The sequence below is a fragment of the Rhinoderma darwinii genome, unplaced genomic scaffold, assembly GCF_050947455.1.
Source record: "Rhinoderma darwinii isolate aRhiDar2 unplaced genomic scaffold, aRhiDar2.hap1 Scaffold_87, whole genome shotgun sequence".
Classification (NCBI taxonomy): Eukaryota; Metazoa; Chordata; class Amphibia; order Anura; family Rhinodermatidae; genus Rhinoderma; species Rhinoderma darwinii.
In genome coordinates this window covers 1,177,955-1,466,312 of record NW_027464439.1, presented here as the reverse complement: position 1 = coordinate 1,466,312, position 288,358 = coordinate 1,177,955, and positions in this window count along the sequence as shown.

Below are 288,358 nucleotides of genomic sequence, written 5' to 3'. Positions count from 1 at the left end.
TAAACTACACCCCTCAAGGAATTCATTTAGGGTTGTTGTTACCATTTTGACCGCACATTTTTTTCACAGCACGTATTTGAATTGGGCTCTGAAATGAAAAAAATGTCATTTTTTCCAATAAAATGTCATTTGTGATCAAAATTTCTTATTTTCACAGGGAACAAAATACCCCATTTTGTTGCCCAATTTGTCCTTAGTGTGGCAGTACCCCATTTGTGGTGATAAACTGCCGTTTGGGCCCATGGGAGGGCTCAGAAGGAAAGGAGCGCTATATGTTTGTTGGAGTCCAGATTTTGTTGGATTGGTTTTCGGGTGCCATGTCGCATTTGCAGAGCCTCAGAGGTATCAAAGCAATGGAAACCCACCAAAAGTGACCCCATTTTGGAAACTACACCCCTCAAGGAATTCATTTATGGTTGTTGTTAGCATTTTGACCGCACAGTTTTTTCACAGCACCTATTTCAATTGGGCTGTGACATTAAAAAAATGTCATTTTTTCCAATAAGATGTAATTTTTTACCAAAATTTCTTATTTTCACAGGGAACAAAATACTCAATTTTGTTGCCCAATTTCTCCTGAGTGCATCAATACCCCATTTGTGGCAATAAACTGCCGTTTGGGCCCATGGGAGGCCTCAGAAGGGAAGGAGCGCTGTGTGTTCTTTGGAGTACAGATTTTGCTGGTTTGGTTTTCGTGTGCCATGTCGCATTTGCAGAGCCCCAGAGGTATCAAAGCAATGGAAACCCACCAGAAGTGACCCCATTTTGGAAACTACACCCCTCAAGGAATTCATTTATGGGTAATGTGACCATTTAGACCCCATAGTTTCTTCACAGAACTTATTTGAATTGGGCTGGGAATTTAAAAAATATATATTTTTTCCAATAATATGTCATTTTAGCTAAAAAATTCTTATTTTCACAAGAAATAAAATACTCAATTTTGTTGCCCAATTTGTCCTGAGTGCGGCAATACCCCATTTGTGGTGATAAACTGCCGTTTGGGCCCATGGGAGGCCTCAGAAGGGAAGGAGCGCTGTGTGTTCTTTGGAGTACAGATTTTGTTGGATTGGTTTTCGGGTGCCATGTCACATTTGCAGAGCCCCAGAGGTATCAAAGCAATGGAAACCCACCAGAAGTGACCCCATTTTGGAAACTACACCCCTCAAGGAATTCATTTATGGGTAATGTGACCATTTAGACCCCATAGTTTCTTCACAGAACTTATTTGAATTGGGCTGGGAATGAAAACAAAATTATTTTTGTCAAATAATATGTCGTTTTGGCTGAAAATTTCTTATTTTCACAAGAAACAAAATACCCCATTCTGTTGCGCAATTTGTTCTGAGTGCCGCAATACCCCATTTGTTGTGATAAACTGCAGTTTGGGCCCATGGGAGGGCTCAGAAGGAAAGGACCACCATTTGGCCTACTCGGGATTTTCTAGTGCGAAGTCATGTATGCAGAAGCCCCTGAGGTACCAGTACAGTTGAAACCCGCAAGAAGTGACCCCGTTTTAAAAACTACACCCTTAAGGCATTCATCTAGAGGTGTAGTGACCATTTTGACCGGAGACCTACACCCCATAAACTGTAATGTGGGTTCTCCCGGGTATGGCAATACCCTACATGTGGCTGTTATCAGCTGCCTGGGCACACAGCAGGGCTCAGAGGGGAAAGATGAGGGGGGATAAGCTGTGCGGAGTGCATCAGGGTAAGTAAAATTGGGGTAAATTATAAACCAAGGGATGTATGATAAATTTTAAAACACTTTCATACAGAGCTCTGGTTATTCGGGACACATGTCACATTGATATATTGTGTCCTTCCTTATCCCCCTCTTATAGCAGACTTTGCACCTCTTTTGACTTTTTCCCTTCTTGCCAGTTTGGGGAACTTCCCCTGGAAAGTGTTGCCCTGGTACGTATCGTGTGGGCTCGCTTCCAGAAGTACTGGGTGCCCCCCCTTCTTGGTCCCTAAAGATTAGGTTCTTGATAATCACCTCTTGAAATTCCAGGAAAGTTCCCGTCTGGCCTGCACATCGACGTAGCACGTACGCATTGTACAAAGCCATCTATATGATGTTCCCGGCCAGCTTCTTATACCACACCGCATGGCGCTGTAGGGCTTCAGGGCTTGATCTTACAAGTCCATCACTCCCATGTACCTATTGTAGTCCAGGATGCAGTCTGGTTTGGGGGTGGCCTTTCCTTCATATATCCTAAACCTGTAGGTATACCCTGATGCACTCTCACAGCTTATACATCTTCACGCCATACCTTGCCCTCTTACCCGGCAGGTACTCGCGGAATTGAACCCTCCCTTTAAAATGTACCAGGGACTCATCAATAGAAATACACTTCTCGGGGGTGTATGCTTGGGAAAACCGGGCACTGGAACGGTCTAATAGGGGTCTCCGTTTATACAAACGGTCAAAACTGGGGTAATCTCGGGGTGGGCACGGCTCATTATCAGTATAATGTAAGAAGCGAAGTATTGCCTCATTTATTTATTTTTTTAGGTTCCAGTTCAGTTCTGAAGTTGCTTTGAGGGGCCCATATATTAGAAACCCCTATCAAATACCCCATTTTAGAAACTAGACCCCTCAAAGTATTCACAACAGCATGTAGAAAGTTTATGAACCCTTTAGGTGTTTCACAAAAATTTAGAGCAAAGTAGAGGTGAAATTTACATTTTTTTTTTGTCAGAAAATCCTATTTATACCATTTTTTTAAGAACACAAAAGGATTTATCACAGAAACGCAACTTAATACGTATTGCCCAGATTCTGCAGTTTAGAGAAATATCCCACATGTGGCCCTTGGGCGGTAATGGACTGAAGCACCGGCCTCCGAAGCAAAGGAGCACCCAGTGGATTTTGAGGCCTCTTTTTTATTAGGCACCATGTCCGGTTTGAAGAGGTCTTGTGGTGCCAAAACATTGGGAACCCCCCAAAAGTGACCCCAATTTGGAAACTAGACCCCTTGAGGAATCCATTGTAGTTTTCTTGGGGTGCATGCGGCTTTTTGATCAGTTTTTATTCTATTTTTAGGTGGCGTGGTGACTAAAAAACAGCAATTCTACTATTGTTTTTTTTCCGTTTTTTTTTACAGCGTTCACCGTGCGCTATAAATGACATATTCACTTTATTCTGCGGGGCGATACGATTACGGCGATACCAGATGTTTATAGTTTTTTTTTATGTCTTATGGCGTTTGCACAATAAAATACGTTTTGTAAACAATCATTCACTTTTTGTGTTACCTTATTCTAAGAGCCATAACGTTTTTATTTTTCAATCAATAAAGCCGTGCGAGGACTTATTTTTTGCGTAACGAACTGTAGTTTCGATCAGTACCATTTTTAGGTACATGCGACTTTTTGATCTCTTTTTATTCCATTTTTTGGGAGGTGAAGTGACCAAAGAATTGTGATTGTGGTTCGGTTTATTATTATTTTATTTTACGGCGTTCACCGTGCGGGATAAATAATGAAATAATTTTGTAGTTCAGGCCGTTACGGACGCGGCGATACCAATTATGTATAGTTTATTTGTTTGTTTATATATTTTTATTAATAATAAAGGACTGATAAGGGAAAAGGTGGGATTTTTACTTTTATTACTTTTAAATCTTTTATTTTCTAATTTTTACACATCTTTTTTTAACTTTTTTTTCACTTTATTACTTTGTCCCACTAGGGGACATGAGGGCAGTAGGCTCTGATCGCTATTCTAATACACTGCACTACATGCGTAGTGCAGTGTATTAGAACTGTCAGCTACTCACTGACAGCAAGCATAGTGGGTCCTGACGTTGTCAGGACCCACTAGGCTTCCGTCTATGGCATAGCCGGACGCCATTGTTTGGTGTCCGGTTGCCATAGTCACCATCGCCGGCCGCTATCGCGTAGCAGGCCGGCGATGGCAGCTTAACCCCTAAAAAGCCGCGATCTCTATAGAACGCGGCTTTTAAGGGGTTAATCAGCGGGGACACAGCGATCGGTCCCCGCTGTAGGAGCTGTGACAGCTGCTGAACAAGACAGCAGCGTCACAGCTCCTGTATGTGTCGGGAGGACGGCCGAAACGGCCGTTACTCCCGAGACGTACTATTACGGCATGGAGCGCGAACGATACAGCTGCCATGACGTAATAGTACGTCAAGGAGCGGGAAGGGGTTAAAATCTCAAAGACTGGGATAAAGATCTCCTGAAAAAAAAACAAGAAAAATATTTTGAGACAAAAAACGACAAATATGTAACCTACAAAGAAATTGATGCTACCAAAAAAAGTGTAGAAAATGAAAAAAATCTTTATTGGAATAACAATAAAAAGCTACATGTCAATACAATTAAATTAAAAAGACTCCACAAGACTCTACAGAAGAAAAGGACAGCTCACTGTGTGACTCACAAAGAAAATAATAATTAGATAAGACCCCATGGCTGCACAGACCTGCGTAATGTAGGTCATATATAAATACCAAATGGTATGGAATAAACAACTATACAGTGCAAAAAAGCAGTCAGCGCATAAGTAAGAGCAAAAATGAATCAACTATTAAACAAGTATGGAGGGATATAACATACCCATAATAAGGTTGTTCAGGAGCACCAACACAGGGAGTGCCCACCCAGACGCACGTTTCAGCGCTAAATGCCTTCATCAGGGGGTGGCGCTGATAGTACACACACAGTATTTAAATGAACGCTAGCCAATGGTGCTTAAATATATCCAGGTGATATATATATATATATGCCCATAAATCAGATCAGTGCACTCACTGTTTACTATTGGTGGCAATATGTGGTCGAGTACATGGCCGGACTCCAGAAACGGCAATAACGAGACACTGGGGCGGAAACACATCAGCGCGTCACCTGACGCGGTCACGTGTGTCAGCAACCCAGCGTGTCATGGGTGACGAATCGGAGGCCGGTCAATCACAACCAATCAGAATGCAACCAGTGATTGAAGGCATGAAAAGCATTCAGAAGGATATTAACCCTGTACGGGCAGTCCAATAGCGATACACTTCATGTCTGCAAGTCTAAACCCAAAATACAGAGAGACAAGATAGTTATACAGATATATTGCACATGTATCATACAAATACATATAAATATATGGACACAAAGTGATGTGTGATGAAGAGTGTCAACGTGTAGGGAGTAATCAAGTGTGGAACATTATTATCAATTATAATGTGTGAAAAAAGACCAATATATACGTGCCAAAAGGAATAATCCAGTGCACACGACCTGAACATAGTAGGGAAGTGACAGGTAAGAAATGATATTAAACACAATAAAGTGTTGTTTATATAGAACATGTGTAAGTAAAAGAGTGAAAAGGTAATAAATGTATGGTGAGAAAATAAAAGAAATAAAAAACGAAAAATAAAATAGTGTGAATAGGCGTGTGCGATGAAAAAAGAAGAAAAAAACAACGTGTGTATTATGCATCAAAAAATAAAATGGACTACAAGTGCCATGCACAAAGCAGATTTTAGTTACATGTCGATATATCTAATACAACAAGCCTCAAAGGTGCAGAATATAATATGCAGTGATCTGCAGACAGAGCCCGCTTTTCTATTGTTTGTGAAGATCATCAGAAGTAGGGCATCATTGTTGAGGATGAAGATCATGACAACCCGAAAATTGCACAGTTGACATAGTCAACACAGGCAGCGTAAACCATATATCTAATCTGTATACATAAATAAAGAAATGTAGATCAAAATAAGAACATAAAATCAAAATAAGAACATAAAATCAAAAATACCCAACTAAAAGCTTTGGTAGCAGTCAGAGAAATGCAGCAACACCAATGTTCTCATTGAGACCCCTTGGTTGTGTTGTCTTAAGCCTCCATATCCACTTGCATTCTGATTGCAAAAGCCTCTTTTTACATCTCGTCCTCGCATATCAGTATTGATGTGATCTATTCCCTTCACTCTCACAAGTCTAGAGTTACACGCATGATGTAGGTGAAAATGTTGTGGAATCGTCTTCAGCTGTTCCATATACTCTACTGTTTTGGCATTTTCAATGTCTCTAACATGTTCTCTTAAGCGAAAGCGCAATTCTCGGGTTCTCATGCCAATATACATTTTAGAGCAAGGGTAAGTTGCATGATAGATCACACCTGTAGTGCCACATGTAATTGGCCATGTGATCTTAACATTTTTCAACCCACTTGAGTCAACAAAACCTTGAGAGCGTTCAATATTAGGGCAACTAATACAGTCGCCGCAAGGGTTACAACCCCACTTAGGACCAATCTTTCCAAAACATTTACCCGGTTTTTCCACTGTTCGGTAACTGTGAACTATTGCGTCACGTAAAGAACTCGCTCTACATGGTGCAACAGCAAGATAATTTGGTAGTACTTTCTGTAGAATTGGATCATTGAGGAGCATCGGCCAAAATGTGTTTGAGGTGTCCCTCATTTCTGACCAAATGATACGTGTTCGTAAATCTTACCTTAGGAGAAATTCCTTATGTTTAGTTACAGTTTGTAATAGCTGTGCACGAGGGGGAGCTGTGCACGTGGTCGTCAATGGGCTTTATTAACATTGCAGCGGCTGCAGCCCTGTTGAGCAAGTCTCTTTCTTAACTCAGTTGTGCGGAATTTCAAATCTTCATGAGTTGAACAAATTTTCTTAACACGCAGTAATCGTCCAGTTGGTATAGCTTCGATGGTGTGGCGGGGATGTGAAGACGTGGCGTGAAGAAATGAGTTTGTTGATGTCTCTTTACGATGCAAATCTGTCTGGAGACAACCATTATGGTTCCTTTTAGTTAGTATGTCCAAAAAATCTATCTCAACATGATTCCACTTGCATGTTAATTTAATGTTACGTGTATTATAGTTAAATACACTGATGAATTCCATTAATTCATCCGAAGTCCCCTGCCAGATCATGAAGATGTCATCAATGAACGGGCCCAGAAAAGGAGCTGGTTCATTGATATCTCATGATCTGGCAGGAATAGGTCCCTCTCCCACAGCCCCAGGAACAGGTTGGCGTATGAGGGTGCACAGGCTGCCCCCATTGCCGTGCCCTGGAGTTGCAGGTAGAAGGACCCATTGAACGTGATAAAAATTGTGTTTGAGAACAATGTCCGATAGGGTGAGCAACAACTCTGAAAAGTCTTTCCTATATTGCTCATATGCAAAAAGGTGGCCACTGCATGCAACCCATCCGAATGCTGGATGCCGATATATAGTGACTCAATGTCACAAGTTACCAAAATATACGAAGGTAGACATTCCACTAATGGTTTTAAATGGTGGTCGACCCATTTGCACACCTTCTGAGTTAACCCCCCGGTACACAATATAATTGGCCTACCTGGAGGGTCCTTATGAATTTTGGGTAGTAGAAAAGGCGTCTGTATTGTTGGCTCAGTCACAATCAGTGCCTCCATTAGGGACTTGGAGAGGACTCCGGCATCCATACCATCTTGTAGAATGTGGATCATCTTTGCTCTAAAGGATAATAAAGAATTGTATGTTAACCTTCTACAACAAGTGGAGTTTTTTTTTAATTTAGTTCTTTTTTAAATTGATGTATTTTTTATTTTTCCAAACATAACAAACAAGCGAACAACAATTCAACAATATTTCCCATGGCAATAGCATCTCTGAACACTTATATCATTATTTTGCATATTATATAATCTACAATTTGTATAAATTACTTCAAATGATCCTAGTTGGAGCGAGGACAGAATTAGAGATTTTAGCCCAAAGACAAATTGAAAAAGTGTCAATATTCATAGGAGATGAAACACACTAAATAAACCATAAGGAAGGGGGAAGGGAAGTATAGAGGGGGAGGGGGAAGAGGATGGACACGTGTATCCCCATCGTTACCGCGATTCAATACAGATATTTAAGGAATGAGATCATGATTGGTGTCACACCAGACAGCTGATGCTCCAGATACCAAGTTGTGGAGCCAAAGCATGCAATCAGTTTTTGTTTTATATGAAGTGGTAAGAGAGGTATAAAGTTCTCCCACAACTTAAAAAAGGCTTCAGTTTTGTGCTCTTTTCGATGGGAGGTTTCCACCCAAGCCATTCGGAAAAGATAAGATATATTTTCTAGGGAAATACGATGTGTGGGGGGTGTATTATTTATCCAAACCTGGAGAATGGCCTTCCTAGCAGCCGCAGAGACATAGTATAACAGTTGTTTGTGATGTTTCAGGATAAAGAGCATGGAAGGTGGCAGTATCCCAAAGAGACCCCACTTTTGGGTTGAGGAGCATGGTATGGACAGGGTGTTCGACACAAAATATTGTATCTTTCGCCAAAAGTCAACAATAGTTGGGTATAACCAGAGACAATGTAATTGCGGTGCTCCACACTTTAAACACGAATGGTCAGAGGAGTTACCCATGAGAAAGCCCCTATAAGTGGACACGTCAGCCCTATGGGCTATTGTAAAAGACATCTCCCAGGACATATCTGATGGGAGGTATTTGGCAGCCATAGTTACAGATGATAGGACATCGTCATGAGTTGTTTGATCTAAGTGGTCAACCCAGTAAGATACGCCTGATCTCGATTTAGTGTAGTCCAATGGCTGTCTTAAAACGTTATAATAGGTAGTGATTAGTCTTTTTCGGCATTGATGAAATGGAGTTAAGTGACAGAAGAAGTCATCCCAGTCTTGGTCTTGTAAGTGTCTAATGACCTTGTGAGCATAGCTACAGGCCTGCATGTAATAAAATGGGTGTTGGCCCAAAAAAATCATATTGTATACGTAGTTCATTAAATGAGTATGGACGACGAGTGAGCATGTTAGTTATCTGATTAATACATGTCAACCCCTCCCCCCCAACCCATCCACGAAAAACCACATGGGGTTTGGCATTTTGGAAGTCAAAGTTATGGACCCAATGAAGAACTAGGAAAAATCTAGGGTTTAAACCTAAGTGTTGTCTGACCTTGGTCCATGTTTCCAGGTGGACATGACTAGGGGGTTAGCCCGTTCATCAGGTGATAGAGCCGAGTAGGGAGTGTGTAAGAGGCATGTTAAGGAAATGGGTTTTGAAAATTGTTGGTCCAAATTGGCTGTGGGGGGGCGTGGCTTGGCGGTCGATCCGAATGGCCGCGTGAGTACTGAGCTCCTGCACCAGAACCTACAAAAAAGCTACTAAAGCCTCAGAACCAGCACAACTTCTGGCCGAAATCAGCTCCCCACACAGACCGGAGCACTAACCCGACATGCCGAGACGTCGGAGGCCCGTTCCGAGACCTACCAAGCTCACGGACTTCTTCCCGCCACGGCAGGCAGAAGAAATCCAAGATGGAGGAGACTCGTGCTCCTTGGCGGGCTCCCTTACCTCCGAACCACCTTCACATTCACCGCATTGCCTCCATAAGGCCACAACTACTCAGAGGAGAAGTGCCTCGGTCCCGATGACAGCTCCTCCACTCACTGCAGCAAAGACGAGGAAAAAGATACAGGGTTTCCCAGCTTCAGCCCTCGCGCATTCAGGAAGACGGGGGCGCCATCTCCAATAGTCTGCACTTACCTCTGCATCTCCGTCGCCGCCATTGCCGAGCTCTAGGAGTTCGTCTCAAGAGAGGCAGAAACGATTCTCTCCGGCACTTCTAGCGACTCAGGTAGGAGATTGTATAACCCCTGGGGGCCCTTTGTCAGAGGGAAACAACTTAGATGATATGCCCTCCTCAGCTAATTTGGTCACAGAGCTTGCAATGAAGACCATGCTTCAGGCTCTTAGCACCTCTCTGCAAGCAGGATTTGCTAAAATGTTACATCCCTTGTCATCAGCAATACAAGATGTAGAACTGAGAGTTCAGCATGCTGAATCCAAACTAAGTGAATTTGTTGTATCTCATAATGAGGTGATTGATGCACACTACGACCTAGAAACAGAAGTTACTCAGTTAAAAGCTAAAATGGCTGACCTAGAGGACAGATCGCGTAGAAACAATATTAAGATCAGAGGGATCCCTGAAGAGGTCGCTGCGCCAGATCTGCTTAAATTTGCACAAGAATTTATTAAAACCATGCTTCCTGGATGTTCCCCAAGGGATATTATTATAGACCGAATTCATAGACTTCCAAAACCAAAACATCTTGCGGACGAAATACCACGTGATGTAATAGCCCGTATTCATTTCTATCATATCAAGGAACAATTGATGTCATCGCTCAAGAAAAAAGAGGCTACGCCAGCACAATATAGTATGATATCCATTTTTACAGATCTCTCAGCGGCGACGATGCAGTTACGAAAACGTTTGGCCCCTATAACAAATGCCCTACGGGTCAACAAGATCTTATACCGCTGGGGATTCCCGGTCCGCCTAATTATTCATCGGAATAATTCTTTACACGTGATCCGAAGCATCTCGGAGGGAGTGGAATTGCTGAAAGCTTGGGACATAACGATACAGATACAAGAACAACCATCTAACCACCCCCCCCAAAGAATAAGAGATGAATGGCAGATGGTGGATCATCGGAAGCAACACAAAAGATGAAAGAATTGATATGTGTCTTCTTCTCTCCCCTGCCTCGGCTGGTCGAAGACGTGATGGAATATTCTTCATCGAAGGCTTAACCGAAGCTTAGCTAATATTGGTGTAGTTGCGGTCATGTTGGCCCGACATCAAGCTGACTGTCTTTGCCCCTTTTCTGATGAACAGTTTTATCTGTTCATGGTTCGTGCTAGATTTATATAGAATCTATTGTTCTTTGTTTATTTCTTTTTTATGTTCTTGTGCTAGCAGCAGAGAAACATATTGTGAATATGATCGGCAGGAAATTAATGAGCTGAACACACTATACACAGGTAAGGGGGAAACAAAACTATTACTTCCTCAGGTAAGACAACACACAGCTTCTCTTTATAGGTATAATGGTTATTAAATTAGCCTCACTTAACGTTAACGGTCTTAACAGTCCGCATAAAAGAGCACATATGTGGCAAGAAGCAAAATCTATAGTATGTGATATTTTATGTGCCCAAGAAACACATTTATTACAAACAGATGCGAATCGCATCAATCACCATTTATTTCCTCATACATTCCAAGCACATTACACGGCCAAGTCCAGGGGAGTTTTAATAGCTATAAAAAACTCGGTAGCTTTCCAAAAGATTCAGGCTCATATTGACCCAAATGGTAGATACATTATATTAATCTGCATGATTAACAACGTAACTTATACAATTGTAAACGTTTATGCTCCCAATCGTCACCAAATTCGTTTCCTTCATAAAATATTCCGAATAGTGAACAAATTTCGCCAGGGAAGGGTGGTAGTCTGTGGAGACTTTAACGCTATAGTTGATGTCTCTATGGATACCACGAATCCCACGCGGCAATCTCAGGCTCTACTTGGATCTTTGGTATTAAAACAAGAACTATATGATGTTTGGCGGGCTCAACATAGCACAGAGAAGGATTACTCATTCTACTCCACAACCCATAATAGCTACTCCCGCATAGATATGTTTCTAGTGGACAAAGAATTGCTCTTTTCTACTACAAAATCATCTATAGAGACCATTAAATGGTCGGATCATGCGGTAATAACCTTGACAATTGAGGAAAGTAATATAGCTAACTCTACCTACCTCTGGAGATGCAACCCTTTTTTACTGTCCCATTCGGAACATAAACAAACTATTGCTAGTGACCTTCGGGAATACTTCCAACAAAACGACAATTCCCAAATTAATGATTTTACCCTATGGAATGCCCACAAAGCCTTTATTAGAGGTACTCTCATTCGCTTGGGACATATAGTTAAAAAACAGAAAATGGCCTTAATCTCTTCCCTTACAGCAGAAATTCACCACATGGAAACCCAAAATAAAATTAGGCAGACGCCACAAAACGCTGAAAAGCTTTTCACTCTCCGACAACGCCTTAGATGCAGTTTACTCTCAGATTACGAGAAGAACCTCAAAAAAACCAAAGCGAGGTATTACTCCCAGAACAATAAGGCCGGCAAGCTGCTGGCAGCTAGACTGAAGGCGCAACACCAAAAAGCCAAGATCCCATATCTGACAGATCCCCTCACCCAAATGAAAATAACACACCCCACAGACATTGCTAACCAATTTCGAGCTTTTTATGCTTCTTTATATAATTTGGAAAAAGACCCTTTCTCCCCACATCCGTCGGAAGTAGACATCCAAGCCTTCTTGCAAAAAATAAATCTACCTCATCTTTCTGAGACCCAATTGGCTAGTTTAAATGCCCCGTTCTTAGAAAAGGAAATTTCTGATGTTCTTAAACTAATGCCCAACGGCAAATCCCCTGGCCCAGATGGACTTACCAATATGTATTATAAATCACTACAGGAAACATTATTGCCGTATATATGTAGATTTTTTCAGAAAGCAATGGACTCGGGATCTTTGCCAGCCGAAAACCAAGCTGCCTTAATCGTCACCATTCCGAAACCAGGGAAAACTATAGATGCCCCTCAAAACTTTCGTCCTATCTCACTATTGAATGTAGACGTTAAAATATACGCAAAAATACTGGCTATGAGATTGGCCCCCCTACTGCCCACACTGATCAAGGAAGATCAAGCAGGATTCATAAAGGGTAGACAGGCCTCAGACAATACTCGTAGAGTGCTAGGGATCCTACACACTATAGAACAATCAGAGATACCTTCGGTAATGCTAGCCCTAGACGCTGAAAAAGCGTTTGATCGTATCCATTGGGGATATGCCTTTTCTACGTTGGGAAAGATGGGGGTCAAAGGATGTATAATCGATGCGATCAAAGCTCTATATTCGTGCCCGTCAGCCCAAGTATATACTAACGGAGTACTGTCTGACACTTTCCAAATTACAAACGGTACTAGACAAGGTTGCCCTCTATCCCCCCTTCTGTTTATACTTTCTATGGAACCCCTAGCCCACATTCTACGAACACACACAAATATTCATGGTATATGTATTGACAACCAAATTCATACAATCTCCTTATATGCAGATGACATTATACTTTCCTTAGCCTCCCCAGAGGATTCTTTAGAAGCCACCTTAGATTGCATTCAGAAATTTGGACAAGTCTCACTATACAAATTAAATACCCAGAAGTCTCAAATATTACCACTAAACATTTCTCCCTCTGTACTCCATTTCCTTAAGTATAGATATCCATTTGACTGGAGAGATAAAGGTATCACATACCTGGGGATAACTCTAACAAAATCCCACAAGTCGTTATACAGATCTAACTATGAGCCCCTTTTACAAACAATCCAGGTTGAAATGGCTAGATTGCATAAATTTGAAGTGTCTTGGATAGGCAGGATTGCAGCCTTTAAAATGTTATTATTACCTAAACTGTTATACCTGTTTAGAACGGTCCCAATAGCCGTTCCAAAATCCTTCTTTAAATGTATACAACAAGCTATCATGAAATTTATTTGGTCCTTTCGCAAGCCACGTGTTGCAACACATATTTTGACCAGAGATAGAAGATCAGGGGGATTGGGTATACCAGATATTTATGCCTATTATGCTTCCACTTTGGTGGCACTTTTCAGTCCGGGTTGGGCGGCTAATCTCTCAGTGCCTTGGGTTCAAATAGAAACATCATATGTATATCCTTCTAGCTTGAAAGCCCTCATGTTTCTCGAGTTTTGGAACATAGCCACGCCTTCACAAGTATCCCCATTCACTAAAGCAGCCCTAGGGTGTTGGTCCTATATACAACAACACTCCACTAATCGTACGCCTCTTACCAACTCGCAAATTCCTTTAGAAGTATTGGAATTGGCCATTCCTCATTTAAATTTAAACAAATGGAAGTTGGGGGGAATCACCCAAATATCGCAGTTGTACTGTAATGATGTATTGAGCTCCTTTGAATATTTAAAGCTCTCATACTCCCTTCCAAGAAGCGATTTTTATAAATATCTACAGGTCAGACACTTTATATCAACCTTAAAAAATTTACATCCTATCTGTAATGTAAAACTTTTCAGCTTGCTGGCCAAACATACTAAGATACTTAAAGGGGTTTATGACACACTGTCAGGGCACACTGACTTTCGTAAAACTCACAATGTTTTATTATGGGAGCGGATGTTGGGTAAAACATTTGGAGAGGAAGAATGGAGGAAAGCATATAACCAAATCCATAGTTCGTTGCAATGCAGCTCCCAGGTAGAAGCGGCTTTGAAAACCCATCTACAATGGTACTACACCCCGGATAAATTACATATCATGTTCCCAGATGTTTCAGAAACATGTTGGAGGAGTTGTGGCAATAGAGGCACGCTATTACATGTATTATGGGAATGTCCAGTAATAATAAGCTACTGGAAAGAGGTATTTGCTTTACTAGAGTCCTTGTTTGGAACACGGATTCCTGTATCCCCTCACTTAGCCCTACTGTTCTTAAATATGGAAGACATCCCTCCAAAAGATAGAATACTGTCATGTAAAATATTGGCTATGGCGAAGCTAGTTGTAACTAGGCATTGGAAGAGTGCTGATACACCCACTCAGGCGGAATTGTTGTTACTAATCAATTCTTCTTATGCTTATGAAAGAATAATTGCATATGGCAATCTTAGTTTCCCTAAATTTTCCAACGTCTGGAATTGCTGGATAACCAGCCCTCTATGCCACCAAATATAGCTCTTACACAAGCAACTATTACCATATTATTATTATCAATCTGCTTCATAAGAGACCTTTTGAAGATATACAAGCTGCTAGCGATGTTGTTGTTTTGTTATATTGTTGTATTGTTATACTATTTTACCAACACAAAGCTGTCACGATGAATAAGATGCTGTAATTTTGCTATATATAGTTAACATGCTGCGACATGTAAATTATGCATCTACTCTTTCTGAAAAAATTAATAAAAATGATTGAACAGAAAATTGTTGGTCCAATGTAGAATCAGAAAAGCAGGAGCTACCAGTTATCCAATCTCCAATCACTCGTAGTTGAGCTGCCATATGGTATAAGTGAATCTGTGGAAAATTAATCCCTCCATTTTCATGATGTTGCTGCAATATGCATAGGCTCACTCTTGGTCTCTTTTGCCTAACATCAACTGGTCTCAAGTATATAGGCAAGGATTGTAGTAAGTATAACAATTTAGGGAAGACAACCATTTTTAATAGATTAGCCCTACCTAAAAATGATAGAGTAAAGTGCCTCCAAGCCATGAGTTGGGATTCCAAATATGCAATAATGGGATTAAGGTTTCGTTGATATAAATTTGATGGTTGTCTCGTGATGCGTACCCCCAAATAGGGAATGTAATCAGAGTTCCATTTAAATGCATTCTTCAAAGACCAGAGTGGCCTGGAGGGACCCTTAAGAATTAGGGCTTCTGATTTTTGTAGATTGATCTTGAAACCTGACAGGGCACCATAAATTGGGATATCCTGGAGGATTGGTTGTAAAGTAGAGGCAGGGTTAGATATGAAGAACAAAATATAATCTGCAAATGCCGATAGTTTAATTTGAGAATCTCCAATTTGTATGCCTTGAAAACATGCTAGGGACTGGAGATGACGGAGAAGTGGATCTAGGGGTAAATGAAACAGTAACGGTGAGAGAGGGCATCCCTGACACGTACCCCTGAAAATTGAGATAGGAGGTGAGTTAAGCCCATTGATGGTAAGGGATGTGGTAGAGCAGGCCTGTGAGCGTGAAAGGAATGTTAGAAAGCGGTCCCCGAAGGCCCGGGACTGCAACACCGCTGTGAGAAATGGCCATGATAAAGAGTCAAACGCCTTTTCCGCGTCAAGTCCCAGCAGCATGGTCACTGGGGAGGAGGGGTCTAGTGCAGACACCGTGGCTGCTACAACCTGACGGATACCTTTAGTGGAATGTCTATTCCTTAAGAAACCCAGTTGGGTTGGGGCAATGATCAGTCCAAACATGGTTTGCAGGCGGTCGGCCAAAATCTTTGTTAGGAGCTTATAGTCTTGGTTTAAAAGGGAAATCGGACGATATGAGGAAAGGAGGGTTGGATCCCTGTCCGGTTTGGGAAGCAATATGGTCCTGGACGCATGAAAGTTAGGCAGGTCAATCTCCCCACTAAATATGGCTTGTAAGGTCCTCGTCAATGTCGGTACAATATCTGGCAAAAGTTTGTAGTATTCAGCCGATAGGCCGTCAGGACCCGGCGTTTTATTATTGTGTAGCTTAGAGATTGCTAAAGCAACCTCCGCCTCCGTGATATCATTATTTAAAAAGTGGAGTTTTTTCAATTGGCAATTTGCTTCATAAATATACATCTGGTGTGGCCAAAATACCACATTTCTGCCTTTATCGGCAGGTTTTACTACCATATCATGCCATGATTTAATCCTCTCCAAGCTCTCTCTCTCTCTCTGAACTCGACAGATTGTCATTCTTAATTTTCCTTGGAATGTTTTGCTAATCTTCAGGGACTAATTTGACAAAAAGATCTACTGCGGGGCAAATAGACAACGGGGGGATTTTGTAGATTTGGTTCTAATACAGATATGAATCTTACCTTCTGATATTCCCCCTTCTTGGTGAAAGAGTTTCTCAAATATTCGCAATGTTTCTTGTTCCTCAACTGTGACAAATAAATCGCCTTCCTCTTTAAAATACCATTTCTTAAAGATCAAAGATTGTGCAAAAAATTGCAGATCTTTTACTGCTGAGAAAAGATCAAAACAGGAGGCGGGAGAAAAGGTCAAGACTTTGTCCAACAGTGTGATGTCACCTATAGATAATTGATGCATAGAAATGTTAATTACCTTCTTTTGATGTCTTGGATTTTGTTCCAATCCCTTATTCATTTTTCTCCTACTGTTGGACGACTGATTTTAGTTCCGTTTTCTTTTGTATCTTGGTAAGTCACGTGTAGACCTCACGCTACTACATAATGTCATATCATGGTGACCGCTCTGTGATGACAAAGATCACATAGAAGAGGAAAGACTCAGTGATTACCATTTTGTCTCCGATTCCATCAATATATTTTCTTCTGTTGAAAATCATTATTATCACATATCAATTTCTTTGTTTTTCTGCTCTCCATTTCTTTTTCCCACACGAGGCATTGTTGATCCAATTGTGTTTTAAATGTTTCTAAGTCCTCTTTGGACATCTCTGCTTTTAATTTTTGCTGGATCTTTTCCAGCTCGTTATCCCTGTTTTCTAATGAGGTGTTATTGAGTCCAATAAGAAGCTCCATCACTTTAAATGAACACGTACTGCAGTTCTCCTCCCATTTCGATGGAAAATTCAAATCTTCAATTGGAAATGATGGGAAAACTTGTATGCGTAACCCCCTCGGTATAAGGTTCCGTTGGAGATAATTTGCTAGGAATGCTCGGTTCCACCAAACTTTCATTCTTTTATTTACAAGGCTTTTGAAGGAGTTCTGTGGCTCCCTAATATTTCTCTGACTGCCAACACCTGTGGCTGTGGAGTCATCTTTAACCAGCCATGACTGTTCTCTGGCTCTAAAATCCATAGTTGGGTTTCTGGCACTATCTGTAAAAACACAGAAAACAAACTGATAAATAATCCAAAAAGACAGCGAGGATCTGAAATCCCAAATGCAGGTGCACGGCCTTTATTACTAGTAAGGGGGGATCCTAGGGTGAAGTCCTGAGCACATCAATATATATATATATATATATATATATATATATATATATATATATATATATATATATATATAAGATAGAAATTCGAGGCACTCACCGCTGTTTCTGTAACTTCCGACCGTCATCAAGAAGTGACCAGGAAGCAGCATGAGCACAAAAAGCTATAACTGGGTTTGGGGGCAGCGGCGGATCATCGTTAGGAAGGCTCGGGCAGTCGACCAAGGCTCCCAGGGGGCCCATGGCTGCCAAGCCCATAACATTTATTGGCTGGGCTGCACGGGCCCCCTCAAGCCCATTGGCGCCTAGAACTGGAGGGGGCCCCGATGCTAGTGACAGCCACATTCACTTGTATCTGCATCCTCAGGACGCAGATATGAATTAATGATATAGGCTTCAGGCCAAGTTAGGACTGCAGCCTATAAGGTGCTGGGAAGACTCCCTGGGCAGGCCGCCGTGATGACGTAACTGCATCACGCTGATATGAGCATGCGTTCTGCCTGGAGACAGTGCAGCGCACCGTCCGTCGCGGGAACGGGGCAAGGTAAGTACAATGTTTTGTTTTGGAGGCAATATATGTGGCAATATACAGGGGGGTGATTGCTGTGTAGCACTACATACAAGGGGAGGGGGGATATGTGGCACTATATACAAGGGGAGAGGGGACTGTGTGGCACTATATACAAAGGGAGGGGGGATGTGTGTGAAGCTATCTACAGGGGCTGTGTGTGTGATGCTATCTACAGGGGCTGTGTGTGTGGCGCTATCGACAGGGGCTGTGTGTGGCGCTTTCTACGGGGGCTGTGTGTGTGGTGCTTTACTTTACCTTCTGTGAGTCACTAGATTTATAGAGAATCTGTCTCCTCTCCTGACATGTTTTTTATAGGAAATCCTTGTCTTTCACAAAATATCTTTGTGCAGTCCAGGACTAATAGACAATTGCGTGTTACCATTCCCCTTGTCAGGAGGATGTGTCCCTGCACAGTGTGATACTGTCAGTATGTAGGGACGCAGCCCTTTGACAAGGGGAATCGTAACATCCATCTGTTAATGCTTGCACAAAAAGGTAGTGGCAGGGCGGCGGAGAAGTAGGGGGGCCCCATGTTTGGGTAACAGCCCAGGGCCTATGGCCTACTTAATCCGCCACTGTTTAGGGGGCCTCGTTCTGGAGATAGGCGCCGGTCACAGAGGTGGGACTCCCATCTATCTGACATTTATGACATATCCTGTGGAGATGTCATAAATGTCCTTCATGGGAAAACCCATTGAAGGGGATAGACAAATCTTACCTGTCCATACAGAAGTGACATTAATACATTGGGAGGAGCTTTCAGTTGCCGGTTAGTTGTCCGTTCTACGATGGTTGGAAACCGAACAGTTTCTATGGCGATGACGTAACATGGGAGCCCTGCATGTTGTCCAGTGGGAGCGGAGTCTGTTTAGAAAGAGAGAAATCCAATATTTATTATAATATTACAGGAAAAGTTATAGTAGGGGATAATGTTTTATCCATAGCACCTTAAAAATCCTGATTAGAGAGCAGACCCTGTCCCATATATACATATAACTGAACAGTACTTTATATACAGTATATATGAGGACAGTAAAGAGGGAGTACAGTATATACAGTGAGGACACGTCCCATATATACATATAAGTGAACAGTACATTATATACAGTATATATGAGGACAGTAAAGAGGGAGTACAGTATATACAGTGAGGACACGTCTCATATATACATATAACTGAACAGTACATTATATACAGTATATATGAGGACAGTAAAGAGGGAGTACAGTATATACAGTGAGGACACGTCCCATATATACATATAACTGAACAGTACATTATATACAGTATATATGAGGACAGTAAAGAGGGAGTACAGTATATACAGTGAGGACACATCCTATATATACATATAACTGAACAGTACATTATATACAATATATATGAGGACAGTAAGGAGGGAGTACAGTATATACAGTGAGGACATGCTCCATACATATATACATATAACTGAACAGTACATTATATACAGTATATATGAGGACAGTAAGGAGGGAGTACAGTATATACAGTGAGGACATGCTCCATACATATATACATACGACTGAGAAGTACATTTTGTTTCCGGACAGTCTGCAGGATATTTATGTAGTGGAGCCCCCAGCAAGGCACCTCCGCCCTGAATATGTGTAGATAAGGGACTCCAGCAGATCGCTTGTTAGGTCCATGTAGAAGCTCCAACTTTTCATGGTCCTTAAGAATAAGTTGGGGGTGATGCATGGTCACAGGCACAACTAGAGGTACAGGCCTGGTTATCCATATTTGTGCCCCCGAGTGGCCACTATTTTACCACTGATCTCTATAAAATGGCAATATAATAGGGATTTTCCGGTTTCATGTAACTAGATGCTTAAATTTTGTATAATGAAAAGTTTGGCAACTTACTAATTCCACAGCATTTTTAAGATATCTGTTTGGGGTCAGTGAATGGGAATATTCTTGTTTATATCCTGGAACATGCCTGATATTTCTCGCAGCTGATAGTTTGCTACAATTGGATCCATTCTAGGTCAGGATTTTCCTCACTGTTTCTGCTATTCATGCCCTCCGGCTTACTCTCTGCTCTGTAGAAGTTCCAGATTTGGGGGTGGGTTGTTGTTAAGGGCAGATGGGTGAAATGTCCCAGGCCCGCTTGCTTCATCATCTTGGTACATACAAGCAGAGCAGCCCCAGGCTACTGCACATGCCCAAAAACGTCTTGTATTATTCCATGTGCAGCACTAGGTGGGGAGGGGGCAAGTGCCAAAAGAACGTTTACCCAACCGTGCACCACAGATAGAGGCTGCCATTGGGGTTGCATACAGTTTATTTACTTACAGACGCAAATCCTATAAATTCACGGTACTGATGTCAGCTTTCTGTAATTTAACCACTGGGTGACATACATATACAGTGCCATGCAGTTAGCACAAAGTACCGTAAATGTACAGTACTTGGATGGTGCGGGAAATAGCGTAGATCCCGGCACGTTACCCCTCAGTTGCTGTGGTCAATAGTGGGGCATCTACGTGGGTAAACAGATGGCGGGGGCTTCTTCTGTCACCATCAGCGCAATCGCAGGTTTCTGATAGGTGCCATGGCAACCGGGGGCCTAAACAAGGCTCCCAGGTCTGCCATGTGTGAATGCTTATAAAGCCATGCCATTATGTACTCAACGCCTTTGTTGCAGAAGTTTTGTTGTGTTACTGGTTGCCCTTGGATCCGACCATAACCCATTCCTCTGGCTATGGTCGGGAAAAGACAATTCCCGACCATAGTATGGCTTTGTGGTCGCTTTCAATGTTCTCATGAACACGCTTTATTTCGTTTGCACTCCGGAACATCCAATTATTCCCGAGTGCTTGGTGTGACTACCAGCCCGTAGCTGCAACTGCGCATGCGCAACAGTAGCGCTGCCCAAGTCCCCGCCTGCACTCGGTAACTGGCAACTGTTCCCGAGTGCTTCTACTAAACTTGCATTTCAGCAAGACTGTATGTACCCAGGAACCGGCGACTGTTCCCAAGTGCTTATTCTAAACCTGTATTTCAGCGTGCGCTACTGCTCATGCACAGTCACATCGCTGTAGAGGACGGTATGTACCCGGGAACCGGCGACTGTTCCCAAGTGCTTATTCTAAACCTGTATTTCAGCGTGCGCTACTGCTCATGTGCAGTCACATCGCTGTAGAGGACTGTATGTACCCGGGAACCGGCGACTGTTCCCAAGTGCTTATTCTAAACCTGTATTTCAGCATGTGCTACTGCTCATGCGCAGTCACATCGCTGTAGAGGACGGTATGTACCCGGGAACCGGCGACTGTACCCAAGTGCTTATTCTAAACCTGTATTTCAGCGTGCGCTACTGCTCATGCGCAGTCACATCGCTGTAGAGGACTGTATGTACCCGGGAACTGGCGACTGTTCCCAAGTGCTTATTCTAAACCTGTATTTCAGCGTGCGCTACTGCTCATGCGCAGTCACATCGCTGTAGAGGACGGTATGTACCCGGGAACCGGCGACTGTTCCCAAGTGCTTATTCTAAACCTGTATTTCAGCATGTGCTACTGCTCATGCGCAGTCACATCACTGTAGATCACGGTATGTACCCGGGAACCGGCGACTGTTCCCAAGTGCTTATTCTAAACCTGTATTTCAGCGTGCGCTACTGCTCATGCGCAGTCACATCGCTGTAGAGGACGGTATGTACCCGGGAACCGGCGACTGTTCCCAAGTGCTTATTCTAAACCTGTATTTCAGCATGTGCTACTGCTCATGCGCAGTCACATCGCTGTAGAAGACTGTATGTACCCGGGAACCGGCGACTGTTCCCAAGTGCTTTTTCTAAACCTGTATTTCAGCGTGCGCTACTGCTCATGCACAGTCACATCACTGTAGAGGACGGTATGTACCCGGGAACCGGCGACTGTTCCCAAGTGCTTATTCTAAACCTGTATTTCAGCATGTGCTACTGCTCATGCGCAGTCACATCGCTGTAGAAGACTGTATGTACCCGGGAACCGGCGACTGTTCCCAAGTGCTTTTTCTAAACCTGTATTTCAGCGTGCGCTACTGCACATGTGCAGTCACATCGCTGTAGAGGACGGTATGTACCCGGGAACCGGCGACTGTTCCCAAGTGCTTATTCTAAATCTGTATTTCAGCGTGCGCTACTGCACATGCGCAGTCACATCGCTGTAGAAGACTGTATGTACCCGGGTACCGGCGACTGTTCCCAAGTGCTTATTCTAAACCTGTATTTCAGCGTGCGCTACTGCTCATGCGCAGTCACATGGCTGTAGAAGACTGTATGTACCCGGGAACTGGCGACTGTTCCCAAGTGCTTATTCTAAACCTGTATTTCAGCATGTGCTACTGCTCATGCGCAGTCACATCGCTGTAGAGGACGGTATGTACCCGGGAACCGGCGACTGTTCCCAAGTGCTTATTCTAAACCTGTATTTCAGCGTGCGCTACTGCTCATGCGCAGTCACATCGCTGTAGAAGACTGTATGTACCCGGGAACCGGCGACTGTTCCCAAGTGCTTATTCTAAACCTGTATTTCAGCATGCGCTACTGCTCATGCGCAGTCACATCGCTGTAGAAGACTGTATGTACCCGGGTACTGGCGACTGTTCCCAAGTGCTTATTCTAAACCTGTATTTCAGCGTGCGCTACTGCTCATGCGCAGTCACATCGCTGTAGAAGACGGTATGTACCCGGGAATCGGCGGTTGTTTCCGAGTGATTCTAATTTACTATTTCAGCGTCTGCTACAAGTACTAGGACTGCAGTAGCTTCGCTGTTCAAATCTTAGCCGTCACTTGGGAATTACAGCTCTGAGTAATCCAGAGCTAGAAACCAGCCTGATAATTAGCAGTAATTAATAATAATATTAATTACCAGTCCTCTGATTCCTCCATTGCCGCTGACTGGAGGATTCTATATTTTGCTTCTCTTCACTTATAGACATCTAGAAAAGAAAGAGGTGCTATAATATGTTCCTGGTATATGCTATAGATGTACTGGATCAGTAAAGAGATGTTAGTGTGCCTGGTTTCTGATAAAGCTCAAATCATTTTTAACCCCTTCCCTCTTTGGCCGCTTTTGACCTTCCTGACAGAGCCTCATTTTTCAAATCTGACATGTTTCACTTTATATGGTAATAACTCCGGAATGCTTTTACCTATCCAAGTGATTCTGAGATTCTTTTCTCGTGACACATTGGACTTTATGTTACTGGCAAAATTTGCCCGATACATTCAGTATTTAATTGTGAAAAACACCAAAATTTAGCGAAAAATTGCAAAAATTTGGATTTTTCTCAATTTAAATGTATCTGCTTGTAAGACAGGCAGTTATACCACACAAAAATGTTGCTAACTAACATCCCCCATATGTCTACTTTAGATTGGCATCGTTTTTTGAACATCATTTTATTTTTCTAGGACGTTACAAGGCTTAGAACTTTAGCAGCAATTTCTCACATTTTCAAGAAAATTTCAAAATGCTATTTTTACAGGGGCCAGTTCAGTTGTGAAGTGGCTTTGAGGTCCTTAGATATTAGAAACCCCCAATAAGTCACCCCATTTTAAAAACTGCACCCCTCAAAGTATTCAAAACAGCATTTAGAAAGTTTCTTAACCCTTTAGACATTGCACAGGAATTAAGGCAAAGTAGAGGTGAAATTTACAAAGTTCATTATTTTTTTCCAGAAATTAATTTTGAATCCATTTTTTTTGTACCACAGAATGTTTTACCAGAGAAATGCAACTCAATATTTATTGCCCAGGTTCTGCAGTTTTAGGAAATATCCCACATGTGGCTCTAGTGTGCTACTGGACTGAAGCACCGGCCTCAGAAGCAAAGGAGCACCTGGTGGATTTTGGGTCTCCTTTTTATTAGAATATATTTTAGGTACCATGTCAGCTTTGAACAGGTCTTGTGGAACTAAAACAGTGGAAACCCCCCAAAAGTGACCCCATTTGGGAAACTACACCCCTCGAGGAATTTATCTAGGGGTGTAGCAAGCATTTTGACCGGCCAGTTTTTTTGCAAAAATTTTTGGAACTAGGCCATGAAAATGAAAATCTAAATTTTTTCAAATAAAATGTAGGTTTAGCTAATTTTTTTTCATTTCCAAAAGAACTAAAGTAGAAAAAGCACCACAACATTTGTAGAGCAATTTCTCCCGAGTAAAACAATACCCCACATGTGGTAATAAACTGTTATTTGGACACACAGCAGGGCTTAGAATGGAAAGAGCGCCATTTGGCTCTTGGAGCTCAAATTTAGCAGGAATGGTTTGCGGAGGCCATGTCGCATTTGCAAAGCCCCCTAGGGGACAAAACAGTGGAAACCCCCAACAAGTGACCCCATTTTGGAAACTATACCCCTCAAGGAATTTATCTAGGGGTGTAGCAAGCATTTTGACCGGCCAGTTTTTTTGCAAAAATTTTTGGAACTAGGCCATGAAAATGAAAATCTACATTTTTTCAAATAAAATGTAGGTTTAGCTAATTTTTTTTCATTTCCACAAGGACTGAAGGAGAAAAAGCACTATAAAATTTGTAAAGAAATTTCTCCCGAGTAAAACAATACCCCACATGTAGTAATAAACGGCTGTTTGGAGACACGGCGAGGCTGAGAAGGGAAAGAGCGCCATTTGGCTTTTGGAACTCAAATTTAACAGGAATGGTTTGCGGAGGCCATGTCGCATTTGCAAAGCTCCTGAGGGGACAAAACAGTGGAAACCCCCAACAAGTGACCCCATTTTGGAAACTACACCCCATGAGGAAATTATCTAGGAGTATAGTGAGCAGTTTGACCCCACAGGTGTTTTACAGAACTTATTGGAAGTAGACCGTAAAAATGAAAATCTACATTTTTTCAAATAAAATGTAGGTTTAGGTATTTTTTTTTCATTTCCACAAGGACTGAAGGAGAAAAAGCACCATAAAATTAGTAAAGAAATTTCTCCCGAGTAAAACAATACCCCACATGTGGTCATAAACGGCTGTTTGGACACACGGTAGGGCTCAGAATGGAACTAGCACCATTTGGATTTTGGATAATGTCTGGGCGCCATGTCACATTTGCTGAGCCCCTGTAGTACTAGTACAGTGGAAACACCCCAAAAGTGACTCCATTTGGGAAACTGCACCCCCTGAGGAATCATCTAGGGGTATAGTGAAAATTTTGATCCCAAAGGTTTTTTGCTGAATTAATTAGAATTAAGCTATGAAAATGAAAAATATTTTTTTTTTCCAACAAGATGTAGTCTTAGATCAACATTTTTCATTTTTACAAGGAATAGAGAAGAAAAAGCACCCCAACATTTGTAAAGTAATTTCTCCCGAGTACGGTAACACCCCATATGTGGTTATAATAGGCTATTTACGTATATGGGAGCATTCAGAAGAAAAGGAGCGGTACTTATCTTTTGGAGCGTAGATTTTTCTGGAATGGTTTGCGGACGCCATGTTGCATTTGCAAAACCCCTGATGTACCAAACAAAAGTGACCCCGTTTTAGAAACTACACCCCTAAAGGCATTTATCAAGGGGTGTAGTGAGAATTTAGACATCACAGGTGTTTTTCAGAAATGAATACGCAGTGGATGGTGCAAAGTGAAAATTTCAATTTTTCCACTGATCTGCCCATTCACCGCACAAGATGTTGTGCCCCTAGAGAATCTTACCCCATAAATTGTTAAGCGGGTTCTCCCGGGTATGGTAATGCCTTACTTGTGGCCATAAATTGCTGTTTGGGCACACTGTAGGGCTAAGAAGGAAAAGACCGCCATTTTGAGCATGGATTTTGCTTGGTAATAGTTCTGTTTGGGGTTTTGCTGGTATTTCAGTTTATAATGTGGTAGCATATGTAATCTGTGCGGAGTCCATCAGGGTATATGTAATCTGTGCGGAGTACATCAGGGTATATGTAATCTGTGCGGAGTACATCAGGGTATATGTAATCTGTGCGGAGTATATCAGGGTATATGTAATCTGTGCGGAGTACATCAGGGTATATGTAATCTGTGCGGAGTATATCAGGGGTATATGTAATCTGTGCGGAGTACATCAGGGTATATGTAATCTGTGCGGAGTACATCAGGGCATAATAAGAGGGTATAATAATGGGGTAAATAATACAATTCTCCATAGATGTGTGTTACGCTGTGAAGCGATCCGTTATGCACAGGCCGGTGTCACACTGATAAACGGTTTTCTTTCTTATCCCCCTTCTGTAACGCTCTGCACCTTTTGGGGACTTTTTCTCCTTCGTAGTTTGGGAAATATTGCTGGGAAAGTTTTGCGCTGGTATAATACGGGCGCCCTCGCTTCCAGCGGATGTGCTATGTCCATTCCCTTTCCTAGTTCCTAAATCCTGGGGCCCTGAAACTGAAGGAATGTTTGCCTCCGGCCTGCGCATTGAGATGTTTTTCATCACCGCATTACTAGTGCCATAACTTTTTTATTTTTCGGCTGATGGAGTGGTGTGCGGGCTTGTTTTTTGCGAGACGGGCTGTAGATTTTATTGGTACCATTTTAGAACACATACGACTTTTTGATCATTTTTTATTTCATTTTTTGGTAAAGGAAATTACTAAAAACAAGCAATTCTGGAATAGTTTTTTATTGTTTTTTTTTTCGGCATCCACAGTGCGCCCTAAATTACATGTTCGCTTTATTCTGCGGGTCGATACGATTACGGCGATACCAAATTTATATAGTTTTTTTTTATGTATTGCAGCTTTTGCACAATAAAATCACTTTTTTTATAAAATCATTTGTTTTCTGTGTCGCCATATTCTAAGACCCATAACTTTTTTATTTTTGCGTGCACGAAACGGTGTCAGGGATTATTTTTTGCGGGACGGATTGTCGTTTTTATTAGTACTATTTTGGAGTAAATGTGACTTTTTGATCACTTTTTATAGCATTTTTTGGAAGGAGATGTGACCTAAAAACAAAGATTCTGGCGCTGTTTTTCATGTTTTTTTTTTACGGCGTTCACCGTGCGGGATAAATTACATAATAGTTTTGTAGTTTGGGTCGTTACGGACGCGGCGATACCAATTAGTTTTTTTAATTTTTACGGTTTTTCCCATAATAAAAGACTTACTATGGGAAAAAAGTCAGTTTAGCTTTATTTTTATTTGAAATGTGTGTGTTTTTATTGTTTTACCACATTTTTATTAACTTTTTTTTACTTTTCTGACTTGTCCCACTAGGGGACATGAGGGCCTGATGCCCCGATCGCTACTCTAATACACTGCACTACATACGAAGTGCAGTGTATTAGCGCTGTCAGTTATTCACTGACAGCAAGCCTATGAGGACACGCCGAAGGCGGGTCCTCATGGGCTCCCGTACAAGGCAGACTCGGACGCCATTTTCTGGCGTCCGATTGCCACAGCAACCCAGCGATTGCATCACTGGGTTGCCGATCGGGTGAAAACCTATCAGATGCTGCGCTCTATTGAGCGCAGCATCTGAGGGGTTAATCTGCCGGATCGGAGAATAGCTCCGGTCCTGGCAGTTACAGGAGGGTGCCAGCTGTATAATACAGCTGTCACCCCGCGGTGATGGTGCCGGCTCTGCTTCTGAGCCCGCACAATCACTGCGCCGTACATGTACGGCGCTTTTGTGGGAAGCACCTCCCGACAGCGCCGTACATGTACGGCGCATGTCGGGAAGGGGTTAAGGGGCAATTAAATCCGTTCTGGGGTACATTCTGCGGAGCCAAACTAGAGATCCCACCTCAAGTCTTCCTATCCAAGAGGTCGCACCGACCACCCCACACTGACTATAAGCCACAAGTATCATGGAATTGTCTCTGACCACAGCCCCTAAATTATTCACCAATCACACCAAAGATCAGAGGTCTAGAAGAAATAGCGCTCTCCTTCACATCTGTATAACAGAAAACCATTCTACAATCTATTCAGTGGACCATTTACATCTCATTTATAACATGGGCCTAAGTGTGGCCTAGAGAGGACACCAAATATCTGATATCATCATCAGGAAAAATATTACACATTCAATAGAGACCTCACATGCGCCAAGTTATGACACAAAGTGATATCACTAGTAGTGAAAATAGCCGGACACTGACTTGTGACTTCTGGCCAAATCACTAGAGAGGAAAAGAAAAGGAGACGCGTCAACTAAACTGCGCCATTCACAGGAAAAATATTAAAACCCTGCCCACACAAACCCTACAAAAATGAGCCTTATTTCAGGGGAGACTTTCATGGACACTGCTGATAACCAGAAAGATTGTGTAACATACTGACAAACAAAATATACTGGGCTCGATAACGTCATTGTCATTACACATAGGGATTTCTACATCAGTAACACCTCAAATAATGATGATATCTTGTTACTAGCCGGGATGTAAGGGGCGTCTGGCTGCAACATTTATCACCCCATTCATCGCTACCTTTAATTTGGTGGATCTGACGGCAAGTAGAATGTCCTTCCTTACCCTGCCACAAATGGAGCATTTTATAGGAGTTCTTCCCATCTTAGACATTTATGGCATACATCAGAGCTGGACCCGCCATAAATGTCTAAGATGGAAAAACCCCTTTAAGCTGCACACTCGTCTGTAAGAGATGAAACACTACTCTATGGCCAGAGGTAGACAACTGACTGTTAGAACGTCCAAATTTCCTCAAGAATATCCTCCAACAACAAGAACTCCAGAAGAAAACTCTTCTGCAAACAGCAACCAAACCGCATCTGACCGGGGAAATCCAACTCAAAATCACTTTATTACCAGAACTCTATGAATTAATTCTATCACACCTACTTTACTTAGTCATAATACTTTCTATAGGAATTTTATCAACATTTCGGCCCCATTCACACGGCTGTGCCCATAATCACGGCCTGTGATTGTGGGCACGGCCAGCGGCCGATGGCCGCGGGCCACAGTTTCGGGCCGTGCTCTCATACAAAGTATGGGAGCACGGCCCATAAAAAACGAAAAGTAGGACATGCTCCATAATTCACGGCACGGTTCTACGGCACAGACAGCTATCCGTAGCGATACGGAAAGGTTTCTGCGGCCAATAGAACCAGGCGGTTCTGTTTTTTTACAGTCATGTGCATGGGGCCTTAAATTGTTAATAAACATAGTGACATGTCAGAAGTTTTGATCGGTGGGAGTCCTAGCACTGAGACCCCCACTTATTGCTAAAATGAAGCAGCAGAAGCGGCAGGGTGAGCGATGTACTGCTTTGTTTCTGATCGTCTTCCCTCGGAAAGTTGAGCAAACGGTGTACAGACTCAGAGTTTACATTTAGTCCGTACAACGCTCACTCAGTTTTCCGTGGAAAGCCAATCAGAAACCATGCGGCACAGCACTCACCCGAGCGCTTCTGCCGCTTCGCTGTAGCAGTCGGGGGGGGGTCTCAGTGCTGAGACCCCCACTGATCAAAACTTCTGCTATGTCACTTTGATATGTTAAAAGTTTAGTTACACTTTATCAGCCTCACACAAGACTAAAAACATACCTTTACCCAACTGCCCCATGACAATCACAATACCTAAACGGCTCCAACGCCAGCCACAAAGTCCTATAAATTAATCAAATTAATCAGTTCCGCGTTTTTTTCTGCCACCCATTGATTTCAATGAGGGGTCAGAGGCGGAAACCGCTCCAGGAAAGTGATTTGGGGCATTTTTTTGGCGCTGATTCCGTTGCGGTTTCCGTGTGAACCGACCTGTGGAGCATTCACCATCTTGATTCTCTGAACTTGGAAATAGACACCTGAAAAAGAAGAAGGAGGTGTGAGAATACATTCCTGGTAAATGTTATCGATTTCCATATAACGCTGATGTCTGTAAGAAATCCATGAAATAAGATGTTACTGCAGCGTGTGATCCTACAACTACAATCTATCCGGATACTTACCAGTCGCTGATACTAATCATAAAGGGGGCAGTTTATTAACACTGGTGTTTTATACTCCAGTCTTAATAGAAAAAAAAATGAACGTAAAGTGCGACACATTTATTAAGAGGCAAAAGCATTTTAATAAATGTGTTGCATTTTTCTGCTGGGCCGTGCGGTAAAATTGTGCAGCAATGACCACACCATGCACCATAGCATCCCTCCCACGTCTCCCATAACATCAAAAAACACATACTCACCTCACCGCTCTTCTTCTCCCCTCCATCTCGTCATCATTTCAGCGCCGCTCATACATAGTGGATGCCGAGAAGTGTCAGAGCCATATATGCAGGAGCGGATTACAATGAGGGCAATGTGGGCACTTGCCCAGGTCCCGAGGCTGAAGGGGGACCAGTTCGCCCCGGTTTTCCCGAACTGGTTGTTAAAATTACAGCTGGTTCAGAGAACCGGGGTGAAACAGGACCCAATTGTATCCGTGTCCTTAGGATGCAGATACAACCGATTACTATTGCACTGGCTTTTTTTTCTGTGGGCAGCATTGGGGCAATATCTACAGGGCACTCTATTTACACTGGGCAATATCTACAGGGGACATTTTGACTGGCGCGATCTACAGGGGGCAGTGTGACTGGCACTATTTACAGAGGGTATTGTGACTGGTGCTATCCACAGAGGTTATTGTGACGGTCATTATTTACAGAGGGCATTGTGACTGGCGCTATCTACAGGGGGAATTGTCACTGGCACTATCTACAGGGGGCATTGTTAGTGTGTGTGGTGTTTCAATGAACGCTGTGTATAGGAATAGAGACAGCAGCAGCAGCGGCGCTGTCTCTATTCCTCCCGGTGATCATGTGACTGGTCACATGATCGCCGGGTGCCGTTAGTGGCAGGCTGCTGCTCGGTCTTACTAGACCTAGCACAGCCCAGTTAGTGACAATCGTCACTATGAGAGGGCTGATTTCCCCTGTAACTGGGGCTGTTGTGCAACTCCAGTTACAGTGGAAAAGATGATGTAAAAGAAAGAAAAAAAATATATAAAGTTCCCCAAAGGTCTTTTTTGACCTTTGAGGGACAGAACATAATAATAAAAAAATAGTAAAGTACAAAAAAATTAAATAATAAATACACATAAAATACACACCCCAAAAAAATACCGTTCCCCCCGCCAATCATTGTTGTAACGCTAGCGCTGACCCAATTACCCTAATATAGACATATAATATATTCAAGTTTACGGTAGAAAATGACGATCACAAAAAAAAGGTCTATTTTAGGGTAAAACTATGTTATTACCAAAAAAAAAAAAAGCTGAAACGTAAAAAGCTTATTTTTTTACTATTATTTTCAAACTTTATGAATGAAAATTCTAAAATGGCAAAAAGGTGGGTATAAAAACGATAAAAAAATAAACCTCCATTGTCTACGGAAAAAACTTCGCAAAAATAACGTCGTTAGCCCAACAAATAAAAACGTTATAGCCATTTAACTAACACGTGCTAAAAAGGGCTAAACGGTGTCTGGTCCTGAAGGCGCAAAATAGCCCGGTCCTGAACTGGATAAGATCTTCTGGGGTCCTGTATCTAAGCCTACATTGTTAGGCTTAGATACGGGGTCTAACTAACAGTGTCACACATGGAGCCTGTATCTAAGCCTAACACAATGTAGGCTTAGATACAGGACCCCAGATGACATTCTTTTTATTCCTGTATAAGGGTATGTTCACACGGCCTATTTACGGACGTAATTCGGGCGTATTAACCCCCGAATTACGTCCGAAATTACGGCTTGAAAGCGTTGGCAAACATCTGCCCATTGAAAGCAATGGGCTGACGTTTGTTTGTTCACACGAGGCGTATATTTACGCGTCGCTGTCAAAAGACGGCGCGTAAATAGACGCCCGCGCCAAAGAAGTGTCATGTCACTTCTTCAGACGTAAATGGAGCCGTTTTCCATGGACTACATGGAAAACCAGCTACAGTTACGTCCGTAATGGACGCGGCGTTCAAGCGCCTGCACATGCCGTTACGGCTGAAATGACGGGGCTGTTTTCTCCTGAAAACAGCCCCTTAATTTCGGCCGTTACGGACGCTGCCGTGTGAACATACCCTAAGATTAGTGTTTTGGGGCCCTGTATCTAAGCCTAACATGTGGTATTCTTAGATACATGGCCCATGTGTGACACTGTCTGCTTGGGTAATTTTACTAAGGCTACCTTGTGGTAGGCTTAGATACATGGTCTAACAGTATCACACATGAGCAGTGTATCTAAGCATCCCTCTTTTTTTTTTTCTTAGTTATTAGGTGTTTTTTACAGGTTGGGTCCTTGGTACTACATCAAGTTCAAGGACTACTTCAATGACACCTTTTTTATTTGTAATAAAATCGTTAACCAGTGTTGTGTGTGTTATTTTCTTACAATATTTTTTCTATGTCCTTCTCATTTATTTAAAAATTTATTACTAGTGCATTATTAATGGCCACTGTCTAACAGCGTCCATTAGTAAGGCTTCATGCACACTAGCGTGTGTATTTTCCGCGCGTGAAAAACTTGCGTCAATCCCATCCGTGTGTGTGCGTTAGGGCGGATTAACACGAACGTGCTATACGTCCGTGCAACCCGCGTGGTATTCACGCTTGTGGCACGGACCTATGCTAGTCTATGGGGCAGTGCAGACAGTCCGTGAATTTTACGCAGCGTGAGTCCGCTGCGTAAAACTCGCGACATGTTCTATATTTCTGCGTTTTTCGAGCAGCACGCACCCATTGAAGTCAATAGGTGCGTGAAAATCAGGCGCACCCATGGAAGCACTTCCGTGTGACGCGCGTAATTCGCGCAACAGCAGTAAAATAATGAATGTAAACAGAAAAGCACCACGTGCTACAAACATACAAACAGAGTGTCATAATGATGACGGCTGCGCGAAAACCGAAGCCGCGCATCCGTATGAACATGACACGAAGCGGTCAAGTGCATTTTGCGCACACCAAACGCCACCGTATTTGTGTGCGCAAAACGCACACGCTCGTGTAAATCCGCCCTTATGCATCAGCGTGCTTTTCGATTGTCATGTGTTATTCACGCACTCACAAAGCCAGACCATTTTTTCTTCTTTTTTACAACAAATTGCTGTGTAAATCACGCACCAAACACGTGTGCGGTGCGTGGTTTTCACGCATGCATTGACTTCAATGTGAGTGTAGGTGCATGATAACGCACCAATAGAGGACATGCAGTATGTTTCACGCAGCGGACTCTCGCTGCGTGAAAAGTCACGCATGTGTCAACGGCCCCATTGAAATAAATGGGTCGCGTGTGTTGTGTGTTTTTTCAAAGCACAGCACACGGACGTGATTCACACTTGTGTAAATCGTGCCTAAGGCCCCATTCACACCAGGGTGAATCTCGTCCGTGTGCTGATCGTCGAAACCACGCATAGCACACGCGACCCATTTATTTCAATGGGGCCTTTTTCACGCAGCGAGAGTCCGCTGCGTGAAACATACTGCATGTCCTCTATTGGCGCGTTATCATGCACCTACACTCACATTAAAGTAGACGCATGCGTGAAAACCATGAACCAAACAAGCGTGTTTGCTGCGTGATTTATGCTGCAATTTGTTGTAACAAAAAAATGGCCTTTCTGAGTGCGTGAATAACGCATGCCACTTGCTAAGCACACTGATGCAGAACGCACACAAACTGACCCCATTCATACGCGTTTCTCACGGGCGTCAATCTTACACGCAAGTGTGCATGAGGCATAAGACGGGGCTGGACGAACACTAACCATCACTATGACCCTGGTACCCTCCGCCACCAGGGAAACTGGGAATAGCATACCTGGGTAACATCCAGTAGCTGACCATCGCTAATACTGTGGTGGCCACAGCGCTGGCTGTTATTATTAGGGCACGTTCAGACGTGGCAGAGTTTTTATGCTTCAAATGTTGTTGCAGATTTAGGGGAAGTACGCAACGAATCTGCACCAATATTTGCAGTTTTGACAGGTAATTCAGACGTTGCAGAAAACACAGCGGACCTGCCACTGATTTCGGTTTTTGCATTGCAAAGGCTGAAATACTTTGTGCCATTCCACTTCTCCGCAACAGACAGTGCATGCTGCGGCCTGAAATTTCTGCACCGCTGCCTATCGTCCGCAGCGGAGTTCCCATCAATGTCTGAACTAACTTGCCTAAAAATGTGTAGAAGGCCTGATTCAGACCAACGTGGCGTTTTTGCGCAGGCAAAACACGTGGCATTTTGCCTGCGCAAAAGCCACTTACCTGCTCCGTGAGGCAGCGTCATATGCGTGGTTTTTGCGCAGCCGCCATCATTATGACACGCCATTTGGATGCTTGTAAACAGAAAAGCACGTGGTGCTTTTCTGTTTACATTCATCCTTTTGACAGCTGTTGTGCAAAACAGCCAGTTCGCACGGAGGTGCTTCCGTGCGGCAATGCGTGGTTTTCACGCGCCCATTGACTTCAATGGGTGCGTGATTCGCGCAAAACGCCGGAATATAGAACATGTCGTGAGTTATACGCAGCGGAATCACGCTGCGCAAAAATCAATGACAGTCTGCACTGCTCCATAGACTTGCATAGGTCCGTGCCACACGTGTGAAAAACACGCGGGTTGCACGGACGTATATGGCGTTCGCGTAAATCCGCCCTTAGGTAGACAGCGCCACTATGATTCCGGTCCACAACGGATTGCTTCATGTCTCTGCCTAGGTCTATGTCCAAGCAAAGCGTGCAGGAGCGGAATCCCCGACCATAGTGGGATTCCACTACTCCGATAAGTTACAATAGCGCTAGGTACAGGTGGGGGGAGGGGTAGTGTGTCATCTATGTAATGAAATGACTCCTCCTCACAACACAAAGTGCAGGAGGAGGAATGGTACATGAAGTACAATAACGGAGGCAGCATTAGGCTAAGTTCACACAGAGTATTTTGACAAGTTTTTTTAAGCGGAAACAGCGTTGCAAAACTTGTCAAAAACGGCCCGAAAATGCGTACCATTGATTTCAATGGGAGGCGTCGGCGTCTTTTTCCCGCGAGCAGTAAAACTGCCTTGCGGGAAAAAGAAGCGACATGCTCTATCTTCGGGCGTTTACGCCTCTGACCTCCCATTGACTTCAATGGGAGGCAGAGAAAGCATATTTCGCGTTGTTTTATGCCCGCGGCGCTCAATTGCCGCGGGCGAAAAACGCCACAAAAAACAGACGCAAAAAACAACGCCAAAAAGGCTACGATAAACGCAGCGAAAAACATCGCAAATAAAGCCGCGAAAAAAGCCGCAAACAAAGAGGCAAAGAACGCCACAAAAAACGACAGGGAAAACGCCACGAAAGACGCAACGAAAAACCCAGAAAAAAAACCCGCGAAAAACGACGGAAAAAAGGCTACGATAAACGCCACGGAAAACACAGCAAAAAACATCGGAAAAAAAGACGCAAACAAACAAGCAAAAAACGCCAAGATAAACTAAGCGAAAAACGCCCCGAACAAAGCGGCAAACAAAGCCGCAAACAGTGCACAAAAAACTCCGGGAAAAACGACGCAAAAATCAACGTGCAGGGAGAGGTAAATCTGCCGCCAACTTCAAGACGGAATTTTGAGGCAGATATTCTTCCTGCAAAAAAACTGTGTGTGAACATGGCCTTAGTGGAGAGAGACATGAGATAGAAGAGGGTGGACGAGGGTGAGGGAGACACGAAGAGGTTTATAGACCTGAAAAGAGAAAGAAAACATAAATGTGAAAACATAATGGGGGGAGAACGGTCACCATCCTTCAAGAATGTCAGCAAGAAGACAAGTCCAGTGAAGGATGTCAGCGGGAGGAGCAGGGACAGCTCACGTGAACTCTTGGAAGGTACGTGCACGCTCATTGCAGCCTGCAAGGAGCGTGCACGGGAAAAAAGTTTCCTCACAAGGAAAGATCAACAAACCAGAGCTGAACTGCATGTAAACAAGCTGTGCTAAACTCAAAGCAGAAATGTGCGAAGTAGAAGTTTTTTTTAAATAATGCTTTATTTAGGTTGTCTGTATAAGGGGTAATGTATGACCCAGTTTTTGAAAAAATTTTGGTATCTCGGACAACCCCTTTAAAGAGGCTCTGTCACCAGATTTTGCAACCCCTATCTGCTATTGCAGCAGATCGGCGCTGCAATGTAGATACGAGTAACGTTTTATTTTTAAAAAACGAGCATTTTTGACCAAGTTATGACCATTTTTGTATTTATGCAAATGAGGCTTTCTAAAGACTGTAGCCTCTGGTGCCGATGTGTCCTCGCTCGTCCGACACGATGCAGGACCTGGGGCAGGAAGTGAGTGACGTCACAGCGTGATCTCTCGAGAACACGCTGTGTCTGCACTGCCAGAAGCTGGGTGTTGTGAAGAGAAGTGGATGATACTTCTCGTCAGAACGCCCAGCTAGTAAAAGAAGTAAAAACGCCCCGATGTACGCACATAATACACGCCCAGTTGGACTTTAGAAAGCCTCATTTGCATAAATACAAAAATGGTCATAACTTGGCCAAAAATGCTCGTTTTTAAAAGATAAAAACGTTACTGTAATCTACATTGCAGCGCCGATCTGCTGCAATAGCAGCTAGGGGTTGCAAAATCTGGTGACAGAGCCTCTTTAGGGTAAAAGTAGATGATAAATGTACTTTTACCTTAAAGGGGTATTCCGGAACTAAAAAATGACATTTATTTAAATAAAGCAATGAAAATGATATAACTTTACAATGTACTTACGTTTCATCAGATGGCTGTAGCGTCGTATATCCTCCTCCGTCACCGCCCCCTTAGTAAAGCAAAATCTGCACTTCCTGTGCAGACCCGTCCATTTAGTCTTCTGCCTTGCTTCCGGTTTCCGGCTTTCACACTGTACGGTTACGTCACAAATGACGTAACCGTACCACGTGCTTCTTTATCTCAGAGCATGCGTGGTTAACACACTCCACCGCGCATGCTCTGTGAAATTATAACCCCTTATAAATTACCGACGGAACACGAAGTTGCGGGAATAACGGCCGTTTCGGCCGTCTTCCCGACAGGTGCAGGAGCTGTGACAGCTGCTGTCTCATACAGCAGCTGCCGCAGCTCCTACAGCGGGGACCGATCGCTGTGTCCCCGCTGTCTAACCACTTAAAAGCCGCGTTCAATAGAGATCGCGGCTTTTTAGGGGTTAAGTTACCATCGCCGGCCTGCTACACGATAGCGACCGGCGATGGTTACTATGGCAACCGGACACCAAACAATGGCGTCCGGCTATGCCATCGACGGAAGCCTAATGGGTCCTGACAAAGTCAGGACCCACTATGCTTGCTGTCAGTGAATAGCTGACAGTTCTAATACACTGCACTACGCATGTAGTGCAGTGTATTAGAATAGCGATCAGGGCCTCCTGCCCTCAAGTCCCCTTGTGGGACAAAGTAATAAAGTAAAAAAAAAAAGATGTGTAAAAATAAGAAAATAAAAGTTAAAAAAAATCCCCTTTTTTTCCCTTATCAGTCCTTTTTTATTAATAAAAATATATAAATAAATAAAATAAAAAATAATTGGTATCGCCGCGTCCGTAACGGCCTGAACTACAAAATTATTTCGTTATTTATCCCGCACGGTGAACGCCGTAAAAGAAAATAATAATAAACCGTACCACAATCACAATTGTTTGGTCACTTCACCTCCCAAAAAATTTATTAAAAATAGATCAAAAAGTCGCATGTACCGAAAAATGGTACTGATCGAAACTACAGTTCGTTACGCAAAAAATAAGTCCTCGCACGGCTTTATTGATGGAAAAATAATAAAGTTCTGGCTCTTAGAATAAGGTAACAGAAAAAGTGAATGATTGTTTACAAAACGTATTTTATTGTGCAAACGCCATAAGACATAAAAGAACTATAAACATCTGGTGTCACCGTAAGGCCGAGTTTACACGAGCGTGTGCATTTTGTGCAAGCAAAAAGCGCGGCGTTTTGCGTGCGCAAAAGGCAATTAACAGCTCCGTGTGTCAGCCCTTTATGATGCGCGGCTGCCTGGTTTTCGCGCAGCCGCCATCATTATGACACTCCGTTTGGATGTTTGTAAACAGAAAAGCACGTGGTGCTTTTCTGTTTTCATTCATCCTTTAGGCGGGATTCACACGACCGGGTCGTTCCCGAGCCCGAGTGCCGGCCGGTAAAATCGGCCATTCTGCCCGGCCGGTTTGCATAAAGTTATGCATCCGTGCCGGGCCGGGCAGATCCGGACAGTGACATCAGCGGCAGCTCCTGAACGGGAATCCCCATGTGTTCGGGGATTCCGCTTCAGGAGTTTCCCCTGATGTCACTGCCCAGATATGGACAGAGACATCAAGCGCTCTGTCCAGGAGCGGAATCCCCGAACACACGGGGATTCCGCTCCTTTAAGGAGCTTAAGTGCGGCTAGCACATAGCAGAGCGGGGAGATACCTCCCTGCTCTGCTATAGTGGCGTCGCTGCAGTAGAAGCAGCCGCAGCCGCAGCTGCTGCTACTAGCGGCGCCATCGAAGGTGTCGCCGAGCCAGGGTGCTTTTAACAAGCAGGGGAAGGGAGCCAGCGCAGCGCTCCCTCCACCTGCTGTACACCCCGGCCCTGCAACACAGTGTACAGCGATGCCATTCGTCAGAATGGCATCAACTCCTCCTCCTCACATGCACTCTGCACTGTGAGGAGGAGGAGATAGAGCGCAAGCGCCGGGAAAAACGGCCATCACTCGGAACACATTCCGGTGATGGCCGTGTAATACCCGGCCCCATAGACTTCTATGGGAGCCGGGCGGCCGGGTGCCCGGGCAAAGATAGAGCATGTCCTATTTTTTGACGGCCGGATTTCCCGGCCGTCAAAAAATCGGTCGTGTGAATAGCCCCATTAGGGGTCTATCATTCCTAATGCAGACGGGTGCCGGCCGATTTATGAACGGCCGGCACCCGGCCGGGAAACCCTGCCGTGTGAATGAGGCCTTACAGTGCTGTTGCTTGAATCACGCGCGTCCCACGGAATTGCTTCCGTGCGACATGCGTGGTTTTCACACACCCATGGACTTCAATGGGTGCGTGATGTGCGAACAGCGCACAAATATAGGACGTCGTGCGTTTCACGCAGCGGACATACGCTGCGTGAAAATCACGCCCACCTGGCTGCACGGCCCCATAGACTAACATAGGTCCCTGCGACGCGCGTTGCACGGATGTATAAAACGCTCGTGTAAATGAGCTCTAATCGTATCGCCCCGCAGAATAAAGTGAATATGTCATTTATAGCGCACGGTGAACGCTGTAAAAAAAAATAATAGAATAAAAAAACAATAGTAGAATTGCTGTTTTTTTAGTCACCGCGCCACTTAAAAATAGAATAAAAACTGATCAAAAAGCCGCATGCACCCCAAGAAAACTACAATGAATTCCTCAAGGGGTCTAGTTTCCAAAATGGGGGCACCTTTTGGGGGTTTCCACTTTTTTGGTACCAGAAGACCTCTTCAAACCGTTTAACCCCTTAATGACCGGGCCATTTTGCACGTTAATGACCAAGGATTATTTTTTGTTTTTTCACGGTCGCATTCCAAGAGTCGTAACTTTTTTTTTATTCCGTCGACATAGCCGTATAAGGGCTTGTTTTTTGCGGGACGAGTTGTATTTTGTAATTGTACCATTTTTAGATGCTTATAATATATTGATTAACTTTTATTAACTTTATTTTAGGAGAGAATTGAAAATAAGCAGCTATTCCAGCATTGATTTTCACGTTATAAATGTACGCCGTTTACTATGCAGCGTAAATAACATGTTAACTTTATTCTATGGCTCGGCACGGTTACGGGGATACCAAATATGTAAAGGTTTTATATGTTTTCCTACGTTTGCACAATAAAAACCCTTTTAGAAAAAAATTACTTGTTTTTGCATCGCCGCATTCCAAGAGCCGTAACGGTTTTATTTTTCCGTCTATGTGGCCGTATGTGGGCTTGATTTTTGCGGGACAATGTGTAGTTTTCATTAGTACTATTTTAGGGTACATAGGACTTAGATTAATTTTTATTTAATTTTTTATGGTGGGAATGGGAGAAAAGAGCGAATTTTGCCGTTGTTTTTTTGGACGCCGTTCATCCAGCGGTTTAATTAATGTGTTAATTTTATTGTTCAAGTGGTTACGATCGCGGGGATACCATATATGTGTATGTGTGATTTGTTTTGACACTTTTACTTTAAAAAAAACACTTTTTGGGCAAAAAAAGTAGTTTTATTTGATTTTCACTGTAATTTTTTTTTTTGTTTTTTCACCAACTTTATTTAACGGATTGACATTTTTTTTTTAGTCCCACCCGGGGACTTCACTATGCGATGTGCCGATCGCATATATAATGCTTTGGTATACTTCGTATACCAAAGCATTATTGCCTGTCAGTATAAAACAGAGGGAGCTCCCTCCCTCTGTCAAACACATTAGATGTATTGACAGCGGCATTTAATGGGTTAAACTGCCGGAATCGGAGCGCGCTTCGATTCCGGCAGTTGCAGCAGGAGCCAGGCTGTGTATAACAGCCGTGCTCCTTCCGCTGATCGTGTGGGTACACTGGCAGTACCCGCGCCATCACAGGACGGATATATCCCTCCTCCTGCAGCTGCAGAGGACTGATATATCCGCCCTTCGGCGTTAAGAGGTTAAAAACGCAGATATCCAGTGATTTCAGCTTGTGCTATCAGTAATAGAATGAGAGCACCAAAATGAAGACTGAGATTGCAGAAGTTAGTAGAGCTGGGTGTAGTAGGCGGAGCAAGTGCACTGCTGCATGCACATTGCATGCTGGGACTAGAGCAGTGCATGCAGGGAGGAGAAACACAGGAAGAGAAGAGGAATGAACTTACTGAGCAAAACAAACCTCTCAAGGTAAACAATAGGGAGTAGTGTTACTAAAACCATTTATTATCAAGAAAAAGATAGTCAGAGTGCACTAATATATTAATAGAGCAACATTGCATTGATTTAAAAAAAAAAAAAAAGGATTGGAAAACCCCTTTAAGAGAAGGTAAGTGTGTACAGTAAAAACTAAACCCAAAAAACATGGAGGAAGCTCAGTTTTCTCAAATTCAACCATTACATGGTACTTTAAATGGTGCCCAAAAAACGACAACTCCTCTCGCAAAAAAATAATCCTTCACACACCACTCCATTGACGTAAAAATAAAAAAGTTATGACTCTAGGAAGGCGAGTGACAAATGAAAAATGGCTTGTATAACCTCTTCAGGCCGAAGCCATTTTAATAGAGTTTGAGGGCTTATTTTTTACGGGAGGCGTCGTAGTTTCTATTAGTAGCATCTAAAGTACCATACAATGCACTGGTAAACGGAAAAAAAATTATTTGCGTGCTGAAGTTGGAAAAAACTGCGATCCCTTCATGGCTTTTTGGGTTTCGTTCTTACAGATTTCACTGTGCGGTAAAAATGAAAACGGAACTACATGCTGTGGCTCAATACGATTGCGGAGATACCAATTTATATAGGTTTTCTTAAATTACACTACTTTCAAAGAAAAAATACTTTTTGGTAACATTTTTTTATTGGTGTAGCCACATTCTAAGAGCCATACGGTTTTTATTTTTTCATCGATTGAGCGGTGTGATGCGTATTTTTTGTGGGACGAGCTCTAGTTTTTATAGGTACCATTTTTTGGTACATGCAATTTTTTGATCACTTTTTATTACATTTTTTTTAAGAGCTAAGTTGACCAAAAAACAGCAATTTTGGGGTTTTAAATATTTTTGGGTTCACCATGCGCGTTAAATAACGCTATATTTTAATAGTTCAGAAACAGCTATACCAATTTTGTTAACTTTTTTTTATTTTTTACATTACTTTAGAGGAAAACTGGGAAAAGGTGTTTTTTTTTACTTTTAATTTGTTCTTTTTTCCTTACTAAAAACTATTTCCCTTTTTTTTGCTAGGGGACATGAAGCAGCGATTGTTAGATACTAATGTATTGCAGTATATTGTCATTTCCACAGGCTTCTGTTAAAGTGCAGCTAAACGTTTAACAAACTTCTGACATGTCATAGTGACATGTCAGAAGTTTTGATTGGTGGAGGTCCAAGCACTGAGACCCCACCTATCGCTAAAAGTACGGAGCTGAAGCGCTTGGTACGGGCTCTTAGACTTTCTCCGATACATTGGTTTCCGGATAAGGCCGAACAGACACGAAGCGGCTGAGCGCTCACACGAGAACTTCAGCTGCTTCATTCTAGCGATTAGTGGGGGTCTCAGTGCTCGGACCCCCACCAATCAAAACCTCTGACATGTCACTATGACATGTCAGAAGTTTCTTAAACGTTTAGCTACACTTTAAGCTCTGCCACATGCAGGGCTTAGGAGAGGCAGAGTGAAGGCAGTCTTGGGGGCCTTCATTAGGCCCTGGGCTTCCATGACAACCATAGTGACCCTGCGATCTCATTGCGGGTGGGGGTGACGAGCTGTCAGAGGGGGCCGCCCCCTCTTTTTAACACCTCAGATGCTGCCGTCGTGATTGACCACAGCATTTGAGGGGTTAAACAGCCAGAAATCAGTGCGATCACTGTTTCTGGCCGTTAGTCCCGGGTGTCATCTGTAATACACAGCTGACAGCCGCAGCGTATGGTGCACGCACAGCGCGTGAGCGCTCCATACATCACCCCTCGCACTATGACATATCTGACACAACATTTTGCCTCTACCTTGCTATGCCCCATGGAGTGAAATATACGTTAGCGAGGAGCTGGCGTAGATTTCCACTATAATTTATGCCACTTTTTTGGGAGAATCATAATAAATTTGTTGGCTCAGTGGCCACGCCCCTTTCCCCTCGACCACGCCCCATTTCTACAAAAGTGTGGAAAGTGGCGCAAAAAAAGGGCAAAAATTGCAATTTGCATCAAAAATGCGACTTTTAATCCCTTTTGTGACTTTTCTACGCCTAGAAGAGTTGATAAATGCCCCCCCCCTTAGTGTCTTATGTCTCTGTGTTCTTCTCCTGCCTGTAGTCCTCGCCTTCCTTACAGCTGTACTAGTGACTGGACCGTGAAGTAACAATCATTACCAGATAGAACGTCAGGTCCGCTCATTGTATAATATTACAACAGAGGATGAGGAACGTTTCTTGGGAAGGTCCTTGTATAAACATTACAAGTTGTAGAGTCATTTACTGCTTCACATAAGCTGAGAGACTTTCCTCCAGTTCTGTCCAGATTTCATGGATTTCATGACTAGATGTCACATTATAAAAGCTCTTAGCTGCCATATTTGCGCTCACTTATATATAAATACCGTCAGGGCCGGCCTTAGGTTGGATGGCGCCCTGTGCGGGATTCTCTATTACCGCCCACCACAAACCACATATATAGACACATACTGGAACATATATACTGCACATACATAGAGGGACATATTTAGACAAACAGGCAAATATATATATACACATTCTGGAATATATACACACACACAGACACACACACACACACACAGGAACATATATACTGCACATACATAGGAGGGACATATTTAGACAAACAGGCAAATATATATATATATACACATTCTGGAATATACACACACACACACACACACACACACACACACGAACATATATACTGCACATACATAGAGGGACATATTTAGACAAACAGGCAAATATATATATATACAAATTCTGGAATATATACACACACACACAGGAACATATATACAAAACACACATTCACATACATACCCATATATACACTGTGCAGATAATGTAGTAGATGTCACCTGCAGTCCTATGGAACACCACAGATATCACACTCTGATAACTATACCCACACATATATACACACACAGAGGCACACATATATACACACTAACATAGAGACATATATACACATATATACACACACACACACACTGGAACATATACACACACGAACACAGAGACACATACACACACATAGACACTTACATCTCTTCTTGCTGACAGGATCACAGGTTTCTTGCACGACGGGCTGTGACGGAGCTTCCTCCTCTGCTCTTGCTCCTCGGCTCTTGTTTCCTCCGTGTGTGTAACGAGGAGGAGAGGACAGAATAGGGGCAGAGCCCAGTGGTGCCCCCTACATGCTGGGAGGGTGCAGCGCCCCGTGCACTCGTACAGGTCACACACACACCTAAGACCGTCCCTAAACATCGTCTCTTACACAGATCTCAAGTCTCTCACTGTCTATTATCCGCTCAACTGACACCAACTGACACCTGCAGTTCCATGGAGACGGCTGGTGCAGAGGAGCTCTGAGGATGGGATCATTCAAAGCGTCCAATCAGAAGCTGCCAACTGGTTTGTACCACTAGGTAAACTACAAGGGTAGGCTCGGACCAAACCAATGACAGTTTTTGTGTTTGTTTTAATAAAGCAACAAGCGGTTATATGTTATACATTTTATATATATATATCCAAAAAAGAGAACGTGAAGCAGCACTCAAATAAAGTGAATTTATTCATCCAACATAGAACCACAACGTTTCACCTCCTCTATGAAGGCATTTTCAAGTCACTTTATTTGAGTGCTGCTTCACGTTCTCTTTTTTGGATATCTAACACATAAGGAGAGGTCACGCCTTTATTTTTGAAGCTTTGCACCAGCCTAGTCAGGCATTTGTTCACAGTGCTGCTCCAATCCTCTGCTTTTATATTATATATATATATATATATATATATATATATATATATATATATACACACAGACACACACACAGACACACACACACACACACACATACACACACAAATAAATGTGTATGGAAAGGAAATGATTTATTCCATCTCAAACAGAAAAATATTGACATTACACATTTAGGCCCCATGCACATGACCGTAAAAACTCCCGTAATTACGGGCCCATAGACTTCTATTGGTCACGGGTACCTCCCCGTATGCTTACGGGAAGGTGCCCGTGCTGTTGAAAAAGATAGAACATGTCCTATTTCAGGCCGTAATTACGGCACGGGCAGCCAATAGAAGTCTATGGGGCTCCCGTAATTACGGGTGACTACGTGTGTGCACCCGTAAGCACGGGAGCGTTGCTAGGCGACGTCAGTAAATAGTCACTGTCCAGGGTGCTGAAAGAGTTAAACGATCGGCAGTAACTGTTTCAGCACCCTGGACAGTTGCTACCGATCACAATATAGATAAAGCTATAAAAAAAAAAAAGACGTGCATACTTACCCAGAACTCCCTGCTTCTTCCTCCAGTCCGGCCTCCTAGGATGACGTTACAGCCCATGTAACCGCTGCAGCCAATCACAGGCCAATCACTGGCTGCAGTGGTCACATGGACTGCCGCGTCATCCAGGGAGGTCGGACTGGATGTCAAGAGAGGGACGCATCACCAAGACAACGGCCGGGTAAGTATGAATTTCTTTTACTTTTATTACGGAAAGGGCTGTCCCTTCTCTCTATCCTGCACTGATAGAGAGAAGGGGCTGCCGATTAGTGCAGTGCAATTTTGCAGCCAAAAACGTGCCCGTAAATACGGGTGGAATACGGGTCGAATACGTGTGACCAAGGACCCGTATTTATGCCAGTATTTACGGGTGGACAAAAATACGGTCATGTGCATGGGGCCTTATGGGGTGATTTGGTTTCTTTGAAACGGCAGCGCTTTAAGTCTTTTTATTCCTGTCAGCGAGTTAATTGTAAAGATAAAGACTCGCCCAATATCCACGTTTTAATGTTCTGTTAGTGTCTTCACCATACTGGACGGGGGAGATAATGTGATTGATAGAAGATAAGCGGCGGTTTCCCTATTTATGGCGGTATCACAACAGTAACCACATTGGCCTCTCACATTATTAATGAATTGCTGCGAGGCCTCCCCTCCTGAATAGTGGATGTATGTAACGTATAGGGTAAGGGCACACAGGGGGGATACGCTGCGTAAAAGTACACAGCGTATCCGCCATGGGAGCCGCATGGAATTTCACCAGAAAAACTGCACAGAATTGCAGAGTTTTATCCCCAATTAAATTCAATGGTAAAAACCTGAAAGAGAAGAGCAGCGATTCCGCAGCATAAAGTGACAGGCTGCGGATTAAAAAAACGCACCGCAGGTCAATTTATGAAACGGTTTCTCAGCATATTTGTTCAAATTTCATCCACTCTGCGGTTACTATAATACGCAATTAAATCCGTTTTCGAAAATCAACAGTGTTTACGCTGAGGGTATGTTCACACGCTAAAGTAAAATGTAAAATGCGGATGTTTTTAAGGGAAAACGGCCTCTGATTTTCAGCTGCTTCTTAAGCATCAAACATTTTTGATGCGTTTTTTTTTTAAGCTGTTTTTTTATTGACACAATGAAAAACGGCTCCAAAAAGGACCCAAGAAGTGACATGAACTTTTTATTTCACGAAGCGTTTTTTTTACTACAGGGTGTAATCAGGAGCGTAGCTGGGGATGGCAGGGGGGAGGGGCCATGTGCCCGGCCATCAATGGCGGATTATCATGGTACATTGTAGTTTTGTCGAGATCTAGCCGCAAATCGCGGCAAAAAAAGGCGATAAAACTGCATTGTGTATGTCCTGCAAAAGGACCTTTAGACATAAGGTCACATGACCTCATCTCTGAAGTTCTTACTATTGCTTAGAGACCTGCTGGTCACATGACCTCATCTCTGAAGTTCTTACTATTGCTTAGAGACCTGCTGGTCACATGACCTCATCTCTGAAGTTCTTACTATTGCTTAGAGACCTGCTGGTCACATGACCTCATCTCTGAAGTTCTTACTATTGCTTAGAGACCTGCTGGTCACATGACCTCATCTCTGAAGTTACTATTGCTTAGAGACCTTCTGGTCACATGACCGCAGGACTTCCAGCAGCAGCGACTCCACAGAGAAGACTGACTATGTAAGTATAAGGGGATTGATTTGTTTAATGGGACTGTATTTAGGGGTCTGGTGTGGGGACTGTATTTAGGGGTCTGGTGTGGGGTCTGTATTTAGGGGGTCTGGTGTGGGGTCTGTATTTAGGGGGCCTGGTTTGGGGACTGTATTTAGGAGGTTTGGTGTCTATTAGTTTAAGGGGTCTGTATTTAGGGTGTCTGGTCTGGGGTCTGTATCAGATTAAGGGATTTTAGGGTCTGTATATTTAGATATTTAGGGGTCTGTGTTAGTTTAAGTGATCTGGGGTCGGTATTTAGGGGGTCTGTTTTAGTTTGAGGTCTGTGTCGGTATTTAGGGGGTCTGTATTTGGGGGTGTGATCTGTATTTGTTTATGGGGTCTGTATTTAGGGGTCTGTATTAGTTTTGGGGTTTTTATTTAGGGGTCTGTATTAGTTTAGGGGGTCTGGTCTGAGGTCTGTATTAAGGGAGTCAGGTCTGGGGTTATTATTAGTGTAGGGGGTCAGGTCTGGTGTCCGTATTTAGGGGTCCGGTCTGAGGTCTGTATTTATTCAGGGTGCTTGTGATGGGGGTCTGTATTTGTTTAGGGGGTCTGGTCTGGGGACTGCAATATCTTAGAAGGTCTGGGGTCTGTAGGTATTCTATAATCTAGTCTGTGGTCCAATTTTATTAGTATGAGTAAAAGGGGTTGTCCAGGCACGTGGATAGGTCATCAGTATAAAAAACGGTCTGTGCCCGCACCACCCCTTTAATGTATGGTCCTGGGCCTTGGTGTCTAAATTTGTGTGTTTCTATAGGGGCTGGAAATGGCTGCAGAAGTGATGGGCAAAGATAACGCCACAGTGCCCTCTGTAGATAATGCCACAGTGCCATCTGTAGATAATGCCACAGTGCCCTCTGTAGATAATGCCACAGTGCCCTCTGTAGATAATGCCACAGTGCCCTCTGTAGATAATGCCACAGTGCCGTCACAGTATGTCCTATATAGGACATACAGTGGGGACAGGATAGTGGGAATTTAGTACGTATAGTGAGGACAGTATACATGGAAAACTATAGTGAGTACAGTATACAGTGAATATAGGAAATACAGTGAGGATAGGATACTGGGAATATAGTACATATAGTGAGGACAATATACAGGGAATATAAGACATATAGTGAGGACTGTATACAGGGAATATAAGACATACAGTGAGGACTGTATACAGGGAATATAAGACATACAGTGAGGACAGTATACAGGGAATATAAGACATACAGTGAGGACAATATACAGGGAATATAAGACATATAGTGAGGACTGTATACAGGGAATATAAGACATACAGTGAGGACAGTATACAGGGAATATAGGACATACAGTGAGGACAGTATTATGTTTTATTTTGTTTCAGCTAATTGTCAGAGAAAAGAATGTACTTAGAAACTCCTTTATCGGAGATGAAGACGGCCTGCAGGGGACTAGATCACGAGAAGTCACATTTTACTGTGTTTCCAACGAATATCAGTCTGGAAGAGTCTATAAGTCCCCATCACATCACGTTTTTAGCCTCCACTTAATGTATATGCCAGGAACAGCTCCCGACATATACGTTAAACATAGACAGTGACCGATACTAAACAGTGGCATCTGCCAAGCATAGACTACAATAGCGTACGTTAAATGTATGCGTCATTATCTCTCATGACCCCTTTCAAGACATATACGTTAAACGGATGCCATAATAGCCTATAGGTGAGGGATGCCACTGTTAGGCATCTGTCACAGGCATCTGACTCCCATCGACGGATCAATTTAACATATACATGTCATGAAAATCTATTGTAAATCCTATGACGTATACATGAAACAGAGGCCTGTGACATATGCTATATAGCGGTATACGTCACCCATAGTCTTCCATGCTTAAAAACATATACCACACATTGTACATTTCTTGAGGGATTCCGTTGTATGGAATAACGTATATCAGCCTGACTTAGGCCAAAAGGACACTTTATTTTTACCCCTGTCGGTCTAGTGGAGACCTATGGACACTTTACTGTGGAGATTGGGACAGATCAACTAAACGTTGGGCTAAAAAGTGATCAATATCATGTCAAAATCTGTCAATTACAATATATGTGTAACACCCCTTTGGGCCGACCTCTGTAGGCAGGGTGTATTGTAGTTCTCACCTCACTATGGCGCAGTGCCTCCACCCAAATCTTGCTAGGAGCTCTATACGAAAGCAGGAGGGTCTTCCTCTTCTGCCAGTGGTCGAAGTGGGAAACCCCCACATTTGCTCAGTACACACTCGCAAGCGGTTATGGTGAAACTACTCAACCGTTTTATTTAGGGAAAGGTAAACAAGGGCGATCTAAATAAAAATGATGCAAATAAAGAAATAAAGCACAAATGACATAACAGTTACAGTTCTGTGTGATTGACCCCCTAGTGGTGGGCATGGGCTATATGCCAGGCCTGGCTGGTACAACACATATCAATATTCCCAGAAATGTTATGGGCAGGGGCGTAGCTAGGGGGGGGCAGGCGGGGCACATGCCCCGGGCGCAGCTCAGAGGGGGGCGCCAGCGCCACCTTCTCCTGCACTATAATTGTACCTGTGTCGCAAGGACACAGGTACAATTAGAAGCAATGAATGACCGGGCACGTTCCGTGCCCGGCCATTCAGCGCCTTTCCACGAATGAAGCAACTGGTACCTTTTGTACCAGTGAAGCTTCCGTCGATGAAAGACGCTGACTGACTGACAGGGAAAGTCATCCTTCCCAGCCAATCAGCGCCTTTCATAGATGCTGTGTTCAACTCCCTGGAGACCTGCGCAGAAGAGCGCAGGTCTCCATGGCTGCCGGACGGCGTGGGAGCGGGAATAAGGTGAGTTTAAATATTTTTTCTTTTTTTTAAACTGTAATAGACGTGTGTGTCTGTATCTGCGGGGGGACTATATCTACAGGGGGACTATATCTACAGGGGGGCTATATCTACAGGGGGTGGGCTATATCTACAGGGGGTGGGCTATATACTGGGGTGGGCTATCTTCAGGGGGACCATATCTACAGGGGGTGGGCTATATACAGGTGGACTATATCTACAGGGGGGCTATATACTGGGGTGGGCTATCTACAGGGGGACCATATCTACAGGGGGTGGGCTATATACAGGTGGACTATATCTACAGGGGCTGGGCTATATACAGGGGGACTATATCTACAGGGGGGCTATATACTGGGGTGGACTATCTATGGAGCACCATATACAGGGGTGGGCTATAGCTACAGGGGGGCTATATAGTATATAGCCCCCTGTAGATATAGCCCACCCCTGTAGATATAGCCCACCCCTGTAGATATAGCCCACCCCTTTAGATATAGCCCACCCCTGTAGATATAGCCCACCCCTGTGTATAGCCCAGCCCTGTAGATATGGTCCCCCTGTAGATAGCCCACCCCTGTAGATATAATCCCCCTGTAGATATAGCCCGCCCCTGTAGATATAGCCCACCCCTGTAGATATAGCCCACCCCTGTAGATATAGCCCACCCCTGTAGATATAGCCCAGCCCTGTAGATATGGTCCCCCTGTAGATATGGTCCCCCTGTAGATATGGTCCCCCTGTAGATATGGTCCCCCTGTAGATATGGTCCCCCTGTAGATAGCCCACCCCTGTAGATAGCCCACCCCTGTAGATATAGTCCCCCTGTAGATATAGTCCCCCTGTAGATATAGCCCACCCCTGTAGATATAGCCCACCCCTGTGTAGAGCCCACCCCTGTGTATAGCCCAGGCCTGTAGATATGGTCCCCCTGTAGATATGGTCCCCCTGTAGATATGGTCCCCCTGTAGATATGGTCCCCCTGTAGATAGCCCACTCCTGTAGATATAGTCCCCCTGTAGATATAGCCCACCCCTGTATATAGTCCCCCTGTAGATATAGCCCACCCCTGTATATAGTATCCCACAAATAACTCCCCCTATAGTGGTCCACAGAAAGCCCACCCCTGTATATAGTGCTCCACAGATAGCCCACCCCTGTATATACTATATACAAGGGTGGGCTATCTGTGGAGCACTATATACAGGGGTGGACTATCTAGTGGAGCACTATATACAAGGGTGGACTATATGTACAAGGGGGGCTATCTGTGAAACCCTATATACAGGGGTGGACTATATGTGGAGCACTATATACAGGGGTGGGCTATATCTACAGGGGGGGCTACATACATGGTTGGGCTATCTGTGGAGTACTATATACAGGGGTGGGCTATATCTACAGGGGGCTATATACAGGGGTGGGCTATCTGTAGAGCACTATAGGGGGAGTTATTTGTGGGACACTATATACAGGGGTGGTCTATATGGGGGCACTATCTACAGGGGCTATATGGCAGGCACTATCTACAGGGGGCTCTATGGCAGGCACTATCTACAGGGGGCACACTGTGTGTGTGTGTGTGTGTGTGTGTGTGTGTGTGTGTGTGTCACGGTGTATGGTGCTATTATAATTAGAGGTGCAGTGTATGGCGCTATTATATTTAGGGGCGTAGTGTGTGGTATAATGATAACTTTATATTTATTTATAGGTGCAGAAATGTTGAAAAAGTGAGAAGCTGAAGACATGTGAGCGGCAAACTGCAGAAATGGGCTGTGATCGGGAAAAGTCATCATAGAGGTCTGGACCGGATGGAGAAAAAGAACTAGAATCTGAGATGTCACCGGTGAGTCACTTAATGTAAGTGTTTATTCTGCCTCTAATCAGTACTGTAGTCGCTGTATGATCTGCAGTGAGATGATTATGATAGGATTTATTTTTTGTGAAACGGCATCTCCCAGCATATCCTTATCATTGTTTGGGCTATGCTGGGAGCTGTAGTTTTACGCCGTACACACCTATACGGCAGGGGTTGCACTAAATTGAGCTGTATTTGTGCTGGTGTTTTATATATGTAGTGAGCTTGGTTCTGGTGTTGTGTACAGAACCATATTGCTTGTAAAATGTACAAATGTTTTTATGCTCGCGATTGGTAGAGAAAACAAACACGGCGAGGGGGAAGGAGATGTCGGAAAAGAGGTTGGTGGGGGGGCGCCAAACTGAATCTTTGCCCCGGGTGCTGGAGAACATAGCTACGCCTCTGGTTATGGGGATAACAAAGGGTTAGGATACTGTCTTCACCAAACATATACAGTATATCAGTGACCCACACAGGATAATGATCACTCACCCACACTTATACTGCTGGTGATAGCCGGCATGCGCTTATACTGCTGGTGATAGCCGGCACGCGCACTGGCGTAGCTATAGGGGTCGCAGCGGTCGCAATTGCGACCGGGCCCCGAAGCCAGGGGGCCCATGGCCCCCCGCACCACATCAATAAAAAGTTACTATAGTAACTCGGGCCGCGGGCCCCTGTTACTATAGTAACATACTTTACTTACCTTCCTGGTTCCGGATCGCAGCGGAGGTCCTGACGTCAAGCGCTGTGCGCAGCGCATGACGTCACAGCGCCATGCGCCGCGCACAGCATCGAGACGACAGAACTCCCGCCGCGGCCGAAGAGGAAGGTAAGGTTAGCCCTGACTGGCGGGGTCCGACTCCCGGGACCCGCCAATCAGCTGTTTTGAAGGGGCCGCAGCACTCGTACGAGAGCTGCTCCCCTTCATTCCTGTCACTTCATTCCGGTCACACTGTGAATCCGTGTCGGCGATTCACAGTGTGAGCGAGTAGTGAAATGAAGGGGAAGCAGTTCTCGTACGAGTGCTGCGGCCCCTTCAAAACAGCTGATTGGCGGGTCCCGGGAGACACATCAGCTATTGATGGCCTATCCTGAGGATAGGCCATCAATGTTTAGGGACTTCACAACCCCTAAGCCTACGATGTAGCAGGCTTAGGGGGCCCATGAGACAGGATCACAGATTGTGTGATCCTGTCTGCTGGGCCCTGTATCTAAGCCAATCACATGGTAGGCTTAGATACATGGCCCATGTGTGATCCTGTCTGATTTGCCCTGTATATAAGCAGATCACATGGTAGGCTTAGATACATGGCCCATGTGTGATCCTGTCTTATGGGCCCTGTATCTAAGCCTACCACACTGTAGGTTTAGATACAGGGCCCCAGTACACAGTAATCTTATACTGTATAAGATTACTGTCTGCTGGACCCTGTATCTAAGCCTACGTTGTGGTAGGCTTAGATACAGGGTCCCACAGACAGTATCACACATGGGCCCTGTATCTAAGCCTAACACATGTGTTACTAATCGTTTTTCTTGTGTGTTTTCTTACAGGTTCGGTCGTTGGACTACGTCGGATTCCAGGACTACTTCGATTACAACTTTTTTTTTTATTATCAATAAAATGGTTAATGAGGGCTGTGTGGGTTTTTTTTTATTTCAATAAAATATTTTTTCTATGTCTTTGTGTTTTTTTTTAAACTATATTACTACCGCCTTAGTAATGGCCGCCGGCTGATTGACAGCATCCATTGCTAAGGCGCGGCTTAGTGTTAGCCGATGCAGAGGCTAACACTAACCCCCTTTATTACCCCGGTACCCACCGCCACCAGGGGTGCTGGGAAGAGCCGGGTACGATCCAGTACCTGACCATCTGTAGTGATGGTCGGCCACTGGGGCGGCCGCAGGCTGGTAGTATCAGGAGGGGAAAGGCCAAAAACAGTGGCCCTTCCTACCCTGGTGATGCTAGGCTGCTGCTGCTTTATTGTATCTGGCTGGTTATGAAAAATGGGGGGGACCCCACGTCATTTAAAAAAAATAAAAATAAAAAATAATTGGAAAGAACGATGTGGGGTCCCCCCCAATTTTCATAACCAGCCAGATACAACACAGCAGCAGCAGGCAGCATTACAAGGGTGGGAAGGGCCACTGTTTTTGGCCTTCCCCAGCCTAATACTACCAGCCTGCGGCCACCCCGGTGCCTGCCCGTCACTACAGATGGTCGTGTACTGGTTCGTACCCGGCTCTTCCCAGTACTCCTGGTGGTGGTGGGTACCGGGGTAATAATGGGGGTTAGTGTAGCCTCTGCACCTGCTAACATTAAGCCTCGCCTTAGTAATAGAGGTTGTCAATCAGCCAGCGGCCATTACTAAGGTGGTGATAATAAAGTTTAAAAAGATACAAGCACATAGAAAAAATATTTTATTGAAATAAAAAAACAACCCTCATTAACCATTTTATTGAGAATAAAAAAAACGCCGTCATTGAAGTCCTCGAATCCGAAGTCCAACAACCGAACCTGTAAAAAAAACACAAACACACAAAAATAATCAGTAACACATAAAGAAGCTAAATTATTATTCTTACCTTTCCTGGGTCCAGCGCTGGAAACGCAATGTCAGCGAGCTGGGCCCTGTATCTAATCCAATCATGTGTGATACTGTCTGCTGGGCCCTGTATCTAATCGTATCTTGTGTGATACTGTCTGCTGGGCCCTATATCTAATCCGATCATGTGTGATACTGCCTTCTGAGCCACTGTATCTAATCCTATCATGTGTGGTACTGTCTGCTGAGCCACTGTATCTAATCCTATCATGTGTGGTACTGTCTGCTGAGCCACTGTATCTAATCCTATCATGTGTGATACTGTCTGCTGGGCCACTGTATCTAATCCTATCATGTGTGATACTGCCTTCTGAGCCACTGTATCTAATCCTATCATGTGTGATACTGTCTGCTGAGCCACTGTATCTAATCCTATCCATAGTTTATAGGGTCGTAGTGCTATAGATATGCTATGCTGTCTCATATACACACTTTTTTTTCGGCGGACACATATGTATTGGGGCCATTTCCCTGACATTTTAAGCCCTGAGGGTATGTTCACACGGCAGCGTCTGTTACAGCTGAAATTACGGTGCTGTTTTCAGGAGAAAACAGCACCGTAATTTCAGCCGTAATGGCATGTGCAGGCGTCTTTCGCTGCGTCCATTACGGACGTAATTGGAGCTGTTTTTCTATGGAGTCCATGGAAAACGGCTCCATTTACATATGAAGAAGTGACAGGCACTTCTTTGACGCGGGTGTCTTTTTTACGCTTTTGACAGCGGCGCGTAAAAAAAAATGACCGTCTGCACAGAACATCGTAAGACCCATTCAAATGAATGGGCAGATGTTTGCCAACGCTTTTGAGCCGCATTTTCGGACGTAATTCAATGCTAAAACGCCCGAATTACGTCCGTAAATAGGGTGTGTGAACCCAGCCTTAGTGACGCCCCCGGCTGCTAGTGCTGCATTGTTGGGTCACTTAGGAGACCCAGCGATGCAGCTGAAAGCTGCGGACCGTCGGCCATGAGAAGTTTGCGGGGGGGGGGGGGGCCCAGTTAGAATTTTTGCATCGGGGCCCATGAGCCTTTAGCTACGCCCCTGGGCACGCGCTTATACTGCTGGTGATAGCCGGCACGCGCTTGTACTGCTGGTGATAGCCGGCACGCGCTTATACTGCTGGTAATAGCCGGCACGCACTTATACTGCTGGTAATAGCCGGCACGCACTTATACTGCTGGTGATAGCCGGCACGCGCTTATACTGCTGGTGATAGCCGGCACTCGCTTATACTGCTGGCGATGGCCGGCACACGCTTATACCGCTGGCGATAGCCGGCACACGCTTATACTGCTGGCGATAGCCGGCACGCGCTTATACTGCTGGTGATAGCCGGCACGCGATTATACTGCTGGTGATAGCCGGCACGCGCTTATACTGCTGGTGATAGCCGGCACGCGCTTATACTGCTGGTGATAGCCGGCACGCACTTATACTGCTGGTGATAGCCGGCACGCACTTATACTGTTACTGTCACATTATAATGTTACTAATGGCTGCAGTAATGCAATGAACACAGTCTAAACGTTGGGGCCCTGTTGCCGCGGACGTTGGTGCGCTTTTCTGTAACTGTTGATGCACTTAATTACTGGAATTCCTCTCAAGAACAGTTCTCTCACTAAGTCCTCAATATCAGCACAATAAGTTCCAGCAATGTGTACTCAATACTTCTTGCAGCAAAGATGATATTTCCCCGGGATCCAGCTCGGGGCCGCAGCGTTCAGACGCGTGGAAGACAATGGAGTGGCAGGCAAAATCCTCCAGTGCTGCAGAGCAGGGAACCTCCCTGGAATCAGGCTGTTTTGCAGAGGGGATGCTGATACAGCATTTCTTCCTCTCATACAGTGAGCTGCTGGGCTGTCAGGACTGTCTCTGGGTCTCTGTGCTGTGTGCCCCAGTGCAGGACTCTCTACTCTCTGCAATGCACTCACAGTCTCCCTATCTCCTGACTATGTGTCTCTCCCTAAAATGGCCACTGTCTCTCCTCCCTGCCCAGCCTTGTCCCACAAGCCCCTGCTCAGCCAATCAGTGCTCCCCTCTCCTGCTCCTCTCCTAGGCTGCAGGGGTATAGAGAAGCAAGTGTTGCTGGGACATGTAGTCCACTGCACTTCAGAAGAAGAGGTGCTCATGTCTGTTGATGTGAGTCCCTGCTTGACATTAACTGCAGCATCCTCTATACACAATGCTTTCTCTGCAGGTGTTACATATATATTGGGGAATTTATCCAGGGAGCATTTTATCTACAGGGATCATAAGGTTGTGGAAAAGTCATAGGTGTAATAATCTGCAGAATATATCACTGTGTAACTGTCAGGAGGTAGAGGAGCAATGTTCTGCAGATCCCTAGAGAAGTCAGTTGTGTAATAATCTGCAGAATATATCACTATGTATCCATTAACAGGTAGGGAGGACAGAGCAATATTCTGCAGATCTCCAGAGAGGTCAGTGGTGTAATAATCTGCAGAATATATCACTATGTATCTATTAACAGGTAGAGAGGACAGTGCAATGTTCTGCAGATCTCCAGAGAGGTCAGTGGTGTAATAATCTGCAGAATATATCACTATGTATCTGTCAGGATGTAGAGGAGCAATGTTCCGCAGATTTCCAGAGAGGTCAGTGGTGTAATAATCTGCAGAATATATCACTGTGTATCTGTCAGGAGGTAGAGGAGCAATGTTCTGCAGATCTCTAGAGAGGTCATTGGTGTAATAATCCGCAAAATATATCACTATATATCTGTCAGGAGGTAGAGGAGCAATGTTCTGCAGATCTCTAGAGAGGTCGGTGGTGTAATAATGTACAGAATATATCACTTTGTATCTGTCAACAGGTAGAGAGGACAGAGCAATGTTCTGCAGATCTCCAGAGAGGTCAGTGGTGTAATAATCTGCAGAATATATCACTATGTATCTGTCAGGAGGTAGAGAGGAGAGAGCAATGTTCTGCAGATCTCCAGAGAGGTCAGTGGTGTAATAATCTGCAGAATATATCACTATATATCTGTCAGGAGGTAGAGGAGCAATGTTCTGCAGATCTCTAGAGAGGTCAGTGGTGTAATAATCTGCAGAATATATCACTGTGTATCTGTCAGGAGGTAGAGGAGCAATGTTCTGCAGATCTCCAGAGAGGTCAGTGGTTTAATAATCTGCAGAATATATCACTATGTATCTGTCAGGAGGTAGAGGAGCAATGTTCTGCAGATCTCTAGAGAGGTCGGTGGTGTAATAATGTACAGAATATATCACTTTGTATCTGTCAACAGGTAGAGAGGACAGAGCAATGTTCTGCAGATCTCCAGAGAGGTCAGTGGTGTAATAATCTGCAGAATATATCACTATGTATCTGTCAGGAGGTAGAGAGGAGAGAGCAATGTTCTGCAGATCTCCAGAGAGGTCAGTGGTGTAATAATCTGCAGAATATATCACTATATATCTGTCAGGAGGTAGAGGAGCAATGTTCTGCAGATCTCTAGAGAGGTCAGTGGTGTAATAATCTGCAGAATATATCACTGTGTATCTGTCAGGAGGTAGAGGAGCAATGTTCTGCAGATCTCCAGAGAGGTCAGAGGTGTAATAATCTGCAGAATATATCACTATGTATCTGTCAGGAGGTAGAGGAGCAATGTTCTGCAGATCTCCAGAGAGGTCAGTGGTGTAATAATCTGCAGAATATATCACTATGTATCTGTCAGGAGGTAGAGAGGACAGAGCAATGTTCTGCAGATCTCCAGAGAGGTCAGTGGTGTAATAATCTGCAGAATATATCACTATGTATCTGTCAGGAGGTAGAGGAGCAATGTTCTGCAGATCTCTAGAGAGGTCAGTGGTGTAATAATCTGCAGAATATATCACTATGTATCTGTCAGGAGGTAGAGGAGCAATGTTCTGCAGATCTCTAGAGAGGTCAGTGGTGTAATAATCTGCAGAATATATCACTGTGTACCTGTCAGGAGGTAGAGGAGCGATGTTCTGCAGATCTCCAGAGAGGTCAGTGGTGTAATAATCTGCAGAATATATCACTATATATCTGTCAGGAGGTAGAGGAGCAATGTTCTGCAGATCTCTAGAGAGGTCAGTGGTATAATAATCTGCAGAATATATCACTGTGTATCTGTCAGGAGGTAGAGGAGCAATGTTCTGCAGATCTCTAGAGAGGTCAGTGGTGTCATAATCTGCAGAATATATCACTGTGTATCTGTCAGTAGGTAGAGAGGACAGAGCAAAGTTCTGCAGATCTCCAAAGAGGTCAGTGGTGTAATAATCTGCAGAATATATCACTATGTATCTGTCAGGTTGTAGAGGAGCAATGTTCTGCAGATCCCTAGAGATGTCAGTGGTGTAATAATCTGCAGAATATATCACTATGTATCTTTCAAGAGGTAGAGGAGCAATGTTCTGCAGATCTCCAGAGATGTCAGTGGTGTAATAATCTGCAGAATATATCACTATGTATCTGTCAGGAGGTAGAGAGGACAGAGCAATGTTCTGCAGATCTCCATAGATGTCAGTGGTGTAATAATCTGCAGAATATATCACTATGTATCTGTCAGGAGGTAGAGAGGACAGAGCAATGTTCTGCAGATCTCCAGAGAGGTCAGTGGTGTAATAATCTGCAGAATATATCACTATGTATCTGTCAGGAGGTAGGGAGGACAGAGCAATGTTCTGCAGCTCTCCAGAGAAGTCAGTGGTGTAATATTATCTGCAGAATATATCACTATGTATCTGTCAGGAGGTAGAGAGGACAGAGCAATGTTCTGCAGATCTCCAGAGAGGCCAGTGGTGTAATAATCTGCAGAATATATCACTATGTATCTGTCAGGAGGTAGAGGAGCAATATTCTGCAGATCTCCAGAGAGGTCAGTGGTGTAATAATCTTCAGAATATATCACTATGTATCTGTCAGGAGGTAGAGAGAAGAGAGCAATGTTCTGCAGATCTCTAGAGAGGTCAGTGGTGTAATAATCTGCAGAATATATCACTATGTATCTGTCAGGAGGTAGAGGAGCAATGTTCTGCAGATCTCCAGAGAGGTCAGTGGTGTAATAATCTGCAGAATATATCACTATGTATTTGTCAGGAGGTAAAGGAGCAATGTTCTGCAGATCTCCAGAGAGGTCAGTGGTGTAATATTCTGCAGATTACATCACTATGTATCTGGCAGGAGGTAGAGAGGAGAGAGGAATGTTCTGCAGATCTTTAGAGAGGTCAGTGGTGTAATAATCTGCAGAATATATCACTATTTATCTGTCAGGAGGTAGAGGAATAATGTTCTGCAGATCTCCAGAGAGGTCAGTGGTGTAATATTCTGCAGAATACATAACTATGTATCTGTCAGGAGGTAGAGGAGCAATGTTCTGCAGATCTCCAGAGAAGTCAGTGGTGTAATAATCTGCAGAATATATCACTATGTATCTGGCAGGAGGTAGAGAGGAGAGAGGAATGTTCTGCAGATCTTTAGAGAGATCACGGGTGTAATAATCTGCAGAATATATCATTATGTATCTGTCAACAGGTAGAGAGGACAGCGCAATATTCTGCAGATCTCTAGAGAGGTCAGTGGTGTAATAATCCGCAGAATATATCACTATGTATCTGTCAGGATGTAGAGGAGCAATGTTCTGCAGATCTCCAGAGATGTCAGTGGTGTAATAATCTGCAGAACATATCACTATGTATCTATCAACAGGTAGAGAGGACAGAGCAATGTTCTGCAGATCTCCAGAGAGGTCAGTGGTGTAATAATCTACAGAATATATCACTATGTATCTGTTAGGAGGTAGAGGAGCAATGTTCTGCCGATCTCCAGAGAGGTCAGTGGTGTAATAATCTGCAGAATATATCACTATATATCTGTCAGGAGGTAGAGGAGCAATGTTCTGCAGATCTCTAGAGAGGTCAGTGGTGTAATAATCTGCAGAATATATCACTATGTATCTGTCAGGAGGTAGAGAGGAGAGAGCAATGTTCTTCAGATCTCTAGAGAGGTCAGTGGTGTAATAATCTGCAGAATATATCACTATGTATCTATCAACAGGTAGAGAGGACAGAGCAATGTTCTGCAGATCTCCAGAGAGGTCAGTGGTGTAATCTGCAGAATATATCACTATGTATCTTTCAGGAGGTAGAGGAGCAATGTTCTGCAGATCTCCAGAGAGGTCAGTGGTGTAAAAATCTTTAGAATATAGCACTATGTATCTGTCAGGAGGTAGAGGAGCAATGTTCTGCAGATCTCTAGAGAGGTCGGTGGTGTAATAATCTGCAGAATATATCACTATGTATCTATCAACAGGTAGAGAGGACAGAGCAATGTTCTGCTGATCTCCAGAGAGGTCAGTGGTGTAATAATCTGCAGAATATATCACTATGTATCGATCAACAGGTAGAGAGGACAGAGCAATGTTCTGCAGATCTCTAGAGAGGTCAGTGGTGTAATAATCTTCAGAATATATCACTATGTATCTATCAACAGGTAGAGAGGACATAGCAATGTTCTGCAGATCTCTAGAGAGGTCAGTGGTGTAATAATCTGCAGAATATATCACTATGTATCTGTCAGGAGGTAGAGGAGCAATGTTCTGCAGATCTCCAGAGAGGTCAGTGGTGTAATAATCTGCAGAATACATAACTATGTATCTGTCAGGAGGTAGAGAGGACAGAGCAATGTTCTGCAGCTCTCCAGAGAGGTCAGTGGTGTAATAATCTGCAGAATACATCACTATGTGTGGTAACGCGGGCGGCGAGTCGCGGTGGGCGGGGCTCTCTGAGCTGAAGTTGGTATTCACGCGCTTTGGTCACGGTGGCGCACTTTCTCGCTCCTGCTCCTCGGGCCGCAGAACCAGTGAAATAAGTGGTGCTTGTGGGATACACTGTTCTCTGTCCCCTGGGATGTTATGTGGTGTACCCCGAAATAAGGATGTTCCAAGAGACAGGGTTCAATAAACTTTCACAGTAGTTTTACTGGGCACAATATGCTTGGTGTTTACTTTTGTTACAGAGGCAATGTCTTTAAGTAGTATAAACATATCACAGGGTATTGCAAATGGTGGTACCTGCTTCACCTCCCTGACTCTGTCTGTAATTCCTCCAAGTGTGCTCTGAGTTCTGCTCCTCTTTCTAACCTATACTGTGCTGGAAGGTGCGCTGCTGACTGTCCCAATCCAGTTGCACTATCACAGAGGACTGGTGTCCCTTGGGGATTCTAGGCTGTGTGCAAGCTCCTTGCTTTGCTCTAGGCACTCTCAGTAGTGTCCAAGCTCCTTGTCTGGCTTCTGTACCACATGCAACACACACTGACCTGCACTCCTTTCACTTCCACATGGCTGCTGCTGATCCTCTCACAGAATTCCTCTCAGTTCCACATGGCTGCTGCAGCATCTCACTGAATACAACTTCAGACACTGACTTGTCTGCTCTCCTCTGCCTGCACGCTGCTGCACACTTCTCCTCAATTCTGCACTCCTCTGTTCCACACTGCTGCACTCCTCTGCTCCATACTGCTGCACTCCTCTGCTCCACACTGCTGCACTCCTCTGCTCCACACTGCTGCACTCCTCTGCTCCACACTGCTGCGCTCGGTGAAGTTCGTTCCTCTGTCTCAGATAGCTACACCCCTCCCCTCTCTCTGGAGAATACATCTTAAGGTGAAACAGCCCATTTATGTTTCTGCTGAGTCATATAGGGAAGTAAATTCAGTACCAACCATGATTACAGAATAAAGCACATTAAAACCTGCATACTAAAGCAACAGTACAATGACAGTAAATAAACAGCAATTTTCCTGGGTATCACATACGTCCCCGGTAAAATCAGGGTCATCCCCGACACTGTCTCTCCTGCAACGAAAATGGGACAAAAATATGCAATATAACATATTCACATATCAAAGGTAAACTGTGCATCATAATGGCAAATGTCCGTAGTGCATTCCTGAAAGCCAAAAATATTAAGGCAATACTGTAAAACGAGTGTCTCTCAATATATCCGGCAACAACGTCCATATGGCAAGACATCTTCTGCCGCCATTTGCAAGGCGCATGGTACAGCCGACAATCCTTGCGCTGCACTTCAATAGACTCAATAGAGATGTGGCGCAACGTGCGCAACTTGGGTTTCAAAATAAAGTCCAGGACAGTCTCTGGGTCTCAAAAATTAAATCAAGGTTGCATCAGCCAACTGGGGGGTCAAATGTAACTATAGGGCTCCATAGAAATAGTCTGTAGCATAGACATGTCTATTCAGTCACAGTATCGTTCAGGCATTTTACCTTTGGTGGCTCTCTCCGACCTTCTAGGAGGATCACAAGTAGTAGGGGGCTGAGAGTCAATTAGTTCACAGCAGCTCGGAACAACTTCTGGGTGGGACTCAATCGGCACACTTTGGCTAGGGACAACTTGTAGCACCTAGTTGCATTCAAGGACCGAAAAGCCAGCCAAACGGGAACAAGTTACCTGCATTTTCCATGGGGGACTCCAGTCTTCCCTCAGAGAGTGTCTCATCTGGAATGGTTTCCTCTCTAGAATCCTTCAACAGGCAAAGTTTCAGCTGATTACGGTGTACCACCTTGGTACTCTCTACGTTTTCTTTTCCAATCTCGTAGATTTCTATTTCTGGATGAGGAATGACTTTCCCAGTGTACGGCCTTGGTTCCCAATAGTCATCTAGCTTGCTGGTTCTGTGGTTCTTCTTTAACCAGACTCGATCCCCAACTTTCAAAGGTTCGGCGTTGGCATTGCAATTATAGTCCTCCTCTTGTCTCTGACGTACGACTTTCATCCGGTTCTCAACCATTTCATTGGCTTCATTCAGGCAACGCTGATGGTCTGCTACCCAGTCTGTTCGTGGTAGTGGATTGATGGTATCGCTGACTTGAACTTCCATAGCTATATCAGACGGTAGTTTGCCTTGACGACCAAACATCAGGAAGTATGGAGTGTATCCGGTGGAACAATGGACTGTATTGTTGTACAAATAAGTTAGCTCTGGAATCAGAATGGGCCAATCCGCTCTTCGATGAGTAGGCACAGTTTTCAGCATTCCTATCAGTGTCTTGTTCATTCTTTCGCAGAGTCCATTGCATTGTGGATGGTACGCAGTTGTTCTTAACTTCTTACAGCCATAGAGGGTGCACAACTCTTGAAATAATTGTGACTCAAACGCAGACCCTTGGTCCGTCAAAATCTGTTTAGGATATCCACAAGGTAGAGCAAAGGTTTTCCAGAAGACTTCAGCTGTGGTATTGGCTGTCAAATCCCTCACGGGCATTGCTACAACAAACTTTGTGTAATGGTCAATGATGGTCAGAGCATGGGTGAACCCAGTTCTGCTTGGCTCCAGCTTTACATGGTCAAGTGCAACTAATTCCAGCGGCTTATGACTCATAATAGGATGTAGTGGTGCTTTCTGACCAGATTGCTCTCGTCGGCTCACTGCACAAGAAGTACATTCTCGACAGTATTTTTCAATGTCCTCTCTCATTCCAATCCAGAAGAACCGTCTTCTTATAGTGGCTTCAGTCTTTTGACACCCAAAATGACCAGACTGGTCGTGGTAAGCTTCGAGGACTATGCTGGCGTCCTGCCGGGGCACCACAATCTGATTCACACGTTCATAAGTGATTGGATCTAGAGTGCGTCTGTATAGCTGACCCTTCCCTATGAATAGCCGTTTTCTCTGCCTTAACAGCTTGACCAAATCTGGATCGGCATTGATACGCTGACTCCTGCTGAGTTTTCTGCCAGATTCAAGAAGGGTTTTTAAACTTTCCAAGACTCTGCTTTCTTTCTGGACCTGAGCCCAATGTACTTTCTCTGTTTGCAGATTAAGAGGCACTTGTTTAGATGGGGGTTGGGTTCCTCTCCTTGTTGTCATGGCATTTTGGTTGGCAAATTGTGCATAGAAAGCAGGCATTTCCACCTCTTCCCAATTCTTCTCATCTCTGTCCACTTCTTCTACTGTAGGCAGCCGGGACAGTGCATCTGCATTTACATTCGATTTTCCTGTTCTGTATTTGATGGTGAATTTGAAGTTGGCTAGTCGGGATGCCCATCTTTGCTCTAAAGCTCCCAGCCGAGCTGTGTTTAAATGAGCCAGGGGGTTGTTGTCGGTAAAGACTACAAATTAAGTGGCAGTAAGGTAGTCCCGGAACTTCTCAGTAATGGCCCACACGAGTGCAAGGAATTCCAACTTAAACGAGCTGTAGTTATCATCGTTTCTTTCTGTACTTCTAAGGGCTTGACTTCCATAAGCTATCACCCTTTATTTCTCATCCTGTACTTGGGAAAGCACAGCACCCAATCCTTTCTTGCTGGCATCTGTGTACAAATGGAAAGGACGGCTGTAGTCTGGGTAAGCCAACACGGGGGTTTCAATTAGCATATGTTTGAGTTTAATAAAGGAGACCTCTTGAGCTTCAGACCAGAGTATAGGCACATTCTTCTGTAGCTTATGATTGGGTTGGCCTCGTAACAACTTCTGTAGGGGTGCTGCAATTTGGGCAAAGTACTTTATAAAGCGGCGGTAGTACCCCACAAATCCAAGGAAACTTCTTACCTCCTGAATGGTAGTAGGGGTCGGCCAACCTTTCACTGCAGCCACTTTGTCTGGATCTGGGATGACTCCTTCAGCGCTGACAACATGTCCCAGGTAATGCACCTTTGGCTTCAGCAAATGGCACTTTGACGGCTTGACTTTTAAACCGTACTTGATGAGGACATCCAACACTTCTCCCAGGTGCTTCAAATGCTCTTCATATGTCTTAGAGTAAACAATGACGTCATCTAGATACAAGAGGACCGTTTCAAAAATTTTATGGCCTAAACAGTACTCCATCAGTCTTTGAAATGTTCCTGGGACATTGCCCAGCCCAAAATGGCATACTGTTGAATTCGAACAAGCCCATTGATGTGGTAAAAGCTATCTTTTCTCGATCTTCAGGGGCCATTGGTACTTGCCAGTATCGACTTGTCAGGTCCAATGTGGAAAATAATGTGGCTGACCCTAGCGCTGTCAGTGACTCTTCGATTCTTGGTAAAGGGTAGGCATCCTTGTGGGTGATATTATTTAGCTTCCTATAATCAACACAGAAGCGAATGTTGCCGTCTTTCTTTCTAACCAACACGTGCAGCCCAGGGACTGTGACTATCCCGTATGACATTTGAATCTTTCTTGAATCAACTTCTTCACTGGTTGGTATAGAGACGGAGGTACTGGACGGTATCTTTCCCTTATTGGTGGGTGTGAACTAGTTGGGATGGTATGCTGTATGACATCCACTCTTCCAAAGTCTATAGGGTGCTTGCTAAATGCTTGGTGATGTTCTTTGGCAATTTTCATGGCTCCATCTTTCCATTCATCTGGAGTGTCTTTGTCGCCAATATGTATTTCTTCCCACCATGGAGTATCAGGGATTTTATCAGGACAGACTTCTGTTTGGGTGGTATGTTGCGTGGCGGTGACCTCTAGGTTCAAGACGTCTTGAAAGGTAATTCTTGATAGCTTGGGGGAGATTCACATTTAAATGCTGACATTCTCGCTCAATGTGACCACTTCTCCTACACTGCCTGCAAATGGGTCTTCCTTGGGAATCAAACTGGTAAGTGGGCCTTCTCCCAAAATTTCTATAACTGTCCCCACCGGGGCTGTAATGTTGCCTACCTCTCGGAGACCAGCGATCTGCATCTTGTCGGCGTTGCTGTTTAAGTTCTCTCAGCTCTCGGCACATTTCTGTCAGACCTTTAGCCAGTTCTGCAACCTGCACTTGCAACTCCTTTGCCACATCTCGCACCTGTGACTGAGCACCAGGCTTTTTGCTTCGTGCCAAAGAACCGCATCTTTAGTTCAGAGATAGTCCGGGTATCAAAGGTAGTGCTCAGCCTCTCAAAAATCCATTCCACTGTCCGTTTTTTGGTGTGAGGCCAGGACTTCACCTCCCTCAAGGCTGCTCCTCCTAACTGACCGATCAGCATTTCCACTTTTTGCTCTGCGGTAACCGGGTACAGCCGGAACATGGCTTGCATCTTCTCCTTGAAGTCTCTCAGGCTGTTTGCATCTCCATTATAGTTGGGGAGCCAGGGCGCTCCAAAATAATACGGCATCGTTATCGGCGTTGCGTGCGCTGTGCTGTGCTGGGGGTCCCACTGCTGCCAGGCAGTTCACGATCTCCCTCCATTGACATCTTATCAGAGACCTTCCGGTCGTGCTGTCTTTACTTAACAACAGTCTGTCCCTGCAGATAATACGAAGCAAGAAAACAGTGCAGTCATCCACTTACTGTCACACACACAGAGCGATCTCACAGTCCTGCACTCTCCAAGCGAATCGCGGCTTACTTTACAAGATGGCTGCCGCAGGACCTCCTGTTTAAGGCCCACACCTCGTGGTACATCCTGTTCGTGACGCCAATTTGTGGTAACGCGGGCGCCGAGTCACGGTGGGCGGGGCTCTCTGAGCTGAAGTTGGTATTCACGCCCTTTGGTCACGGTGGCGCACTTTCTCTCTCCCGCTCCTCGGGCCGCAGAACCAGTGAAATAAGTGGTGCTTGTGGGATACACTGTTCTCTGTCCCCTGGGATGTTATGTGGTGTACCCCGAAATAAGGATGTTCCAAGAGACAGGGTTCAATAAACTTTCACAGTAGTTTTACTGGGCACAATATGCTTGGTGGTTACTTCTGTTACAGAGGCAATGTCTATTAAGTAGTATAAACATATCACAGGGTATTGCAAATGGTGGTACCTGCTTCACCTCCCTGACTCTGTCTGTAATTCCTCCAAGTTTGCTCTGAGTTCTGCCTCACTTTCTTCTCTATACTGTGCTGGAAGGTGCGCTGCTGACTGTCCCAATCCAGTTGCACTATCACAGAGGAATGGTGTCCCTTCGGGATTCTAGACTGTGTGCAAGCTCCTTGCTTTGCTCTAGGAACGCTCAGTAGTGTCCAAGCTCCTTGTCTGGCTTCTATACCACATGCAACACACACTGACCTGCACTCCTTTCACTTCCACATGGCTGCTGCTGATCCTCTCACAGAATTCCTCTCAGTTCCACATGGCTGCTGCAGCATCTCACTGAATGCAACTTCAGACACCGAATTGTCTGCTCTCCTCTGCCTGTACGCTGCTGCACACTTCTCCACACTGCTGCACTCCTCTGCTCCACACTGCTGCACTCCTCTGCTCCACACTGCTGCACTCCTCTGCTTCACACTGCTGCACTCCTCTGCTCCACACGGCTGCACTCCTCTGCTCCACACTGCTGCACTCCTCTGCTCCACACGGCTGCACTCCTCTGCTCCACATGGCTGCACTTCTCTACTCCACACTGCTGCACTCCTCTGCTCCACACTGCTGCACTCCTCTGCTCCACACTGCTGCACTCCTCTGCTCCACACGGCTGCACTCCTCTGCTCCACACGGCTGCACTCCTCTGCTCCACACGGCTGCACTCCTCTGCTCCACATGGCTGCACTTCTCTACTCCACACTGCTGCACTCCTCTGCTGCACACTGCTGCAATCAGTGAGGTTCGTTCCTGTGTCCCAGCTAGCTACACCCCTCCCCTCTTTCTGGAGAATGCATCTTAAGGTGAAACAGCCCATTTATGTTTCTGCTGAGTCATATAGGGAAGTTAATTCAGTACCAACCATGATTACAGAAGAAAGCACATTAAAACCTGCATACTAAAGCAACAGTAGAATGACCGTAAATAAACAGCAATTTTCCTGGGTATCACAATAGCTCCAAGGACTTCTCCTAGTCTATGTGTTAATGTTTGTTTGTCAGTGGTGTCTGACGTGTTTGGGTTATAATTTATGGTTCGTGCATTATTGATTTATTATTGTTTTTGTTAATAAATAATATGGATATTATTTAATTATGGTTAATTGAGTTAACTAACTTTTATATTTATTTCTTAATAAAATGGCTGCTGTGGCCACTTTATCCAAACCCGAGTCTAGTCGAGTCTTCTTGAGAGAAAGGTGTGGGTTATGAATGGGGAACAGATATATAGGTAAGTGTAATTTGCATACACATACATCACTCGACTTACCCCAAGTCATGCAAAATAAAGACACAAAACATTATAATTGGGTGTTAAATGGTCAAAACTTTTATTATATTATATGACCAAACCCAAAATGGCAAACCTCCGACTCACGAAGAGTCACCCTCCAGCACGCAGGAAAGGAAAAACCCCCTGTGGGGGAAACCTCTAGGGAAACCATGGCTGGAGGATTGCCCTTCCTCAGGGCTTAGAAGGTGCCAAAATAGAATTTGTAACAGAATTTGTACATTTTCTCAGATTTTCAAGGAAAGACATTACAATGAACGAACGAACGAACGAACGAACGAACGAACGAACAAACGACATAAAACACATAAATCGGCTGATCTGGTTGGCTAGGCGGATGTCTGTCTTCCTAGGCACCCATTAAAATGAATGGGCGATGCTCGGTTGAGACGGGTCCTCCAGATGCCTCCTTGTAGCACCTGTCTCCGCTCTGGCTAATAGGGGGGGATCTCCTGCTGGAAAACCCCCTCTATTACAGACAACCCATATGAAGAGGATGGCATCACTGTGATGAAGAAGTGGTCTGGGGTGAAGGGTTTCCCTGCTAGAACCTACAAATTACATCAGGTCGGCATTGGTGGGGAAGTCAAGCTCAAGGTCCTCAGTCCCATCCAATATGGCGCTAAATGTGGCAGTAAAACCTTCTAATGTGGAATCTTCTTTATGTCATAAACATTTGTGTTTATGACATCAGCGCATTCATCATCATTACTACAGGAGTTTCTTACCACTGCCGCCTCGTTCATTGTGACATCACCCACAGTGGTCTGAAGTGTTAACCCTTTAATGACTGGCAGTGTACTTACCACAGAGGCCATAAAGCTGAATAGAACATATCAATGGCCATAAAGGAAAAGGGATAATGCAAGGAGCATCTCCGCACAAGAACAATCCATGACAAAGAGTTCTCCAGGATGAGATAACTTGCCTGCTTTCTCCAAAAACCAGCACCACACCTTTCCATAGGTTGTGTGTGGTATTACATCTCATTACCATTCACTTCAATGGAGCAAACCTGCAATACCAAATACAACCTGTGGATAGGTGTGGTGCTATTTTTGGAAGAAAGCAGCCATATTTTTCTAATCCTGCACAGCCCCTGTTAGAAATAGTTAAAAAAAAGGGGGAGAGAAGAAATTAAAAAAAGGGAAAAAGAGGAACTCTGAGGTAAAAGAAATCAAACTAGACTGAAAGGAGTCTGCTGGAGGTGCCAGATGGAAAGACATATTTCTGCCATGGGGACCAGATTAGTTGAAAAACTATGCAGTTCATCTTCGAATGCAGCGTCACAAAAACAAATTATTTTGTAAAAAGATTAAAAAGTGTTTTTATTGTGCAAAACTAGAAAAACTTTTACATACATGTTGGTTCAGGACTCCTGGTGGTCCTCCATGAGCTTTACCCATGGAGTGTTTGGAGACATGTTGGAGCTGTGGGGGAATGGTAGGTCCACTTACTGACATCTGATGGGATTGTAGGCACATCGCACCATTTTGGTTGGCAATAAATGCTCTCTTTGAACATGCCCTCTCATCTCCATTCTCTCCAGATCTATTTCTTTCCAGAAGAAGGTTCTCCACCGTTTATTCAGACTAGGTTGTGCCTAGACATTGGAAGTCTACAATTCCCCAGTACAAATCTAAATGTTTAGCCACATTCACTGATATTCAGAATCCAGCAACTCTGCCGATTGTTGAAGTAAAATCTCAGGCATTTTCTGAGTAGTTGACCGCAAACCCCCTCCACTCTGCTACCTCGCTGTAGTGCCCGACCATTCAATTTTTTTTGTTCTCTCTCTGTAATTGTCGTCTGTCTATTGCTTGTTGTTTTAACCTTTCTCATTGATAAAAGTACAGATTTGGTAAAGACAACGCTTACATTGTTTCCTAATTGTCTTTTGGTGAGCGGCATTTTTTTTACATTTTGTACTGCTTTATGGTTTTAATAAAGATTGAGCAGAGTTACTGCAGTTAAGCGGTGATAAATATTCTTTTATGTTGTCACGGCGCAGGATGTGGACCCACAGGGCCGTACCGCATAGCGGGGTAGCAGCTGGCCAACAAGGTACAAAACCATGTCTATAGTTCTGAACGGGTACCTGAGGCAATGTAGACAGTGGCAGGGACACGACTTGACTTTCACAGCAGGTGACGTGGGGGATGCAGCGGGAAGACACGACTTGACTTTCACAGCAGGTGACGATAGCATGGGATACAGGGTACAGCAGGAACGGGTAACACTGGGAACTGGAAAACACTGGGAGACCTTTAGCAAGACAAACTAGGGTATACAACAACGCTCAGGCAAGGAACCAGTGGGCAGTCCATTTTAAGTCCCATCATCAACAATCATCCCCAAAGGGTTTACTCTTTATGAGGATATACCAGCTACATGAAGACTGGAGGGGTGGAGATAGAAATAAACTATTACTCCAAAAAGAAACCATGTGGATATACACCCTGGGGACTTTATCCCCTAGGGGGCTAAATAATGAGATCAAATGTAACATGTTCCTCTGAAATGATTGGGCTTATGTATCTGTTATGGATTCTTCTTTCTCCCCCTTTCTCCGAGGTTCTTTTTCTTTCTTGGATCCCTGCTCAGGACGGTGGGGACTCGGTCGATGGTCATTTTTTGGCCCTTGACCTACTCCCTGCCGACCTGCCCGGTCCCCTTTTGCGATCATTACGTAGTATACTGTATCTCTTTCTTGGTTCTTTCCTGGACTTTGTATGGGTGGGTTCGATATCCGCTCGGTGGGCTGTTTACCAGCAGCTGAGTGGTCTTGCACTCACTCATCCTTATCCATACTATAGAAATAACCTTATTTATATTCTGAAACTGTAAAGATGGAGATACACTCTTTACCTCCTCAGTTCTTCCCTATATTGAACTAATGACCTTATTCATACATTGAAATGGAGGGAATAAAAATGTTCACTCTTGAGCATATTCAATTGATGGATTTATACATATATGGAAATGGAGAGAAAAGAGATCCTCTTCCCTATAGCCGGCTCATAATGTGTATCTACCCCCTTCTTTTTTCAGATGTATTAACCATCTCAGGACACATCTCCATCTCTCACTTACAATATTATTCTTTGGATCTAGTTGATGTCTGACCAATTTGTGACACTCTGTTTAATATATATCTCTGTGAGCTATAAAGGAAACAGAATATCGCTACTCGCAATATGTTTGGGATTTTTTTGTTTCTTTCTTTATTGCCTCTTTCTCATCTTTTTTCTTTCCCTCCCCTTTTTTTTGTTTGTTTTCTTTTTCTTATTTTTTCTTTTTCTTGTTTCTTTATTTCTTTATTTATCTTTTTATTATTTTTCAGGGCGAGCGATGCCTCTCTCTCCAGGATAATGACATTAGCATCTTAATTAAAGTCATTAATGAGGACCTAATTTTTGGTCGTATCTGCTTTTGGCAATCCTGGTAATATTTTCGAATGAAATTATTCTTTATTATGATTACCTTTCTAAAAATGGTTTAAGATGTATTGTACATTTGTTTAATCTGTACTTGCAGTTTATTCCCAATATTCTACTGCATGTAAACGATCGAGTTATTGAAATTGACAATGTATCTTTAAATGCCTGTGCTATATAAGCAGGTACTATCGTGAACATGATTTCCTGTCTCTGATGAAGTCCCAGCTGGGATGAAACGCGTAAGACGTATGCACGGTGGTGAGAGACGTCATCACACCGTTTTCCTCAGGCGTGGTTACCTGTAAACTCCATGCCTCAAACTACGCTTGGTTTGTTACCTACTACCTTGGCTGCAGGGGCGTAACTAGGAAAGACTGGGCCCCATAGCAAACTTTTGACTGGGGCCCCCCCTCCCCTGGGTGTCACACAACCCCCCCCTTGTAGATAGTGCCTTTTTTACAGTCCCCTTGTAGATAATGCCATACAGCCCCCCCTGTGGATAACGACATACAGCCCCCCCTGTAGATAACGCCATACAGCGCCCCCTGTAGATAACGCCATACAGCCCCCCCAGTAGATAACGCCATACAGCGCCCCCCTGTAGATAACGCCATACAGCCCCCCTGTAGATAATGCCATACAGCCCCCCTGTAGATAATGCATACAGCGCCCCCCTGTAGATAACGCCATACAGCCCCCCCTGTAGATAACGCCATGCAGCCCCCCCTGTAGACTGTATGGCGTTATCTACAGGGGGGACTGTATGGCGTTATCTACAGAGGGGGCTGTATGGCGTTATCTACAGGGGGGACTGTGTGGCGTTATCTACAGGGGGGTCTGTATGGCGTTATCTACAGGGGGGACTGTGTGGCGTTATCTACAGGGGGGACTGTGTGGCATTATCTACAGGGGGGACTGTGTGGCATTATCTACAGGGGGGACTGTGGCGTTATCTACAGGGGGGACTGTGTGGCGTTATCTACAGGGGGGACTGTGGCGTTATCTACAGGGGGGACTGTGTGGCGTTATCTACAGGGCGGACTGTGTGGCGTTATCTACAGGGGGGACTGTGTGGCGTTATCTACAGGGGGGACTGTGTGGCGTTATCTACAGGGGGGACTGTGTGGCGTTATCTACAGGGGGCGCTGTATGGCGTTATCTACAGGGGGGACTGTGTGGCGTTATCTACAGGGGGACTGTATGGCGCTAACGCCATACAGCCCCCACTGTAGAGAACGCCATACAGTCCCCCTGTAGAGAACGCCATACAGCGCCCCCCCCTGCAGGGAACGCCATAGAGCCCCCCCCTGCAGGGAACGCCATACAGCCCCCCCCCTGCAGGGAACGCCATAAAGCGCCCCCCTGCAGGGAACGCCATACAGCGCCCCCCCCCTGCAGGGAACGCCATACAGCGCCCCCCTGCAGAGAACGCCATACAGCGCCCCCCCCCCCCAAAAAAAATACGACCTATAGTGTGTCCTACAAATAACATGCATCCCCTATCCACAGGATAAGGGATACATGTGTGATCGCTGGCATTGATAGGGAGAACGGGGGACTGAAAGTCCCCCAAGTTCTCCATGACTAACCTCTGACTTCCGGTGTCTGTGTCGGCAGCTCAATAAAAATGAATGGAGCGCTGGTCACGCATGCGCACAAGCGCGACCGGCGCTCCATTCATTTCTACGGAGCTGCCGACACAGACCCCGGAAGTCCGAGGTTTGTGATGGAGAACTTCAGGGGACTTTCAGTCCCCCGTTCTCCCTATCGCTGCCAGCGATCACACATGTATCCCCTATCCTGTGGATAGGGGATACATGTCTTTTGTTTAAAGGCAGAGCGGGGAGATACCTCCCTGCTGTGCCGTAGTGTTCAGTGGCGTCCCACTGTAGCAGCCATAGCGGCTGCTAGCGGAGCCTGCGGCCATGGTGGGGGTCCGTGCCGGCGGGCGTCACGGGCCCCCTCATGCCGCGGGCCCCGTAGCAGTCGCTACGGCTGCTACGGCGGTAGTTACGCCACTGCTTGGCTGGTATCTCCTTATTGGGTCCCTGGACTTGAGATTCTTAACCTCTACTACTTATGAGGTATGGGACATAACATCTAGAGGATATCAATTGGCTGTTTCAAACTTGAAGCAAGAACTTTGCATGCACGCTACAACAGCCCTTAAATTCACCTGTACCCGGGAATTAACCCATCCTGTTACGGACAAGGAAGCAAGGGAGAAATCCACTCTGTGTATAATCAGGAATCTGCCTGCTTGAAGGAATCGAAGTGACCAAGAATACGATTCTAAGGTCAGATACATGTGGCTGTTAAGTTGCACTGAAACTTCAAGAATGATAAAGACCATCTATGGACTGATGTACACACAATAGATGAGTATGCGGAAAATCATTGTGGATCATTTATATTCTCTTTGCTCACTCTACTTTACCGTACTTATATTGGTTCCTGGATGTGCTTAACAATTTTGCCGTTCTGACAGGTTTGAATTGACTGTCCCTCCTAGGCTGTAACTTGTTATATGTACCTTGCCGATATATCTTTTTGTATCTCATTTAGCATATTTATGCTTATATCGATATATACCCATAATTATCCCTGGCCAGGTAGTTTTTAAATTGTATTCTATTATTGTATATGAATTTTGTGGGAATGTGTTTGCTACTTTTCCCTTTTTTCTATGAATTAAACTAATTTTATATCACAATATCTATAGATATATTTATTTTTTATATATCAATATCTGAATTCTCTTACCCAGATGAGTGCTTGTTTTGTCCTGGATAGTTTTTTGGTTCATTGTTTTTGGTTTAGTTACTAGGACGGCACCGTGTGGCCCCCCAACCACAATATTCTGGGATTCTGGATATTCTCTTCTATTTTTTGTCCCCTTATTATAGTCCAGCAGCCATTTGGGCTGATAATTGATGTAAGGCAGCTTGACGCATACTGGCCCTTTAAGGCCATGCACACGTGGGCACCCTGCGGTACACAGTCCGAGGACCCGAAAGAGAGTGCCGCCGTCTCCCTGGAGGGAGTACACGCCGAGAAGAGAAGCGTCCATGGCCGGGATCGTCAAGAGGTAAGTCAGAACGACGACCCCCGGCCATGGACGTAACATACGTCCTGCTCCTGAGGTGACCTCAGGGAGGACAGAAAAATCCCATGGAACAGAAGAGACTGGGGTGGTGGACATTGTTAGGTAAAGGTTAAATTATAGACTTACCATCAGGGGTGCTCAGTGATATGCCGCTAATCCCCAAGTCAAGACTAGCTAGGAGGTCAAGGCTTCCTGAGCCCTGCTCACACCATAGTCAGGAGCCCCCCAGCTTGACTGTGTCTGATTTGGGACAGGTAGTGGCTCAATTACTGGCTGGTGTTAGAGAGGCTTTGGTGCAGCGTGAGGTCCCACCACCTGTGGTCCCCGTTGCTCCTTCTCCTGTGGCGGCGTGGTACGGTTCGGTATCTGGGGCTGTTGCGCTAGGTTCTAAAGTCAGTGGAGTTTTGCCATAGCAGTTTCATCTGCGGCCAGTGTGAGGAATGGGGGGAACCACTTTGTCTATTTTGCTGCAGGTGGAGAGAGACTTTTTCTGGGACTTTTTCTGTTATTTGCCCCTTGTCCTGAGCTCAGGAGGTTTTTAATTCAAATGAGACAAGCAGCCGATCAAACTGGGAAACCAGTGAACCAGTCCAAACCAGTGTAGAAGTGTCTGAAAATAATCCTCTCCACTGTCACCTTCAGACTGTCCGACCACAATGGTGAGGATATGCGTAGCAGCCGCAGGTGGGCATGGATTATAAATTGATAGTTGATGTGTTTATGTTTCTTTTGATGTGTTTTTATTTAGAAATTTAGCACCAAGCGCACCGCCTATGTAAACATGTATGCCGCCTATGTAAACATGTATGCTGCCTATGTAAACATGTATGCCGCCTATGTAAACCTGTATGTGTATATCATTTTAGTGCTTTGCTGCCATCTAGTGACCAAACTGCATAGATAGTTTGTGTAGTGCTGTTGTGTTATGTGTGCAGGACCTGTGATCACATGACCAGAGAGGCAAATTCTCAAGTTCGTGCAGGTGCTGCGCAGCTACTCAAGTAGGGGAGAAGCTGAATCTTTATTTAACAGGAGTTTAGCACCATATTTAAATATGCAATATTTTAAAAACAAATCGCCATCTTAAAGTCGTCAAACTGCATATTATGAGAGGAAAATGACAGTTATGCTATGTCGTTGATATATACATTGTGTAGTAAGTGTTATTCCACTTAAGTAAACATATAACAGATCATTCCTCCAATTAAGACCCTTCGGGAATCTTGTATGAAGCTGCAGATCACAGAACGCCTCCCTATTCAGGAAGTGTCTTCTCCAATATCCACCCGTCTTTGGTTTCTTCACTTGTTCAAGGCCATAAAAACATTGGGGGGAATTTATTAAGATGGCATTTCATATGCCAGTCTTAATATAAAGAAAGTTGGAGTAAGATGCAATACATTTATTAAATGTGTCACATCTTTCGGCCGTTCGTGCGCCACAATCGTTATGCAGCGACCGCGGCCATGCTCCATCCATTCCCCCTACCCATCGGACATAATGTAAAATAAAAAATAAGTATAATCTTTTTTCCGCTTCTCTTCTTCCCCCTTGATCCCCTAAGGCTCCCTGCTGCCCATACAATGCACTGACACCGAGCAGCGTCAGGTCCTTTATATGTGACACAGCACTCAACGTCATCATTGCACTGTATGAGCCGCAGGCTGCGGAGAGAACATGAGGGGACCAGAAGAGGAGTGGTGAGGTGAGCATTCATTTTTTATTTAATTGTCCGATAGAGGGGACGGAGAGGAGCCTGGCATGGGCCTCTACCTAGCTACGCTCCACATAGTGACATTTTTGCCAGTTATTAGCAGGAGTAGATTTCGACTATAGTTTACGCCAGGTGTAAATTATTATAAATTTGTTGAGCTGCTGTCACCCCGCCACCTTTTGGAAAGCCCTCTTTTAGAAAACTGGCATAGAAAGGTTAATACAGTTCCCCATAAGCTTTAAAAATTACCATTATGTGTTTCTAAGAAGTGTTTTTCTGCACCGGGAGGCATTAGTATTTTCTTGTTTTTGTATCTGAAATGTGTTCTACAATGCGCGTTTTCAACTTTCTAATCGTGCGCCCTACAGATGTGGCCGGCTTTATCTTGACTTTCAACGCATTAAATACACAGTGTCAGTGTTTTTTCAATGACTTTTTAATGACTTTTGTTATGTGATATCACGCTGCAGCAAGTTATCCGAGTCAAGATAAAGATGGCTACATCCGTACATACACGCAATCACATTGTTTACATTTAATGGCATAAATTACATGATGCTTAGTACAATTTTTATAAACGCATCGATATCGTAAGTACTTTTTAAAAAATAAAAAAACTTTTTGGGAAAGTCAAGTTTTGTTGTTAGTGACAATGTAGAAAAGACTTGGTGACATCATGTAACCATACCTCCCAACCGTCCCGGATTCAGTGGGACAGTCAGCTCCCTGCTTCAGAATTGGTACATAGCGGAGGAGCAGAGGGAGCTCCTCCGCTCGCCGAGGGCTCCCCGGGCACAGTGCTACTTTGCGGGTGGATTGAGTATCCGACTCACCAGCCACAGCTGCGCTTGTAGCTTTCATGTGCTTAATTATCGTGGGAAAGCTACAAGCGGGGCTGTGACAGGTGAGTCTCACAGTCACTCCCAGTGCATGCGGCAGCAATGGCAGCCAGTCTGACTGTGAGTCTCTGACCAGTCACCACCCACACGCAGCAGACAGATAGTGCCTGCAGGATGGACTGACAAAGTGCCTGTCAATATTGAATGAACCTTCAACTACAACTGTTTCGCAGCTATTAAATATGATGGCTTTTATAGTGTAGTGGTCAACTTGGCTGCCTTACATTAGGATTGGAAGGTTGTTGGCTCAAAGCTCAGTAGGGATTTTTTTTTAAATATTATTAATATTTTAGTTGTATTAGGCTGATGTGAACAGGCCCTAAGGCTTCTTTCACACTAGCGTTTCTATACGTTTACCTCTCTTCCGTCAGAGGAAGAGAGGATCGATATGTTAAACGGAAAGCAACGGTTCCATTAGAATTACCATTGCTTTCAATGTTAATTATTTTGTATCAGTTGCATTCCGTTTGTCTCCGTTCGCTAGGTTTCCGTTCTTTTGAACGGAAATAAAAGTTCGGCAGACTGCACTTTTGTTTCCTTTAAAAAAAACGGAAACTTAGCGAACAGAGACAAACGGAAAGCAACTGATACAAAAGAATTACCATTAAAAGCAATGGTAATTCTAATGGAACAGTTGCTTTCCGTTTAACATATCGATCCTCCCTTCCTCTGACGGAAGAGAGGTAAACGTATAGAAACGCTAGTGTGAAAGAAGCCTTAGGGCCTGTTCACATCAGCTTTGGCTTTCCGTTCCGGGGTTCCGTCAGAGGTTTCCGTCGGGTGAACCCCGCAATGGAAAGTCAAACGGAAACCACAGTTTCCGTCCCCATTGATATCAATGGTGATGGAAACATTGCTAATGGTTTCCGTTCGTCACAATTATGGCAGGTTTCCGTTTTTCCAACAGAATTAATAGCGCAGTCAACTGAAACGTAAGCTGTAATTTCAGTTTGACTTTCCGTTGCGGTGTTCACCCGACGGAAACCTCCGACGGACCCCGGAATGGAAAGCCAATACAGATGTGAACAGGTTGTGCCAGTACTCTTCTTCCTACTATCCCACTCGTGTGATCACTTATAAAAGGTGTTAGTTATGCTCTTTATTATCACTGAGGCCCCATGCACACGACCGTTCCCGTGATTACACCCACGCATGGCTGCGGACAGTCATCCGCATTTGCGGACCATGTTCCCATTATAAAGTATAGGACCGTGGCCCATAAAATAAAAAAAATAGGACATGTCCTATTTTTTACGGAAGGTTTCTATGGCCATAGAAAGGAATGGGTCCGTAATTACGGACTAAATCTACGGTCGTGAGCATGGGGCCTTACTCTTGATTTTGTAATGTGTCCGTAAAACTTTTGCTCTGTTCATGATTTTTAGCTCAGTAGTCCAGAAATTTCTGAAGTGGAGGTTAGCAACGATGCTGGGGAGTCATCGGCGAGCGGAGGAGCTCCCTCCGCTCTGAACTAATTCTGAAGCAGGGAGCTGATAGTTTCCTGCTTCAGAATTAGTGGCTACTCCTTGAGCAGAATCCCCGTTGCCAATGATCAGTTGCCGATTGACATTAGTGGCTCCTCCTGGAGCGGAATCCCTGGCCAGAGTCGGCAACGGGGGTTCGCTCAAGGAGTATCCACTGACGTTACTGTCCATATATGGACAGTAACATCAGGGCTTCCCTCTAGGAGCTGAATCCCCGGCCTATGCTCTGGCTGGGGATTCCGCTTCTAGAGGTAGTCGCAATGGCGCTGTCTACAGGGTGGGGATAGCACTTTCTACAGGGTGGTGACACTATCAACATGGAAACTGTGGCACTATATAGGGGCACTATCTACATGGGCACCGTGGTACTATTGAGAGGGCACTGGCACTTTATATATGGGCACTGGCACTAGGGGCAGCTATGGGGGTATTATACTGTATAAGGGCAGCTAGGGGGGCATTATACTGTATGAAGCAGCTATGGGTCATTATACTGTATGGGGAGGCTATTGAGGCATTATGCTGTAGGGGGGCTTTATGCTGTATTGGGGAAGCTATGTGGCATTATGCTGTATGGAGAAATTTGGGCATTATACTGCATGGGAGCATCTGTATGGGCATTATACTGTATGGTGGCAGGTAGAGGGCATTATACTGTGTAGGGGCAGCTATTTGGTATTATACTGTGTGAGAGGCACTATGGGAACATGATACTGTGTGAGCTGAATCGGGTGTGTATGGGCGGGGATTGGGTCCTTTGTTTTGATGCCCTTCTTAACCTCTTAACGCCGAAGGACAGATATATCCGTCCTCTGCAGCTGGTAGTTTGCGCAGGAGGACGGATATATCCGTCCTGTGATCGCACGGGTACTGACACTGTACCCACGCGATCAGCGGCAGGAGCACAGCCGTTATACACAGCCTGGCTTCTGCTGCAACTGTCGGAAATGAAGCGTGCTCCGATTCAGGCAGTTTAACCCATTAAATGTCGCTGTCAATAGTGACAGCGACATGTAATGTGTTTGACAGAGGGAGGGAGCTCCCTCTGTCACCCCATCGGCGCCCCCGCAAAGAAATCGCTGGTCGCCGTCGGGTTTCCATGGCAGCCGGGGGCCTAGCAAAGACCCCCAGGTCTGCCTTCAGCAAATGCCTGTTAGGCCATGCCGGAGGCATGACCTAATAGATTGCCTGTCAGTTTTACACTGACAGGCAATAATGCTTTGGTATACTAAGTATACCAAAGCATTATATATGCGATCAGCAGATCGCATAGTGAAGTCCCCTGGTGGGACTAAAAAAAAAAAAGTGAATCAGTTAAATAAAGTTTGTGAAAAAAAAAAATGACAGTCAAAATCAAATAAAACCAAAAAGTGGTTTTATTTAGTAAAAGTGTCAAAACAAATAACACATGCACATATATGTTATCCCCGCGATCGATTGAACAATAAAATGAACACATTAATTAAACCACCGGATGAACGGCGTCCAAAAAAAACGCAAAAAAAACAACGGCAAATTTCTCTCTTTTCTCCCATTCCCACCATAAAAAAATTAAATAAAAGTTAATTTATAAGTCTTATGTACTCCAAAATAGTACTAATGAAAACTACACATTGTCTCGCAAAAATCAAGCCCACATACGGCCACATTGAAGGAAAAAAAAATAATTACGTCTCTTGGAATGCGGTGATGCAAAAACAAGTATTTTTTTTCTAAAAGGCTTTTTATTGTGCAAACATAGGAAAACATATAAAACCTTTACATATTTGGTATCCCCGTAATCGTGCCAACCCATAGAATAAAGTTAACATGTTATTTACACTGCATAGTAAACGGCGTACATTTATAACGTGAAAATCAATGCTGGAATAGCTGTTTATTTTCAATTCTCTCCTAAAATAAAGTTCATAAAGGTTAATCAATATATTATAAGCATCTAAAAATGGTACAATTACAAAATACAACTCGTCCCACAAAAAACAAGCCCATATACGGCTATGTCGACGGAATAAAAAAAAAGTTACGACTCTTGGAATGCAACCGTGAAAAAACAAGAAATAATCCTTGGTCATTAACGTGCAAAATGGCCTGGTCATTAAGGGGTTAACATCAATTGTTAATATCCTGTAAAATGTAATCCACGGTCAATATTTATACATTGGTTGTGAAATGTCTTGTCATTTGAGCAGGCTATCCTAGATCTTATAAATTCCCTTGTAGGTATTGCCTAGATGGTGTGAGCTGGGTGACTGTAGTGCCCGAAGAGGGTTCACAAAATGTTTCCTTTTCTGTATTACAATTCCCCTGCAACGTAATCTCGAAGAAGGTAACAGAATCCATGGATGCCGAGCCTGTAACATTGTAAATTAAATGTATTGGTATTATTGTATTCCATAAATGGTGGTACAGACACCACATCATGACCCATAAACAAAAAAAAGATCGTCGATGTAGCGTCCATCTCACACAATCCACTTGTAAAAGGGATTATTGGCTGAAAAAATGTTGTTCTCCCACCATGTCATAAACAAATTGTCCATGGAGAGGGAGAATTTTAACCCCATCAGGGCGTCTTCTGTCTGCAATAAAATAAAACTATCAAGGCAGAAAAAATTATGTGAGCGCAGATATTCCACTGACATATAAATTCTTGTAGACATTTGGAATACCTGGTGTATTTCCTCAAATGGAATTCCACTGCCTTGATTGCCGGAATATGTGGTATGCAGGTAGGGCCACCATCAGAAATTTCTGGGCCTCATACAGTCAGTGGAATTCCATTTGAGGAAATACATCTGGGTCCCCCATTATTAGGGGATTTGCAGAGGTGGCAATGGAAAGTCGTGGGAGGGGAGCAGGACGCAAAGTGTCAGGGACTCTGTGAGCGGGCGGAGGAGTAGGCTAAGAGAACGGGAGGTGGCCGAGGCGGGAGTTGGGCCAGAGTGGATATGACGCTTGACCGGCATCTGAGGAGGGGAAGGGGAGGGAGACCGGAGGGAAGGTGGGAGAGAAGGGGCAACATAAAAAAAATAATTAAACTGAATCTACTGCTTTAAAACAGAGTCACTCACCAAGTTGCAGAGCAGGCCGCTGCTTCTGGCCCCTGCATGGGTCCCATTCCTTTCTACAAACCAATTACCTCTGATCATAACCTTGATGAGCGGCGGCTGCCCAGTTTATTTTACTTTTGTGGCCAGGCCCCTGACAGTAGTACCAGCAGGCCGGTTTGCAGGGGTACTAGCCAACTACGTCACAGATAACCCAAGACCATGCAAAGTTATGGATTTTTGGCATCCCATGGAATATGGGAACAATAGGGAATTCTATCAGTAAGTATTCTGCCTGTTTCTTGGCTAATACTCCTAATCCAATTCCTTCTTCTAGCAGATTTTTTAAAGATCTTGTTTCACCACAAGTTTGTGATATGTACTGTAGATTCATTGTCTAAAATGGTATGAACGTATCTGGAATATAAACAGGAATCTACAGGGTGGGCCATTTATATAGATACACCTAAATAAAATGGGAATGGTTGGTGATATTAACTTCCTGCTTGTGGCACATTAGTATATGGGAGGGGGGAAACTTTTCAAGCTGGGTGTTGACCATGGCGGCCATTTTGAAGTCGGCCATTTTGTATCCAACTTTAGTTTTTTCAATGGGAAGAGGGTCATGTGACACATCAAACTTATCGAGAATTTCACAAGAAAAACAATGGTGTGCTTGGTTTTAACGTTACTTTATTCTGCAGGCAGTTATAACACACAAAATTGTTGCTAACATCCCCCATATGTCTACTTTAGATTGGCATCGTTTTTTGAACATTCTTTTATGGCAGGAAATCCTAGCGTCGTACATAACTATGATGCTAGGAGCCCGGTCCCTGCAGCGTGTTCAGTCCGGGATTTGCGGCCGAAATACGTTCCGTCCTTTACGGACCGAACATGTTCGTGTGAATCCAGCCTTAGGCCGGATTCACACGAGCGTGTGCGTTTTGGGCGCGCAAAAGGTCCATAAAAGCTCCATGTGTCAGCAGCATACGATGCGCGGCTGCGTGATTTTCTCTGTTTTTATGTTTGTAAACAGAAAAGCACGTGGTGCTTTTCTGTTTTAGTTCATAGTTTTGACTACTGTAGCGCGCATCACGAGCGGCACACGGAAGTGCGTCCGTGTGCCGTGCGCGGTTTTCACACACCCATTGACTTCAATGGTTGCGTGATGCGCTAAAAACGGGCAAATATAGGACTTGTCGTGAGTTTTACGCAGCGGACATACTCTGCGTGAAAATCACTGACAATCTGAACGGCCCCATAGACTAACATAGGTCCGTGCGACGCGCGTGAAAATCACGCGCGTTGCACGGACGTATTATACGTTCGTCTGAATAAGCCCTTAGAGATCATGGAGCTGTGCAGTAAAATGTTGAGACCTCGATCACTGTCCTGAACTTCACCACACAGCGTTATTGAACATCCGAGGAATAATTAGAACTCAGCGATGGAAATTCCCTCAAGAAATCCCCCAGCCTGAGACATACTGTACTCCGTGTCAGAAGAACAAGAAGCTACAAAAAGAGAGACAACTGCATCCAGTCGATGTTCTTATCAACCAAGAGGTTCACAAGGTGAGAAGACTAGTTTACATTTTTTTTCAAGGTATTACTCTAGGGAGCGCTCCTGTTAACATATTTTTCTCACACTGTATTTTCCTAAGGTACTGTATACATTTCACTTATTAATGCCGACCTAGCCAAGTGAGCACACAACAAACTAAGCCTGCGCACCCAAATAGAGTACCAACCATCTACACATCATTCCAATAAAGAAGTTTTGCCTTTGCACAGTGCTCCAAGGGGAGCACAATACAACTTCAATGCTGCAAATACCTAACCTGAACGTCACATCTGCACCTTCCTCTTCTCTTTTGAAGATGTTAGTGTACAGAGTAGTAGGGGAATTGACCAGACATGATGTGCTGCCTTGTGGACTGTCCTATATTTCCAGAGCGAAGGAAAGATAGGTGGTCTGGCCAGTTGTAGACTTCATCCCTAACATCTGACACAGACCAAAATAAGTATTCGGCACTCAAAGCTAAAGTTTTAAGAAATCTCAAGTGCGCCAACTACAGCGGTCAGCCGCCATTCGGAACTAAGCGCCAACTACTGGATGTACCAGCAATCAGAACGGCACAGTGCCTGATGAAGGTCATGTAATGACCGAAGCGTCGCACTAAGCCTCTGGCATCTACAACCACTTGAAAAAAATCAAGATTTCTTCTTTAAACTACAGCTTTGTGTGCCAAATACTTATTTTGACTACGATTGGGTTGGGACCCTATTCGTGCACCTACATCGTCTAGTGCGTTCTGAACCACTACTTATCTGACACAGACCATCCTGGAGCTGAATGTCTCTGAGGCTTCTCTTTTAAAGTTGCTAATGTAGCTCATCTGGGCTCCATAGACCCAACCTTTATATATGACTCCTAGAGAAATGGGTTAGTGAAAGAAAAAGGTATAATTCAGATCCTGGAGACCATTGAGGATGTCAACCTTTGGAGCTTGATTGGCACCTACGCCATATTTTCAGAGTAATCCATCAGATGTCTCAAGAAGAACATTTTATGAGAAAAGGACAATGTTGATGAGATTGCAGGTCCTCCTGTTTCTAACTCACATAATTATTACCCAGCATCCAGGTAAATAGTGCATACAAAGTCCAGAAATATAACCAGGCGACTGTCCAGATAAACATTGGATACAGCGCCCAGAAATGGTGCATTGTGCCCCGATAAATATTTCCTTAAAAGGATTGTCCGAGAAATTAAACTAGTTGCATGGAATGTTTAGAAATGAAAAAAACAGCCATTACTCTCCTGTTAAATCCCCTGCGCCCATGATCTGGTGGTCAACACGATGGGTTGATTGAAGAGACTACCCTACGTGGATAGACAACCGCTACAAAATTCTCACCCAAAAATTAAGATATGGAATAGGTTACCCCCTTCTATGGCAGATCGAATAGCCGTAATTAAAATGATAGTATTACCCCAGTTGTTGTATCCACTGATTAACAGTCCCATATGGATAGGAGAAAAGACGTTTAAATGCATAAAAAGTTTAACCCCTTCCCGACATTTGTCGTAAGTATACGACATGGAAAGCCAGTGCTTCCCGCAAAATGTCATATACTTACGCCAACTGTTTGGCACCGGCTCAGAATCTCAGTCGGTGCCATCATCGCCGGATCTCAGCTGTATCTGACAGCTGACATCCGGCTGTAATGGCGGGAACAAAAATTAGCTTAGATCCCCGCCATTAACCCCTTCAATGCAGCATTCAAACATGATCGCTACATTTAAGCTGTTTGCAGCTCATCGGAACCACAGCAAGGAAATTGCCGGGGTTCCGGTGGCTGCAATAGAAAACGGAGGCCTAATACTGGCCTCCCAGTCTGCCTAGCATGGAAGCCGGTTAAGATCTGCCCGGCGGCGGAGCCTGATCGGCTTCCGTAGCCGCCGGCAAGATGGCGCCGACTTAGGAGCTGATCCGGAGTCATCAGCGGTGGAGGACACCTGTATATTACAGCTGACATCCACATGAAATGGCAGGAACCGGAGCTAGCTCCGATCCCTGCCATTAACCCCTTTGATGCAGCAATTGAAAGCGATTGCTGCATCTTAGCGGTTGCTAGCAGATCGCCAGCCCTGACAGGCAATCAGGACTTGCGACTGCTGCTATGGCAACAGGAGACACAATGGCCTCCTGCTCTGCCATTACGGAAGCCGATTAGGCCCCGCCGGGAGGCGAAGCCTAATCGGCTTGCTGTCAGTGAATAACTGACAGATCTAGTACATTGCACTAAGTAGGTAGTGCAATGTATTAGAAAAAAACAAAAGCTGACAGTTGAACCGTCAAGTCCCCTAGTGGGACATGAGAAAAAGTGTAAAAAAAAGTATCAAAAAGTGTAAAAAAAAAGTGATAAACAATAAAAGTTTGAAAACAATAAAAGTTTCAAGTAATAAAATAAAACACAATCGCCCTTTTTCACTTATCAAGTCCTTTATTGTTGAAAAATAATAATAAACCATACGTATTTGGTATCGCCGGGACTGTAACGACCTCAGGTATCAAAATATTATATATTGCACACGGTGAACAACGTAAAAAAAAAAACTTAAAAAACTTTACCAGAGTTTCTGTTTTTTGGTCACTTTGACCTACATAAATTGTAATAAAAAGTGATAAAAAAGTTGCACGTATCCAAAAATGGTACCTAGAAAAACCATAGCTCGTCTCGCAAAAAACAAGCCCTCATACAGCTCCGTCGACAAAAAAGTAAAAAAGTTATTTTTTCTCACAACTTGGCGACAGAAAAAATACATTCTTTTTACAAAAGTAATTTTATTGTGCAAAAAGTTGTAAAACATAAAAAAGTTCTATAAATTAGGTATCACCAGAATCGTAAAGACCCGCAGAATAAAGTTAACATGTAATTTATAACGCATGGTGAACACTGTATAAAAAAAACTAAAAAAACTATGCCAGAATTGTATTTTTTTGTTTACCTGGCCTCCCAAAAAATAGGATAAAAGGTGATCAAAAAGTCGCATGTACCTCAAAATGGTACCAATAATCGCTACAGCTCGTCCAGCAAAGAAACAGCCCTCATACCACTACGTCTATGAAAAAATACAATTAGTTATGGCTCCAATAAGTCAGGAAATAAAAAATATGCAGTTGTGCCCGAGGGGAACATATCTTCTGTTTCAAGAGGCGATTTACCAAGGACCTAAAATTAGGGAACCAGGAAGGGGAGGGCCCAAACATATCTGCTGGAAGCGAGGGTGCCCGTATTATACCAGGACAACACTTTCCCAGCAAAATTCCCCAAACTGCAAATATGCGGACCAAAAGGGGCATAAGAAAGGACACCATATATCAGTGCGACACTGGCCTGTGCAGAAAGGATTGCTTCACAGCGTAACACACATCTATGGATAATTTTATTGTTTTTTTACCCCATTATTATGCCACCTGACTATGCCACTGATGTACTCTGCCCAGCTTACATGTACCCCCACATTATAAATGGAAACACCAGCAATAATCAAACAAATCTACTACCAAGCAAAATCCACTCTCAAAAAGCCAAATGGCGCTTCCTCCGCTCTGAACCCTACAATGTGCCCAAACAGCAGTTTCCTTCCACATATATGGCATCTTCATACCCGGGAGAACCCTTTTAACAATTTTTGGGGTGTGTGTCTCCAGTGGCATAAGCTGGGCATGACATATTTGTCACTGAAATGGCATATCTAGGGAAAAATATAAATTTTTAATTTGCACCATCCGCAGTGCAATCATTTATGGAAAAGACCTGTGGGGTGAAAATGCTCACTACACCCCTTAATAAATGCCTTGAGGGGTGTCGTTTCCAAATGGGGTCACTTCTCAGGGGTTTCTTTTTATTATTCCACATCTGAGCCTCTGCAGTTGTGAACCAATACTTTGTAAATCGACAAATTAGGCCTCAATTTTACATGGTACGCTTTCACTCCTGAGCCTGGTCGAATGTCCAGGCAAAAGATTAGGGCCCCATGTAGGGTGTTTCTAAAACCGGGAAACACTGCATAATAATTAGAGAGCTGTCTTGTTATGGTGGCACAAGCTGGGCACCACATATTGGCATATCTATGGAAAAAATCCCATTTTCACTCTGCAACATCGAGTGCACACTAAATTCAACAAAACACCTGCAGGGTTAAAATGCTTACTACACCCCTAGGTAAATGCAGTTTCTGACCACATATGGGGTATTGCCGTACTCGGGAGAAATTTCATTACAAATGTTGTGTTCTTAAATTCCTTTATTTGTTGGGAAAATGAAAAATGTTGCGCTAAAGCTACGTCTTATTGAAGAAAAAGGATTGTTTTTATTTTCACTGCCCAATTCTAATAAATTCTATGAAACATCTGTGGGGTCAAAATGCTTACTACACACCTAGATGAATTCCTCAAGAGGTGTAGTTTCCTAAATGAAGTCACTTTTTGCGCGTTTTCATTGTTTTGTCCCCTCAGGAGCTTTGCAAATGTGACATGGCCTCTGCAAACCATTCCTGCTAAATGTGATCTCCAAAAGCCAAATAGCGCTCTTTCCCTTCTAAGCCCTGCCGTGTGTCCAAACAGCCGTTTATTACCACATGTGGGGTATTTTTTTACTCGGGAGAAATTGCCTTACAAATTTTGTGGTGCTTTTTCTCCTTCAGTCCTTGTGGAAATGAGAAAATATTTGCTAAACCTACATTTTTTTTAAAAAAAATGTAGATTTTTATTTTCAGGGCATACTTCCAATAATTTCTGCAAAAAAAAACTGTGTGGTCAAAATGCTCACTATACCCCTAGATCATTTCCTCAATGGGTGTAGTTTCCAAAATGGGGTCACTTGTGGGGGGTTTCCACTGTTTTGTCCCCACAGGGGCTTTGTAAATGTGACATGGCCTCTGCAAACCATTCCTGCTAAATGTGAACTCCAAAAGCCAAATGGCTCTCCATCCCTTCTAAGCCCTGCCGTGTGTCCAAACAGCCAATTATTACCACATGTGGGGTATTGTTTTATTCGGGAGAAATTGCTTTACAATTTTTGCAGTGCTTTTTCTCCTTTAGGCTGGGTTCACACAACCTATTTTCAGACGTAAACGAGGCGTATTATGCCTCGTTTTACGTCTGAAAATAGGGCTACTATACGTCGGCAAACATCTGCCCATAATAATCATTTGAATGGGTTTGCCGACGTACTGTGCAGACGACCTGTCATTTACGTGTCGTCGTTTGACAGCTGTCAAACGACGACGCGTAAAAATACAGCCTCGTCAAAAGAAGTGCAGGACACTTCTTTGGACGTTTTTGGAGCTGTTTTCTCATAGACTCCAATGAAAACAGCTCCAAAAACGGACGTAAAAAACGCCGCGAATACGGCGCGAAAAACACTGCGAAAAAAGCAAGTTGCTCAAAAAACGTCTGAAAATCAGGGGCTGTTTTCCCTTGAAAACAGCTCTGTATTTTCAGACGTTTTTGGTCACTACATGTGCACATACCCTTAGTCCTTGTGGAAACCTACATTTTCTTTGAAAAAATGTAGATTTTAATTTTCACGGCCTATTTCCAATAATTTCTGTAAAAAACCTGTGCAGTCTAAATGCTTACTATACCCCTAGATAATTTCCTTGAGGTGTGTAGTTTCCCAAATGGGGTCACTTTTGGGGGATTTCCACTGTTTTGGCACCGCAAGAGCCCTTCAAACCTGACATGGTGCCTAAAATATATTCTAATAAAAGTAAGGCCCCAACATCCTCTAGGTGGTCCTTTGATTCTGAGGCCGGTGCTTCAGTCCAGTAGCACGCTACGGCCACATGTGGGATATTTACAAAAACTGTAGAACCTGGGCAATAAATATTGAGTTGCATTTCTCTGGTAAAACCTTCTGTGTTATAAAGAAAATTGTATTAAAGATGTATTTCTGCAAAAAAATATGAAATTTGTAAATTTCACCTCTACTTTGCTTTAATTCCTGTGAAATGTCTAAAGGGTTAAGACATTTTCTAAATGCTGTTTTGAATACTTTGAGGGGTGAAGTTTTTAAAATGGGGTGACTTTTTGGGGGTTTCTAATATATAAGGCTCTCAAAGCCACTTCACAACTTAAAGAGGCTCTGTCACCAGATTATCAAATCCCTATCTCCTATTGCATGTGATGGACGCTGCAATGTAGAAAACAGTAACGTTTTTTTTTAAAAATTCGATCATTTTTGCCCAAGTTATGAGCAATTTTATATTTATGCAAATGAGCATTTCAATGGACAACTGGGCGTGTTTTCTCGTATTTCCAACTGGGCGTGTTTACTTGTTTCACCAACTGGGTGTTGTGAATAGAAGTGTATGACGCTGACAAATCAGCATCATACACTTCTCATTGTTCCAACTTAGCTTCTTTCACTGCAGAAATACAGCGTGACGTCACCCACAGGTCCTTCAACCTTGTCGTCGGACAAAGAAGATACATCGGCTCCAGGCGTCCAAATATGCTCGTCTCTAGGGAGTTTGCTATGCTTACCTGCACATACCCTGCACTGTACTCCCTGACGCCTGGTGCTGATGTGTTTTCTCTCTTCCGACGCCAAGGTTGAAGGACCTGTGGGTGACGTCATCATTCCCAGCCAGTTTCCCTTCACTGCAGACACAGCGTGACGTCACCCACAGGTCCTTCAACCTTGGCGTCGGAAGAGAGAAGACACATCCGCTCCAGGCGTCAGAGTACAGTTGAATTTGTAGCAGCATCACCATGTGCAGGTAAGCATAGCAAACTCCCTAGAGACAAGCATATTAACCTTTTGGACGCCTGGAGCCGATGTATCTTCTTTGTCCGATGACAAGGTTGAAGGATCTGTGGGTGACGTCACGCTGTATTTCTGCAGTGAACGAAGCTGAGTGGGAACGATGAGTAGTGTATGATGCTGATTTGTCAGCGTCATACACGTCTATTCACAATGCCCAGTTGGTAAAAACACAATACACGCACAGTTGGTAAAAACACAATACACGCCCAGTTGGAAATACGAGAAAACACGCCCAGTTGTCCATTGAAAAGCTCATTTGCATAAATATAAAATTGCTCATAACTTGGGCAAAAATTATCGTTTAAAAAAAATAAAAAAAAAGGTTACTGTTATCTACATTGCAGCGCCCATCACATGCAATAGGAGATAGATTTGATAATCTGGTGACAGAGCCTCTTTAACTGGCCCCTGCAAAAATAGCCTTTTGAAATGTTCCTGAAAATGTGAGAAATTGCTGCTAAAGTTCAAAGCCTTGTAACGTCCTAGAAAAATAAAAGGATGTTCAAAAAACGATGCCAATCTAAAGTAGACATATGGGGGATGTTAATTAGGAACAATTTTGTGTGTTATAACTGCCTGTCTTACAAGCAGATACATTTAAATTGAAAAAAATGCTAATTTTTGCAATTTTTGCTAATTATTGCAATGAAGTTCAAATACTTGATGGATAGAGGAGAAGAGGGTGGACTGGCAGTACCTGACTTGAGAATATATTTTTTGTCAGGACAGTGGAGAAATATTTTGAGTGGGAAACAATCTCCGTTTATACAAAATATTAGTAAGTCTAGTAGGGGCCATCTTCAGAATATACTTCAGGTAATGGAGTCCGGGCAATTGAGAAATTGTAAGGAGTATCCAACAATATAAACAGAAACTGTGGGAGGGATCCTCCAGCTCACCTTTGATGCAGGTTTTCTGCGCTCTGCACCTGGATCTCCGTGACGGCTCACGGTGTTGAAGACAGGGAAAACAAAAGAATAGAGGATCCAGCGCAATTAGTTAAAATAGAACATTGTTCCAATTTTATTTTGGGTATTTAAAACAAGATCAGTCCCGAGTGCAATGCTTAGCGATAGATAGATAGATAGATAGATAGATAGATAGATAGATAGGTGCCTACGCGTTTCAGACGCACACCATGTCCTTCCTCATGGCTTTTTGTTAAATGACAAACTATCAGGGGGAGGTTTATATCCGGTTACCTACAGGTGGTAATTAAAACTAGTAGCTGAAACTAGTTCAGCAAAGTAATGCTGTTGGTTCAGCAAAGTGATGCTGTCCAGCATATTGGTTTTTAAACACAAGAGGGCGCACAACTGGCTTGAGCAATTTATGAATGGAAGCTATGTATCGTAATGGAGCTGTCCAGCAGAATGGTGCTGAACTGAAACGCCGGTGAAGTGTTATGTTGTTATTCTATAGTAGTTGTCATGTTTATCATATCATGGACACTGAACATGTCCAAAATGATGGGGATACCAAATGTTCTAGTTGTAGCTTAATGAAATGGTATTTCATTTGTAAGGCTGACGGATATAAACCTCTTTTATGCTCACATCGAGAAATTAAAAATATGTATTATAGGCTAAAAAATACAATATTTCAAACAATTTAAAATAAGTTCTGAACTGAAAAGATGACTATAATTAAGTATTTGGGGCAGATATCAGTATTATTTTCTTACTCATGGATACTATGACAGGTGGAAATAAAGTACATCGTACAGAATAGTATGACCCGACAAATACATGAAGCCAATCAGATGGCACTATAGTTACAGTATTGCTTTATTAGCCAAGCTTTTGATATTTCTAGTTTGGTATTAATTATTCTATATTATTTTTGTTCATTATTTTTGTTCATTACTCACAATTAGGAAATTATACACATTATGAAGAATAATATATCCCGACAAACGCATATGGTCGTTTAGATAGCGTTGTAATATTACTTTGTTGACCAATGTTTTAAAGTTCCTAAATTTGTGTTACTGGGTCTATATTATTTTTATTCATTAGAAATGGAACATAAGTTCTTTTCTGAAGTTTAATCCATCGGGGATCCTCGTTTTTAGAGTGAATATCCAGTAGGCCTCCCGTGATAAGATTTTATGTTTTATGTTCCCCCCTCTAATTGGTGATTTTACTTTTTCTATGGCATAACATTGAAGGCTTGTAGTAGATCTATTATGTTGGGTTATAAAATGTCTTGCAACATTGGAAATGTTTGCAATGTTTGGATTTTTAATATAACCAGATGTTCCAATATTCTCACTTTAAATTTACGGCTGGTACATCCTATGTACATGAGATTGCATGTGTTGCACTCTATAATGTAAATTAGTGCTTCACTATTACAATTGATGTGAGTTTGGATTGTGAAATGCTTTACATTATCTGAATCTCTGAAAGTTTTTGTTGGTCTAGCATATGAGCAAAAGTTACAGGGATGTGAGCCGCATCTAAAGAAACCCGCATAATGAAGCCAAGTAGGTTTTAAAGTATTTAGCGGAAGAACAGAGGGAGAAAGAACATCACCTAAAGAGGGAGCTTTTCTGGGTACTACTTGACAACCGTCCTTCAGAATATCTGACAAGATGTCGTCATCCATAAGGATAACTAAATTTCTTTGGACAATTTTCTTAATAGCATTGAACTGAGTACTATACTGTAACACCAGAGTGGGTATATTTCGAATGGTATTTTTATTGCATTTTGGTTCAAGAAGTCGATTTCTAGATTTATTCTCTACAATGGAGGATGCTCTTTTTAAGGTCCATTCTGGGTACCCTCTCTTTCGTAGTCTCCTTTCTATTTGTTGTTGTTCCACTTGGTAATTGCTATCGTCACTACAATTTATTTTGGCCCGGTACATCTCACCCACAGGAATTGATGATATGGTCTGTTTGGGATGGCTGCTTGTTGCATGCAGGATGGTGTTTCCTGAGATGGGTTTGCGATAGGTTTTAGTGTTAATTATTTCTCCTGATTGGCCTGTGAGTTCTAGATCTAAGAACTAAATAGCGTTTTTTTGGACCAAATGAGTAAATTTTAAGTTAAATTGGTTGTCATTCAGATAGTATATAAAGTTAGGGATGTCTGATATATTACCCTCCCATATAAATAGCAGGTCATCAATGTATCTTGAATACCAATTGATGAATCTGCCAAAGGGATTAACAGTAGAAAAAAGAAACAGTTCTTCCCACCAGGCCATCACAAGATTTGCCACGGAGGGGGAGAACTTGGCTCCCATTGATACTCCTTTCAGTTGTAAATAGAATGTACCATCGCATTTAAAAAAATTGTGTGTCATAAGAAAAGTAAGTGCCTCAAGTATGAAAGATTGTAATTCATAGCTATAGGCACTGTGTCTGAATAGATGATGTTCTAATGCCCTCTGAGCTATATGCAGTGCCGCATCTGCCATGAGGCCAGGTGAGCCGACGGCCTCAGGCGGCACCACCTACCCATAGGGGGGGAGCGGCATTTTCAGCCCGGGACGGACTGGACCGGGGGGAGGGGCCATGCAGACGCACATAGCAGACGTGCCGAACGTCTGTAACACTCCTCCTCCTCTCTGACGCTGCACACAGCACATGCAGCCAGAGAGGAGCAAGTCTGCAGGAGGAGCACGAGCAGCACGAGGTAAGTTCCTGCCTTGCTGGGACCGGGACCCGTGACGTGACTATACTGCAAGGGGGGGTCTGGGCATTTTACCGACAGCAGAGGGCTCTATGGGGCTAGAATAATCCACCCCATAGAGCCCTCACATCACTATAATGGAAGGATTAGTGTAGGTGGGGGAGGGTCTGAGCGTCTAACTGCAGAGAGCTCTATAGGGGGGGATTCTGCCCCCCCCTTTAGAGCAGTCAGTCAGATGCTCAGACCCCCCTAACATTTCAGTATAGTAACTAGTCAGGGCTCTATGGTGGGGGGATAATTCCCCCCCTATAGAGCCCTCTGCTGTCAGTAAAACGCCCCCCCCCCCCTTGCAGTATACTCCTGGCTTTGTAGCTTTCCTGTGCTCAATTAGCGTGGGAAAGCTACAATCAGAGCTGTGACTGGTGAGTCTCACAGTCACTCACAGTGCACACTGCATGCAGCAGCTGCGGCAGCCAGTCTGACTGTGAGTCTCTGACCAGTCACCACCCACACACAGCAGAGAGAGGAGAGACTAATAGTAAACCCTCAACTACTACAGTTTCACAGGCATTGATTATGACAGCTTCTATAGAGTAGTGGTTAGCTTGTCTGCCTTACACATGAAGGTTGCTGGTTCAAATCCCTGCCGGGTTTTTTTATTTTTATTTTATTTTTTATTAATATTAATATCTTGTATTGGGCCTTGTTCACACTAGCATTAATATACGTTTACCTCTCTTCCGTCAGAGGGAGAGGATCGATACGTTAAACAGAAAGCAACGGTTCCTTTAGAATTACCATTGCTTTCAATGGTAATTCTTTTATATCAGTTGCTTTCCGTTTGTCTCCGTTCGCTAGGTTTTCGTTCTTTTGAACGGAAATAAAAGTTCTGCAGACTGCACTCTTGTTTCCATTAAAAAAAACGGAAACTTAGCGAACGGAGACAAACGGAAAGCAACTGATACAAAAGAATTACCATTGAAAGCAATGGTAATTCTAATGGAGCCGTTGCTTTCCGTTTAACGTATTGATCCTCTCTTCCTCTGACGGAAGAGAGGTAAGCGTATATTAATGCCAGTGTGAAAGAAGCCTTAGGGCCTGTTCACATCAGCGTTGGCTTTCCGTTCTGGGGTTCCGTTGGAGGTAACCCCGCAACGGAAAGTCAAACTGAAACCACAGCTTCCGTTTCCGTCACCATTAGCGCAGTCAACTGCGCTATTGATTCTGTCACAAAAACGGAAACCTGCCGGAATGGTGACGAATGGAAACCATTAGCAATGTTTCCGTCACCATTGATTTCAATGGTGACTGAAACGGAAGCTGTGGTTTCAGTTTGTCTTTCCATTGCGGGGTTCACCCGACGGAAACCTCCCACGGAACCCCGGAACGGAAAGCCAACGCTGATGTGAACAGGCCCTAATCCTTCCCCATAAACCTGCCCCCGCTAATTAAAATAAATATATTATATAATGTATATAGCGCTGTATCCTGTATTCAGTGTCAGCGAGTCCTGCAGGATCGAGCTGTTACCGATCACATCTAAGTTCATAACTTAGATGTGATCGGTAATAGGCGACCTAATGGATTCAGGTCTCAGCGCTATATACAGCTGCTCTGTATACAGGATACAAAGCAGCTGTATCTCAAAAAGTGCAAATCATTTTCAATAAAAAGTAATTTAAACTTGCACCAATCGCAGTAATAGATATCTTTATATATCATACTGACATGTCCGAAGTTTTCATCGGTGGGGGACCGAGCACTGAGGCCCCCACCGATCGCTAAAACGAAGCAGCAGAAGTGCTCGGGTGAGCGCTGTGCCGCTTCATTTATGATCAACTTTCAGCCGAGTGAGCGGTGTACGGACTCCTAGACTTTCTATTGAGCCCGTACACTGCTCCAAGGAAAGCCAAACAGAATTGAAGCGGCACACCGCTTACCCGAGCTCTTCTGCTGCTTAGTTTTAGCGACTAGTGGGGGGTCTCAGTGTTCGGACCCCACTGATCAAAACTTCTGACATGTCAAAAGTTTTTAAAAAAGTTGTTACACTTTAAAGAGAATCTTTCACCTGCCCACAGATTTGCATTTGAGTTCAGCATGTAATGGGGAGGGCTGCACAAACTCTGGGGCACTTGAATTTTTTTTTCCTACCCTCTTCCTTACTTAGATATCGGTGTTGTAATACTTGACGCCCGATATTTAAATAACCCCATAAACTGCAAATGGGGCGGTAATTGGCAAGGGGACGTGTAACATCGCTGTGACACTGCCCAATCCACTACGGACAATGTCAACAGCAAGAGCTGGAGAGAAGAGATCATGTGCGCGCATACGCTCTCACTCTTCAGCTCTCGGCAGGCAAGTACAAGACTGTGATCTCAGGTGAGAGATCAGTCTTGTCGTCCTTGTCTGCCGAGAGCTAAAGAGTGAGAGCGTGCGTGCACGCACAGCTCCGATGCCATGGAACAGAAGAAGAAGAATTCACACTCTTCTTCTCCTCTTGTGTTCCTTAGTGGTGGCGGAGCTGCGCGCACCCGCTCTCTCCAGCTCTTGCTGTAATGCTGACCGTAGCTGATTGGACAGTGTCACAGCGATGTTACACGCCCCCTTGCCAATTACCTCCCCATTGACAGTTCATGGGGTTATTTAAATATCGGGCGCCAAATATTACAGCACCGATATCTAAATAACGAAGGAGGCTAAGAAAAAAATGTAAAGTGCCCCAGAGTTTGTGCGGCCCTCCCCATTACATGCTGAACTCAGCTGCACATGTATGGGGAGGTGAAAGGTTCTCTTTAAAAGAAAGGTGTTCTAATTATTTTTTTTTTATTTGATATGTTTTATTTTATGGGCCTAATTTTTCTAATTATTTTAATATGTTTCCGAAGGTAGCTATTTATTCATATGTTTGTACGTCTGTGGGGGCAGCCATCTTTATTTTTATTTTTCATACTGCTAATTTTTGTTTTGCAGGTTCCGCTGGACCATTTGGGCTATGTCGTAGATTCGTTGAACTACTTCGCTGATGTAAGCTTTTTTTCTTTAAGAGTTGTCATTTCAATAAAATAAATGTCTTTATGTCTCTGTTTTTTAATACTTCATTACCGCCTTAGTAATGGCTGCTGTCTGATTGAGAGCGTCCATTACTAAGAAGGGGCTTAGTGTTAGCCAGTAATAAGGCTATCACTAACCCCTATTATTACCCCGGTACCCACCGACACCAGGAGTACCGGGAAGAGCTGGGTACGATCCAGCACCCGACTGTCTGAAGAGAAGGGCGGGTACTGGCATGGCTGCAGGCTCGTACTATCAGGCTCGGAATGGCCAAAAACCCTTTCCACCCTGGTGATGCTAGGCTGCTGCTGCTTTATTGTATCTGGCTGGTTATGAAAAATGGAGGGGATCTCACGTAATTTTTTATCAATTTTTTTTTTTTAAAAGACGTAGGGTTCCCGCTATTTTTAACAACCAGCCAGATACAATAAAGCAGCTGCAGCCGAGCATCACCAGCGTGGGAAGGGCCATGTTTTTTATCCCTTCCCAGCCTGGTAAAACCAGCCTGTGGCCGCCCTGCCTTACCGTCGCTTCAGATGATCGGGTACTGGATCGTACTCCCCTCGCGGCAGTGAGAACTGGGGTAATAATAGGGGTTAGTGATAGCCTTCTTACTGGCTAACACTAAGCCCCTTCTTAGTAATGGACGCTCTCAATCAGACAGCAGCCATTACTAAGGACATAATAAAGTATTAAAAAAAACAGACAAGAAAAACTTTTATTGAAATCTAAACTCCCCCATGCAACCCTCTTTCACCATTTTTTTTTTTTTTTTTAAAGTAGATCATCGGAGTAGTCCAATGTATCTACGACGTAGTCCAAACGCTCCAGCGGAACCTACCAAAAAAAAGAAGTATACAAATTTTAAAAACTTAAAAATTTGCCACAATAGTCACTCAATATAACTATACTGTAATCACTTATATGGTTTGCAGATATCTTGTGTATAACTGGCAACTACCTCTATAAGGTCACTATATGGTGGTAATATTGGTCTATATATAGTGTGATTTATTCACTAACAGTATGATGGGTTTTTTCTGACACTATGTTGTAGTAATATGTGATCATGGTTTGGTAGTTTTATTCAGTAACAGTATGGAGGTATTATTCAGTAACAGTATGGGGGTATTATTCAGTAAAAGTATGGAGGTATTATTCAGTAACTATATGGAGGTATTATTCAGTAACATTATGAAGGTATTATTCAGTAACAGTATGGAGGTATTATTCAGTAACAGTATGGGGGTATTATTCAGTAACTGTATGGAGGTATTATTCAGTAACAGTATGGAGGTATTATTCAGTAACTGTATGGGGGTATTATTCAGTAACAGTATGGAAGTATTATTCAGTAACAGTATGGGGGTATTATTCAGTAACAGTATGGGGGTATTATTCAGTAACAGTATGGGGGTATTATTCAGTAACAGTATGGAGGTATTATTCAGTAACAGTATGGGGGTATTATTCAGTAACAGTATGGAAGTATTATTCAGTAACTGTATGGAGGTATTATTCAGTAACTGTATGGGGATATTATTCAGTAACAGTATGGAGGTATTATTCAGTAACTGTATGGGGATATTATTCAGTAACAGTATGGAGGTATTATTCAGTAACAGTATGGTGGTATTATTCAGTAACAGTATGGGGGTATTATTCAGTAACTGTATGGAGGTATTATTCAGTAACAGTATGGGGGTATTATTCAGTAACAGTATGGGGTATTATTCAGTAACAGTATGGGGGTATTATTCAGTAACAGTATGGGGGTATTATTCAGTAACAGTATGGAGGTATTATTCAGTAACAGTATGGGGGTATTATTCAGTAACAATATGGGGGTATTATTCAGTAACAGTACGGAGGTATTATTCCGTAACAGTATGGGAGTATTATTCAGTAACAGTATGGAGGTATTATTCAGTAACATTATGGAAGTATTATTCAGTAACGGTATGTAGGTATTATTCAGTAACCGTATGGAGGTATTATTCAGTAACGGTATGGGGGTATTATTCAGTAACAGTATGGGGGTATTATTCAGTAACAGTATGGAGGTATTATTCAGTAACAGTATGGGGGTATTATTCAGTAACAGTATGGGGGTATTATTCAGTAACAGTATGGAGGTATTATTCAGTAACAGTATGGAGGTATTATTCAGTAACATTATGGAAGTATTATTCAGTAACGGTATGGAGGTATTATTCAGTAACCGTATGGAGGTATTATTCAGTAACGGTATGGGGGTATTATTCAGTAGCAGTATGGGGGTATTATTCAGTAACAGTATGGAGGTATTATTCAGTAACAGTATGGAGGTATTATTCAGTAACAGTATGGGGGTATTATTCAGTAACAGTATGGGGGTATTATTCAGTAACAGTATGGGCGTATTATTCAGTAACAGTATGGGGGTATTATTCAGTAACAGTGTGGGGGTATTATTCAGTAACAGTATGGGGGTATTATTCAGTAACTGTATGGGGGTATTATTCAGTAACTGTATGGGGGTATTATTCAGTAACAGTATGGAGGTATTATTCAGTAACAGTATGTGGATATTATTCAGTCACTATGTGGTTATGGTGTGGCGGTATTATTCAGTCACTATGTGGTTATGGTGTGGCGGTATTATTCAGTAACAGTATGGAGGTATAATTCAGTAACAGTATGGGGTATTATTCAGTATCAGAATGGGGGTATTATTCAGTAACAGTATGGAGGTATTATTCAGTAACAATATGGAGGTATTATTCAGTAACAGTATGGGGGTATTATTCAGTAACAGTATGGGGGTATTATTCAGTAACAGTATGGAGGTATTATTCAGTAACAGTATGGAGGTATTATTCAGTAACAGTATGGGGGTATTATTCAGTAACAGTATGGAGGTATTATTCAGTAACTGTATGGGGGTATTATTCAGTAACAGTATGGAGGTATTATTCAGTAACAGTATGGAGGTATTATTCAGTAACAGTATGGGGGTATTATTCAGTAACAGTATGGGGGTATTATTCAGTAACAGTATGGAGGTATTATTCAGTAACAGTATGGGGGTATTATTCAGTAACAGTATGGGGGTATTATTCAGTAACAGTATGGGGGTATTATTCAGTAACAGTATGGGGGTATTATTCAGTAACAGTATGGGGTATTATTCAGTAACAGTATGGGGGTATTATTCAGTAACAGTATGGGGGTATTATTCAGTAACAGTATGGAGGTATTATTCAGTAACAGTATGGGGGTATTATTCAGTAACAGTATGGGGTATTATTTTGTAAGAGTATGGGGGTATTATTCAGTAACAGTATGGGGTATTATTGGTAATGTAGGTCTTACAATCTATGTACATTACTGTGGTGGGGGCTGTGGGGAAGTGTGAGTGGCAGCAGATGATCAGGCTAAGAGACAGTCTGCAGAGTGGCATGTGATGTACTTTGACATGTAGGTGATACTTATGTGTAGGTTGTGGGCACATAACTTGTGTACAGCCCAGGGCCTAAGATGATATTAATCCACCACTGGCATCGAGCCAGCACAGGCAGACCACAACAATACAGCAGGTAGAGAAAAAAACCGGCCCAGGATGTGCCACTTCAAAACAGCACTAAGCGCGATCCGTCCTGGACTGGCCTGAATGTAATTGCAGAGAGTGACGGCACAAATGAGACTGGCTGCCGAGGAAAGATATGGGGCTGTGCAGGGCAGACTGTACTATTTGCACTGCACTGATTGGCAGTAAGAATAATTCTTTAAATATTTTCCATACTTCAAACAGCACTTTAACCCCTTAATGACCGGGCATGTGACCAAGCCAGATTTGTCAAATCTGGTATGTCTGACTTTATCAGAGAATAACTCTGTGAAAGTTTTGAATATCCAAGTAATTCTGACATTGTTTTTTCGTCACATGTTGTACTTTATTTTAGTGGTAAAAGTAGACTGATACAATTTGCGGAAATTAATTAAAAAATAGAAAAATGGAAGAAATTTTGTAAAAATTACCATTTTCCCCTTTTTTTAACTGCAATAAGTCACATATGTACACACATACTGTACAATTTTTTTAATTAAATATATATTTCTATCTCTTTACTCCATTTTGGCAGCACTTTTGAAAAAATAAATAAATTTTCAGCAATTTAGAGGACTTACAAATTGAATAATAATTTTATAAATTTTGAAGTACATTTTGTTTTCCTGCACCAAGCCAGGTTTTCAGAGGCTCATAGGTGTCAGAATGGTGGAAACCCCCACAAATGACCCCATTTAGAAAACTAGACCCCTTAAGGTATTTACCTAAGGGTATAGTAAGTATTTTGACTCCACAGTTTTTTGCTAAATTTAATACATAGCAGGTGAAAAAAAAAAAAATTCACTTTTTTTCATAAAAGTATCAGTTTGAAGACCAATTTCTTTGTAAAGCGACCATGATAATGAAGAAACACACCACAAAATCTATCACCCTGTTTCTCCTGTTTTCAAAAATACCAACATTGTGGCCCTAATGCGCTGCCTGGACACACGGCAGGACCCAAAAGGAAGGGAGCACCCGGAGGCATTCAGGACTCATATTTTGCTTGAAAATGTTTTAGGCCCCACTGTACATTTGGAGAGGCTTTGAGCTGCCAGAACGATAGAAACTCCCCATAAACGACCCCATTTAGAAAGCTAGACACCATAACGTAATTATTTAGGTGTATAGTAAGTGTTTTGACCCCACAGTTCTTTGCTAAATTTAATGCATATCAGGTGAAAAAAATAATAATTTCACTTTTTTCATAAAAGTATTAGTTTGAAGACCGATTTCTTTGTAAAGCGAACATGAAAATGAAGAAACACACCCCAAAATCTATCACCCTCTTTCTCCTGTTTTCAAAAATACCAACATTGTGGCCCTAATGCGCTGCCTGGACACACGGCAGGACCCAAAAGGAAGGGAGCACCCGGAGGCATTCAGGACTCATATTTTGCTTGAAAATGTTTTAGGCCCCACTGTACATTTGGAGAGGCTTTGAGCTGCCAGAACGATAGAAACTCCCCATAAACGACCCCATTTAGAAAGCTAGACACCATAAAGTAATTATTTAGGTGTATAGTAAGTGTTTTGACCCCACAGTTCTTTGCTAAATTTAATGCATATCAGGTGAAAAAAATAATAATTTCACTTTTTTCATAAAAGTATTAGTTTGAAGACCGATTTCTTTGTAAAGCGAACATGAAAATGAAGAAACGCACCCCAAAATCTATCACCCTCTTTCTCCTGTTTTCAAAAATACCAACATTGTGGCCCTAATGCGCTGCCTGGACACACGGCAGGACCCAAAAGGAAGGGAGCACCCGGAGGCATTCAGGACTCATATTTTGCTTGAAAATGTTTTAGGCCCCACTGTACATTTGGAGAGGCTTTGAGCTGCCAGAACGATAGAAACTCCCCATAAACGACCCCATTTAGAAAACTAGACCCCATAAGGTATTTATTTAGGGGTATAGTAATTATTTTGACACCACAGTTCTTTGCTAAATTTAATGCATATCAGGTGAAAAAAATAATAATTTCACTTTTTTCATAAAAGTATTTGTTTGAAGACCAATTGCTTTGTAAAGCGACCATGAAAATGAAGAAACACACCTCAAAATCTATCACCCTCTTTCTCCTGTTTTCAAAAATACCCACATTGTGGCCCTAATGCGTTGTTTGGACACACGGCAGGGCCCCAAAGGAAGGGAACACCCGGAGGCTTTCAGGACTCATATTTTGCTTGAAAATGTTTTAGGCCCCAATGTACATTTGGAGAAGCTTTGAGCTGCCAGAATGATAGAAACTCCCCATAAACGACCCCATTTCGAAAACTAGACCCCTTAAGGTATTTATCTAGGGGTATAGTTAGCATTTTGACCACACATGTTTTTCGCTAAATATATTGAAATTAGTCTGTAAGAATTAAAATGTACTTTTTTTCTGAAACAACATAGAAATTTTTATTATTTACAAGGAATAACGAAGAAAATGCACCCCAACATTTGTAAAGCAATGTCTCCCGATTACGACAATACCCCATATGTGGTAATAAACTGCTGTTTGGACCCACAGCAGGGCTCAGAAGGGAAGGAGCGCCATTTGGATTTATGATTTTGCTGGAATGGTTTTCGGTGCCATGTCGCATTTGCAATGCACTGGAGGGACCAAAACAGTGGAAACCCACCAAAAGTGACCCCATTTTGGAAAAACCTTCAAGGAATTTTTCTAGGGGTATAGTGAGCATTTAGACCCCACGGGTCTTTTGCAGAGTTTATTAGAATTAGGGCGCGAAAATTAATATCAACATTTTTTCCACTAAAATGTTGCATTTTCTCATTTTCACAAGGGATAAAGGAGGAAAAAAACAACCATTTTTTTATAAAGCAATTTCTCCCGAGTACGGAAATACCCAACATGTTGTCATACGGGTTTTCATTAGAAATGAATTAACCCTTTCAGGACTGATCCATTTTTTGCTTTCATATTTTAGATTTTCACTCCCCGCTTTCCAAGAGCCATAACTTTTTTATGTTTCCATCAATAGAGTGGTGTGAAGGCTTATTTGTTGCGGGACAATCTGTAGTTTTCATTGGTACCATTTTGGGGTACATGCGATTTTTTTTTTATCACTTTTTATTCAATTTTTTTGCAATCCTGAGCAAAAAACAGGAATTCTGACACCGTTTTTTATGTTTTCTTTTTGTGGTGCTCACCGTACGCTATAAATGACATTTTTACTTTATTCTGCGGGTTGGTACGGTTACGGCGATACCATATGTATATAGGTTTGGTCCTTTTTTTTTGCGTTTGCGCAATAAAATGACTTATTTATAAAAAAAAGCTGTGTAAGGGCTTGTTTTTTGCGGGACGGATAGAAGTTTTTATTGGTACTATTTTCGGGTACATGCGACTTTTTGATCACTTTTTATTCTTTATTTAGGGAGCGGTGGTGACCCAAAAAATTGCGATTCTGTCATAGTTTTTTATTGATTTTTTTTGGGGTGTTCATCGTGCGGGAAAAACAACATTATAGTTTTATAGTTGGGGTCGTTACGAACGCGGTGATACAAAATATGTGTACTTTTTTAACGTGTTCATTTTTTTTCTATAATAAAAGTCTTATTATAGGAAAAAAAGCATTTTGTGTTTATAGAACTTATAACTTTTATTTTTACACTTTTTTGAAAACATTTTTATTACTTTTTTTTACTTTTTTAACTTGTCCCACTAGGGGACACTTAGTCTTGCAGCTTTGATCGCTGCTAGAGTACATTACACTACACACGTAGTGTAATGTACTCCAACTGTCATTGTGACGTGACTGTCACACTGACAGGAAGCAGAGGAGGAACGGCCGGACGCTGTTCCTCCGAGGCTTCCGTGCATGGCAACCCGGAGGTCATTATCTGACCTCCGATTGCCGTGACAAGCATCGGTAGCCCCCACGATCACTTCGTGGGGGCTGCTGATGTGCTTCAAACCACTTAAATGCGGCACTTAATGCCGCACTTAAGGGGTTAAGTGCCGAAATCAGCGGCGATGGTCCGCTGTCCGGCAAGACTGATGTCTCAGCTGTCGGGGACAACTGTCAGCGCGGATCTGTCATTCTGTGTTTACACAGAGTGACAGTTTGAAATGCGGACGAAAATGAACGTCATGGTGCGGGAACTAGCACCCGACCATGACGTTCATTTTCGTCCTTGGTCGTTAAGGGGTTAAGGCTATGTTCACACGGAGTATTTTGCAGGAGGAATATCTGCCTCAAAATTGCGTTTGGAAGTTTCAGGCAGATTTTCCTCTCCCAGCACGCCGATTTTCGCAGAGTTTTTCGCCCGCGGCCATTGAGCGCCGTGGGCATAAAACACCGTGAAATACGCTTTCTCTGCCTCCCATTGAAGTCAATGGGAGGCATTTTCGGGCCGTTTTTGCCGAGTTTTGCGACGCGGTTTTCGTGTCAAAAACTCGGCAAAATACTCCGTGTGAACATAGCCTAAGGCTATGTTCACACAGAGTTTTTTGCAGGAGGAAAATTCTGCCTGAAAATTCTGTTTGGGATTTTGAGGCAGATTTTGTCCTTCCTGCACGTCGTGTGCCGCGATTTTCATCGCGTTTTTCGCTCACGGCTATTGAGTGCTACGGGCAAAAAACTCTGCGAAATACCCTTTCTCTGCCTCCCATTGATGTCAATAGGAGGTCAGAGGCATAAACGTGCGAAGATAGGGCATGTCCCTTCTTTCTCGGGAGGCATTTTCGGCCGGTTTTTGACGAGTTTTGCGGAGCGGTTTCCGTGCCCAAAAACTCGTCAAAATACTCTGTGTGAACAGGGCCTAACAAATAAACATCAAATGCTTTCCTATTTAAAAAATGTATATATTGCGTGTTTGATGTGTACAGCTAGGAATGAGAAAACTCTGATAGATTTGGGGGGGGGCGCCTTTTTATAGTTCGCCTCAGGCGGCAGACGGGCTAGGTTCACCCCTGGCTATATGGTGAGGGATACTGGTATAAAGAGAGGTCACGTCACAACTCAACCATGTAAATTCATCTTTCCACTTTTTATCTACAAATGAGCATAACACATCTCTTGTGTCACGTAAATGACCCGGGGTTTTTACTGCTAAAGGTTGTAGCAGGGAGTCTAACCATTCCGAGAGTTTGTCTGTCATTGAACCTATCCCTGACACTATGGGACGCATGGGAGGAGGAACTATACCTTTATGTGTTTTGGGTAATGCGTGCATGATTGGGATAGTAGGGCATTGTACAGTAATATATTCTGATTGTTTTTTTTGTCAGTACACCACTATTTAGCCCATCACTTATAAGTTTATCAAGTTTCAGAACTTATTTTAAATTGTTTGAAATATTGAATTTTTTAGCCTATAATACATATTTTTAATTTCTCGATGTGAGCATAAAAGAGGTTTATATCCGTCAGCCTTACAAATGAAATACCATTTCATTAAGCTACAACTAGAACATTTGGTATCCCCATCATTTTGGACATTTTCAGTGTCAATAATATGATAAACATGATAACTACTATAGAATAACAACATAACACTTTACCGGCGTTTCAGTTCAGCACCATTCTGCTGGACAGCTCCATTACGATACATAGCTTCCATTCATAAATTGCTCAAGCCAGTTGTGCGCCCTCTTGTGTTCAAAAACCAATATGCTGGACAGCATCACTTTGCTGAACCAACAGCATTACTTTGCTGAACTAGTTTCATCTACTAGGTTTAATTACCACCTGTAGGTAAACGGATATAAACCTCCCCCTGATAGTTTGTCATTTAACCAAAAGCCATGAGGAAGGTGTGCGTCTGAAACGCGTAGGCACCTTCTATCTATATCTAAATATTACACTCGGGACTGATCTTGTTTTAAATACCCAAAATAAAATTGGAACAATTTTCTATTATAACTAATTGCACTGGATCCTCTATTCTTTCGTTTTCCCTATCCAACAATATATATGATGCATGAAATTGGGGTTAAATTAAGAAAAATCTTTCATTTAAATGGAGCATTGAGCTTCACAACATTATTTGTCAACTTTAATATATTAGAGGTTAATAAAATAACTGATTGGAGTGGATGGTCCAAATATGGACTCATGTTGGTTAGACATTTTATTTTTTCTAATGGCAATCTGAAAGATTGGGATATACTGAGTACAGAATTGAATATTCCTTCACATATGAGATGTAAATATTTGCAAATACATCACGCGGTGAGTGCGACTCGGGATAAAACTTTATTCCATTTGGAGTCTTCTGACTCATTATGGAACTTATATCAATTTGGGAGGGGAAAAGGTTTACTAGAACGGATTTATAAGAAATTAAAATGCGAGTCTAGAGGGGACACTCCTTCTGCAGCATTCTTTGACCCGTCTGCGTCCTGATGGGAACGGGTTTTCACCGACCCACCTACCTAGTAAGTATGGCCTTTTTTGTGGTTTTGATGATATCTATGTCCCATTTTTTCTGTTTGTGTTTTTAAATTAGGAACGAAAAGTTCTGGTTAGGGACTCGCAAGGCACTGGGGACCCTTGACGTTGGGTTGCGAGCTTTGCGTATTTTGGCCAAAATAACAACTAATACCCCATTTTTCATGGATATTTCTTACTACGTATACTACACTTTTTTTCAGGACGCAGCCGGGTCTTATATGCTGGGAGGGCATGATGTGCTGGCGTTTGGTTTGGAATGCAGAGCAGCCCGCTTTAGCTAACACTAGCGGCGTTACAAATAGGCTGTTATTCGGCAAGATACGCCATGCCTGACGACCAGCACACTATCCCTCCACGTATTACACATAGTACTGACACCCCATGTACTATTCACAGCACTGACCCCTATTCATCACAATTATTTTTATTACATTATTACACAGTTCTGACACTTTCATACATACATATTTATTTTTTACCATCCATTCACACCCTAGCACTACACTGACACACATTTATTGCACACCTTTGAGCACTTAGTTCGCCACTCCCCTCAAGACTAGTGGGAGGGGCTATCACTATTTAATGCACACTCCTTCTGCAGCATTCTTTGACCCGTCTGCGTCCTGATGGGAACGGGTTTTCACCCACCCACCCACCTACCTAGTAAGTATGGCCTTTTTTGTGGTTTTGATGATATCTATGTCCCATTTTTTCTGTTTGTGTTTTTAAATTAGGAACGAAAAGTTCTGGTTAGGGACTCGCAAGGCACTGGGGACCCTTGACGTTGGGTTGCGAGCTTTGCGTATTTTGGCCAAAATAACAACTAATACCCCATGTTTCATGGATATTTCTTACTACGTATACTACATTTTTTCAGGACGCAGCCGGGTCTTATATGCTGGGAGGGCATGATGTGCTGGCGTTTGGTTTGGAATGCAGAGCAGCCCGCTTTAGCTAACACTAGCGGCGTTACAAATAGGCTGTTATTCGGCAAGAGACGCCATGCCTGACGACCAGCACATTATCCCTCCACGTATTACACATAGTACTGACACCCCATGTACTATTCACAGCACTGACCCCTATTCATCACATTTATTTATTTATTTATTTTTATTACATTATTACACAGTTCTGACACTTTCATACATACATATTTATTTTTTACCATCCATTCACACCCTAGCACTACACTGACACTCATTTATCGCACACCTTTGAGCACTTAGTTCGCCACTCCCCTCAAGACTAGTGGGAGGGGCTATCACTATTTAATGCACACTCCTTCTGCAGCATTCTTTGACCCGTCTGCATCCTGATGGGAACGGGTTTTCACCCACCCACCTACCTAGTAAGTATGGCCTTTTTTGTGGTTTTGATGATATCTATGTCCCATTTTTTCTGTTTGTGTTTTTAAATTAGGAACGAAAAGTTCTGGTTAGGGACTCGCAAGGCACTGGGGACCCTTGACGTTGGGTTGCGAGCTTTGCGTATTTTGGCCAAAATAACAACTAATACCCCATGTTTCATGGATATTTCTTACTACGTATACTACATTTTTTCAGGACGCAGCCGGGTCTTATATGCTGGGAGGGCATGATGTGCTGGCGTTTGGTTTGGAATGCAGAGCAGCCCGCTTTAGCTAACACTAGCGGCGTTACAAATAGGCTGTTATTCGGCAAGATACGCCATGCCTGACGACCAGCACACTATCCCTCCACGTATTACACATAGTACTGACACCCCATGTACTATTCACAGCACTGACCCCTATTCATCACAATTATTTTTATTACATTATTACACAGTTCTGACACTTTCATACATACATATTTATTTTTTACCATCCATTCACACCCTAGCACTACACTGACACTCATTTATCGCACACCTTTGAGCACTTAGTTTGCCACTCCCCTCAAGACTAGTGGGAGGGGCTATCACTATTTAATGCACACTCCTTCTGCAGCATTCTTTGACCCGTCTGCGTCCTGATGGGAACGGGTTTTCACCCACCCACCCACCTACCTAGTAAGTATGGCCTTTTTTGTGGTTCTAGTGAAAACATGCCGTACATCCATGTGAACACTGCAGCCAATCACTGGTCTCAGCGGTCATGTGCTGTACATGCTAGCGTCACTGCTGAGGTCAATGACTGGCTGCAGTGGTCTTGTGGATGTACAGCATATGTCCTATGTGTGAGTGGCGTGTACAGCATGTATCCTATGTGTGAGTGGTGTGTACAGCATGTATCCTATGTGTGAGTGGCGTGTGCAGCATGTATCCTATGTGTGAGTGGCGTGTACAGCATGTATCCTATGTGTGAGTGGCTTGTGCAGCATGTATCCTATGTGTGAGTGGCGTGTGCAGCTTGTATCCTATGTGTGAGTGGCATGTACAGCATGTGTCCTATGTGTGAGTGATGTGTGCAGCATGTGTCCTATGTGTGAGTGGCGTGTGCAGCATGTATCTTATGTGTGAGTGGTGTGTGCATCATGTATCCTATGTGTGAGTGGTGTGTGCAGCATGTATCCTATGTGTGAGTGGCGTGTACAGCATGTATCCTATGTGTGAGTGGCGTGTGCAGCATGTGTCCTATATGTAAGTGGTGTGTACAGCATTTATCATATGTGTGAGTGGCGTGTGGTGTGAGTGGCGTGTACAGCATGTGTACTATGTGTGAGTGGCATGTACAGCATTTATCCTATGTGTGAGTGGTGTGTGCAGCATGTATCATATGTGTGAGTGGCCTGTACAGCATGTATTCTATGTGTGAGTGGCATGTACAGCATGTGTCCTATGTGTGAGTGGTGTGTGCAGCAGGTATCTTATGTGTAAGTGACATGTACAGCATGTATCCTATGTGTGAGTGGCGTGTACAGCATGTATCCTATGTGTGAGTGGCGTGTACAGCATGTGTCCTATGTTTGAGTGGCGTGTATAGCATGTTTCCTATGTGTGAGTGGCATGTACTGCATGTATCCTATGGGTGAGTGGCATGTACAGCATGTATCCTATGTGTGAGTGGCGTGTACAGCATGTATCCTATGTGTGAGTGGCATGTGCAGCATGTATACTATGTGTGAGTGATGTGTGCAGCATGTATCCTGTGTGAGTGGTGTGTACAGCATGTGTCCTATATGTAAGTGGTGTGTACAGCATTTATCCTATGTGTGAGTGGCGAGTGGTGTGAGTGGCGTGTACAGCATGTGTACTATGTGTGAGTGGCATGTACAGCATTTATCCTATGTGTGAGTGGCGTGTACAGCATGTATTCTATGTTTGGCCTGTACAGCATGTATCCTATGTGTGAGTGGCGTGTACAGCATGTGTCCTATGTTTGAGTGGCGTGTATAGCATGTTTCCTATGTGTGAGTGGCATGTACTGCATGTATCCTATGGGTGAGTGGCATGTACAGCATGTATCCTATGTGTGAGTGGTGTGTGCAGCAGGTATCCTATGTGCAGGGGCGTAGCTAGGGGGGGCAGGTGAGGCATGTGCCCCAGGCGCAACTAGGTGGTAGGGAAGGGGGGGCGCCGCAGAGCAGCTGATCGCTGCTGATAGCCGCCCTGTATGTCGGACACCTGCAGCAGCTTTAGGAAGAGCCAGGAAATCACGCAGCATCGTTCTGACTGAGGTCTGTGACGGCCAGGGATTGGACCAGTTCAATCACCCTACCTGTCACTTGACCTCATGTCAGTGACATGAGGTCAGATGACTCAGGTCAGGGGACTGGACTGGTCCACTCCCTTGCTGCACCCTCCCAGCATGTAGGGGGTGCCACTGGGCTCTGCCTCTACTCTGTGCTCTGCTGTTACACACACGGAGCAAATAACAGCCGAGAAGCAGAGGAGGAAGCTTCTGTCCTGAAAGAAACTTGTGATCCTGTCAGCAAGGATACATGGTGAGTGTCTGTGTGTATATGTGTGTGTAGTGTGTATACAGTATGTGTCTCTGTGTTTGTATGTGTATATGTTACAGTGTGTGTGTGTGTGTGTGTGTGTGTGTCTGTCTCTGTGTCTCTGCATGTGTTTTGTCTCTTACATCTACTACATTATCTGTACTCAGAGAGTTATCACTGTGTTATCTGTGGTGTTACATAGGACTGCAGGTAACATCTACTGCATTATCTGTACTGAGAGAGATATCACTGTGTTATCAGAGGTGTTACATAGGGCTGCACGTGAAATCTGCAACAATATCTGTACTGGGTATATATGGGTCTGGAAAAAAGGGGACAAAAGTCGATGGTCCAGCGCAGTCAAGTTTAAAACAGAACGTAGTTCCAATTTTATTTGGATAGTTAAAACTAGAGATGAGCGAACCGGGACAACCGAACCCGGTTTCGGTCCGAACTTCTGGAAAAGTTCGGTTCGCAGCGAATCCAAACTTCACCGGGTTCGGCCGAACCCGTTTTGACCGAACCCGGTCAAAAAGTATTATAAAAATCGGCAGCCACTTGTCTCTATCAATCACTGATAGAGAAAAGAGGCTGCTGATTAAAATAAAATAAAAAGCATTTCATACGTACCTGGTCGTTGTCTTGGGGACGAGTCCCTCTTCTTCCTCCAGTCCGACCTTCTTTTCTGACGCGGCAGCCTGTGATTGGCTGCAGAGGCCTCTGCAGCCTGTGATTGGCTGCAGAGGCCTCTGCAGCCTGTGATTGGCTGCAGCGCTCACATGGGCTGCATCGTCATCAAGGAATGTCGGGCCGGATGTCGAGAGGGACGCGTCACCAAGGCAACGGCCAGGAGACCGGACTGGAGGAAGCAGAAAGTTCTCGGTAAGTATGAACGTGTTTTTTTTTTACAGGTTACTCTATATTGTGATCGGTAGTCACTGTCCAGGGTGCTGAAACAGTTACTGCCGATCAGTTAACTCTTTCAGCACCCTGGACAGTGACTATTTACTGACGTCGCCTAGCAACGCTGCCGTAATGACGAGTGCACACATGTAGCCACCCGTCATTACGGGGCCTCATGCACACGACCGTAAAAACACCCGTTATTACGGGTCGTAATTACGACCCGAAATAGCGGGCCCATAGACTTCTGTTAGCCACGGGTACCTTCCCGTTTTCTCACGAGAAGGTGCCCGTGCCGTTAAAAAGATAGAACATGTTCTATTTTTTTATTTTACGGGCCGTGCTCGTAATTACGATTCGTAATTACGAGCACGGCCGGGCACGGCCAGCCACGGGCAGCCGGCCGCTTTTGCGAGCCGTGCTGTCATTATAAAGTATAGCAGCATGGCCCGTAAAATAGAAAAATAGAACATGTTCTATTTTTTTAACGGCACGGGCACATTCCCATGAGAAAACGGGAAGGTACCCGTGGGTAACAGAAGTCTATGAGCCCGTTATTGCGGGTCGTAATTACAACACGCAATAACGGGTGTTTTTTTACTGTCGTGTGCATAATGGGAGCACGGCTCGGAAAAACGACCGGCTGCCCGTGGCCGGCCGTGCTCATCTCCTGAAATACTCTGTGCTGCCTTAAACTCTGTGGAAAGGTCAGGATCCTGTTTCTTTTAAATGCTGCTAGGGAACCCACTCGATCCACTATATAAGGCTGCGCTACAGTGCAGCATTTAAAAGAAACAGGATCCTGACCTGTCCACAGAGTTTAAGGCAGCACAGAGTATTTCAGGAGATGAGCGTGCAGATTCAGTGCTGCTGTGAACTCTGCTCTTACCATTACGTAGCTCTCAGTCTGTTACCTCTCCTCCACTACTGTCCTCAATAACACCTTCATGATTGGCAAGTCACCACGTAACGGTAAGAGCAGAGTTCACAGCAGCACAGAGTATTTCAGGAGATGAGCGTGCGGATCTTGTGCGGGGTGGTGACTTGCCAATCATGTGAAGGTGTTCTTGAGGACAGGAGTGGAGGAGAGGTAACAGACTGAGCTACGTAATGGTAAGAGCAGAGTTCACAGCAGCACAGAATATTTCAGGAGAGGAGCATGCAAAATTTAGCTATTCTAATGGAAGACGAGGCTCTGTCAGATATTTTGAAGTATGGTTGTCATGTGGTGTCCAGAAAAGCTCCTTTCCTAGGTGACCTGTTGTCTTCTTCTATATTTTCCTCAAACATTCCCAAACTGACATGGCTTCAATATACGGGTTTCTTTAAATGCGGCTCGCATCCATGTAAAATCTGTTCATTTGTAAAGCCTACTAAGACCTTTAGAGATTCAGACAACAATACAATTTTTTTAATTCAAACTTACATTAATTGCAATACCGAGGCAGTAATATATATTGTGGAGTGCATTGAATGCAACCTAATGTATGTGGGTTGCACCAGCCGCAAGTTCAAAGCTAGAATACTAGAACATTTGGGCTATATAAGTGTTAAAGGGGGTGGGGTAATAGAGGGATTCACTGGTTAGTGGCACCCACTATTACTACCGCCTTTATAATCAGTGTCACTAGGGTTATGCCTAGTTCCCCTACCTTTTCCTTATACGAACGTCGATCTAATTGCTTTAGCGGCTACTCAAGGGAATAAGACCGTATAGTAAATAAAGGTAATATTTATTAACATACAGTAATCACTCTCATATATATAATACAGTAACTAATCACAGTACAGTATAAACACGGTATCACAATCCTAATTATACCGCCACTCACTTACCTAAACATACATAGAATACAGTTACGTTACAACACAATACACATAAGTTACTTGTGATTCTCACACGCTCTCTATCTCTATCCCACTCCCTCCTAATATAACTTTCCCTATACACTAAGGGTTAATATGGGATAAGGAGGAACAAAGGTAATGGGTTACTGTGTAAAACAGACAACAAGGGTTAACTCAGGGACTCTGGGACAGCAAGGGTTAACTCAGGGACTCTGGAACAGCAAGGGTTAACTCAGGGACTCTGGGACAGCAAGGGTTAACTCAGGGACTCTGGGACAGCAAGGGTTAACTCAGGGACTCTGGGACAGCAAGGGTTAACTCAGGGACTCTGGGACAGCAAGGGTTAACTCAGGGACTCTGGGACAACAAGGGTTAACTTAGGGACTCTGGGACAGCAAGGGTTAACTCAGGGACTCTGGGACAGCAAGGGTTAACTCAGGGACTCTGGGACAGCAAGGGTTAACTCAGGGACTCAGGGAGAGTAGGGACAGTACTCAGGGGGAGCAAGGATTACAGCAGGAGACAGGGAGAGACAGGGTTAAGTGTAGCAGGAGCCATAGCAGGTCGTTGGTCGAGAGAGACAGGACAGGGGAGGTGAGCCAGTTCCTGGTGGTGTGGGAGGCAGGCAGGCAGGTCCCAGCTGGTGGTGAGGTCATCTTCAGCTAGCTCCAGCTAGCTTCGGCTCCTGAGCGTACCGACGCAGGGCTATTTAACCCTGTCGGTACGCTCGTAGCGGGGGATGTGGCGCTTGCCCCTGGCTAGTATGGGTCGGCATGGTGATAATGTATCACCAGCCAACTCATGAGCGCCCGCACGAGACAGTCCGTGCACGCGGGAGACTTGAAATGGAGACAGGGGATAACTATCCCTTGTCTCCATGGTTTCCAAACAAAGCAGGGCCATGCTAATTGTCCTGCTTCGCTTAGAACCGCATTCATGACCAGGGCTGTTGTTGTCACAGCCCTGGCTCATGATACATTATATACACACATATATATTATATATATATATATGTGTGTATATATATATATATATATATACACTGTATATATACATACACTATATATATATATATATATATATATATATATATATATATATATATATAGGGAAACTTCCCTTTACAATAAGAAATCCTAACCTCACCAATATCTCCAATGTATATGTGTTAGTTAGTGTATATGTGTGTGTGTTTGTGTATATCTTGTTGTGTTTGTGTATAACTGTGTATATGTGTGTGTGTGTGTGTGTGTTTGTGTATATGTGTGTGTTCGTGTATATGTGTGTGCTTGGATATGTGTGTTTTTGTTTGTATATGTGTGAGTTTGTGTATATGTGTGAGTGTTTGTCTGTTTATGTGTGTGTGTGTGTATATATCTTGTTGTGTTTGTGTATATATGTGTGTGTTTGTGTATGGTTGTTTGTGTGTGTGTATATATGTGTGTAGGTGAGTAGAAGTATTGGTATTGTTCACATTGATAACTGTTTTTTTATGTTGTTGCAGATTTTGATGTACCGATTGGACTACATCTTCGATTCGTTGGACTACTGCGTAGATCTACGTTTTTTCAAATTTTAATAAAATGGTTAACGAGCGTTTTGTTGGGGATTTCTTATTTCAATAAAAAAGAATTGTCTTTGTGTTTTTTTTTTAACTTTATTAGTGCCTAGATAATGGCAGTTGGCTGATTGACAGCGTCCATTATTAAGGCGGTACTTAGTGTTAGCCGGTACAGAGGCTAGCACTAACCACCCATTATTACCCCGGTACCCACCACCACCAGGGGTGCTGGGAAGAGCTTGGTACGATCCAGTACCCGACCATCTGTTGTGATGGTTGGGTACTGGGGCGGCCGTAGGCTGGTATTATGAGGCTGGGAAGGGCCAAAAACAGTGGACCTTCCCACCCTTGTAATGCTAGGCTGCTGCTGCTGTGTTGTATCGGGCTGGTTATAAAAATGGGGGGGACTCTAGGATAACTCTAGGAACCTATACTCCCAGAGATACCAACCAGTCAGCAAACCAAGGAAGTAAAAAAACGGGGAAGGAGGGGCGGTAGGAAACATCACCCAAACAGACCAGGAACAAAACCGCCACCTACGGAACCGCAGGAATCCACACTCAGCATTAATGTGATCAACCTTTCCTCATCCGAACTGACTCCAGCACAAGTCAAAGTTATGTCGTTGGGCCTCAATTTTGCCCCTAATCGCATGTTCGATACTTTCAACACACAACTGGACATTAATCGAGTTATAAGGAATTTAACAGTAAAGAGGCATTTTTATAATACGCTCTCAATGACAACAGACTCCGAAGATTTTTATCTCAGAGAATCTAATACAAACATCCACGACCATAGATCACTATCGTTTGAGGAACATAGGGCAATCCAATGCTTAGAGAGTCTGAACCCAGAACTTCCTACAAGAAATATTCATTTTTCCCCGGACTTTGTCACAAAAAATCCAAGCTTCTATGCTCTGGCATCTAGGACAGACTCTATGGACAGATTTCAATGGGCAATTGAAAAGGATCTCCAGCAACTATCTGAAAATTCGAAGTGTTGCAATAAGAACTTTAATATCTCTAATGAGCTGAATATGGCAAAAAAATTGTTCAAAAATAACAAGGATATTATTATTAAGATGTCAGATAAAGGGGGCAGTATCACTGTGCTAGATAGGGAAATGTACAAAACCCAAATTTTGAAACTTCTAGCAGACACAGACACATATAAAAAACTAACGTGCAATCCAACATCTATGTTCCAAAAAAAGCTCAACAAACTGATAAACGATGGTTTAGGTAGTGGTGTATTAACAAGTAAACAAGCAGAATATATTATGGTCCAATGTCCCACAATTCCAATCATGCACGCATTGCCCAAGACTCATAAAGGCATAAACCCCCACATATGCGCCCCATAGTGTCAGGGATAGGATCATTCACAGAAAAACTATCTGAATGGCTAGACTCGTTGTTACAACCCCTTGCATTAAGAACCCCAGGCCATTTACGTGACACCAGAGATGTTTTATGCTCATTTCACAAAAAAAGATGGGAAAATAAATTTACATGGCTGAGCTGTGATGTGACCTCACTTTATACCAGCATTCCACATGAAATAGCCCATAGGGCACTAGAATATCATCTTTTTAAACAGCACTTACAGCTATGAGCTACAATCATATATACTTGAGGTCCTTGTCTTCCTGATGACACACAATTTCTTCCAGTTCGATGGGTTGTTTTACCTACAACTTAAGTGAGTATCAATGGGAGCTAAATTCTCCCCTTCTTTGGCTAATCTTGTGATGGCCTGGTGGGAGGAACTTTTCATTTTTTCTAGTGATAATCCTTTTGGCAGATCTATTAACTGGTATGCAAGGTATATAGACGACCTGCTATTTATATGGGAAGGCAATATGTCAGATATCCCAAATTTCATCAATTATCTTAATAACCAACTCAACTTGAAATTTACCTATTCTTCACAAAAAGATATTATCCAGTTTCTGGACCTAGAACTCAAAGGACATGCAGGGGAAATAATCAACACTAAAACATACCGTAAGCCGATTTCAGGGAACACTATCTTGCATGCAACAAGCGATCACCCCAGACAAACCATCTCATCAATCCCAGTGCGAGAAATGTACAGAGCAAAAATAAATTGTAGTAACGACCCCAATTACCGGGTGGAACAACAGAAAATTTGTAGGAGACTACGCAAAAGTGGGTATGCAGAATGGACCCTCAAAAGAGCAACCTCCATTGTAGAAAAAAAGCCCCGAGATATACTTCTAGAGCCAAAACCTAATAACAAAAAGATACCGGTCTAAACGTACCTACTTTGGTGTTACAACACAGTAGTCAGTTTAACAGGTTCCCGACAGGGTCAGGGTCTCTGAAGTCCGCCGTATAGACTATTTACGGCGGCACTTCAGAGACTGTGCACGCGCGATCGCGTGCACACAGCTCTGTGCCCTGGCTGTTGCTAACAGCCATGGGCACTGGGCAGAATGTCAGGGGTCAATCGTTTGGCCCCTGAACATGTGATCGCTGTGACAACCAATCACAGCGATCACATGCATTTCTGCATAGAAAACAGTGGGCACGCGATCGCGTGCACACAGCCCTGTGCCCACGCTGTTACCAACAGCTCTGGGCACTGGGCAGAGTATCAGGGACCAATCTGAACATGTGGTCGCTGTGAAAACCTATCACAGCGACCACATTTGTTTTATTTTGACTTTTCTGGCAGTAAATCTCCTGCCTCTTTTCTTCTCCTCAAACATTGTTTCAGTTTGAGGAGAAGAAGAGACTCGGGAGAATTGCTGCCAGAAGATTACAGTTACAGTTACACAAAAAATACAGTTACACTCTAAAACATTCTCTGTATAGATAGATTTCTATCTATCTATACAATCTATCTATCCATCTATCTTTTTTTCTATCTATCTACCTTTCTTTCTTTTATTCTATTAGAATAGGCAGGTAGGGAGTATATAATTATATATATATATCCACATATATATAATATATATAGCAATAGCGGTTTATTTTTTTGTTAGCGGTAGTGTAGATATATATACCAGTTAGTTTGTGTGTTTTATAAAAAAAAATAAAAAAAAATTGTTTAGTTAGTGCTAGTGTAAGTAACGTTATGGCGAGGAAGTTGTTTAGCGCCGAGGAGGCATACGCCATGCTGTGGTCTGAGTCGGAGACCGCATCAGAGATGGCGTCAGAGATGGAACCTGTTTTAGGTAGTGACGATGACAGCGCCACTTCAGGTTCATCTTCAGGGGACGTTGTCCCTGATGCAGTTGAAACTGCAGAACTTGAAAGCGCAGGGCCAAGTAGCGCTGTAGCACGGGACAGCCTGGTCCCTTCAGTCCAGGCTCTTGTATGGGCACCTGCACATGTTTTGGGCCTAGAATCCACGGATTTACTGCCACTCCTGGCATAACCGTGGACAATACAAATTTTGTCCAAATGGATTACTTCCATTTATTTATAACGGACGACATCCTAAATCAGATTGTCCATGAAACAAATTTATATGCCACTCAATATATAAGGCAGAAACCTTCATCCACCCATGCCAGAGATTGTACGCCCACCAATTTGCAGGAATTAAAAAAAAAATTGGGGCTCACCCTAAATATGGGTATTGTCAAAAAGCCCTCCATTAGGTCTTACTGGTCAACAAGACCCGCCCAAGCCACCCCAGTATATTCTGCAGTAATGCCCAGGTCTCTTTATGAGACAATAATGAGGTTCCTCCACTTCAATGACAACGCACAGGCCCCCCCAAGTACCGATGCAAACCGGGATCGGATGTTCAAAATAAGACTGCTAATAAATTCCCTGAATAATTTATTTCTGCAACTCCACACCCCTGAGCAGAATGTAAGTGTGGACGAATCCCTCCTCAACTTTCATGGCAGACTTAGCTTTCGCCAATATCTGCCTTCCGAAAGGGCAAGATATGGCGTTAAGCTCTACAAATTGTGTAAAAGCGGGTCAGGATATACCACCGCCTACAGGATTTATGAAGGGCGGGACCGCACAATAAATGTTCCTGGATGCCCCCCTGATCTTTCCACCAGCAGTAAGATCGTGTGGGAGATCATGCAGCCTCTGCTTCACAAGGGGTACCACCTGTACTGTGATAATTTTTATTCCAGTGTGCCCCTGTTTAGGCATTTGCATGCTGCAAGGACTGGGGCATGTGGTACCATGCGCAAAAACAGAATTGGTTTTCCGCAGCAATTAGTGGGGAAGCGCATGGTAAAGGCGGACTCCTGTGCTTATGCATCTGAGGAATTGCTGGCGGTCAAGTTCAGGGATCGCAAAGACGTGTATGTGCTAAGCACGATTCATACCGCAGGAACAGTGGCAGTGAGGGAAAGGGGGGCAACATCGGACAAGCACAAACCAGTGATCGTGTCCGAATATAAAAAATACATGGGGGGGGTGGATTTAAGCGACCAAGTTTTACAGCCCTATTTAGTAAAACGCAAAACTAAAACCTGGTACAAAAAAGTGGCCATTTATTTGTTACAGGTGGCCATCCACAACTCATTTGTGCTCTACAAAAAAAACAGAGGCAGAGACACATACCTGGATTTCCAGGGAAAAATTATTGAAGGCCTCATTTTTGATGTTCAGGACACCCGAGAATGCCCCCAGTCTGAGGATGTCACGCGACTGACTGAAAGACACTTCATCAGTCGGATTCCCCCAACACCAACCAGAAGCAACCCCCAGAAAAAGTGCCGCGTCTGCAGAAAAGACGGGCGCCGCAAAGATTCCCGATATTTCTGTCCCTCATGTCCCTCATGTCCCTCGCAACCAGGCCTGTGCATTGAGCCATGTTTTAAAAAATACCACACTGTTCTGAATTATTAGATTTCAGTTAATTCGTTGAAAATATATTTGCCCTACATTACTTTTTTATTTTTCCCCTGATTTTACTCCAAGGGTGAGGGAGGGAATGGGTGGGGGGTGGATGTCATGTTTGATGTTTTCTAAAGATCATTTGCTGGAGAGCTCCATTTGCATAAACCTGCAATTTCTTATTTTAGAAAACCCAAAAAAATAAATTCCCATTATACCCCTAGATGAATATTTTGGGATTTCTGCTTCAAGAGCAGATTTTTTGGAAGTGTTATAGAAACTCTGTTGAGTTTTGTAAAACCAGCTTTTAAAAAAAGCGATTTGTGAAATAAGCTTCTTCTATCGTCCGCCCTCCTACATCTCTATGTGATAAATAAGGCCACATATTTGGTATCCCCGTGCACGGGAGAAGTGGCAGAATGTGAAATGCGATGAATTTTGTCCGTGGTCCATTTTGTGTGTGAATAATGCTGGTATAAACTGACGCATTTGTTAAAACAAAAGGTAATTTTATTTTGATCCATCTTATTCAAGAAACTTTCAGAAGAAAACTGGACTTGCTAAAAATATGATAAACCCTTTGAAGGAAACCTTGTGGGGTCTACTTGTGTGAATGAAGTCATTTATGGGGTGATTCTAATGTTTCAGCAGCATTACGCCCCCCAGAAAACAGTATGCGGCTATAAAATCAAATGCAAAATTCCTGGACCGAAAAGGCCAAAAAGCCTCCTTTTATGCCAAGCCCTGGCACATGCCCGCACAGTGAATAATGCACACATATTTGGTATCCCCATGCACGGGAGAAGTGGAAGAATGTGAAAGGAGATTAATTTTGTCTGTGGTCCATACCGTGTGTGAAAAATGCTATCATAAACTGGCGCAATTGCTAAATTCTTGCATTTTTTTCCAATTTTGCCCACTTTAGAGAAAAAAATAAAAATGATATATACTGACAAATGCCACTAAAACAAAGCCCTATCTGTCCTTTAAAAAGAGTGTAAAATTCAAAGATGAACTTTATTCACCTGCAGAGTTATAGTCATCTAAAGAAGCGCATAGCAAAATTGTGAAATGTGCTCTGGTCATTTAGCTGTAAAACAGCCTAGTCCTTAACCGGTTAATGAAATAAAGAAAATGTAGCCATTCTAATGTAAGACGAGGCTCTGTCAGATATTTTGAAGGATGGTTGTCGTGTAGTGTCCAGAAAAGCTCCTTCCTTAGGTGATCTATTGTCTCCTTCTATATTTTCCTCAAACACTCCCAAACTGACATGGCTTCAATATACGAGTTTCTTTAAATGCGGCTCGCATCCATGTAAAATCTGTTCATATGCTAAGCCTACTAAGAACTTCAGAGATTCAGATAACAATACAAATTTTTCAATTCAAACTTACATTAATTGCAACAGTGAGGCAGTAATATACATTGTGGAGTGTTTGGAATGCAACCTAATGTATGTAGGTTGCACCAGCCGCAAATGTAAAACTAGGATACTAGAACATTTGGGCTATATAAGAAATCCTAACCTCACCAATATCTCCAATGTTGTAAAACATTTCATAACCTTCCATAATAGATCAATTACAAGTCTGAGATGTTATGCCATAGAAAAAGTCAAAACTCCAACCAGAGGGGGGAACATCAAACATAAAATCTTACCACGAGAAGCATACTGGATATTTACACTAAAAACCAGGTTTCCTAAAGGTTTGAACTTAAAAAAAGAATTAATGTTCCACTAATAGTAAAAGAATCTATGAAATGATCGGTAGAATCTAATATGGCCTAATAATCAATAATACCTGTTAATGTTCATGGCTTTTACAGATGACACCTAATTATCCATATTAACGGGTCCTTCCCCCATCAGATTTCCCGTTTGACGGTCTAGTATACAAAGGAAAACAAATTTTCCAATACTAATTATCCTTGAAGACCAATACATAATTCCCCTTCTTTCCAGTTCATGTATTGTCTTAAACTGTTTAAATGATGTATTTTTTAGCGTCTATTCATGTTTTAATTTTTCGATGTGAGTATTTCAGAGGTTTATATCCGACAGCCTAATAAACAGAAATTATCATTAATATTCTATACACTACTCAAGGATAGATTTGGATCATTGTTATCCCTCATTTTATTATTTATAAATATTCATCAATCAACGCTATAAGCACATAACTTACATAACTTACTAGTGGAGCAGTGATGTTCTATCACCGGCTCTCTGTTTCAGCACCACTTCTGCTGGACAGCTCCACCGTGCTGGATAGCTTTTATTCATAGAATGCTGATGCTTTATAGGCGTCTCCCTAGTTCAGCACTACTATGCTGGACAGCACCACTTTTCTGTGACATCATTAATTTTCACCTGTTGGCAACCGGATATAAACCTCGTTCTGACATTTAGTTGTTAGCATTAAAGCCATGAGGAAGGACGTGGTATAGGTCTGAAACGCGTAGGCACCTTACCTACATTTTCACCCTTGCATTCGGGAATGATCTTGTTTTAACCATCCAAATAAAATTGGAACTACGTTCTGTTTTAAACCTGACTGCGCTGGACCATCGACTTTTGTCTACTTAGGTCTACTTAGATACAACGGCTTAGCAGACAGTATCACACATGCTAGGCCCAATTAGAAGGTTAATTGTGAAAAAATTCTTATGGTGTTTTTCGATAAAGATCACTTAAACAGTTAACCGATGAATGGCGCTGTTTATGTGGAATTTAACCTGCGGCCTAATTTACCATATAATGTATTTTAAAAAATGTAAAAAACAACTACATTTTGTGGGGTGAATTGAAAAAAAACCTGTAATTCCACCATTTCTGTTTTGATTTTACAATGTTCATCGGGCGGCATGAATTGCATGATAACTTGATTCTGCGGGTCGTTACGATTATGGTGATACCAAATTTATATAGTTTTATTTTTTACAAAATAATTTGTTTTTGTGACGCTGCATTCGAAGATGAACTGCATAGTTTTTCAATGCAACAGCACTTCATAGGGCTATAAGGGGTTAAAACCCACTCTCTGAAGCCCCCCTTCAAGATACATTTCAACTAATCTGGTCCCCATGGCAGAAATATGTCTTTCCATCTGGCACCTCCAGCAGACTCCTTTCAGTCTAGTTTGATTTATTTTACCTCAGAGTTCCTCTTTTTACCTTTTTTTAATTTATTTTCTCCCCCCCCCCTTTTTTTTAACTATTTCTAACAGGGGCTGTGCAGGATTAGAAAAATATGGCTGCTTTCTTTCAAAAACAGCACCACACCTATCCACAGGTTGTATCTGATATTGCAGGTTAGCTCCATTGAAGTGAATGGTAATGAGCTGTAATACCACACACAACCTATGGACAGGTGTGGTGCTGGTTTTTGGAGAAAGCAGACAAGTTATCTTATCCTGGACAACCCTTTGTCATGCATTGTTCTTGTGCGGAGATGCTCCCTGCAATATCCCTTTTCCTTTATGGCCGTTCTATTCAGCTTTATGGCCTCTGCGGTAAGTACACTGCCAGTCAGTAAAGGGTTAACACTTCAGACCACTGTGGGTGACGTCACAATGAATGAGGCGGCAGTGTTAATAAACTCCTGCAGTAATGATGATGAATGTGCTGATGTCATAAATACAAATGTTTATGACATAAAGAAGATTCCATATTAGAAGGTTTTACTGCCACATTCAGCGCCATATTGGATGGTACTGAGGACCTTGAGCTTGACTTCCCCACCAATGCCGACCTGATGTAATTTGGAGATTCTAGCAGGGAAACCCTACACCCAAGACAACTTCTTCATCACAGTGATGCCATCCTCTTCATATGGGTTGTCTGTAATAGAGGGGGATTTCCAGCAGGAGATCCCCTTCTATTGGCCGGAGCGGAGACAGATGCTACAAGGAGGCATCTGGAGGACCCGTCTCATCCGTGGATCACCCATTCATTTTAATGGGTGCCCAGAAAGAGAGACACCCGCCTAGCCAACCAGATCAGCCAATTTATGTGTTTTATGTTGTTCGTTCATTGTATTGTCTTTCCTAGAAAATCTGAGAAAACTTACAAATTCTGTTACAAATTCTATTTTGGCACCTTCTAAGCCCAGAGGAAGGGCAATCCTCCAGCCATGGTTTCCCTAGAGGTTTCCCCCACAGGGGGTTTTTCCTTTCCTGCGTGCTGGAGGGTGACTCTTCGTGAGTCAGAGCTTTGCCATTTTGGGTTTGGTCATATAATATAATAAAAGTTTTGACCATTTAACACCCAATTATAATGTTTTGTGTCTTTATTTTGCATTCTTTGGTTTGGTGATTGGGATTCTGGGTCTATCACATATCACAAAATCATAAGGCCGGACATCTACTTCCCACGCTGACATAGAATGGAGACAACAAGCGTTGCTGCACAATTAAGTGTACACATCCTTACATGAACCCCTTCCCGACATTTGCCGTATGGGTACGCCATGGAAAGCTATGACTTCCCGCAAATTGCCGTATCCATACGCCAAATGTTTGGCAACGGCCCAGAAGCTGAGTCAGTGAATAACTGACAGATCTGACTTGCTGTTAGTGAATAACTGACAGATCTAATACATTGCACTACGTAGGTAGTGCAAAGTATTAGAAAAAAAACATCAGACAGTTGGAACTTCAAGTCCCCTAGTGGGACTTGAAAGAAAGTGTCAAAGAAAGTATAAAAAAGTGTAAAAAAAAAAATGAAAAAAATTGAAGTTTGAAAACAATAAGGCTGGGTTCACACAACCTATTTTCAGACGTAAACGAGGCGTATTATGCCTCCTTTTACGTCTGAAAATAGGGCTACAATACGTCGGCAAACATCTGCCCATTCATTTGAATGGGTTTGCCGACGTATTGTGCAGACGACCTGTAATTTACGCGTCGTCGTTTGACAGCTGTCAAACGACGACGCGTAAATGGACTGCCTCGGCAAAGAAGTGCAAGGCACTTCTTTGCCACATAATTTGAGCTGTTCTTCATTGAACTCAATGAAGCACAGCTCAAGATTTACGAGCGTCTCAGACGCCTCGCAAAATGCGAGGAGGAGCATTTACGTGTGAAACGAGGCAGCTGTTAACAGTCTGTCTTTTCACACGTAAATGCCTCTCATCGTGTGAACATACCCTAAAACTTTCAAGTAATAAAATAAAACACAATCGCCCTATTTCGATTATTAAGTCCTTTATTATTAAAAAAATAAATAAACCATACGTATTTGGTATTGCCGCGAACGTAACGACCTGAGGTATCAAAATATTATATTATTTATTGCACACGGTGAACAGCGTAAAAAAAACCCGTAAAAAACTATACCCGAGTTTCTGTTTTTTGGTCACTTTGCCCTACAAATATTGGAATAAAAAGTGATTAAAAAGTCGCACGTATCCAAAAATGGTACCTATAAAAACTATAGCTTGTCTCCCCAAAAACAAGCCCTCATACAGCTCCGTCAACAAAAAAAATTGGAAAGATATGGTTCTCACAACTTGGCTACAGAAAAAATACATTCTTTTTACAAAAGTAATTTTAATGTGCAAAATGTTGTCAAACATAAAAAAGTGCTATAAATTAGTTATCACCGGAATCGTACGGATCCACATAATAAAGTTAACAGGTAATTTATAACGCATGGTGAACACTGTATAAAAAAAACTAAAAAAGCTGTGCCAGAAATGCGTTTTTTTGTTTACCTGGCCTCCCAAAAAATAGGATAAAAGGTGATCAAAAAGTCGCATGTACCCCAAAATGGTACCAATAATCGCTACAGCTCGTCCCGCAAAAAAACAGCCCTCATACCACTACGTCTATGAAAAAATAAAATTAGTTATGGCTCCAATAAGTCAGGAAATAAAAAGTATGCAGTTGTGCCCGAGGGGAACATTTCCTCTGTTTCAAGAGGCGATTTATCAAGAATCTAAAATTAGGGAACCAGGAAGGGGAGGGCCCAAACATATCTGCTCGAAGCGAGGGTGCCCGTATTATACCAGGACAACATTTCACAGCAAAATTCCCCAAACTACAAATATGCGGACCAAAAGGGGCATAAGAAAGGACGACATATATCAGTGCGACACTGGCCTGTGCAGAAAGGATTGCTTCACAGCGTAACACACATAAATGGATTATTTCATTGTTTTTATACCCCAATATTATACCCCCTGACTATGCCACTGATGTACTCTGCCCAGCTCACATATGCCCCACGTTATAAACGGAAACACTCCAAACAAAACTATTACCAAGCAAATTCCACGCTCCAAAAGCCAAATGACGCTCCCACCCATCTGAACCCTACAGTGTGCCCAAACAGCAGTTTCCTTCCACACATCGTCATACCCGGGAAAACCCTTTTAACAATTTTTGGGGTGTGTGTCTCCAGTGACATAAGCTGGGTATGACATATTTGCCATTGAAATGGCATTTCTAGGGAAAAATATCAATTTTTACTTTGCACCATCCGCAGCGCAATCATTTATGGAAAATACCTGTGGGTGAAAATGCTCACTACACCCCTTAATAGATGCCTTGAGGGGTGCAGTTTCCAAATGAGGTCACTTCTCAGGGCTTTCTTTTTATTATTTCACATCTGAGCCTCTGCAATTGTGATCCAATACTTTATAAATCGCCAAATTAAGCCTCGATTTTTCATGGTACACTTTCACTCCTGAGCCTGGTCGAATGTTCGGCAAAAGATTAGGGCCACATGAAGGGTGTTTCTAAAACCAGGAAACCCAGCATAATAATTAGAGAGCTGTCTTGTTATGGTGGCACAAGCTGGGCACCACATATTGGTATATATATGGAAAAAAAATCCCATTTTCACTCTGCATATATTTGAATAAAAATAAGGCCCCAAAATCCACTAGGTGCTCCTTTGCTTCTGAGGCCGGTGCTTCAGTCCAGTAGCACGCTACGGCCACATGTGGGATATTTCCTAAAACTGCAGAATCTGGGCAATAAATATTGAATTGCATTTCTATGGTAAAACTTTCTGTGTTATAAAGAAAATTGGATTAAAAATTAATTTCTGCAAAAAAATATGAAATTTGTAAATTTCACCCCTACTTTGCATTAATTCCTGTGAAAAGTTTAAAGGGTTAAGAAATTTTTAAATGCTGTTTTGAATACTTTGAGGAGTGAAGTTTTCAAAATGGGGTGACTTTTTTTGGGTTTCTAATATATAAGGCCCTCAAAGCCACTTCACAAGTGAACTGGCCCCTGTAAAAACAGCCTTTTGAAATTTTCTTGAAAATGTGAGAAATTGCTGCTAAAGTTCAAAGCCTTGTAACGTCCTAGAAAAATAAAAGGATGTTCAAAAAACGATGCCAATATAAAGTACACATATGTGGGATGTTAGTTAGCAACAATTGTGTGTGTTATAACTGCCTGCCTTACAAGCAGATACATTTAAGTTGAGAAAAATGCAAATGTTTGCAATTTTTCACTAAATTTTGGTGTTTTTCACAATTAAATACTGAACATATCGAGCAAATTTTGACAGTATCATCAAGTCCAAAGTGTCACGAGAAAACAATCTCAGAATCGTTTGGATGGCTAAAAGCATTCCGACGTTATTACCACATAAAGTGACACATGTCAGATTTGAAAAATGAGGCTCTGTCAGGAAGGTCAAAAGTGGCTAAAGAGGGAAGGGGTTAAGATATTGTATTACGGACTGTAGCCTTTGGGGGGAATATATTAACCTTTGTACAACAGTTTACTAAAATACACAAATGTTGAAATTTTTGGGGTGCACAAAATGGGCGGGGCTTAGCAGAAATGGCCAACAATTTTACTATAATTTACACCAGTAACTGATGTAAATTATAGCAGAAATCTATATGTATAGTGCGGCCCAGATTTATCTCTGGGGAGTGTAACAAGGCAAAGTTCCGTGCCAGACCCATACCTCCCCCCAATCATACTGTTTGCCCCCCAATCAGACAATAAAATACATTTAAAAAAATGTACTTACCTCACTACTCCGATTCTCCCTCCCGGATCCCCTCAGGCTCTTACAGCAGGCCGCAGCACGTAGAAAGTAGTGATGACAGGCCGCGTTGCAGCTAAAAGATGCGACACATTTAATAAGAGTCTTTCGCCAGTTAATAAATGTGTTGCATCTTACTCCAGCAAACTGTTTAATAGGACTGGTGTATGAAACGGCAGTATTAAAGGGAATGTGTCGCTAGAAATTTTATTTTATTTTTTTTCAGTTAAACAGTTAGTATATAAATGATTACACATTGTTTTAATTTTTTTAATTTTTGCACAAGTCAGGAAATATTATAAATTAGATTCTAATTTATAACATTTCCATGTGCTGGTCACTAGAGGGAGCAATTCCCAAAATTGCCGCATTGGCATGTGGTAAAGCAACCTCATTGCCTTATGCTGCAAATTTGTAGTAGACACACTCACTCTAGTGTCCTCACAGAATCCCCCCTCCTTTCTCCTGGCTAGTGCCAGGAGAAAGGAGGGGGTTGAATGTTCAAACCTCCTACACTGTGTGCCGCCATTTTCTGAGCGAATTCACAGTGTAGGAGGATTAGATACAGTGCTCAGCAGACAGTATAACACTAACATACACACACATCACATACACAAACATAACTTACCTGTTCCTGCCGCCGCCTCCGCCCTGCCGCTCCTAGTCCTTGCGTCTGCGCTGCCTTCAACATATGGCCGGAAGCCGCGACCGGAAGTCGTCATCTTACTGTCCGACCGTGGCTTCCGGTCCACATGAAAATGGCGCTGGATGTCGCTCTACTAAAGACCTTCCTTTTGATCTGTGTGGGAGGGGCGCATGTGCCGTTCCCACGCAGACGGCATACGCTATAGTGAATGGAACGGCTCCCGTTCGCATTCTCTATGGGAATGTATGTGCCGTATTCCATCTCTGTATGTGTCGTTAATGGACAGATACAGAGATGAAAAAAAAAATGGCAGCCCCCATAGAGAAGTAAAAGAAGGAAAAAAGTAAAAAGTACAACAAAAAAACACAAATAAATACAATTTATTTTAATGACATACTAAAAGCAATATTATATATATATATATAAAAAAAATAATTTCCGTGACACCTTCCCTTTAAAAGGGTTTTCCACGTTCTGACAACTGATGACCTATCCACTGGATAGGTCATCAGTATATGATCGGTGCGTGTCCGACACCTGGACCCCGCACCGATCCGCCACTCCAGCTGCCTCTGGGCACCGGACAACACTGCCGGAAGTAGATGGCTCCGGTCAAAGAATAGAGGCCGAGCTGCAGTTCTGCCGAACGGCCGCTATGCAGTGATCTGAGCAATCTGCTTCCGGCAGTGTTGTCCAGTGCCCGGAGGCAGCTGGACTGGCAGATCGGTGCGGGGTCTGGTGTAGTAACGATTGTTTGCCCCCATACATTAACGATGATTGCTCCTTGTGACACGCTGTATCGTCAATTGGCGCTGGTTTTCATGGTCAGTATCGGGACATCTAAAAGGACCTTTATTTCCTCAGACACCACCATAACTAGGCATTGGAACCAACCCTTCCACCTTAGCGGGTAAAGATTAACCTTCTAAAAGGTTCACTATGTACACAGGGGCTCACCATATATCCAGCATATAACTGTGTCCTCCAAATCTTACGGGGCAGGAGTTGTTCTAGATTCCTCTTTATATCACAGACACGTTAATACCATTTTAGACAATTAATCGACATATCGCAAACTTGTGGCGAAACCAAGCACCGCATGTAAGGAATCTTTAAAAAATCTGCTAGAAGAAGGAATTGGATTAGGAGTATTAGCCAACAAACAGGCAGAATACTTACTGATAGAATTTCCTATTGTTCCCATATTCCATGGGATGCCGAAAATCCATAAATTTGCATGGTCTTGAAACTTGGGTTATCTGTGACGTAGTTGGCTAGTACTCCTGCAAACAGGCCTGCCATCAGCCGCCGCTCATCAAGGTTATGATTAGCGGTAATTGGTTTGTAGAAAGGAATGGGACCCTTGCAGGGGCCAGCTACGCAACTTGGTGAGTGACTGTTTTAAAGCAGTAGATTCAGTTTAATTATTTTTTTTATGTTGCCCCTCTGCTCCCACCTTCTCACCTGTCTCTCTCCCCTTCCCCTCCCCAGACCCCAGTCAAGCGTCATATTCACTCTGGCCCAACTCCCGCCTCGGCCACTTTCCGTTCTCTTAGCCTACTCCTCCGCCTACATCCTGGTATAATAGCTAAAGAAAATTACCCTATGAGGTTTAGAGTCAGTTAGTTATATGTCAAAATTTTGATCTAAGGTTTGCACACCATGACAGTCGGTAGTCATGTAGACCGGACACTTCCATGATTTGAATACGCTGTGATGTGGCACATTAGGTCACGGGAACGTGGTGTAAAGAATCCGCCAGACACAGCTTCTGTGTCGACGCCCGTGGTTAATCAGTCTGCACCTGCTCCTAGGTCTGATAGAGTGACTCGATCTGCTACCACTCAGGCTGGTAGGCTCAGGAGTGGGAGAACCTATTACAGCCTGGCCAGACGGTTCTAGCTCCCAGCCTCGGTCTATTTATACCTTCTTTTCCTGCATGTCTTTGCCTGTGATTCTTTCCTGTTTTCTGGCTCTGCTGCTCCTGCTATTATTATTGACCTTGCTTCATTTTGACCCTGCCATTACTGACTACGCTCCTGCTCTGCGTTTGGTACCTGGTACACTCCTGGTTTGACTCGACTCATTCACTAGGCCTGTTGCTCACTGTGTTGCCGTGGGCAACTGCCCCATTTCCCTTAGCTTCTGTGTACCCTTGTCTGTCTGTCTGTCTGTCGTGCACATATTGAGCGTAGGGACCGTCGCCCAGTTGTACGCCGTCGCCTAGGACGGGCCGTGCAAGTAGGCAGGGACTGAGAGGCAGGTAGATTAGGGCTCACCTGTCTGTCTCCCTACCCCATCATTACACGTGGTATCTAGGTTACATCAACACTTTCATGACGTATCTTGTGGTTCGCGCTTGGGCATTGGAGATGAAGAAGACTGGAAGAAGTCATCATGGCGTTCTGGGCTGGATGAAGAAGAAAATAGAACGTGTAAAGGATCTGCCAGACACGAATTCTGTGTCGACGCCCATAGGTAATCAGTCTGCACCTGCTTCTATGTCTGTGAGACTGACTCCATCTTCCACCACCCAGGATGGCAGGCTTAGGAGTGGGAGAGCCTATCACAGCCTGGCCATACGGAGCTAGCTCCTGCTCTCTGTCTATTTATACCTGCCTTTCCTGTTCCTCCTTTGCTTGTGATTCTTCTCTGTTGGTTTCCTGGCCCTGCTGCAGCTTCTTGAACTACTGATCCTCTGCTTGTGATTGACCTTGGCTTTTCTGACCACTCTTCTGCTCTGCGTTTTTGTACCTCGCTCATCTCCTGGTTTGACTCGGCTCGTTCACCTCGCTTGTTGCTTACGGTGTTCCCGTGGGCAACATCCCCATTTCCCTGGCTTCTTTGTACCCTTGTCTGTTTGTCTGTTGTGCACCTATTGAGTGTAGGGTCCGTCGCCCAGTTGTACCCCGTCGCCTAGGGCGGGTCGTTGCAAGTAGGCAGGGACTGAGTGGCGGGTAGATTAGGGCTCACTTGTCTGTTTCCCTACCCCGACATTACATAATCACAAGCCCATATACCTAGTCTACCTGGTCCCTGACACTACTATGGACCCCCTTGAGACCCTGGCTCAGCAAATGCAAGGCCTCTCCCTACAGGTCCAGGCCCTGGCTCAGAGGGACAACCAGCCTGATGCTGCCCTGGTAGGGCCCCTCACCAAACCTCTTGAACCCCACCTCAAGTTGCCTGACCGGTTCTCAGGGGACCGGAAGACTTTTTTCTCCTTTCGGGAGAGTTGTAGACTCTATTTTCGCTTAAAGCCCCACTCCTCTGGTTCTGAGAGCCAGCGGGTGGGTATAATTATGTCCCGGCTCCAGGACGGGCCCCAAGAATGCCTTCTCCTTGGCTCCTGACGCCCCTGAACTTTCCTCCGTTGATCTTTTCTTTTCTGCTCTCGGGCTCATTTATGACGAGACTGACAAGATTGCCTTTGCCGAGAGTCAGCTGGTGACCTTAAACAGGGTAAGAGACCTGTTGAGGAATATTGTTCTGACTTTAGGAAGTGGTGTGTAGCTTCTCGGTGGAATGACCCTGCCTTAAGGTGCTAATTTAGATTGGGTCTGTCGAACGCCCTGAAAGACCTGCTAGTTAGCTAACCCTATTCTGACTCCCTAGATCAGGTTATGGCTTTAGCAGTATGACTTGACCGACGTCTCAGGGAACGACGACTTGAACGTGTTTGTGTTTTCTCCTCTGACTCCCCCATGATGCCTCCACGGAAGACTCGGAGGTATCTATGCAACTCGGGGCCTCCGTGTCCCCCCAACAACGTAGAGAGTTACGCAGGAAGAATGGTCTCTGCTTCTACTGTGGGGATGACAAGCATCAAGTGAACAACTGTCCTAGGCGTAAGAATAAGCAGCCGGAAGAACTTCCGCGCCTAAGTGACCATCAGGGAGGTCACTTGGGCGCACAGGTATTTCCCGTAAATATGAAACCTAATAAAATCTTGCTTCCTTTTCAGGTCTCTTTTGGTGGTATGTCTGCTACCGGCAGTGCCTTCGTGGATTCAGGGTCTTCTGCTAATATTATGTCTGTGGAATTTGCTATGTCTCTAGCTATGCCATTGATTGATTTGCCTAAACCTGTCCCGGTAGTGGGTATCGACTCCACTACTCTTGCTAATGGTTATTTTACACAGCATACCCCTGTTTTTGAACTCCTTGTGGGCTCCATGCATTTGGAGCAGTGCTCTGTACAGGTGATGCAGGGATTATCGTCCGATTTGGTTTTAGGCCTTCTCTGGTTGCAGTTGCATAATCCCACTTTTGACTGGAATACTGGGGAACTTACCAAATTGGGTAATGAATGCATGACGTCATGTTTTCCTGTTAATTCTATTTCTCTCCCTGAGGAGGTGAACACTCTACCTGAGTTTGTTCAGGACTTCGCTGATGTTTTCTCTAAAGAGGCCTCCGAAGTGTTACCACCTCATAGAGAATATGATTGCGCAATTGATTTGGTACCAGGAGCTAAGCTCCCTAAGGGTAGGATATTTAATCTCTCTTGTCCCGAATGTGAAGCCATGAGAGAGTATATCCAGGAATGCCTCGTCAAGGGTTACATTCGCCCCTCTACTTCTCCGGTAGGTGCTGGCTTCTTCTTCGTAGGGAAGAAGGATGGTGGTCTTAGCCCATGCATTGACTACCGAAACTTGAATAAGGTCACCAGTATCCCCTTCCTTTGATTCCTGATCTCTTCAATCAGGTTCAGGGGGCCCAATGGTTCTCTAAGTTTGATCTACGGGGGGCTTATAACCTTATCCGCATCAAAGAGGGGGATGAGTGGAAGACTGCGTTTAACACGCCCGAAGGTCATTTCGAATACCTCGTCATGCCCTTTGGGTTGTGTAATGCTCCCGCGGTCTTCCAGAATTTCATAAATTAGGTTTTAAGAGACTACCTGGGGGTATTTCTTGTAGTGTACCTTGATGACATACTTGTGTTTTCCAAGGACTGGTCCTCCCACATTGAGCATGTCAGGAATGTGCTCCAGGCCCTTCGGGAAAACAAACTGTTTGCTAAGACCGAAAAAAGTGTGTTTGGGGTGCAGGAGATACCGTTTTTGGGTCAAATCCTCACTCCTCATGAATTCCGCATGAACCCCGCCAAGGTCCAGGCTAAGGCGGAATGGGTCAAACCTGCCTCCCTGAAGGCGTTACAGTGCTTCCTGGGGTTCGCTAATTATTACAGGAGATTTATTGCTAAGTACTCGGTAATCGCTAAGCCTTTTACGGATCTCACTCGCAAAGGTGCTGATCTCCTCCACTGGCCTCCTGAGGCTGTCCAGGCTTTTGAGGTCCTTAAGAAGTGCTTTATCTCGGCCCCAGTGCTGGTTCAGCCCAAACAAATGGAGCCATTTATCGTGGAGGTTGACGCGTCCGAGGTGGGAGTCGGGGCTGTCTTGTCCCATGGTACCAGGTTCCTCACCCATCTTCGCCCCTGTGCCTACTTCTCCAGGAAGTTTTCGCCCACTGAGAGTAACTATGATATTGGCAACCGCAAACTCATAGCCACTAAATGGGCATTTGAAGAGTGGCGCCACTTCCTGGAGGGGGCTAGGCACCAGGTTACGGTCCTTACCGACCACAAGAATCTGCCCAGAGGCTAACCTCGAGACAAGCTCGATGGGCGTTATTTTTTACCAGATTCAACTTTTTGGTCACCTATAGGGCTGGGTCTAAAAATATTAAGGCTGATGCACTGTCGCGTAGCTTCATGGCCAGCCCTCCATCGGAGGAAGATCCTGCTTGTGTTTTGCCTCCAGGTATAATCATTTCCTCTATTGATTCTGATTTAGTCTCTGAAATTGCGGCTGATCAAGGTTCAGCTCCCGGGAACCTTCCTGAGAACAAGCTGTTTGTTCCCCTGCAATTCCGGCTAAGGGTACTTAGGGAAAATCATGACTCTGCACTATCTGGCCATCCAGGCATCCGGGGTACCAAGCACCTCATTGCCAGAAACTATTGGTGGCCTGGGTTGCTCAAAGACGTTAAGGCCTACGTCGCCGCTTGTGAAGTTTGTGCTAGGTCCAAGACTCCCAGGTCCCGACCAGCGGGCTTACTATGTTCTTTGCCCATTGCCCAGAGACCTTGGACCCATATCTCCATGGATTTCATCACCGATTTTCCTCCATCTCAAGGCAAGTCGGTGGTGTGGGTTGTAGTAGACCGCTTCAGTAAGATGTGCCACTTTGTGCCCCTCAAGAAACTACCCAATGCTAAGACGTTAGCTACCTTGTTTGTCAAACACATCCTGCGTCTCCATGGGGTCCCTGTCAATATTGTTTCTGACAGAGGGGTTTCTGACAGAGGGGTACAATTTGTTTCATTGTTTTGGAGAGCCTTCTGTAAAAAGTTGGAGATTGATCTGTCCTTCTCCTCTGCCTTCCATCCTGAAACTAATGGCCAAACTGAGAGGACTAATCAGTCTCTAGAACAATATTTAAGGTGTTTTATCTCTGACTGTCAATATGATTGGGTCTCATTCATTCAACACGCCGAATTTTCCCTTAGTAACCGGGTCAGTAACTCGTCAGGGGTCTCCCCCTTTTTCTGTAATTTTGGGTTTAATCCACGGTTCTCCTCCGTTTCACCTGGTAGTTCCAACAATGCCGAGGTAGATGTCGTTCATCGGGAACTGGGCACAGCTTCAGAAGAACCTAGAGGTGTCCCAGAGCATACAAAAGACACAGGCAGATAGAAGACGTTCTGCTAACCCCTTGTTTGTGGTCGGGGATCTGGTGTGGCTATCGTCAAAAAATGTGCGCCTTAAAGTCCCGTCCAAGAAGTTTGCTCCCCGGTTTATAGAGCCATACAAGGTCATTGAAGTCCTTAACCCTGTCTCCTTCCGACTGGAGTTGCCCCCGCCTTTTCAAGTACACAACGTGTTTCATTCCTCCCTCCTTAAACACTGCTCCCCATCCTTGGCTCCCTCGAGGAAACCTCCGGTCCCTGTTCTCACCCCTGAGGGGGTAGAATTCGTGGTGGCCAAGATTGTGGACAGCAGGATGGTCCAAGGTTCCCTCCAGTACCTGGTCCATTGGAGGGGATACGGGCCTGAGGAGAGGACTTGGGTACCCGCCCGGGATGTTCATGCTGGGGTATTGCTCAGGAGGTTCCACCTTCGTTTCCCCAATAAACCAGGTCCACCTAGAAAGGGTCCGGTGGCCCCTCATAAAAGGGGGGGTACTGTAAAGGATCTGCCAGACACAACTTATGTGTCGACGCCCATAGGTAATCAGTCTGCACCTGCTTCTATGTCTGTGAGACTGACTCCATCTTCCACCACCCAGGATGGCAGGCTTAGGAGTGGGAGAGCCTATCACAGCCTGGCCAGACGGAGCTAGCTCCCGCTCTCTGTCTATTTATACCTGCCTTTCCTGTTCCTCCTTTGCTTGTGATTCTTCTCTGTTGGTTTCCTGGCCCTGCTGCAGCTTCTTGAACTACTGATCCTCTGCTTGTGATTGACCTTGGCTTTTCTGACCACTCTTCTGCTCTGCTGTTATGGCAGGAAGGAGGTGAAGGGAACAAGTGAGCCCTAATCTACCTACCGCCCTGTCCCTGCCTACTTGCAACGACCCGCCCTAGGCGACGGGGTACAACTTGGCGGCGGTTCCTACGCTGACTAAGTGCAAGGGGATACAAACAGGGAACAAGCAAGGGAAAGGGCAGTAGCACACGGAACACAGTGAGGAAACAGAGTGGTGAACGAGCCAGTCAGGATCAGGATGTAGTGGAGTATACAAACGCGGAGCACGGAGCAGGAAGCAAGCCAGGGGCAGAGCGAAGCAGGATAAGTGGGAACTGAAGCAAGGCAGAAGCACGGCAGAAGCAGGCTGGAGCAAGGCAGCAGTGGGGCCAGGAATCCAAGAAGAATCACAAGCAATGAGGAAGAGAAAACGGCAGGTATAAATGGACAGGGGGCGGAGCTAACTCCGACTGACCAGGCCGCGATAGGCTCTCCCACTCCTGAGCCTGCCACCCTGATTGGTGGGAGCCGGTGTCAGTCTAAGAGGTCTGGCCTCAGGTGTCGACTGATTAATCCTGGGAGTATCCACAGACGTAGTGCCTGGCAGATCCTTTACAGTACTCCCCCTTTTATGAGGGGCCACCGGACCCTTACTAAGAGGACCCGGTTTAGTGGGGAAGAGAAGGTGGAACCTCCTGACCAATACCCCAGCGTGAACATCTCGAGCAGGTACCGAAGTCCTCTCCTCCGGCCCGTATCCTCTCCAATGGACCAGGTACTGGAGGGAGCCCTGGATCATCCTACTGTCCACAATCTTGGCCACCTCGAATTCCACCCCCTCAGGGGTGAGAATGGGAACAGGAGGTTTCCTCGAGGGGGACCAGGACGGGGAGCAGCGTTTAAGGAGGGAGGCATGAAAGACGTTGTGTATGCGAAAGGATGGGGGCAGCTCCAGACGGAAGGATACAGGGTTGAGGACTTCAATGACCTTATAAGGCCCAATAAATCGGGGAGCAAACTTCCTGGACGGGACCTTAAGGCGCAAGTTCCTAGACGACAACCACACCAGATCCCTGACGACAAACCGGGGGTTAGCAGAACGTCTTCTATCAGCCTGAATCTTTTGTACGCTCTGGGACGCCTCTAGGTTCTTCTGAACCTGGGCCCAGACTTTGCACAGTTCCCGATGAACGTCCTCTACCTCGGGATTATTGGAACAACCAGGAGAAACGGAGGAGAACCTTGGATTAAACCCGAAATTACAGAAAAACGAGGAGACCCCTGACGAGTTACTGACCCGGTTATTCAGGGAAAATTCGGCGAGGGGAAGGAATGAGACCCAATCAAATTGACAGTCAGAGATGAAACACCTTAAATATTGTTCCAGGGATTGATTAGTCCTTTCCGTTTGGCCATTAGTTTCGGGATGGAAGGCGGAGGAGAAGGACAGATCAATCTCCAACTTTTTACAAAAAGCTCTCCAAAATAAGGAAGCAAATTGTACCCCTCTGTCAGAAACGATATTGACTGGGGCCCCATGGAGACGCAGAATGTGTTTAACAAACAAAGAAGCTAACGTCTTGGCGTTAGGTAGTTTCTTAAGGGGCACAAAGTGGCACATCTTGCTGAAGCGGTCTACTACTACCCACACCACTGACTTGCCTTGAGATGGAGTCAAATCGGTGATAAAATCCATGGAGATATGGGTCCAAGGTCTCTGGGGAATGGGCAAAGAACGTAGTAAGCCCGCAGGTCGGGACCTAGGGGTCTTGGACCTAGCACAAACCTCACAAGCGGCGACGTAAGCCCTAACGTCTTTAGGCAACCCAGGCCACCAATAGTTTCTGGTAATGAGGTGTTTGGTACCCAAGATGCCAGGATGACCAGATAGTGCGGAGTCATGGTTTTCCCTGAGTACCCTTAGCCGGTATTGCAGGGGGACAAACAGCTTGTCCCCAGGGAGGTTCCCGGGAGCTGAACCTTGATCAGCCGCAATGTCAGAGGCTAAATCAGAATCCGTGGCAGAAACGATTATACCAGGGGGTAAAATACAAGCAGGGTCCTTCTCAGAAGGAGGATTGGCCATGAAACTACGTGACAGTGCATCAGCCTTAATATTTTTGGACCAAGCCCTATAGGTAACCAAGAAGTTAAATCTGGTAAAGAATAGCGCCCATCGAGCTTGTCTAGGATTAAGCCTCCGGGCAGATTCTAGGAAAACAAGATTCTTGTGGTCAGTAAGGACCGTTATCTGGTGTCTGGCCCCCTCCAGGAAGTGACGCCACTCTTCAAAAGACCATTTAATGGCTAAAAGTTCGCGGTTGCCAATATCATAGTTACTCTCTGTGGGCGAAAACTTCCTAGAGAAGTAAGCACAGGGGCGGAGATGGGTGAGGGAGCTGGTACCCTGGGACAAGACGGCCCCCACTCCCACCTCGGACGCGTCAACCTCCACAATAAATGGCTCCCTTTGGTTGGGCTGAACCAGCACGGGGGCCGAGATAAAGCACTTCTTGAGGGTCTCAAAAGCCTGGACGGACTCAGGAGGCCAGTGGAGGACATCAGCACCCTTGCGAGTGAGGTCCGTAAGAGGCTTAGCGACGACCGAGAAGTTGGCAATAAATCTCCTGTAATAGTTAGCGAACCCCAAAAAACACTGTAGCGCCTTCAGGGAGGCAGGTTGGACCCATTCCGCCACAGCCTGAACCTTGGCAGGGTCCATGCGGAATTCATGAGGAGTGAGGATTTGACCCAAAAATGGTATCTCCTGTACCCCAAACACACATTTTTCGGTTTTCGCAAACAGATTATTTTCCCGGAGAACCTGGAGGACCTTCCTGACATGCTCCACGTGGGAGGACCAGTCCTTGGAAAATAACAGTATGTCATCAAGGTACACTACAAGAAAATTTCCCAGGTAATCTCTCAGAATTTCATTATTAAAATTCTGGAAGACGGCAGGGGCATTACACAACCCAAAGGGCATGACCAGGTATTCTAAATGACCTTCGGGCGTGTTGAACGCAGTCTTCCACTCATCCCCCTCTTTGATGCGGATAAGGTTATATGCCCCCCGTAGATCGAACTTAGAGAACCATTGGGCCCCCTGAACCTGATTAAAAAGATCCGGAATCAAAGGAAGGGGATACTGGTTCCTTACTGTGACCTTATTCAAGTTCCGATAGTCAATGCACGGCCTAAGACCACCATCCTTCTTCCCCACGAAGAAGAAGCCAGCACCTACAGGAGAAGTCGAGGGGCGAATGAAACCCTTGGCCAGGCATTCTTGGATATACTCCCTCATAACTTCACGTTCAGGACATGAAAGATTAAATATCCTACCCTTAGGAAGCTTAGCACCAGGTACCAAATCGATGGCGCAATCGTAATCTCTATGAGGGGGCAACACCTCGGAGGCCTCCTTAGAAAACACATCAGCGAAGTCTTGAACAAACTCAGGTAGCGTGTTTACCTCCTCACGGGGAGAAATAGAGTTAACCGAAAGACATGACGTCAGGCATTCACTACCCCATTTGGTGAGATCCCCAGTATTCCAATCAAATGTGGGATTATGCAGCTGCAACCAGGGAAGACCTAATACCAGATCGGACGATAATCCCTGCATCACCAGTACAGAGCACTGCTCCAAATGCATGGAGCCAACAAGGAGTTCAAAAACAGGAGTATGCTGAGTAAAATAACCATTAGCAAGAGGAGTGGAGTCGATACCCACTACCGGGACAGGATAAGGCAAATCAATAAAAGGCATTTTTAGAGACATAGCAAATTCCACAGACATGATATTAGCAGATGAGCCAGAATCCACGAAGGCACTGCCAGTGGCAGACCGGCCAGCAAACGAGACCTGAAAGGGAAGCAAAATTTTATTGCGTTTCATATTAACGGGAAATACCTGTGCGCCCAAGTGACCTCCCCGATGATCATTTAGGCGCGGAAGTTTTCTGGCTGGTTATTCTTGCGCCTGGGACAGGTGTTCAGTAGATGCTTGTCATCCCCACTATAGAAGCAGAGACCATTCTTTCTGCGGAACTCTCTACGTTGTCGAGGGGACATAGAGGCCCCGAGTTGCATAGGTACCTCCGAGTCTTCCGTGGAAGAGCGAGGAGACGGGACCTCGGGGGGAATCGCAGGGAAGTCAGAGGGGAAAACATTGAAACGTTCAAGCTGACGTTCCCTGTGACGTCGGTCAAGTCGTACTGCTAGGGCCATAACCTGGTCTAGGGAGTCAGAAGAGGGGTAGCTAACAAGCAGATCCTTCAGGGCGTCAGATAATCCTAACCTAAACTGGCACCTTAGGGCCGGGTCGTTCCACCGAGAAGCTACGTACCACTTTCTAAAATCAGAAAAGTATTCCTCAACAGGTCTCCTACCCTGACGTAAGGTCACCAGCTGACTCTCGGCTAAGGCAGTCCTGTCAGTCTCGTCGTAAATAAGTCCGAGGGCAGAGAAAAAACGATCAACGGAGGAAAGTTTAGGGGCGTCAGGAGCCAAGGAGAAGGCCCACTCTTGGGGCCCTTCCTGGAGTTGGGATATAATGATACCGACCCGCTGGTTCTCGGAACCTGAGGAGTGAGGTTTTAGATGGAAGTAAAGTCTGCAACTCTCCCGGAAGGAGAGAAAAGTCTTACGGTCCCCTGAGAACCGGTCAGGTAACTTGAGGTCGGGTTCTAGAGGTGAGGTGAGGGGTACTACTATGGCAGCATCAGACTGGTTGACCCTCTGAGCACTGGGCAGAGTATCAGGGACCAATCTGAACATGTGGTCGCTGTGAAAACCTATCACAGCGACCACATTTGTTTTATTTTGACTTTTCTGGCAGTAAATCTCCTGCCTCTTTTCTTCTCCTCAAACATTGTTTCAGTTTGAGGAGAAGAAGAGACTCGGGAGAATTGCTGCCAGAAGATTACAGTTACAGTTACACAAACAATACAGTTACACTCTAAAACATTCTCTGTATAGATAGATTTCTATTTATCTATACAATCTATCTATCCATCTATCTTTTTTTCTATCTATCTACCTTTCTTTCTTTTATTCTATTAGAATAGGCAGGTAGGGAGTATATAATTATATATATATATATCCACATATATATAATATATATAGCAATAGCGGTTTATTTTTTTGTTAGCGGTAGTGTAGATATATACCAGTTAGTTTGTGTGTTTTATAAAAAAAAAATAAAAAAAAAATTGTTTAGTTAGTGCTAGTGTAAGTAACGTTATGGCGAGGAAGTTGTTTAGCGCCGAGGAGGCATACGCCATGCTGTGGTCTGAGTCGGAGACCGCATCAGAGATGGCGTCAGAGATGTTTTGGGCCTAGAATCCACGGATTTACTGCCACTCCTGGCATAACCGTGGACAATACAAATTTTGTCCAAATGGATTACTTCCATTTATTTATAACGGACGACATCCTAAATCAGATTGTCCATGAAACAAATTTATATGCCACTCAATATATAAGGCAGAAACCTTCATCCACCCATGCCAGAGATTGTACGCCCACCAATTTGCAGGAATTAAAAAAAAAATTGGGGCTCACCCTAAATATGGGTATTGTCAAAAAGCCCTCCATTAGGTCTTACTGGTCAACAAGACCCGCCCAAGCCACCCCAGTATATTCTGCAGTAATGCCCAGGTCTCGTTATGAGACAATAATGAGGTTCCTCCACTTCAATGACAACGCACAGGCCCCCCCAAGTACCGATGCAAACCGGGATCGGATGTTCAAAATAAGACTGCTAATAAATTCCCTGAATAATTTATTTCTGCAACTCCACACCCCTGAGCAGAATGTAAGTGTGGACGAATTCCTCCTCAACTTTCATGGCAGACTTAGCTTTCGCCAATATCTGCCTTCCGAAAGGGCAAGATATGGCGTTAAGCTCTACAAATTGTGTAAAAGCGGGTCAGGATATACACCGCCTACAGGATTTATGAAGGGCGGGACCGCACAATAAATGTTCCTGGATGCCCCCCTGATCTTTCCACCAGCAGTAAGATCGTGTGGGAGATCATGCAGCCTCTGCTTCACAAGGGGTACCACCTGTACTGTGATAATTTTTATTCCAGTGTGCCCCTGTTTAGGCATTTGCATGCTGCAAGGACTGGGGCATGTGGTACCATGCGCAAAAACAGAATTGGTTTTCCGCAGCAATTAGTGGGGAAGCGCATGGTAAAGGGGGACTCCTGTGCTTATGCATCTGAGGAATTGCTGGCGGTCAAGTTCAGGGATCGCAAAGACGTGTATGTGCTAAGCACGATTCATACCGCAGGAACAGTGGCAGTGAGGGAAAGGGGGGCAACATCGGACAAGCACAAACCAGTGATCGTGTCCGAATATAAAAAATACATGGGGGGTGGATTTAAGCGACCAAGTTTTACAGCCCTATTTAGTAAAACGCAAAACTAAAACCTGGTACAAAAAAGTGGCCATTTATTTGTTACACGTGGCCATCCACAACTCATTTGTGCTCTACAAAAAAAACAGAGGCAGAGACACATACCTGGATTTCCAGGGAAAAATTATTGAAGGCCTCATTTTTGATGTTCAGGACACCCGAGAATGCCCCCAGTCTGAGGATGTCACGCGACTGACTGAAAGACACTTCATCAGTCGGATTCCCCCAACACCAACCAGAAGCAACCCCCAGAAAAAGTGCCGCGTCTGCAGAAAAGACGGGCGCCGCAAAGATTCCCGATATTTCTGTCCCTCATGTCCCTCATGTCCCTCGCAACCAGGCCTGTGCATTGAGCCATGTTTTAAAAAATACCACACTGTTCTGAATTATTAGATTTCAGTTAATTCGTTGAAAATATATTTGCCCTACATTACTTTTTTATTTTTCCCCTGATTTTACTCCAAGGGTGAGGGAGGGAATGGGTGGGTGGGGGGTGGATGTCATGTTTGATGTTTTCTAAAGATCATTTGCTGGAGAGCTCCATTTGCATAAACCTGCAATTTCTTATTTTAGAAAACCCAAAAAAATAAATTCCCATTATACCCCTAGATGAATATTTTGGGATTTCTGCTTCAAGAGCAGATTTTTTGGAAGTGTTATAGAAACTCTGTTGAGTTTTGTAAAACCAGCTTTTAAAAAAAGCGATTTGTGAAATAAGCTTCTTGTATCCTCCGCCCTCCTACATCTCTATGTGATAAATAAGGCCCACATATTTGGTATCCCCATGCACGGGAGAAGTGGAAGAATGTGAAATGCGATGAATTTTGTCCGTGGTCCATTTTGTGTGTGAATAATGCTGGTATAAACTGACGCATTTGTTAAAACAAAAGGTAATTTTATTTTGATCCATCTTATTCAAGAAACTTTCAGAAGAAAACTGGACTTGCTAAAAATATGATAAACCCTTTGAAGGAAACCTTGTGGGGTCTACTTGTGTGAATGAAGTCATTTATGGGGCGATTCTAATGTTTCAGCAGCATTACGCCCCCTAGACAACAGTATGCGGCTATAAAATCAAATGCTAAATTCCTGGACCGAAAAGGCCAAAAAGCCTCCTTTTATGCCAAGCCCTGGCACATGCTCGCACAGTGAATAAGGCACACATATTTGGTATCCCCATGCACGGGAGAAGTGGAAGAATGTGAAAGGAGATTAATTTTGTCCGTGGTCCATACCGTGTGTGAAAAATGCTATCATAAACTGGCGCAATTGCTAAATTCTTGCATTTTTTTCCAATTTTGCCCACTTTAGAGAAAAAAATAAAAATGATATATACTGACAAATGCCACTAAAACAAAGCCCTATCTGTCCTTTAAAAAGAGTGTAAAATTCAAAGATGAACTTTATTCACCTGCAGGGTTATAGTCATCTAAAAAGCGCATAGCAAAATTGTGAAATGTGCTCTGGTCATTTAGCTGTAAAACAGCCTAGTCCTTAACCGGTTAATGAAATAAAGAAAATCGTCCATAAAAATGTAGCCATTCTAATGTAAGACGAGGCTCTGTCAGATATTTTGAAGGATGGTTGTCGTGTTGTATCCAGAAAAGCTCCTTCCTTAGGTGATCTATTGTCTCCTTCTATATTTTCCTCAAACACTCCCAAACTGACATGGCTTCAATATACGGGTTTCTTTAAATGCGGCTCGCATCCATGCAAAATCTGTTCATATGCTAAGCCTACTAAGAACTTCAGAGATTCAGATAACAATACAAATTTTTCAATTCAAACTTACATTAATTGCAACAGTGAGGCAGTGATATATATATTGTGGAGTGTTTGGAATGCAACCTAATGTATGTAGGTTGCACCAGCCGCAAATGTAAAACTAGGATACTAGAACATTTGGGCTATATAAGAAATCCTAACCTCACCAATATCTCCAATGTTGTAAAACATTTCATAACCTTCCATAATAGATCAATTACAAGTCTGAGATGTTATGCCAGAAAAAAAGTCAAAACTCCAACCAGAGGGGGGAACATCAAACATAAAATCTTATCACGTGAAGCATACTGGATATTTACACTAAAAACCAGGTTTCCTAAAGGTTTGAACTTAAAAAAAGAATTAATGTTCCACTAATAGTAAAAGAATCTATGAAATGATCGGTAGAATCTAATATGGCCTAATAATCAATAATACCTGTTAATGTTCATGGCTTTTACAGATGACACCTAATTATCCATATTAACGGGTCCTTCCCCCATCAGATTTCCCCTTTGACGGTCTAGTATACAAAGGAAAACTAATTTTCCAATACTAATTATCCTTGAAGACCAATACATAATTCCCCTTCTTTCCAGTTCATGTATTGTCTTAAACTGTTTAAATGATGTATTTTTTAGCGTCTATTCATGTTTTAATTTTTCGATGTGAGTATTTCAGAGGTTTATATCCGACAGCCTAATAAACAGAAATTAGCATTAATATTCTATCCACTACTCAAGGATAGATTTGGATCATTGTTATCCCTCATTTTATTATTTATAAATATTCATCAATCAACGCTATAAGCACATAACTTACATAACTTACTAGTGGAGCAGTGATGTTCTATCACCGGCTCTCTGTTTCAGCACCACTTCTGCTGGACAGCTCCACCGTGCTGGATAGCTTTTATTCATAGAATGCTGATGCTTTATAGGCGTCTCCCTAGTTCAGCACTACTATGCTGGACAGCACCACTTTTCTGTGACATCACTAATTTTCACCTGTTGGCAACCGGATATAAACCTCGTTCTGACATTTAGTTGTTAGCATTAAAGCCATGAGGAAGAACGTGGTATACGTCTGAAACGCGTAGGCACCTTACCTACATTTTCACCCTTGCATTCGGGAATGATCTTGTTTTAACCATCCAAATAAAATTGGAACTACGTTCTGTTTTAAACCTGACTGCGCTGGACCATCGACTTTTGTCTACTTAGGTCTACTTAGATACAACGGCTTAGCAGACAGTATCACACATGCTAGGCCCAATTAGAAGGTTAATTGTGAAAAAATTCTTATGGTGTTTTTCGATAAAGATCACTTAAACAGTTAACCGATGAATGGCGCTGTTTATGTGGAATTTAACCTGCGGCCTAATTTACCATATAATGTATTTTAAAAAATGTAAAAAACAACTACATTTTGTGGGGTGAATTGAAAAAAAACCTGTAATTCCACCATTTCTGTTTTGATTTTACAATGTTCATCGGGCGGCATGAATTGCATGATAACTTGATTCTGCGGGTCGTTACGATTATGGTGATACCAAATTTATATAGTTTTATTTTTTACAAAATAATTTGTTTTTGTGACGCTGCATTCGAAGATGAACTGCATAGTTTTTCAATGCAACAGCACTTCATAGGGCTATAAGGGGTTAAAACCCACTCTCTGAAGCCCCCCTTCAAGATACATTTCAACTAATCTGGTCCCCATGGCAGAAATATGTCTTTCCATCTGGCACCTCCAGCAGACTCCTTTCAGTCTAGTTTGATTTATTTTACCTCAGAGTTCCTCTTTTTACCTTTTTTTAATTTATTTTCTCCCCCCCCCCTTTTTTTTAACTATTTCTAACAGGGGCTGTGCAGGATTAGAAAAATATGGCTGCTTTCTTTAAAAAACAGCACCACACCTATCCACAGGTTGTATCTGATATTGCAGGTTAGCTCCATTGAAGTGAATGGTAATGAGCTGTAATACCACACACAACCTATGGACAGGTGTGGTGCTGGTTTTTGGAGAAAGCAGACAAGTTATCTTATCCTGGACAACCCTTTGTCATGCATTGTTCTTGTGCGGAGATGCTCCCTGCAATATCCCTTTTCCTTTATGGCCGTTCTATTCAGCTTTATGGCCTCTGTGGTAAGTACACTGCCAGTCAGTAAAGGGTTAACACTTCAGACCACTGTGGGTGACGTCACAATGAATGAGGCGGCAGTGTTAATAAACTCCTGCAGTAATGATGATGAATGTGCTGATGTCATAAATACAAATGTTTATGACATAAAGAAGATTCCATATTAGAAGGTTTTACTGCCACATTCAGCGCCATATTGGATGGTACTGAGGACCTTGAGCTTGACTTCCCCACCAATGCCGACCTGATGTAATTTGGAGATTCTAGCAGGGAAACCCTACACCCAAGACAACTTCTTCATCACAGTGATGCCATCCTCTTCATACGGGTTGTCTGTAATAGAGGGGGATTTCCAGCAGGAGATCCCCTTCTATTGGCCGGAGCGGAGACAGATGCTACAAGGAGGCATCTGGAGGACCCGTCTCATCCGTGGATCACCCATTCATTTTAATGGGTGCCCAGAAAGAGAGACACCCGCCTAGCCAACCAGATCAGCCGATTTATGTGTTTTATGTTGTTCGTTCATTGTATTGTCTTTCCTAGAAAATCTGAGAAAACTTACAAATTCTGTTACAAATTCTATTTTGGCACCTTCTAAGCCCAGAGGAAGGGCAATCCTCCAGCCATGGTTTCCCTAGAGGTTTCCCCCACAGGGGGTTTTTCCTTTCCTGCGTGCTGGAGGGTGACTCTTCGTGAGTCAGAGGTTTGCCATTTTGGGTTTGGTCATATAATATAATAAAAGTTTTGACCATTTAACACCCAATTATAATGTTTTGTGTCTTTATTTTGCATTCTTTGGTTTGGTGATTGGGATTCTGGGTCTATCACATATCACAAAATCATAAGGCCGGACATCTACTTCCCACACTGACATAGAATGGAGACAACAAGCGTTGCTGCACAATTAAGTGTACACATCCTTACATGAACCCCTTCCCGACATTTGCCGTATGGGTACGCCATGGAAAGCTATGACTTCCCGCAAATTGCCGTATCCATACGCCAAATGTTTGGCAACGGCCCAGAAGCTGAGTCAGTGAATAACTGACAGATCTGACTTGCTGTTAGTGAATAACTGACAGATCTAATACATTGCACTACGTAGGTAGTGCAAAGTATTAGAAAAAAAACATCAGACAGTTGGAACTTCAAGTCCCCTAGTGGGACTTGAAAGAAAGTGTCAAAGAAAGTATAAAAAAGTGTAAAAAAAAAAATGAAAAAAATTGAAGTTTGAAAACAATAAGGCTGGGTTCACACAACCTATTTTCAGACGTAAACGAGGCGTATTATGCCTCCTTTTACGTCTGAAAATAGGGCTACAATACGTCGGCAAACATCTGCCCATTCATTTGAATGGGTTTGCCGACGTATTGTGCAGACGACCTGTAATTTACGCGTCGTCGTTTGACAGCTGTCAAACGACGACGCGTAAATGGACTGCCTCGGCAAAGAAGTGCAAGGCACTTCTTTGCCACATAATTTGAGCTGTTCTTCATTGAACTCAATGAAGCACAGCTCAAGATTTACGAGCGTCTCAGACGCCTCGCAAAATGCGAGGAGGAGCATTTACGTGTGAAACGAGGCAGCTGTTAACAGTCTGTCTTTTCACACGTAAATGCCTCTCATCGTGTGAACATACCCTAAAACTTTCAAGTAATAAAATAAAACACAATCGCCCTATTTCGATTATTAAGTCCTTTATTATTAAAAAAATAAATAAACCAAACGTATTTGGTATTGCCGCGAACGTAACGACCTGAGGTATCAAAATATTATATTATTTATTGCACACGGTGAACAGCGTAAAAAAAACCCGTAAAAAACTATACCCGAGTTTCTGTTTTTTGGTCACTTTGCCCTACAAATATTGGAATAAAAAGTGATTAAAAAGTCGCACGTATCCAAAAATGGTACCTATAAAAACTATAGCTTGTCTCCCCAAAAACAAGCCCTCATACAGCTCCGTCAACAAAAAAAATTGGAAAGATATGGTTCTCACAACTTGGCTACAGAAAAAATACATTATTTTTACAAAAGTAATTTTAATGTGCAAAATGTTGTCAAACATAAAAAAGTGCTATAAATTAGTTATCACCGGAATCGTACGGATCCACATAATAAAGTTAACAGGTAATTTATAACGCATGGTGAACACTGTATAAAAAAAACTAAAAAAGCTGTGCCAGAAATGCGTTTTTTTGTTTACCTGGCCTCCCAAAAAATAGGATAAAAGGTGATCAAAAAGTCGCATGTACCCGAAAATGGTAACAATAATCGTTACAGCTTGTCCTGCAAAAAAACAGCCCTCATACCGCTACGTCTATGAAAAAATAAAATTAGTTATGGCTCCAATAAGTCAGGAAATAAAAAGTATGCAGTTGTGCCCGAGGGGAACATTTCCTCTGTTTCAAGAGGCGATTTATCAAGAATCTAAAATTAGGGAACCAGGAAGGGGAGGGCCCAAACATATCTGCTCGAAGCGAGGGTGCCCGTATTATACCAGGACAACATTTCACAGCAAAATTCCCCAAACTACAAATATGCGGACCAAAAGGGGCATAAGAAAGGACGACATATATCAGTGCGACACTGGCCTGTGCAGAAAGGATTGCTTCACAGCGTAACACACATAAATGGATTATTTCATTGTTTTTATACCCCAATATTATACCCCCTGACTATGCCACTGATGTACTCTGCCCAGCTCACATATGCCCCACGTTATAAACGGAAACACTCCAAACAAAACTATTACCAAGCAAATTCCACGCTCCAAAAGCCAAATGACGCTCCCACCCATCTGAACCCTACAGTGTGCCCAAACAGCAGTTTCCTTCCACACATCGTCATACCCGGGAAAACCCTTTTAACAATTTTTGGGGTGTGTGTCTCCAGTGACATAAGCTGGGTATGACATATTTACCATTGAAATGGCATTTCTAGGGAAAAATATCAATTTTTACTTTGCACCATCCGCAGCGCAATCATTTATGGAAAATACCTGTGGGTGAAAATGCTCACTACACCCCTTAATAGATGCCTTGAGGGGTGCAGTTTCCAAATGAGGTCACTTCTCAGGGCTTTCTTTTTATTATTTCACATCTGAGCCTCTGCAATTGTGATCCAATACTTTATAAATCGCCAAATTAAGCCTCGATTTTTCATGGTACACTTTCACTCCTGAGCCTGGTCGAATGTTCGGCAAAAGATTAGGGCCACATGAAGGGTGTTTCTAAAACCAGGAAACCCAGCATAATAATTAGAGAGCTGTCTTGTTATGGTGGCACAAGCTGGGCACCACATATTGGTATATATATGGAAAAAAAATCCCATTTTCACTCTGCATATATTTGAATAAAAATAAGGCCCCAAAATCCACTAGGTGCTCCTTTGCTTCTGAGGCCGGTGCTTCAGTCCAGTAGCACGCTACGGCCACATGTGGGATATTTCCTAAAACTGCAGAATCTGGGCAATAAATATTGAATTGCATTTCTATGGTAAAACTTTCTGTGTTATAAAGAAAATTGGATTAAAAATTAATTTCTGCAAAAAAATATGAAATTTGTAAATTTCACCCCTACTTTGCATTAATTCCTGTGAAAAGTTTAAAGGGTTAAGAAATTTTTAAATGCTGTTTTGAATACTTTGAGGAGTGAAGTTTTCAAAATGGGGTGACTTTTTTTGTGTTTCTAATATATAAGGCCCTCAAAGCCACTTCACAAGTGAACTGGCCCCTGTAAAAACAGCCTTTTGAAATTTTCTTGAAAATGTGAGAAATTGCTGCTAAAGTTCAAAGCCTTGTAACGTCCTAGAAAAATAAAAGGATGTTCAAAAAACGATGCCAATCTAAAGTAGACATATGGGGGATGTTAGTTAGCAACAATTGTGTGTGTTATAACTGCCTGCCTTACAAGCAGATACATTTAAGTTGAGAAAAATGCAAATGTTTGCAATTTTTCACTAAATTTTAAACACTAAATTAAATTTGTGTTTTTCACAATTAAATACTGAACATATCGAGCAAATTTTGCCAGTAACAAAGTCCAATGTGTCACGAGAAAACAATCTCAGAATCGTTTGGATGGCTAAAAGCATTCCGACGTTATTACCACATAAAGTGACACATGTCAGATTTGAAAAATGAGGCTCTGTCAGGAAGGTCAAAAGTGGCTAAAGAGGGAAGGGGTTAAGATATTGTATTACGGTCTGTAGCCTTTGGGGGGAATATATTAACCTTTCTACAACAGTTTACTAAAATACACAAATGTTGAAATTTTTGGGGTGCACAAAATGGGCGGGGCTTAGCAGAAATGGCCAACAATTTTACTATAATTTACACCAGTAACTGATGTAAATTATAGCAGAAATCTATATGTATAGTGCGGCCCAGATTTATCTCTGGGGAGTGTAACAAGGCAAAGTTCCGTGCCAGACCCATACCTCCCCCCAATCATACTGTTTGCCCCCCAATCAGACAATAAAATACATTTAAAAAATGTACTTACCTCACCACTCCGATTCTCCCTCCCGGATCCCCTCAGGCTCTTACAGCAGGCCGCAGCACGTAGAAAGTAGTGATGACAGGCCGCGTTGCAGCTAAAAGATGCGACACATTTAATAAGAGTCTTTCGCCAGTTAATAAATGTGTTGCATCTTACTCCAGCAAACTGTTTAATAGGACTGGTGTATGAAACGCCAGTATTAAAGGGAATGTGTCGCTAGAAATTTTATTTTATTTTTTTTCAGTTAAACAGTTAGTATATAAATGATTACACATTGTTTTAATTTTTTTTAATTTTTGCACAAGTCAGGAAATATTATAAATTAGATTCTAATTTATAACATTTCCATGTGCTGGTCACTAGAGGGAGCAATTCCCAAAATTGCCGCATTGGCATGTGGTAAAGCAACCTCATTGCCTTATGCTGCAAATTTGTAGTAGACACACTCACTCTAGTGTCCTCACAGAATCCCCCCTCCTTTCTCCTGGCTAGTGCCAGGAGAAAGGAGGGGGTTGAATGTTCAAACCTCCTACACTGTGTGCCGCCATTTTCTGAGCGAATTCACAGTGTAGGAGGATTAGATACAGTGCTCAGCAGACAGTATAACACTAACATACACACACATCACATACACAAACATAACTTACCTGTTCCTGCCGCCGCCTCCGCCCTGCCGCTCCTAGTCCTTGCGTCTGCGCGGCCTTCAACATATGGCCGGAAGCCGCGACCGGAAGTCGTCATCTTACTGTCCGACCGTGGCTTCCGGTCCACATGAAAATGGCGCTGGATGTCGCTCTACTAAAGACCTTCCTTTTGATCTGTGTGGGAGGGGCGCATGTGCCGTTCCCACGCAGACGGCATACGCTATAGTGAATGGAACGGCTCCCGTTCGCATTCTCTATGGGAATGTATGTGCCGTATTCCATCTCTGTATGTGTCGTTAATGGACAGATACAGAGATGAAAAAAAAAATGGCAGCCCCCATAGAGAAGTAAAAGAAGGAAAAAAGTAAAAAGTACAACAAAAAAACACAAATAAATACAATTTATTTTAATGACATACTAAAAGCAATATTATATATATATATATAAAAAAAATAATTTCCGTGACACCTTCCCTTTAAAAGGGTTTTCCACGTTCTGACAACTGATGACCTATCCACTGGATAGGTCATCAGTATATGATCGGTGCGTGTCCGACACCTGGACCCCGCACCGATCCGCCACTCCAGCTGCCTCTGGGCACCGGACAACACTGCCGGAAGTAGATGGCTCCGGTCAAAGAATAGAGGCCGAGCTGCAGTTCTGCCGAACGGCCGCTATGCAGTGATCTGAGCAATCTGCTTCCGGCAGTGTTGTCCAGTGCCCGGAGGCAGCTGGACTGGCAGATCGGTGCGGGGTCTGGTGTAGTAACGATTGTTTGCCCCCATACATTAACGATGATTGCTCCTTGTGACACGCTGTATCGTCAATTGGCGCTGGTTTTCATGGTCAGTATCGGGACATCTAAAAGGACCTTTATTTCCTCAGACACCACCATAACTAGGCATTGGAACCAACCCTTCCACCTTAGCGGGTAAAGATTAACCTTCTAAAAGGTTCACTATGTACACAGGGGCTCACCATATATCCAGCATATAACTGTGTCCTCCAAATCTTACGGGGCAGGAGTTGTTCTAGATTCCTCTTTATATCACAGACACGTTAATACCATTTTAGACAATTAATCGACATATCGCAAACTTGTGGCGAAACCAAGCACCGCATGTAAGGAATCTTTAAAAAATCTGCTAGAAGAAGGAATTGGATTAGGAGTATTAGCCAACAAACAGGCAGAATACTTACTGATAGAATTTCCTATTGTTCCCATATTCCATGGGATGCCGAAAATCCATAAATTTGCATGGTCTTGAAACTTGGGTTATCTGTGACGAAGTTGGCTAGTACTCCTGCAAACAGGCCTGCCATCAGCCGCCGCTCATCAAGGTTATGATTAGCGGTAATTGGTTTGTAGAAAGGAATGGGACCCTTGCAGGGGCCAGCTACGCAACTTGGTGAGTGACTGTTTTAAAGCAGTAGATTCAGTTTAATTATTTTTTTTATGTTGCCCCTCTGCTCCCACCTTCTCACCTGTCTCTCTCCCCTTCCCCTCCCCAGACCCCAGTCAAGCGTCATATTCACTCTGGCCCAACTCCCGCCTCGGCCACTTTCCGTTCTCTTAGCCTACTCCTCCGCCTACATCCTGGTATAATAGCTAAAGAAAATTACCCTATGAGGTTTAGAGTCAGTTAGTTATATGTCAAAATTTTGATCTAAGGTTTGCACACCATGACAGTCGGTAGTCATGTAGACCGGACACTTCCATGATTTGAATACGCTGTGATGTGGCACATTAGGTCACGGGAACGTGGTGTAAAGAATCCGCCAGACACAGCTTCTGTGTCGACGCCCGTGGTTAATCAGTCTGCACCTGCTCCTAGGTCTGATAGAGTGACTCGATCTGCTACCACTCAGGCTGGTAGGCTCAGGAGTGGGAGAACCTATTACAGCCTGGCCAGACGGTTCTAGCTCCCAGCCTCGGTCTATTTATACCTTCTTTTCCTGCATGTCTTTGCCTGTGATTCTTTCCTGTTTTCTGGCTCTGCTGCTCCTGCTATTATTATTGACCTTGCTTCATTTTGACCCTGGCTTTACTGACTACGCTCCTGCTCTGCGTTTGGTACCTGGTACACTCCTGGTTTGACTCGACTCATTCACTAGGCCTGTTGCTCACTGTGTTGCCGTGGGCAACTGCCCCATTTCCCTTAGCTTCTGTGTACCCTTGTCTGTCTGTCTGTCGTGCCCATATTGAGCGTAGGGACCGTCGCCCAGTTGTACGCCGTCGCCTAGGACGGGCCGTGCAAGTAGGCAGGGACTGAGAGGCAGGTAGATTAGGGCTCACCTGTCTGTCTCCCTACACCATCATTACACGTGGTATCTAGGTTACATCAACACTTTCATGACGTATCTTGTGGTTCGCGCTTGGGCATTGGAGATGAAGAAGACTGGAAGAAGTCATCATGGCGTTCTGGGCTGGATGAAGAAGAAAATAGAACGTGTAAAGGATCTGCCAGACACGAATTCTGTGTCGACGCCCATAGGTAATCAGTCTGCACCTGCTTCTATGTCTGTGAGACTGACTCCATCTTCCACCACCCAGGATGGCAGGCTTAGGAGTGGGAGAGCCTATCACAGCCTGGCCATACGGAGCTAGCTCCTGCTCTCTGTCTATTTATACCTGCCTTTCCTGTTCCTCCTTTGCTTGTGATTCTTCTCTGTTGGTTTCCTGGCCCTGCTGCAGCTTCTTGAACTACTGATCCTCTGCTTGTGATTGACCTTGGCTTTTCTGACCACTCTTCTGCTCTGCGTTTTTGTACCTCGCTCATCTCCTGGTTTGACTCGGCTCGTTCACCTCGCTTGTTGCTTACGGTGTTCCCATGGGCAACATCCCCATTTCCCTGGCTTCTTTGTACCCTTGTCTGTTTGTCTGTTGTGCACCTATTGAGCGTAGGGACCGTCGCCCAGTTGTACGCCGTCGCCTAGGACGGGCCGTGCAAGTAGGCAGGGACTGAGAGGCAGGTAGATTAGGGCTCACCTGTCTGTCTCCCTACACCATCATTACACGTGGTATCTAGGTTACATCAACACTTTCATGACGTATCTTGTGGTTCGCGCTTGGGCATTGGAGATGAAGAAGACTGGAAGAAGTCATCATGGCGTTCTGGGCTGGATGAAGAAGAAAATAGAACGTGTAAAGGATCTGCCAGACACGAATTCTGTGTCGACGCCCATAGGTAATCAGTCTGCACCTGCTTCTATGTCTGTGAGACTGACTCCATCTTCCACCACCCAGGATGGCAGGCTTAGGAGTGGGAGAGCCTATCACAGCCTGGCCATACGGAGCTAGCTCCTGCTCTCTGTCTATTTATACCTGCCTTTCCTGTTCCTCCTTTGCTTGTGATTCTTCTCTGTTGGTTTCCTGGCCCTGCTGCAGCTTCTTGAACTACTGATCCTCTGCTTGTGATTGACCTTGGCTTTTCTGACCACTCTTCTGCTCTGCGTTTTTGTACCTCGCTCATCTCCTGGTTTGACTCGGCTTGTTCACCTCGCTTGTTGCTTACGGTGTTCCCGTGGGCAACATCCCCATTTCCCTGGCTTCTTTGTACCCTTGTCTGTTTGTCTGTTGTGCACCTATTGAGTGTAGGGTCCGTCGCCCAGTTGTACCCCGTCGCCTAGGGCGGGTCGTTGCAAGTAGGCAGGGACTGAGTGGCGGGTAGATTAGGGCTCACTTGTCTGTTTCCCTACCCCGACATTACATAATCACAAGCCCATATACCTAGTCTACCTGGTCCCTGACACTACTATGGACCCCCTTGAGACCCTGGCTCAGCAAATGCAAGGCCTCTCCCTACAGGTCCAGGCCCTGGCTCAGAGGGACAACCAGCCTGATGCTGCCCTGGTAGGGCCCCTCACCAAACCTCTTGAACCCCACCTCAAGTTGCCTGACCGGTTCTCAGGGGACCGGAAGACTTTTTTCTCCTTTCGGGAGAGTTGTAGACTCTATTTTCGCTTAAAGCCCCACTCCTCTGGTTCTGAGAGCCAGCGGGTGGGTATAATTATGTCCCGGCTCCAGGACGGGCCCCAAGAATGCCTTCTCCTTGGCTCCTGACGCCCCTGAACTTTCCTCCGTTGATCTTTTCTTTTCTGCTCTCGGGCTCATTTATGACGAGACTGACAAGATTGCCTTTGCCGAGAGTCAGCTGGTGACCTTAAACAGGGTAAGAGACCTGTTGAGGAATATTGTTCTGACTTTAGGAAGTGGTGTGTAGCTTCTCGGTGGAATGACCCTGCCTTAAGGTGCTAATTTAGATTGGGTCTGTCGAACGCCCTGAAAGACCTGCTAGTTAGCTAACCCTATTCTGACTCCCTAGATCAGGTTATGGCTTTAGCAGTATGACTTGACCGACGTCTCAGGGAACGACGACTTGAACGTGTTTGTGTTTTCTCCTCTGACTCCCCCATGATGCCTCCACGGAAGACTCTGAGGTATCTATGCAACTCGGGGCCTCCGTGTCCCCCCAACAACGTAGAGAGTTACGCAGGAAGAATGGTCTCTGCTTCTACTGTGGGGATGACAAGCATCAAGTGAACAACTGTCCTAGGCGTAAGAATAAGCAGCCGGAAGAACTTCCGCGCCTAAGTGACCATCAGGGAGGTCACTTGGGCGCACAGGTATTTCCCGTAAATATGAAACCTAATAAAATCTTGCTTCCCTTTCAGGTCTCTTTTGGTGGTATGTCTGCTACCGGCAGTGCCTTCGTGGATTCAGGGTCTTCTGCTAATATTATGTCTGTGGAATTTGCTATGTCTCTAGCTATGCCATTGATTGATTTGCCTAAACCTGTCCCGGTAGTGGGTATCGACTCCACTACTCTTGCTAATGGTTATTTTACACAGCATACCCCTGTTTTTGAACTCCTTGTGGGCTCCATGCATTTGGAGCAGTGCTCTGTACAGGTGATGCAGAGATTATCGTCCGATTTGGTTTTAGGCCTTCCCTGGTTGCAGTTGCATAATCCCACTTTTGACTGGAATACTGGGGAACTTACCAAATTGGGTAATGAATGCATGACGTCATGTTTTCCTGTTAATTCTATTTCTCTCCCTGAGGAGGTGAACACTCTACCTGAGTTTGTTCAGGACTTCGCTGATGTTTTCTCTAAAGAGGCCTCCGAAGTGTTACCACCTCATAGAGAATATGATTGCGCAATTGATTTGGTACCAGGAGCTAAGCTCCCTAAGGGTAGGATATTTAATCTCTCTTGTCCCGAATGTGAAGCCATGAGAGAGTATATCCAGGAATGCCTCGCCAAGGGTTACATTCGCCCCTCTACTTCTCCGGTAGGTGCTGGCTTCTTCTTCGTAGGGAAGAAGGATGGTGGTCTTAGCCCATGCATTGACTACCGAAACTTGAATAAGGTCACCAGTATCCCCTTCCTTTGATTCCTGATCTCTTCAATCAGGTTCAGGGGGCCCAATGGTTCTCTAAGTTTGATCTACGGGGGGCTTATAACCTTATCCGCATCAAAGAGGGGGATGAGTGGAAGACTGCGTTTAACACGCCCGAAGGTCATTTCGAATACCTCGTCATGCCCTTTGGGTTGTGTAATGCTCCCGCGGTCTTCCAGAATTTCATAAATTAGGTTTTAAGAGACTACCTGGGGGTATTTCTTGTAGTGTACCTTGATGACATACTTGTGTTTTCCAAGGACTGGTCCTCCCACATTGAGCATGTCAGGAATGTGCTCCAGGCCCTTCGGGAAAACAAACTGTTTGCTAAGACCGAAAAAAGTGTGTTTGGGGTGCAGGAGATACCGTTTTTGGGTCAAATCCTCACTCCTCATGAATTCCGCATGAACCCCGCCAAGGTCCAGGCTAAGGCGGAATGGGTCAAACCTGCCTCCCTGAAGGCGTTACAGTGCTTCCTGGGGTTCGCTAATTATTACAGGAGATTTATTGCTAAGTACTCGGTAATCGCTAAGCCTTTTACGGATCTCACTCGCAAAGGTGCTGATCTCCTCCACTGGCCTCCTGAGGCTGTCCAGGCTTTTGAGGTCCTTAAGAAGTGATTATCTCGGCCCCAGTGCTGGTTCAGCCCAAACAAATGGAGCCATTTATCGTGGAGGTTGACGCGTCCGAGGTGGGAGTGGGGGCTGTCTTGTCCCAGGGTACCAGGTTCCTCACCCATCTTCGCCCCTGTGCCTACTTCTCCAGGAAGTTTTCGCCCACTGAGAGTAACTATGATATTGGCAACCGCAAACTCATAGCCACTAAATGGGCATTTGAAGAGTGGCGCCACTTCCTGGAGGGGGCTAGGCACCAGGTTACGGTCCTTACCGACCACAAGAATCTGCCCAGAGGCTAAACTCGAGACAAGCTCGATGGGCGTTATTTTTTACCAGATTCAACTTTTTGGTCACCTATAGGGCTGGGTCTAAAAATATTAAGGCTGATGCACTGTCGCGTAGCTTCATGGCCAGCCCTCCATCGGAGGAAGATCCTGCTTGTGTTTTGCCTCCAGGTATAATCATTTCCTCTATTGATTCTGATTTAGTCTCTGAAATTGCGGCTGATCAAGGTTCAGCTCCCGGGAACCTTCCTGAGAACAAGCTGTTTGTTCCCCTGCAATTCCGGCTAAGGGTACTTAGGGAAAATCATGACTCTGCACTATCTGGCCATCCAGGCATCCGGGGTACCAAGCACCTCATTGCCAGAAACTATTGGTGGCCTGGGTTGCTCAAAGACGTTAAGGCCTACGTCGCCGCTTGTGAAGTTTGTGCTAGGTCCAAGACTCCCAGGTCCCGACCAGCGGGCTTACTATGTTCTTTGCCCATTCCCCAGAGACCTTGGACCCATATCTCCATGGATTTCATCACCGATTTGCCTCCATCTCAAGGCAAGTCGGTGGTGTGGGTTGTAGTAGACCGCTTCAGTAAGATGTGCCACTTTGTGCCCCTCAAGAAACTACCCAATGCTAAGACGTTAGCTACCTTGTTTGTCAAACACATCCTGCGTCTCCATGGGGTCCCTGTCAATATTGTTTCTGACAGAGGGGTTTCTGACAGAGGGGTACAATTTGTTTCATTGTTTTGGAGAGCCTTCCGTAAAAAGTTGGAGATTGATCTGTCCTTCTCCTTTGCCTTCCATCCTGAAACTAATGGCCAAACTGAGAGGACTAATCAGTCTCTAGAACAATATTTAAGGTGTTTTATCTCTGACTGTCAATATGATTGGGTCTCATTCATTCAACACGCCGAATTTTCCCTTAGTAACCGGGTCAGTAACTCATCAGGGGTCTCCCCCTTTTTCTGTAATTTTGGGTTTAATCCACGGTTCTCCTCCGTTTCACCTTGTAGTTCCAACAATGCCGAGGTAGATGTCGTTCATCGGGAACTGTGCACAGTCTGGGCACAGATTCAGAAGAACCTAGAGGAGTCCCAGAGCATACAAAAGACACAGGCAGATAGAAGACGTTCTGCTAACCCCTTGTTTGTGGTCGGGGATCTGGTGTGGCTATCGTCAAAAAATGTGCGCCTTAAAGTCCCGTCCAAGAAGTTTACTCCCCGGTTTATAGAGCCATACAAGGTCATTGAAGTCCTTAACCCTGTCTCCTTCCGACTGGAGTTGCCCCCGCCTTTTCGAGTACACAACGTGTTTCATTCCTCCCTCCTTAAACACTGCTCCCCATCCTTGGCTCCCTCGAGGAAACCTCCGGTCCCTGTTCTCACCCCTGAGGGGGTAGAATTCGTGGTGGCCAAGATTGTGGACAGCAGGATGGTCCAAGGTTCCCTCCAGTACCTGGTCCATTGGAGGGGATACGGGCCTGAGGAGGGGACTTGGGTACCCGCCCGGGATGTTCATGCTGGGGTATTGCTCAGGAGGTTCCACCTTCGTTTCCCCAATAAACCAGGTCCACCTAGAAAGGGTCCGGTGGCCCCTCATAAAAGGGGGGGTACTGTAAAGGATCTGCCAGACACAACTTATGTGTCGACGCCCATAGGTAATCAGTCTGCACCTGCTTCTATGTCTGTGAGACTGACTCCATCTTCCACCACCCAGGATGGCAGGCTTAGGAGTGGGAGAGCCTATCACAGCCTGGCCAGACGGAGCTAGCTCCCGCTCTCTGTCTATTTATACCTGCCTTTCCTGTTCCTCCTTTGCTTGTGATTCTTCTCTGTTGGTTTCCTGGCCCTGCTGCAGCTTCTTGAACTACTGATCCTCTGCTTGTGATTGACCTTGGCTTTTCTGACCACTCTTCTGCTCTGCTGTTATGGCAGGAAGGAGGTGAAGGGAACAAGTGAGCCCTAATCTACCTACCGCCCTGTCCCTGACTACTTGCAACGACCCGCCCTAGGCGACGGGGTACAACTTGGCGGCGGTTCCTACGCTGACTAAGTGCAAGGGGATACAAACAGGGAACAAGCAAGGGAAAGGGCAGTAGCACACGGAACACAGTGAGGAAACAGAGTGGTGAACGAGCCAGTCAGGATCAGGATGTAGTGGAGTATACAAACGCGGAGCACGGAGCAGGAAGCAAGCCAGGGGCAGAGCGAAGCAGGATAAGTGGGAACTGAAGCAAGGCAGAAGCACGGCAGAAGCAGGCTGGAGCAAGGCAGCAGTGGGGCCAGGAATCCAAGAAGAATCACAAGCAATGAGGAAGAGAAAACGGCAGGTATAAATGGACAGGGGGCGGAGCTAACTCCGACTGACCAGGCCGCGATAGGCTCTCCCACTCCTGAGCCTGCCACCCTGATTGGTGGGAGCCGGTGTCAGTCTAAGAGGTCTGGCCTCAGGTGTCGACTGATTAATCCTGGGAGTATCCACAGACGTAGTGCCTGGCAGATCCTTTACAGTACTCCCCCTTTTATGAGGGGCCACCGGACCCTTACTAAGAGGACCCGGTTTAGTGGGGAAGAGAAGGTGGAACCTCCTGACCAATACCCCAGCGTGAACATCTCGAGCAGGTACCGAAGTCCTCTCCTCCGGCCCGTATCCTCTCCAATGGACCAGGTACTGGAGGGAGCCCTGGATCATCCTACTGTCCACAATCTTGGCCACCTCGAATTCCACCCCCTCAGGGGTGAGAATGGGAACAGGAGGTTTCCTCGAGGGGGACCAGGACGGGGAGCAGCGTTTAAGGAGGGAGGCATGAAAGACGTTGTGTATGCGAAAGGATGGGGGCAGCTCCAGACGGAAGGATACAGGGTTGAGGACTTCAATGACCTTATAAGGCCCAATAAATCGGGGAGCAAACTTCCTGGACGGGACCTTAAGGCGCAAGTTCCTAGACGACAACCACACCAGATCCCCGACGACAAACCGGGGGTTAGCAGAACGTCTTCTATCAGCCTGAATCTTTTGTACGCTCTGGGACGCCTCTAGGTTCTTCTGAACCTGGGCCCAGACTTTGCACAGTTCCCGATGAACGTCCTCTACCTCGGGATTATTGGAACAACCAGGAGAAACGGAGGAGAACCTTGGATTAAACCCGAAATTACAGAAAAACGAGGAGACCCCTGACGAGTTACTGACCCGGTTATTCAGGGAAAATTCGGCGAGGGGAAGGAATGAGACCCAATCAAATTGACAGTCAGAGATGAAACACCTTAAATATTGTTCCAGGGATTGATTAGTCCTTTCCGTTTGGCCATTAGTTTCGGGATGGAAGGCGGAGGAGAAGGACAGATCAATCTCCAACTTTTTACAAAAAGCTCTCCAAAATAAGGAAGCAAATTGTACCCCTCTGTCAGAAACGATATTGACTGGGGCCCCATGGAGACGCAGAATGTGTTTAACAAACAAAGAAGCTAACGTCTTGGCGTTAGGTAGTTTCTTAAGGGGCACAAAGTGGCACATCTTGCTGAAGCGGTCTACTACCACCCACACCACTGACTTGCCTTGAGATGGAGTCAAATCGGTGATAAAATCCATGGAGATATGGGTCCAAGGTCTCTGGGGAATGGGCAAAGAACGTAGTAAGCCCGCAGGTCGGGACCTAGGGGTCTTGGACCTAGCACAAACCTCACAAGCGGCGACGTAAGCCCTAACGTCTTTAGGCAACCCAGGCCACCAATAGTTTCTGGTAATGAGGTGTTTGGTACCCAAGATGCCAGGATGACCAGATAGTGCGGAGTCATGGTTTTCCCTGAGTACCCTTAGCCGGTATTGCAGGGGGACAAACAGCTTGTCCCCAGGGAGGTTCCCGGGAGCTGAACCTTGATCAGCCGCAATGTCAGAGGCTAAATCAGAATCCGTGGCAGAAACGATTATACCAGGGGGTAAAATACAAGCAGGGTCCTTCTCAGAAGGAGGATTGGCCATGAAACTACGTGACAGTGCATCAGCCTTAATATTTTTGGACCAAGCCCTATAGGTAACCAAGAAGTTAAATCTGGTAAAGAATAGCGCCCATCGAGCTTGTCTAGGATTAAGCCTCCGGGCAGACTCTAGGAAAACAAGATTCTTGTGGTCAGTAAGGACCGTTATCTGGTGTCTGGCCCCCTCCAGGAAGTGACGCCACTCTTCAAAAGACCATTTAATGGCTAAAAGTTTGCGGTTGCCAATATCATAGTTACTCTCTGTGGGCGAAAACTTCCTAGAGAAGTAAGCACAGGGGCGGAGATGGGTGAGGGAGCTGGTACCCTGGGACAAGACGGCCCCCACTCCCACCTCGGACGCGTCAACCTCCACAATAAATGGCTCCCTTTGGTTGGGCTGAACCAGCACGGGGGCCGAGATAAAGCACTTCTTGAGGGTCTCAAAAGCCTGGACGGACTCAGGAGGCCAGTGGAGGACATCAGCACCCTTGCGAGTGAGGTCCGTAAGAGGCTTAGCGACGACCGAGAAGTTGGCAATAAATCTCCTGTAATAGTTAGCGAACCCCAAAAAACACTGTAGCGCCTTCAGGGAGGCAGGTTGGACCCATTCCGCCACAGCCTGAACCTTGGCAGGGTCCATGCGGAATTCATGAGGAGTGAGGATTTGACCCAAAAATGGTATCTCCTGTACCCCAAACACACATTTTTCGGTTTTCGCAAACAGATTATTTTCCCGGAGAACCTGGAGGACCTTCCTGACATGCTCCACGTGGGAGGACCAGTCCTTGGAAAATAACAGTATGTCATCAAGGTACACTACAAGAAAATTTCCCAGGTAATCTCTCAGAATTTCATTATTAAAATTCTGGAAGACGGCAGGGGCATTACACAACCCAAAGGGCATGACCAGGTATTCTAAATGACCTTCGGGCGTGTTGAACGCAGTCTTCCACTCATCCCCCTCTTTGATGCGGATAAGGTTATATGCCCCCCGTAGATCGAACTTAGAGAACCATTGGGCCCCCTGAACCTGATTAAAAAGATCCGGAATCAAAGGAAGGGGATACTGGTTCCTTACTGTGACCTTATTCAAGTTCCGATAGTCAATGCACGGCCTAAGACCACCATCCTTCTTCCCCACGAAGAAGAAGCCAGCACCTACAGGAGAAGTCGAGGGGCGAATGAAACCCTTGGCCAGGCATTCTTGGATATACTCCCTCATAACTTCACGTTCAGGACATGAAAGATTAAATATCCTACCCTTAGGAAGCTTAGCACCAGGTACCAAATCGATGGCGCAATCGTAATCTCTATGAGGGGGCAACACCTCGGAGGCCTCCTTAGAAAACACATCAGCGAAGTCCTGAACAAACTCAGGTAGCGTGTTTACCTCCTCACGGGGAGAAATAGAGTTAACCGAAAGACATGACGTCAGGCATTCACTACCCCATTTGGTGAGATCCCCAGTATTCCAATCAAATGTGGGATTATGCAGCTGCAACCAGGGAAGACCTAATACCAGATCGGACGATAATCCCTGCATCACCAGTACAGAGCACTGCTCCAAATGCATGGAGCCAACAAGGAGTTCAAAAACAGGAGTATGCTGAGTAAAATAACCATTAGCAAGAGGAGTGGATTCGATACCCACTACCGGGACAGGATAAGGCAAATCAATAAAAGGCATTTTTAGAGACATAGCAAATTCCACAGACATGATATTAGCAGATGAGCCAGAATCCACGAAGGCACTGCCAGTGGCAGACCGGCCAGCAAATGAGACCTGAAAGGGAAGCAAAATTTTATTGCGTTTCATATTAACGGGAAATACCTGTGCGCCCAAGTGACCTCCCCGATGATCATTTAGGCGCGGAAGTTTTCTGGCTGGTTATTCTTGCGCCTGGGACAGGTGTTCAGTAGATGCTTGTCATCCCCACTATAGAAGCAGAGACCATTCTTTCTGCGGAACTCTCTACGTTGTCGAGGGGACATAGAGGCCCCGAGTTGCATAGGTACCTCCGAGTCTTCCGTGGAAGAGCGAGGAGACGGAACCTCGGGGGGAATCGCAGGGAAGTCAGAGGGGAAAACATTGAAACGTTCAAGCTGACGTTCCCTGTGACGTCGGTCAAGTCGTACTGCTAGGGCCATAACCTGGTCTAGGGAGTCAGAAGAGGGGTAGCTAACAAGCAGATCCTTCAGGGCGTCAGATAATCCTAACCTAAACTGGCACCTTAGGGCCGGGTCGTTCCACCGAGAAGCTACGTACCACTTTCTAAAATCAGAAAAGTATTCCTCAACAGGTCTCCTACCCTGACGTAAGGTCACCAGCTGACTCTCGGCTAAGGCAGTCCTGTCAGTCTCGTCGTAAATAAGTCCGAGGGCAGAGAAAAAACGATCAACGGAGGAAAGTTTAGGGGCGTCAGGAGCCAAGGAGAAGGCCCACTCTTGGGGCCCTTCCTGGAGTTGGGATATAATGATACCGACCCGCTGGTTCTCGGAACCTGAGGAGTGAGGTTTTAGATGGAAGTAAAGTCTGCAACTCTCCCGGAAGGAGAGAAAAGTCTTACGGTCCCCTGAGAACCGGTCAGGTAACTTGAGGTCGGGTTCTAGAGGTGAGGTGAGGGGTACTACTATGGCAGCATCAGACTGGTTGACCCTCTGAGCACTGGGCAGAGTATCAGGGACCAATCTGAACATGTGGTCGCTGTGAAAACCTATCACAGCGACCACATTTGTTTTATTTTGACTTTTCTGGCAGTAAATCTCCTGCCTCTTTTCTTCTCCTCAAACATTGTTTCAGTTTGAGGAGAAGAAGAGACTCGGGAGAATTGCTGCCAGAAGATTACAGTTACAGTTACACAAACAATACAGTTACACTCTAAAACATTCTCTGTATAGATAGATTTCTATTTATCTATACAATCTATCTATCCATCTATCTTTTTTTCTATCTATCTACCTTTCTTTCTTTTATTCTATTAGAATAGGCAGGTAGGGAGTATATAATTATATATATATATATATCCACATATATATAATATATATAGCAATAGCGGTTTATTTTTTTGTTAGCGGTAGTGTAGATATATACCAGTTAGTTTGTGTGTTTTATAAAAAAAAAAGAAAAAAAAAATTGTTTAGTTAGTGCTAGTGTAAGTAACGTTATGGCGAGGAAGTTGTTTAGCGCCGAGGAGGCATACGCCATGCTGTGGTCTGAGTCGGAGACCGCATCAGAGATGGCGTCAGAGATGGAACCTGTTTTAGGTAGTGACGATGACAGCGCCACTTCAGGTTCATCTTCAGGGGACGTTGTCCCTGATGCAGTTGAAACTGCAGAACTTGAAAGCGCAGGGCCAAGTAGCGCTGTAGCACGGGACAGCCTGGTCCCTTCAGTCCAGGCTCTTGTATGGGCACCTGCCCATGTTTTGGGCCTAGAATCCACGGATTTACTGCCACTCCTGGCATAACCGTGGACAATACAAATTTTGTCCAAATGGATTACTTCCATTTATTTATAACGGACGACATCCTAAATCAGATTGTCCATGAAACAAATTTATATGCCACTCAATATATAAGGCAGAAACCTTCATCCACCCATGCCAGAGATTGTACGCCCACCAATTTGCAGGAATTAAAAAAAAAATTGGGGCTCACCCTAAATATGGGTATTGTCAAAAAGCCCTCCATTAGGTCTTACTGGTCAACAAGACCCGCCCAAGCCACCCCAGTATATTCTGCAGTAATGCCCAGGTCTCGTTATGAGACAATAATGAGGTTCCTCCACTTCAATGACAACGCACAGGCCCCCCCAAGTACCGATGCAAACCGGGATCGGATGTTCAAAATAAGACTGCTAATAAATTCCCTGAATAATTTATTTCTGCAACTCCACACCCCTGAGCAGAATGTAAGTGTGGACGAATTCCTCCTCAACTTTCATGGCAGACTTAGCTTTCGCCAATATCTGCCTTCCGAAAGGGCAAGATATGGCGTTAAGCTCTACAAATTGTGTAAAAGCGGGTCAGGATATACACCGCCTACAGGATTTATGAAGGGCGGGACCGCACAATAAATGTTCCTGGATGCCCCCCTGATCTTTCCACCAGCAGTAAGATCGTGTGGGAGATCATGCAGCCTCTGCTTCACAAGGGGTACCACCTGTACTGTGATAATTTTTATTCCAGTGTGCCCCTGTTTAGGCATTTGCATGCTGCAAGGACTGGGGCATGTGGTACCATGCGCAAAAACAGAATTGGTTTTCCGCAGCAATTAGTGGGGAAGCGCATGGTAAAGGGGGACTCCTGTGCTTATGCATCTGAGGAATTGCTGGCGGTCAAGTTCAGGGATCGCAAAGACGTGTATGTGCTAAGCACGATTCATACCGCAGGAACAGTGGCAGTGAGGGAAAGGGGGGCAACATCGGACAAGCACAAACCAGTGATCGTGTCCGAATATAAAAAATACATGGGGGGGTGGATTTAAGCGACCAAGTTTTACAGCCCTATTTAGTAAAACGCAAAACTAAAACCTGGTACAAAAAAGTGGCCATTTATTTGTTACACGTGGCCATCCACAACTCATTTGTGCTCTACAAAAAAAACAGAGGCAGAGACACATACCTGGATTTCCAGGGAAAAATTATTGAAGGCCTCATTTTTGATGTTCAGGACACCCGAGAATGCCCCCAGTCTGAGGATGTCACGCGACTGACTGAAAGACACTTCATCAGTCGGATTCCCCCAACACCAACCAGAAGCAACCCCCAGAAAAAGTGCCGCGTCTGCAGAAAAGACGGGCGCCGCAAAGATTCCCGATATTTCTGTCCCTCATGTCCCTCATGTCCCTCGCAACCAGGCCTGTGCATTGAGCCATGTTTTAAAAAATACCACACTGTTCTGAATTATTAGATTTCAGTTAATTCGTTGAAAATATATTTGCCCTACATTACTTTTTTATTTTTCCCCTGATTTTACTCCAAGGGTGAGGGAGGGAATGGGTGGGTGGGGGGTGGATGTCATGTTTGATGTTTTCTAAAGATCATTTGCTGGAGAGCTCCATTTGCATAAACCTGCAATTTCTTATTTTAGAAAACCCAAAAAAATAAATTCCCATTATACCCCTAGATGAATATTTTGGGATTTCTGCTTCAAGAGCAGATTTTTTGGAAGTGTTATAGAAACTCTGTTGAGTTTTGTAAAACCAGCTTTTAAAAAAAGCGATTTGTGAAATAAGCTTCTTCTATCGTCCGCCCTCCTACATCTCTATGTGATAATAAGGCCCACATATTTGGTATCCCCATGCACGGGAGAAGTGGAAGAATGTGAAATGCGATGAATTTTGTCCGTGGTCCATTTTGTGTGTGAATAATGCTGGTATAAACTGACGCATTTGTTAAAACAAAAGGTAATTTTATTTTGATCCATCTTATTCAAGAAACTTTCAGAAGAAAACTGGACTTGCTAAAAATATGATAAACCCCTTGAAGGAAACCTTGTGGGGTCTACTTGTGTGAATGAAGTCATTTATGGGGTGATTCTAATGTTTCAGCAGCATTACGCCCCCTAGACAACAGTATGCGGCTATAAAATCAAATGCTAAATTCCTGGACCGAAAAGGCCAAAAAGCCTCCTTTTATGCCAAGCCCTGGCACATGCTCGCACAGTGAATAAGGCACACATATTTGGTATCCCCATGCACGGGAGAAGTGGAAGAATGTGAAAGGAGATTAATTTTGTCCGTGGTCCATACCGTGTGTGAAAAATGCTATCATAAACTGGCGCAATTGCTAAATTCTTGCATTTTTTTCCAATTTTGCCCACTTTAGAGAAAAAAATAAAAATGATATATACTGACAAATGCCACTAAAACAAAGCCCTATCTGTCCTTTAAAAAGAGTGTAAAATTCAAAGATTAACTTTATTCACCTGCAGAGTTATAGTCATCTAAAGAAGCGCATAGCAAAATTGTGAAATGTGCTCTGGTCATTTAGCTGTAAAACAGCCTAGTCCTTAACCGGTTAATGAAATAAAGAAAATTGTCCATAAAAATGTAGCCATTCTAATGTAAGACGAGGCTCTGTCAGATATTTTGAAAGATGGTTGCCGTGTTGTATCCAGAAAAGCTCCTTCCTTAGGTGATCTATTGTCTCCTTCTATATTTTCCTCAAACACTCCCAAACTGACATGACTTCAATATACGGGTTTCTTTAAATGCGGCTCGCATCCATGCAAAATCTGTTCATATGCTAAGCCTACTAAGAACTTCAGAGATTCAGATAACAATACAAATTTTTCAATTCAAACTTACATTAATTGCAACAGTGAGGCAGTGATATACATTGTGGAGTGTTTGGAATGCAACCTAATGTATGTGGGTTGCACCAGCCGCAAATTTAAAGCTAGGATACTAGAACATTTGGGCTATATAAGAAATCCTAACCTCACCAATATCTCCAATGTTGTAAAACATTTCATAACCTTCCATAATAGATCAATTACAAGTCTGAGATGTTATGCCATAGAAAAAGTCAAAACTCCAACCAGAGGGGGGAACATCAAACATAAAATCTTACCACGAGAAGCATACTGGATATTTACACTAAAAACGAGGTTTCCTAAAGGTTTGAACTTAAAAAAAGAATTAATGTTCCACTAATAGTAAAAGAATCTATGAAATGATCGGTAGAATCTAATATGGCCTAATAATCAATAATACCTGTTAATGTTCATGGCTTTTACAGATGACACCTAATTATCCATATTAACGGGTCCTTCCCCCATCAGATTTCCCGTTTGACGGTCTAGTATACAAAGGAAAACAAATTTTCCAATACTAATTATCCTTGAAGACCAATACATAATTCCCCTTCTTTCCAGTTCATGTATTGTCTTAAACTGTTTAAATGATGTATTTTTTAGCGTCTATTCATGTTTTAATTTTTCGATGTCAGTATTTCAGAGGTTTATATCCGACAGCCTAATAAACAGAAATTAGCATTAATATTCTATCCACTACTCAAGGATAGATTTGGATCATTGTTATCCCTCATTTTATTATTTATAAATATTCATCAATCAACGCTATAAGCACATAACTTACATAACTTACTAGTGGAGCAGTGATGTTCTATCACCGGCTCTCTGTTTCAGCACCACTTCTGCTGGACAGCTCCACCGTGCTGGATAGCTTTTATTCATAGAATGCTGATGCTTTATAGGCGTCTCCCTAGTTCAGCACTACTATGCTGGACAGCACCACTTTTCTGTGACATCACTAATTTTCACCTGTTGGCAACCGGATATAAACCTCGTTCTGACATTTAGTTGTTAGCATTAAAGCCATGAGGAAGAACGTGGTATACGTCTGAAACGCGTAGGCACCTTACCTACATTTTCACCCTTGCATTCGGGAATGATCTTGTTTTAACCATCCAAATAAAATTGGAACTACGTTCTGTTTTAAACCTGACTGCGCTGGACCATCGACTTTTGTCTACTTAGGTCTACTTAGATACAACGGCTTAGCAGACAGTATCACACATGCTAGGCCCAATTAGAAGGTTAATTGTGAAAAAATTCTTATGGTGTTTTTCGATAAAGATCACTTAAACAGTTAACCGATGAATGGCGCTGTTTATGTGGAATTTAACCTGCGGCCTAATTTACCATATAATGTATTTTAAAAAATGTAAAAAACAACTACATTTTGTGGGGTGAATTGAAAAAAAACCTGTAATTCCACCATTTCTGTTTTGATTTTACAATGTTCATCGGGCGGCATGAATTGCATGATAACTTGATTCTGCGGGTCGTTACGATTATGGTGATACCAAATTTATATAGTTTTATTTTTTACAAAATAATTTGTTTTTGTGACGCTGCATTCGAAGATGAACTGCATAGTTTTTCAATGCAACAGCACTTCATAGGGCTATAAGGGGTTAAAACCCACTCTCTGAAGCCCCCCTTCAAGATACATTTCAACTAATCTGGTCCCCATGGCAGAAATATGTCTTTCCATCTGGCACCTCCAGCAGACTCCTTTCAGTCTAGTTTGATTTATTTTACCTCAGAGTTCCTCTTTTTACCTTTTTTTAATTTATTTTCTCCCCCCCCCCCTTTTTTTTAACTATTTCTAACAGGGGCTGTGCAGGATTAGAAAAATATGGCTGCTTTCTTTCAAAAACAGCACCACACCTATCCACAGGTTGTATCTGATATTGCAGGTTTGCTCCATTGAAGTGAATGGTAATGAGCTGTAATACCACACACAACCTATGGACAGGTGTGGTGCTGGTTTTTGGAGAAAGCAGACAAGTTATCTTATCCTGGACAACCCTTTGTCATGTATTGTTCTTGTGCGGAGATGCTCCCTGCAATATCCCTTTTCCTTTATGGCCGTTCTATTCAGCTTTATGGCCTCTGTGGTAAGTACACTGCCAGTCAGTAAAGGGTTAACACTTCAGACCACTGTGGGTGACGTCACAATGAATGAGGCGGCAGTGTTAATAAACTCCTGCAGTAATGATGATGAATGCGCTGATGTCATAAATACAAATGTTTATGACATAAAGAAGATTCCATATTAGAAGGTTTTACTGCCACATTCAGCGCCATATTGGATGGTACTGAGGACCTTGAGCTTGACTTCCCCACCAATGCCGACCTGATGTAATTTGGAGATTCTAGCAGGGAAACCCTACACCCAAGACAACTTCTTCATCACAGTGATGCCATCCTCTTCATACGGGTTGTCTGTAATAGAGGGGGATTTCCAGCAGGAGATCCCCTTCTATTGGCCGGAGCGGAGACAGATGCTACAAGGAGGCATCTGGACTACCCGTCTCATCCGTGGATCACCCATTCATTTTAATGGGTGCCCAGAAAGAGAGACACCCGCCTAGCCAACCAGATCAGCCGATTTATGTGTTTTATGTTGTTCGTTCATTGTATTGTCTTTCCTAGAAAATCTGAGAAAACTTACAAATTCTGTTACAAATTCTATTTTGGCACCTTCTAAGCCCAGAGGAAGGGCAATCCTCCAGCCATGGTTTCCCTAGAGGTTTCTCCCACAGGGGGTTTTTCCTTTCCTGCGTGCTGGAGGGTGACTCTTCGTGAGTCAGAGGTTTGCCATTTTGGGTTTGGTCATATAATATAATAAAAGTTTTGACCATTTAACACCCAATTATAATGTTTTGTGTCTTTATTTTGCATTCTTTGGTTTGGTGATTGGGATTCTGGGTCTATCACATATCACAAAATCATAAGGCCGGACATCTACTTCTCATACTGACATAGAATGGAGACAACAAGCGTTGCTGCACAATTAAGTGTACACATCCTTACATGAACCCCTTCCCGACATTTGCCGTATGGGTACGCCATGGAAAGCTATGACTTCCCGCAAATTGCCGTATCCATACTCCAAATGTTTGGCAACGGCCCAGAAGCTGAGTCAGTGAATAACTGACAGATCTGACTTGCTGTTAGTGAATAACTGACAGATCTAATACATTGCACTACGTAGGTAGTGCAAAGTATTAGAAAAAAAACATCAGACAGTTGGAACTTCAAGTCCCCTAGTGGGACTTGAAAGAAAGTGTCAAAGAAAGTATAAAAAAGTGTAAAAAAAAAAATGAAAAAAATTGAAGTTTGAAAACAATAAGGCTGGGTTCACACAACCTATTTTCAGACGTAAACGAGGCGTATTATGCCTCGTTTTACGTCTGAAAATAGGGCTACAATACGTCGGCAAACATCTGCCCATTCATTTGAATGGGTTTGCCGACGTATTGTGCAGACGACCTGTAATTTACGTGTCGTCGTTTGACAGCTGTCAAACGACGACGCGTAAATGGACTGCCTCGGCAAAGAAGTGCAAGGCACTTCTTTGCCACATAATTTGAGCTGTTCTTCATTGAACTCAATGAAGCACAGCTCAAGATTTACGAGCGTCTCAGACGCCTCGCAAAATGCGAGGAGGAGCATTTACGTGTGAAACGAGGCAGCTGTTAACAGTCTGTCTTTTCACACGTAAATGCCTCTCATCGTGTGAACATACCCTAAAACTTTCAAGTAATAAAATAAAACACAATCGCCCTATTTCGATTATTAAGTCCTTTATTATTAAAAAAATAAATAAACCATACGTATTTGGTATTGCCGCGAACGTAACGACCTGAGGTATCAAAATATTATATTATTTATTGCACACGGTGAACAGCGTAAAAAAAACCCGTAAAAAACTATACCCGAGTTTCTGTTTTTTGGTCACTTTGCCCTACAAATATTGGAATAAAAAGTGATTAAAAAGTCGCACGTATCCAAAAATGGTACCTATAAAAACTATAGCTTGTCTCCCCAAAAACAAGCCCTCATACAGCTCCGTCAACAAAAAAAATTGGAAAGATATGGTTCTCACAACTTGGCTACAGAAAAAATACATTCTTTTTACAAAAGTAATTTTAATGTGCAAAATGTTGTCAAACATAAAAAAGTGCTATAAATTAGTTATCACCGGAATCGTACGGATCCACATAATAAAGTTAACATGTAATTTATAACGCATGGTGAACACTGTATAAAAAAAACTAAAAAAGCTGTGCCAGAAATGCGTTTTTTTGTTTACCTGGCCTCCCAAAAAATAGGATAAAAGGTGATCAAAAAGTCGCATGTACCCCAAAATGGTACCAATAATCGCTACAGCTCGTCCCGCAAAAAAACAGCCCTCATACCACTACGTCTATGAAAAAATAAAATTAGTTATGGCTCCAATAAGTCAGGAAATAAAAAGTATGCAGTTGTGCCCGAGGGGAACATTTCCTCTGTTTCAAGAGGCGATTTATCAAGAATCTAAAATTAGGGAACCAGGAAGGGGAGGGCCCAAACATATCTGCTCGAAGCGAGGGTGCCCGTATTATACCAGGACAACATTTCACAGCAAAATTCCCCAAACTACAAATATGCGGACCAAAAGGGGCATAAGAAAGGACGACATATATCAGTGCGACACTGGCCTGTGCAGAAAGGATTGCTTCACAGCGTAACACACATAAATGGATTATTTCATTGTTTTTATACCCCAATATTATACCCCCTGACTATGCCACTGATGTACTCTGCCCAGCTCACATATGCCCCACGTTATAAACGGAAACACTCCAAACAAAACTATTACCAAGCAAATTCCACGCTCCAAAAGCCAAATGACGCTCCCACCCATCTGAACCCTACAGTGTGCCCAAACAGCAGTTTCCTTCCACACATCGTCATACCCGGGAAAACCCTTTTAACAATTTTTGGGGTGTGTGTCTCCAGTGACATAAGCTGGGTATGACATATTTGCCATTGAAATGGCATTTCTAGGGAAAAATATCAATTTTTACTTTGCACCATCCGCAGCGCAATCATTTATGGAAAATACCTGTGGGTGAAAATGCTCACTACACCCCTTAATAGATGCCTTGAGGGGTGCAGTTTCCAAATGAGGTCACTTCTCAGGGCTTTCTTTTTATTATTTCACATCTGAGCCTCTGCAATTGTGATCCAATACTTTATAAATCGCCAAATTAAGCCTCGATTTTTCATGGTACACTTTCACTCCTGAGCCTGGTCGAATGTTCGGCAAAAGATTAGGGCCACATGAAGGGTGTTTCTAAAACCAGGAAACCCAGCATAATAATTAGAGAGCTGTCTTGTTATGGTGGCACAAGCTGGGCACCACATATTGGTATATATATGGAAAAAAAATCCCATTTTCACTCTGCATATATTTGAATAAAAATAAGGCCCCAAAATCCACTAGGTGCTCCTTTGCTTCTGAGGCCGGTGCTTCAGTCCAATAGCACGCTACGGCCACATGTGGGATATTTCCTAAAACTGCAGAATCTGGGCAATAAATATTGAATTGCATTTCTATGGTAAAACTTTCTGTGTTATAAAGAAAATTGGATTAAAAATTAATTTCTGCAAAAAAATATGAAATTTGTAAATTTCACCCCTACTTTGCATTAATTCCTGTGAAAAGTTTAAAGGGTTAAGAAATTTTTAAATGCTGTTTTGAATACTTTGAGGAGTGAAGTTTTCAAAATGGGGTGACTTTTTTTGGGTTTCTAATATATAAGGCCCTCAAAGCCACTTCACAAGTGAACTGGCCCCTGTAAAAACAGCCTTTTGAAATTTTCTTGAAAATGTGAGAAATTGCTGCTAAAGTTCAAAGCCTTGTAACGTCCTAGAAAAATAAAAGGATGTTCAAAAAACGATGCCAATCTAAAGTAGACATATGGGGGATGTTAGTTAGCAACAATTGTGTGTGTTATAACTGCCTGCCTTACAAGCAGATACATTTAAGTTGAGAAAAATGCAAATGTTTGCAATTTTTCACTAAATTTTGGTGTTTTTCACAATTAAATACTGAACATATCGAGCAAATTTTGCCAGTATCATCAAGTCCAAAGTGTCACGAGAAAACAATCTCAGAATCATTTGGATAGCTAAAAGCATTCCGACGTTATTACCACATAAAGTGACACATGTCAGATTTGAAAAATGAGGCTCTGTCAGGAAGGTCAAAAGTGGCTAAAGAGGGAAGGGGTTAAGATATTGTATTACGGTCTGTAGCCTTTGGGGGGAATATATTAACCTTTCTACAACAGTTTACTAAAATACACAAATGTTGACATTTTTGGGGTGCAAAAAATGGGCGGGGCTTAGCAGAAATGGCCAACAATTTTACTATAATTTACACCAGTAACTGATGTAAATTATAGCAGAAATCTATATGTATAGTGCGGCCCAGATTTATCTCTGGGGAGCGTAACAAGGCAAAGGTCCGTGCCAGACCCATACCTCCCCCGCCCCAATCATACTGTTTGCCCCCCAATCAGACAATAAAATACATTTAAAAAATGTACTTACCTCACCACTCCGATTCTCCCTCCCGGATCCCCTCAGGCTCTTACAGCAGGCCGCAGCACGTAGAAAGTACTGATGACAGGCCGCGTTGCAGCTAAAAGATGCGACACATTTAATAAGAGTCTTTCGCCAGTTAATAAATGTGTTGCATCTTACTCCAGCAAACTGTTTAATAGGACTGGTGTATGAAACGCCAGTATTAAAGGGAATGTGTCGCTAGAAATTTTATTTTATTTTTTTCAGTTAAACAGTTAGTATATAAATGATTACACATTGTTTTAATTTTTTTAATTTTTGCACAAGTCAGGAAATATTATAAATTAGATTCTAATTTATAACATTTCCATGTGCTGGTCACTAGAGGGAGCAATTCCCAAAATTGCCGCATTGGCATGTTGTAAAGCAACCTCATTGCCTTATGCTGCAAATTTGTAGTAGACACACTCACTCTAGTGTCCTCACAGAATCCCCCCTCCTTTCTCATGGCTAGTGCCAGGAGAAAGGAGGGGGTTGAATGTTCAAACCTCCTACACTGTGTGCCGCCATTTTCTGAGCGAATTCACAGTGTAGGAGGATTAGATACAGTGCTCAGCAGACAGTATAACACTAACATACACACACATCACATACACAAACATAACTTACCTGTTCCTGCCGCTGCCTCCGCCCTGCCGCTCCTAGTCCTTGCATCTGCGCTGCCTTCAACATATGGCCGGAAGCCGCGACCGGAAGTCGTCATCTTACTGTCCGACCGTGGCTTCCGGTCCACATGAAAATGGCGCTGGATGTCGCTCTACTAAAGACCTTCCTTTTGATCTGTGTGGGAGTGGCGCATGTGCCGTTCCCACGCAGACGGCATACGCTATAGTGAATGGAACGGCTCCCGTTCGCATTCTCTATGGGAATGTATGTGCCGTATTCCATCTCTGTATGTGTCGTTAATGGACAGATACAGAGATGAAAAAAAAAATGGCAGCCCCCATAGAGAAGTAAAAGAAGGAAAAAAGTAAAAATTACAACAAAAAAACACAAATAAAAACAATTTATTTTAATGACATACTAAAAGCAATATTATATATATATATATATATATATAAAAAAAAAAAATTCTGTGACACCTTCCCTTTAAAAGGGTTTTCCACGTTCTGACAACTGATGACCTATCCACTGGATAGGTCATCAGTATATGATCGGTGCGTGTCCGACACCTGGACCCCGCACCGATCCGCCACTCCAGCTGCCTCTGGGCACCGGACAACACTGCCGGAAGTAGATGGCTCCGGTCAAAGAATAGAGGCCGAGCTGCAGTTCTGCCGAACGGCCGCTATGCAGTGATCTGAGCAATCTGCTTCCGGCAGTGTTGTCCAGTGCCCGGAGGCAGCTGGACTGGCAGATCGGTGCGGGGTCTGGTGTAGTAACGATTGTTTGCCCCCATACATTAACGATTATTGCTCCTTGTGACACGCTGTATCGTCAATTGGCGCTGGTTTTCATGGTCAGTATCGGGACATCTAAAAGGACCTTTATTTCCTCAGACACCACCATAACTAGGCATTGGAACCAACCCTTCCACCTTAGCGGGTAAAGATTAACCTTCTAAAAGGTTCACTATGTACACAGGGGCTCACCATATATCCAGCATATAACTGTGTCCTCCAAATCTTACGGGGCAGGAGTTGTTCTAGATTCCTCTTTATATCACAGACACGTTAATACCATTTTAGACAATTAATCGACATATCACAAACTTGTGGCGAAACCAAGCACCGCATGTAAGGAATCTTTAAAAAATCTGCTAGAAGAAGGAATTGGATTAGGAGTATTAGCCAACAAACAGGCAGAATACTTACTGATAGAATTCCCTATTGTTCCCATATTCCATGGGATGCCGAAAATCCATAAATTTGCATGGTCTTGAAACTTGGGTTATCTGAGACGTAGTTGGCTAGTACTCCTGCAAACAGGCCTGCCATTAGCCGCCGCTCATCAAGGTTATGATTAGTGGTAATTGGTTTGTAGAAAGGAATGGGACCCTTGCAGGGGCCAGCTACGCAACTTGGTGAGTGATTGTTTTAAAGCAGTAGATTCAGTTTAATTATTTTTTTTATGTTGCCCCTCTGCTCCCACCTTCTCACCTGTCTCTCTCCCCTTCCCCTCCCCAGACCCCAGTCAAGCGTCATATTCACTCTGGCCCAACTCCCGCCTCGGCCACTTTCCGTTCTCTTAGCCTACTCCTCCGCCTACATCCTGGTATAATAGCTAAAGAAAATTACCCTATGAGGTTTAGAGTCAGTTAGTTATATGTCAAAATTTTGATCTAAGGTTTGCACACCATGACAGTCGGTAGTCATGTAGACCGGACACTTCCATGATTTGAATACGCTGTGACGTGGCACATTAGGTCACGGGAACGTGGTGTAAAGAATCTGCCAGACACAGCTTCTGTGTCGACGCCCGTGGTTAATCAGTCTGCACCTGCTCCTAGGTCTGATAGAGTGACTCGATCTGCTACCACTCAGGCTGGTAGGCTCAGGAGTGGGAGAACCTATTACAGCCTGGCCAGACGGTTCTAGCTCCCAGCCTCGGTCTATTTATACCTTCTTTTCCTGCATGTCTTTGCCTGTGATTCTTTCCTGTTTTCTGGCTCTGATGCTCCTGCTATTATTATTGACCTTGCTTCATTTTGATCCTGGCTTTACTGACTACGCTCCTGCTCTGCGTTTGGTACCTGGTACACTCCTGGTTTGACTCGACTCATTCACTACGCCTGTTGCTCACTGTGTTGCCGTGGGCAACTTCCCCATTTCCCTTAGCTTCTGTGTACCCTTGTCTGTCTGTCTGTCGTGCACATATTGAGCGTAGGGACCGTCGCCCAGTTGTACGCCGTCGCCTAGGACGGGCCGTGCAAGTAGGCAGGGACTAAGAGGCAGGTAGATTAGGGCTCACCTGTCTGTCTCCCTACCCCATCATTACACGTGGTATCTAGGTTACATCAACACTTTCATGACGTATCTTGTTGTTCGCGCTTGGGCATTGGAGATGAAGAAGACTGGAAGAAGTCATCATGGCGTTCTGGGCCGGATGAAGAAGAAAAGAGAACGTGTAAAGGATCTGCCAGACACAACTTCTGTGTCGACGCCCATAGGTAATCAGTCTGCACCTGCTTCTATGTCTGTGAGACTGACTCCATCTTCCACCACCCAGGATGGCAGGCTTAGGAGTGGGAGAGCCTATCACAGCCTGGCCATACGGAGCTAGCTCCTGCTCTCTGTCTATTTATACCTGCCTTTCCTGTTCCTCCTTTGCTTGTGATTCTTCTCTGTTGGTTTCCTGGCCCTGCTGCAGCTTCTTGAACTACTGATCCTCTGCTTGTGATTGACCTTGGCTTTTCTGACCACTCTTCTGCTCTGCGTTTTTGTACCTCGCTCATCTCCTGGTTTGACTCGGCTCGTTCACCTCGCTTGTTGCTTACGGTGTTCCCGTGGGCAACATCCCCATTTCCCTGGCTTCTTTGTACCCTTGTGTGTTTGTCTGTTGTGCACCTATTGAGTGTAGGGTCCGTCGCCCAGTTGTACCCCGTCGCCTAGGGCGGGTCGTTGCAAGTAGGCAGGGACTGAGTGGCGGGTAGATTAGGGCTCACTTGTCTGTTTCCCTACCCCGACATTACATAATCACAAGCCCATATACCTAGTCTACCTGGTCCCTGACACTACTATGGACCCCCTTGAGACCCTGGCTCAGCAAATGCAAGGCCTCTCCCTACAGGTCCAGGCCCTGGCTCAGAGGGACAACCAGCCTGATGCTGCCCTGGTAGGGCCCCTCACCAAACCTCTTGAACCCCACCTCAAGTTGCCTGACCGGTTCTCAGGGGACCGGAAGACTTTTTTCTCCTTTCGGGAGAGTTGTAGACTCTATTTTCGCTTAAAGCCCCACTCCTCTGGTTCTGAGAGCCAGCGGGTGGGTATAATTATGTCCCGGCTGCAGGACGGGCCCCAAGAATGCCTTCTCCTTGGCTCCTGACGCCCCTGAACTTTCCTCCGTTGATCTTTTCTTTTCTGCTCTCGGGCTCATTTATGACGAGACTGACAAGATTGCCTTTGCCGAGAGTCAGCTGGTGACCTTACAACAGGGTAAGAGACCTGTTGAGGAATATTGTTCTGACTTTAGGAAGTGGTGTGTAGCTTCTCGGTGGAATGACCCTGCCTTAAGGTGCTAATTTAGATTGGGTCTGTCGAACGCCCTGAAAGACCTGCTAGTTAGCTAACCCTATTCTGACTCCCTAGATCAGGTTATGGCTTTAGCAGTATGACTTGACCGACGTCTCAGGGAACGACGACTTGAACGTGTTTGTGTTTTCTCCTCTGACTCCCCCATGATGCCTGCACGGAAGACTCGGAGGTATCTATGCAACTCGGGGCCTCCGTGTCCCCCCAACAACGTAGAGAGTTACGCAGGAAGAATGGTCTCTGCTTCTACTGTGGGGATGACAAGCATCAAGTGAACAACTGTCCTAGGCGTAAGAATAAGCAGCCGGAAGAACTTCCGCGCCTAAGTGACCATCGGGGAGGTCACTTGGGCGCACAGGTATTTCCCGTAAATATGAAACCTAATAAAATCTTGCTTCCCTTTCAGGTCTCTTTTGGTGGTATGTCTGCTACCGGCAGTGCCTTCGTGGATTCAGGGTCTTCTGCTAATATTATGTCTGTGGAATTTGCTATGTCTCTAGCTATGCCATTGATTGATTTGCCTAAACCTGTCCCGGTAGTGGGTATCGACTCCACTACTCTTGCTAATGGTTATTTTACACAGCATACCCCTGTTTTTGAACTCCTTGTGGGCTCCATGCATTTGGAGCAGTGCTCTGTACAGGTGATGCAGGGATTATCGTCCGATTTGGTTTTAGGCCTTCCCTGGTTGCAGTTGCATAATCCCACTTTTGACTGGAATACTGGGGAACTTACCAAATTGGGTAATGAATGCATGACGTCATGTTTTCCTGTTAATTCTATTTCTCTCCCTGAGGAGGTGAACACTCTACCTGAGTTTGTTCAGGACTTCGCTGATGTTTTCTCTAAAGAGGCCTCCGAAGTGTTACCACCTCATAGAGAATATGATTGCGCAATTGATTTGGTACCAGGAGCTAAGCTCCCTAAGGGTAGGATATTTAATCTCTCTTGTCCCGAACGTGAAGCCATGAGAGAGTATATCCAGGAATGCCTCGCCAAGGGTTACATTCGCCCCTCTACTTCTCCGGTAGGTGCTGGCTTCTTCTTCGTAGGGAAGAAGGATGGTGGTCTTAGCCCATGCATTGACTACCGAAACTTGAATAAGGTCACCAGTATCCCCTTCCTTTGATTCCTGATCTCTTCAATCAGGTTCAGGGGGCCCAATGGTTCTCTAAGTTTGATCTACGGGGGGCTTATAACCTTATCCGCATCAAAGAGGGGGATGAGTGGAAGACTGCGTTTAACACGCCCGAAGGTCATTTCGAATACCTCGTCATGCCCTTTGGGTTGTGTAATGCTCCCGCGGTCTTCCAGAATTTCATAAATGAGGTTTTAAGAGACTACCTGGGGGTATTTCTTGTAGTGTACCTTGATGACATACTTGTGTTTTCCAAGAACTGGTCCTCCCACATTGAGCATGTCAGGAATGTGCTCCAGGCCCTTCGGGAAAACAAACTGTTTGCTAAGACCGAAAAATGTGTGTTTGGGGTGCAGGAGATACCGTTTTTGGGTCAAATCCTCACTCCTCATGAATTCCGCATGAACCCCGCCAAGGTCCAGGCTAAGGCGGAATGGGTCAAACCTGCCTCCCTGAAGGCGTTACAGTGCTTCCTGGGGTTCGCTAATTATTACAGGAGATTTATTGCTAAGTACTCGGTAATCGCTAAGCCTTTTACGGATCTCACTCGCAAAGGTGCTGATCTCCTCCACTGGCCTCCTGAGGCTGTCCAGGCTTTTGAGGTCCTTAAGAAGTGCTTTATCTCGGCCCCAGTGCTGGTTCAGCCCAAACAAATGGAGCCATTTATCGTGGAGGTTGACGCGTCCGAGGTGGGAGTGGGGGCTGTCTTGTCCCAGGGTACCATGTTCCTCACCCATCTTCGCCCCTGTGCCTACTTCTCCAGGAAGTTTTCGCCCACTGAGAGTAACTATGATATTGGCAACCGCAAACTCATAGCCATTAAATGGGCATTTGAAGAGTGGCGCCACTTCCTGGAGGGGGCTAGGCACCAGGTTACGGTCCTTACCGACCACAAGAATCTGCCCGGAGGCTAAACTCGAGACAAGCTCGATGGGCGTTATTTTTTACCAGATTCAACTTTTTGGTCACCTATAGGGCTGGGTCTAAAAATATTAAGGCTGATGCACTGTCGCGTAGCTTCATGGCCAGCCCTCCATCGGAGGAAGATCCTGCTTGTGTTTTGCCTCCAGGTATAATCATTTCCTCTATTGATTCTGATTTAGTCTCTGAAATTGCGGCTGATCAAGGTTCAGCTCCCAGGAACCTTCCTGAGAACAAGCTGTTTGTTCCCCTGCAATTCCGGCTAAGGGTACTTAGGGAAAATCATGACTCTGCACTATCTGGCCATCCAGGCATCCGGGGTACCAAGCACCTCATTGCCAGAAACTATTGGTGGCCTGGGTTGCTCAAAGACGTTAAGGCCTACGTCGCCGCTTGTGAAGTTTGTGCTAGGTCCAAGACTCCCAGGTCCCGACCAGCGGGCTTACTATGTTCTTTGCCCATTCCCCAGAGACCTTGGACCCATATCTCCATGGATTTCATCACCGATTTGCCTCCATCTCAAGGCAAGTCGGTGGTGTGGGTTGTAGTAGACCGCTTCAGTAAGATGTGCCACTTTGTGCCCCTCAAGAAACTACCCAATGCTAAGACGTTAGCTACCTTGTTTGTCAAACACATCCTGCGTCTCCATGGGGTCCCTGTCAATATTGTTTCTGACAGAGGGGTTTCTGACAGAGGGGTACAATTTGTTTCATTGTTTTGGAGAGCCTTCTGTAAAAAGTTGGAGATTGATCTGTCCTTCTCCTTTGCCTTCCATCCTGAAACTAATGGCCAAACTGAGAGGACTAATCAGTCTCTAGAACAATATTTAAGGTGTTTTATCTCTGACTGTCAATATGATTGGGTCTCATTCATTCAACACGCCGAATTTTCCCTTAGTAACCGGGTCAGTAACTCATCAGGGGTCTCCCCCTTTTTCTGTAATTTTGGGTTTAATCCACGGTTCTCCTCCGTTTCACCTTGTAGTTCCAACAATGCCGAGGTAGATGTCGTTCATCGGGAACTGTGCACAGTCTGGGCACAGATTCAGAAGAACCTAGAGGAGTCCCAGAGCATACAAAAGACACAGGCAGATAGAAGACGTTCTGCTAACCCCTTGTTTGTGGTCGGGGATCTGGTGTGGCTATCGTCAAAAAATGTGCGCCTTAAAGTCCCGTCCAAGAAGTTTGCTCCCCGGTTTATAGAGCCATACAAGGTCATTGAAGTCCTTAACCCTGTCTCCTTCCGACTGTAGTTGCCCCCGCCTTTTCGAGTACACAACGTGTTTCATTCCTCCCTCCTTAAACACTGCTCCCCATCCTTGGCTCCCTCGAGGAAACCTCCGGTCCCTGTTCTCACCCCTGAGGGGGTAGAATTCGTGGTGGCCAAGATTGTGGACAGCAGGATGGTCCAAGGTTCCCTCCAGTACCTGGTCCATTGGAGGGGATACGGGCCTGAGGAGAGGACTTGGGTACCCGCCCGGGATGTTCACGCTGGGGTATTGCTCAGGAGGTTCCACCTTCGTTTCCCCAATAAACCAGGTCCACCTAGAAAGGGTCCGGTGGCCCCTCATAAAAGGGGGGGTACTGTAAAGGATCTGCCAGACACAACTTATGTGTCGACGCCCATAGGTAATCAGTCTGCACCTGCTTCTATGTCTGTGAGACTGACTCCATCTTCCACCACCCAGGATGGCAGGCTTAGGAGTGGGAGAGCCTATCACAGCCTGGCCAGACGGAGCTAGCTCCCGCTCTTTGTCTATTTATACCTGCCTTTCCTGTTCCTCCTTTGCTTGTGATTCTTCTCTGTTGGTTTCCTGGCCCTGCTGCAGCTTCTTGAACTACTGATCCTCTGCTTGTGATTGACCTTGGCTTTTCTGACCACTCTTCTGCTCTGCTGTTATGGCAGGAAGGAGGTGAAGGGAACAAGTGAGCCCTAATCTACCTACCGCCCTGTCCCTGCCTACTTGCAACGACCCGCCCTAGGCGACGGGGTACAACTTGGCGGCGGTCCCTACGCTGACTAAGTGCAAGGGGATACAAACAGGGAACAAGCAAGGGAAGGGGCATTACACAACCCAAAGGGCATGACCAGGTATTCTAAATGACCTTCGGGCGTGTTGAACGCAGTCTTCCACTCATCCCCCTCTTTGATGCGGATAAGGTTATATGCCCCCCGTAGATCGAACTTAGAGAACCATTGGGCCCCCTGAACCTGATTAAAAAGATCCGGAATCAAAGGAAGGGGATACTGGTTCCTTACTGTGACCTTATTCAAGTTCCGATAGTCAATGCACGGCCTAAGACCACCATCCTTCTTCCCCACGAAGAAGAAGCCAGCACCTACAGGAGAAGTCGAGGGGCGAATGAAACCCTTGGCCAGGCATTCTTGGATATACTCCCTCATAACTTCACGTTCAGGACATGAAAGATTAAATATCCTACCCTTAGGAAGCTTAGCACCAGGTACCAAATCGATGGCGCAATCGTAATCTCTATGAGGGGGCAACACCTCGGAGGCCTCCTTAGAAAACACATCAGCGAAGTCCTGAACAAACTCAGGTAGCGTGTTTACCTCCTCACGGGGAGAAATAGAGTTAACCGAAAGACATGACGTCAGGCATTCACTACCCCATTTGGTGAGATCCCCAGTATTCCAATCAAACGTGGTATTATGCAGCTGCAACCAGGGAAGACCTAATACCAGATCGGACGATAATCCCTGCATCACCAGTACAGAGCACTGCTCCAAATGCATGGAGCCAACAAGGAGTTCAAAAACAGGAGTATGCTGAGTAAAATAACCATTAGCAAGAGGAGTGGAGTCGATACCCACTACCGGGACAGGATAAGGCAAATCAATAAAAGGCATTTTTAGAGACATAGCAAATTCCACAGACATGATATTAGCAGATGAGCCAGAATCCACGAAGGCACTGCCAGTGGCAGACCGGCCAGCAAACGAGACCTGAAAGGGAAGCAAAATTTTATTGCGTTTCATATTAACGGGAAATACCTGTGCGCCCAAGTGACCTCCCCGATGATCATTTAGGCGCGGAAGTTTTCTGGCTGGTTATTCTTGCGCCTGGGACAGGTGTTCAGTAGATGCTTGTCATCCCCACTATAGAAGCAGAGACCATTCTTCCTGCGGAACTCTCTACGTTGTCGAGGGGACATAGAGGCCCCGAGTTGCATAGGTACCTCCGAGTCTTCCGTGGAAGAGCGAGGAGACGGGACCTCGGGGGGAATCGCAGGGAAGTCAGAGGGGAAAACATTGAAACGTTCAAGCTGACGTTCCCTGTGACGTCGGTCAAGTCGTACTGCTAGGGCCATAACCTGGTCTAGGGAGTCAGAAGAGGGGTAGCTAACAAGCAGATCCTTCAGGGCGTCAGATAATCCTAACCTAAACTGGCACCTTAGGGCCGGGTCGTTCCACCGAGAAGCTACGTACCACTTTCTAAAATCAGAAAAGTATTCCTCAACAGGTCTCCTACCCTGACGTAAGGTCACCAGCTGACTCTCGGCTAAGGCAGTCCTGTCAGTCTCGTCGTAAATGAGTCCGAGGGCAGAGAAAAAACGATCAACGGAGGAAAGTTTAGGGGCGTCAGGAGCCAAGGAGAAGGCCCACTCTTGGGGCCCTTCCTGGAGTTGGGATATAATGATACCGACCCGCTGGTTCTCGGAACCTGAGGAGTGAGGTTTTAGATGGAGGTAAAGTCTGCAACTCTCCCGGAAGGAGAGAAAAGTCTTACGGTACCCTGAGAACCGGTCAGGTAACTTGAGGTCGGGTTCTAGAGGTGAGGTGAGGGGTACTACTATGGCAGCGTCAGACTGGTTGACCCTCTGAGCCAGGGCCTGGACCTGTATGGAGAGGCCCTGCATCTGCTAGGTCAGGGTCTCAAGGGGGTCCATGATAGCGTCAGCGTAGGAGAAATGGTAGACTAGGTATGGGCTTGTGATTATGTTATGGCAGGAAGGAGGTGAAGGGAACAAGTGAGCCCTAATCTACCCACCGCCCTGTCCCTGCCTACTTGCAACGACCCGCCCTAGGCGACGGGGTACAACTTGGCGGCGGTCCCTACGCTGACTAAGTGCAAGGGGATACAAACAGGGAACAAGCAAGGGAAGGGGCAGTAGCCCACGGAACACCGTGAGGAAACGGAGTGGTGAACGAGCCAGTCAGGATCAGGATGTAGTGGAGTATACAAACGCGGAGCACGGAGCAGGAAGCAAGCCAGGGGCAGAGCGAAGCAGGATAAGTGGGAACTGAAGCAAGGCAGAAGCACGGCAGAAGCAGGCTGGAGCAAGGCAGCAGTGGGGCCAGGAATCCAAGAAGAATCACAAGCAATGAGGAAGAGAAAACGGCAGGTATAAATGGACAGGGGGCGGAGCTAACTCCGACTGACCAGGCCGCGATAGGCTCTCCCACTCCTGAGCCTGCCACCCTGATTGGTGGGAGCCGGTGTCAGTCTAAGAGGTCTAGCCTCAGGTGTCGACTGATTAATCCTGGGAGTATCCACAGACGTAGTGCCTGGCAGATCCTTTACATCTGCGTTTTTGTACCTCGCTCATCTCCTGGTTTGACTCGGCTCGTTCACCTCGCTTGTTGCTCACGGTGTTACCGTGGGCAACTTCCCCATTTCCCTGGCTTCTTTGTACCCTTGTCTGTTTGTCTGTCGTGCACCTATTGAGTGTAGGGACCGTCGCCCAGTTGTACCCCGTCGCCTAGGGCGGGTCGTTGCAAGTAGGAAGGGACTGAGTGGCGGGTAGATTAGGGCTCACTTGTCTGTTTCCCTCCCCCGACATTACAGAACGTGAACGACTCCAATCTAAGAAGATGTCACATGTGAGTCACTGAATTTCACTGCACTGTATTCACTTATATGGTCTGCAGAATGCCTATGTAGGACTGATACCTGTCACAATATGGTTGGAATATTAGTCTTTGTTTTACAACACACGTTTTTAGTACACATTTAAGAGTGTTTGAATTATTTCTATATAGTTGAAGGGTAGACCCCCAAGAATTATTTCCTTTGGTGGGTCCAAGGTACCTTAGTCAGACACTGAGTGTACAGATCCTTGCATTAAGATATTGTATTATTGTCTGTAGCCTTAGAGGAGAATTTATTAACCTTGCTAAGCCTCTTATCTGGCATAGAAAAATCCCAAAAGTGCGGGAAAGTTTTCGGTCAGTTTACGCTGCCTGTGGCACTTTTTTGAAAAGTGTGTGGCGCTTTGCGGAAAGGGCCGACAATTTTACTATCATTTACGCCAGTAACGGGCATAATGTAAAGCAGAAATCAACGCCAGCTCCGAGTTAGTGTACAATTTTACATTGAGTGTGCAACAAAAGGCCTAAGCCAGACCCTGTATCTCCCCCACTAATCAGACTGTTTTGTGTCACAAGACATGTGTTTTGCCCATACCCCTAAAAAAAAAAAAAGATATATATATCTGAGACAGCGTATCTATAAGGGTATATTCACACGCTGTGTTTTAAGGCGTATTTCGGAGCGTAAACGCCTTCAAATACGCCTGAAAAATCGGTAGCCCAATGCCTTCAAACATCTGCCTATTGTATTTTAAAACGGCACGTAAAAAGAAGGAGCATGTCACTTCTTGAGCCGTTTTTGGAGATGTTTTTCATTGTGTCAATGGAAAAAAAGCTCCAAAAACAGCTAGAAAAAAACACCTCAAAAAACATTTCCAGCTTCAAAAACGGCTGTAAATCAAGGGCTGTTTTCTCTGAAAACAGCTCTGTAATTTTCAGCCATTTTTGACGTTGCGTGTGAACCCTAAGACTATGACACCTGATAGCTCTGCTACTTGATAGGAGACAGCGGCTCAGCAGACAGTATCACATATAATTTGCTTAGATACAACGGCTTAGCAGACAGTATCACACATGCTAGCCCCAATTAAAAAGTTAATTGGGAAAAAATGTCTTATAGTGTTTTTCGATAAAGGTCACTTGAACTGGTATCATTTAAACAGTTAACCGATGAATGGCGCTGTTTACATGGAATTTACCCTGCGGCCTAATGTACCATATAATGTATTAAAAAAACTATGTAAAAAAACCTACATTTTGTGGGGTGAATTAAAAAAAAAAAAAGTAATTCCGCCATTACTGTTTTGATTTTACAGTGTTCATTGGGTGGCATGAATTGCATGATAACTTGATTCTGCGTGTCGTTACGATTATGGCGATACCACATTTATATAGTTTTATTTTTTACTAAATAATTAGTTTTTGTGACGTTGCATTCGAGGATGAACTGCATAGTTTTTCAATGCAACAGCACTTCATAGGGCAGGAATGTGCTTAAACCCACTCTCTGAAGCCCCCCTTCAAGATACATTTCAACTAATCTGGTCCCCATGGCAGAAATATGTCTTTCCATCTGGCACCTCCAGCAGACTCCTTTCAGTCTAGTTTGATATCTTTTACCTCAGAGTTCCTCTTTTTCCCTTTTTTTAATTTCTTCTTTCCCTCTCCCCTTCTTCTCCTTCTCCCCCCACTTTATTTGAACTATTTCTAACAGGAGCTGTGCAGGATTAGAAAAACATGGCTGCTTTCTTCCAAAAACAGCACCACACCTATCCACAGGTTGTATCTGGTATTGCAGGTTAGCTCCATTGAAGTGAATGGTAATGAGCTGTAATACCACACACAACCTATGGACAGGTGTGGTGCTGGTTTTTGGAGAAAGCAGATAAGTTATCTCATCCTGGACAACCCTTTGTCATGGATTGTTCCTGTGCGGAGATGCTCCCTGTATTATCCCTTTTCCTTTATGGCCGATGATATGTTCTATTCAGGTTTATGACATCTGTACTAAGTACATTTCCAGTAATTAAAGGGTTAACACTTCAGACCACTGTGGGTGACGACACAATGTATGAGTTGTGCAGTGGTAATAAATTCCTGTAGTAATGATGATGAATGCGCTGATGTCATAAATACAAATATTTATGACATAAAGAAGATTCCATATTAGAAAGTTTTACTGCCACATTCAGCGCCATATTGGATGGGACTGAGGACCTTGAGCTTGACTTCCCCACCAATACCGACCTGATGTAATTTGGAGGTTCTAGCAGGGAAACCCTTCACCCCAGACCACTTCTTCATCACATCCTCTTCATATGGGTTGTCTGTAATAGAGGGGGGTTTCCAGCAGGAGATCCCCCTCTATTAGCCAGAGCGGAGACAGATGCTACAAGGAGGCATCTGGAGGACCCGTCTCATCCGTGGATCGCCCATTAATTTTAATGGGTGCCCAGGAAGAGAGACACCCGCCTAGCCAACCAGATCAGCCGATTTATGTGTTTTATGTCGTTCGTTCATTGTATTGTCTTTCCTTAAAAATCTGAGAAAACGTACAAATTCTGTTACAAATTATATTTTGGCACCTTCTAAGCCTAGAGGAAGGGCAATCCTCCAGCCATGGTTTCCCTAGAGGTTTCCCCCACAGGGGGTTTTTCCTTTCCTGCGTGCTGGAGGGTGACTCTTCGTGAGTCGGAGGTTTGCCATTTTGGGTTTGGTCATATAGTATTATAAAAGTTTTGACCATTTAACACCCAATTATAATGTTTTGTGTCTTTATTTTGCATTCTTTGGTTTGGTGATTGGGATTCTGGGTCTATCACATATCATAAAATCATAAGGCCGGACATCTACTTCCCACTCTGACATAGAATGGAGACAACAAGCGTTGCAGCACTATTAAGTGTACACATCCTTACATTAAGATATTGTATTACGGTCTGTAGCCTTTGGGGGGAATATATTAACCTTTCTACAACAGTTTATTAGCGTAGAAAATTCACAAAATACGCAAATGTCAGAATTTTTCGTGGGCAAAAAATGAGCGGGGCTTAGCAGAAATGGCCAACAATTTTACTATAATTTACGCCAGTAACTGATGTAAATTATAGCAGAAATCTATATGTATAATGCGGCACAGATTTATCTCTGGGGGGCGTAACAAGGCAAAGGTCCGTGCCAGACCCATACCTCCCCCCCCCAATCAGACTGTATGCCCCCCCCAATCAGACAATAAAATACATTTAAAAAATGTACTTTAAATGTACAGCAGGCCGCAGCACATAGAAAGTACTGATGACAGGCCGCGTTGCAGCTAAAAGATGCGACACATTTATTAAGAGTCGTTCGCCTGTTAATAAATGTGTTGCATCTTACTCCAGCAAACTGTTTAATAGGGCTGGTGTATGAAACGCCAGTATTAAAGGGAATGTGTCGCTAGATTTTATTTTTTTTTTCAGTTAAACAGTTAGTATATAAGTGATTAAACATTGTTTTAATTTTTTTATTTTTCACAAGTCAGGAAATATTATAAATCAGATTCTAATTTATAACATTTCCATGTGCTGGTCCCTAGAGGGAGCAATTCCCAAAATTGCAGCATTGGCATGTGGTAAAGCAACCTCATTGCCTTATGCTGCAAATTTGGAGTAGGCACACTCGCTCTGCCCCAGCACACACCAGTAAACATACCTACCAACTTTCAAGTATCTAATCTAAGTATTCTCCGCCCACACATACCCGATTCAGCCCACTCATTATTATGTTCCCATAGGACCCCCCACACAGTATAATGACAAATAGCTGTCCCCATACAGTTTAATGCCCCCTTAGCTACCCCTAGTACCAGTGCGCACATATAAAGCGCCAGTGCCCATATAGATAGTGTCACACACAGTGCCCATGTAGATGGTGCCACCCCCCCAGGGATTCCACTCCAGGAGGAGCCCCTGCCGTCACTGTCCATATATGGACAGTGACGTAAGGCATTCCCTATAGGAGCAGAATCTCTGGCCACGCTGTGGCCAAGGATTGCTCTCCAGGAGGAGCCCTTGATGTAATTGTACATATATGGACAGTGACATCAGGGGTCCCGCCTAGGAGCGGAATCCCCGGCTAGACCATCGGCAATGCAAAGGCAGTGGATTCCGTTCCAGGAGTAGTCCCCGACGTCTATGTTCATATATGGATAGTGAGACAAGGGGCTCCGCACTTAAAGTAGCGCTGTGCCCGGGAATTCCTCGGCGAGTGGTACTAATACAGAATCAGGGAGCTGACAATCCCTTTCATTAGCATTGGATTAAACTGTATAATAGTGGGTGAAGATTGTGAGGAGGTTGAAACCTTGTGGGTGGAACTAGAAAGGGAGGTAAACACTGAAAAAATTACTTTTGGTGTAATCTATAGACCCCCCCAATATAACTGAGGAGATGGAAGGTCAGCTATATAAACAGATGGAGCGGGCTGCACAGGCGGGTACTGTAGTGATAATGGGAGATTTTAATTTCCGGGATATTAATTGGTGTCATGGTTCAGCTTCAACTGCAAAGGGGAGACATTTCCTCAACCTGTTGCAGGAAAATTTTATGGGCCAGTTTGTGGAAGACCCGACTAGAGGTGAAGCTCTGTTGGATCTGGTCATTTCTAATAATGCAGATCTTGTTGGGAATGTCAATGTTCGTGAAAACCTCGGTAAGGGTATGTGCACACACACTAATTACGTCCGTATTTGACGGACGTATTTCGGCCGCAAGTCCCGGACCGAACACAGTGCAGGGAGCCGGGCTCCTAGCATCATACTTATGTACGATGCTAGGAGTCTCTGCCTCGCTGCAGGACAACTGTCCCGTACTGTAATCATGTTTTCAGTACGTGACAGTGGTCCTGCAGCGAGGCAGGGACTCCTAGCATCGTACATAAGTATGATGCTAGGAGCCCGGCTCCCTGCAGTGTGTTCGGTCCGGGACTTGCGGCCGAAATACGTCCGTCAATTACGGACGTAATTAGTGTGTGTGCACATACCCTAACAGTGATCACAATATAGTTACATTTTACCTATACTGTAAAAAACAAACGCAGGCTGGGAGGGCAAAAACATTTAATGTTAAGAAAGCCAAATTCCCCAGGATGAGGGCGGCAATTCAGGATATGGACTGGGAAGAACTAATGTCAAATAATGGGACAAATGATAAATGGGAGATTTTCAAATCTACTTTGAGTTATTATAGTGCAAAATTTATTCCTATAGGTAACAAGTATAAACAACTCAAATTAAACCCCACATGGCTTACACCTTCTGTGAAAGGGGCAATACATGACAAAAAAGGGCATTTAAAAAATACAAATCTGAGGGTACAGCTGTAGCCTTTGTAAAATATAAAGAGCTTAATAAAATCTGTGAAAATTTAATAAAATTAGCAAAAATACAAAATGAAAGGCAGGTGGCCAAGGATAGTAAAACAAATCCCCAAAAATTCTTCAAGTATATAAATGCTAAAAAGCCAAGGTCTGAACATGTAGGACCCCTAGATAATGGTAATGGGAAGTTGGTCACAGGGGATCAAGAGAAGGCAGAGTTACTAAATGGGTTCTTTAGCTTTGTATATACAACTGAAGAAAGAGCAGCTGATGTAGCCGGTGCCAGTGCTGTTAATATATCAGTTTATATACTAAATTTGATGAATGTAGATATGGTCCAAGCTAAATAAAATAAAAGTGCACAAGGCCCCGGGACCAGATGGGATACACCCTAGAATTCTTAAAGAGCTTAGTTCAGTTATTTCTGTCCCCCTTTTCATAATATTCAGAGAATCTCTAGTGACTGGTATAGTGCCAAGGGACTGGCGCAGGGCAAATGTGGTGCCTATTTTCAAAAAGGGCTCTAGGTCTTCCCCGGGTAATTATAGACCAGTAAGCTTAACATCCATCGTGGGGAAAATGTTTGAGGGGCTATTGAGGGACTATATACAGGATTATGTGACAAAAAATAGTATTATAAGTGACAGCCAGCACGGTTTTACTAAGGACAGAAGTTGTCAAACTAACCTAATCTGTTTTTATGTAGAGGTGAGCAGAAGCCTAGACAAAGGGGCCGCTGTGGATTTAGTGTTTTTGGACTTTGCAAAGGCATTTGACACTGTCCCCCATAGACGCCTAATGGGTAAATTAAGGACTATAGGTTTAGAAAATATAATTTGTAATTGGATTGAGAATTGGCTCAAGGACCGTATCCAGAGAGTTGTGGTCAATGATTCCTACTCTGAATGGTCCCCGGTAATAAGTGGTGTACCCCAGGGTTCAGTGCTGGGACCACTATTATTCAACTTATTTATTAATGATATAGAGGATGGGATTAATAGCACTATTTCTATTTTTGCAGATGACACCAAGCTATGTAATATAGTTCAGTCTATGGAAGATGTTCATGAATTGCAAGCGGATTTAAACAAACTAAGTGTTTGGGCATCCACTTGGCAGATTAAGTTTAATGTAGATAAATGTAAAGTTATGCATCTGGGTACCAAGAACCTGCATGCATCATATGTCCTAGGGGGAGCTACACTGGCGGATTCACTTGTTGAGAAGGATCTGGGTGTACTTGTAAATCATAAACTAAATAACAGCATGCAGTGTCAATCAGCTGCTAAAAAGGCCAGCAGGATATTGTCGTGTATTAAAAGAGGCATGGACTCACGGGACAGGGATGTAATATTGCCACTTTACAAAGCATTAGTGAGACCTCATCTAGAATATGCAGTTCAGTTCTGGGCTCCAGTTCATAGAAAGGATGCCCTGGAGTTGGAAAAAATACAAAGAAGAGCAACTAAGCTAATTAGGGGCATGGAGAATTTAAGTTATGAGGAAAGATTAAAAGAATTAAACCTATTTAGTCTTGAAAAAAGACGACTAAGGGGGGACATGATTAACTTATATAAATATATTAATGGCACATACAAAAAATATGGTGAAATCCTGTTCCATGTAAAACCCCCTCAAAAAATAAGGGGGCACTCCCTCCGTCTGGAGAAAAAAAGGTTCAACCTGCAGAGGCGACAAGCCTTCTTTACTGTGAGAACTGTGAATCTATGGAATAGCCTACCGCAGGAGCTGGTCACAGCAGGGACAGTAGATGGCTTTAAAAAAGGGTTAGATAATTTCCTAGAACAAAAAAGTATTAGCTCCTATGTATAGAAATTTTTCCTTCCCTTTTCCCGTCCCTTGGTTGAACCTGATGGACATGTGTCTTTTTTCAGCCATACTTACTATGTAACTATGTAACTATGTAACTATGTATCTGCATCATGAGGACACAGATACAGTTGACACCAAGACATACCACCGGCCGCTTGGGACAGCGTAACAGCGCCCGGAATCCTGGACTGCCCCCCTATATCCGGGACGGTTAGGAGGTATGCAGTAATTAAGACCATGCACATGCGCAGATTCCACAGTAAATGCTTGTTCATGAGCCTGCAAAGGAGGAGCTGCTCAGTTTGCCATTAGGGTGATGACTGACGGATAAGGCCTCGTTCACATCTGCACTATTGTCTCTGGTAAAATCATGGCCCCCCGCCTGACGGAAAGCCAATGGAACCCACTAAAGTCAATGGGTTCTGTCGGCAGGTGGCGGTGTCCGTTGTGCGACGGAACAGTTGCTTCCGTTATTCCTTTGTTCTGCACCACTGATGGAGCAGAACAACGAAACACACCAATGCAGGTGTGAACAGGGCCTAGAGAGATAACTGAATACAGCAGCTGGCCATGAACTGAAATACACTGCAGGTACAGAAGACAAATGGTAGACCAATTAGAAATGTGATTTATTTTACAAAATACATACAAGGCAATTAAAAAAAAAACAGTGCAAAGGTGTACATAGCCTTTAAGGGTATGTGCACACGGTAGCAGGCTTTTATGTCTGAAAAGACAGACTGTTTTCAGGAGAAAACAGCTGCCTCGTTTCAGACGTAAATGCTCCTCCTCGCATTTTGCGAGGCTTCTCTGACAGCCGTAAATTTTGAGCTGTGGTTCATTGAGTTCAATGAAGAAACGGCTCAAATTACGTCTGAAAGTAGTGCCCTGCACTTCTTTTGACGAGGCTGTATTTTTACGCTTCGTCGTTTGACAGCTGTCAAACGACGACGCGTAAATTACAGGTCGTCTGCACAGTACGTCGGCAAACCCATTCAAATGAATGGGCAGATGTTTGCCGATGTATTGTAGCCTTATTTTCAGACGTAAAACGAGGCATAATACGCCTCGTTTACGTCTGAAAATAGGTCGTGTGAACCCAGCCTAAGCAATCAGGAGGCATATTTTCAGATTCTGCTGGACTTCTCCCATATACCGGCATTTCAGACATCCTATTGGTCTACGGTGTCCTAAATGCCCACCCCATTTACTTCTTCTTTAGCACAATGCCTGCACGCCACAGCAAGCTGACAGTGCCCGCCCTAATGGTATATACAGGGGTGATGGAGATTTTATACTGAGATAATGGTGGGCTGGTACATACACGGATAATGATGGTTATATATGGGGATGATGGCTGGTATATACAGGGATGATTGGAGTCCCTTATATAACCCCCATATTCCCTGTATATTACCCCCAAAAGGGGAGATCAGCAGCACATCGCAGTCCAAAACTCATGGAAAACTATTTTATGTTTCACCCATCCCACCCATCGCTGGATGTGGGTATACTAGGACACATGACTAATATGATAATATTTTAATATAGAATTGTACATCCTAGTATAATAGCTAAAGAAAATTAGCTTATGAGGTTTAGAGTTAGTTATATGTCGAAATTTTGATCTAAGGTATGCGCACCGTGACGGGCGGTAGTCATGTAGACTGAACGCTTCCATGATTTGAATAAGCTGTGACGTGGCACATTGGGTGACGTGAACGTGGTATACAGGTTACATCAACACTTTCATGACATATCTTGTGGTTTGCGCTTGGGCATTGGAGATGAAGAAGACTGGAAGTCAACATGGTGTTCTGGGCCGGATGAAGAAGAAAAGAGAACATGAACTACTCCATTCTGAGAAGATGTCACGTGTGAGTCACTGAATTTCACTGCACTGTATTCACTTACACTACCGTTCAAAAGTTTGGGGTCACCCAGACAATTTTGTGTTTTCCATGAAAACTCACACTTATATTTATCAAATGAGTTGCAAAATGGCTAGAAAATATAGTCAAGACATTGACAAGATTAGAAATAATGTTTTTTATTTGAAATAATAATTTTCTCCTTCAAACTTTGCTTTCGTCAAAGAATGCTCCATTTGCAGCAATTACAGCATTGCAGACTTTTGGCATTCTAGCTGTTAATTTGCTGAGGTATTCGGGAGAAATTTCACCCCATGCTTCCAGAAGTCCCTCCCACAAGTTGGATTGGCTTGATGGGCACTTCTTGCGTACCATACGGTCAAGCTGCTCCCACAACAGCTCTATGGGGTTGAGATCTGATGACTGCGCTGGCCACTCCATTACAGATAGAATACCAGCTGCCTGCTTCTTCCCTAAATAGTTCTTGCATAATTTGGAGGTGTGCTTTGGGTCATTGTCCTGTTGTAGGATGAAATTGGCTCCAATCAAGCGCTGTCCACAGGGTATGGCATGGCGTTGCAAAATGTGCGATAGTGATATGCAAAATGTGCGATAGTGATATGAGTGATAGCCTTTCTTATTCAAAATCCCTTTTACCTTGTACAAATCTCCCACTTTACCAGCACCAAAGCAACCCCAGACCATCACATTACCTCCACCATGCTTGACAGATGGCGTCAGGCACTCTTCCAGCATCTTTTCAGTTGTTCTGCGTCTCACAAATGTTCTTCTGTGTGATCCAAACACCTCAAACTTCGATTCGTCTGTCCATAACACTTTTTTCCAATCTTCCTCTGTCCAATGTCTGTGTGCTTTTGCCCATATTAATCTTTTCCTTTTATTAGCCAGTCTCAGATATGGCTTTTTCTTTGCCACTCTGCCCTGAAGACCAGCATCCCGGAGTCGCCTCTTCACTGTAGACGTTGACACTGGCGTTTTGCGGGTACTATTTAATGAAGCTGCCAGTTGAGGACCTGTGAGGCATCTATTTCTCAAAGTAGAGACTCTAATGTACTTGTCTTGTTGCTCAGTTGTGCAGTGGGGCCTCCCACTTGTCTTTCTACTCTGGTTAGAGCCTGTTTGTGCTGTCCTCTGAAGGGAGTAATACCCACCGTTGTAGGAAATCTTCAGTTTCTTGGCAATTTCTCGCATGGAATATCCTTCATTTCTAAGAACAAGAATAGACTGTCGAGTTTCACATGAAAGCTCTCTTTTTCTAGCCATTTGGAGAGTTTAATCGAACCCACAAATGTAATGCTCCAGATTCTCAACTAGCTCAAAGGAAGGTCAGTTTTATAGCTCCTCTAAACAGCAAAACTGTTTACAGCGGTGCTAACATAATTGCACAAGGGTTTTCAAGTGTTTTATAATCATCCATTAGCCTTCTAACACAGTTAGCAAACAGAATGTACCATTAGAACACTGGAGTGATGGTTGCTGTAAATGGGCCTCTATACACCTATGTAGATATTGCATTAAAAACGAGACGTTTGCAGCTAGAATAGTCATTTACCACATTAACAATGTATAGAGTGTATTTCTAATTAATTTAATGTTATCTTCATTGAAAAAAACTGTGCTTTTCTTTCAAAAATAAGGACATTTCTTAGTGACCCTAAACTTTTCAACGGCAGTGTATATGGTCTGCAGAATGCCTGTGTAGCACTGATATCTGTTCTCTGAAAACAGCTCTGAAATTTTCAGCCATTTTTGACTTTGCGTGTGAACCCTAAGACTATGTGTAAAGGGTTTGCCAGACACAGGTTCAGTGCCGACGCCCGGGGTTAATCAGCCTTCATCAGCTCCAAGGTCTGCTAGAGTGACGCGATCTCTTACCACTCAGTCTGGCAGGCTAAGGAGAAGGAGAACCTATCACAGCCTGGCCTGACGGTTCTAGCTCCCGTCCTTGGTCTATTTTTACCCTTGCTTGGGCGCACAGGTATTTCCCGCAAACATGAAGCCTAATAAAATCTTGCTTCCCTCTCAGGTCTCTTTTGATGGAAGGTCTGCCACTGACAGTGCCTTTGTGGATTCAGGGTCTGCTACTAATATTATGTCTGTGGAATTTGCTATGTCTCTAGCTATGCCATTAATTGATTTGCCTAAACCTGTCGCGGTAGTGGGTATTGATTCCACTCCGCTTGCTAATGGTTATTTTAAGCAGCATACCCCTGTTTTTGAACTCAATGTTGGCTCCATTCATTTGGAGCAGTGTTCTGTGTTAGTGATGCAGGGGTTATCGTCCGATTTGATTTTAGGCCTTCCTTGGTTGCAGACGCATAATCCCACTTTTAACTGGAATACTGGTGATCTTACTAAATGGGGTAATGAATGCATGACGTCATGTTTTTCTAATAATTGGTTTCTCTCGTTGAGGAGGTGAACACTCTACCTGAGTTTAGTCAGGACTTCGCTGATGTCTTTTCTAAAAGGGCCTCCGAACAGTTACCTCCTCATAGAGAGTACGATTGCGCAATCGATTTGGTACCAGGAGCTAAGCTCCCTAAAGGTAGGATATTTAATCTCTCTTGTCCTGAACGTGAAGCCATGAGAGAATATATCCAAGAAAGCCTGGCCAAGGGTTACATTCGCCCCTCTACTTCTCCGGTAGGTGCTGGCTTCTTCTTCGTGGGGAACAAGGAAGGTGGTCTTAGGCCGTGCATCGATTACCGAAATTTAAATAAGATCACTGTAAGGAACCAATATCCCCTTCCTTTGTTTCCTGATCTCTTCAATCAGGTTCAGGAGGTCCAATGGTTCTGAAGTTTGATCTTCGGGGGGCTTATAACCTTATCCGGATCAGAGAGGGGGATGAGTGGAAGACTGCGTTTAATACACCCGAAGGTCATTTTGAATATCTCGTCATGCCCTTTGGGTTGTGTAATGCTCCCGCGGTCTTACAGAATTTCATAAATGAGATTTTAGGAGACTATCTGTGGGTATTTCTTGTAGTGTACCTTGATGATTTACTTGTGTTTTCTAAGGACTGGTCCTCCCACATTGAGCATGTCAGGATGGTGCTCCAGGCCCTTCGGAAAAACAAACTCTTTGCAAAAAACGAAAAATGTGTGTTTGGTGTGCAGGAGATACCATTTTTGGGACAAATCCTCACTCCTAATGAATTCCGCATGGACCCTGCCAAGGTTCAGGCCGTGGCAGAATGGGTCCGCCCTGCCTCCCTGAAGGCCTTACAGTGTTTCCTGGGGTTTGCTAATTATTACAGGAGATTTATTGCTAACTTGTTGGTTATCGCTAAGCCTCTTACGGACCTTACTCGTAAAGGTGCTGATCTCCACTGGCCTCCAGAGGCGGTCCAGGCTTTTGAGGTCCTTAAGAGGTGCTAACCAAATGGAGCCATTTATCGTGGAGGTTGACGCCTCCGAGGTGGGAGTGGGTGTTGTCTTGTCCCAGGGTACTAGGTCTCTCACCCATCTCCGTCCCTGTGCCTACTTCTCCAGGAAGTTCTCCTCCACTGAGAGAAACTATGACGTTGGCAACCGCAAACTCTTAGTGTAATGTCGGGGTAGGGAGACAGACAGGTGAGCCCTAATCTACCCGCAACTCAGTCCCTGCCTACTTGCACGGCCCATCCAAGGCGACGGCGTACAACTGGGCGACGGTCCCTACTCTCAATATGTGCACGACAGACAAACAGACAAGGGTACACAGAAGCTAAGGGAAATGGGGCAGTTGCCCACGGCAACACCGTGAGCAACAAGAGTAGTGAACGAGTCGAGTCAAACCAGGAGTGTACATGGTGCCAAACGCAGAGCAGGAGAGTAGTCAGTAAAGCCAGGGTCAATATGAAGCAGAGGTCAATAGGAAAAGCAGGAACAGCAGAGCCAGGAAGCAAGAGAATCACAGGCAAAGGACAAGCAGGAAATGAAGGTATAAGCAGACAAAGGGCGTGAGCTAGGACCGTCTGGCCAGGCTGTGATAGGTTCTCCCACTCCTCAGCCTACCAGCCTGAGTGGTAGCATAACAAGTCACTCTAGCAGACCTAGGCACAGATGCAGGCTGATTAACCACGGGCGTTGACACAGACGCTGTGTCTGACAAATTCTTTGCAGTACCCCCTCTTTTATGAGAGACCACTGGACCCTTCCTAGGTGGACCTGGCTTGTTGGGGAACCGAAGATGGAACTTCCTAAGCAATAACCCGGCGTGAACATCCGGGGGGGGACCCAAGTCCTCTCCTCAGGCCCGTATCCTCTCCAATGGACCAGGTACTGCAGGGAGCCTTGGACCATTCTGCTGTCCACAATCTTGGCCACCTCGAATTCTACCCCTTCAGGGGTCAGAACAGGGACCGGAGGTTTCCTCGAGGTAGCCAAGGATGGGGAGCAGCGTTTCAGGAGGGAGGCATGTAACACGTTGTGTATTTGAAAAGATGGGGGTAACCTCAGCCGGAAGGAGACAGGGTTAAGGACCTCACTGACCTTGTACGGCCCTATATACTGGGGAGCAAATTTTTTGGACGGAACTTTAAGGCGCACATTTTTTGAAGACAACCACACCAGATCCCCGACCACAAACAAGGGTTTAGTAGAACGCCTTTTATCTGCCTGAGTCTTTTGTGTGCTGGGACGCCTCAAGGTTCTTCTGAACCTGGGCCCAGACTGTGCACAGTTCCCGATGAACGACATCTACCTAGGGATTGTTGGACCCACCAGGAGAAACGGAGGAGAACCATGGGTTAAACCCAAAATTACAGAAAAAGGGGGAGACCCCTGACGAGTTACTGACCCGGTTATTAAGGGAAAATTCGGTGAGGGGAATGAAGGAGACCCAATCATCTTGACAGTCAGAGATAAAACACCTTAAATATTGTTCTAGAGACTGATTAGTCCTCTCAGTTTGGCCATTAGTTTCAGGATGGAAGGCTGAGGAGAAGGACAGATCAATCTCCAGACTCTTACAGAAGGCTCTCTAAAACAATGAAACAAATTGTACCCCTCTGTCAGAAACAATATTGACAGGAACCCCATGGAGACGCAGAATGTGTTTGACAAACAAGGTAGCTAACGTCTTGGCATTGGATTGTTTCTTGAGGGGTACAAAGTGGCACACCTTACTGAAGCGGTCTACTACAACCCACACCACCGACTTACCTTCGGATGGAGGCAGATCAGTGATAAAATCCATGGAGATATGTGTCCAAGGTCTCTGGGGAATGGGCAAGGAACTTAGTAAGCCCGCTGGTCAGGACCTGGGAGTCTTGGACCTAGCACAAATTTCACAAGCGGCGACGTAGGCCTTAAAGTCTTTAGGCAATCCAGGCCACCAATAGGTTCTAGAAATTAGGTGCTTGGTACCCAGGATGCCTGGATGGCCAGATAGTGCCGAGTCATGATTCTCCCTGAGCAACCTTAGCCGGAATTGCAGGGGAACAAACAGCTTGTTCTCAGGAAGATTCTTGGGAGCTGAACCTTGATCAGCCGCAATTTCGGAGACTAAGTCTGAATACACAGAGGATATGATTATACCTGGGGGCAAAATTCAAGAGGGATCCTCCTCAGGCTGGCAGGCTGAGGAGAGGGAGAACCTATCACAGCCTGGCCTGACGGTTCTAGCTCCCGCCCTTGGTCTATTTTTACCCTCACTTGCAGCATATTCCTTGCCTGTGATTGTCTGGTTTCCTGGCTCTGCGACTCTTGCTATTTACCTTATTAACCGTTGTTACCTATTGACCCTGGCTTAACTGACTATTCTCCTGCTCTGATTTGCTACTTTGTACTCTCCTGGTTTGTCTCGGCTCGTTTACCACTGCCTGTTGCTCACAGTGTTTCCGTGGGCAAATGCCCCTACCTCCCCCTTTTTCTTCTGTGTGCCCTTTTCTTGTGTTGTCTGTCTTGCACTTATTGAGCGTAGGGAACGTTGCCCAGTTGTACGCCATCACTTAGGACGAGCCGTGCAAGTAGGCAGGGACTAAGATCCATGGAGATATGGGTCCAAGGTCTATAAGGAATGGGCAAAGAACATAGTAAGTACGCAGGTCGGGACCTGGGAGTCTTGGACCTAGCACAAATTTCACAAGCGGTGACGTAGGCCTTAACGTCTTTAAGCAACCTAGACCACCAGTAGGTTCTAGAAATGAGGTGCTTGGTACCCAGGATGCCTGGATGGCCAGATAGTGCGAAGTCATGGTTCTCCCTGAGCAACCTTAGCCGGATTTGCAGGGGAACAAATAGCTTGTTCTCAGGAAGGTTCTGGGGAGCAGAAGCTTGATCAGCCGCAATTTTGGAGACTAAGTCCGAATCCACAGAGTATATGATTATACCTGGGGGCAAAATACAAGCGGGATCCTCCTCAGGAGGAGGGCTGGCCATGAGGCTACGCGACAGAGCATCAGCTTTAATATTTTTTGACCCAGCCCTATAGGTAACCACAAAGTTGAATCTCGTAAAAAAACAACGCCCATCGAGCTTGTCTCGGGTTTAGCCTCCGGGCAGATTCTAGGAAAACCAGATTCTTGTGGTCAGTAAGGACCGTTACCTGGTGCCCAGCCCCCTCCAGGAAGTGGCGCCACTCTTCAAAGGCCCATTTAATGGCTAAGTGTAAAGGATTTGCCAGACACAGCGTTTGTGTCAATGCCCGTGGGTAATCAGCCTGCATCTGTGACTAGGTCTGCTAGAGTGACTCGTTCTGCTACCACTCAGGCTGGTAGGCTGAGGAGTGGGAGAACCTATCACAGCCTTGCCAGACGGTCCTAGATACCGCCCTTTGTCTACTTATACCTTCACTTGCTGCTTGTCCTTTGCCTGTGATTCTCTTCCTTCCTGGCTCTGCTGTTCCTGCTTTTCCTTTTGACCTCTGCTTCATATTGACCCTGGCTTTACTGACTACTCTCCTGCTCTGCGTTTGGCACCACGTACACTCCTGGTTTGACTCGACTCATTCACTACTCTTGTTGCTCACGGTGTTGCCGTGGGCAACTGCCCCATTACCCTTAGCTTCTGTGTACCCTTGTCTGTTTGTCTATTGTGCACATATTGAGCTTAGGGACCGTCGCCCAGTTGTACGCCGTCGTCTAGGACGGGCCGTGCAAGTAGGCAGGGACTGAGTTTCGGGTAGATTAGGGCTCACCTGTCCGTCTCCCTACCCCGTTTCATTACACTATGGCACCTGATAGCTCTGCTACTTGATAGGAGACAGCGGCTTTGCATACAGTATCACATATAATATGCTTAGATACAAAGGCTTAGCAGACAGTACCACACATGCTAGGCCCAATTAGAAGGTTAATTGTGAAAAAAATTCTTATGGTGTTTTTCGATAAAGGTCACTTGAACTGGTATCATTTAAACAGTTAACCGATGAATGGCGATGTTTATGTGGAATTTACCCTGCGGCATAATGTACCATATAATGTTTTCACATTTTTTTTTAAAAAAACCTACATTTTGTGGGGTGAATTGAAAAAAAACCTGTAATTCCGCCTTTTCTGTTTTGATTTTACAATGTTCATCGGGCGGCATGAATTGCATGATAACTTGATTCTGCGGTTTGTTACGATTATGGTGATACCAAATTTATATAGTTTTATTTTTTACAAAATAATTTGTTTTTGTGACGCTGCATTCGAAGATGAACTGCATAGTTTTTCCAATGCAACAGCACTTCATAGGGTGGGAAGGGGTTAAAACCCACTCTCTGAAGCCCCCCTTCAAGATACATTTCAACTAATCTGGTCCCCATGGCAGAAATATGTCTTTCCATCTGGCACCTCCAGCAGACTAATTTCAGTCTAGTTTGATTTCTTTTACCTCAGAGTTCCTCTTTTTACCTTTTTTTAATTTCTTTTCTCCCCCCTTTTTTTTTCTATTTCTAACACAGGTTGTATCTGGTATTGCAGATTTGCTCCATTGAAGTGAATGGTAATGAGCTGTAGTACCACACACAACCTATGGACAGGTGTGGTGCTGGTATTTGGAGAAAGCAGACAAGTTATCTTATCCTGGACAACTCTTTGTCATGGATTGTTCTTGTGCGGAGATGCTCCCTGCATTATCCCTTTTCCATTATGGCCGCTGATATGTTCTATTCAGCTTTATGGCCTCTGTGGTATGTACACTGCCAGTCATTAAAGGGTTAACACTTCAGACCACTGTGGGTGACGTCACAATGAATGAGGCAGCAGTGTTAATAAACTCTTGCAGTAATGATGATGAATGCGCTGATGTCATAAATACAAATGTTTATGACATAAAGAAGATTCCATATTAGAAGGTTTTACTGCCACATTCAGCGCCATATTAGATGGGACTGAGGACCTTGAGCCTGACTTCCCCACCAATGCCGACCTGATGTGATTTGGAGGTTCTAGCAGGGAAACCCTTCACCCAAGACCACTTCTTCATCACAGTGATGCCATCCTCTTCATACGGGTTGTCTGTAATAGAGGGGGGTTTCCAGCAGGAGATTCCCCTCTATTAGCCAGAGCGGAGACAGGTGCTACAAGGAGGCATCTGGAGGACCCCTCTGGAGGACCCGTCTCAACCAAGCATCGCCCATTCATTTTAATGGGTGCACAGGAAGAGAGACTTCCGCCTAGCCAACCAGATCAGCCGATTTATGTGTTTTATGTCGTTCGTTCATTGTAATGTCTTTCCTTGAAAATCGGAGAAAACGTACAAATTCTGTTACAAATTCTATTTTGGCACCTTCTAAGCCCAGAGGAAGGGCCATCTTCCAGCCATGGTTTCCCTAGAGGTTTCCCCCACAGGGGGTTTTTCCTTTCCTGCGTGCTGGAGGGTGACTCTTCGTGAGTCGGAGGTTTGCCATTTTCGGTTTGGTCATATAATATAATAAAAGTTTTGACCATTTAACACCCAATTATAATGTTTTGTGTCTTTATTTTGCATGACTTGGGGTAAGTTGAGTGATGTATGTGTATGCAAATTACACTTACCTATATATCTGTTCCCCATTCATAACCCACACCTTTCTCTCAAGAAGACTCGACACTGAGGGTTTGGATAAAGTGGCCACAGCAGCCATTTTATTAAGAAGTAAATATTCAAGTTAGTTAACTCAATTAACCATAAATAAATAATATCCATAATATTTATTAACAAAAACAATAATAAATCAATAATGCACGAACCATAAATTATAACCCAAACACGTCAGACACCACTGACAAACAAACATTAACACATAGACTAGGAGAAGTCCTTGGAGCTATCATTAACTTTTTATGTTACCGGCTATCTGCACCACCATTTTACCCCCAGCCATAAAAACCCGGCTCAGAGGCACCAATATTCCTGGCAGATGCCGCAAGGTAACTTCCACCTCTCCCAAGGGATAACACCCTAAGGAAACAACACTATCCAACCGCCAGACACTGTCCTTTCATCTTTAAAACCCGGGGAGATCCATACCCACGATGCATCCCCCCCCCCACATAATTATTTGTCTAACTACAAGGACTCCCCAGCAGCTGCCATGACAAAACGAAAATACCCACTGAAAGACCCCACCTGTTCTCATACTTCCCTGACCATATGATCAAATACTAACAAAAAAGGGGGAGGGCGGGCGGGGATGTCTTACTCCGTGCGCTGCTCCCGACCAAAAGACCGGGAAGTCAGCGCACTTCCGGCTAACCCTCACTGGATCCCGTCCATCTCCTAGACCCACCCCCTCCACTAACCCTCCCCTTTGGCTGTGACACGATGCTCCCTCCTATCCTCGTCATGTCTGGCCTACCCTCCACTGTGGTATGGTCCGTCCGGCCTGTGCTTGACTTGGGGTAAGTCGAGTGATGTATGTGTATGCAAATTACACTTACCTATATATCTGTTCCCCATTCATAACCCACACCTTTCTCTCAAGAAGACTCGACACCGAGGGTTTGGATAAAGTGGCCACAGCAGCCATTTTATTAAGAAATAAATATAAACGTTAGCATTGTGAGAAACTAGACATGGACCGCACAATCCACAGTATATACGTTGATCTGAGCCGCTAGGCATAATTTAGAAACATGAACATGAGGTTCTTTGTAAACATTTTGATCAAACTGTATAAGTCCACTTGCCACTTCACGGTGACCTCTTTAAAGTGGGTCCCTACTCTAGCGGTTGCAGCACCGCATGGCGGCTACCGCCACTGCAGCACCGCTCCTGCAGAGGGAGCAACCCAGGGGCCCAAAAGCACCCATGCCTTCAGACCGTGCCAAGCCTCCTTGGCTCTGGGCCACGTCCCCCCACAAGTGCAGCACTACAGCAACAGACACCACCATACAGCACCACAACATGTGAACAGATGGAATGAGCTCACCTTGCCATGCACCCCCAGTGGCCAACTGAGAGCACAAGCAACAGCAGGAACACTTATGAGGTCATTCTGGAATTAAAATCAGCTGGGTATTTTTTCAAATGCGTGGAGTGCTGGTACCAAGTAAAACAAAGGAAATGAGGAGGATAGACTATACAATATCAGCATTGTGAGAAACTAGACATGGACCGCACAATCCACAGTATATACGTTGATCTGAGCCGCTAGGCATAATTTATAAAAATGAACACGAGGTTCTTTGTAAACATTTTGATCAAACTGTATAAGCCCACTTGCCACTTCACGGCGACCTCTTTAAAGTGGGTCCCTACTCTAGCGGTTGCAGCACCGCATGGCAGCTACCGCCACCGCATCACCGCTCCTGCAGAGGGAGCAACCCAGGGGCCCAAAAGCACCCATGCCTTCAGACCGTGCCAAGCCTCCTTGGCTCTGGGCCACGTCCCCCCACAAGTGCAGCACTACAGCAACAGACACCACCATACAGCACCACAACATGTGAACAGATGGAATGAGCTCACCTTGCCATGCGCCCCCAGTGGCCAACTGAGAGCGCAAGCAAGAGCAGGAACACTTATTAGGTCATTCTGGAATTAAAATCAGCTGGGTATTTTTTCAAATGCGTGGAGTGCTGGTACCAAGTAAAACAAAGGAAATGAGGAGGATAGACTATACAATATCAGCTTTGTGAGAAACTAGACATGGACCACACAATCCACAGTATATACGTTGATCTGAGCTGCTAGGCATAATTTAGAAACATGAACATGAGGTTCTTTGTAAACATTTTGATCAAACTGTATAAGCCCACTTGCCACTTCACGGCGACCTCTTTAAAGTGGGTCCCTACTCTAGCGGTTGCAGCACCGCATGGCGGCTACCGCCACCGCAGCACCGCTCCTGCAGAGGGAGCAACCCAGGGGCCCAAAAGCACCCAAGTCCTTGGAGCTATCATTAACTTTTTATGTTACCGGCTATCTGCCCCACCATTTTACACCCAGCCGTAAAAACCCGGCTCAGAGGCACCAATATTCCTGGCAGATGCTGTAAGGTAACTGCCACCTCTCCCAAGGGATAACACCCTAAGGAAACGACACTATCCAACCGCCAGACAGTGTCCTTTCATTTTTAAAACCCGGGGGGATCCATACGCACGATGCATCCCCCCCATAATTATTTGTCTAACTCCAAGGACTCCCCAGCCACAGCGAACAGGCCTTGACCACCTCAAGCCTGAGAGTCCCGCCCCAAGAAAATAGCCCTCACAATGCAATCCTGCAAGCCCAAGCACCACAAATCTGTTCCCACATCACTCAGGTGAACACCATCTGCACTCCAATATGCTCCAACTCCAGCTTCCAAGTCCCAGTGCCGAACACATATGCCACCATTCCGCGCAACAAATGCAGACACCGCCCTGTTAACTTTTATCCTGGATTGTTGATCCGCTCCACCGACCGTGCCAAACGCCAGGATTTTCTAGGCACAATATCCGACCACACCGTGATCAAGTTCGGGTACAATGACCACAGGTGCAACAGATCGTGTTTTATGTCCCGAACCAATTCACGGAACGGGCGGGCCCCAAGATCGTTGCGCACAAGAAATCATCTAAATAATGAATGATCGAATCCACCCCCGCCAAAGATTTGACCACCGATTCCAAAAATGAGTTAAATGCCTCAAAGTACTCGCAAGAAATGGAACAACCCATGGGGAGACACCGATCCACATAAAAACTGCCCCCCAAAAACACCCCAGTAAGCGCTGATTATCCACATGCACCGGCAACAGCCGAAAAGCCGCCTCGACATCCGTCTTGGCTATTAACGCCCCCCTACCATGGAAACGCACCCACTGCACCGCCGCGTCGAATGACGTATACACGACCGAGAAAATATCCCTATCTATCCCGTCATTAACCGACAAGCCCTTAGGATAATGGTATTTGTTTGCCTCCTTCTTCGGGACAACCCCCAGCGGGGAGACGACCAAACCCGGGATGGGGAGAGAACTAAAGGGCCTCGCCATGCGCCCCAAATCCATGTCTTTTGCCAATTTCTCCCTAACCACGTCAGGATGCTGGTAAGCTGACTTCAGATCTTTTATGGAAAAAGGGAACCTGTGAGGAGGGGAGGGGATACAAAAACCCACATTAAAACCATCAAACAACAACTGCGCGTTGGCCCTGTCCTGATAACTATTTAGACACCTGACCATCCTTTCCTTCTTCACTGGCGTCACCCCCATGACTGGAGTTAAACCCCCCTCCCCCACCTCGTTTTCCCTTACGCAAGCATTTAGATGCCCCGTGGGACGCGCCATTGCATTGAGAACAAAGGTGCTTGAACTTGCAACCTGCACCGAATTTACACTGCCCCTCATTGTATTGCCAGCACAGCCCGAGCTTTGCGTTGCCCCCTGAGCTGGATTGACCAGATTTGCCTGCTGCCCCCCCCGCTCCCGGGAAAGGACTGGCCCGGTCGAACCGGAGCCATTACCCATAACCAGAGGGCAATATCCTTGTGGTCCCACCTAATATTGGGCCGAACCGCCTTCCGTTGTCTAAACTGCTCGTCATAACGTAGACAAGCTACCCCCTGTGAGAGATAAATGGTTAATGCTCTTATGACTATACAGAATAATGGGTATTTTAGAAAGGTTAAGAGAAGAAATAGTTTGCAGATGCTCTGCCGTCCCTTGAAATTGCAAACAGATGGAGGTCAATCGCTTGACCACCCCCCTAAGCATAAAGGAAACCTAAGGGAATACCTGGTGCTCCACCAATGAGCTTTTATGGGAAAGGAAGATGTAAGGCTTGAACATACAGATGACTCATATGTTATGGAATGTTCTTTGTTCGTCTGATGCTATAAGTATGAGCACTGTAGTTCAATAAATTAGAAGTATTACTTTGAGAACTTGATCTCAGTGTGTCTTTGCTTCTCCGAGCTCGCACCCCCCCCCCACCTGATTTGAACCTGCATAGATGATCAAGGCGTAAAGTGACCCCATTGCGATCACAGAAATTGGCGCCCGAACAGGGACTTGACAAGAAGGACGGCACCCCACCCAGGGGATCTCCCGGGACTAGAGTGGCGACCTCCCGGACGAAGGAACGTGCAGACCACTGCTGCAGCAAGGTAAGAAGACTTAATTCTTACAAACTCTGCTCTGCACCTTCCTGTCTGGTAGGTCACGTTCCCGGTAGTACTCCTGAGGAATAGAGGGGCCACATGAGGGTATTTTTAGTGTAAAAATCTGGTCAAGTCTAAAATAAATCCTACCCTCAGGATAAAGTGCCTGATCTCTATGGCAGTATTTGTATGAATGTTGTAGAAAACCAGTTTTGTGTCACAAATGCATTTTAAAATAAGGAAATTTTTTTAAAGATGAAAAAAAAAAAAAATCCGATAATCCGGCAAATTACCAGAAACATGTGTACATGCTTCAGGTGACTACGGGGATTATGATAGTCTAAATTTTAGCCCGGAAATCGAAAATTTTGTGCAGTCCAATAATCCGGCATGATGAATCAACACTTGGATTTGACACTCGCCCTATTATTTGGACTAGGGATACTAGCCGTTTTACTGTTATGGTGTGGAGGATATCTCCTTGAGTGGTGTTTAAAGTAAATAAGAAGGACTGTAAAAGGAAGATTCTCTGGCCAGAGTAGAAAGTAAGTACGGAAACTAGAAACTGTCTAAAATAGATGAGAATAGAATTCATCTGTCAGTAGCTAAAATCTGTAACAAAATACGGGTGTGCCTAAGGCCACCACTTACAGTCACAAGATGGGAAACTTGGTTACCCTCTTTAAAGATGAACACCCCAAAGGACAAACCGCCAAACAGGTAGTAGCAGAAAGAGAAGGTAAAAAGGCGACACAGGGAATAAAAAAATTAATGAAAGCATGTGGTCTAGAATCCCATGGACGGTTAGACGCAGACAAATGGAATGAATGTTGTGACACAAAGCGTGGATGGCTGAAAGATAAAGGGTTGACTGAGAAAGCTGAAGCATGGAAAAGGTGTCAGAGGAAGTAACACGAGGGGGATGCATGGAAACAGAATGTAAGAAAAAGTTTTATTATGATTGTTATAATGAAAATCCAGGAAAAAGGACAGAGAAAGTAGGTAGACCCCCGGGGTATAGAGACAGAACGTTAAATGGTCCAGAAGGATGGACGTGTTTTAGGTGCGGTTCTCAGAACCTTGAGTGGAGGGATGTATGTTATGCATGTGGCGCACCCAGACCTAGGGACAAAAATCCTCTAGGTATATACCCAGTAGTGCCAGGATACTCGAACAACAACCCTTTTGCGCCTGCCCCCACGCATATACCGGAACCATATAAGCAGGTTGCGGGAATGGCCCCAGTGGTGTTAGCACCAGCAGGGGTAATTACTAGGGCAGGAAAAACAAATAGAGGAGCAGAGGGAGGGGATGAGGAAGATGAAGAGGAGCAAAAAGAGCAAAACAGGAAAGACAGGGCATATTGCCAGAAATTGTAGAGGCCCAAAGCGCCCCAGACAGACCAAAGGAAACATACCCACGGCCCCACCTAGTGACCAACAGATACAAACATATCAAGCATAGGACAGTGGTAACCCCAGGGAAAGTGCAGTGGTCCTAATACAATCAGTAACTTTAGGACCTGCCCCTACAGTTCCTTTGAGTATTAATGATGGAACCCCGATTCCATTCTTGATAGACACGGGAGCAGCCACCACTGTCATAAAAACTGCACACGTCCCTTCAGACCTCCTATCCCCGGATTATCAGGAATGCATAGGCGTAGGAGGAAGTATAACGAATAATCAAGTGACAAAACCTGTCACCCTACATTTTGGCCCACATCGGTCTCTGGTCACTAGATTAGTTGTTAGCCAATCAACTCCCGTCTGCCTATTAGGTGCAGATTTGTTGCAGAAATTACAAGCCCACATAGAATATCTTCCAGATGGTACGGTCAAGTTGACCGGTAGTTTAAATGATGTCTCATAGCAGTGTCTCATAGCAGCCTGTGATACAGATCCATGGGAAGACCGACCGCCAGTAGGAGTCCACGTGTGTACTCCAGTAGAACAGCATCACCATTTAAAACATATACCTCATGTTTTATGGTCGAAAAGCCCTACGGACGTAGGAGTTCTGCCAGTACCCCCTGTCACTGTACAACTAAAACCTGGCCACCCACTGCCCCAGAAAGAGCAATATCCTCTCAGCCAGGATCAATCAGACGCTATCTCGGATCGGATAGCATAAAAGATTTTCTGAATGCAGGAGTTCTGGTGGAAATAGTCTCCCCCTGTAACACCCCACTGTATCCAGTCAAGAAGAAATCAGACAAAGGGCAGCCCACTAAATATAGAATGGTTCAAGACCTTAGAGCAGTAAATGCAGCCACTGTATTTAATACGCCCATTGTTCCAAACCCTCATGTGCTCTTAGCCCAGATTCCACCTACCGCCTCTCATTTTACGGTGGTGGACCTGGCAAATGCATTCTTTTCAGTCCCTCTACATACTGATTGCCAATACCTTTTTGCATTCACCCATCAAGGCAAACAATATGCATGGACCGTTCTACCTCAAGGTGCCCACAACTCACCCAGTTCTTACACGGCTGCTATGCAAACAGTATTAGCCGATTGGCTGCCACCACCGGATGTTGTATTATTGCAGTATGTCGATGATTTACTTCTTTGCTGTCCCTCTTCCGAAGCGTGTATCCAAGCTTCGGTATCACTGTTGAAGTTTTTAGCGGAAAATGGGTGCAAGGCCTGTAAAGATAAAATGCAATTTTGTTGTACTCAAGTTGTATTTTTAGGACACTGTGTAGCACAAGGCACGAGGCATCTCACACACAGCAGAGTATAAACTATTGTACAAATACCAGTTCCAAAATCTTTAAATGTTTACGTACATTTTTAGGTTTAGTCTCTTACTGCAGACCATGGATTCGTTCCGCATCCATTCTCATGCAGCCCCTGTATGATTGCCTAAAAAGTCAGCCATTCGGACTCACCCCAGAAGCTGAAGAGAATTTTCATAGCCTTAAATTAGTAGTACAAACAGCTCCAGCCCTTGGTACTCCAGACTATGACAAACCCTTCAGGTTGTACTGTACTGAACAAAATGGACATGCCACTGCAGTTCTCACACAAAGTCATGGACCACAGCAGCGCCCGGTAGCATATTATTCAGCCAGACTAGACCCTGTGGCCCGAGGTTCCCCATCATGTGTGAGAGCTATCATTGCTGTAAATTCAATGTTAAACAAGGCCTCAGATTTGGTTCTGACATTTCCAGTCCAAGTTTTTGCACCTCATGATATTACTGCTATTCTCACTCAAGTACAGCCGAAGCACTTGTCAACAGCAAGACATTTGAGATTAACCTGTGCACTTCTTCTTCCTGAGCAGGTTACTTTACACCGCTGTACTACATTGAACCCAGCTACCTTACTGCCTTTGGAGCAAGGGGGAGAAGACGTAGGTAAAGTATGGTCACAATTTTTGCCTGAAACTGATGAACATAATTGTATGGCCCTTATGGCCCAGGAAACAGTGGGGTTTGCACATGTAAAAGATAACCCACTCCAAAATCCAGACCTGATACTCTTTGTGGATGGTTCACGGTATTGTGTGCAAGGTTCTTTCTTCACAGGCTATGCAGTCACCACAGAACATACCGTACTTGAAACAGCATCCTTACCGGCCTCACGCTCCACACAAGAAGCAGAACTAAAAGCACTTGCCCAAGCCTGCCATCAGGCCATAGGTAAAACAGCAAATATCTACACTGACTCTCGGTATGCATTTGGGATTGCACACGATTATGGCCCCATATGGAAGGCTAGACAGTTTTTGACCTCTGCAGGTACACCTGTAAAGAATGCAGACTTTGTAAAATACTTGATGGAGACCCTGATGTTACCCACAGAAGTAGCAGTAGTAAAAATTAAAGCTCACACTAAGGTGAGTTCACCAGAGACAAAAGGAAATGCTTTGGCAGACCAAGCCGCAAAAGCAGCAGCCTTAAAGCCAGTAGGTCCAGTAACAGTTATGATGTACCAACATCCTGAAGACTCCGCGGTCAACATCAGCCCCACAATACTACAAAATCTGCAAAACCAAATATCCAAAGAAGAAATAACTAGATGGCAGAATAAGGGAGCTACCCTGAGAGCGGATGGACTATGGCAACAACAAAATAAGCTGTGTCTGCCACAAACAATGTTCCCTATGATGGCACAGGTAACGCATGGACAGACACACCAGTCAAAAACAGCAATGATGGACTTGGTTAACAAAACCTGGTATGCTCCAGGGTTTAGCACTGTAGTGAGTAAGTTTGTACAAGGGTGTATGGTATGTGCCACCAATAACGTGGGGAGAACAGTGAAAGTGCCACAAAAACACACCCCAAAGCCAATTTACCAATTCCAGAGACTACAGATAGACTATATTCAATTACCAAAAGTCGGTACCTATAAAGTATGTGCTTGTTTGTATTGATCTCTTTTCATGATGGCCAGAAGCATTTCCAGTAACCAAAGCTACAGCCGTAGCCACAGCAAAGAAACTGATCAACGAGGTGGTGTGCAGATATGGAGTTCCAGAGGTGATCGAGAGCGACAGAGGAACTCATTTTACAGGTGAAATCATGAACCATGTGTTGTCAGCTCTAGGCATAAGTCAAGCCCTACATACACCATACCACCCACAGAGCAGTGGGAAGGTTGAGAGACTAAATGGGACTCTCAAATTGAAAATCCAAAAAGCAATGGTAGAAACCGGGAAACCATGGACCTAGTGTCTACCATTAGCCTTGTTCTCAGTAAGATACACTCCAACAAAAAGAACAGGTCTCAGCCCATATGAGATCTTATTTGGATCGGCTCCCAGATTAGGATGTTATTTTCCACAGGTGCTCCAAATGCAGTATGGTAGGTTAACTGACTATGTATCAACCCTGAACAAACAATTGACCAAGGTGCATGCACAAGTATTTTCTTCCATTCCAGACCCAGAATCGGTTGCCGGCGCGCATAAGCTAGAACCAGGAGATTGGGTCGTTGTCAAAAGACACGTGAGGAGGAGCCTTGAGCCACGGTTTGATGGTCCTTTTCAAGTTTTGCTCGTTACAAGCACCTCAGTAAAGCTAGAAGGAAAACCCAGTTGGATACATGCCAGCCACTGTAAAAAGGTCCTGATACTATCAGAAGAATCTCAAGAAGCGTCAAAGACGAAGGACTGAGAAGTCAAGATGAAGCTTTTCTCGGTTGTTGCGATAATTACTGTTTTTATGATGTTACACAATGTATGGACAGCAACCCCTGTGGTAAAAATACAAGGGGAAGGCCAGGGAAAAATGTTCACAATGAGCTGGAACAATGCTACAAGGACACGGAAACAAGGCAATTTTACATGTCAAGAAAATACCAGGTGTTTGATTGCCAATTGGACAACCACAGCAGGAACTTTTAAGTCAGGACCAATGGGAAGGAGTGGGTACTTACACCTAAAATATGGGGAACAACCAAATGTCACGATTACCCAGGCGTCAAGTAAATTGCTTATTTGTTGCATTAACACTGACAAACATTTTGCGCAGAAATATTTGGAAAAGCAAACGATACAACGAAGAGACTACTATAATGAAAGTGTAAAAGGATGTGATAAGGTAAATGAAACTATTTGTTACGAGGTATGAATAGAATACTCTGTACCAATGCATCAGAAATAAGTAACAGAACGATTTTTGTATTATCAATTGAAATTTTACATGATGAACATAAGCCACACATAACCAAACAAAGTTTAGAAAGAATACCACATACATGTAAGAATGCTGTTACTCAAGAACAAAGGAAGAATATACATTTCAATATCTCCTTCCCTAAACCCCCAGATTGTCACACTAGAATAAAGAGATAATGGTATGACACAATGTTAGGAGAGGTAGGAACGGGACTGGGAGTATTGAATGGTATACAGTTAGAAACAGTCATGAATAAACTTGGTTCCGTAGGAGACGACACAGCAACAGCCTTACGCGTAGGGGCTACATGGTTGCCTACGAGTTTTGCTACCCAACAGAGTGGTCTCAAAATAGATCAGCTGTTTTTAAATGTTTTTAACGAATCTATGCTAGTGCAATATAGAACCATGGAGAATATCTCAGCGTTTGTAAACTGGACTGTATGTATTCTCAAAACAATATGGCAAAGAGAACAGATGGATGATTTTAAATCAAAATTATTCAGCACACACGTAAGACAGTGGACAGATATTCTACCGGTAGAAAAAGTGGATGATACTTGGTTATTGCTGCAACCTGAACATACTGAATGCACTCCCACTTGGTGTGCTGGTAGACTAATAGCTTTCAAGGTAAAAAGCCCTACATTGTTATGCAAATTTATAGTTATGCCTATGGTGATGATAGACCCAGTTATGTTTGAAGGACAGTACTGGATGCCAGAGATATGTGTGTAATCGGCAATCAGGAATATATGAACCCTGTTTGATGCAGCATCAAGATAATGTTTGTTCACTCACAGTTATCCCTGCTTCACAATTGAGAATATATATAGAAGTAGGCCCCTTGCATGTATGTCTCATAACGGATGACCTAAAGACACTTAAACAATTTAATGTCACCAGTCCATTCTCAGGGTGTTTGTATAATGTGACTCATTTGAATTGGGGTAATGATACGGTAGTCTTCTTGCCCACCCTAGAAGAAATTATGTCTACAATATGGGTTCCTGAACCAATACCTTATAGCAATTTTAGTTTACCGTTAGAAGAACTAAGAAGGGTATTACAAAAATCACAAGATGTCCAGAAATTAATAAAAGAACAGAATGTAACCCTAAATAAAGTAAAAGTATTGGCTACTATAGCTTCAGGAAAAATAGTGCATTTATCCTCAGCCATAAAGGATGTTAGTGCCCACCACTGGTATGATATTTTCACAGGATTTTCCCCTACAGCCACTACAATATTACACGTATTTTTTCAACCTTTAATCTGTATGATGATATTATTTGTACTACTTACATGTTTCAATTGTTATGCTTTATGTAAGATAAGAAATGCTTTTTCTCGAAGACCTATACACTATGAGCAGAGACGGATGTTGTGAGTTTAAGAGATAAGATGGTTAAAATCACAAAAGGGGGAATTTGTGAGAGATAAATCGTTAATGCTCTTATGACTATACAGAATAATGGGTATTTTAGAAAGGTTAAGAGAAGAAATAGTTTGCAGATGCTCTGCCATCCCTTGAAATTGCAAACAGATGGTGGTCAATCACTTGACCACCCCCCTAAGCATAAAGGAAACATAAGGGAATACCTGGTGCTCCACCAATGAGCTTTTATGGGAAAGGAAGCTGTAAGGCTAGAATATACAGATGACTCATATGTTATGGAATGTTCTTTGTTCGTCTGATGCTATAAGTATGAACGTTGTAGTTCAATAAATTAGAAGTATTACTTTGAGAACTTGTTCTCAGTGTGTCTTTACTTCTCCGAGCTCGCACTCTCCCCCACCTGATTTGAACCTGCATAGATGATCAAGGCGTAAAGTGACCCCATTGCGATCACAATAGTAACACATGCGGCACTTTACAGTCAGTATAGTAACACATTCGGCACTTTACAGTCAGTATAGTAACACATGCGGCACTTTACAGTCAGTATAGTAACACATGCTGCACTTTACAGTCAGTATAGTAACACATGCTGCACTTCACAGTCAGTATAGTAACACATGCTGCACTTTACAGTCAGTATAGTAACACATGCTGCACTTTACAGTCAGTATAGTAACGCACGCTGCACTTTACAGTCAGTATAGTAACACATGCGGCACTTTACAGTCAGTATAGTAACGCACGCTGCACTTTACAGTCAGTATAGTAACACATGCGGCACTTTACAGTCAGTATAGTAACACACGCTGCACTTTACAGTCAGTATAGTAACACATGCGGCACTTTACAGTCAGTATAGTAACACATGCTGCACTTTACAGTCAGTATAGTAACACACGCGGCACTTTACAGTCAGTATAGTAACACATGCTGCTCTTTACAGTCAGTATAGTAACACATGCGGCACTTTACAGTCAGTATAGTAACGCCTGCTGCACTTTACAGTCAGTATAGTAACGCCTGCTGCACTTTACAGTCAGTATAGTAACGCCTGCTGCACTTTACAGTCAGTATAGTAACACATGCTGCTCTTTACAGTCAGTATAGTAACACATGCTGCACTTTACAGTCAGTATAGTAACACATGCTGCACTTTACAGTCAGTATAGTAACACATGCTGCACTTTACAGTCAGTATAGTAACACATGCGGCACTTTACAGTCAGTATAGTAACGCCTGCTGCACTTTACAGTCAGTATAGTAACGCACGATACACTTTACAGTCAGTATAGTAACACACGCGGCACTTTACAGTCAGTATAGTAACGCCTGCTGCACTTTAAAGTCAGTATAGTAACACACACTGCTCTTTACAGTCAGTATAGTAACGAACGCTGCACTTTACAGTCAGTATAGTAACACATGTCAGTATAGTAACGCATGCTGCACTTTACAGTCAGTATAGTAACACATGCGGCACTTTACAGTCAGTATAGTAACACATGCTGCACTTTACAGTCAGTATAGTAACATATGCTGCACTTTACAGTCAGTATAGTAACACATGCTGCACTTTACAGTCAGTATAGTAACATATGCTGCACTTTACAGTCAGTATAGTAACACATGCTGCACTTTACAGTCAGCATAGTAACACATGCAGCACTTTACAGTCAGCATAGTAACACATGCGGCACTTTACAGTCAGTATAGTAACACATGCGGCACTTTAAAGTCAGTATAGTAACACATGCTGCTCTTTACAGTCAGTATAGTAACGCACTCTGCTCTTTACAGTCAGTATAGTAACACACACTGCTCTTTACAGTCAGTATAGTAACACACGCTGCTCTTTACAGTCAGTATAGTAACACACGCTGCTCTTTACAGTCAGTATAGTAACGCACGCTGCACTTTACAGTCAGTATAGTAACACATGTCAGTATAGTAACACATGTCAGTATAGTAACGCACGCTGCACTTTACAGTCAGTATAGTAACACATGCTGCACTTTACAGTCAGTATAGTAACATATGCTGCACTTTACAGTCAGTATAGTAACACATGCTGCACTTTCCAGTCAGTATAGTAACACATGCGGCACTTTACAGTCAGTATAGTAACACATGCTGCTCTTTACAGTCAGTATAGTAACGCACACTGCACTTTACAGTCAGTATAGTAAAACATGCTGCACTTTACAGTCAGTATAGTAACACATGCGGCACTTTACAGTCAGTATAGTAACACACGCTGCTCTTTACAGTCAGTATAGTAACACATGCTGCTCTTTACAGTCAGTATAGTAACACATGCTGCACTTTACAGTCAGTATAGTAACACATGCGGCACTTTACAGTCTGTATAGTAACACATGCTGCACTTTACAGTCAGTATAGTAATGCATGCGGCACTTTACAGTCAGTATAGTAACGCACACTGCACTTTACAGTCAGTATAGTAACACATGCTGCACTTTACAGTCAGTATAGTAACACATGCGGCACTTTACAGTCAGTATAGTGTGAGAGATAAATGGTTAATGCTCTTATGACTATACAGAATAATGGGTATTTTAGAAAGGTTAAGAGAAGAAATAGTTTGCAGATGCTCTGCCGTCCCTTGAAATTGCAAACAGATGGTGGTCAATCACTTGACCACCCCCCTAAGCATAAAGGAAACATAAGGGAATACCTGGTGCTCCACCAATGAGCTTTTATGGGAAAGGAAGCTGTAAGGCTAGAATATACAGATGACTCATATGTTATGGAATGTTCTTTGTTCGTCTGATGCTATAAGTATGAACGTTGTAGTTCAATAAATTAGAAGTATTACTTTGAGAACTTGTTCTCAGTGTGTCTTTACTTCTCCGAGCTCGCACTCTCCCCCACCTGATTTGAACCTGCATAGATGATCAAGGCGTAAAGTGACCCCATTGCGATCACAATAGTAACACATGCGGCACTTTACAGTCAGTATAGTAACACATTCGGCACTTTACAGTCAGTATAGTAACACATGCGGCACTTTACAGTCAGTATAGTAACACATGCTGCACTTTACAGTCAGTATAGTAACACATGCTGCACTTCACAGTCAGTATAGTAACACATGCTGCACTTTACAGTCAGTATAGTAACACATGCTGCACTTTACAGTCAGTATAGTAACACATGCGGCACTTTACAGTCAGTATAGTAACACATGCGGCACTTTACAGTCAGTATAGTAACACATGCGGCACTTTACAGTCAGTATAGTAATGCACGCTGCACTTTACAGTCAGTATAGTAACACATGCGGCACTTTACAGTCAGTATAGTAACACACGCTGCACTTTACAGTCAGTATAGTAACACATGCTGCACTTTACAGTCAGTATAGTAACACACGCAGCACTTTACAGTCAGTATAGTAACACATGCTGCTCTTTACAGTCAGTATAGTAACACATGCAGCACTTTACAGTCAGTATAGTAACGCCTGCTGCACTTTACAGTCAGTATAGTAACGCCTGCTGCACTTTACAGTCAGTATAGTAACGCCTGCTGCACTTTACAGTCAGTATAGTAACACATGCTGCTCTTTACAGTCAGTATAGTAACACATGCGGCACTTTACAGTCAGTATAGTAACACATGCTGCACTTTACAGTCAGTATAGTAACACATGCGGCACTTTACAGTCAGTATAGTAACGCCTGCTGCACTTTACAGTCAGTATAGTAACGCACGATACACTTTACAGTCAGTATAGTAACACATGCGGCACTTTACAGTCAGTATAGTAACGCCTGCTGCACTTTAAAGTCAGTATAGTAACACACACTGCTCTTTACAGTCAGTATAGTAACGAACGCTGCACTTTACAGTCAGTATAGTAACACATGTCAGTATAGTAACGCATGCTGCACTTTACAGTCAGTATAGTAATACATGCAGCACTTTACAGTCAGTATAGTAACATATGCTGCACTTTACAGTCAGTATAGTAACACATGCTGCACTTTACAGTCAGCATAGTAACACATGCTGCACTTTACAGTCAGTATAGTAACATATGCTGCACTTTACAGTCAGTATAGTAACACATGCTGCACTTTACAGTCAGTATAGTAACACATGCTGCACTTTACAGTCAGTATAGTAACATATGCTGCACTTTACAGTCAGTATAGTAACACATGCTGCACTTTACAGTCAGCATAGTAACACATGCGGCACTTTACAGTCAGCATAGTAACACATGCGGCACTTTACAGTCAGTATAGTAACACATGCGGCACTTTACAGTCAGTATAGTAACACATGCTGCTCTTTACAGTCAGTATAGTAACGCACTCTGCTATTTACAGTCAGTATAGTAACACACGCTGCTCTTTACAGTCAGTATAGTAACACACGCTGCTCTTTACAGTCAGTATAGTAACGCACGCTGCACTTTACAGTCAGTATAGTAACACATGTCAGTATAGTAACACACGCTGAACTTTACAGTCAGTGTAGTAACACATGCTGCACTTTACAGTCAGTATAGTAACATATGCTGCACTTTACAGTCAGTATAGTAACACATGCTGCACTTTCCAGTCAGTATAGTAACACATGCGGCACTTTACAGTCAGTATAGTAACACATGCTGCTCTTTACAGTCAGTATAGTAACGCACGCTGCACTTTACAGTCAGTATAGTAACACATGCTGCACTTTACAGTCAGTATAGTAACACATGCGGCACTTTACAGTCAGTATAGTAACACACGCTGCTCTTTACAGTCAGTATAGTAACACATGCTGCTCTTTACAGTCAGTATAGTAACACATGCTGCACTTTACAGTCAGTATAGTAACACATGCGGCACTTTACAGTCAGTATAGTAACACATGCTGCACTTTACAGTCAGTATAGTAACGCATGCGGCACTTTACAGTCAGTATAGTAACGCACGCTGCACTTTACAGTCAGTATAGTAACACATGCTGCACTTTACAGTCAGTATAGTAACACATGCGGCACTTTACAGTCAGTATAGTGTGAGAGATAAATGGTTAATGCTCTTATGACTATACAGAATAATGGGTATTTTAGAAAGGTTAAGAGAAGAAATAGTTTGCAGATGCTCTGCCGTCCCTTGAAATTGCAAACAGATGGTGGTCAATCACTTGACCACTCCCCTAAGCATAAAGGAAACATAAGGGAATACCTGGTGCTCCACCAATGAGCTTTTATGGGAAAGGAAGCTGTAAGGCTAGAATATACAGATGACTCATATGTTATGGAATGTTTTTTGTTCGTCTGATGCTATAAGTATGAACGTTGTAGTTCAATAAATTAGAAGTATTACTTTGAGAACTTGGTCTCAGTGTGTCTTTACTTCTCCGAGCTCGCACTCTCCCCCACCTGATTTGAACCTGCATAGATGATCAAGGCGTAAAGTGACCCCATTGCGATCACAATAGTAACACATGCGGAAATTTACAGTCAGTATAGTAACACATTCGGCACTTTACAGTCAGTATAGTAACACATGCGGCACTTTACAGTCAGTATAGTAACACATGCTGCACTTTACAGTCAGTATAGTAACACATGCTGCACTTTACAGTCAGTATAGTAACACATGCTGCACTTTACAGTCAGTATAGTAACACATGCTGCACTTTACAGTCAGTATAGTAACACATGCTGCACTTTACAGTCAGTATAGTAACACATGCGGCACTTTACAGTCAGTATAGTAACACATGCAGCACTTTACAGTAAGTATAGTAACGCACGCTGCACTTTACAGTCAGTATAGTAACACATGCGGCACTTTACAGTCAGTATAGTAACACACACTGCACTTTACTGTCAGTATAGTAACACATGCGGCACTTTACAGTCAGTATAGTAACACACGCTGCACTTTACAGTCAGTATAGTAACACATGCGGCACTTTACAGTCAGTATAGTAACACATGCTGCACTTTACAGTCAGTATAGTAACACACGCGGCACTTTACAGTCAGTATAGTAACACATGCTGCTCTTTACAGTCAGTATAGTAACACATGCGGCACTTTACAGTCAGTATAGTAACGCCTGCTGCACTTTACAGTCAGTATAGTAACGCCTGCTGCACTTTACAGTCAGTATAGTAACGCCTGCTGCAATTTACAGTCAGTATAGTAACACATGCTGCTCTTTACAGTCAGTATAGTAACACATGCGGCACTTTACAGTCAGTATAGTAACACATGCTGCACTTTACAGTCAGTATAGTAACACATGCAGCACTTTACAGTCAGTATAGTAACGCCTGCTGCACTTTACAGTCAGTATAGTAACGCACGATACACTTTACAGTCGGTATAGTAACACACGCGGCACTTTACAGTCAGTATAGTAACGCCTGCTGCACTTTAAAGTCAGTATAGTAACACACACTGCTCTTTACAGTCAGTATAGTAACGAACGCTGCACTTTACAGTCAGTATAGTAACACATGTCAGTATAGTAACGCATGCTGCACTTTACAGTCAGTATAGTAACACATGCAGCACTTTACAGTCAGTATAGTAACACATGCTGCACTTTACAGTCAGTATAGTAACATATACTGCACTTTACAGTCAGTATAGTAACACATGCTGCACTTTACAGTCAGTATAGTAACACATGCTGCACTTTACAGTCAGTATAGTAACATATGCTGCACTTTACAGTCAGTATAGTAACACATGCTGCACTTTACAGTCAGCATAGTAACACATGCGGCACTTTACAGTCAGCATAGTAACACATGCGGCACTTTACAGTCAGTATAGTAACACATGCGGCACTTTACAGTCAGTATAGTAACACATGCTGCTCTTTACAGTCAGTATAGTAACGCACTCTGCTCTTTACAGTCAGTATAGTAACACACGCTGCTCTTTACAGTCAGTATAGTAACACACGCTGCTCTTTACAGTCAGTATAGTAACGCACGCTGCACTTTACAGTCAGTATAGTAACACATGTCAGTATAGTAACGCACGCTGCACTTTACAGTCAGTATAGTAACACATGCTGCACTTTACAGTCAGTATAGTAACATATGCTGCACTTTACAGTCAGTATAGTAACACATGCTGCACTTTCCAGTCAGTATAGTAACACATGCGGCACTTTACAGTCAGTATAGTAACACATGCTGCTCTTTACAGTCAGTATAGTAACGCACGCTGCACTTTACAGTCAGTATAGTAACACATGCTGCACTTTACAGTCAGTATAGTAACACATGCGGCACTTTACAGTCAGTATAGTAACACACGCTGCTCTTTACAGTCAGTATAGTAACACACGCTGCTCTTTACAGTCAGTATAGTAACACATGCTGCTCTTTACAGTCAGTATAGTAACACATGCTGCACTTTACAGTCAGTATAGTAACACATGCGGCACTTTACAGTCAGTATAGTAACGCACGCTGCACTTTACAGTCAGTATAGTAACACATGCTGCACTTTACAGTCAGTATAGTAACGCATGCGGCACTTTACAGTCAGTATAGTAACGCACGCTGCACTTTACAGTCAGTATAGTAACACATGCTGCACTTTACAGTCAGTATAGTAACACATGCGGCACTTTACAGTCAGTATAGTGTGAGAGATAAATGGTTAATGCTCTTATGATTATACAGAATAATGTGTATTTTAGAAAGGTTAAGAGAAGAAATAGTTTGCAGATGCTCTGCCGTCCCTTGAAATTGCAAACAGATGGTGGTCAATCACTTGACCACTCCCCTAAGCATAAAGGAAACATAAGGGAATACCTGGTGCTCCACCAATGAGCTTTTATCGGAAAGGAAGCTGTAAGGCTAGAATATACAGATGACTCATATGTTATGGAATGTTCTTTGTTCGTCTGATGCTATAAGTATGAACGTTGTAGTTCAATAAATTAGAAGTATTACTTTGAGAACTTGGTCTCAGTGTGTCTTTACTTCTCCGAGCTCGCACCCCCCCCCACCTGATTTGAACCTGCATAGATGATCAAGGCGTAAAGTGACCCCATTGCGATCACAATAGTAACACATGCGGCACTTTACAGTCAGTATAGTAACACATGCGGCACTTTACAGTCAGTATAGTAACACATGCCGCACTTTACAGTCAGTATAGTAACACATGCTGCACTTTACAGTCAGTATAGTAACACATGCTGCACTTTACAGTCAGTATAGTAACACATGCTGCACTTTACGGTCAGTATAGTAACACATGCTGCACTTTACAGTCAGTATAGTAACACATGCTGCACTTTACCGTCAGTATAGTAACACATGCGGCACTTTACAGGTAGTATAGTAACGCACGCTGCACTTTACAGTCAGTATAGTAACACATGCGGCACTTTACAGTCAGTATAGTAAGACATGCGGCACTTTACAGTCAGTATAGTAACACACACTGCACTTTACAGTCAGTATAGTAACACATGCGGCACTTTACAGTCAGTATAGTAACGCACGCTGCACTTTACAGTCAGTATAGTAACACATGCTGCACTTTACAGTCAGTATAGTAACACACAGCACTTTACAGTCAGTATAGTAACGCACGCTGCACTTTACAGTCAGTATAGTAACACATGCTGCACTTTACAGTCAGTATAGTAACACATGCGGCACTTTACAGTCAGTATAGTAACACGTGCGGCACTTTGCAGTCAGTAAAGTAACACATGCTGCTCTTTACAGTCAGTATAGTAACACATGCGGCACTTTACAGTCAGTATAGTAACGCACGCTGCACTTTACAGTCAGTATAGTAACACATGCAGCACTTTACAGTCAGTATAGTAACACATGCAGCACTTTACAGTCAGTATAGTAACGCACGCTGCACTTTACAGTCAGTATAGTAACACATGCGGTACTTTACAGTCATTATAGTAACACGCTGCACTTTACAGTCAGTATAGTAACGCACGCTGCACTTTACAGTCAGTATAGTAACACACGCGGCACTTTACAGTCAGTATAGTAATGCACGCTGCACTTTACAGTCAGTATAGTAACACATGCGGCACTTTACAGTCAGTATAGTAACACATGCGACACTTTACAGTCAGTATAGTAACACACGCTGCACTTTACAGTCAGTATAGTAACGCATGCTGCACTTTACAGTCAGTATAGTAACACATGCTGCACTTTACAGTCAGTATAGTAATGCCTGCTGCACTTTACAGTCAGTATAGTAACGCCTGCTGCACTTTACAGTCAGTATAGTAACACACGCGGCACTTTACAGTCAGTATAGTAACGCCTGCTGCACTTTAAAGTCAGTATAGTAACACACACTGCTCTTTACAGTCAGTATAGTAACGAACGCTGCACTTTACAGTCAGTATAGTAACACATGTAAGTATAGTAACGCATGCTGCACTTTACAGTCAGTATAGTAACACATGCGGCACTTTACAGTCAGTATAGTAACACATGCTGCACTTTACAGTCAGTATAGTAACATATGCTGCACTTTACAGTCAGTATAGTAACACATGCTGCACTTTACAGTCAGTATAGTAACACATGCTGCACTTTACAGTCAGTATAGTAACATATGCTGCACTTTACAGTCAGTATAGTAACACATGCTGCACTTTACAGTCAGCATAGTAACACATGCGGCACTTTACAGTCAGCATAGTAACACATGCGGCACTTTACAGTCAGTATAGTAACACATGCGGCACTTTACAGTCAGTATAGTAACACATGCTGCTCTTTACAGTCAGTATAGTAACGCACTCTGCTCTTTACAGTCAGTATAGTAACACACGCTGCTCTTTACAGTCAGTATAGAAGGGGCTGGACGGAGCCTGCAGGGCTGAAGGGAAGCCTCCATGACCTCCCTGGTAGGGAAAGGGTTAACTTGTGAGGGAGAGTTGGAGGGAGTTGGAGGGGGTCAGGGAGGAGTCAGGGGGCCGTTGCTGCTCTTCCCGCTGTTTTCGGCATTGAGCCGGAAGCAGCGGAGGGAGTAACACAGTAAGGACAAGCTCCCACCCTCCCGCCCTTGGTTTGTTACGTGGTGGGTCTTTGCGTACGTCCATATAGGAGTGTTGTTTTTTATTTGTGTGCTTATCTAACATGTTTTTCCTTTTTTCCTGAGTAGGTTCTGGTGTCATGGCAGCTGGCGGGGGGAGTCCTTGAGGCCAGTCAGTACAAAATGGTGGGGGGGTCGCATCGGGGGTATGCGTCCCCCAAAAAAGGTACATGGTTGAAGACTTCATCGGGTGTTATCCCTTTGAAGTGGTCTTCTGGTAGAAGGTATATCACTTGAAGGCTTCATCGGGTGTTATCCCTTTGAAGTGGACTTCTAGTGGTCGGTATATCACTTGAGGGCTTCATCGGGTGTTATCCCCTTGAAGTGGACTTCTAGTGGTTGGAGCCATCTGCAGAGGTGAACGGTGCTTCCGAGCTGGTTTACGGCTGGAGGTAATTGGTGGTTTGCAGATGGCTAACTCGGTGTGTTCTTAAAAAAGGAATATCTGAAAGGGCTTCAAGGACTTCCTCTGCTCGGGTTAATGTTAACGTTAAATTGTTATTTACGTTTCTGACCCATGTTGGGTCATGTGAATTATTAGAAGGAATTCTCTGGTGGATTCCTAACTAGTTATCCGAAGGTTTCGGATTTAAATAGTTTTTATAAAACTGTAAAATTAATAAACGGCTGCTGTGGCCATTTCACATCCAACCTCGGTGTCACGTGTCTTTCCTAAAGGTGGGGGTGGGGGGATAGGATGGGGTAAAGGAAGGTTCGTTAACACACGACTCTACTTAGGCAGGTCAAGTAACACACGCTGCTCTTTACAGTCAGTATAGTAACGCACGCTGCACTTTACAGTCAGTATAGTAACACATGTCAGTATAGTAACGCACGCTGCACTTTACAGTCAGTATAGTAACACATGCTGCACTTTACAGTCAGTATAGTAACATATGCTGCACTTTACAGTCAGTATAGTAACACATGCTGCACTTTCCAGTCAGTATAGTAACACATGCGGCACTTTACAGTCAGTATAGTAACACATGCTGCTCTTTACAGTCAGTATAGTAACGCACGCTGCACTTTACAGTCAGTATAGTAACACATGCTGCACTTTACAGTCAGTATAGTAACACATGCGGCACTTTACAGTCAGTATAGTAACACACGCTGCTCTTTACAGTCAGTATAGTAACACATGCTGCTCTTTACAGTCAGTATAGTAACACATGCTGCACTTTACAGTCAGTATAGTAACACATGCGCCACTTTACAGTCAGTATAGTAACGCACGCTGCACTTTACAGTCAGTATAGTAACACATGCTGCACTTTACAGTCAGTATAGTAACGCATGCGGCACTTTACAGTCAGTATAGTAACGCACGCTGCACTTTACAGTCAGTATAGTAACACATGCTGCACTTTACAGGCAGTATAGTAACACATGCGGCACTTTACAGTCAGTATAGTGTGAGAGATAAATGGTTAATGCTCTTATGACTATACAGAATAATGTGTATTTTAGAAAGGTTAAGAGAAGAAATAGTTTGCAGATGCTCTGCCGTCCCTTGAAATTGCAAACAGATGGTGGTCAATCACTTGACCACTCCCCTAAGCATAAAGGAAACATAAGGGAATACCTGGTGCTCCACCAATGAGCTTTTATGGGAAAGGAAGCTGTAAGGCTAGAATATACAGATGACTCATATGTTATGGAATGTTCTTTGTTCGACTGATGCTATAAGTATGAACGTTGTAGTTCAATAAATTAGAAGTATTACTTTGAGAACTTGGTCTCAGTGTGTCTTTACTTCTCCGAGCTCGCACCCCCCCCCCCCCACCTGATTTGAACCTGCATAGATGATCAAGGCGTAAAGTGACCCCATTGCGATCACAATAGTAACACATGCGGCACTTTACAGTCAGTATAGTAACACATGCGGCACTTTACAGTCAGTATAGTAACACATGCGGCACTTTACAGTCAGTATAGTAACACATGCTGCACTTTACAGTCAGTATTGTAACACATGCTGCACTTTACAGTCAGTATAGTAACACATGCTGCACTTTACAGTCAGTATAGTAACACATGCTGCACTTTACGGTCAGTATAGTAACACATGCTGCACTTTACAGTCAGTATAGTAACACATGCGGCACTTTATAGTCAGTATAGTAACGCACGCTGCACTTTACAGTCAGTATAGTAACACATGCGGCACTTTACAGTCAGTATAGTAACACATGCGCCACTTTACAGTCAGTATAGTAACACATGCGGCACTTTACAGTCAGTATAGTAACGCACGCTGCACTTTACAGTCAGTATATTAACACATGCTGCACTTTACAGTCAGTATAGTAACACATGCGGCACTTTAAAGTCAGTATAGTAACGCACGCTGCAATTTACAGTCAGTATAGTAACACATGCTGCACTTTACAGTCAGTATAGTAACACATGCGGCACTTTACAGTCAGTATAGTAACACATGCGGCACTTTACAGTCAGTATAGTAACACATGCTGCTCTTTACAGTCAGTATAGTAACACATGCGGCACTTTACAGTCAGTATAGTAACACATGCTGCACTTTACAGTCAGTATAGTAACACATGCGGCACTTTACAGTCAGTATAGTAACGCACGCTGCACTTTACAGTCAGTATAGTAACACATGCTGCACTTTACAGTCAGTATAGTAACACATGCGGCACTTTACAGTCAGTATAGTAACGCACGCTGCACTTTACAGTCAGTATAGTAACACATGCTGCACTTTACAGTCAGTATAGTAACACATGCGGCACTTTACAGTCAGTATAGTAACGCACGCTGCACTTTACAGTCAGTATAGTAACACATGCGGCACTTTACAGTCAGTATAGTAACACATGCGCCACTTTACAGTCAGTATAGTAACACATGCGGCACTTTACAGTCAGTATAGTAACGCACGCTGCACTTTACAGTCAGTATATTAACACATGCTGCACTTTACAGTCAGTATAGTAACACATGCGGCACTTTAAAGTCAGTATAGTAACGCATGCTGCAATTTACAGTCAGTATAGTAACACATGCTGCACTTTACAGTCAGTATAGTAACACATGCGGCACTTTACAGTCAGTATAGTAACACATGCGGCACTTTACAGTCAGTATAGTAACACATGCTGCACTTTACAGTCAGTATAGTAACACATGCGGCACTTTACAGTCAGTATAGTAACGCACGCTGCACTTTACAGTCAGTATAGTAACACATGCTGCACTTTACAGTCAGTATAGTAACACATGCGGCACTTTACAGTCAGTATAGTAACGCACGCTGCACTTTACAGTCAGTATAGTAACACATGCTGCACTTTACAGTCAGTATAGTAACACATGCGGCACTTTACAGTCAGTATAGTGTGAGAGATAAATGGTTAATGCTCTTATGACTATACAGAATAATGGGTATTTTAGAAAGGTTAAGAGAAGAAATAGTTTGCAGATGCTCTGCCGTCCCTTGATATTGCAAACAGATGGTGGTCAATCACTTGACCACTCCCCTAAGCATAAAGGAAACATAAGGGAATACCTGGTGCTCCACCAATGAGCTTTTATGGGAAAGGAAGCTGTAAGGCTAGAATATACAGATGACTCATATGTTATGGAATGTTCTTTGTTCGTCTGATGCTATAAGTATGAACGTTGTAGTTCAATAAATTAGAAGTATTACTTTGAGAACTTGGTCTCAGTGTGTCTTTACTTCTCCGAGCTCGCACCCCCCCCCCACCTGATTTGAACCTGCATAGATGATCAAGGCGTAAAGTGACCCCATTGCGATCACAATAGTAACACATGCGGCACTTTACAGTCAGTATAGTAACACATGCGGCACTTTACAGTCAGTATAGTAACACATGCGGCACTTTACAGTCAGTATAGTAACACATGCTGCACTTTACAGTCAGTATTGTAACACATGCTGCACTTTACAGTCAGTATAGTAACACATGCTGCACTTTACAGTCAGTATAGTAACACATGCTGCACTTTACGGTCAGTATAGTAACACATGCTGCACTTTAAAATCAGTATAGTAACACATGCGGCACTTTACAGTCAGTATAGTAACGCACGCTGCACTTTACAGTCAGTATAGTAACACATGCGGCACTTTACAGTCAGTATAGTAACACATGCGGCACTTTACAGTCAGTATAGTAACACACGCTGCACTTTACAGTCAGTATAGTAACACATGCGGCACTTTACAGTCAGTATAGTAACGCACGCTGCACTTTACAGTCAGTATATTAACACATGCTGCACTTTACAGTCAGTATAGTAACACATGCGGCACTTTAAAGTCAGTATAGTAACGCACGCTGCAATTTACAGTCAGTATAGTAACACATGCTGCACTTTACAGTCAGTATAGTAACACATGCGGCACTTTACAGTCAGTATAGTAACACATGCGGCACTTTACAGTCAGTATAGTAACACATGCTGCTCTTTACAGTCAGTATAGTAACACATGCGGCACTTTACAGTCAGTATAGTAACACATGCTGCACTTTACAGTCAGTATAGTAACACATGCGGCACTTTACAGTCAGTATAGTAACGCACGCTGCACTTTACAGTCAGTATAGTAACACATGCTGCACTTTACAGTCAGTATAGTAACACATGCGGCACTTTACAGTCAGTATAGTAACGCACGCTGCACTTTACAGTCAGTATAGTAACACATGCTGCACTTTACAGTCAGTATAGTAACACATGCGGCACTTTACAGTCAGTATAGTGTGAGAGATAAATGGTTAATGCTCTTATGACTATACAGAATAATGGGTATTTTAGAAAGGTTAAGAGAAGAAATAGTTTGCAGATGCTCTGCCGTCCCTTGATATTGCAAACAGATGGTGGTCAATCACTTGACCACTCCCCTAAGCATAAAGGAAACATAAGGGAATACCTGGTGCTCCACCAATGAGCTTTTATGGGAAAGGAAGCTGTAAGGCTAGAATATACAGATGATTTATATGTTATGGAATGTTCTTTGTTCGTCTGATGCTATAAGTATGAAAGTTGTAGTTCAATAAATTAGAAGTATTACTTTGAGAACTTGGTCTCAGTGTGTCTTTACTTCTCCGAGCTCGCACCCCCCCCCCACCTGATTTGAACCTGCATAGATGATGAAGGCGTAAAGTGACCCCATTGCGATCACAATAGTAACACATGCGGCACTTTACAGTCAGTATAGTAACACATGCGGCACTTTACAGTCAGTATAGTAACACATGCGGCACTTTACAGTCAGTATAGTAACACATGCTGCACTTTACAGTCAGTATTGTAACACATGCTGCACTTTACAGTCAGTATAGTAACCCCATCTGCACTTTACAGTCAGTATAGTAACACATGCTGCACTTTACGGTCAGTATAGTAACACATGCTGCACTTTACAGTCAGTATAGTAACACATGCGGCACTTTACAGTCAGTATAGTAACGCACGCTGCACTTTACAGTCAGTATTGTAACACATGCGGCACTTTACAGTCAGTATAGTAACACATGCGGCACTTTACAGTCAGTATAGTAACACACGCTGCACTTTACAGTCAGTATAGTAACACATGCGGCACTTTACAGTCAGTATAGTAACGCACGCTGCACTTTACAGTCAGTATATTAACACATGCGGCACTTTAAAGTCAGTAAAGTAACACATGCTGCTCTTTTCAGTCAGTATAGTAACACATGCGGCACTTTACAGTCAGTATAGTAACACATGCGGCACTTTACAGTCAGTATAGTAACGCACGCTGCACTTTACAGTCAGTATAGTAACACATGCGGCACTTTACAGTCAGTATAGTAACGCACGCTGCACTTTACAGTCAGTATAGTAACACATGTGGTACTTTACAGTCAGTATAGTAACACACGCTGCACTTTACAGTCAGTATAGTAACGCACGCTGCACTTTACAGTCAGTATAGTAACACACGCGGCACTTTACAGTCAGTATAGTAATGCACGCTGCACTTTACAGTCAGTATAGTAACACATGCGGCACTATACAGTCAGTATAGTAACACATACGGCAATTTACAGTCAGTATAGTAACACACGCTGCACTTTACAGTCAGTATAGTAACGCATCCTGCACTTTACAGTCAGTATAGTAACACACGCTGCACTTTACAGTCAGTATAGTAACGCATCCTGCACTTTACAGTCAGTATAGTAACACATGCTGCACTTTACGGTCAGTATATTAACACATGCTGCACTTTACAGTCAGTATAGTAACACATGCTGCACTTTACGGTCAGTATAGTAACACATGCTGCACTTTACAGTCAGTATAGTAACACATGCGGCACTTTACAGTCAGTAAAGTAACGCCTGCTGCACTTTACAGTCAGTATAGTAACACCTGCTGCACTTTACAGTCAGTATAGTAACACATGCGGCACTTTACAGTCAGTATAGTAACACATGCTGCACTTTACAGTCAGTATAGTAACGCATGCTGCACTTTACAGTCAGTATAGTAACACATGTGGCACTTTACAGTCAGTATAGTAACGCCTGCTGCACTTTACAGTCAGTATAGTAATGCACGATGCACTTTACAGTCAGTATAGTAACACATGCTGCACTTTACAGTCAGTATAGTAACACATGCGGCACTTTACAGTCAGTATAGTAACACACGCGGCACTTTACAGTCAGTATAGTAACGCCAGCTGCACTTTTACAGTCAGTATAGTAAGACACGCTGCTCTTTACAGTCAATATAGTAACACATGCTGCACTTTACAGTCAGTATAGTAACATATGCTGCACTTTACAGTCAGTATAGTAACACATGCTGCACTTTACAGTCAGTATAGTAACACATGCGGCACTTTACAGTCAGTATAGTAACACATGCGGCACTTTACAGTCAGTATAGTAACGCACGCTGCACTTTACAGTCAATATAGTAACACATGCTGCACTTTACAGTCAGTATAGTAACACATGCGCCACTTTACAGTCAGTATAGTAACGCACGCTGCACTTTACAGTCAGTATAGTAACACATGCGGCACTTTACAGTCAGTATAGTAAAACATGCTGCACTTTACAGTCAGTATAGTAACACATGCTGCACTTTACAGTCAGTATAGTAACGCACACTGCACTTTACAGTCAGTATAGTAACACATGCGGCACTTTACAGTCAGTATAGTAAAACATGCTGCACTTTACAGTCAGTATAGTAACACATGCTGCACTTTACAGTCAGTATACTAATGCACGCTGCACTTTACATTCAGTATAGTAACACACACTGCACTTTACAGTCAGTATAGTAACACATGCGGCACTTTACAGTCAGTATAGTAACACATGCAGCACTTTACAGTCAGTATAGTAACACATGCAGCACTTTACAGTCAGTATAGTAACGCACGCTGCACTTTACATTCAGTATAGTAACGCACACTGCACTTTACAGTCAGTATAGTAACACATGCGGCACTTTACAGTCAGTATAGTAACACATGCGGCACTTTACAGTCAGTATAGTAACACATGCGGCACTTTACAGTCAGTATAGTAACACACGCTGCACTTTACAGTCAGTATAGTAACGCATGCTGCTCTTTACAGTCAGTATAGTAACGCACGCTGCACTTTACAGTCAGTATAGTAACACATGCTGCTCTTTACAGTCAGTATAGTAACGCACGCTGCACTTTACAGTCAGTATAGTAACACACGCTGCTCTTTACAGTCAGTACAGTAACACATGCGGCACTTTACAGTAAGTATAGTAACACATGCAGCACTTTACAGTCAGTATAGTAACACATGCGGCACTTTACAGTCAGTATAGTAACGCACGCTGCACTTTACAGTCAGTATAGTAACACATGCGGCACTTTACAGTCAGTATAGTAACATACGCGGCACTTTACAGTCAGTATAGTAACGCACGCTGCACTTTACAGTCAGTATAGTAACGCACGCTGCACTTTACAGTCAGTATAGTAACGCACGCTGCACTTTACAGTCAGTATAGTAACGCACGCTGCACTTTACAGTCAGTATAGTAACACATGCGGCACTTTACAGTCAGTATAGTAACACATGCGGCACTTTACAGTCAGTATAGTAACACATGCAGCACTTTACAGTCAGTATAGTAACACATGCTGCTCTTTACAGTCAGTATAGTAACGCCTGCTGCACTTTACAGTCAGTATAGTAACGCCTGCTGCACTTTACAGTCAGTATAGTAACGCCTGCTGCACTTTACAGTCAGTATAGTAACACATGCTGCACTTTACAGTCAGTATAGTAACACATGCGGCACTTTACAGTCAGTATAGTAACGCACGCTGCACTTTACAGTCAGTATAGTAACACATGCGGCACTTTACAGTCAGTATAGTAACACATGCAGCACTTTACAGTCAGTATAGTAACACATGCGGCACTTTACAGTCAGTATAGTAACACATGCGGCACTTTACAGTCAGTAGAGTAACGCACGCTGCACTTTACAATCAGTATAGTAACACATGCTGCTCTTTACAGTCAGTATAGTAACGCACGCTGCACTTTACAGTCAGTATAGTAACACATGCTGCACTTTACAGTCAGTACAGTAACACATGCGGCACTTTACAGTTAGTATAGTAACACATGCGGCACTTTACAGTCAGTATAGTAACACATGTGGCACTTTACAGTCAGTATAGTAACGCACGCTGCACTTTACAGTCAGTATAGTAACACATGCGGCACTTTACAGTCAGTATAGTAACATACGCGGCACTTTACAGTCAGTATAGTAACGCACGCTGCACTTTACAGTCAGTATAGTAACGCACGCTGCACTTTACAGTCAGTATACTAAAACATGCTGCACTTTACAGTCAGTATAGTAACACATGCGGCACTTTACAGTCAGTATAGTAACACATGCAGCATTTTACAGTCAGTATAGTAACACATGCGGCATTTTACAGTCAGTATAGTAACGCACGCTGCACTTTACATTCAGTATAGTAACGCACACTGCACCTTACAGTCAGTATAGTAACACATGCGGCACTTTACAGTCAGTATAGTAACACATGCGGCACTTTACAGTCAGTATAGTAACACATGCAGCACTTTACAGTCAGTATAGTAACGCACACTGCACTTTACAGTCAGTATAGTAACACATGCGGCACTTTACAGTCAGTATAGTAACACATGCGGCACTTTACAGTCAGTATAGTAACGCACGCTGCACTTTACAGTCAGTATAGTAACACATGCTGCTCTTTACAGTCAGTATAGTAACGCACGCTGCACTTTACAGTCAGTATAGTAACACATGCTGCTCTTTACAGTCAGTATAGTAACGCACGCTGCACTTTACAGTCAGTATAGTAACACACGCTGCTCTTTACAGTCAGTACAGTAACACATGCGGCACTTTACAGTAAGTATAGTAACACATGCGGCACTTTACAGTCAGTATAGTAACACATGCGGCACTTTACAGTCAGTATAGTAACGCACGCTGCACTTTACAGTCAGTATAGTAACACATGCGGCACTTTACAGTCAGTATAGTAACATACGCAGCACTTTACAGTCAGTATAGTAACGCACGCTGCACTTTACAGTCAGTATAGTAACGCACGCTGCACTTTACAGTCAGTATAGTAACGCACGCTGCACTTTACAGTCAGTATAGTAACGCACGCTGCACTTTACAGTCAGTATAGTAACACATGCGGCACTTTACAGTCAGTATAGTAACGCACGCTGCACTTTACAGTCAGTATAGTAACACATGCTGCTCTTTACAGTCAGTATAGTAACGCACGCTGCACTTTACAGTCAGTATAGTAACACATGCTGCTCTTTACAGTCAGTATAGTAACGCACGCTGCACTTTACAGTCAGTATAGTAACACACGCTGCTCTTTACAGTCAGTACAGTAACACATGCGGCACTTTACAGTAAGTATAGTAACACATGCGGCACTTTACAGTCAGTATAGTAACACATGCGGCACTTTACAGTCAGTATAGTAACGCACGCTGCACTTTACAGTCAGTATAGTAACACATGCGGCACTTTACAGTCAGTATAGTAACATACGCAGCACTTTACAGTCAGTATAGTAACGCACGCTGCACTTTACAGTCAGTATAGTAACGCACGCTGCACTTTACAGTCAGTATAGTAACGCACGCTGCACTTTACAGTCAGTATAGTAACGCACGCTGCACTTTACAGTCAGTATAGTAACACATGCGGCACTTTACAGTCAGTATAGTAACACATGCGGCACTTTACAGTCAGTATAGTAACACATGCGGCACTTTACAGTCAGTATAGTAACACATGCTGCTCTTTACAGTCAGTATAGTAACACATGCGGCACTTTACAGTCAGTATAGTAACATACGCGGCACTTTACAGTCAGTATAGTAACGCACGCTGCACTTTACAGTCAGTATAGTAACGCACGCTGCACTTTACAGTCAGTATAGTAACGCACGCTGCACTTTACAGTCAGTATAGTAACGCACGCTGCACTTTACAGTCAGTATAGTAACACATGCGGCACTTTACAGTCAGTATAGTAACACATGCGGCACTTTACAGTCAGTATAGTAACACATGCAGCACTTTACAGTCAGTATAGTAACACATGCTGCTCTTTACAGTCAGTATAGTAACGCCTGCTGCACTTTACAGTCAGTATAGTAACGCCTGCTGCACTTTACAGTCAGTATAGTAACGCCTGCTGCACTTTACAGTCAGTATAGTAACACATGCTGCACTTTACAGTCAGTATAGTAACACATGCGGCACTTTACAGTCAGTATAGTAACGCACGCTGCACTTTACAGTCAGTATAGTAACACATGCTGCACTTTACAGTCAGTATAGTAACACATGCAGCACTTTACAGTCAGTATAGTAACACATGCGGCACTTTACAGTCAGTATAGTAACACATGCGGCACTTTACAGTCAGTAGAGTAACGCACGCTGCACTTTACAATCAGTATAGTAACACATGCTGCTCTTTACAGTCAGTATAGTAACGCACGCTGCACTTTACAGTCAGTATAGTAACACATGCTGCACTTTACAGTCAGTACAGTAACACATGCGGCACTTTACAGTTAGTATAGTAACACATGCGGCACTTTACAGTCAGTATAGTAACACATGCGGCACTTTACAGTCAGTATAGTAACGCACGCTGCACTTTACAGTCAGTATAGTAACACATGCGGCACTTTACAGTCAGTATAGTAACATACGCGGCACTTTACAGTCAGTATAGTAACGCACGCTGCACTTTACAGTCAGTATAGTAACGCACGCTGCACTTTACAGTCAGTATACTAAAACATGCTGCACTTTACAGTCAGTATAGTAACACATGCGGCACTTTACAGTCAGTATAGTAACACATGCAGCATTTTACAGTCAGTATAGTAACACATGCGGCATTTTACAGTCAGTATAGTAACGCACGCTGCACTTTACATTCAGTATAGTAACGCACACTGCACCTTACAGTCAGTATAGTAACACATGCGGCACTTTACAGTCAGTATAGTAACACATGCGGCACTTTACAGTCAGTATAGTAACACATGCAGCACTTTACAGTCAGTATAGTAACGCACACTGCACTTTACAGTCAGTATAGTAACACATGCGGCACTTTACAGTCAGTATAGTAACACATGCGGCACTTTACAGTCAGTATAGTAACGCACGCTGCACTTTACAGTCAGTATAGTAACACATGCTGCTCTTTACAGTCAGTATAGTAACGCACGCTGCACTTTACAGTCAGTATAGTAACACATGCTGCTCTTTACAGTCAGTATAGTAACGCACGCTGCACTTTACAGTCAGTATAGTAACACACGCTGCTCTTTACAGTCAGTACAGTAACACATGCGGCACTTTACAGTAAGTATAGTAACACATGCGGCACTTTACAGTCAGTATAGTAACACATGCGGCACTTTACAGTCAGTATAGTAACGCACGCTGCACTTTACAGTCAGTATAGTAACACATGCGGCACTTTACAGTCAGTATAGTAACATACGCAGCACTTTACAGTCAGTATAGTAACGCACGCTGCACTTTACAGTCAGTATAGTAACGCACGCTGCACTTTACAGTCAGTATAGTAACGCACGCTGCACTTTACAGTCAGTATAGTAACGCACGCTGCACTTTACAGTCAGTATAGTAACACATGCGGCACTTTACAGTCAGTATAGTAACGCACGCTGCACTTTACAGTCAGTATAGTAACACATGCTGCTCTTTACAGTCAGTATAGTAACGCACGCTGCACTTTACAGTCAGTATAGTAACACATGCTGCTCTTTACAGTCAGTATAGTAACGCACGCTGCACTTTACAGTCAGTATAGTAACACACGCTGCTCTTTACAGTCAGTACAGTAACACATGCGGCACTTTACAGTAAGTATAGTAACACATGCGGCACTTTACAGTCAGTATAGTAACACATGCGGCACTTTACAGTCAGTATAGTAACGCACGCTGCACTTTACAGTCAGTATAGTAACACATGCGGCACTTTACAGTCAGTATAGTAACATACGCAGCACTTTACAGTCAGTATAGTAACGCACGCTGCACTTTACAGTCAGTATAGTAACGCACGCTGCACTTTACAGTCAGTATAGTAACGCACGCTGCACTTTACAGTCAGTATAGTAACACATGCGGCACTTTACAGTCAGTATAGTAACACATGCGGCACTATACAGTCAGTATAGTAACACATACGGCAATTTACAGTCAGTATAGTAACACACGCTGCACTTTACAGTCAGTATAGTAACACATCCTGCACTTTACAGTCAGTATAGTAACACATGCTGCACTTTACGGTCAGTATATTAACACATGCTGCACTTTACAGTCAGTATAGTAACGCCTGCTGCACTTTACAGTCAGTATAGTAACACATGCTGCACTTTACGGTCAGTATAGTAACACATGCTGCACTTTACAGTCAGTATAGTAACACATGCGGCACTTTACAGTCAGTATAGTAACGCCTGCTGCACTTTACAGTCAGTATAGTAACACCTGCTGCACTTTACAGTCAGTATAGTAATACATGCGGCACTTTACAGTCAGTATAGTAACACATGCGGCACTTTACAGTCAGTATAGTAACACATGCTGCACTTTACAGTCAGTATAGTAACGCATGCTGCACTTTACAGTCAGTATAGTAACACATGTGGCACTTTACAGTCAGTATAGTAACGCCTGCTGCACTTTACAGTCAGTATAGTAACGCACGATGCACTTTACAGTCAGTATAGTAACACATGCTGCACTTTACAGTCAGTATAGTAACACATGCGGCACTTTACAGTCAGTATAGTAACACACGCGGCACTTTACAGTCAGTATAGTAACGCCAGCTGCACTTTTACAGTCAGTATAGTAACACACGCTGCTCTTTACAGTCAGTATAGTAACACATGCTGCACTTTACAGTCAGTATAGTAACATATGCTGCACTTTACAGTCAGTATAGTAACACATGCTGCACTTTACAGTCAGTATAGTAACACATGCGGCACTTTACAGTCAGTATAGTAACACATGCGGCACTTTACAGTCAGTATAGTAACGCACGCTGCACTTTACAGTCAGTATAGTAACACATGCTGCACTTTACAGTCAGTATAGTAACACATGCGGCACTTTACAGTCAGTATAGTAACGCACGCTGCACTTTACAGTCAGTATAGTAACACATGCGGCACTTTACAGTCAGTATAGTAACGCACGCTGCACTTTACAGTCAGTATAGTAACACATGCGGCACTTTACAGTCAGTATAGTAACACATGCTGCACTTTACAGTCAGTATAGTAACACATGCGGCACTTTACAGTCAGTATAGTAAAACATGCTGCACTTTACAGTCAGTATAGTAACACATGCTGCACTTTACAGTCAGTATAGTAACGCACGCTGCACTTTACAGTCAGTATAGTAACACATGCGGCACTTTACAGTCAGTATAGTAAAACATGCTGCACTTTACAGTCACTATAGTAACACATGCGGCACTTTACAGTCAGTATAGTAACACATGCAGCACTTTACAGTCAGTATAGTAACACATGCGGCACTTTACAGTCAGTATAGTAACACATGCGGCACTTTACAGTCAGTAGAGTAATGCACGCTGCACTTTACAATCAGTATAGTAACACATGCTGCTCTTTACAGTCAGTATAGTAACGCACGCTGCACTTTACAGTCAGTATAGTAACACATGCTGCACTTTACAGTCAGTACAGTAACACATGCGGCACTTTACAGTTAGTATAGTAACACATGCGGCACTTTACAGTCAGTATAGTAACACATGCGGCACTTTACAGTCAGTATAGTAACGCACGCTGCACTTTACAGTCAGTATAGTAACACATGCGGCACTTTACAGTCAGTATAGTAACATACGCGGCACTTTACAGTCAGTATAGTAACGCACGCTGCACTTTACAGTCAGTATAGTAACGCACGCTGCACTTTACAGTCAGTATACTAAAACACGCTGCACTTTACAGTCAGTATAGTAACACATGCGGCACTTTACAGTCAGTATAGTAACACATGCGGCATTTTACAGTCAGTATAGTAACACATGCGGCATTTTACAGTCAGTATAGTAACGCACGCTGCACTTTACATTCAGTATAGTAACGCACACTGCACTTTACAGTCAGTATAGTAACACATGCGGCACTTTACAGTCAGTATAGTAACACATGCGGCACTTTACAGTCAGTATAGTAACACATGCAACACTTTACAGTCAGTATAGTAACGCACTCTGCACTTTACATTCAGTATAGTAACGCACACTGCACTTTACAGTCAGTATAGTAACACATGCGGCACTTTACAGTCAGTATAGTAACACATGCGGCACTTTACAGTCAGTATAGTAACGCACGCTGCACTTTACAGTCAGTATAGTAACACATGCTGCTCTTTACAGTCAGTATAGTAACGCACGCTGCACTTTACAGTCAGTATAGTAACACATGCTGCTCTTTACAGTCAGTATAGTAACGCACGCTGCACTTTACAGTCAGTATAGTAACACACGCTGCTCTTTACAGTCAGTACAGTAACACATGCGGCACTTTACAGTCAGTATAGTAACACATGCGGCACTTTACAGTCAGTATAGTAACATACGCAGCACTTTACAGTCAGTATAGTAACGCACGCTGCACTTTACAGTCAGTATAGTAACGCACGCTGCACTTTACAGTCAGTATAGTAACGCACGCTGCACTTTACAGTCAGTATAGTAACGCACGCTGCACTTTACAGTCAGTATAGTAACACATGCGGCACTTTACAGTCAGTATAGTAACACATGCGGCACTTTACAGTCAGTATAGTAACACATGCGGCACTTTACAGTCAGTATAGTAACACATGCTGCTCTTTACAGTCAGTATAGTAACACATGCGGCACTTTACAGTCAGTATAGTAACGCACGCTGCACTTTACAGTCAGTATAGTAAAGCATGCTGCTCTTTACAGTCAGTATAGTAACACACGCTGCACTTTACAGTCAGTATAGTAACGCACACTGCACTTTACAGTCAGTATAGTAACACATGCAGCACTTTACAGTCAGTATAGTAACACATGCGGCACTTTACAGTCAGTAAAGTAACACATGCGGCACTTTACAGTCAGTATAGTAACACATGCGGCACTTTACAGTCAGTATAGTAACACATGCGGCACTTTACAGTCAGTATAGTAAAGCACGCTGCACTTTACAGTCAGTATAGTAACACATGCGGCACTTTACAGTCAGTATAGTAACACATGCGGCACTTTACAGTCAGTATAGTAACACATGCGGCACTTTACAGTCAGTATAGTAACGCACGCTGCACTTTACAGTCAGTATAGTAACACATGCGGCACTTTACAGTCAGTATAGTAACATACACGGCACTTTACAGTCAGTATAGTAACGCACGCTGCACTTTACAGTCAGTATAGTAACGCACGCTGCACTTTACAGTCAGTATAGTAAAGCACGCTGCACTTTACAGTCAGTATAGTAACACATGCAGCACTTTACAGTCAGTATAGTAACACATGCAGCATTTTACAGTCAGTATAGTAACACATGCGGCACTTTACAGTCAGTATAGTAACGCCTGCTGCACTTTACAGTCAGTATAGTAACACATGCGGCACGTTACAGTCAGTATAGTAACACATGCGGCACTTTACAGTCAGTATAGTAACACATGCGGCACTTTACAGTCAGTATAGTAACGCACGCTGCACTTTACAGTCAGTATAGTAACACATGCTGCACTTTACAGTCAGTATAGTAACACATGCGGCACTTTACAGTCAGTATAGTAACGCACGCTGCACTTTACAGTCAGTATAGTAACACATGCTGCTCTTTACAGTCAGTATAGTAATGCACGCTGCACCTTACAGTCAGTATAGTAACACATGCTGCTCTTTACAGTCAGTACAGTAACACATGCGGCACTTTACAGTCAGTATAGTAACACATGCGGCACTTTACAGTCAGTATAGTAACACATGCGGCACTTTACAGTCAGTATAGTAAAGCATGCTGCTCTTTACAGTCAGTATAGTAACACACGCTGCACTTTACAGTCAGTATAGTAACGCACGCTGCACTTTACAGTCAGTATAGTAACACATGCTGCACTTTACAGTCAGTACAGTAACACATGCGGCACTTTACAGTTAGTATAGTAACACATGCGGCACTTTACAGTCAGTATAGTAACACATGCGGCACTTTACAGTCAGTATAGTAACGCACGCGGCACTTTACAGTCAGTATAGTAACACATGCGGCACTTTACAGTCAGTATAGTAACACATGCGGCACTTTACAGTCAGTATAGTAACACATGCGGCACTTTACAGTTAGTATAGTAACACATGCGGCACTTTACAGTCAGTATAGTAACACATGCGGCACTTTACAGTCAGTATAGTAACACATGCGGCACTTTACAGTCAGTATAGTAACACATGCGGCACTTTACAGTCAGTATAGTAACATACGCGGCACTTTACAGTCAGTATAGTAACGCACGCTGCACTTTACAGTCAGTATAGTAACGCACGCTGCACTTTACAGTCAGTATACTAAAACACGCTGCACTTTACAGTCAGTATAGTAACACATGCGGCACTTTACAGTCAGTATAGTAACACATGCGGCATTTTACAGTCAGTATAGTAACACATGCGGCATTTTACAGTCAGTATAGTAACGCACGCTGCACTTTACATTCAGTATAGTAACGCACACTGCACTTTACAGTCAGTATAGTAACACATGCGGCACTTTACAGTCAGTATAGTAACACATGCGGCACTTTACAGTCAGTATAGTAACACATGCAACACTTTACAGTCAGTATAGTAACGCACTCTGCACTTTACATTCAGTATAGTAACGCACACTGCACTTTACAGTCAGTATAGTAACACATGCGGCACTTTACAGTCAGTATAGTAACACATGCGGCACTTTACAGTCAGTATAGTAACGCACGCTGCACTTTACAGTCAGTATAGTAACACATGCTGCTCTTTACAGTCAGTATAGTAACGCACGCTGCACTTTACAGTCAGTATAGTAACACATGCTGCTCTTTACAGTCAGTATAGTAACGCACGCTGCACTTTACAGTCAGTATAGTAACACACGCTGCTCTTTACAGTCAGTACAGTAACACATGCGGCACTTTACAGTAAGTATAGTAACACATGCGGCACTTTACAGTCAGTATAGTAACACATGCGGCACTTTACAGTCAGTATAGTAACGCACGCTGCACTTTACAGTCAGTATAGTAACACATGCGGCACTTTACAGTCAGTATAGTAACATACGCAGCACTTTACAGTCAGTATAGTAACGCACGCTGCACTTTACAGTCAGTATAGTAACGCACGCTGCACTTTACAGTCAGTATAGTAACGCACGCTGCACTTTACAGTCAGTATAGTAACGCACGCTGCACTTTACAGTCAGTATAGTAACACATGCGGCACTTTACAGTCAGTATAGTAACACATGCGGCACTTTACAGTCAGTATAGTAACACATGCGGCACTTTACAGTCAGTATAGTAACACATGCTGCTCTTTACAGTCAGTATAGTAACACATGCGGCACTTTACAGTCAGTATAGTAACGCACGCTGCACTTTACAGTCAGTATAGTAAAGCATGCTGCTCTTTACAGTCAGTATAGTAACACACGCTGCACTTTACAGTCAGTATAGTAACGCACACTGCACTTTACAGTCAGTATAGTAACACATGCAGCACTTTACAGTCAGTATAGTAACACATGCGGCACTTTACAGTCAGTAAAGTAACACATGCGGCACTTTACAGTCAGTATAGTAACACATGCGGCACTTTACAGTCAGTATAGTAACACATGCGGCACTTTACAGTCAGTATAGTAAAGCACGCTGCACTTTACAGTCAGTATAGTAACACATGCGGCACTTTACAGTCAGTATAGTAACACATGCGGCACTTTACAGTCAGTATAGTAACACATGCGGCACTTTACAGTCAGTATAGTAACGCACGCTGCACTTTACAGTCAGTATAGTAACACATGCGGCACTTTACAGTCAGTATAGTAACATACACGGCACTTTACAGTCAGTATAGTAACGCACGCTGCACTTTACAGTCAGTATAGTAACGCACGCTGCACTTTACAGTCAGTATAGTAAAGCACGCTGCACTTTACAGTCAGTATAGTAACACATGCAGCACTTTACAGTCAGTATAGTAACACATGCAGCATTTTACAGTCAGTATAGTAACACATGCGGCACTTTACAGTCAGTATAGTAACGCCTGCTGCACTTTACAGTCAGTATAGTAACACATGCGGCACGTTACAGTCAGTATAGTAACACATGCGGCACTTTACAGTCAGTATAGTAACACATGCGGCACTTTACAGTCAGTATAGTAACGCACGCTGCACTTTACAGTCAGTATAGTAACACATGCTGCACTTTACAGTCAGTATAGTAACACATGCGGCACTTTACAGTCAGTATAGTAACGCACGCTGCACTTTACAGTCAGTATAGTAACACATGCTGCTCTTTACAGTCAGTATAGTAATGCACGCTGCACCTTACAGTCAGTATAGTAACACATGCTGCTCTTTACAGTCAGTACAGTAACACATGCGGCACTTTACAGTCAGTATAGTAACACATGCGGCACTTTACAGTCAGTATAGTAACACATGCGGCACTTTACAGTCAGTATAGTAAAGCATGCTGCTCTTTACAGTCAGTATAGTAACACACGCTGCACTTTACAGTCAGTATAGTAACGCACGCTGCACTTTACAGTCAGTATAGTAACACATGCGGCACTTTACAGTCAGTATAGTAACACATGCGGAACTTTACAGTCAGTATAGTAACACATGCGGCACTTTACAGTCAGTATAGTAATGCACGCTGCACTTTACAGTCAGTATAGTAACGCACGCTGCACTTTACAGTCAGTATAGTAATGCACGCTGCACTTTACAGTCAGTATAGTAACGCACGCTGCACTTTACAGTCAGTATAGTAAAGCATGCTGCTCTTTACAGTCAGTATAGTAACACATGCTGCACTTTACAGTCAGTATAGTAACACATGCGGCACTTTACAGTCAGTATAGTAACACATGCGGCACTTTACAGTCAGTATAGTAACACATGCGGCACTTTACAGTCAGTATAGTAACACACACTGCACTTTACAGTCAGTATAGTAACGCACGCACGCTGCACTTTAAAGTCAGTATAGTAACACATGCGGCACTTTACTGTCAGTATAGTAACACATGCGGCACTTTACAGTCAGTATAGTAACACATGCGGCACTTTACAGTCAGTATAGTAACACATGCGGCACTTTACAGTCAGTATAGTAACGCACGCTGCACTTTACAGTCAGTATAGTAACACATGCGGCACTTTACAGTCAGTATAGTAACACATGCAGCACTTTACAGTCAGTATAGTAACACATGCGGCACTTTACAGTCAGTATAGTAACACATGCAACACTTTACAGTCAGTATAGTAACGCACTCTGCACTTTACATTCAGTATAGTAACGCACACTGCACTTTACAGTCAGTATAGTAACACATGCGGCACTTTACAGTCAGTATAGTAACACATGCGGCACTTTACAGTCAGTATAGTAACGCACGCTGCACTTTACAGTCAGTATAGTAACACATGCTGCTCTTTACAGTCAGTATAGTAACGCACGCTGCACTTTACAGTCAGTATAGTAACACATGCTGCTCTTTACAGTCAGTATAGTAACGCACGCTGCACTTTACAGTCAGTATAGTAACACACGCTGCTCTTTACAGTCAGTACAGTAACACATGCGGCACTTTACAGTAAGTATAGTAACACATGCGGCACTTTACAGTCAGTATAGTAACACATGCGGCACTTTACAGTCAGTATAGTAACGCACGCTGCACTTTACAGTCAGTATAGTAACACATGCGGCACTTTACAGTCAGTATAGTAACATACGCAGCACTTTACAGTCAGTATAGTAACGCACGCTGCACTTTACAGTCAGTATAGTAACGCACGCTGCACTTTACAGTCAGTATAGTAACGCACGCTGCACTTTACAGTCAGTATAGTAACGCACGCTGCACTTTACAGTCAGTATAGTAACACATGCGGCACTTTACAGTCAGTATAGTAACACATGCGGCACTTTACAGTCAGTATAGTAACACATGCGGCACTTTACAGTCAGTATAGTAACACATGCTGCTCTTTACAGTCAGTATAGTAACACATGCGGCACTTTACAGTCAGTATAGTAACGCACGCTGCACTTTACAGTCAGTATAGTAAAGCATGCTGCTCTTTACAGTCAGTATAGTAACACACGCTGCACTTTACAGTCAGTATAGTAACGCACACTGCACTTTACAGTCAGTATAGTAACACATGCAGCACTTTACAGTCAGTATAGTAACACATGCGGCACTTTACAGTCAGTAAAGTAACACATGCGGCACTTTACAGTCAGTATAGTAACACATGCGGCACTTTACAGTCAGTATAGTAACACATGCGGCACTTTACAGTCAGTATAGTAAAGCACGCTGCACTTTACAGTCAGTATAGTAACACATGCGGCACTTTACAGTCAGTATAGTAACACATGCGGCACTTTACAGTCAGTATAGTAACACATGCGGCACTTTACAGTCAGTATAGTAACGCACGCTGCACTTTACAGTCAGTATAGTAACACATGCGGCACTTTACAGTCAGTATAGTAACATACACGGCACTTTACAGTCAGTATAGTAACGCACGCTGCACTTTACAGTCAGTATAGTAACGCACGCTGCACTTTACAGTCAGTATAGTAAAGCACGCTGCACTTTACAGTCAGTATAGTAACACATGCTGCACTTTACAGTCAGTATAGTAACACATGCAGCACTTTACAGTCAGTATAGTAACGCACGCTGCTCTTTACAGTCAGTATAGGAACACATGCGGCACTTTACAGTCAGTATAGTAACACATGCGGCACTTTACAGTCAGTATAGTAACACATGCAGCACTTTACAGTCAGTATAGTAACACATGCAGCATTTTACAGTCAGTATAGTAACACATGCGGCACTTTACAGTCAGTATAGTAACGCCTGCTGCACTTTACAGTCAGTATAGTAACACATGCGGCACGTTACAGTCAGTATAGTAACACATGCGGCACTTTACAGTCAGTATAGTAACACATGCGGCACTTTACAGTCAGTATAGTAACGCACGCTGCACTTTACAGTCAGTATAGTAACACATGCTGCACTTTACAGTCAGTATAGTAACACATGCGGCACTTTACAGTCAGTATAGTAACGCACGCTGCACTTTACAGTCAGTATAGTAACACATGCTGCTCTTTACAGTCAGTATAGTAATGCACGCTGCACCTTACAGTCAGTATAGTAACACATGCTGCTCTTTACAGTCAGTACAGTAACACATGCGGCACTTTACAGTCAGTATAGTAACACATGCGGCACTTTACAGTCAGTATAGTAACACATGCGGCACTTTACAGTCAGTATAGTAAAGCATGCTGCTCTTTACAGTCAGTATAGTAACACACGCTGCACTTTACAGTCAGTATAGTAACGCACGCTGCACTTTACAGTCAGTATAGTAACACATGCGGCACTTTACAGTCAGTATAGTAACACATGCGGAACTTTACAGTCAGTATAGTAACACATGCGGCACTTTACAGTCAGTATAGTAATGCACGCTGCACTTTACAGTCAGTATAGTAACGCACGCTGCACTTTACAGTCAGTATAGTAATGCACGCTGCACTTTACAGTCAGTATAGTAACGCACGCTGCACTTTACAGTCAGTATAGTAAAGCATGCTGCTCTTTACAGTCAGTATAGTAACACATGCTGCACTTTACAGTCAGTATAGTAACACATGCGGCACTTTACAGTCAGTATAGTAACACATGCGGCACTTTACAGTCAGTATAGTAACACACACTGCACTTTACAGTCAGTATAGTAACGCACGCACGCTGCACTTTAAAGTCAGTATAGTAACACATGCGGCACTTTACTGTCAGTATAGTAACACATGCGGCACTTTACAGTCAGTATAGTAACACATGCGGCACTTTACAGTCAGTATAGTAACACATGCGGCACTTTACAGTCAGTATAGTAACGCACGCTGCACTTTACAGTCAGTATAGTAACACATGCGGCACTTTACAGTCAGTATAGTAACACATGCAGCACTTTACAGTCAGTATAGTAACACATGCGGCACTTTACAGTCAGTATAGTAACACATGCTGCTCTTTACAGTCAGTATAATAACACATGCAGCACTTTACAGTCAGCATAGTAACACATGCGGCACTTTACAGTCAGTATAGTAACACATGCGGCACTTTACAGTCAGTATAGTAACACATGCGGCACTTTACAGTCAGTATAGTAATGCACGCTGCACTTTACAGTCAGTATAGTAACACATGCGGCACTTTACAGTCAGTATAGTAACACATGCGGCACTTTACAGTCAGTATAGTAACACATGCTGCACTTTACAGTCAGTATAGTAACGCACGCTGCACTTTACAGTCAGTATAGTAACGCACGCTGCACTTTACAGTCAGTATAGTAACACATGCGGCACTTTACAGTCAGTATAGTAACACATGCGCCACTTTACAGTCAGTATAGTAACACATGCGGCACTTTACAGTCAGTATAGTAATGCACGCTGCACTTTACAGTCAGTATAGTAACACATGCGGCACTTTACAGTCAGTATAGTAACACATGCTGCTCTTTACAGTCAGTATAGTAACACATGCGGCACTTTACAGTCAGTATAGTAACACATGCGGCACTTTACAGTCAGTATAGTAACACATGCGGCACTTTACAGTCAGTATAGTGACACATGCGGCACTTTACAGTCAGTATAGTAACACATGCGGCACTTTACAGTCAGTATAGTAACACATGCGGCACTTTACAGTCAGTATAGTAACGCACGCTGCACTTTACAGTCAGTATAGTAACACATGCGGCACTTTACAGTCAGTATAGTAACACATGCGGCACTTTACAGTCAGTATAGTAACGCACACTGCACTTGCTTTCTGTCCACGTCTGTTGGATCTGTACAACCAATCCATGATATTTGTAAACCGAAACTGCACAGACCAGACTAGGAATGAATGTGATCATCGAGCCAGTAATATAATCTGAAAACTATTCACTGCATGTTCAGGTCTTGAAGGGGTTGTCCCAAGATTAAATGTTATCCCCTCTCTACAGGATAGGAGATAACATGCTGATCAGTGGGGGTCCCTCGTACCCCTGAGTTAAAGAGGCTCTGTCACCAGATTTTGCAGCCCCTATCTGCTATTGCAGCAGATCGGCGCTGCAATGTAGATTACAGTAACGTTTTTATTTTTAAAAAACGAGCATTTTTGGCCAAGTTATGACCATTTTTGCAAATGAGGCTTGCAAAAGTCCAAGTGGGCGTGTTTAAAGTAAGAGTCCAAGTGGGCGTGTATTATGTGTGTACATCGGGGCGTTTTTAATACTTTTACTAGCTGGGCGTTCTGATGAGAAGTATCATCCACTTCTCTTCAGAACGCCCAGCTTCTGCCAGATCACGCTGTGACGTCACTCACAGGTCCTGCATCGTGTCAGACGAGCGAGGACACATCGGCACCAGAGGCTACATTTGATTCTGCAGCAGCATCGGCTAGCTAGTAAACACCCAGCTAGTAAAAGTATTAAAAACGCCCCGATGTACGCACCAAATACACGCCCACTTGGACTTTTACTTTAAACACGCCCACTTGGACTTTTGCAGGCCTCATTTGCATAACTACAAAAATGGTCATAACTTGGCCAAAAATGCTCGTTTTTTAAAAATAAAAACGTTACTGTAATCTACATTGCAGCGCCGATCTGCTGCAATAGCAGATAGGGGTTGCAAAATCTGGTGACAGAGCCTCTTTAATGACGCTGCAGGTCAAGCATACACCCTGCCGCTCCAGTTACTCAGGGGTACAAGGGACCACCGTTCCAGTTATCAGTGGGGGTCCCAGTGGTCAGACCCCCACCGATCAGCATGTTATGTCCTGTCCTGTAGACAGGGGATAACATTTAATCTTGGAACAACCCCTTTAACTGCAAGGGGCAAAAATGTATATTTAGAAAAAAAGGCATATGGAACAGAAGCAAAGCAAAAAATAAACTGCGCACAACCTATAAATAAATATGTACCAGCAGTGTATATACCGCTCTGATCCATATATAGCAGCAGTGTATATACCGCTCTGATCCATATATAGCAGCAGTGAATATACCGCACAGATCCATATATACCAGCAGTGAATATACCGCTCTGATCCATATATAGCAGCAGTGTATATGCCGCACAGATCCATATATAGCAGCAGTGAATATACCGCACAGATCCATATATAGCAGCAGTGTATATGCCGCACAGATCCATATATAGCAGCAGTGTATATGCCGCACAGATCCATATATAGCAGCAGTGTATATGCCGCACAGATCCATATATAGCAGCAGTGTATATGCCGCACAGATCCATATATAGCAGCAGTGTATATGCCGCACAGATCCATATATACCAGCAGTGAATATACCGCACAGATCCATATATAGCAGCAGTGAATATACCGCAGATATAAGTATATACCAGTAGTGAATATACCGCACAGATCCATATATACCAGCAGTGAATATACCGCACAGATCCATATATAGCAGCAGTGTATATGCAGCACAGATCCATATATAGCAGCAGTGAATATACCGCGCATATAAATATATACCAGCAGTGTATATACCACACAGATCCATATATAGCAGCAGTGAATATACCGCAGATATAAGTATATACCAGTAGTGAATATACCACACAGATCCATATATACCAGCAGTGAATATACCGCACATATAAATATATACCAGCAGTGAATATACCGCACAGATCCATATATAGAAGCAGTGAATATACCGCACAGATCCATATATAGCAGCAGTGAATATACCGCACAGATCCATATATAGCAGCAGTGTATATACCGCACAGATCCATATATAGCAGCAGTGAATATACCACACATATAAATATATACCAGCAGTGAATATACCGCTCTGATCCATATATAGAAGCAGTGAATATACCGCACAGATCCATATATACCAGCAGTGAATATACCACACAGATCCATATATAGCAGCAGTGAATATACCGCTCAGATCCATATAAAGCAACAGTGTATATACCGCACAGATCCATATATAGAAGCAGTGTATATGCCGCACAGATCCATATATAGCAGAAGTGAATATGCCACACAGATCCATATATAGCAGCAGTGAATATACCGCACATATAAGTATATACCAGCAGTGAATATACCGCACAGATCCATATATAGCAGCAGTGTATATACCGCACAGATCCATATATAGCAGCAGTGTATATACCGCTCTGATCCATATATAGCAGCAGTGAATATACCGCACATATAAATATATACCAGTAGTGAATGTTATCAGCCACAGTCCGCCCTTCTCCTCCTCCTCTCATCCAATAACATGTGGAGGCTGAGGAGAGGTGCAGAGTTGCCATACTCACTCGTTAGACGCGCTCTCTGTATCGTGGTCCGCAGGGGCGTGCGCTTCTCCGCTGCAAGCTCTGTTGTGAACTTGTGATATTCTGCACACAGGGGCGGATGTAGGATTGAAATCTAGGGCAGGGGTGGAAAAAACACAAACTGTGAACAGACCATATTTACACACACACACACACACACACACACACACACACATACACAGACAATCAGACACAAGGCATGTATTCATATACAGACACACATATATATATATATACACACACACACACACACACACACACACACACACACAGACAGACAAAGCATGTATACATATAGAGACACATATATACACACACATAGACAGACAGTCAGACACAAGGCATGTATACATATATACACACTCACTCACAGGAACTTACCATCTCTCCAGCTGCACAGGTTTCTTGCAGGTCGGACTGTGGGCGGAGCTTCCTCCTCGGCTCTGCACTTGCTTCCTCTGCTTCCTCAGTATGTGTAACGAGGAGCAGAGAATATAGAGTCCAAAGCACGGCCTGCACAGTTGCGCCCCCTACATGGTGGGAGGATGCAGCACCATGTCGCACACCTCTAAGGCTGCCCAATGCAGTCAGTCAGATGCCCCCCTCTTGTCAGTGTGGTAGCAGCCCATCACTTTTAAATTAGTGAGGGCAGGAGGCTGAGCGCAGTAATTGGCACTCTGCCGCTCTAGTCTTTATCAACGACTCAGCCTCCTGTCCTCAACTCATTACTTACCAGCTGCTTTTCTTTTCTTCAGGAGAGAGCGTTCGGCCGCTCCTCCCGAAGTCCTCCAGGTTCCCTATGCTCCTCTCTCGCGGCGCGTGCAGCGTCACAGAGGGGGAGTGTACTAGCAGACGTGCGCTTATCGTGCTGCACGTCTACTAGGTAAAGTACTCTCCCCTGCCTTCCCCACGCATCCCCCCTGGCCCTGCCACAATATGCCGCCCCCCGTTTTTAGCTCGGTGGCGCCGCCTGAGGCCGCTGCCTCACCTCGCCTAATGGCAGGTGCGGCCCTGCCTGTCGTCACTGTCCATATATGTACAATTACATCAAGGTCTCCTCCTGGAGTGCGATCCCTGGCCACAGCGTGGCCGACGCTCTGGACAGGGATTCTGCTCCTATAGGGAATGCCTTACATCACTGTCCATATATGGACAGTGACAGCAGGGGCTCCTCCGGAGTGGAATCCCTGGGGTGTGTGGCACCATCTACATGGGCACTGTGTGTGACACTATCTATATGGGCACTGGCGCTTTATATCAGCGCACTGGTACTAGGGGCAGCTAAGGGGGCATTAAACTGTATGGGGGCAGCTATTTGTCATTACACTGTGTGGGGGGTCCAATGGGAACATAATACTGAGTGGGCTGAACCGGTTATGTGTGGGCAGAGACTACTTAGATTAGATACTTGAAAGTTGGTAGGTATGTTTACTGGTGTGTGCTGGGGCAGAGCGAGTGTATCTACTCCAAATTTGCAGCATAAGGCAATGAGGTTGCTTTACCACATGCCAATGCTGCAATTTTGGGATTTGCTCCCTCTAGTGACCAGCACATGGAAATGTTATAAATTAGAATCTAATTTATAATATTTCCTGAATTGTGAAAAAATTTAAAAAAATTAAAACAATGTGTAATCACTTATATAGTAACTGTTTAACTGAAAAAAATTAAAATAAATTCCTAGCGACACATCCCCTTTAATACTGGCGTTTCATACAGCAGTCCTATTAAACAGTTTGCTGGAGTAAGATGCAACACATTTATTAACAGGCGAATGACTCTTAATAAATGTGTCGCATCTTTAGCTGCAACGCGGCCTGTCATCAGTACTTTCTACGTGCCAAGGCCTGCTGTACAGTTAAAGTAAATTTTTAAAATGTATTTTATTGTCTGATTGGGGGGGGCATACAGTCTGATTGGGGGGAGGTATGGGTCTGGCACGGACCTTTGCCTTGTTACGCCCCCCAGAGATAAATCTGGGCCGCACTATACATATAGATTTCTGCTATAATTTACATCAGTTACTGGCATAAATTATAGTAAAATTGTTGCCTATTTCTGATAAGCCCCGCTCATTTTTTGCCCCCTAAAATTTCAACATTTGCGCATTTTGTGAATTTTCTACGCTAGTAAACTGTTGTAGAAAGGTTAATATATTCCCCCCAAAGGCTACAGACCGTAATACAATATCTTAATGTAAGGATGTGTACACTTAATTGTGCTGCAACGCTTGTTGTCTCCATTCTATGTCAGTGTGGGAAGTAGATGTCCGGCCTTATGATTTTGTGATATGTAATAGACCCAGAATCCCAATCACCATACCAAAGAATGCAAAATAAAGACACAAAACATTATAATTGGGTGTTAAATGGTCAAAACTTTTATTATATTATATGACCAAACCCAAAATGGCAAACCTCCGACTCACGAAGAGTCACCCTCCAGCACGCAGGAAAGGAAAAACCCCCTGTGGGGGAAACCTCTAGGGAAACCATGGCTGGAGGATTGCCCTTCCTCTGGGCTTAGAAGGTGCCAAAATATAATTTGTAACAGAATTTGTACATTTTCTCAGATTTTCAAGGAAAGACATTACAATGAACGAACGACATAAAACACATAAATCGGCTGATCTGGTTGGCTAGGCGGATGTCTCTCTTCCTGGGCACCCATTAAAATGAATAAGCGATCCACGGATGAGACGGGTCCTCCAGATGCCTCCTTGTAGCATCTGTCTCCGCTCCGGCTAATAGAGGGGGATCTCCTGCTGGAAACCCCCCTCTACTGCAGGCAACCCGTATGAAGAGGATGGCATCACTGTGATGAAGAAGTGGTCTTGGGTGAAGGGTTACCCTGCTAGAACCTCCAAATTACATCAGGTCGGCATTGGTGGGGAAGTCAAGCTCAAGGTCCTCAGTCCCATCCAATATGGCGCTGAATGTGGCAGTAAAACCTTCTAATGTGGAATCTTCATTATGTCATAAACATTTGTATTTATGACATCAGCACCTTCATCATCATTACTACAGGAATTTATTACCACTGCCGCCTCATTCATTGTGACGTCACCCACAGTGGTCTGAAGTGTTAACCCTTTAATGACTGGCAGTGTATTTACCACAGAGGCCATAAAGCTGAATAGTACATATCAGCGGCCATAAAGGAAAAGGGATAATGCAGGGAGCATCTCCGCACAAGAACAATCCATGACAAAGGGTTGTCCAGGATAAGATAACTTGTCTGCTTTCTCCAAAAACCAGCACCACACCTGTCCATAGGTTGTGTGTGGTATTACAGCTCATTACCATTCACTTCAATGGAGCAAACCTGCAATACCAGATACAACCTGTGGATAGGTGTGGTGCTGTTTTTGGAAGAAAGCAGCCATATTTTTCTAATCCTGCACAGCCCCTGTTAGAAATAGTTCAAAAAAAGTGGGGGGAGAAGGAGAAGAAGGGGAGAGGGAAAGAAGAAATTAAAAAAAGGGAAAAAGAGGAACTCTGAGGTAAAAGAAATCAAACTAGACTGAAAGGAGTCTGCTGGAGGTGCCAGATGGAAAGACATATTTCTGCCATTGTTACCAGATGAAATGTATCTTGAAGGGGGGCTTCAGAGAGTGGGTTTTAGCACCATAATTGTAATGACCCGCAGAATCAAGTTATCATGCAATCCATGGCGCCCGATGAACACTGTAAAATAAAAACAGAAATTGCGGAATTACAGGTTTTTTTTAAATTCACCCCACAAAATGTAGGTTTTTTTTTTACATTTTTTTTAAATACATTATATGGTACATTAGGCCACAGGGTAAATTCCACGTAAACAGCGCCATTCATTGGTTAACTGTTTAACCCCTTAGTGACCACCAATACGCCTTTTCACGTGAGTCACTAAGGGGCCTTAGGCTAGGCTGACGCCTTTTCACGTGAGCCTAGTCTAAGTCCTGCACGGGTCCCCCGTGCAGGCTGGAGCCGGGGCTCAGCTGTCTGATGACAGCTGAGCTCTTGCTCCAACGCCCGCGATCGAAGTTTACTTCGATCGCGGCCGTTTAACCTGTCAAATGCTGCCGTCAATAGCGACCGCGGCATTTAACTTTGTTTACAGAGGGAGTGAGCTCCCTCTGTCACCCATCGGCGGCCCGCAAATGCAATCGCGGGTCTCCGATGGGGTGTCATGGCAGCCGGGGGCTTGATAAAAGCCCCCAGGTCTGCCCTGGACATATGCCTGTTAGGACGCGCCGGAGGCACGTCCTAATAGATTGCCTGTCAGATTTACACTGACAGGCAATAATGTTCTGGTATACGAAGTATACGAAAGCATTATAGCAGCGATCTGAAGATCGCACTGTAAAGTCCCCTAGTGGGACTAATAAAAGAAGTCATAAATGTGAAATAAAGATTATTAATAAAAATGACAGTAAAAAAATAAATCCATTTTTTTCCATAAAAAGTGGTTTTATTTAGTAAAAGTGTAAAAAATAAATAAAAGTACACATATATGGAATCGCCGCGACCGTAATGACTCCATTAATAAAGTTAATATGTAATTTAAACTGGAAAGGTGAACACCGTAAAAAAAAAACGCAAAAAACAATGGCGAAATTGCAATTTTTTTCCATTGCCCCGCAAAAAAATCATAATAAAAATGAATCAATAAGTGCCATGCACCCCAAAACAGTACCAATCAAAACTACGTCTCATCCCGCAGAAAACAAGCCCAAAAAATCACTACATTGATGGAAAAATAAAAAAGTTACGGCTCTTGGAAACGATGCAAAAACAAATAATTTTAGTTCAAAAGTGTTTTTATTGTGCAAAAGTCGTAAAACATAAAAAAACCTCTACATATGTGGTATCGCCGTAATCGTACCGACCCATGGAATAAAGGTAATGTGTTATTTACGTCGCACAGTGAACGGCGTCAATTTAAAAACGCTTAGAACAATGGCGGAATTTCAGTTTTTTTTTATAATCCCCCCTCCAAAAAAGTTAATAAAAGTTAATAAAAAAATTATATGTACCCAAAAATGGTGCTATTAAAAAGTACAACTAATCCCGCAAAAAACAAGTCCTCATACAGCTATGTAGACGAAAAAATAAAAAAGTTATAGCTCTTTGAATGCGACTATAGAAAAACGAATAAAATAGCTTGGTCATTAGGGCCTAAAATGGGCTGGTCACTAAGGGGTTAAATGATACCAGTTCAAGTGACCTGTATCGAAAAACACTATAAGACATTTTTTCCCAATTAAGGCTATGTTCACACGGGGTATTTTGCCGAGTTTTTTGACGCGGAAACCGCGTCGCAAAACTCGGCAGAAACGGCCCGAGAACGCCTCCCATTGATTTCAATGGGAGGCGTCGGCGTCTTTTTCCCGCGAGCAGTAAAACTGCCTCGCGGGAAAACGAAGCGACATGCCCTATCTTCGGGCGCTTCCGCCTCCGACCTCCCATTGACTTCAATGGGAGGCAGGAGAAAGCGTATTTCTCGCTGTTTTATGCCCGCGGCGCTCAATGGCCGCGGGCGAAAAACGGCGCGATAATTGCCGCGAAAATCGACGTGCAGGGAGAGGAATATCTGCCTCAAAGTTCCAAACGGAATTTTGAGGCAGATATTCCTCCCCCAAAATACTCCGTGTGAACATAGCCTAACCTTTTAATTGGGCCTAGCATGTGTGATACTGTCCTCTAAGCCGTTGTATCTAAGCATATTATATGTGATACTGTCTGCTGAGCCGCTGTCTCCTATCAAGTAGCAGAGCTATCAGGTGTCATAGACTTAGGGTTCACACGCAAAGTAAAAAATGGCTGAAAATTACAGAGCTGGTTTCAGAGAACACAGCCTTTGATTTACAGCCGTTTTTGAAGCTGGAAACGTTTTTTTGAGGTGTTTTTTTCTAGATTTTTTTCCATTGACACAATGAAAAACATCTCCAAAAATGGCTCAAGAAGTGACATGCTCCTTCTTTTTACGTGCCGTTTTAAAATAAAAATGGGAAGATGTTTGTAGGCATCGGGCTAACGATTTTTCAGGCGTATTCGAAGGCGCTTACACCCCGAAATACGCCTGAAAACACAGCGTGTGAATATACCCTTATAGATACGCCTTCTCAGATATATATATATATATTTTTATTTTTTTTAGTGGTGTGGGCAAAACACATGTCTTGTGTCACAAGACAGTCTGATTAGTGGGGGAGATACAGGGTCTGGCTTAGGCCTTTTGTTACACACTCAATGTAAAATTGTACACTAGCTCGGAGCTGGCGTTCATTTCTGCTTTACATTACGCCCGTTACTGGCGTAAATGAAAGTAAAATTGTCGTCCCTTTCCGCAAAGCACCACACACTTTTCAAAAACTGCCAAGCGCAGCATAAACTGCCCAAAAACTTTCCCGCACTTTTGGGACTTTTCTATGCCAGATAAGAGGCTTAGCAAGGTTAATAAATTCTCCTCTAAGGCTACAGACAGTAATACAATATCTTACTGCAAGGATCTGTATACTCAGTGTCTGACTGAGGTACCTTGGACCCACCAAAGTAAATAATTCTTTTGTGTCTAAACTTCAAACTATATAGAAATAATATGAACACTCTTAATTGTGTACTAAAAACGTGTGTAGTAAAACAAAGACCAATATTCCCACCATATTGTGACAGATATCAGTCCTAAACAGGCATTCTGCAGACCATATAAGTGAATACAGTGCAGTGAAATTCAGTGACTCACACGTGACATCTTCTCAGATTGGAGTCGTTCACATTCTCTTTTCTTCTTCATCCGGCCCAGAACGCCATGATGACTTCTTCCAGTCTTCTTCATCTCCAATGCCCAAGCGCGAACCACAAGATACGTTATGAAAGTGTTCATGTAACCTAGATACCACGTGTAATGACGGGGTAGGGAGACAGACAGGTGAGCCCTAATCTACCCGCCACTACCAGGGTAGCATCACGCTGGTTGCCCCTCTGAGCCAGGGCTTGGATCTGTAGGGAGAGGCCCTGCATTTGCTGAGCCAGGGTCTCAAGGGGGTCCATAGTTGTGTCAGGGACAAGGGTAGAAAAGGTATATGGGCCTGTGATTATGTAATGACGGGGTAGGGAGACAGACAGGTGAGCCCTAATTTACCCGCCACTCAGTCCCTGCCTACTTGCACGGCCCGTCCTAGGCGACGGCAATACAACTGTGCGACGGTCCCTATGCTCAATTTGTGCACGACAGACAAACAGACAAGGGTACACAGAAGCTAAGGGAAATGGGGCAGGACCAGGAGTGTACGAGGTACCAAACGCAGAGCAGGAGCGTAGTCAGTAAAGCCAGGGTCAAAATGAAGCAAGGTCAATAATAATAGAAGGAGCAGCAGAGCCAGGAAACAGGAAAGAATAACAGGCAAAGACAAGCAGGAAATGAAGGTATAAATAGACCGAAGGCGGGAGCTAGAACCGTCTGGCCAGGCTGTGATAGGTTCTCCCACTCCTGAGCCTACCAGCCTGAGTGGTAGCAGATTGAGTCACTCTATCAGACCTAGGAGCAGGTGCAGACTGATTAACCACGGGCGTCGATACAAAAGCTGTGTCTGGCAGATCCTTTACAGTATCCCCCCTCTTATGAGGGGCCACTGGACCCTTTCTAGATGGACCTGGCTTATTGGGGAACCGAAGATAGAACCGCCTGAGCAATACCCCAGCGTGAACATCCCTGGCGGGTACCCAAGTCCTCTCCTCATGCCTGTATGCTCTCCAATGGACCAGGTACTGGAGGGATCCTTGGACCATCCACAATCTTGGCCACCTCGAATTCTACCCCTTCAGGGGTGAGAACAGGGACCGGTTTCCTCGAGGTAGCCAAGGACGGGGAGCAGCGTTTCAGGAGGGAGGCATGAAACACGTCGTGTATTCGAAAAGACGGGGGTAACTCCAGTCGGAAGGAGACAGGGTTAAGGGCCTCAATGACCTTGTGCGGCCCTATATTCCGGGGAGCACATTTTTTGGACGGAAATTTAAGGCGCAAATTTTTGGAAGACAGCCACACCAGATCTCCGACCACAAACAAGGGGTTAGCAGAACGTCTTCTATCTGCCTGAGTTTTTTGTATGCTCTGGGACGCCTCAAGGTTCTTCTGAACCTAGGCCCAGACTGTGCACAGTTCCCGATGAACGACCTCTACCTCGAGATTGTTGGAACCACCAGGTGAAACAGAAGAGAACCGTGAATTAAACCCAAAATTACAGAAAAAGGGGGAGACCCCTGACGAGTTACTGACCCGGTTATTAAGAGAAAATTCGGCGAGGGAAATGAAGGAGACCCAATCATATTGACAGTCAGAGATAAAACACCTTAAATATTGTTCTAGAGACTGATTAGTCCTCTCGGTTTGGCCATTAGTTTCAGGATGGAAGGCCGAGGAGAAGGTCAGATCAATCTCCAACTTTTTACAGAAAGCTCTCTAAAACAATGAAACATATTGTACCCCTCTGTCAGAAACAATATTGACAGGAACCCCATGGAGACGCAGGATGTGTTTGACAAACAAGGTTGCTAACGTCTTAGCATTGGGTAGTTTCTTGAGGAGCACAAAGTGGCACATCTTACTGAAGCGGTCTACTACAACCCACACCACCGACTTGCCTTGAGATGGAGGCAGATCGGTGAAAAAATCCATGGAGATATGGGTCCAAGGTCTCTGGGGAATGGGCAAAGAACATAGTAAGCCCGCTGGTCGGGACCAGGGAGTCTTGGACCTAGCACAAAATTACAAATTTCACAAGCGGCGATGTAGCCCTTAACGTCTTTAGGCAACCCAGCCCACCAATAGTTTCTGGCAATGAGGTGCTTGGTACCCAGGATGCCTGGATGACGAGATAGTGCAGAGTCATGATTTTCCCTGAGTACCCTTAGCCGGAATTGCAGGGGAACAAACAGCTTGTTCTCAGGAAGGTTCCCGGGAGCTGAACATTGATCAGCCGTAATTTCGGAGACTAAGTCGGAATCAACAGAGGAAATGATTATACCTGGGAGCAAAACACAAGCAGGATCTTCCTCCGAAGGAGGGCTGGCCATGAAGCTATGCGACAGTGCATCAGCTTTAATATTTTTAGACCCAGCCCTATAGGTGACCAAAAAGTTAAATCTAGTGAAAAACAACGCCCATCGAGCTTGTCTCGGGTTTAGTCTCCGGGCAGATTCTAGGAAAACCAGATTCTTGTGGTTGGTAAGGACCGTTACCTGGTGCCTAGCCCCCTCCAGGAAGTGGCGCCACTCTTCAAATGCCCATTTAATGGCTAAGCGTTCATGGTTGCCAACGTCATAGTTACTCTCAGTGGATGAGAACTTCCTGGAGAAATAGGCACAGGGACGGAGATGGGTGAGAGACCTAGTACTCTGGGACAACACAGCACCCACTCCCACTTCGGAGGCGTCAACCTCCATGATAAATGGCTCCATTTGGTTAGGCTGAATTAGCACTGGGGCCGAGATAAAGCACTTCTTTAGGACCTCAAAAGCCTGGACCGCCTCCGGAGGCCAGTGGAGGAGATCAGCACCTTTGCGAGTAAGATCCATAAGAGGCTTAGCGATGACCGAGAAGTAAGCAATAAATCTCATGTAATAATTAGCAAACTCCAGGAAGCACTGTAACGCCTTCAGGGAGGCAGGTTGGACCCATTCAGCCACAGCCTGTACCTTGGCAGGGTCCATGCGGAATTCATGAGGAGTGAGGATTTGACCCAAAAATGGTATCTCCTGCACCCCAAAAACACATTTTTCGGTTTTAGCAAAGAGTTTGTTTTCCCGAAGGGCCTGGAGCACCTTCCTGACATGCTCAATGTGGGAGGACCAGTCCTTGGAAAACACAATTATGTCATCAAGGTACACTACAAGAAATACCCCCAGGTAGTCTCTTAAAATCTAATTTATGAAATTATGGAAGACCGCGGGAGCATTACACAACCCAAAGGGCATGACGAGGTATTCGAAATGACCTTCGGGCGTGTTAAACGCAGTCTTCCACTAATCCCCCTCTCTGATGCGGATAAGGTTATAAGCCCCCCGAAGATCAAACTTAAAGAACCATTGGGCCCCCTGAACCTGATTGAAGAGATCAGGAATAAAAGGAAGGGAATACTGGTTCCTTACAGTGACCTTATTCAAGTTTCGGTAATCGATGCACGGCCTAAGACCACCATCCTTCTTCCCTACGAAGAAGAAGCCAGCACCTACCGGAGAAGTAGAGGGGTGAATGTAACCCTTGGCCAGGCATTCCTGGATATACTCTCTCATGGCTTCACGTTCGGGACAAGAGAGATTAAATATCCTACCCTTAGGGAGCTTAGCTCCTGGTACCAAATCGATTGCGCAATCATATTCTCTATGAGGAGGTAACACTTCGGAGGCCTTTTTAGAAAAAACATCAGTGAAGTCCTGAATAAACTCAGGTAGAGTGTTCACCTCCTCAGGGAGAGAAAAAAAATTAACAGAAAAACATGACGTCATGCATTCATTACCCCATTTGGTAAGATCCCCAGTATTCCAGTTAAACGTGGGATTATGCATCTGCAACCAGGGAAGGCCTAAAACCAAATCGGACGATAATCCCTGCATCACCAGTACAGAGCACTGCTCCAAATGCATGGAGCCAACAATGAGTTCAAAAACAGGGGTATGCTGCGTAAAATTACCATTAGCAAGTGGAGGGGAGTCGATACCCACTACCGGGACAGGTTTAGGCAAATCAATCAATGGCATAGCTAGAGACATAGCAAATTCCACAGACATAATATTAGCAGAAGACCCTGAATCCACGAAGGCACTGCCGGTAGCAGACCTACCCTCAAAAGAGACCTAAAAGGGAAGCAATATCTTATTAGGTTTCATATTTACGGGAAATAACTGTGCGCCCAAGTGACTTCCCCGATGGTCACTTAGGTGCGGAAGATCTTCCGGCTGCTTATTCTGATGCCTAGGACAGTTGTTCACTTGATGCTCGTCATCCCCACAGTAGAAGCAGAGACCATTCTTCCTGCGGAGCTCTCTACGTTGTTGGGGAGACACGGAGGCCCCGAGTTGCATTGGTTCATCCGAGTTTTCCCGTGGAAGAACGAAGCAACGGAACCTCGGGAGCCATAATGGAGGAGCCAAAGGAGAAAGCACAAAAACGTTCAAGTCATCGTTCCCTGAGACGTTCGTCAAGAGTCGTACCGCTAAAGCCATAACCTGATCTAGGGAGTCAGAAGAGGGATAGCTAACTAGCAGGTCTTTCAGGGCGTTCGACAGACCCAATCTAAACTGGCACCTCAAGGCAGGATCATTCCACCGAGAAGCTACACACCACTTCCTAAAATCAGAACAGTACTCCTCAACGGGTCTCTTACCCTGACGTAAGGTCACCAGCTGACTCTCGGCAAATGCAGTCTTGTCAGTCTCGTCATATATGAGCCCGAGAGCAGAAAAAAAAAGATCAACAGAGGAAAGTTCAGGGGCGTCAGGAGCCATTCACCTTTAGCCCTTATGTGTATATAGTGAATCTTTTAGAAGGTTAATCTTTACCCGCTAAGATGGAAGGGTTGGTTCCAATGCCTAGTTATGGTGGTGTCTGAGGAAATCAAGGTCCTTTTAGAAGTCCCGATACTGACCATGAAAACCAGCTCCAATCGACGATACAGCGTATCACAAGGAGCAATCATCGGTAATGTATGGGGGAAAACAATCATTACTACACCAGACCCCGCACCGATCTGCCAGTCCAGCTGCCACCAGGCACTGGACAACACGGCCGGAAACAGATGGCTCCGATCATTGCATAGCAGCCGTTCGGCAGAACTGCAGCTCGGCCTCTATTCTTTGACCGGAGCCATCTGCTTCCGGCAGTGTTGTCCGGTGCCCGGAGGCAGCTGGAGTGGCAGATCGGTGCGGGGTCCTGGTGTCGGACATGCACCGATCATATACTGATGTCAATTAACGTCACATACAGAGATGGAATACGGCACATACATCCCCATAGAGAATGCAAACGGGAGATGTTCCATTCACTATAGCGTACGCCGTCTGTGTGGGAACGGCGCATGCGCCACTCCCACACAGACCAAAAGGAAGGTCTTTGGTAGAGTGACATCCGGCGCCATTTTCATGTGGACCGGAAGCCACGGCCGGACAGTAAGATGACGAGTTCCGGTCGCGGCTTCCGGCCATATGTTGAAGGCAGCGCAGAGCAAAGACTAGGAGCGGCAGGGCGGAGGCGGCAGCGGCGGCAGGAGCAGGTAAGTTATGTTTGTGTATGTGATGTGTGTGTATGTTAGTGTTATACTGTCTGCTGAGCACTGTATCTAATCCTCCTACACTCTGCATTCGCTCAGAAAATGGCGGCACACAGTGTAGGAGGTTTGAACATTCAACCCCCTCCTTTCTCCTGGCACTAGCCAGGATAATGGAGGGGGGATTCTGTGAGGACACTAGAGCGAGTGTGTCTACTACAAATTTGCAGCATAAGGCAATGAGGTTGCTTTACCACATGCCAATGCTGCAATTTTGGGAATTGCTCCCTCTAGTGACCAGCACATGGAAATGTTATAAATTAGAATCTAATTTATAATATTTCCTGACTTGTGAAAAAATTTAAAAAATTAAAACAATTTGTAATCATTTATATACTAACTGTTTAAATGAAAAAAAATAATATATAATTATAGCGACACATTCCCTTTAATACTGGCGTTTCATACACCAGTCCTATTAAACAGTTTGCTGGAGTAAGATGCAACAAATTTATTAACAGGTGAACAACTCTTAATAAATGTGTTGCATCTTTTAGCTGCAATGCGGCCTGTTATCAGTACTTTCTACGTGCTGCGGCCTGCTGTAAGAGCCTGAGGGAATCCGGGAGGGAGAATCGGAGTGGTGAGGTAAGTACATTTTTAAAATGTATTTTATTGTCTGATTGGGAGGCAAACAGTCTGATTGGGTGGGAGGTATGGGTCTGGCATGGACCTTTGCCTTGATATGCCCCCCAGAGATAAATCTGGGCCGCACTATACATATAGATTTCTTCTATAATTTATATCAGTTACTGGCGTAAATTGTAGTAAAATTGTTGGCCATTTCTGCTAAGCCCTGACCATTTTTTGCCCCCAAAAATTTAGACATTTGCGCATTTTGTGAATTTTCTACGCTAGTAAACTGTTGTAGAAAGGTTAATATATTCCCCCCAAAGGCTACAGACCATAATACAATATATTAATGTAAGGATGTGTGCAGCAACACTTGTTGTCTCCATTCTATGTCAGTGTGGGAAGTAGATGTCCGGCCTTATGATTTTTGTAATATATGATAGACCCAAAATTCCAATCACCAAACCAAAGAAAACACAGGCCGGACGGACCCTGCCACAGTGGAGGGTAGGTCAGACATGACGGGGATAGGAGGGAGGATCGTGTCACAGCCAAAGGTGAGGGTTAGTGGAGGGGTTGGGTCTAGGAGAGGGAGGGGATCCGGTGAGGGTTAGCCGGAAGTGCGCTGAATTCCCGGTCTTTTGGTCGGGAGCAGCGCACGGAGTAAGACATCCATCCACGCATCTCCCATCAAGCGGCCATCTTACCTCATGTCAGCGGTTCATTGAGCAGATGCGGGCGGCGGCTGCTGCATTCAGCCCCGCCTGGTTGGAGGAACAAGCTGCAGCGGTGGCCAACGCACCGGTACCTTCGGCTGTCTCTCCCCTGTGCCAGGCCCGGCGCTCGTGTCCTCCAGAAAGGCTGAGCCCCAATGTGGCTCCTCGGACTCGGCGCCGCAGAGGGAGCCCTGTGAGGGACCCTCCACCTCGGGCGTCTGGCAGCACTGATACTGCAGCCGGTTCCAGGGTCGGGAGGAATCCCACTTCGCGGCGGAGTCCATCGAAGGTGGGGGGGTGTGCGGCCTCTACTTCCGGTCACCCCTCCACTCGCCAGTTCTACGCCGGGTTCCATGGTTCGGACGGCTGCCCCTGGTGATGTGCCAGCTGGGGGTGGAGCCCCACGGCGATCCGGAGGAAGCAAGGGACCTGCATTGGGCCGCAGGCCTAGGTCGTCCGTTTCGAGGGTGACTTCCGGGCGGCGAGCTGCCAGAGAGAGAGCTTGGGAGCCCGCCCCTCCCCCACCTCGGTTCCGGCCGTTGAGCACACCTGTGCATGCTGCCATGGATGGGGGACCAGATCTGCCGAAGACCTTAAGGATGGGGAGCTTCGTGGACAGGACGGTCCAGCTGATGGGTCCACAGCGCCTGTGCAGCTCGGTGAGTCGTTTTCACCGTCTTTACCTTTTCCTGCTATACTTATGTCTCCTGTTTCAGGGGAGGGTTCCGCGGTTGGGGAGCGGGTATGTGATGTGGGGCCTGGGTTTGTGAATGTTGGGGGTGGGGGGTATAGACTGCGAGAGTTGGTCGGTTGCGTCAAGGAATTGTTAGGTCTCGCGGTCTCCTGTGGTGGCGTGGGTGGGGGCTGGTGGGGTAGGGTTTAATGCCCCGGCGGCGGTCGCTGCGAGTGTAGGAGCAAATACGGAATCGGTGGCTGTGTCTGTTCAGACCGACTCGGCGGCGGCGGTTGATGGTGTTCGGTTGGACGATAAAGCCAGGGGGAGGTTTATGTGTGTTTTGAAGGACCTTTGGGGGCAAACTTGAAGCAGGAAGTTCGGGAAAAAATTTGGAACGACGAGTACGTGGAAATTTTTTCATTGTTGCCCCTGGAAAAATGTAATCTGTAGAAGGGGTAGCGAGATGAGAGTAAGGAGGAGGAAAAGCATCGTTACCACCTTATCCCTAAAACATTTGTTAACTGGTTGCAAGCGTTCGCCATTTTGGCCAGTGTTATTGGTGAAAAGGCTCTGGAACATTGCTCCCCCCTGTTTTGCTATATGGATGTCATCGGGGAAGCCCATAGGGTATATGGGGGGTAGCTTGGCTACGTTATGATGAGCAGTTTAGACAACGGAAGGCGGTTCGGCTCAATATTAGGTGGGACCACAAGGATATTGCCCTGTGGTTACGGGTAACGGCTCCGGTTCGACCGGGCCAGTCCTTTCCCGGGAGCGGGGGGGGGGCAGCAGTCTGGTCAATGCAGCTCAGGGGGCAATGCAAACCTCGGGCTGTGCTGGCAATACAATGAGGGACAGTCTAAATTCGGTGCAGGTTGCAAGTTCAAGCACCTTTGTTCTCAATGCAATGGGGTATCCCATGGGGCATCTAAATGCTTGTGCAAGGGAAAACGAGGTGGGGGAGGGGGTTTTAACGCCAGTCATGGGGGTGATGCCAGTGAAGCTGGAAAGGATGGTCAGGTTTCTAAATAGTTATCCGGACAGGGCCAGCGCGCAGTTGTTGTTTGATGGTTTTAATGTGGGTTTTTGTATCCCCCGCCCCTCCTCACAGGGTCCCCTTTTCCATAAAAAATCTTAAGTCAGCTTACCAGCATCCTGACGTGGTTAGGGAGAAGTTGGCAAAAGAGGTGGATTTGGGGTGCATGGCGGGGCCCTTTAGTTCTCTCCCCATCCCGGGTTTGGTCGTCTCCCCGCTGGGTGTTGTCCCGAAGAAGGAGGCGAACAAATACCGTTTGATTCACCATTTGTCTTATTCTAAGGGCTTGTCAGTTAATGACGTGATAGATCGGGATCTTTGCTCGGTCGTGCATACGTCATTCGACGCGGCGGTGCAGTGGGTGCGTTTCCATGGTAGGGGGGCGTTAATGGCCAAGACGGATGTCGATGCGGCTTTTCGGCTGTGCGTACTTTGAGGCGTTTAGCTAATTTTTGGAATGGGTGGTCAAATCTGTGGCGGGTGTGGATTCGATCATTCATTATTTAGATGATTTCTTGTGCGCAACGATCTTGGGGCCCGCTCGTTCCGTGAGTTGGTTTGGGACATAAAACACGATCTGTTGCACCTGTGGTCGTTGTACCCGAACTTGATCACGGTGTGGTCGGATATTGTGCCTAGAAAATCCTGGCGTTTGGCATGGTCGGTGGAGCGGATCAACAAAGCCAGCATAAAAGTTAACAGGGCGGTGTCTGCATTTGTTGCACGGAATGGTGGCATATGTGTTCGGCACTGGGACTTGGAAGCTGGAGTTGGAGCGTATTGGAGTGCAGATGGTGTTTACCTGAATGATGTGAGAACAGATTTGTGGTGCTTGGGCTTGCAGGATGGCATTGAGAGGGCTATTTTGTTGTGGCGGGACTCTCAGGCTTGAGGGGGTCAAGGCCTGTTCGCTGTGGCTGGGGAGTCCTTGGAGTTAGACAAATAATTATTGGGGGGGTGCATCGTGGGTATGGATCCCCTCGGGTTTTAAAGATGAAAGGACACTATCTGGCGGTTGGATAGTGTGATTTCCTTAGGGTGTTATCCCTTGGGAGAGGTGGCAGTTACCTTACGGCATCTGCCAGGAATATTGGTGCCTCTGAGCCAGGTTTTTACGGCTGGGGGTAAAATGGTGGGGCAGATAGCCGGTAACATAAAAAGTTAATGATAGCTCCAAGGACTTCTCCTAGTCTATGTGTTAATGTTTGTTTGTCAGTGGTGTCTGACGTGTTTGGGTTATAATTTATGGTTCGTGCATTATTGATTTATTATTGTTTTTGTTAATAAATAATATGGATATTATTTATTTATGGTTAATTGAGTTAACTAACTTTTATATTTATTTCTTAATAAAATGGCTGCTGTGGCCACTTTATCCAAACCCTCGGTGTCAAGTCTTGTTGAGAGAAAGGTGTGGGTTATGAATGGGGAACAGATATATAGGTAACTGTAATTTGCATGCACATACATCACTCAACTTAACCCAAGTCATGCAAAATAAAGACACAAAACATTATAATTGGGTGTTAAATGGTCAATACTTTTATTATATTATATAACCAAACCCAAAATGGCAAACCTCCGACTCACGAAGAGTCACCCTCCAGCACGCAGGAAAGGAAAACCCCCCTGTGGGGGAAACCTCTAGGGAAACCATGGCTGGAGGATTGCCCTTCCTCTGGGCTTAGAAGGTGCCAAAATATAATTTGTAACAGAATTTGTACATTTTCTCAGATTTTCAAGGAAAGACATTACAATGAACGAACGACATAAAACACATAAATCGGCTGATCTGGTTGGCTAGGCGGATGTCTCTCTTCCTAGGTACCCATTAAAATGAATGGGCGATGCTCGGTTGAGACGGGTCCTCCAGATGCCTCCTTGTAGCACATGTCTCCGCTCTGGCTAATAGGGGGGGATCTCCTGCTGGAAAACCTCCTCTATTACAGACAACCCATATGAAGAGGATGGCATCACTGTGATGAAGAAGTGGTCTTGGGTGTAGGGTTTCCCTGCTAGAACCTACAAGTTACATCAGGTCGGCATTGGTGGGGAAGTCAAGCTCAAGGTCCTCAGTCCCATCCAATATGGCACTAAATGTGGCAGTAAAACCTTCTAATATGGAATCTTCTTTATGTCATAAACATTTGTGTTTATGACATCAGCGCATTCATCATCATTGCTACAGGAGTTTCTTACCACTGCCGCCTCGTTCATTGTGACATCACCCACAGTGGTCTGAAGTGTTAACCCTTTAATGACTGGCAGTGTACTTACCACAGAGGCCATAAAGCTGAATAGTACATATCAGCGGCCATAAAGGAAAAGGGATAATGCAGGGAGCATCTCCGCACAAGAACAATCCATGACAAAGAGTTCTCCAGGATAAGATAACTTGTCTGCTTTCTCCAAAAACCAGCACCACACCTGTCCATAGGTTGTGTGTGGTATTACAGCTCATTACCATTCACTTCAATGGAGCAAACCTGCAATACCAAATACAACCTGTGTATAGGTGTGGTGCTGTTTTTGGAAGAAAGCAGCCATATTTTTCTAATCCTGCACAGCCCCTGTTAGAAATAGTTCAAAAAAAGGGGGAGAGAAGAAATTAAAAAAAGGGAAAAAGAGGAACTCTGAGGTAAAAGAAATCAAACTAGACTGAAAGGAGTCTGCTGGAGGTGCCAGATGGAAAGACATAATTCTGCCATGGGGACCAGATTAGTTGAAAAACTATGCAGTTCATCTTCGAATGCAGCGTCACAAAAACAAATTATTTTGTAAAAAAATTAAAAAGTGTTTTTATTGTGCAAAACTAGAAAAACTTTTACATACATGTTGGTTCAGGAGTCCTGCTGGTCCTCCATGGGCTTTACCCATGGAGTGTTTGGAGACATGTTGGAGCTGTGGGGGAATGGTAGGTACGCTTACTGACATCTGATGGGATTGTAGGCACATCACACCATTTTGGTTGGCAATAAATTCTCTCTACGAACATGCCTTCTCCGCTCCATTCTCTCCAGATCTATTTCTTTCCAGAAGAAGGTTCTCCTCCATTTATTCAGACTAGGTTGTGCCTAAACATTGGAAGTCTACAATTCCCCGGTACAAATCTAAATGTTTGGCCACATTCACTGATATTCAGAATCCAGCAACTCTGCCGATTGTTGAAGTAAAATCTCAGGCATTTTCTGAGTGGTTGACCGCTAACCCCCTCCACTCTGCTACCTCGCTGTAGTGCCCGACCATTCAATTTTTTTCTTCTCTCTCTGTAATTGTCGTCTGTCTATTGCTTGTTGTTTTAACCTTTCTCATTGATAAAAGTACAGATTTGGTAAAGACGACGCTTACATTGTTTCCTAATTGTCTTTTGGTGAGCTGCATTTTTTTTTAACATTTTGTACTTCTTTATGGTTTTAATAAAGATTGAGCAGAGTTACTGCAGTTAAGCGGTGATAAATATTCTTCTACGTCCTGCTCCTGAGATGACCTCAGGGAGAACAGAAGCCTCCCATAAAGCAGAAGGAGACCGGGGTGGTGGACATTGTTAGGTAAAGGTTAAACAGACTTACCATCAGGGGTGCTCAGGGATATGCCGCTAATCACCAAGTCAAGACTAGCTAGGAGGTCAAGGCTTCCTGAGCCCTGCTCACACCATAGTCAGGAGCCCCCAGCTTGACAGTGTCTGATTTGGGACAGGTAGTGGCTCAATTACTGGCTGGTGTTAGAGAGGCTTTGGTGCAGCGTGAGGTCCCACCACCTGTGGTCCCCCTTGCTCCTTCTCCTGTGGCGGCGTGGTACGGTACGGTTCGGTATCTGGGGCTGCGGCGCTAGGTTCTAAAGTCACTGGGAGTGCTGGTGGGTCTGGCGCTCCTGTTGCGGTTCAACTGCATGGGGTTCGGTTAGCCAAATGTTTGTTTTGAGAGCTCCCTTAAGACGGAGATTAGAGATCGTATTTGGCGTGATGAATATGTTGAGATTTTCTCTCTTTTGCCGTTAGAGAAATTAAATTTGAATAGAGGAAAGTCTGACGAGAGTAAGGCTGGATTCACACGAGCACATTACGTCCGTAATGGACGGAACGTATTTCGGCCGCAAGTTCCGGACCGAACACACTGCTGGGAGCCAAAATAAGTGTCAGACAATATTAGCATCATACACTACAATACAATACAATACAATACAATACTGCTATAGTACAGTGCCCTAATAATACAGTGTACTTAACACTAAATGAAATTTACTACATATTTCAAGGAGTTTTCCAGGAACATTTAAATGGGTTTATATGGCCACAAAACATAAAAAAAAACAAAAACCTTTACAATATACTGATGTTCTCCATTCCAGGCTGTATCACGTGCTTGTATTGTCAGGTCAGTTTGATCACTGTTGTATCTGATCCCATCAGAGGAAAGCAGGAAAAACCTTCCCACATCTCTCCCTTATGGAAAAGTTTTCCCTTCATTCCACTAATGGGAGCCATATAAAAAATACACAATGCTCACATTGCCTAATACGACAGAATACATACAGGAGAAAATAAGAAAACAGCGTCTAAGCTTTACAATATAGTACTGGGGGGGATTGTGTACAAAAAGGAAAAATAAGTTGTACGGCCACCAAGACGAGCTGGAGATCCTTCAGCTTCAATTAGAGTCTGTTCACATGTGGATTTTCACCACATTTTATTAAATTGGCATTAGAATTTTAGTGATCTGAATAGTAATCTGAAAATTGTTAACTGTTTTCCTGCCATTTTTTTTTCACTTTTCAAAGGTTTAATTTATAATTTTGCAAAAAAAAAACGGACAAAAAAACTACAAAGCATGAAAAGCAAATAATAACACATTGAATTCTATTTAACCAACAAACCCAACCAGTCACACAGAGAAGCGTCCATTTCCTCATCTAAGGCTTCATTCACATCTGCATCAGGACTCTGTTCATGGGTTCCGTCGAACCTTTCCGTCAGAGGAACCCATGAACGGAATCCAAACTGAAACAAACAGAAACCATAGGTTTCCGTTTGCATCACCATGGATTTCAATGGTGACGGATCCGGTGCAAATGGTTTCCGTTTATCACCGTTGTGTGAGGGTTCCATCGTTTTGACAGAATGAATAGCACAGTCGACTATGGTATTTATTCCGTCAAAATAACAGAACCCTTACACAACGGTGACAAATGGAAACCATTTGCACCGAATCCGTCACCATTAAAATCAATGGTGATGCAAACGGAAACCTATGGTTTCAGTTTGGAGTCCGTTCATGGGTTCCCCTGGCGAAAAGGTCCGACGGAACCCATGAACGGAGTCCCAACGCCGATGTGAACGAAGCCTTAGTTATAAGGATAGATAATGATTTCCTTCACGTTTGAGCTACAAGTTACGTAGCCGTTCCTTTCAGCTTAACCCATCGGGACCAAATCTTTTCTAATTTGTAGGGACATTTCCTACTCATATATAAAATGTTATACAGGAGGACATATTTATTGACAAGTTGTAACTAATGAGAAAGGGCAGGGGGGAAGTGTCTGTGGATTTCCAGGTCATATTTCCCTGTGTTTTTTAAATGTTGTAAGAATCCTCGAAGGAAACACCACGTTTGTTACATATCGTATAATATGTCCCTGAAAAATCTGAGAGCTCAAAATATGCATGAAAAGATTTAGGCCTCGGTCACACAGTGCAGAACATGCACTTCTATTAAATACAGGATTGCTGACAACATGTTGCCAACTGCAATTTCGCCATAGCAGTTTCTTCTGGGGCCAGTGTGAGGAATGGGGGGAACCACTTTGTCCATTTTGCTGCAGGTGGAGAGAGACTTTTTCTGTTATTTGCCCCTTGTCCTGAGCTCAGGAGGTTCTTAATTCAAATGAGACAAGCAGCCGATCAAACTGAGAAACCAGTGAACCAGTCCAAACCAGTGTAGAAGTGTCTGAAAATAATCCTCTCCACTGTCACCTTCAGACTGTCCGACCACAATGGTGAGGATATGCGTAGCAGCAGCCGCAGGTGGGCATGGATTATAAACTTATAGTTGATGATACTTTTGATTGTTGTGTTTTTATTTACAAGTTGAGCACCAAGCGCGTCACCTATGTAAACATGTATGCCGCCTATGTAAACGTGTGTGTGTATATCATTTCAGTGCTTTGCTGCCATCTAGTGAACAAACTGCATAAATAGTTTGTGTAGTGCTGTTGTGTTATGTGTGCAGGACCTGTGATCACATGACCAGAGAGGCAAATTCTCAAATTCGTGCAGGTGCTGCACAGCTACTCAAGTAGGGGAGAAGCTGAATCTTTATTTAACAGGAGTTTAGCACCATATTTAACCCCTTAGTGACCAGCCCATTTTAGGCCTTAATGACCAAGCTATTTTATTCGTTTTTCTATAGTCGCATTCAAAGAGCTATAACTTTTTTATTTTTTCGTCTACATAGCTGTATGAGGGCTTGTTTTTTGCGGGATTAGTTGTGCTTTTTAATAGCACCATTTTTGGGTACATATAATTTTTATATTAACTTTTATTAACCTTTTTGGGGGGGATTATAAAAAAAAACTGAAATTCCGCCATTGTTCTATGTGTTTTTAAATTGACGCCGTTCACTATGCGACGTAAATAACATGTTACTTTTATTCTATGGGTCGGTACGATTACGGCGATACCACATATGTAGAGGTTTTTTTATGTTTTACGACTTTTGCACAATAAAAACACTTTTGAACTAAAATTATTTGCTTTTGCATCGTCGCTTTCCAAGAGCCGTAATTTTTTTTATTTTTCCATCAATGTAGTGATTTTTTGGGCTTGTTTTCTGCGGGACGAGACGTAGTTTTGAATGGTACTGTTTTGGGGTGCATGGGACTTATTGATTCATTTTTATTATGACTTTTTTGGGGGGCAATGGAAAAAAATTGTAATTTCGCCATGGTTTTTTGCGTTTTTTTTTACGGTGTTCACTTTGCGGTTTAAATGACATATTAACTTTATTAATGGAGTTATTACGGTCGCGGCGATACCACATATGTGTACTTTTTTTTTTTTTTTTTACACTTTTACTAAATAAAACCACTTTTTATGGAAAAAAATGTTTTTTTTTTTTTTTTTACTATACTTTTTATTAATAATCTTTATTTCACTTTGATGAATTATTTTATTAGTCCCACTAGGGGACTTTACTGTGCGATATTCCGATCGCTGCTATAATGCTCTGGTATACTTCGTATACCAGAGCATTATTGCCTGTCAGTGTAAATCTGACAGGCAATCTGTTAGGACGTGCCTCCGGCGCGTCCTAACAGGAATATGTCCAGGGCAGACCTGGGGGCTTTTATCAAGCCCCCGGCTGCCATGACACCCCATCGGAGACCCGCGATTTCATTCGCGGGCCGCCGATGGGTGACAGAGGGAGCGCACTCCCTCTGTAAACAAAGTTAAATGCCGCGGTCGCTATTGAAGGCGGCATTTAACGGGTTAAACGGCCGCGATCAAAGTAAACTTCATCAGACAGCAGAGCCCCGGCTCCTGCCTGCACAGGAGACCCGTGCAGGACTTAGACTAGGCTGACGTGAAAAGGCATCAGCCTAGCCTAAAGCCCATTAGTGACCGACGTAAAAAGGCGTATTAGTGGTCACTAAGGGGTTAAATATGCAATATTTAAAAAACAAATCGCCATAAAAGTCATCAAACTGCATATTATGAGAGGAAAATGACTGTTATGCTATGTCGTTGATATATACATTGTGTATTAAGTGTTATTCCACTTAAGTAAACATATAACAGATCATTCCTCCAATTAAGACCCTTCGGGAATCTTGTATGAAGCTGCAGATCGAAGGAAACGCCTCCCTATTCAGGAAGTGTCTTCTCCAATATCCACCCGTCTTTGGTTTCTTCACTACTTCAAGGCCATAAAAACATTGGGGGGAATTTATTAAGATGGCATTTCATATGCCAGTCTTAATATAAAGAAAGTTGGAGTAAGATGCAATACATTTATTAAATGTGTCACATCTTTCGGCCGTTCTTGCGCCACAATCGTTATGCAGCGACCGCGGCCATGCTCCATCTATTCCCCCTACCCATCGGACATAATGTAAAATAAAAAATAAGTATAATCTTTTTTCCGCTTCTCTTCTTCCCCCTTGATCCCCTAAGGCTCCCTGCTGCCCATACAATGCACTGTCACCGAGCAGCGTCAGGTCCTTTATATGTGACACAGCACTCAACGTCATCAGTGCATTGTATGAGCCGCAGGCTGCGGAGAGAACATGAGGGGACCAGAAGAGGAGTGGTGAGGTGAGCATTCATTTTTTATTTAATTGTCCGATAGAGGGGACGGAGAGGAGCCTGGCATGGGCCTCTACCTTGCTACGCTCCACATAGTGACATTTTTGCCAGTTATTAGCAGGAGTAGATTTCGACTATAGTTTACGCCAGGTGTAAATTATTATAAATTTGTTGTGCTGCTGTCACCCTGCCCCCTTTTGGGAAGCCCCCTTTTAGAAAACTGGCGTAGAAAGGTTAATACATTTCCCCCATAAGCTTTAAAAATTACCATTATGGGGGGCGTGGCCTGGCTGTTGAGGAAGATGGACGTCTGAACAGAGAGCTCCTGCACCCTAACGGCAAACAAAGATAACAAGACCTCTCAAACACTTATAAAGAATCTCACAGTGGATCCTCTCACTCCTAAGATGCCAAGGAAGAAGAAATCGGCGGCAAGACCGGCAAAACTGATGGACTTTTACCCCCGCCAGTCGTCCGGGGAGAAGGACGGAGAAGACGCGGACTCATCGACATCTGAGGCACCGCCAGAATACATTCAAAGTCGGAAACAGAGGACCCCCATACGTACCAGACACAGCTCGGAACCGTCTGGGAGTCCGGGGATGGGATTTCTGGCTAGGAGCCCTCGACGCCATGAGGCGGAGGTACATAGGATTACCAGAACAGGAAGACCGCAACGCTTCACTCCACGAGGTGCTGTCGGATCGGCGCCATCTTCTCCCCTGGGTGATAGCTCAGAACGTCTACACCAGCAACAACACAGGGCGGACGATCGCTTAGAGGAGGTAAGAAATCTTCCAACTACCACTAACAAACCCCTAACAGAGACACCTGATTTTTTGGGACACCTACCTGCATCCACAGACCCAGTAACAGTAGACATGATGAGAAACATGTTGCAAGCGTTACATCAGTCTCTGCACACTAGCCTGGCAGGCCTTATTCATCCACTATCTACTTCCATGCAAGAAGTGGAACAGCGAGTCCTGCACTTAGAAAACAAGATGGGAGAAGTTACCTCCTCTCATAATGAAGTAGTAGATGCTCACTATGGCCTGGCAGAAGAAGTTACTCAAATTAAAGCCAAAATGGCTGATATGGAGGACAGGTCGAGACGTAATAACGTCAAATTCAGGGGGATCCCTGAAGACATACTACCTCAAGACCTCAATAAATTTGCGCAACACTTTATCAAAAGCATGGTCCCGGAATGCTCACAGAGTGACCTGATCATAGATCGTATACACCGTATACCTAAACCGAAACATCTTGATGCAGATATTCCTAGAGATGTACTAGCGCGCGTACACTTCTTCCATATCAAGGAAAAACTGATGGAAGCGACCAGAAAGAAAGAAGGGAGACCACCACAATTCCAAAAGATTTCTGTATTTGCCGACCTCTCAGCAGCGACATTACAACTGCGCAGACAACTGACCCCAATCACGATTGCACTCCGAGAACACCAAATCCTATACAGATGGGGATTTCCTGTTAAGCTGCTGGTCAAACTCCAGAATGTCCTACATGTAATCAACACTCTGGAGGAAGGTGAAGAGACTCTACATCGTTGGAATATCACGATTAAGCACCCAACTAATGCAACGAGTAAGCCTCCACAACACCTTATGGAGGAATGGAAGAAGGTAGCTAGGCATAGATCCGCACACCACTGACAGACATAAGATGCCAGAATGGAGGTGACCGGAATTCGCTGGTGCTCAAGGCATTCATCTTGATTCGACCTCAGGCTGACTTTTCCCCCCCACGTCTGTTTGTTATACAGAGTTTGTTGTTCTACAGTTTTTTGCTTTGCAGAACTAATTCATGAATACAGAATCCGACATGACCTTCTCTCGAGAAGTATACAGCTCTCACTTCTTGGCAGACCAGAACACACCAACACCACCTGGAGTTCATCCCTATTGAATGAACATGTAATGTATATATTTATTACTTGTATTCCCATAGTTAAATGCGAGAATTTTGGGTCCCATCTGTACAGATACTGCGTAGTAGGAGAAGTAATATCAACTGTTAACACATTTATTGCTTTAAACCATGACTATTAAGTTTGCATCCCTAAATGTCAAGGGCCTTAACACTCCACAGAAACGGAGTTTTATGTGGGCAGAGGTTAAAACACTAGCGTGCGATATTTTTTGTGCGCAGGAGACTCACGTCCTATCTAAAGATGCTCATCGTATCAAATGCCATAATTTCCCACATATATATCAATCTCACTATAAGAGCAAATCCCGGGGAGTTATGTTGGCTATTAAGAACTCAGTAGCATTTCAACAGATAAAGGTACACATAGACCCCAATGGTCGATTTATCTTGTTAGTTTGCTCAATTAATAATGTTAAATACACTTTAGTAGCATTGTATGCACCTAATACACGTCAAATACATTTCCTACATAAAATGTTCAGGATTATAGAGAAATTTAAAGAAGGTAAAATATTATTGTGCAGAGATTTCAATATGGTAATGAACACGGCCTTAGACTCCACATCTGGCAATAGAATAGACCAAACATCACTGAGGAAATTGATATGGAACAAAGAATTATATGATAGTTGGAGGATTCAACATGGTACAGAGAAGGATTTCTCCTTTTTTTCTAATCCACACAATTGTTACTCCAGAATTGACATGTTCCTCATAGATAAGGAACTCTTACTCCTTATGGACAAAGCTACCATAGAAACTATCAAATGGTCCGACCACGCAGCTATAACGCTTTCCTTAAAAGAATATGATAATTCCAATCCCGCATTTATGTGGAGATGTAGTCCGTTTTTATTATCCCACTCTAAATTTCAACTGGATATAACTAGAGATCTGGGGGAATATTTTGAGATGAATGATACAAGTGGAATCCATATCAACTCACTCTGGAATGCACATAAGGCGTTCATAAGGGGTTCACTAATACGGGTGGGACATATTGCTAAGAAAATACGTCTAAGCAACATTACAAAGCTAACGGAACAAATCCACGAACTAGAAACACTAAATAAAACAGCTCCTTCCCCTATACAAGCCACTAATTTACATAACTTGCGCCAGGAGCTCAGATTGACCATGATCTCTGAATATGAAAAAAATTTACGCAAAACTAAAACGAGATATTATTCTCAAAATAACAAAGCGGGCAAATTACTAGCAGCACGTCTAAAACACCATCATCAAAAATCTAGAATACCATACCTCATAGACTCGAATACGAAGGCTCAAATTACACATCCAGTGGATATCGCTAATAAATGTAAGGATTTTTACGAAACATTATACAATATCAACAGAGACCCCTTCACATCACAACCAAGGGAAAACGACATCAGAAATTTTTTAAAGGACATTCCGCTACCAAAACTATCACCGAGTCAACTAAATAGTTTAAATGCTCCAATTACAGAAACGGAAATATCTGCCATTCTTAGATCCTTACCACCAGATAAGGCACCAGGTCGCGACGGTCTAACTAACGCTTACTATAAAACATTCCATAAAATCCTTGCCCCATACCTAAGCAGATTTTTCCAAGCAGCTCAATCCTCAGGATCCTTTCCTAAGGAAAATCAAGAGGCACTCATAATTACGCTGCCCAAAAGTGGAAAAACGAATGATCAACCAAAAAATTTTAGGCCCATTTCGTTACTGAATATTGATCTGAAAATATATGCCAAATTAATAGCGAACCGATTGGCTCCCATTTTACCACATCTTATAACAGACGATCAGACTGGCTTCATAAAAGGTCGACAAGGTTCAGACAACACAAGACGAGTAATAGGTCTACTACACCACATTGAAAGTAAACACATCCCGGCGGTATTATTAGCATTAGATGCAGAAAAAGCATTTGATCGAGTCTCCTGGAAATACGCCTTTTCTACATTAGAACACATGGGTTTCTCAGGGAGTATACTGTCGGCCATCCAAGCTCTATATTCGGAACCATCTGCTAAGGTCTACACAAATGGAGTATTTTCAGGTGGATTCGATATATCGAATGGCACCAGACAGGGATGTCCATTATCACCCCTCATATTCGTGCTGTCCATCGAACCACTAGCACAACTACTCAGAACACATAAAGACGTAAAGGGTATTCAAGTAGGGACGAAAACCCACACAGTGTCCTTATATGCAGACGATGTAATTTTATCCCTGTCTGAGCCGGAGACATCTCTAGAAGCTGCAATGGACTGTATAAAGCAATTTGGACAGATATCTCTTTATAAATTGAATACACAAAAGTCGCAGAGTCTCCCCCTAAATCTTAATACCTCAACCCTACACTTTCTCCAGTCCAAGTATCCATTTCAATGGAACGCAATGGAAATCACATATCTAGGCCTCACATTGACAGCCACACACAAAAAGTTATTTGGAGTAAACTACATACCACTGATACAGATGTTTCAGGAAGAATTAGATAGAATGATGAAAGTAGAGGTATCCTGGCTGGGCAGAATTGCCGCATTTAAAATGCTTCTCCTACCAAAATTATTATATTTATTTCGAACTCTTCCCATACATATTCCTGTATCTTATTTCTCTCGCATCCAACGTATCATGATGGACTTCATTTGGGACAAAAAGAAACCACGGGTGGCTTCTCACATTCTTACCAAAGATAAAGGAGCAGGGGGTCTGGGAGTCCCCAACATATTTGGATATTATGTCGCGTCAGTAGCGGCCCAAGCAAGGGCGTGGTGGAAGGAAGACAGCCCGAAACATTGGGTGGACATGGAGGCATCTTATTTAAGGTCAGGTAGTTTAAAATCACTTCTCTTCCTCGCACTATGTGACATACCACTACCGACTGAAATTTCCCCCCTTACCAAGACTACTCTGACATGCTGGACATTCTTACACATCCATGCAACACAGAGACTACCTATATCTAGGTCGTATCTGCAATTAGATTTTTTAGAACTCGCTATACCATATATGACGCTCCAGGGATGGAAAGCAAGGGGACTGACCTCCTGTGAACAATTGTTCCATAATAACCAAATAATAAGCTTTGAACATTTACGGTCTGTGAACGATATTCCTCAGAGAGAACTATTCACATACCTTAGGGTAAAACATTTTATACGTAGCCACGCAAACCTTGTTTACCAAGGTAACCTCATAGTCTTGAGTGGTTTTAATAACGGGAAGAAGGGGTTGAAATATCTATATAACTCCATTTAATTCCACTCAGAGTTCCAAAGGAATGGTCCAATTGTAAGATGGGAACAAGACCTGGGAAAATCATTTGCAGATCACCATTGGATATTAGCCTTTAAGTGGATACATACTTCACTAAAATGTGTATCCCATGTAGAAGCAGCAATTAAGACATATATGCGATGGTATTATACACCAGACCGGTTACACGCCATGTTTTCAAATGTATCCTCACTATGTTGGCGGAATTGTGGAAGGGAAGGTTCGCTCATACATGTATTATGGGAGTGTACGAATATTAGGAATTATTGGACAGAGGTGATTAATTTACTGTCTGTTATATTTTCTATGGAAGTTGCGCCAAACCCACATCTCATCCTACTTTTCTTGGAATTAGATACGATCCTTGTTGAACATAGGAGGTTGTTTTGTAAAATTTTAGTTATGGCAAAATTAGTCATAACACGGTATTGGAAACAAGTAGGAATTCCCTCAATCGCTGATCTAGTCATAGCTATAAACACATCATATAAATATGAAAGGGCGATAGCACATGGCAACTTTACAATCTCATCCTTTGACAAATATTGGAGAGCGTGGACAAACTCTCATCTTTGTTCCAAACAGTAGAAGAGGAAAACCCAGATAGGAGGAAAGTTGAGGATTAAATTGGTTTATTACTATCCCCCCCCCCCCCCGGAAATAAAAGTATACACAGAAATAGAGCAAGTATTTGTGATATCGGTTCTGCTAGCAAGTATTGTTATGCGTTGTTTATTTGATATTTATGTTTATGTCATCTCACATCCGCTAACAACACCGACATTGATGTACCTGAGGAGTATGTTTGTACTTTGATTAAAGATAACACGTCATGATAATTGATGTATTATAAGTGCATGTCATATACCAATGCTATGTGATGATACAGTTTTTTGAAGTCAAGTCTTTTATTTTGTATTTATCTGAAAACTTTAATAAAAACTATTGAAGAGAAAAATTACCATTATGTGTTTCTAAGAAGTGTTTTTTCTGCACCAGAGAGGCATTAGTGGTTTTTTTGTTTTTGTATCTGAAATGTGTTCTACAATGCGCGTTTTGAAGTTTCTAATCGTGCGCCCTACAGATGTAGCCGGCTTTATCTTGACTTTCAACGCCTTAAAGAGGCTCTGTCACCACATTATAAGTGCACTATCTTCTACATAATGTGATTGGCGCTGTAATGTAGATTATAGCAGTGTTTTTTATTTAGAAAAACAATAATTTTTGACGGAGTTATGACCTATTTTAGCTTTATGCTAATGACTTTCTCAATGGACAACTGGGCGTGTTTTACTATATGACCAAGTGGGCGTTGTACAGAGGAGTGTATGACGCTGACCAATCAGTGACAAATCAGCGTCATACACTTCTCTCCATTCATTTACTCTGCAGATAGCGATATATCTATATCGCTATGTGCAGTCACATAAACACACTATAACGCTACTCATGTGTCATGACCATGAATATACATTACCTCCAGCCAGGACGTGATGTGTATTCATTCTCCAAACCACTTCTCTGCACGTCTCTGTGATTTACAGCACAGCACAGCGAGATCTCGCTGTGAATGACAGTTTACAGTGTAATCTCGCGAGACTACCCCTGCTATGCTGTAAATCACAGAGACGCTACAGAAGTGGTCAGGAGAATGAATACACGTCACGTCCTGGCTGGAGGTAATGTATATTCATTGTCATGACACATGAGTAGCGTTATAGTGTGTTTTTGCGACTGCAAATAGCGATATAGATACAGTATATCGCTATCTGCCGTGTAAATGAATGGAGAGAAGTGTATGACGCTGATTGGTCGCTGATTGGTCAGCGTCATACACTCCTCTTTACAACGCCCACTTGGCCATATAGTAAAACACGCCCAGTTGTCCATTGAGAAACTCATTAGCATAAAGCTAATAAAGGTCATAACTCCGTCAAAAATGATAATTTTTCTAATAAAAAAACACTGATGTAATCTACATTACAGCGCCGATCACATTATGTAGAAGATAGGGCACTTATAATGTGGTGACAGAGCCTCTATACACAGTGGCTGTGTTTTTTCAATGACTTTTTAACGACTTTTGTTGTGTGATATCACGCTTCAGCAAGTTATCCGAGTCAAGATAAAGATGGCTACATCCGTACATACACGCAATCACATTGTTTGCATTTAATGGCATAAATTACATGATGCTTAGTACAATTTTTATAAACGCATCAATATCGTAAGTACTTTTGAAAAAATAAAAAACTTTTTGGGAAAGTCAAGTTTTGTTGTTAGCGACACTGTAGAAAAGACTTGTAACAACATGTAACTAAGAGATCTCATCCTCTAGGTGACCCAAGGGCTGCCTTTACCCACAATTTGTGTCAGGACTGGATCCGGATTTAACATGGGTTAATTTTTTCTGAATAATGTTTTGATATTTCTCCAAACTTTTGGCTCTATGCCGTTGAAGAAACTGGTAATTGATCTCTCGTGCTTCAGTATTTATTATTAAACAAGATGGATTATTGTGTCCTTTGTTTTGATGCCCTTCTTAACATCCATTGTTAACCCCTTCCCGACATTTGCCGTATAGGTACGTCATGGAAAGCATTGACTTCCCGCGTCTTGACGTACCTATACGCCGAATGTTTGGGACCGGCTCAGAAGCTGAGCCGGTGCCTTCCATCACCGGATCTCAGCTGTATCTTACAGCTGACATCCAGCTGTAACGGCGGGGACCGAAATTAGCTTCGATCCCCGCCATTAACCCCTTAAGTGCAGCGCTCAAACGCGATCGCTGCACTTAAGGTGTTTGCAGCTCATCGGAACCCCAATAATGAAATTGCCGGGGTTCCGGTGGCTGCAATGGCAACCGGAGGCCTAATACTGGCCTCCCGGTCTGCCTAGCACCGAAGCCAGTCAAGATCTGCCCGGCGGCGGAGCCTGATAGGCAGGGGCGTAGCTAAAGGCTCTTGGGCCCCGATGCAAAAATTCTTACTGGGCCCCCCCCTGCAAACTTCTCATGGCCGACGGTCCGCAGCTTTCAGCTGCATCGCTGGGTCTCCTAAGTGACCCAACAATGCAGCACTAGCAGCCGGGGGCGTCACTAAGGCTGGGTTCAAACACCCTATTTACGGACGTAATTCGGGCGTTTTAGCATTGAATTACGTCCGAAAATGCGGCTCAAAAGCGTTGGCAAACATCTGCCCATTCATTTGAATGAGTCTTACGATGTTCTGTGGTGACGGTCATTTTTTTTTACGCGCCGCTGTCAAAAGGCCGTGCGTAAAAAAGACGCCCGCGTCAAAGAAGTGCCTATCACTTCTTCAGACGTAAATGGAGCCGTTTTCCATGGACTCCAAAGAAAAACAGCTCCAATTACGTCCGTAATGGACGCAGCGAAAGACGCCTGCACATGCCATTACGGCTGAAATTACGGTGCTGTTTTCTCCTGAAAACAGCTCCGTAATCTCAGCTGTAACAGACGCTGCCGTGTGAACATACCCTCAGGGCTTAAAATGTCAGGGAAATAGCCCCAATACATATGTGTCCGCCCAAAAAAAAGTGTGTATAGGAGACAGCATAGCATATCTATAGCACTACGACCCTATAAACTATGGATAGGATTAGATACAGTGGCTCAGCAGACAGTATCACACATGATAGGATTAGATACAGTGGCTCAGCAGACAGTATCACACATGTAGGATTAGATACAGTGGCTCAGCAGACAGTACCACACATGATAGGATTAGATACAGTGGCTCAGCAGACAGTATCACACATGTAGGATTAGATAGAGTGGCTCAGCAGACAGTACCAGACATGATAGGATTAGATACAGTGGCTCAGCAGACAGTACCACACATGATAGGATTAGATACAGTGGCTCAGAAGGCAGTATCACACATGATAGGATTAGATACAGTGGCTCAGAAGGCAGTATCACACATGATAGGATTAGATACAGTGGCTCAGCAGACAGTATCACACATGATCGGATTAGATATAGGGCCCAGCAGACAGTATCACACATGATACGATTAGATACAGGGCCCAGCAGACAGTATCACACATGATTGGATTAGATACACAGCTCAGCAGACAGTATCACACATGATTGGATTAGATACAGGGCCCAGCTCGCTGACATTGCGGCTCCAGCGCTGGACCCAGGACAGGTAAGAATAATAATTTTGCTTCTTTATGTGTTACTGATTATTTTTGTGTGTTTGTGTTTTTTTACAGGTTCGGTTGTTGGACTACTTCGGATACGAGGACTTCAATGACGGCGTTTTTTTTATTCTCAATAAAATGGTTAATGAGGGTTGTTTTTTTATTTCAATAAAATATTTTTTCTATGTGCTTGTATCTTTTTAAACTTTATTATCACCGCCTTAGTAATGGCCGCTGGCTGATTGACAACCTCCATTACTAAGGCATGGCTTAATGTTAGCCGGTGCAGAGGCCAACACTAACCCCCATTATTACCCCGGTACCCACCGCCACCAGGAGTACTGGGAAGAGCCGGGTACGAACCAGTACCCGACCATCTGCAGTGACGGTGAGGCACCGGGGTGGCCGCAGGCTGGTGGTATTAGGCTGGGGAAGGCCAAAAACAGTGGCCCCTACCACCCTGGTAATGCTGCCTGCTGCTGCTGTGTTGTATCTGGCTGGTTATGAAAATTGGGGGGGACCCCACATCGTTCTTTACAATTATTTTTTATTTTTTTAAATGACGTGGGGTCCCCCCCATTTTTCATAACCAGCCAGATACAATAAAGCAGCAGCAGCCTAGCATCACCAGGGTGGGAAGGGCCACTGTTTTTGGCCTTTCCCCTCCTGATAATACCAGCCTGCGGCCACCCCAGTGGCCGACCATCACTACAGATGGTCAGGTACTGGATCGTACCCGGCTCTTCCCAGCACCCCTGGTGGCGGTGGGTACCGGGGTAATAAAGGGGGTTAGTGTTAGCCTCTGCATCGGCTAACACTAAGCCCCGCCTTAGCAATGGATGCTGTCAATCAGTCAGCGGCCATTACTAAGATACCACATATGTAGAGGTTTTTTTATGTTTTACGACTTTTGCACAATAAAAACACTTTTGAACTAAAATTATTTGCTTTTGCATCGTCGCTTTCCAAGAGCCGTAATTTTTTTTATTTTTCCATCAATGTAGTGATTTTTTGGGCTTGTTTTCTGCGGGACGAGACGTAGTTTTGAATGGTACTGTTTTGGGGTGCATGGGACTTATTGATTCATTTTTATTATGACTTTTTTGGGGGGCAATGGAAAAAAATTGTAATTTCGCCATGGTTTTTTGCGTTTTTTTTTACGGTGTTCACTTTGCGGTTTAAATGACATATTAACTTTATTAATGGAGTTATTACGGTCGCGGCGATACCACATATGTGTACTTTTTTTTTTTTTTTTTACACTTTTACTAAATAAAACCACTTTTTATGGAAAAAAATGTTTTTTTTTTTTTTTTTACTATACTTTTTATTAATAATCTTTATTTCACTTTGATGAATTATTTTATTAGTCCCACTAGGGGACTTTACTGTGCGATATTCCGATCGCTGCTATAATGCTCTGGTATACTTCGTATACCAGAGCATTATTGCCTGTCAGTGTAAATCTGACAGGCAATCTGTTAGGACGTGCCTCCGGCGCGTCCTAACAGGAATATGTCCAGGGCAGACCTGGGGGCTTTTATCAAGCCCCCGGCTGCCATGACACCCCATCGGAGACCCGCGATTTCATTCGCGGGCCGCCGATGGGTGACAGAGGGAGCGCACTCCCTCTGTAAACAAAGTTAAATGCCGCGGTCGCTATTGAAGGCGGCATTTAACGGGTTAAACGGCCGCGATCAAAGTAAACTTCATCAGACAGCAGAGCCCCGGCTCCTGCCTGCACAGGAGACCCATGCAGGACTTAGACTAGGCTGACGTGAAAAGGCATCAGCCTAGCCTAAAGCCCATTAGTGACCGACGTAAAAAGGCGTATTAGTGGTCACTAAGGGGTTAAATATGCAATATTTAAAAAACAAATCGCCATAAAAGTCATCAAACTGCATATTATGAGAGGAAAATGACTGTTATGCTATGTCGTTGATATATACATTGTGTATTAAGTGTTATTCCACTTAAGTAAACATATAACAGATCATTCCTCCAATTAAGACCCTTCGGGAATCTTGTATGAAGCTGCAGATCGAAGGAAACGCCTCCCTATTCAGGAAGTGTCTTCTCCAATATCCACCCGTCTTTGGTTTCTTCACTACTTCAAGGCCATAAAAACATTGGGGGGAATTTATTAAGATGGCATTTCATATGCCAGTCTTAATATAAAGAAAGTTGGAGTAAGATGCAATACATTTATTAAATGTGTCACATCTTTCGGCCGTTCTTGCGCCACAATCGTTATGCAGCGACCGCGGCCATGCTCCATCTATTCCCCCTACCCATCGGACATAATGTAAAATAAAAAATAAGTATAATCTTTTTTCCGCTTCTCTTCTTCCCCCTTGATCCCCTAAGGCTCCCTGCTGCCCATACAATGCACTGTCACCGAGCAGCGTCAGGTCCTTTATATGTGACACAGCACTCAACGTCATCAGTGCATTGTATGAGCCGCAGGCTGCGGAGAGAACATGAGGGGACCAGAAGAGGAGTGGTGAGGTGAGCATTCATTTTTTATTTAATTGTCCGATAGAGGGGACGGAGAGGAGCCTGGCATGGGCCTCTACCTTGCTACGCTCCACATAGTGACATTTTTGCCAGTTATTAGCAGGAGTAGATTTCGACTATAGTTTACGCCAGGTGTAAATTATTATAAATTTGTTGTGCTGCTGTCACCCTGCCCCCTTTTGGGAAGCCCCCTTTTAGAAAACTGGCGTAGAAAGGTTAATACATTTCCCCCATAAGCTTTAAAAATTACCATTATGGGGGGCGTGGCCTGGCTGTTGAGGAAGATGGACGTCTGAACAGAGAGCTCCTGCACCCTAACGGCAAACAAAGATAACAAGACCTCTCAAACACTTATAAAGAATCTCACAGTGGATCCTCTCACTCCTAAGATGCCAAGGAAGAAGAAATCGGCGGCAAGACCGGCAAAACTGATGGACTTTTACCCCCGCCAGTCGTCCGGGGAGAAGGACGGAGAAGACGCGGACTCATCGACATCTGAGGCACCGCCAGAATACATTCAAAGTCGGAAACAGAGGACCCCCATACGTACCAGACACAGCTCGGAACCGTCTGGGAGTCCGGGGATGGGATTTCTGGCTAGGAGCCCTCGACGCCATGAGGCGGA